Here is a 288,358-nt window from a genome sequence, read left to right as displayed (position 1 = left end):
GGTCTCTCCAGACTCCTAACTCTAGTTTAACTAGTATACTACTGTCTGTCTGTTGGTCCCTCCAGACTCCTAACTCTAGTTTAACTAGTATACTACTGTCTGTCTGTTGGTCCCTCCAGACTCCTAACTCTTGTTTAACTAGTATACTACTGTCTGTCTGTTGGTCTCTCCAGACTCCTAACTCTAGTTTAACTAGTATACTACTGTCTGTCTGTTGGTCCCTCCAGACTGCTGACTAGTTTAACTAGTAGACTACTGTCTGTCTGTTAGTCCCTCCAGACTCCTGACTAGTTTAACTAGTAGACTACTGTCTGTCTGTTGGTCCCTCCAGACTCCTAACTCTAGTTTAACTAGTATACTACTGTCTGTCTGTTGGTCCCTCCAGACTCCTAACTCTTGTTTAACCAGCATACTACTGTCTGTCTGTTGGTCTCTCCAGACTTCTAACTCTAGTTTAACCAGTATACTACTGTCTGTCTGTTGGTCTCTCCAGACTCCTGACTAGTTTAACTAGTATACTACTGTCTGTCTGTTGGTCCCTCCAGACTCCTGACTAGTTTAACTAGTATACTACTGTCTGTCTGTTGGTCTCTCCAGACTCCTAACTCTAGTTTAACCAGTATACTACTGTCTGTCTGTTGGTCCCTCCAGACTCCTAACTCTTGTTTAACCAGTATACTACTGTCTGTCTGTTGGTCTCTCCAGACTCCTAACTATAGTTTAACCAGTATACTACTGTGTGTCTGTTGGTCCCTCCAGACTCCTAACTCTAGTTTAACCAGTATACTACTGTCTGTCTGTTGGTCTCTCCAGACTCCTAACTCTAGTTTAACCAGTATACTACTGTGTGTCTGTTGGTCCCTCCAGACTCCTAACTCTTGTTTAACCAGTATACTACTGTCTGTCTGTTGGTCCCTCCAGACTCCTAACTCTAGTTTAACTAGTATACTACTGTCTGTCTGTTGGTCCCTCCAGACTCCTAACTCTAGTTTAACCAGTATACTACTGTCTGTCTGTTGGTCCCTCCAGACTCCTGACTAGTTTAACTAGTATACTACTGTCTGTCTGTTGGTCTCTCCAGACTCCTAACTCTAGTTTAACCAGTATACTACTGTCTGTCTGTTGGTCCCTCCAGACTCCTAACTCTAGTTTAACCAGTATACTACTGTCTGTCTGTTGGTCTCTCCAGACTCCTAACTCTAGTTTAACTAGTATACTACTGTCTGTCTGTTGGTCCCTCCAGACTCCTAACTCTAGTTTAACCAGTATACTACTGTCTGTCTGTTGGTCCCTCCAGACTGCTGACTAGTTTAACTAGTAGACTACTGTCTGTCTGTTAGTCCCTCCAGACTCCTAACTCTAGTTTAACTAGTATACTACTGTCTGTCTGTTGGTCCCTCCAGACTCCTAACTCTAGTTTAACCAGTATACTACTGTCTGTCTGTTGGTCCCTCCAGACTCCTGACTAGTTTAACTAGTATACTACTGTCTGTCTGTTGGTCCCTCCAGACTCCTGACTAGTTTAACCAGTATACTACTGTCTGTCTGTTGGTCCCTCCAGACTCCTAACTCTTGTTTAACCAGTATACTACTGTCTGTCTGTTGGTCCCTCCAGACTCCTAACTCTAGTTTAACCAGTATACTACTGTCTGTCTGTTGGTCTCTCCAGACTCCTAACTCTTGTTTAACCAGTATACTACTGTCTGTCTGTTGGTCCCTCCAGACTCCTAACTCTTGTTTAACCAGTATACTACTGTCTGTCTGTTGGTCTCTCCAGACTCCTGACTAGTTTAACCAGTATACTACTGTCTGTCTGTTGGTCCCTCCAGACTCCTAACTCTAGTTTAACTAGTATACTACTGTCTGTCTGTTGGTCCCTCCAGACTCCTGACTAGTTTAACCAGTATACTACTGTCTGTCTGTTGGTCCCTCCAGACTCCTAACTCTAGTTTAACCAGTATACTACTGTCTGTCTGTTGGTCCCTCCAGACTCCTAACTCTTGTTTAACCAGTATACTACTGTCTGTCTGTTGGTCCCTCCAGACTCCTAACTCTAGTTTAACTAGTATACTACTGTCTGTCTGTTGGTCCCTCCAGACTCCTAACTCTTGTTTAACTAGTATACTACTGTCTGTCTGTTGGTCTCTCCAGACTCCTAACTCTAGTTTAACCAGTATACTACTGTCTGTCTGTTGGTCCCTCCAGACTCCTGACTAGTTTAACCAGTATACTACTGTCTGTCTGTTGGTCCCTCCAGACTCCTGACTAGTTTAACTAGTAGACTACTGTCTGTCTGTTGGTCCCTCCAGACTCCTGACTAGTTTAACTAGTATACTACTGTCTGTCTGTTGGTCCCTCCAGACTCCTAACTCTTGTTTAACCAGTACACTACTGTCTGTCTGTTGGTCCCTCCAGACTCCTAACTCTAGTTTAACTAGTATACTACTGTCTGTCTGTTGGTCCCTCCAGACTCCTAACTCTTGTTTAACTAGTATACTACTGTCTGTCTGTTGGTCTCTCCAGACTCCTAACTCTAGTTTAACCAGTATACTACTGTCTGTCTGTTGGTCCCTCCAGACTCCTAACTCTTGTTTAACCAGTATACTACTGTCTGTCTGTTGGTCCCTCCAGACTCCTAACTCTAGTTTAACCAGTATACTACTGTCTGTCTGTTGGTCCCTCCAGACTCCTGACTAGTTTAACTAGTAGACTACTGTCTGTCTGTTGGTCCCTCCAGACTCCTGACTAGTTTAACTAGTAGACTACTGTCTGTCTGTTGGTCCCTCCAGACTCCTAACTCTAGTTTAACTAGTATACTACTGTCTGTCTGTTGGTCCCTCCAGACTCCTAACTCTTGTTTAACCAGCATACTACTGTCTGTCTGTTGGTCTCTCCAGACTTCTAACTCTAGTTTAACCAGTATACTACTGTCTGTCTGTTGGTCTCTCCAGACTCCTGACTAGTTTAACTAGTATACTACTGTCTGTCTGTTGGTCCCTCCAGACTCCTGACTAGTTTAACTAGTATACTACTGTCTGTCTGTTGGTCCCTCCAGACTCCTGACTAGTTTAACTAGTATACTACTGTCTGTCTGTTGGTCTCTCCAGACTCCTAACTCTTGTTTAACCAGTATACTACTGTCTGTCTGTTGGTCCCTCCAGACTCCTAACTCTTGTTTAACCAGTATACTACTGTCTGTCTGTTGGTCCCTCCAGACTCCTGACTAGTTTAACTAGTATACTACTGTCTGTCTGTTGGTCTCTCCAGACTCCTAACTCTAGTTTAACCAGTATACTACTGTCTGTCTGTTGGTCCCTCCAGACTCCTAACTCTTGTTTAACCAGTATACTACTGTCTGTCTGTTGGTCCCTCCAGACTCCTGACTAGTTTAACTAGTATACTACTGTCTGTCTGTTGGTCTGTAAGGGCTGTCGTTCTCCTCATCCTCGGACGAGGAGAGGAGAGAAGGATCAGTAGACCAAAATGCAGCATTAGGGAAATAAGCCATCTCTTTATTCGTAACGACGATGGCACGAAAACAAACACTTTTACAAAATTACAAAAACAAGAAAACGACGTAGACGAAACCTGAACATGAACTTAACTAACTAAACGAAAAACTCACGGACAGGAACAGACTACATCAAACCGAACGAACAACCAAACAGTCCCGTATGGTGCAAAACATAACACAGATACGGAAGACAATCACCCACAAACAAACAGTGAGAACACCCTACCTAAATATGACTCTTAATTAGAGGAAAACGCAAACCACCTGCCTCTAATTAAGAGCCATACCAGGCAACCCAAAACCAACATAGAAACAGAAAACATAGACTGCCCACCCAAAACACACGCCCTGACCATAAACACATACAAAAACAACAGAAAACAGGTCAGGACCGTTACAGAACCCCCCCCCTCAAGGTGCGAACGCCGGGCGCACCAGCACAAAGTCCAGGGGAGGGTCTGGGTGGGCAGTTGACCACGGTGGTGGCTCAGGCTCTGGACGCTGTCCCCACACCACCATAGTCACTCCCCGCTTCTGTCTACCCCTCCCAATGACCACCCTAAAACTAACATCCCCTAAATGAACGGCCAGCACCGGGAGAAGGGGCAGCACCGGGACAAGGGGCAGCACCGGGACAAGGGGCAGCACCGGGACAAGGGGCAGCACCGGGACAAGGGGCAGCACCGGGATAAGGGGCAGCACCGGGACAAGGGGCAGCACCGGGACAAGGGGCAGGTCCCGGCTGATATACTCAGGCAGATCCTGACTGAACGGCTCTTGACGCTCATGGCTGGCTGACGGCTCTCGACGCTCATGGCAGGCTGACGGCTCTCGACGCTCATGGCAGGCTGACGGCTCTCGACGCTCATGGCAGGCTGACGGCTCTCGACGCTCATGGCAGGCTGACGGCTCTCAACGCTCATGGCAGGCTGACGGCTCTCGACGCTCATGGCAGGCTGACGGCTCTCGACGCTCATGGCAGGCTGACGGCTCTCGACGCTCATGGCAGGCTGACGGCTCTCGACGCTCATGGCTCGCTGGCGGCTCTGGCAGATCCTGTCTGGTTGGCGGCTCTGGCAGATCCTGTCTGGTTGGCGGCTCTGGCAGATCCTGTCTGGTTGGCGGCTCTGGCAGATCCTGTCTGGTTGGCGGCTCTGGCAGATCCTGTCTGGTTGGCGGCTCTGGCAGATCCTGTCTGGTTGGCGGCTCTGGCAGATCCTGTCTGGTTGGCGGCTCTGGCAGATCCTGTCTGGCGGGCGGCTCTGGCAGATCCTGTCTGGCGGGCGGCTCTAGCGGCTCCTGTCTGGCGTGCGGCTCTAGCGGCTCCTGTCTGGCAGACGGCTCTGTAGGCTCATGGCAGACGGGCGGCTTAGCAGGCTCATGGCAGACGGGCGGCTTTGCAGGCTCATTGCAGACGGATGGCTCAGACGGCGCTGGGGAGACGGATGGCTCAGATGGCGCTGGGGAGACGGATGGCTCAGATGGCGCTGGGGAGACGGATGGCTCAGATGGCGCTGGTGAGACGGATGGCTCTGGCCGGATACGGCGCACTGTAGACCTGGTGCGTGGTGCCGGAACTGGAGGCACCGGGCTAAGGATAAGCACCTTCCTACTAGTGCGGGGAGCAGGGACAGGGCACACTGTACTCTCAAAGCCCACTCTATACCTGATGCGAGGTACCGGCACTGGTGACACCGGGCTGAGGACAAGCACATCAGGATTAGTAGGGGGAGAAGATACAGTGTGTACAGGGCTCTGGAGACGCACAGGAGGCTTAGTGCGTGGTGCCGGAACTGGAGGCACCGGGCTAGATACACGCACCACAGGGAGAGTGCGTAGAGGAGGAACAGGGCTCAGGAGACGCACTGGTAGCCTAGTGCGTAGTGTAGGCACTGTAGGTACTAGGCTGGGGCGGGGAGGTGGCGCCGGAAATACCGGACCGTGGAGGCGTACTGGCTCTCTTGAGCATTGAGCCTGCCCAACCTTACCTGGTTGAATGCTCCCAGTCGCCCGACCAGTGCGGGGAGGTGGAATAACCCGCACCGGGCTATGTAGGCGAACCGGGGAAACCATGCGTAAGGCAGGTGCCATGTATGCCGGCCCGAGGAGACGCACTGGAGACCAGACGCGTTGAGCCGGCCTCATGACACCTGGCTCAATACCCAATCTAGCCCTACCAGTGCGGGGAGGTGGAATAACCCGCACTGGGCTATGCACTCGTACAGGAGACACCGTGCGCTCTACTGCGTAACACGGCGCCTGCCCGTACTCCCGCTCTCCACGGTAAGCCTGGGAAGTGGGCGCAGGTCTCCTACCTGCCCTTGGCCCACTACCTCTTAGCCCCCCCCCAAGAAATTTTTGGGTGTTACTTACGGGCTTTTTGGGCTTCCGTGCCAGACGCGTTCCCTCATAACTCCGGTTCCTCTCTCCGGTAGCCTCTACTCTCCTCAGTGCCTCCAGCTCAGCTTTGGGACGGCGATATTCTCCCAGCTGTGCCCATGGACCTCTCCCGTCCAATATTTCGTCCCAAGTCCAGGAGTCCTTGTTGCCCTGTCGAGCTTTCCCTTGCCGCTTGGTCCTAATTTGGTGGGTGATTCTGTAAGGGCTGTCGTTCTCCTCATCCTCGGACGAGGAGAGGAGAGAAGGATCAGTAGACCAAAATGCAGCATTAGGGAAATAAGCCATCTCTTTATTCGTAACGACGATGGCACGAAAACAAACACTTTTACAAAATTACAAAAACAAGAAAACGACGTAGACGAAACCTGAACATGAACTTAACTAACTAAACGAAAAACTCACGGACAGGAACAGACTACATCAAAACGAACGAACAACCAAACAGTCCCGTATGGTGCAAAACATAACACAGATACGGAAGACAATCACCCACAAACAAACAGGGAGAACACCCTACCTAAATATGACTCTTAATTAGAGGAAAACGCAAACCACCTGCCTCTAATTAAGAGCCATACCAGGCAACCCAAAACCAACATAGAAACAGAAAACATAGACTGCCCACCCAAAACACACGCCCTGACCATAAACACATACAAAAACAACAGAAAACAGGTCAGGACCGTTACATGGTCCCTCCAGACTCCTGACTAGTTTAACTAGTATACTACTATCTGTCTGTTGGTCTCTCCAGACTCCTAACTCTAGTTTAACCAGTATACTACTGTCTGTCTGTTGGTCCCTCCAGACTCCTGACTAGTTTAACTAGTATACTACTGTCTGTCTGTTGGTCTCTCCAGACTCCTAACTCTAGTTTAACCAGTATACTACTGTCTGTCTGTTGGTCCCTCCAGACTCCTGACTAGTTTAACTAGTATACTACTGTCTGTCTGTTGGTCCCTCCAGACTCCTGACTAGTTTAACTAGTATACTACTGTCTGTCTGTTGGTCTCTCCAGACTCCTAACTCTAGTTTAACCAGTATACTACTGTCTGTCTGTTGGTCTCTCCAGACTCCTAACTCTAGTTTAACAAGATTAAAGGAGTGATAAAGAAAGTGACATTTGATTTGATAGAGGGTTGGATCAAGAAGGCAGTCATCCCCCCGTTTATCTCCCAGAATGAGAGTTGTTCATATAAACGCAAACACCAGCTGTTTCCAAAACAACCACGCCCCTCCCATCGTCTTAGTAATGGAGGGGTCACTGGGTTCTGAGCGTGTCCTCAGCTCACCTCTGCCTGCCTCACACTCCTCAGCAGGAAATGAGAGAGAGCGCCTTTGTGCCCAGCCCCTCCCAACACAGTGGTGTGTGTCCTTGCCGCCATGTGTGTGTGTGTGTGTGTGTGTGTGTGTGTGTGTGTGTGTGTGTGTGTGTGTGTGTGTGTGTGTGTGTGTGTGTGTGTGTGTGTGTGTGTGTGTGTGTGTGTGATTGAAAGCACTGCCATCTTGGCACTGGGCTGCGGCTCTGAGCCTGTTGAAGCAAACATGAGACCCAGCCTAACAGTACCCAGAGTATTCCGTCTCAAACACACACACATACCGTAACACACACACACACTGTGGTGTCTAGCGCATAGCGCAGCACAGAACGTCACAACCTGGTACAGCATGGTGCAGTGGAGGTTGCTGGCCAAAACACACTCACATGACGAGACCTGAAGACTTACATCAAGGCTTTAGCTCCGTGTGCTAACATGGCCCTGAGTCACGCGGACCAGACCACCCCGGTTGGATACCTGTTTAGTTGCTATAGAAGAGAAGGCTATGGTGTAGATTTTCCATGACTCATCCAACCACATTACATGGCACAAAAGCAGTAGCACTTCTGACAGAAACTCAGCACAGCATAGAGAATGTTAGAAAAAAAACTTACAGGAAAGCTTATAGGAAAGCTTTTTATTTATTTATTATTGAACCTTTATTTAACTAGGCAAATCAGTTGAGAACAAATTCTAATTTACAATGACGGCCTACCCCGGCCAAACCAGTGGGACTCTCAATCACGGCCGGTTGTGATACAGATTATAGGAAAGATTATAGGAAAGATTATAGGAAACCTTATAGGAAATATTATAGGAAAGATTATAGGAAACCTTATAGGAAACCTTATAGGAAAGATTATAGGAAAGATTATAGGAAACCTTTGACCATACTGGTCATTTATGAACATTTGAACATCTTGGCCATGTTCTGTTATAATCTCCACCCGGGCACAGACAGAAGAGGACTGGCCACCCCTTATAGCCTGGTTCCTCTCTAGGTTTCTTCCTAGGTTCTGGCCTTTCTAGGGAGTTTTTCCTAGCCACCGTGCTTCTACACCTGCATTGCTTGCTGTTTGGGGTTTTAGGCTAGGTTTCTGTACAACACTTTGAGATATCAGCTGATGTAAGAAGGGCTATTTAAATACATTTGATTTGATTTGATTTATAGGAAACCTTATAGGAAAGCTTATAGGAAACCTTATAGGAAAGCTTATAGGAAACCTTATAGGAAAGCTAATAGGAAACCTTATAGGAAACCTTATAGGAAAGCTAATAGGAAACCTTATAGGACACCTTATAGGAAACCTTATATGAAAGATTATAGGAAACCTTATAGGAAACCTTATAGGAAAGCTAATAGGAAACCTTATAGGAAACATTGTAGGAAAGATTATTGGAAACCTTATAGGACACCTTAAAGGAAACCTTATACAAAACCTTATAGGAAACCTGCATATGATCTAATAATGACAAAGTCAGAGTTTCATGCATAGGCTTCTGTTATTCAGCAGGCACACAATTTACAAGGCCACCAAAATGAGACAGCAGCCTTTGAGACCAACCACTCTAGTCAGGAATGCTGGACTTTAGTGTACTCCTTCGTACACTGTAGCTGGCAGCTGGCCCTGTACCACACTGAGATAGCTGCTTCAGCACAGATCCTGTATCAGCCCACCCTCCCCAATCCCTTTCCTTTCCCAATCCTAGGATGGGAAAAACTAACCTTAGATCAGTGTCTAGGGAGAATTGCATCCTCTGCTGAGTTGGCCAGGTAGGAGAGAGAAAGGGAGATAAGGGAGTGAATTTTATTTATAATAAGGTTACATGGTGAAAATTGGAGAGGAGAGTAGAGGAGAGCACAGGAGAGGAGAGGAGAGCAGGGGAGAGCAGAGCAGAGGAGAGTGGAGCAGGGGAGGGGAGAGCAGGGGAGGGGAGAGCAGGGGAGGGGAGAGCAAGAGAGAGGAGAGCAAGAGAGAGGAGAGGAGAGCAGGGGAGAGGAAAGGAGAGTAGGGGAGAGGAGAGCAGAGGAGAGTGGAGCAGGGGAGGGGAGAGCAGGGGAGGGGAGGGGAGAGCAAGAGAGAGGAGAGGAGAGCAGGGGAGAGGAGAGGAGAGGAGAGGAGAGGAGAGGAGAGGAGAGGAGAGGAGAACAGGGGAGAGGAGAGCAGCAATGAGAGAGGATAGGAGAGCAGGGGAGAGCAGTGGTATTGGGTGCATTGGTAACCTGGCCCCTATATCTCTCTGGGTGAGGCTGAGGAAACGTTGGTTGCTTAATGAATGGCCATGAGTTAGCAGGAAGTGTGACAAAGGTAACAAGCTGGGTGGGAGGGACAGGAGGAAAGGAGGGAAAGAGAGAAATAAGACGAAGGAAAGAGAGAAATAAGATGAAAGAAAGAGTGTGAGTGTACAAGAAATCCAAAATAGTTCTTTCTGGAACCCAAACAGTTCTATCTGGAATCTAAAATAGTTCTATCTGGAACCCAAAATAGTTATTTCTGGAGCCCAAAAGAGTTCTATCTGGAAGCCGAAAGAGTTCTATCTGGAACCCAAAAGAGTTCAATCTGGAACCCAAAAGAGTTCTTTCTGGAACCCAAAAGAGTTCTATTTGGAACCCAAAATAGTTATTTCTGGAACCCAAAAGAGTTCTATCTGGAGCCAAAAAATAGTTATCCTATGGAGACAGCCGAAGGAGCCTTTTTTCTTAGAGTGTAGTGTTTTGTAGTGTTGATACTCAGGCATACTGTAGAGGACACCTCACTGCCTTCATACTCACTAATGACCAAAATAGACATTCAGATGAACAGCAAATCACAGTTCCAAACTCGAGCCAGGATAACATGAAAATGTACTGATACACAAATGAACAGATATATAACTCAAACACGTAATAAGATAGTACAATAGGTTCAGTTCTTTATTGTCCATGTTTGGTAAAGAGATGGTGTGCCAGGTTTGAAGCGTCATACCCAAGAAGACTCGAGGCTGTAATCACAGCCAAAGGTGCTTCAACAAAGTACTGAGTAAAGGGTCTGAATACTTATGTAAATGTCATATTTCAGTTGTTTAAAAACCTGTTTTTGCTTTGTCATTTTGGGGTATTGTGTGTAGATTTATGAGGGGGGAAAACGATTTAATCAATTTCAGAATAAGGCTGCAACGTAACAAAATGTGGAAAAAGTCAAAGGGTTTGAATAGTTTCCGAATGCACTGTATATAGCCTACCACGTGTATGAGCTGTTCCATCTATTCTCTACAGCAGCAGTAGCAGTAACTATAGTAGCCTGTACTAACTGACCTTGACATGCACCCTGTGAACCTACAGTAGCATGACAATGCCCCATGCAGCTTCAGCCCTTCCATGGTCCACTTCCTAAGTGGGGCACACAAGGCTGGTTTACCATGCCTCTGTTCTGCGTGTCAGTGCTGCCTGAGTAAACACATTAGCAAGCCTCTTACACTGCAGATACAGGCTGGACGGACTGGACATGGACACACACACACCAAGGACACACACACCAAACACGCACACACCGAACACACATACATGCAGTAACCCTAACCCTAACCTGTGTAAAACATTATTTCATCTGCTTGAGTCTTCCTAGAAACAGGAAGAGGCCTCTGCTACGCTTTGGTGTGTCATTGGAGCTTTTATGCTGAAATCTGGTGAAGTGTTTGTACAACCTTAGTAGCTAATTGCTGTTGTTGTGTGTGTGTGTGTGTGTGTGTGTGTGTGTGTGTGTGTGTGTGTGTGTGTGTGTGTGTGTGTGTGTGTGTGTGTGTGTGTGTGTGTGTGTGTGTGTGTGTGTGTGTGTGTGTGTGTGTGTGTGTGTGTGTGTGTGTGTGTGTGTGCGTGTGTGCATGTGCCTACACTGACAAAACAGGTCAGACAAGGCTAATAACAACAAAATGCATCAGAGAGCACATTTCTTCCTCTGTGCCGCTATCTGTCCCTCTATCTCTCCCTCGCACTCCTTCACTCCCTCCTGTGTGCGTGATAAAGCTCCACCCCCTGCGGCTGACAACACACAGACACATTCCAGTGTCCCCCACCCAAAAAACACTCACACTCAATACACACACCATGAGAGAGAGAGAGAGAGAGAGAGAGAGAGAGAGAGAGAGAGAGAGAGAGAGAGAGAGAGAGAGAGAGAGAGAGAGAGAGAGAGAAACCTTTTTATGGGTAAATCACCAGGTTCCTAAGCTGCACTATGTACGAAGAGACTTCTGACCTCTGGTGAAGACATTCAGCTCTGTCTCAGAAAAGGATGTTGATGCTGACTTGTTTTACCACGGCAATTCCCAATCTGCCTACCACGTTGCACCACAGACAGTGTGTATGTGCATGCATGTGCGTGCATGTGTGTCAGTGGTGCAGTGGACCAGTCCGTCCGACACCAAGCATGTCCTGGTATGATGACATCACTGCAGCTCACGTTTAGCCAATGTGTCGGTGGGGAGACGGCTGCTCTTCTGTGTCCTGAATATGCCGCAGCATGAGAGAGAGAGGGAGGAAAATAGGGAGGGGAGAGAGGGAGAGAGTGAGAGAAGGAGATTGATTGAGAAGGGACGGAAAAAGCAGAAGAGAGAGAGAGAGAGGAGGAGGAAAGCTGAACAGTGATTAGTGGCTGTGAGTCTCTCATCATGTCATGTGTCAGTTCTTTCATTCTTCCGGTTCTACATGGGAAATAGCCTCATTCAGACAAATATTGAGAACACACACACATATACTTTTGTGCAGCTGAATTTTTGGAACGTGACGCAACTATGAAATCACCGTGGAGAGCACCTAAAGGGTTAGTTTAGCCCTAACCCTAGCTTTATATCTACATCCCAGCTCAACCCTAAACTTACCCTCAACCCTAACCCAAACCCTCAACCCTAACCCAAACCCTCAACCCTAACCCAAACCCTCAACCCTAACCCAAACCCTCAACCCTAACCCAAACCCTCAACCCTCAACCCTCAACCCTAACCCAAACCCTCAACCCTAACCCAAACCCTCAACCCTAACCCAAACCCTCAACCCTAACCCAAACCCTCAACCCTAACCCTTGCATCATGTCCACATCCCAGTTTAACCCTAACCCTGCCTTGAATCCCCCAAGGAAAGGGAAAAATATATATTTTGGGTGTTCCGTTGAGAAAGGCACTTGGCGCCAACTGTTTTATGTTACGCTGTTGATGGGAATTTATGCCATTTAGTGACAACGAAGAAATATAACAGGGAACAACCCTGTGTTCTGGTTGGAAGTTTTGAGCTTTCTGGGACCACTTCATCTATTTTTACAGTGTATTAAAATGGTACCTTGGTTTTATCTAGAGGTTCATAAAATGAGTGGGGTAATTGTATATGTGCCCTTGCACCCTGTACCCCTTGAGGGTAACAGTTTTTGTCCCATTATCTAACCCCAACCCAAACCCTAACTCTTCAACTTAACCTAAACCCAGCACTTACAGGTTACCAAGTAATGCCCTTGATCCTTGACCTAATCTTAACCCCACCCTTTACTGAGGCCCTAACCTTAACCTTCCTTTGGGAATGTTTACTCACCTCTCACATAACAACTTTTATAAAGATGTCTCCCTAGGAGCAATAGAATTAGAGAACATGTGCCCGTGCATTGCTTTCACCTAACCCTAAACCCTAACCTTGACCCTAACCGTTAACCCTACCCTTAATCCTAACCCTTAACCCTAACCTAAACCCACGCTTCATGTCCACATCCCAGCTCAACCATAACCTTAACCCTAACCCTAACCCCTAACCATAACCTTAACCCTCGCTTCATGTCCACATCCCAGTTCAACCATAACCCTAACCCTAACCTTAACCCTAACCCTAACCTTAACACTTGCTTCATGTCCACATCCCAGCTCAACCCTAACCCTTAACCCTAACCTTAACCCTCGCTTCATGTCCACATCCCAGTTCAACCCTAACCTTAACCCTCGCTTCATGTCCACATCCCAGTTCAACCATAACCATAACCTTAACCCTCGCTTCATGTCCACATCCCAGTTCAACCCTAACCTTAACCCTAACCTTAACCTCGCTTCATGTCCACATCCCAGTTCAACCATAACCCTAACCCTAACCTTAACCCTAACCTTAACTCTCGCTTCATGTCCACATCCCAGTTCAACCCTAACCCTAACCCTAACCTTAACCCTAACCTTAACCTTAACCTTAACCCTAGCTTCATGTCCACGTCCCAGTTCAACCATAACCCTAACCCTAACCTTAACCCTAGCTTCATGTCCACATCCCAGTTCAACCATAACCCTAACCCTAACCCTAACCTTAACCTGTCTAGGACTTGGGTGCCGCTAGCGGCACACCCCCCCCACCCCCACTGAAAAGGCAGAGCCGCGAAATTCAAAAAAAATATTTTTTTTAAATATTTAACTTTCACACATTAAAGTCCAATACAGCTAATGAAAGACACAGATCTTGTGAATCCAGCCAACATGTCCGATTTTTAAAATGTTTTACAGGGAAGACACAATATGTAAAGATGTAAATCTATTACCTAAAAACACATTAGCATAATCCACCATCTTTTATTTGTCCACCAACACCAGTAGCTATCACCAATTCGGCTAAACTAAGATATTTATAGCCCCTAACCAAGAAAAAAACTCATCAGATGACAGTCTGATAACATATTTATGGTATGGGATAGGTTTTGTTAGAAAAATGTGCATATTTCAGGTAGATGGCATAGTTTACAATTGCACCCACCGTCACAAATGGACTAGAATAATTACAATGAGCAACGTGTTTACCTAACTACTAATCATCAAACATTTCGTAAAAATACACAGCATACACTAATCGAAAGACACAGATCCTGTGAATACAGACAATATTTCAGATTTTCTAAGTGTCTTACAGCGAAAACACAATAAATCGTTATATTAGCATAGCACATGTGCAAACATTACCCCAGCATTGATTCTAGCCAAAGAGAGCGATAACGTAAACATCGCCAAAATATATTATTTTTTTCACTAACCTTCTCAGAATTCTTCAGATGACACCCCTGTAACATCACATTACAACATACATATACAGTTTGTTCGAAAATGTGCATATTTAGCCACCAAAATCATGGTTAGACAATGGGAAATGTAGCCCAGCTGGTGAGAAAATGTCCGTGCGCCATATTAGACAGTGATCTACTCGTATACATAAATACTCATAAACGTGACTAAAAAATATAGGGTGGACAGCGATTGATAGACAATTTAATTCTTAATACAATCGCGGAATTACATTTTTTAAATTATCCTTACTTTTCAATACAGTTTGCGCCAAGTGAAGCTAAGTCAAAGAAAATGGCGTCCTAAGCCACTAACATTTTTCGACAGAAACACGATTTATCATAATAAAAATTTCCTACTTTGAGCTGTTCTTCCATCAGTATCTTGGGCAAAGGATCCTTTCTTGGGTCTAATCGTCTTTTGGTGGAAAGCTGTCCTCTTGCCATGTGGAAATGCCAACTGCGTTCGGGATGAACTGGAAGCGTGCCCAGAGATTCACAGCGTCTCAGAAATAAATGTCCCAAAATCGTACTAAACGGATATAAATTGCTATGAAACGCTTTAAATTAACTACCTTATGATGTTTTTAACTCCTATAACGAGTCTTAACATGACCGGAGAAAGATTACTCCCAACACTAATGCTTGGAACAAGTGCGGGTCGGTGTCCTCCACGCGCATGACACAGCTGGAAAAGAGTTCCCAGCTACAGGGTTTTTTAATTTATAGTGCCTGTGATTGCGCAATCGACCCCATTCAAATCGTCATCACGTAAAGGCATCCAGGGGAAGACGTAAGCAGTGTCCGTATACTCATAGGAATAACATTGGCCTTAAAACTGACTCCAGAACAGTGGACAAAATTTCTGAAATCTGACTCCATGTCAGGGAAATTGCTGTAGAATGGGTTCTGTTCCACTTAGAGACAAAATTTCAACTCCTATAGAAACTATAGACTGTTTTCTATCCAATAATAATAATAATATGCATATTGTACGATCAAGAATTTTGTAGGAAGCCGTTTCAAAAATTACACGATTACCATAAATAGTGACAACAGCGCCCCCAGCTTTAACAGGTTAACCTTAACCCTAACCCTAGCTTCATGTCCACATCCCAGTTCAACCATAACCCTAACCCTAACCTTAACGCTAGCTTCATGTCCACATCCCAGTTCAACCATAACCCTAACCCTAACCTTAACCTTAACCCTAACCTTAACTCTTCGCTTCATGTCCACATCCCAGTTCAACCATAACCCTAACCTTAACCCTAACCCTAACCTTAACCCTTCGCTTCATGTCCACAACCCAGTTCAACCATAACCCTAACCCTAACCTTAACCCTAACCCTAACCTTAACCCTCGCTTCATGTCCACATCCCAGTTCAACCATAAACCTAACCCTAACCTTAACCTTAACCCTAACCTTAACCCTAGCTGCATGTCCACATCCTATATACCTCTGGTGTACTATTTCTCTATGTGTTGTGTCCCTCCCTGGGTGGTAACACTGAGACAGCTGGCACACTGACATGGATCCTCTCTGTCTGTCACGCCATAAACAGTGCATTCGGAAAGTATTCAGACCCCTTGAGAAGATCTGCAGAGAAGAATGAGAGAAACTCCCCAAATACAGGTGTGCCAAGCTTGTAGCACCATACCCAAGAAGACTCGAGGTGCTTCAAAATAAATCTTTTAAAAATCTGTTTTCTCTTTGTCATTATGGGCCATTGTGTGTAGATTGATGAGGAAAAAAATCATTGTATACATTTTTGAATAAGGCTGTTACGTAACAAAATGTGGAAAAAGTAAAGGGAACTGAATACTTTCCAAATGCACTGTATGTCACATCTCACAGGAAAGTGTAGGGAGCAGCAGAACACTATCACCCATGTAGTGAGACGCTGTGTGTGTGTGTGTGTGTGTGTGTGTGTGTGTGTGTGTGTGTGTGTGTGTGTGTGTGTGTGTGTGTGTGTGTGTGTGTGTGTGTGTGTGTGTGTGTGTGTGTGTGTGTGTGTGTGTGTGGTAATGAATGGCGATGAGTGGACCCCCTGTGTGTGTGTGGTAATGAATGGCGATGAATACTTTCCAAATGCACTGTATGTCACATCTCACAGGAAAGTGTAGGGAGCAGCAGGACACTATCACCCATGTAGTGAGACGCTGTGTGTGTGTGTGTGTGTGTGTGTGTGTGTGTGTGTGTGTGTGTGTGTGTGTGTGTGTGTGTGTGTGTGTGTGTGTGTGTGTGTGTGTGTGTGTGTGTGTGTGTGTGTGTGGTAATGAATGGCGATGAGTGGACCCCCTGTGTGTGTGTGGTAATGAATGGCGATGAGTGGACTCCCTGTGTGTGTGTGGTAATGAATGGCGATGAGTTGACACCCTGTGGGAGGATGCCTGAACTAGGCTCACTCGTGTCACCTGGGAGAGAGAAAGAAAATGGAGTGAGGGGAGGAGAGAATCAAGGAAGAGTTGGAAAAATAATCAAAAGAGCAAATCGAGAGAGAGAGAGGGGAAGATTAGTTTAGAGTGGGGTGTTGGGGAGGAAAGGAGGAAGTAGAGAAGCGGAGGCAGGCAGATCTCTTCGTCTGGTAATATTTTACCTCTGTATGACGCAGCGCAGCAGAGCACACATAGAAGCTGTTCTACTGACTACTTCATACCAGAGATTTCTTCAATATGACAGGCCTCAGGCTGCATGGGAATCTGTGTATGAGACTGCCCTCTAGTGGTGGTTTACCTGAATAACAACAGCATATACAGTATCCTAAGGCACTGGTTCCAAAACTGTGGACTGGGGTCGAACTCAGTCCGATTTTAAACTTACCCTTTAAAGTTGTAATAGTAGGATGCAGAAGATGCAATTTCTAAATTGAGTAGCACATCATTAGTTCCTCTTGTCATGTTAGTCATTGAATACCTTAGAGAGCTATTAATGACTTGTCAGAAATTTCCAGATCAACTAGCCCATGTCAGCAAAAAAAATGTATTTAGGTTTTTTAGTTCATAGATGTAATTTTTTTGTCATTCAAATATCACTAGAATACACATTAGACATGGCAAAATGTATAGAATTGCAAGAAAATTAACTTGAAAACTGCTAAATGTTCTTTGCACCCCAAATTTCTCTCCACCAACAAGAGGGGTGTGAACAGTTTGTATCATGAACAAACTGTGGCCATAGAAATAGATGTGGTGCGTGCAATGCTGGAAGGGGGGCCCCGAGTGAAAAAGTTTGGGAATCATTGTCATAAGACACCCACTCTATACCACTATTGAAGAGGCTTCAATAAAAATGAATTAGGCCAACACCATAAGGCTACAGCTACTGCTGTTCTTATCTATATAAACTGATTACAGTTACAACTATTTATTTGATCAAAGCAGCTGGTGATTATGTAGCAATGTGATGTAAATGAGAGGTTGTGTACAGTACTTATTATTATGAATATAGGACAGGATGGAATCAGCTCACTTCCTGTTTTCTTATGACCAAAATAAATAACAAATAATACAAAAACAAAGACGTTTTATTGTCACACCCCGGATTATGAGTGTGTAGATTGATATAGTCTACAGTGGAAGAGATAAGAAAAAGCTAGTGTCATTTGGTAGTGTGCATGCGGCTCTTTAAAACAGGTGGCCATCCATTTTTTTAATGGATTTAACCTTTATTTAACCAGGAAGGCCTCATTGAGATTTAAAATCTCTTTTTCAAGAGCGTCCTGGCCAAGATAGGCAGCACTAAGTCATTACAAAAATTACAGACAAACAACATGAAAAACTACAAGTAATCTAGTAAAAAACGTAAAACTCACAAGAGTATAATAAAATCAAAAACAGCTAATTAAAAACATTGACAGGTCAGGGAATCAGTCTCAAGATCATTCATCAGTGATTTAAAAATACCAGTCGGGACAAGTTCTTCCAGTTTAAAAGTATTTTGTAAGGCTTTCCAAGACGATGGCGCAGAGTACATAAAAGCCCTTTTACCAAATTCAGTTCGGACATTTGGAACAGTTAGCAGGATAAAGTCCAGCGAACGAAGAGAGTACCCGCCACATTTCTGAACAATAGAAAATGCCCAAAGAAAAAGGTAGTAAACCCAAAATGGCTTTATAAATAAAAGTATACCAGTGACTGAGCCTACGAGTGACTAGAGAAGGCCAGCCAACCCTGGTATACAAAGTGCAGTGGTGCGTAAGGGTTTTGCAGTTCAAAATAAATCTCAAAGTGCCATGGTAAAGGGTGTCAATTGATCTCAAACACTGAGCGTAAGCATTCATATTTAAAATATCCCCATAGTCTAGTAAAGGCATAAATGTAGCTGATACTAACCTCCTTCTGGCTTCAAAAGAAAAACAGGCCTTACTCCAAAAATAAAATCCCAATTTCAGCTTCAATTGTTTTGTAAGTTGTTGAATATGCAATTTAAAAGAATGGCCGTCATCAATTAAAATTCCAAGATATTTATATGAGGTTACAATCTCAATCTCCTTGCCCTGAGAGGTAGTAATAGGTATAAGGTTCAGAGGTCTATTTCTTGCTTTAGAAAACACCATTAGTTTAGTTAAGCTTCAATAAGCTTCAATTGACACAAGGTATGTTGAACAGTATAAAAATCCATCATATGCACTGTAATGGTTTGTTGTCATCATGGATAATAACAAAACATGCAAATGCACGAAAGCCTATGTTTAGCCCGTCATAACCTGCTAGGTGCTGCCCAGAGAAATATTGCCAGCTAACAGAGAGGTACGTTCAATCGGTTATTCAGAAGAACTTCAGGTCTTTTCCCCTCTTGGAGCAGCCAAGCATTTATTGTTAATCAATTGAGCAACACTGAAACTACTTTAAAGGATGGAAATAAAGGAGAGTTTTCCCACTCAGGACCCAGAGTTCCCCTCAGCTAGATCGGTTATGGACTGGCAGTCTGACACAAAGCAGGTAGAGACAATCTCTGAAGACCCAGAGAAGCCTTCCTTACAGGGTGAGAGCGTCTCCTCCGGGACGGACCAGGGCTCCCCAGACCTGGGTAGGGTGTCCTCTGAGCTGGCCTTCATCACCTTCCGGAGGCAGCTGCTCCACAACCGGCGGATCATGCTGCTGAAGGTGTAGCAGTTCAGAAACAAGAGCAAAGACAGGGAAGGTGAATTGTCTGGTCAAGGCAATCATAATAGTGGGGCTAAGGGGGAATAGAACACAGACAGGCAGACAGACAGACAAACAGTCAGACAGACAGACAAACAGTCAGACAGACAGACAGACAGACAGACAGACAGACAGACAGACAGACAAACAGTCAGACAGACAGGCAGACAGGCAGATAGACAGACACTTAGACAGACAGGCAGGCAGGCAGGCAGGCAGGCAGGCAGGCAGCAGTAGCTGAAAAGCAGTGTTGGTTTCTTGTGTTCTGAAGCAATCACAACATTTTTCAACCACTTCCTCATCTTCCTCTGTCTCCCTCAAACTCCCAGCCTTGTTCCCTGTCGTCTTTTTCTCAGATGAGTCTGAGCCATCAGAGCTGGAGGCCATAGTACAGGAGCTACATGATCTGATGGAGAGAAAACAGAAGCTACTACAGAAACCAGACAGAAAGCAATGCTGGGGCTGAAGTTGAACGTGGCCCACTGCCAGGTAGACACAACAAATACATTTAGAAACAAGCTGCCTTATTGTATATATGTTAAGCTTGATTGATTGTTTGTTTGTTTAAGCCTACAGTGCAGCAGAGATCTTTGTCCTGTCCGTTAAAGCTATTGAACAACTATAGATTGTTGCTCTCCATTCATGTTTGGATAGATGTCAATAGGATGTTTCATAACTTTATTTCCTCATGACTGAGCACTAATTGTTTTTTTTATATACCTTTGTATCTTTATAGACCATATAGAGGAACTCATGGGCCGCTATCACAGAGTGTATGTCCTACCTAGTAACACACCAGAGGACATGACTCAATATACACTACAGGCTACAACTCCTGCTGCGCCAGGTATGTGAGCATTGGTAGGATGTACAATTAGGTAGAGCAGATACTGTACATTATGAAATATTTCCCATAATGTGTCAAGCTCTGACATAAGCTCTACAGTACTTGTCATTTCTCCATCTATGTCCAGATGAGCACAGGAAGAACACATATCAGGGAGTATATGTCCTGCCCCCATCCGGTTCACTACAAGTCAGGGTAAGTCCTGTCAGACAAGTTAGGGTGAGTCCTGTCAGAGAAGTTAGGGTGAGTCCTGTCAGACAAGTTAGGGTGAGTCCTATCAGACAAGTTAGGGTGAGTCCTGTCAGACAAGTTAGGGTAAGTCGTATCAGACAAGTTAGGGTGAGTCCTATCAGACAAGTTAGGGTAAGTCGTATCAGACAAGTTAGGGTAAGTCGTATCAGACAAGTTAGGGTGAGTCCTGTCAGACAAGTTAGGGTAAGTCCTATCAGACAAGTTAGGGTAAGTCCTATCAGACAAGTTAGGGTAAGTCCTATCAGACAAGTTAGGGTAAGTCCTATCAGACAAGTTAGGGTAAGTCCTATCAGACAAGTTAGGGTAAGTCCTATCAGACAAGTTAGGGTAAGTCCTATCAGACAAGTTAGGGTGAGTCCTGTCAGACAAGTTAGGGTAAGTCCTATCAGACAAGTTAGGGTAAGTCCTATCAGACAAGTTAAGGTGAGTCCTGTCAGACAAGTTAGGGTGAGTCCTGTCAGACAAGTTAGGGTGAGTCCTGTCAGACAAGTTAGGGTAAGTCCTGTCAGACAAGTTAGGGTGAGTCCTATCAGACAAGTTAGGGTAAGTCCTATCAGACAAGTTAGGGTAAGTCCTGTCAGACAAGTTAGGGTGAGTCCTGTCAGACAAGTTAGGGTAAGTCCTGTCAGACAAGTTAGGGTGAGTCCTGTCAGACAAGTTAGGGTGAGTCCTGTCAGACAAGTTAGGGTGAGTCCTATCAGACAAGTTAGGGTGAGTCCTATCAGACAAGTTAGGGTGAGTTCTGTCAGACAAGTTAGGGTGAGTCCTGTCAGACAAGTTAGGGTAAGTCCTATCACAAGTTAGGGTGAGTCCTGTCAGACAAGTTAGGGTGAGTCCTGTCAGACAAGTTAGGGTAAGTCCTGTCAGACAAGTTCTTGTCATCAGATCTGGGGCCGTATCAAGCGCTACATACCAGGAGTGCTGATTTAGGATCAGCTCCCCTTTGTTCATGTAATCTTATTCATTGTGATCTAAAAGGCAAAACTGATACTAAATCAGCACTCCTGCTCTTAAACATCAATTTGACATTAGATCAGAGTCAAGGGGCAACTTTATCTAACTACCAGAAACCATATGTCCTAATACTTTATTCTGTCTTATTAAGCTAATTAAGCAATAATGCCTTGAGGGATATGGTATATGGCCAATATACCACGACTAAGGGCTGTTCTCGACACAATGCGGAGTGTCTGGATACAGCCCTTAGCTGTGGTATATTGGCCATACTGTATATCACAAACCCCCGAGGTGCCTAATTGCTATTATAAACTGGTTACCAATGTAATTAGAACAGTAAAAAATAAATGTTTTGTCATACCTATGGTATACGGTCTGATATACCATGGTTGTCAGCCAATCAGCATTCAGGGCTCGAACCACCCAGTTTATAATATGGTATTAACCCTCTCCCTCTCCGACCAGGTGTGTGGATGGGTGCTGTCTCATACCTTTCTGTTTGGACAACCTAAAGGACGTCAGACATCGATGCCCTGAGTGTCACAGCAACATCTACACCGCAGAATGGATGTGAGGACAGGATGGTACTTCTACAAATCAAATCATATTCAAATTAAATCACATTTCATTGGTCACATACACATGGTTAGCAGATGTTATTGCAAGTGTAGCAAAATGCTTATGCTTCTAGATCCGACAGTGCAGCAGTATCTAACAGGTAATATCTAACCATTCCACAACGAAACCTAATACATACAATTTAGTAAAGGAATGGGATGAGAATATATAAGTATAAAATATATGGATGAGCAGTGACAGAGCGGCTGAAATGCAATAGATAGTATAGAATAGATAGTGAAGGATACAGTATACAGTCTATACATATGAGATGAGTAATAAGAGATAAGTAAACATTCTTAAAGTGGCACTATTAAAGTGACTAGTGTTCCATTTATTAAAGTGGCCAATGATATCAAGTCTGTATGCAGGCAGCCGCCTCTCTGTGCTAGTCGTGGCTGTTTAACAATCTGATGGCCTTTAGATAGAAGCTGTTTTTCAATCTCTCTGTCCCAGCTTTGATGCACCTGTACTGACCTCGCCTTCTGGATGATAGCGGGGTGAACAGGTAGTGGCTCGGGTGGTTATTGTTCTTGATGATCTTTTTTGCCTTCCTGTGACATCGGGTGTTGTAGGTGTCCTGGAGGGCAGGTATTTTGGCCCCGGTGATGTGTTGTACAGACAGCAACACCCTCTAGAGAGCCCTGCGGTTGTGGGCGGTGCAGTGCAGTTACAGATACTGTATCAGTGGCTACAGTTTCTCTGGTGTTGGATATAGCGGGACAGTGAATGGTTGGGTAGGCGTCATGCCCTCTGGACTGTGTGACATGAGAAAGAGAAAGACCGTGTTATGGTACGGTTTGAGGGGATTGGAGATTGACTGTTGTTGGGGTGATAGCTTCTCTCTGGGAAAAAGTTGGAGGATGATCCTAAAAAGCCCTGGGAGTCTGTAGCAGTGTCCAGTCGTGACAGCATTTTGGTTCTGTCAACAGTGCTGATACCAACAGAACCTGAGAAAACCTACTATAATAGCACTCATAGTGAATGGATATACCATTTCCTTTACTTTGCATGCTTCCTTAACTTTAAAACTTAATTTTGAATATTCTTTTCGTAATACTTTTTTATTTATTTTCATAAGATTTTATTTCATATTTTATCAGCAATGCAAAACATACACATACAAATGATGACATCATACAAACATCAACTACATCACACCTGCCCAGACCCACTAGCCATCACCCATACATCACTCCTGCTCAGACCTACCAGCCCTTACCCCTACATCAACTACATCACACCTGCCCAGACCCACCAGCCCTCACCCCTACATCAACTACATCACACCTGCCCAGACCCACTAGCCATCACCCATACATCACTCCTGCTCAGACCTACCAGCCCTTACGTCTACATCAACTACATCACACCTGCCCAGACCCACCAGCCCTTACGTCTACATCAACTACATCACACCTGCCCAGACCCACCAGCCCTTACGTCTACATCAACTACATCACACCTGCCCAGACCCACCAGCCCTTACGTCTACATCAACTACATCACACCTGCCCAGACCCACCAGCCCTTACGTCTACATCAACTACATCACACCTGCCCAGACCCACCAGCCCTTACCCCTACATCAACTACATCACTCCTGCCCAGACCCACCAGCCCTCACCTCTACATCAACTACATCACACCTGCCCAGACCCACCAGCCCTCACCCCTACATCAACTACATCACACCTGAACAGACCCACCAGGCCTTACCCCTACATCAACTACATCACACCTGCCCAGACCCTTTAGCCCTCACCTCTACATCAACTACATCACACCTGCCCAGACCCACCAGGCCTCACCCCTACATCAACTACATCACACCTGCCCAGACCCACCAGCCCTTACCTCTACATCAACTACATCACACCTGCACAGACCCTTTAGCCCTCACCTCTACATCAACTACATCACACCTGCCCAGACCCACCAGGCCTCACCCCTACATCAACTACATCACACCTGCCCAGACCCACCAGCCCTCACCCCTACATCAACTACATCACACCTGCCCAGACCCACCAGGCCTCACCTCTACATCAACTACATCACACCTGCCCAGAAAAACCAGCCCTCACCCCTAAATCAACTACATCACACCTGCCCAGACCCACCAGGCCTTACCCCTACATCAACTACATCACACCTGCCCAGACCCACCAGCCTTCACCCCTACATCAACTACATCACACCTGCCCAGACCCACCAGCCCTCACCCCTACATCAACTACATCACACCTGCCCAGACCCACCAGCCCTCACCCCTACATCAACTACATCACACCTGCCCAGACCCACCAGCCCTCACCCCTACATCAACTACATCACTCCTGCCCAGACCCATTAGCCCTCACCCCTACATCAACTACATCACACCTGCCCAGACCCACCAGCCCTTACCCCTACATCAACTACATCACACCTGCCCAGACCCACCAGCCCTTACCCCTACATCAACTACATCACACCTGCCCAGACCCACCAGCCCTCACCCCTACATCAACTACATCACACCTGCCCAGACCCACCAGCCCTCACCCCTACATCAACTACATCACACCTGCCCAGACCCACCAGCCCTCACCCCTACATCAACTACATCACACCTGCCCAGACCCACCAGCCCTCACCCCTACATCAACTACATCACTCCTGCCCAGACCCATTAGCCCTCACCCCTACATCAACTACATCACACCTGCCCAGACCCACCAGCCCTTACCCCTACATCAACTACATCACACCTGCCCAGACCCACCAGCCCTTACCCCTACATCAACTACATCACACCTGCCCAGACCCACCAGCCCTCACCCCTACATCAACTACATCACACCTGCCCAGACCCACCAGCCCTTACCCCTACATCAACTACATCACACCTGCCCAGACCAACCAGCCCTCACCCCTACATCAACTACATCACACCTGCCCAGACCCACCAGCCCTCACCCCTACATCAACTACATCACACCTGCCCAGACCCACCAGCCCTCACCCCTACATCAACTACATCACACCTGCCCAGACCCACCAGCCCTTACCCCTACATCAACTACATCACACCTGCCCAGACCAACCAGCCCTCACCCCTACATCAACTACATCACACCTGCCCAGACCCACCAGCCCTCACCCCTACATCAACTACATCACACCTGCCCAGACCCACCAGCCCTCACCCCTACATCAACTACATCACACCTGCCCAGACCCACCAGCCCTCACCCCTATCTCCAGCATCCGTATCACTTTCCACTACATGGACTCAAACTGCATGATTTTGTTTCTCTCTGTAGCCCAAGCACAATTTTTAGATAGTAAAGCATTTGACCTTTCCATTGTGTGAACGACGGATGAATGGTCCATTTCCAGTTTCTAAGTATATATTTTTAAATAATGATTGATGTGAAAAGTATTGTTCGATCCATCTGGTATCTCACTGCACCCTCATATGCCATGTGTTGAAGTGTGCAGACAGACAAATTAAAAGTAAATGTACACTACCATTCAAAAGTTTGGGGTCATTTCGAAATGTCCTTGTTTTGAAAGATGTCCTTGTTTTGTCCATTAAAATAACATAAAATTATCAGAAATACAATGTAGACATTGTTAATGTTGTAAATGAGTAATGTATCTGGAAATGGCAGATTTTTTATGGACTCTCTACATAGGCGTACAGAGGCCCATCCTCAGCAACCATCACTCCTGTGTTCCAATGGCATGTTGTGTTAGCTAATCCAACCTGATCATTTTAAAAGGCTAATTGATCATTAGAAAACCCTTTTGCAATTATGTTGGCACAGCTGAAAACTGTTGTGCTTATTAAAGAAGCAATAAAACTGGACCTCTTTAGACAAGTTGAGTATCTGGAGCATCAGCATTTGTGGGTTCGATTACAGACTCAAAATGTCCAGAAACAAAGAACTTTCTTCTGAATGTTCTGAGAAATTAAGGCTATTCCGTGCGAGAAATTGCCAAGAAACTGAAAATCTCGTACAACGCTGTGTCCTACTCCCTTCACAGAACAGCTCAAACCGGCTCTAACCAGAAGAGAAAGAGGAGTGGGAGGCCCCGATGCACAACTGAGCAAGAGGACAAGTACATTAGAGTGTCTAGTTTGAGAAACAGACATCTCACAAGTCCTCAACTGGCAGCTTCATTAAATAGTACCCGCAAAACACCAGTCTCAACGTCAACAGTGAAGAGGTGACTCCGGGATGCTTAATTATCAAAAATCCCTTTTGGTGAGCATTTCTCCTTTGCCAAGATAATCCATCCACCTGACAGGTGTGGCATTTTAAGAAGCTAATTAAACAGCATGATCATTACACAGGTTCACCTTCTGCTGGGGACAATAAAAGGCCACTCTAAAATGTTCCGTTTTGTCACACAGCACAATGCCACAGATGTCTCAAGTTTTGAGGGAATTGGCATGCTGACTGCAGGAATGTCCACCAGAGCTGTTGCAGGAGAATTTCATGTTCATTCTTCTACCGTAAACCGCCTCCAACGTTGTTTTAGAGAATTTGGAAGTACGTCCAACCGGCCTCATAACCGCAGACCACGTGTAACCACGCCAGCCCAGGACCTTCAACTGAATCCCGGTTTCAACTGTACCGGGCAGATGGCAGGTGCCGTTGTGTGGGCGAGTGGTTTGCTGATGTCCACATTGTAAACAGTGCTCCGTAGTGGCAGTGGGGTTATGGTATGGTCAGGCATAAGCTACGGACAACAAACACAATTGCATTTTATTGATGGCAATTTCAATGTGCAGAGATACTGTGACGACCCTCCCACTCTGTCTACCGTTTTCTCTTTCTTTGCTCTTGTTTCCTTATTAGGATGTTGGTGGGTGGAGTATGGAGGGTCGTCAGCTACATGGGAAACACCTGGGCCCGGGTGTGTCCCAGGATAAATAGACCTCTTCCACAGTCATTGAGGAGACTCTCTCCATTCAGACACAGACAGATTTTGGTTGTGGCCTTGTTGTGGTTATTTGGTTTGTTTGTGTCGGCACCCTTCAACACCCCTACTTATCACATGTATACACGCAACCACTCACCTACACTACTGACTACTGACTACACACACCATTGTTAATTCTATTTACTTTACCTTAGTTAATTAATAAATATATTTTGTTATTCCTTATCTCCATGTGGTCTCCCTTTTGTTACGGGCTTTGAGCCGGTTCGTGACAATACCGTGACGAGATCCTAAGTCCCATTGTCGTGCCATTCATCCGCTGCCATCACCTCCTGCCTCATGTCACAAGGATCTGCACACAATTACTGAAATTAGTCTGTATTCTGAAAAAAAAATAACAAAGGGGGCAGTGAGTTTACAGTATTGGTCAGGTATATCAGGAGATCGTTTGCAAATAAGTTTAGTTTATATTCCTGTTTACCAGTACTGATACCTGCTACGTTGGGGTCCTTTCAATTTTTTTCTGCAAGCTGTTCAATTTCCAGTGCAAACAGGAGGGGAGAGAGGGGGAGGGGAGAGAGGGGACATCCCTGTCTTGTGCCTCTTTTCTAAAGCAATTGAATCAGATAATGTTCAACACAGTCAAAAGACTTTTCTGCATCAACCGCCTTTATTGTTAAATCTATATCTTGTTTTTTTGCATATTGTATTAAACTGAAACATGTTCTTATATTTGTTTGTGTCTATTTTTAATAAACCCTGTTTGATTGATATCTATCAAGTCTGGTAATACTTTTACCATTCTATTGCTTATATTGCTTTGTTATTATTTTATTGTCACAGTTTATTAAACTTATGTGTCTATAATCAATAGGGGACTCTCCAGATTTTCCTGGTATTAATATAACTGTTTGATACATGGAACTTGGAAGTGCTGAATTTAGTTACATGCGTGTTGTCATTTGTGTAAATAGGGGAGCTACTTTGTCCCAAAATGTTTCATTGAATTCTATGGAAAAGCACTCCATTCCTGGTGATTTTCTCTGTGTGAATGTTTTAACAGTATATAATATAGATTTTTGGGTGATCTCTATTTTTAATATATATATATATTCTGCTGATAATTGCTTTAAGGTTGTTGAGTCTGAGAAGGCAATAGGATCTGTCCAACTGTTGTTTAATTCTGATTTATATACATTTTCATAGAAGCTTTTAAAATTGTTATTTCTAATTATCGCATTTGTATCTTTCTCTTTTAAAATTATAACTGTTTCAGCGTGTATTTGTTTTGTTACAGCTGCGAGATATTTACCAGGTTTATTTACCATTAAGTAATATACCTTATTTGAGTTTAACCTTGTTGGCTCTCTTCAAAAGTTAAAGATTGTATTCCTGCTTAAGTTTAGAAATGTTACTGTATGTTTTACCCATAAAGATTTTTTTGTTATTAGTTATTTTTCCTCAATCAGATTTAGCTTTTTCAGAGTATGAGATTATCCTTCCCCTAATGTACGACTTAAAGGCATCACATATTATATAGGGGGTCGGTTTTTCTCTATCCTCTGTCTACATTTGTAGTGGTAAAGGTTTACATTTTTTCATTCATGTATTTAATACATTTTGGGTCGAGAAGATGCGCTCTGTTAATTCTCCAAATTCTGTCACTAAGTGTGATAGGTGTAAGTGTAATAAGTGTATAGGTGTAATAGGTGTAATTACACATGATATCGGTGAATGATCCGATATCACTATATCATACATTTTTGAATCCAGTAAATTGTTGAGTGCATTTTTGGAGATAAAAATGTAGTCCATTTTTGAATAACTTTTCTTACTTTGAGAAAAAAAAAGAATAGTCTTTTGTAATTGAGAATAGTAATCTCCAGGTGTCCTGTAAATTATTTGCAGAGATTACATTTTTCAGCCTCTTTGGATGCTCCCTAAATTTGCCTTTTATTACTACATCTGTCAATCTTATCGAATGTTTGATTTGGGTCACCTGCTAAAATAATGGTTCCTGTCTGGATTTGATCTATAGCTTGAATTATATCTAAAAACACCAGATTTGCCCCTGGTGGGATATACAATGAAATCAATGTATGTTTTTCACCATTTAAGTTACAATTCAACATTAGAAAACGGCCTTCTCGGTCCTGTCACGCCCTGACCTTAGAGAGCCTTTTTATTTCTCTATTTGGTTAGGTCAGGGTGTGATTTGGGTGGGCATTCTAGTTTTCTATTTCTTTGTTGGCCGGGTATGGTTCCCAATCATAGGCAGCTGTCTGTCGTTATCTCTGATAGGGAATCATACTTAGGCAGCCTGTTTTTTCCACCCTAGTTTGTGGGATGTTTTTTTTTGCATAGTAGCTGTGTAGCCCTGCAGAACTTTACGTTCGTTGATCTTTTGTTTTTGGTGTTCATTTTAAATACAGAAGATGTACACTTTCCACGCTGCGCTTTGGTCTCATTCCGACGACGGACGTAACAGGTCCATGTGCTAGGATAAAGAAAAATTGTGATTTCTTATTTATCAGGATGCCTACACCTCTGCTGTTACTAGAGTAGATAGCAGCATAGGCCTCTCCAACACAGCTCCCCTTTAAATGTTACATTTCTCCTTTTTTCTAAACCACATCCGCTGACAATCTCTTTAAGTGTTTGAGAACCTAGTGCTTTTTTCCCCCATCATGCAGCCTGTGCACATTCCATGTGATAAGTTGGAATTTGTTGGTCTTTACTTGTATAGAATCAGTTAACCTTGTCTGTTCCGTATGTCATTGAAGAACCAAATAAAACATTTTAGCAGACATGACATATGAGGGCAGTGGGAATTCCATAGAATGGGAGGATCATAGTATAAATATATAGTTATTGTATACATGACATATATAGCATGTGTGTGGGCATGTGGGCTGAAATGACATTTAACAACAAAAAAACAAAGCAAAGTGCGTCTTTATACTTGAGGCGCTATGCCTTTTTAGGGCTTTTAAGCTCCACCTCCTCTCCTAACTCAAATAAAAGAGGATATATACATTTGAAGAAAGACTGCCACTTACAGTTTTTCTCAGTTGCTTTGGTGCATTTTTCACATCATCCCTAACATGTGCAAAATAATAAGTGCATTTCTCAGAACAATTTGTACAAACTGCAATATACAATAGATACAACGCTTCAAGACTGCTTCGATCACGCGGATTGGAATATGTTCCGCATTGCGTCCAACAACAACATTGAAGAATATGCTGATTCGGTGAGCGAGTTCATTAGGAAGTGCATTGACGATGTCGTACCCACAGCAACGATTAAAACATTCCCAAACCAGAAACCGTGGATTGACGGCAGCATTCGCGTGAAACCGGAAACATGACCGAATACACACAGTGTAGCTATTCTCTCCGCAAGGCTATCAAACAGGCAAAGTCCCAGTACAGAGACAAAATAGAATCGCAATTCAACAGCTCAGACACAAGAGGTATGTGGCAGGGTCTACAGTCTATCACGGATTACAAAAAGAAAACCAGCCCCGTCGCGGACCAGGATGTCTTGCTCCCAGACAGGCTAAATATCTTTTTTGCCCGCTTTGAGGACAATACAGTGCCACTGACACGGCCCGCTACCAAAACCTGCGGGCTCTCCTTCACTGCAGCCGAGGTGAGTAAAACATTTAAACGTGTTAACCCTCGCAAGGCTGCAGGCCCAGACGGCATTCCCAGCCGCGTCCTCAGAGCATGCGCAGACCAGCTGGCTGGTGTGTTTACGGACATATTCAATCAATCCTTATCCCAGTCTGCTGTTCCCACATGCTTCAAGAGGGCCACCATTGTTCCTGTTCCCAAGAAAGCTAAGGTAACTGAGCTAAACGACTACCGCCCCGTAGCACTCACTTCCGTCATCATGAAGTGCTTTGAGAGACTAGTCAAGGACCATATCACCTCCACCCTACCGGACACCCTAGACCCACTCCAATTTGCTTACCGACCCAATAGGTCCACAGACGACGCAATCGCAACCACACTGCACACTGCCCTAACCCACCTGGACAAGAGGAATACCTATGTGAGAATGCTGTTCATCGACTACAGCTCAGCATTTAACACCATAGTACCCTCCAAACTCGTCATCAAGCTCGAGACCCTGGGTCTCGACCCCGCCCTGTGCAACTGGGTCCTGGACTTCCTGACGGGCCGCCCCCCAGGTGGTGAGGGTAGATAACAACATCTCCACCCCGCTGATCCTCAACACTGGGGCCCCACAAGGGTGCGTTCTGAGCCCTCTCCTGTACTCCCTGTTCACCCACGACTGCGTGGCCATGCACGCCTCCAACTCAATCATCAAGTTTGCGGACGACACTACAGTGGTAGGCTTGATTACCAACAACGACGAGACGGCCTACAGGGAGGAGGTGAGGGCCCTCGGAGTGTGGTGTCAGGAAAATAACCTCACACTCAACGTCAACAAAACAAAGGAGATGATTGTGGACTTCAGGAAACAGCAGAGGGAGCACCCCCCTATCCACATCGACGGGTCAGTAGTGGAGAAGGTGGAAAGTTTTAAGTTCCTCGGTGTACACATCACGGACAAACTGAATTGGTCCACCCACACAGACAGCGTTGTGAAGAAGGCGCAGCAGCGCCTCTTCAACCTCAGGAGGCTGAAGAAATTTGGCTTGTCACCAAAAGCACTCACAAACTTCTACAGATGCACAATCGAGAGCATCCTGTCGGGCTGTATCACCACCTGGTACGGCAACTGCTCCGCCCACAACCGTAAGGCTCTCCAGAGGGTAGTGAGGTCTGCAGAACGCATCACCCGGGGCAAACTACCTGCCCTCCAGGACACCTACACCACCCGATGTCACAGGAAGGCCATAAAGATCATCAAGGACAACAACCACCCAAGCCACTGCCTGTTCACCCCGCTATCATCCAGAAGGCGAGGTCAGTACAGGTGCATGAATGCAGGGACCGAGAGACTGAAAAACAGCTTCTATCTCAAGGCCATCAGACTGTTAAACAGCCACCACTAACATTTAGCGGCCGCTGCCAACATACTGACTCAACTCCAGCCACTTTAAAAATGGGAATTGATGGAAATTATGTAAAAACGTACCACCAGCCACTTTAAACAATGCCACCTAATATAATGTTTACATACCCTACATTACACATCTCTTATGTATATGTATATACTGTACTCTATATCATCTACTGCATCTTGCCATCTTATGCAATACATGGACCACTAGCCACTTTATACTATGCCACTTTATGTTTACATACCCTACAGTACTCATCTCATAGGTATATACCGTACTCTATACCATGTACTGCATCTTGCCTATGCCGTTCTGTACCATCACTCATTCATATATCTTTATGTACATATTCTTTATCCCTTTACTCTTGCGTGTATAAGGTAGTAGTTGTGGAATTGTTAGGTTAGATTACTTGTTGTTATTACTGCATTGTCGGAACTAGAAGTACAAGCATTTCGCTACACTCGCATTAACATCTGCTAACCATGTGTATGTGACTAATAAAATTTGATTTGATTTGATTTGATTTGATATGTTTTTAAAGCTAGTCAGTCACTAAAAACCCTTAGTACATCTCTCAAAAGTAGATATTCATGCCAATGATCATGTCAGTGTCATCAGAATGATAAGTCATTGAGTCATTGTTCACAAACAAGGTCGTCAAAATGTTGAGGCATGTTGTCAATGTAACTGTGTACTTTGACAGTATTACCTGATGTAAACTTAGGCTACAGTTTGGATGACAGTTACTGTATTGAAAATGCACAAGGCTGCACTTCTATGGCATATTTCACTTTCAACAGTACTATTTACATATTACTGTATGTGGGTTATTGATTGAAAGAGACTGGACAACCCAAGTGGCACAAAGGAAAAAAACTAAATTAGAAAGAAACACAGGAAACCACCCCTAAGGCACAACTTTGCCCGCAGCACTGTCTCTACACATCCAGATGTTCCTGTCTGTCGGCCCACATATTCTCATCCACATCACACCGGATATTTTCCCTTCCAATGCAACTTGGAAAGAATCTTTTGGAATGCCTTATCCATCCTCTGCATGCGTCTACTGTGATGTCCTCACATGCTGCATCCATTGCAGCCAGCAGGGTCATCTGTGTGTGTGGCTGACGATCGTACACCTTCCACCTGAAAATGCTGAAAATAACTCCTCAATTGGGTTAAGGAATGGTGAATAAGGTGGGAGGAATTCTATGAGCATCCACGGGTGGGTCACAAACCATTGCCTTATGATGTTTGATCGATGGAAACTCACATTATCACAAATGACCTCATACTTTGGCAAATCCTCTCTAAACAGACCCCTCTCATCATCAGGGATGAGAGCCCTGTAGAGAGTCTCTAAAAAGTTGAGTAGATGCTGGGTGTTGTATGGCCCTATAATGGGGATATGGGTTAGGACACCATGCTCCGAAATAGCAGCACACATGCTGATATTTCCTCCCGTTGGCCTGGCAAATCCACAGTAGCTCTGTGACCGATGATATTCCGACCCCGCCTTCTGCATTTGGTCAGGTTGAAGCCAGCCTCATCCACGTATACAAAGTTGTGAGAGGGTTCACTTGATTCCAACTCCATTATACGCTATATCCCAGAACATACAGTTGAATTTGTTTTGGTAAGGAAGAGTGACATAAAATGTACATATATTGCATATTCCTTCCACAGCAATGGAAATGTGTGCAGTTTATGCTTACTGTACTATGTGTCACTATAAAATGTTGCTGTAAAGTAGTTACATAGATATATGTTTTACCTGTGCATACTGGTACCGTAGCTCCTTAACTCTGTCCTCATTCCTTTGGAATGGTACACGGTACAGCTGTTTCATACTCATCTGGTTTCTATGCAGCACCCTGTCGATGGTTGAGATGCTAACCGTATGGATGTTTTCAAAGACATCGTTGTCTTCTATAATGGTCCTTTGTATTTCCCTGAGTCTCATGGCATTGTTTGCTCGGACCATGGTGCAAATAGCCTCCTCCTGTTGAGGTGTGAAAAGGCGTCCTCTGCCACCGGTATGAGGTAATCTTGCAGTCCTATGTGGGGAAAAATGCAGTGATGCATCGCACACTTTCACATAGACAAAAACTATGCGAACACACATTTTACATTTTACTGTAAAACATACAGGTGGGTGCATGTAAGGTGCAGTATGTATCTGTATAGAGTATATTTCTGTATGCTGTGAAATACAAGTGGACTACACAGTCCTACACAGTCCCACCCGAATTAATCCACCTCTTATTACCATCATTATGATACCATGGCTCTAGACACTATACATTTAGACAGAAACGCAGTATAACCAGGCGTTGCGTCACCTTGAAATTGACAAATTGACATTTTTGGGTAAACAGTGTTTACCCAAAAACATGACACAATCAATGAGTCTTTTCAATATTTCCCTTCACCTTTTCATTGTGCAGCTCCGTTGCCCTGCGCGCTTGTTCTTTGAGCTGTAGATCCACTCCGGTGTCCCCAAAAGTTTTCAAAAGCACCGTTGCTTGTAAGTGCCCAGCCGTACTTTGGTGTCTCGTTGCTGCCTTGGTTAGACAACTCAAGTTTGCAAAGCCAGTGTGGCTCCAAACACCAAATCGATCACTTGCAAATAATAGGCATTCCCAGCAGTACAGTTTGCAGTGCTTCTCGGAGCCTGTGAGCCATTGATAGCGCTCGTAGTTGGAACTTTGAAAGTGGCGAACGAACCCCTTTCCCACCTGTGACAGGCTGTGTAGCGTCGGCGTCGGCGACCTCTCCTTACAATGTCTAACTTTTCTTGAAAAGTTCGTCTTGAGAATGGCGTTATAATTATATCCTCGACCAAATCGATATCTTCTCCTCCTTCCGCCATTGTGGGTTGAAAAAACAGCTTAGTAGTACGCGAATTAATTCGTTTATCAAATTCAGTTTCCTAGTTCTGAGGTTCCGCATAGACCTGCCCATAGGACCTGCCTCTCAATATTGGTAATCCAATCAAAAGACGTGCACACACTACGCCTTCTAGCTGGCTCCTGTGTAACACTGGAGCCAGCCAGCAGGCGTACAATAGCCAACTCTAAAGCTGATTGGTTGACACTAAATTTTCATTTCTATTCACTTTAAGCTACAAGCGCCCGCACTGTTGATTCTGAAGGCCTGAGGGCAGATTTTAGACCCCTGGCAACACACGATGGCTGAATATGATTGGATAAAAGATCTAACATAAAGACCAGCCCTCCAAATCTCAACCTGGGGATGGAAGCAGTGCAACCAAGAGGAAAGATATGAAATGAAGAGTATAACTCTTACTCAGGGGAATAATTTAATACATATTTGTGGGAAAATATGTTTAAAAAAAAATTATATTCTGATGATGTTTAGGCCAGCAGAGAAGGCCTTGCTGGCCCTGACGGCCCACCACTGACTTGGAGTGAGTCACCCCATCCCAATCCCCTGGATATAGCCCCTCTCACCTCAGAGCAGTGTCCTATGCCCTCCCAGTCACCCCATTCCAATCCCCCCAGATATAGTCCCACTCCATTCTCACCAATAATCAGCATTGAATCTTAGTTGTAATGACAAACAAGGAACAACAATAATTCAACATCCTTATTCATTTTACAACAGATTTACAAGTCATGAAAATAAAAAATTGAATTACATTGTAGTATATTGAAGTCCTTCCTTCCTCTCTCTCCCAAACCAAATTGATCCCTCTCCACCACCCCCTCCATGTTCTCCTCCCATCCTTACTCCCCCTTACCCCCCCAAGCCAAGCTTATCCCCACCTCCCATCCTTGCCCTCCCTTACCCCCCCAAGCCAAGCATATCCCCACCTCCCATCCTTACTGTTACGTTCCCCAGTTTCTGTGTTCTGTTTTGTATTTGAGTGTGTGTTTCAGGAGATGGCTTCCTGAAGTACTCCCCAACCAGCTGATTGGTCAACCCCAGGCTAATTGGTGATTGGAGCTGACCCCGCCCCCTCGTCAAGAAGCAGCTGACTCTAATCACCATTGCCACCTGAAGATAAAAGCCAGTGTTCTGCCCAAGAGAGTGAAAATTGAGAGGAGAGATGAGATAAGGAGTAGAGATTTGGAGATTGAGAGAGAGAAAAATTAGATTGTGATATAGTGTGGGTTGTGTATCAGAAAGTGTGGTATGTACTGTTGTTGTTGGTAGCAGTTTTTCTATGTCCTGTGTTTGAGTGTTTGTGAAATCATTAATAATTACTCTGTTTCATTTGTTCCCAGGGGGGAAGGAGAAGGCACTTTGGGAGTGCTTAGGCAAGAGGCCCGAGGGCATACATATACCCGTAGTATATTTACTGTCTAGGCACACTAGGCAAGACCTGGGCGGACCACCCCCTGTATTTTGGTTAGGGCACCAGACGGTGCTAAGTTAGGTAAGTTAAGTGGGTAGGCAGGTTAGATAGTAAATATCAAAGTTCCCCCTCTCCTTTCTTTGCTTTGGTTCCGTCCAGCCCCTTTTCCCCATATTACCGTGTAAGAAAATAAATCCAAGTAAACGGTAAAATCTGCTTTTGTGTCATCCTTGCTCGCACCTACAGTCCATACCTCTTGCACTTCAGAGAGTTGAGTTATAGCAGTGAGTTGCGTTCCCTCTTCTCAGAGGTGTGCGTAACACTTACTCCACCTTACCTCCCCCAAGCCAGGCTTGTCACCACCTCTCCTCCTTGCCCTCCCAGGCCAAGTTTCTCCCAACCTCCATCTTTTCCTCCTCCCCTCTTTTCAGACCGACCAACACCCCTCTATGCATCACTCTCCCGCCCTCCTACACATATTCACCCTCCCTCTCCTCTTCATATCCACACACCACAGGAGGCTGCTGAGGGGAGAACGGCTCATAATAATGACCAGAACAGAGCAAATGGAATGCCATCAAGCACCTGCAAACCATGTTTGATATCATTCCACTCATCAACACAAGCCTGTTCTCCCCAATTAAGGTGCCACCAACCTTCTGTGACAGACACCCACACACCCACTCACACCCTCTCACCTACACACACCCATAGAACAATTACTGACAGTTACCGACACTGTATTTCCTCTTTTATATTGGCATTTCATTGTCCATGTAACTTATTTACCATTGGCTAATTCTATCCTTACTTCCTAGAGAAGAACAGTTACTTGGGGACAATAGAATCTAGATTGTTTTGGGGGGAGGCGGAAGGAATATTGTCTCAATTTAGGATCACCTGGTCTTGGGCATCACTGTACGTAGCCTAGTGTGCTTGTCTGCTTCCCCTCAGGGTACTGGGCTCTGTTTCAAGTGGGAAGGTTTCCTGCAGCCTGTTCAGAACTTCATCGGTGCTTGTAAACTCAGTTAATGCATATTCTTGAGAGCATATATGTTGGTACTTCCCAGAGAGCATATAAGAATGGTACTATTGAAGCCTAAGCAACGTATTGGTCATGCAAATGGCCTGTACATTCTACTTCCCCCTTTCTTTACTGTGAAAAAGGTCAACATCCCCGAATTAACCTGACAAATGTTGTTGACAGACCGACAGACTGGATTATATACAAAAATGTTCTATTCTCCTTGAAGTGTTTTGATTAATCTTGTGGAACTACATGTTATCACTTCTAAATGTAATAATTCCTCAAATGTTTTACTATTTTTACATAATACAATGGAGTATGATGCTGTTTGCTTTGACAGCTGAACAGTTCAAAAGATATTCACAGTAAAAATGTACGGTCACAATCTCAGCAGCCCAGATCCAAATCACACGTGAGCCTCCAGCCACAGATGCTAGGAAACTTTCACAATAAACCACATTTTATTGACACCTAAAAGCATACAGTACATATATACATATTTTTATATATTATTTACAAAATAAAGATCATGGCTGTGCTACACATGTATAAAATATGCATGACATCTAAATAAATATGTACACAATGTGCAAAATGTATGTATGGCATAGAGAGGATGACAGAGACTTGGCAGACGTCTTACTAGTTGCAACAATTCAGACAAAGAACAACGGTTGAGTGCGAGACAGTACAGTACAGAAAACACAGAATTAGGTAGGCCCAAATCAATATTTGCTTGCAATGATCAACATGTTGATATGGCAAGTGCTGAAGATGAATCTGCTGTACTGTGACATCTCGTTATAAAGTACTGACAAAATAAAAAAATGCACCAACTGGTCAAAGGCACTGCATCTCAGTGCTAGAGGCGTCACTACAGACCCTGGTTCGTTCCCAGGCTGTGTCACAACCGGCCGTGATCGGGAGTCCCAAAGGGCGGCGCACAATTGGCCCAGCGTCATCTGGGTTAGGGGAGGGTTAGGCCGGTGGGGTAGGCCGTCATTGTAAGAATTTGTTAACTGACTTGCCTAGTTAAATTAAGGTTCAATAAAAAGAGTAAGGCCATGGCCTTATTGCTTCATTAACATTCTATTAAGACTAACCGACTGTACAGAGGTTTGACATGGTTCAGAATCAAAATGGTTTTGAATCCAACTGTCACATTTACAGCATACCTATGTACATTGTGTCCATTGCTGCACTTGGTCATATAATTCTGATATGGATGGTAAAAACAATATACAGTAATCTTCCTCTTGCGTATATACAGAAAAAAACAATGATTTTGTAACATTTTAGAAATACGATCATTTTTGTTGGTCAACAGTAGATATTAACTGATGTTTCACTGCCTTATTAGGCAACAATTTAAGAACAAATAATTCCTTACTAGCCCTAAACCACAGTTACAAACATTTGGTTCCCAATGGTCAGAGACCGTGTGTACAGTATTTGGCATTTTACCTGACGACAGGTTATTAGTAGTGTTTGACTTGTTGGATAAGAATGATTGTTCAAACAATGACAGAAAAATAAAATCCATGGTATTCTAAAGTGCTGTACAGTACGACCGTATTCATTCTATACAATATTGATCAGAATAATATTTGGGTTGAGAAACTGAATATTAGTAACTCGTTTGGCATGATATACCACGTAGAACTACACAACCCTAGTTTCAATGTATCATACATATAATCATCAGCTTCATGGTCAAATTCATCAACAAAATGGTAGCTATGCCAGAAGCTACGGTGTAGTCCCTTGTAGTTTACCCTGTATTATATGTGTATGTGTTACCCTGTATACTGGGCACACCACTGGGGGTGTCTGTGTGCGTTTTGACCATATAACCAAACAGGACAGATGGAACAGTCAGAGAAAAGCTGTTCTGTGAGCCAAACCTTTTAAAAACTCAGCCTGTAAAATGTGTTCACTTGGCAAAGATAGTGCTGTCTGATGAACGTCCAACTTCATAAAAATGAAGAGGACTCAAATGAGTTGCAGCCAACTCAGTGACAGAGACAAATATAGCCCGATATCAGACACTTATTAAAACGTGCATTCAAGAAGAAACTGACACACATGCAGACACACAGACATAAGGGACTCTTACTTACAGACAGACATGTAGGGCTGGGCGATATATCGAATTCATGTTTTTAACATTAATTTGAGGTAAATCAAGTTTTTTTCCCATTTTTATGAGCATTTATGTCCGCTTGCTCTCATGTTATCTTTTTGATCTCGCCTCGTTCGCTCCTTCCCATTTACACCAGAGATCTGTATATAATGACGAGATCATCATGTCTCCGCCCTAACATTGGGAGTCATTGTCGCAAAAGCGGGAAGGCAGGCGACATCCTCAGGTTCAAAATAAGCACATAGAAACGCATTGGGCTGATTTTGGATAGATTTTGGCAAGAGTGAAGCCTCTCGCTTCGCCTCTTTCTCCCAAGCACCTCCCCCCACCACTCACAACAACAAAGATGAGATATCACTTCTTCATCTCTGTCAAATGGTTTCAACTCGTTATTTGCATTAGAGATTTGGTACAACATAAATCGGTCATATGGACAACGAAACACACGGAGACACTATTTTACTGTAATAAAGAAGTTGTAAACCTTTCGAACTGTTTCAACTCTTCAAATTTCGTGCAAAGACACTACTAAAACGGATGTACCAATAAACATTCATTCTGGAAAATGAATGCTCAGTTTGTCGCACGCATTACGGTACCGCTAGCAGCATTTTAGTCAAATAAAGATTGCTATACTAGCTGTTTAGTCTGTGTTTTATAAATATGCAATACACATAAAACAATTATAGAAGGATTTGGCAACTCATTCTCATTCTGCGAAATAAGGTAGGCCACTTGATTTCAACATGTGAACAAAGTGGACAGACTAGCATGCTGTTCAAACAGCTGGAGACGGACAGAAGGTTATGTTCATAACAATTACAACTGTTTTGACTTGTTAGCTGAATTCAGAACTTGTCAAACTATAAGTAGATCTAAGTTGGCTAAACCTGAAATAGAAATATTAGCTGACTACTCACGAGCACGTGGGCTTGTGTTTGAGAGACTGTTTATGAGACCCGTGTTCATTTTCTATAATGCCTGCTACATGATTAGTGAACGTGCATTATGCATGGTTATGGTTAAATTTGTAACAAAAAGGGCATTTTTATAGACAGACCTGAAAGCCAGATCAGTGATAATTGCAATAAAAGCAAGTACAACTATTTTCATAAAATAATGTAAATATTAGTGGGTCTCATGTTTGTGGATAGCATATATTCAGCTTCTGTATAATTTACCAAGCTCTGAATTGATTAGACTATTGGTGACTGTTTTAAAAGTAGTGTATTTGACCTTTAATTGTACAACAAAGCTTAGAGAAAACAAAAAAAATGTGTTTTGATATATATTGGGAATTGCATAAGTTTGAAAAAAAAAGAAATGAGTTTTAGGCAGGGGTGCAACTTTCACTGGGGACGGGGGAGACATGTCTCCACCCCACATTCTGAAATTGCATTTTTGTCCCCCCGTTTTATCATTTCAATGTGATACAAAACAAGGCAATGGCATGCTTTAGGACCATGCGGTCGCCTCCGAGCGGTCGGGTAGGCTGGAGTGTTTATTTGACTGGATTAAAAAATGAAATAATAATAGTAATTATTATGTCCCCCCCACTTCTAAAACCAAAGTTGCGCCCCTGGTTTTTGGCCATTTCGCCCAGCTCTAGACACGTACATACTTTCTCACACAGAGACAGAACCACTGACACACAGACAAAGTGCAGAGAGTTGACAGACAGAATTCAGGACAGACAGAAAAGTATAACACCTCTGTTCTCCAGAGGTCATGCAGCCACATTAAAACATGTCAAACACTGAAGAATACAGTTAGCCTGAGTGCCAGTCTTTTTGTGCCATCATGCCACCTTCTTGTCACTCATTGCTATGCCAAACATATCTGGCTTGACAATGAGTAACAGAGTTGGCAAGAGCACAAACAGAGATGGAAGCAGGCTAGCATACAGTAAGTACACACATTAACCTGTATGTAGTGTACCTGTGTGATACCATATTTGGTCCCTCCCCACTGATACGTCAGTTGTCTTTCAGAAGATAAAGCTGCCAACAATGTAAAGTCTCCATTTACATTCAGACGGATCAACTTAGACTTGAACTGAAGGCGATAGACACTGAGATAACCAACAGGTGGATCAACATTGTTGCAATAAACCATTAAATCTACAAAATCATTATCTGTGATTCACATTTCCTTGTGAGATGAAGGAGGTGTAAGGCCCGCCTCCTTAGTGCATAGCTCATAGTGGGAGGAGACTACTCCTCCTTGTCCAATAGGAATGAGTCTGTTCTCGGCGTCAGTTCAGTTCATTACTTAAATAGTCCAACTGTCTCAACCAATACAATATGTATCAAAAGGGTCAGAAAACACAAATATAGGTATGTCGCAATAAAAGACCAGCCTTGTACTCTTGTCAGGTTTACATCTGTCAGTTATGCTGTCTGTTGTGGCTTGTGTACAACAGATCTGTAATAACCAAACAGCGTCCACAGAGAAATGGCTGTAGATGAAGACCCTGTCATACGACTGATGTGAAACGCATGCTCAGTTAACACATCCATGTGTTCACCGCAAGCCACGCTAACCACCGTACAGGCTGACTGTCAGGAGTTGTATGGTGAAAGCTTTGCACAACCCAATGAAAACTCCAGGAGGGCTGAGGGAACATCTAACCTTGTTCTGGTTGAAATATCCCCATCATTTACAGGATATTTCCATAATGTCTGCATCCTTGTTCATTTGGCTCTGGCCCCACTACTCTAATAAGCAACACCCAATGAATGCCCCAATCACCGGCTGGCCAATCCTAGGACATCCTAGGCAAAAAATAAACGAGACAATTTTGTGTTAAAAATAAAGTTTTAAAATGCACCAGGACTATAACCTGACTAACCAAGTCTGGATTTCTTATGTTGAGTGCCTCTATCCCTTTTCATTTCCTCAAACACTCCTCTCCTCCTCTTCTCTCGGTCCCTCCATCCTTTTCCTCCTTTCCCCTCCATCCTTGTCCTCATCCATCTCTCCATCAGTCCCAGTGCACCTGCAGGTCGTGTGTATCCAGGAAGTCTGAAGGAATCCCCAATGGTGTAAGCCCCCCTGCGGGGCCGGGCGGCATGGTTAGGTCCAGCCACTCCATGTTGTCCAGGGCTGTGTCAGATATGCCCATATTGAGGGAGGAGGGGAGAGACGTGGAGTCGCAGAAGGACAGCTCCGAGGTGTCCATGGGGGAGTAGGGTTGATCCAGAAGCTGGGACTGCAGCTCCTCGATCAGACCCAGGGTGCGGAGGTCCGTGGTTGGGGACGGATCGTTCAGGGTTCTCTCCAGGAAGGCCTCCAACTGCTTGTCTGAGGTCATGGAGGCCAGGCTTGGGAGATGGAGTGGGTCGACGGGCGAGATGGGAGGGGGAGCTACCTGGATCTGTGGAGGGGGCCTGGACAGGGCGGTGTTGACAGGGAGGGTAGTGATGTTGGCTGTGATAGGAACAGTCTTGGTGCCGAGAGACAGAAGGTCCGGCTGCTGGATGAAAGGAGTGATCTCTGGACGAAACAGAAGATGGGGAGAAATTAATCAGTTATATTAAAACACAGGCTTCTTCTTAATGTCAAATAAGAAAGTGCAGCCTTATTACTGTTTACAGAGATGAAAAGACCAGATAGTCATGACTAAGTCAGTCCCTTCAGGGTTAGGACAAGGAGCTAAAGGTGTAAACCTTTCCTGATGCTGTGAACTCTCACCTCCACTCTGAATCAGGATGTCAAATAGGTCGTCCATCTCCTGGCTGGTTGCCGTGGAAACCTGAGAAAGAGACAATAAGGTAAGGGGGTGGAGATGCATGACCAATAGCATTACAGTCTCTGAGGTGTGACCAATAGCAATACATTCCCTCAGGACTTCGGAGAGCACCTCATATATTTATGAATGTGTGTGTGTTATTGTATGAGTGCAGTGGTGGAAAAAGTACCCAAATATCATACTAAAGTAAAAGATACCTTAACAGAAAATGACTCAAGTAAAAGTGAAATTCACCCAGTAAAATACTAAACTCATCAAAAAAAGAAATGTCCCTTTTTCAGGACCCTGTCTTTCAAAGATAATTCGTAAAAATCCAAATAACTTCACAGATCTTCATTGTAAAGGGTTTAAACACTGTTTCCAATGCTTGTTCAATGAACCATAAACAATTAATGAACATGCACCTGTGGAACGGTCATTAAGACACTAACAGCATACAGACGGTAGGCAATTAAGGTCACAGTTATGAAAACTTAGTAAAAAGAAAGATGCCCAGGGTCCCTGCTCATCTGCGTGAACGTGCCTTAGGCATGTTGCAAGGAGGCATGAGGACTACAGATGTGGCCAGGGCAATAAATTGCAATGTCCGTGTGAGATCCCTAAGACAGCGCTACAGGGAGACAGGACGGACAGTGGCAGACCACGTGTAACAACACCTGCACAGGATCGGTACATCCGAACATCACAGGTACAGGATGGCAACAACAACTGCGTTACACCAGGAACGCACAATCCCTCCATCAGTGCTCAGACTGTCCGCAATAGGCTGAGCGAGGCTGGACTGAGGGCTTGTAGGCCTGTTGTAAGGCAGGTCCTCACCAGACATCACTGCCAACAACGTCGCCTATACAGCAGCCATACTGCTCGTTCCGTGCGTCATTTCCTGCAAGACAGTAATGTCAATGTTCTGCCATGGCCAGCGAAGAGCCTGGATCTCAATCCCATTGAGCACGTCTGGGACCTGTTGGATCGGAGGGTGAGGGCTAGGGCCATTCCCCCCAGAAATGTCCGGGAACTTGCAGGAAGAGTGGGGTAACATCTCACAGCAAGAACTGGCAAATATGGTGCAGTCCATGAGGAGGAGATGCACTGCAGTACTCGATGCAGCTGGTGGCCGAATTCCTCACAAAGTAAACCAGACGGCACCATTTTCTTTCTTTTTGTTTTTAGACAGGGGAACACTACAACACTCAGACATCATTTACAAACGCATGTGTGTTTAGTGAGTCCGCCAGATCTCTTGATAAGTCTGTGAATTGGACCATTTTCCTGTCCTTCTAAGCATTCAAAACGTAACGAGTACTTTTGGTTGTCAGGGAAAATGTATGGAGTAAAAAGTACAATATTTTCTCTAGGAAAGTAGTGAAGTAAAAGTTGTCAAAAATATAAATAGTAAAGTACAGATACCCCCAAAAACTACTTGAAAGTATTTTTACTTAAGTACTTTACACCACTGTTGAGTGTGTGAGTTCACCTGTGTGAGGTTGTTGGCCGGCTTCAGGTTGCGTGTCTGTATGACTGCATCCTCGTAGCGAGGGGGCTCCCTGGTCATGGGGGGCTGGGTCACGAGGGAGGAGGGTTGGAGGATGAAGGTGGGCTGGGATGGAGATGGAGAGGGGGACTGGAGGAAGAGAAGGAAGATAAAAACATTGAACAAACACAGCCTGCCTTGTCTATAACCACCACAGCCTGCCTTGTCTATAACCACCACAGCCTGCCTTGTCTATAACCACCACAGCCTGCCTTGTCTATAACCACCACAGCCTGCCTTGTCTATAACCACCACAGCCTGCCTTGTCTATAACCACCACAGCCTGCCTTGTCTATAACCACCACAGACTGCCTTGTCTATAACCACCACAGCCTGCCTTGTCTATAACCACCACAGACTGCCTTGTCTATAACCACCACAGCCTGCCTTGTCTATAACCACCACAGCCTGCCTTGTCTATAGCCACCACAGACTGCCTTGTCTATAGCCATCACAGACTGCCTTGTCTATAACCACCACAGACTGCCTTGTCTATAACCACCACAGACTGCCTTGTCTATAACCACCACAGACTGCCTTGTCTATAACCACCAAAGCCTGCCTTGTCTATAACCACCACAGCCTGCCTTGTCTATAACCACCACAGCCTGCCTTGTCTATAACCACCACAGCCTGCCTTGTCTATAGCCACCACAGCCTGCCTTGTCTATAGCCACCACAGCCTGCCTTGTCTATAGCCACCACAGCCTGCCTTGTCTATAACCACCACAGCCTGCCTTGTCTATAGCCACCACAGCCTGCCTTGTCTATAACCACCACAGCCTGCCTTGTCTATAACCACCACAGCCTGCCTTGTCTATAGCCACCACAGACTGCCTTGTCTATAACCATCACAGACTGCCTTGTCTATAACCACCACAGCCTGCCTTGTCTATAACCACCACAGACTGCCTTGTCTATAACCACCACAGCCTGCCTTGTCTATAGCCACCACAGCCTGCCTTGTCTATAGCCACCACAGCCTGCCTTGTCTATAACAACACAACCTACCTTGTCTATAGCCACCACAGCCTGCCTTGTCTATAGCCACCACAGCCTGCCTTGTCTATAGCCACCACAGCCTGCCTTGTCTATAACAACACAACCTACCTTGTCTATGACAACACAACCTACCTTGTCTATAACAACACAACCTACCTTGTCTATAACAACACAACCTACCTTGTCTATAACAACACAACCTACCTTGTCTATAACAACACAACCTACCTTGTCTATAACAACGACTCATATAACCAATGTAAGATTTAACAGTATTTGAGGGAGAAAGTGGAACTGGAAAGGTTGACGGTTTACAATGTGTATTTTGCATCACATTTAGCCTAGAGGATGATGTTTTCCTAATAATACACCTAAATGTACCTTGTTGACAGGCCCATTGGAGAGGGTGTGGTTGGGTGAAGCCCCCCGGGGAGAGAGCCTGTTATCTGGGGAGCTTCTCAGGAAACACTGGGGATGCATGTCAGGCCCTGTCTGGTTCTCCACCATCCCAGAGCCAGGGCCGTTGCACGCTGTGAAAGTCTGTAGAAGAGAGACACACAATAAGGGGTTAACCTTAACTTCATCACCAATTCTACTAGATCTCATTTCAAGCAGGTTTCAGATCCATATTTTCCAGGAACTGGTCCTGGTGTGGTATGACTTACCTGCAGCATGTGGTTATGATTAAGTATCTGCTGTTGAGTTGAGGCCTGCCGAGTCTCCATCTTGGTGGTGTGTACCTGGGGCACTGAGGCCTGGATCAGGCCTGGGGCTTGATTTGATATCGTAGCCTGGAGGACAGGCAGGAGGATCTGGGTAGTGCCATCCTGGGCTGCAAGCAGGGTCTGGGTGCCAGGCCGGCCTACAACCTGGTGGCTGATGAAGAACTGGGGCAGGGTGGGGGTGAGGTAGGGCTGGTGCGGGGGCTGGGAGTTGCAGAGCACATCCTCCAGCTTCACCACAGTGGGAAGAGAGTGAGGGTGAGTCTGGGGAGCCATGTTTGCAGTACCCATTGCTGAGCAGTTAGGGAGGACCCTGTCTTCCAGTTTGACCTTGTTGGAGGTCTGGATCACGGGGACAGAGTCTGTGGAGGGTCCCTGTAGAGGCTGGGTCTTCTCCACCTCCAGCTGCATCTTCAGCTCCTCCACCAGCCTCTGCTCCTGCTCCAGCTTCCTCATCAGCTCCTCGATCTGACGCTCCTTCTCATGGAGCCGCGAATCCTTCTCCTCCGGGACACCCGGCCTCAGGGGGGACATCCCCACGCCTGCACGACCGGGACTAACCCTCTGGGGGTCGCAAAATAGCTCGGACACCCCTCTGTTGTCTCTAACGGTGGAGAGGTCTGTGGGGATTGGGGATACTGGGGGTGTGGAGCTCATGCTCTCTGGTGCCAACTGATGGGCAGCTAGGAGAAGTGCGGGGGATGAGCTGACCTCCATGGGGACTGAGGATGGGAGGGTGTTCGGGCCAGGGGTCAGAGCTGGGGTGCTGGGGCTCTCCTGGTAAGGCTTCAGCCTCTCAATGAGATCAGTCTTGGTCCCTGACACAGGGAGACTTCGCAACTTCAGCTCCAGTTTCAACTCGGCCACCTTCATGTCCTCCAGGTTGGGGGACAGGTGGCCAGGCTTGCGGCTGGATATGCTGTTGGGGCGGACAGGGGTGGGAGGCGGGACAGTGACGGCAGGCGGCAGGGACACCACTATAGAGGTTGGCAGACCGTTCACAGCGCTGCTCTGACCCTCAGCTACAGGCCTGAAGGAAGAGAGGAAGCAAAACAAGGGGAAGGAGGGAGAGTAAAGATGGTGGAGTGAGAGATGACGAAGGAGGGAGAAGGGAAATGTGGGAGAGAGAGAGAGAGAAAGAGTGTTGGCAATATGAAGGGAACTACCTGGTGCCTCAGTACACAGTCAGTCAATGGAACAATGCAGAGTTCCAACAATAACTGACATACACAGTTCTAATGGGCCTTGGACTCCCACTAAGACAACATCCTGCAGGTTATTAATATCATTACAGAGGATTTGTTATTGGAAACTAGCTAATTGTCCATTTGCTATTTGGGACATTGGAAACATCAACAGCTGGGTTGCTTTTTAGGTACTTTCCAGCTAACATAATGTTCTCTTGTAAACCTTAGTTTGAACAACAGGTAGACGGATCCGGTCCATTTAAATAACATTTTCACTTGGTCTCCCATTGACAAAGTAGAACTTAGGATTTGCACCTAGGAGTGTCAGAAGTGATTATGAACATACTTTGTCCCTGAAATGATAGTAATATCCTACTTTAAGGGTGCTGGGAGGATGGTGTGGTAGTTATAGTGCTGCTGCTGCTGCTGCTGGTGGAGGATCTGCAGCTGGAGGAAGAGCTGCTGCTGGTGGAGGATCTTGGCGTAGGATGAGTCCATGGGGGCTTCGCTGGCCTCCTGTTTCTGGTCCTGGGGGACGTACTGGTGGTACTTTAACTTCTTGATCCGGGGCTTGGGCTCCTTGCCCTTCTTACTGCGATTCCTCTCCCCCGGCTGCCTGGGCTGGCTCTGCTGTGGGATGAGAAGAGGAGAAACGCCAAGATAAAGAAGATGCACATGCTTCAAAGCTACAAGTTCTTTATATAAAACATAATTGCATAACAATATGACACGAGATGCTCTCCACAAAATAAAATATAAAATACATTGACATAAAAACAACTGTCATCGAAAAAGGGATTTTGTTTTTGGGTTAAAAGTTATGTTTTTACCAGTGGGAACATTCCAGTTAAGAAGTGAAGAACTGAACCCTGGTAGACTACAGGGTCAGTCTGTACGCTCTAGGCAGAAAGGTCAGTTGGTGTCTTTTAGTGCAACTGATTGGCTGTGTGTTGAGACAACACACAGCCAACACACAGCCATTTCACAGGTTATAGTAGTTTGGTTAGTTTTAGACTTGTTTTAATGAACAGGGTCAACTCTGACAATATGTGTTTAGAAGTGACTCAAACACGGTATTTTTCAATAACTGGAAGATGATTGAATTCAGATTTGAGTACAGAAAGATTCAAAAAATGTAAAACACCTTTATTTATTCAGCGATTTGGATTCAATGCTAGTTCAAAGACTGAGCTTTTGTTTCAATGTGAACTTAGATTTTTGGAAAGTCTACTTCACTAAACAGTAGACAGAATAACGTGCCTGCTTACTTTCACTAGGGTGGGCCCTGGCTTTTGAGAAGAAACAGTGGTTATTGGCTGAGGTGCGGGAGCTGGGCGACTAACTGGTGGCTCATTGGTGGAGAGAGCTTTGAGGAAGTCTGCTGTTGCCTGGCTGACAACAGGGAAGGGCTGGGACAGAAAAAGAAGAGAGGAAAACATTAACATTCCAGTCATAACAGGTAAGCCTATGTTTCATGTTAATTTTATTTACCTCAATTCTTAATTATTACAATCCTTCAGGGGTAGACAAAGAACGAGGGGTATTATCATTATCGTTCTGCCCCTGAACAAGGCAGTTAACCCACTGTTCCTAGGCTGTCATTGAAAACAAGAATTTGTTCTTAACTGACTTGCCTAGTTAAATAAAGGTAAAATAAATAAAAATATATATAATTGGGACGGAAAGCTACCAGTAATTTACCAAAGTTACCGGAATATTCAGTAATTTATAATATTCATATTTTATAGCTGTGTCCATATTGTCCAGGCATTTCTAGTGGCTAGACCATATGGTTCAAGAGAAAATTTCCTAATTAATGAAAAAGCATCTAATCAAGAATGGCATTATTTTTCTATTAATTCTGCAATGTTTCAACTAACTTTTTTCACAACTGCTAGTTTGGCGCCAAAACATTTACAACAAAGACATATTGACAAAGTCAAATAAATAAGAGTATAAAAATTATAAAGGATGTTCTATGCTGAAACCCTCATATTAAAACACATTATTACATTTACATTTTAGTAATTGAGCAGACGCTCTTATCCAGAGCAACTTACAGTAGTGAGTGCATACATTTTCATACTGGTCCCCCATGGGAATCAAACCCAGAGTGTTGCCATGCTCTACCCACTGAGCTACACGGGACACCAATGGTATTGAATAAGTTACTGGTTTATATTTATGTTTTACAGCTTTGTCAGCATTTTTTTTTTATCATGCTATTTGATTATTTTAATTACAGACACCTAAAAAGCCACTAGACGTCATCTTTTACAATGCCCCAAAAACCTTGAAAGCTACCAAAATTCTGGTAGTTTACTGGTAAACTTAGAACGTTTCCAGTAATATACCCTCCCTTTGCAACACTAGGTATGATGAAGCATATGTATTGTCCTTCAAGAGGATATTTGAGTTGATAAAGATCCTCCCTAGTCCCTACCTGTAGGATGGTATTGTTGGTGGTTATGGTGGGCAGCGGTGGTGGACAGGGGGTCTCCAGGGCGCGGGGTTCCCCAGGGGAGGGTGCGGCGGCCTGGGACTCGTGGCTGGCCGGCTGCTCTGGAGACAGGACATCCCCGCTGTCCTCCTCAAACCCGTAGGCGTCCAGTGCTTTGGGGTAGTTTACTGAGGGAGTCAACATTAATACAGTCAACATTAATTAACACAGTCAACATTAATACAGAACACTAACTAAGGGCCACGTTAAAAAGAGAGAAAGGTGAATGAAAAGGCCTAAGAAGTGTGTGATCTGGGCCCGTTTAGAGCTGATCTAGGATCAGATTGACTGTCCATCTAATCTTATTCATTGTGAGCTAGAAAGACAAAACTGATCATAAAATCAGCACTCCTACACTAAGACTTGATACATACGGCTCCATATCACCATCTCCCTCTCAACCCCTCTCTCTCTCTCTCTCCTCTCCTCTCCCTCACCAATGATGGCCTCCTTGACGCTGGGTTCTACAGGCAGAATGTTCTTTTCTACCAGTTCCATGGGACCGGGGCGCTGAGCCAGCTTCTCATTCAGGTCGTCAGCCAGCCTGGCCCTCTTCAGCTTCATCTGGGTGGCCTGCAGGGAGGGCTCTGCCCCAGTCTCCTTGAGGATGTGCATTCTGACCAGCTCAGATCTCTCTGGTCGGCTGTGGATCTTGTGCTTCAGGAAGTTCTCAGTCTGGGGAAGGGAACAGGAGGTCAGGGCATTGACAAGTAATTTCAATGCAAGAAGTTTCTGAATATATTAAAGGAATGTATTTGTAAGAATGAGCTCCTACCCGGGCTCTCTCCAGGCTGCGTATCTGCTCATGGAATGCAGCCGGGCTCTTTAGAGCTGCATGGACAGAAACACATGTCAGCTTCGTCAACAGACAGATCACTACATTATGACTTTATGAAGTGGCAGTACCCATACTCACGTGGCATTATGCCTTGGTCTACCAGCTGCTCACGGGTACGTCTCTGCTGTAGCCTCAGCTGAAGGACTGTTGGAGAAGAGAGAGAGAAGGGTAGACCCTTCAGTAAACAACCAGAGACGGCATCGGAGGGTCTGAAGTCATCATGAGTAACTGAGGTTTCGGAGCAGGATGTGGTTCTGATAGACCGCTAGACACATACCAGGGCAGTTAGGACCCCCACGGCCACCAACAACTACTACTCGTTTCCACTCTAGCCAGCAGTGTGACCACATAACACTGACCAATGGAATGTCCTCCGCTAACCCAGTCCGTCCATTCATTAAGAACGTGACTGATCTCACTGTAATCCCTTATCTGAACAATAATGTCATTCCTTAAAACTGTTTCATTCTTTGGTCCTTGGAAAATTGTACAGGAACAGAAATCAGGGGGAATTGCGATTTTATCTCAAATGGCTAAACATGCGAGAATTTATTTTTTTTAACAGCAAAATAAGCTCAAATGTACTTGACTACATTGATTACCATAGCAGCTCTGTGTTTCCTTCCTGTTACAACAAACATGTCACGCCCTGGCCTTAGTATTCTTTGTTTTCTTTATTATTTTTAGTTAGGTCAGGGTGTGACATGGGTATTTATGTGGGTTTTGTAGTGTCCAGGGTGATTGTAAGGTTTAGGGGGTTTATTTAGAGTAGTTGGGTTTATGTTTAGTATAGTTGTCTAGCTGTGTCTATGTTGTGTGTAGTTGTCTAGGAAAGTCTATGGTTGCCTGAATGGGTTCCCAATTAGAGACAGCTGGTTTCTGTTGTCTCTGATTGGGAGCCATATTTAAGGTAGCCATAGGCTTTAGTTTGTTGTGGGGAATTGTCTATGTTGAACGTTTGTAGCCTGTGTGTGTGCACTACATTTATAGCTTCACGGTCGTTTGTTGATTTGTTAGTTTGTAAGTGTTTTGTTTCGTTTTGCCTTCTTCAAAAATAAAAAGAAGATGGCTTATTTTCCACACGCTGCGTTTTGGTCCGTCTCACTCCCACACGATCGTGACAAAACAACATTACTGCAACCAAGAAACCAAATTGATTACCCAGATAATAAACAACCCTACTACCTTAATACAGAACATGCATTGAGTTGTACAATTTAGAGTGGCGAAACCTCCCAATGTGACATTGGATTAACTGAGTAAACAGACCGACACCTCATCTGACCGAGAAACAACCTCCCATTCACTCTGGGCAATTCCACAGTAACAGAATGTCATGGACCACGATTTTTCACTTTAAAAGACCAATAATTGACCAATAAAAACAAAAACAATAATTGCAAAGTTTAACAAACCATACAGTTGAAGTCCGAATTTTACATACACCATAGCCAAATACATTTAAACTCAGTTTTTCACAATTCCTGACTTTTAATCCTAGTAAAAATGTTCTGTCTTAGTCAGTTAGGATCACCACTTTATTTTAAGAATGTGAAATGTCAGAATAATCGTAGCGAGAATGATATATTTCAGCTTTTATTTCTTTCATCACATTCCCAGTGGGTCAGAAGTGTACATACACTCAATTAGTATTTGATAGCATTGCCTTTAAATTGTTTAACTTGGGTCAAACGTTTGGGGTAGCCTTCCACAAGCTTCTCACAATAAGTTGGGTGAATTTTGGCCGGTATAACTGAGTCAGGTTTGTAGGCCTCCTTGCTCGCACACGCTTTTTTAGTTCTGCCCACACATTTTCTATAGGATTGAGTTCAGGGCTTTGTGATGGCCACTCCAATACCTTGACTTTGTTGTCCTTAAGCCATCTTGCCACAACTTTGGAAGTATGCTTGGGGTTATTGTTCATTTGGAAGACCCATTTGCGACCAAGCTTTAACTTCCTGACTGATGTCTTGAGATATTGCTTCAATATATCCACATAATTTTCCCTCCTCATGATGCCATCTAGTTTGTGAAGTGCACCAGTCCCTCCTGCAGCAAAGCACCCCCACAACACGATGCTGCCACCTCCGTGCTTCACGGTGTTCTCCGGCTTGCAAGCCCCCCTTTTTCCTCCAAACATAACGATGGTCATTATGGCCAAACAGTTATATTTTTGTTTCATCAGACCAGAGGACATTTCTTCAAAAGTACGATCTTTGTCCCCATGTGCAGTTGCAAACCATAGTCTGGCTTTTTTTATGGCGGTTTTGGAGCAGTGGCTTCTTCCTTGCTGAGCAGCCTTTCAAGTTATGTCGATATAGGACTCGTTTTACTGTGGATATAGATACGTTTGTACCTGTTTCCTCCAGCATCTTCACAAGGTCCTTTGCTGTTGTTCTGGAATTGATTTGCACTTTTTGCACCAAAGTACGTTCATCTCTAGGAGACAGAACGCGTCTCCTTCCTGAGCGGTATGACGGCTGCGTGGTCCCATGGTGTTTATACTTGCGTACTATTCTTTGTACAGATGAACCTGGTACCTTCAGGCGTTTGGAAATTGCTCCCAAGGATGAACCAGACTTGTGGAGGTCTACAAATTATTTTTTGAATTCTTGGCTGTTTTCTTTTGATTTTCCCATGCTGTCAGGCAAAGAGGCACTGAGTTTGAAGGTAGGCCTTGAAATACATACACAGGTAGACCTCCAATTGACTCAAATTATGTCAATTAGCCTATCAGAAGCTTCTAAAGCTATGACATCATTTTATGGAATTTTCAAAGCTGTTTAAAGGCACAGTCAACTTAGTGTATGTAAACTTCTGACCCACTGGAATTGTGATACAGTGAATTATATGTGAAATAATCTGTCTGTAAACAATTGTTGGAAAAATTACTTGTGTCATGCACAAAGTAGATGTCCTAACCTACTTTCCAAAACTATAGTTTGTTAACAAGAAATGTGTGGAGAAAAACGTGTTTTAATGACTCCAACCTAAGTGTATGTAAACTTCTGACTTCAACTGTACAAGTCTATGCACAAGGACTACTTTTAACAATTTACACTGAAAATGTTACAAAAACACATTTACTCAAAGTACAGTGGAAGTATAATGTTTGGTAACAGAATGACCGTAAAGTCCACCTCAGTATTTTTATGTGACCACATTTTCCAAAAACTCTTAAATATCTACTCCGAATTAATTTTCGAAGATGTCTGACAACTTGTGTTTCAAAACATCTCTTTTGGTTATCGAACTACAGTAAGTGAAGTGGATTAACACCCGTTAAGAAAATTACATTAACAGAATGACATCAAGGTTGCCTGATCTGTAATACATTTATAAATGTGAATGTTATTCTCTTCATGGTGATGTATCTTGAATAGGTACACAAAAAGGTAAAAATATGCAATATCCTCCTTTGCATATCTGGGTATAATTCTACACACTGGCTTTTATTCTAATGAGCTCTGCCCCCAAACAAGACCAAATTTGGTACGGACCAAATCTGAACCAATCATAGACGTCTAGGTTTCATAAGTTTGGACATCACAGTACAGTAAAACAGAGTATTGTTCAGTACAATACAGTAAATGATACTGTACTCGTGTGCTTTACTGTACTCTACTGTATAGTAGGGATGGGAATTAAAAAATATTTTACTATTCAAATAATTACATTTTTTGTATACCTTTTCACCGGTAGTTTGGCTAACAGCAACGCCGAAAGAGAAGTTTGATTTTCTCCATTATAGAACGGATTCTGTTACAAAAATGTTTTCTGGTGAGTGTTTTGCATTACTCGGTGTCAGGTTAGTAAGAGCCGGTTAGTAAGAGTCGGTTAGTAAGAGCCGGTTAGTACGAGCATGGTTAGGTGTCAGTAAGTGCTGGGAGAGGTGACATTAACTGGAGAGAGAGAGGGAGAGGTTTACTAGTCTTGGTTTGACCACCATGTGACAGAAATAAAACAATTATGAGCTGAACACAACAGTATGCCAGTGGAAGGGAGGACAGTAGCAGGTGACCCAACTGTGGGTTTGTGACTACTATGAATTCCCATTGTCGCCAATTCAGTTGCAGTCATTCTGTTAAATGTTTTTTGGTCATTCTGTTACCGATTTGGTAACAGAATTTCATGTTATAATCACTTAATAAATCATAAACCAAATTGTTTTATTAGTAAAAACAAACCTAATTGGTAGGTCTACCTTTGCTTGTTACTTCTGTGAACTTTCATTTTTCTCCCTCCTCATGAGGGAGAGATTAGAAAATATCTTAAAGATATTGGGGCAGAATTACAAGGCCCAAGGCAATGTTTCTTAAAGTTACAGAAGGCAGACAAAAATGCTCCAAAACTAAATTTAAGTGTTGATATTAGTTCAACATTAATGTGTATTGATGTATTTCAAAATACTTTTCTGCTAGATGTTGTCTGAGACCCCTTTCCCATCTGTTTGATCAGAAATCTAAACCTTTGCTTATTCCTACTTTGTTGGTTGAAAAATGTACCAGTCAAAAATTTGGACACACCTATTCATTCACTGTTTTTTCTTTATTTTTATTATTTTCTACATTGTAGAATAATAGTGAAGACATCACAACTATGCAATAACACACATGCTATCATGTAATAACCAGAAAAGTGTTAAACAAATCAAAATATATTTTATATTTGAGTCTTCAAAAAGTAGCCACCCTTGCACATTCTTGGCATTCTCTCAACCAGCTACATGAGGTAGTCACCTGGAATGCATTTCAATTAACACGTTTGCCTTGTTAAAAGTTAATTTGTGGAATTTCTTAATGCGTTTCAGCCAATCAGTTGTGTTGTGAAAAGGTAGGGGTGGTATACAGATGATAGACCTATTTGGTAAAAGACCAAGTCCATATTATGGCAAGAACAGTTAAAATAAGCAAAGAAAAATTACAGTCCATCATTACTTTAAGACATGAAGGTCAGTCAATGCGGAACATGTCAAGAACTTTGAAAGTTTCTTCAAGTGCAGTTGCAAAAACCATCAAGCGCTATGATGAAACTGGCTCTCATGAAGACCGCCACAGGAAAGAAAGACTCAGTTACCTCTGCTGCAGAGGATGAGTTCATTTGCGTTATCAGCCTCAGAAACTGCAGCCCAAATTTTCTTTATTATTTTTTCTCTATTTATTTATTTAACTAGGCAAGTCAGTTAAGAACTAATTCTTATTTTCAATGACGGCCTAGGAACAGTGGATTAACTGCCTTGTTCAGGGGCAGAATGACAGGTTTTTACCTTGTCAGCTCAGGGATTTGATCTAGCAACCTTTCGGTTACTAGTCCAACGCTCTAACCACTAGGCTACCTGCCGCCCCTAAATAAATGCTTCAGAGTTCAAGTAACAGACACATCAACTGTTCAGGGGAGACTGCGTGAATCAGGCCTTCATGGACAAATTGCTGCAAAGAAACCACTACGAAAGGACACCAATAGGAAGAAGAGACTTGCTTGGGCCAAGAAACGAGCAATGAACATTAGATCGGTGGAAATCTGTCCTTTGGTCTGATGAGTCCAAATGTTTCATTTTTGGTTCCAATCTCTGTCTTTGTGAAACACAGAGTAAGTGAACGGATGATCTCCGCATGTGTGGTTCCCAAGGCACACTTAACCAGCATGGCAACCACAGCATTCTGCAGCGATACACCATCCCATCTGGTTTGCGCTTAGTGGGACTATAATTTTGTTTTTCAACAGAACAATGACCCAACACACCTCCAGGTTGTGTAAAGGCTATTTGACCAAGAAGGAGAGTGATGGAGTGCTGCATCAGATGACCTGGCCTCCACAATCACCTGACCTCAACCCAATTGAGCTGGTTTGGGATGAGTTGGACCGCAGAGTGAAGGAAAGGCAGGCAACAAGTGCTCAGCCTATGTGGGAACTCCTTCAAGACTGTTGGAAAAGCATTGAAGCTGGTTGAGAGAATGCCAAGAGTGTGCAAAGCTGTCATCAAGGCAAAGGTTAGCTACTTTTTGAAGAATCTCAAATATATGTTGATTTGTTTAACACTTTTTTGGTTACTACATGATTCCATATGTGTTATTTAATAGTTTCGATGTCTTCACTATTATTCTACAATGTAGAAAATAGTAAAAATAAAGAAAAACCCTTGAATGAGTAGGTGTGTCCAAACCTTTGACTGGTACTGTATATAGGGATTAATTTCTCCAAAATATAGACTCTTAGCTTTCATTTGACACCAAATTTGATAAACTTCACATGTTAGTGCTATTGGAGCTTTTTACATGGAAATGCCCCTCGCTCACTGAATCACAAGTCTCACTGAATGCGCTACTGCCAAAAAATCCAAAACCGAAGAAACAGAATAAGTGGAGAATCTCCTAAGGTATCTGGCCTATACACTCAGTTGGCCTATACAGGGGTCTAAACCACACCCTACCCAAAGCGCTATGTCTCAACAAATTGATACTCCAGAACCACAAACAAGCAAAAGTAAGAAGAGGGTGCTGAGTGAGCGAGCGAGAGAGTCACCTGATCTGAATCGGTCCCTGCAGACGGAGGGGGTCTCCACATTCAGACAAGCCATAGTTAATATCAGCCACGCAGGACAGAGCTGAGGGAGCTCTGGAAGGTCTGAATGCTACAGACTAACTGCCGTCCCATATGTCAGTCTGTTAGTTCACAGAGAGCTACAGGAGAGATGAACCACCAGACTCAAAGTCTGCCAGGATATGCATGCCTTGATATTCTCTCAATGCGCTACTCAAATACTCCTCTCTCTCTCTCTCACAATTTTTCTCTCTTGTAGGCAGATCAACCACTACCCCCTCCCTCTTTCACTCGCTTTCTCGCTCTCTGACTGTTTCTGTTGGTATGCTTCAGTTGATGGATTGTACCTGTCCTCATCAGTCAGTAGCAATCAACCCATCAGTGAGAAACAAGAGGCAGAACAGAATCGGTTCAAGTTAACACTTGCAGTGAGTGATCGCCCATCACCCCTTACAGCATCTTTTAGGAGAACAGAAAGTCATAACAATAGTAGCTAAGTGACACTAGGGTCTGTCTGGCTGATTCACATTTCAATGGGGTAACAACACTGACCTCTGGGTAACACCCTGACCAGACTGTCAGTCACAGTGTTATGTGAACACTGGTCTATGTAGGGCTGAGTTAACACACACACACACACACACACACACACACACACACACACACACACACACACACACACACACACACACACACACACACACACACACACACACACACACACACACACACACACAGCCAGTTTACATGCAAACACAGACAGTCTCAGCAATGTTTCCTAAGCTGTGGGTCAGCTCAGTGAACTCAGGCCAGGTCAGCTATGAGGGTAAGAGATTCTGACAAGGATTCCAAGGAGTCTGACACTTTCACAACTCCCTTGTGGTTAATCTTTTAACAGTATGTAGTTTCTCCAGTTGCTCAATGTCTGAAGTGCATGTGATGTGTGGGAAGAGGTGTATCAGGGCTTGCCATTAATGCTTATGCCCTTGTCCGGGACAAGTCAAAATAATAGTAATAATACGTCTGGCAAGCAGCATATAGTCTGAAGTTGTCCGGAATGGACAAGTAAAAAAAACTAAATCACAATATCAAACAATTAGTCTATCAGAATTGGATCAAAACCCTCTGGATGTGATGTGTTGCACACTGTTCTCTCAATCTCTGAAGAGCTCATCGGAATAGAAGTATTGCATTGAGAGGCATTGGCAGTCTTTCAATCACGCAGCCACATTTGTTGATAATCCTTGTTAGTTAGTGAGTCATTTGCCAATTTATAGCATCATTTTTGGTCAGCGAACAGGGTTCATATGTTTATGAAAAGGTGGAGGCATTGCGGCAGCAGGTAGGCTAGCCTATAAAATAAATAATGACATAATGACAGACTAACTAGATAGCAAATTCAAAACATATAGCCTAGTTATCTCGATAGTTAACTATTTAGGTAACAGCATGTATTAATGTCATTGTCATGTCCTATATCTGCCCTGTCCCTGTGTCCCAAAGGGAGCGATGCACTCTGGGAGAAGGGAGAGATGCGAATGTAAGCATACGACGGTTGAGCAATTACATTTTCTAAATGTAGCATTACATGATGCAAAATGAGTCATACCGGCAGCATTTCTGTTATATATATATATATATATATAAAAAAACTTAGGGATGTCCTTGTCCCACCACGCTCTAGCGACTCCTTGTGGCGGGCCAGGCGCATGCACGCTGACTTCGGACGCCAGTTGTACGGTGTTTCCTCTGACGAATTGGTGCGTCTGGTTTCCGGGTTAAGCGAGCAGTGTGTCAAGAAGCAGCGCGGCTTGGCAGGTTCGTGTTTTGGAGGACGCATGGCTCTCGACCTTCGCCTCTCCCAAGTCCGTACGGGAGTTGCAGCGATGGGACAAGACTAACTACCAATTGGAAATCACGAAATTAGGGAGAAAAAAGGGGTAAAAAAATACTTATGTGTATGTGTATATATAAATATATGTGTGTGTGTGTGCACAATGCCTCCATCAGTGCTCAAGACTGTCCACAATAGGCTGAGAGAGGCTAGACTGAGGACTTGTAGGCCTGTTGTGTACACACACAAAAGTTTGGACACACCTACTCATTCCAGGTTTTTTCTTTATTTTTTACATTGTAGAATAATCGTGAAGACATCAAAAGTGAAATAACCATCAAGCGCTATGATGAAACTGGCTCTCATGAGAACCATCACAGGAAAGGAAGACACAGAGTTACCTCTGCTGCAGGGGATAAGGTCATTAGAATCGCCAACAGTGTCACCAGCAAAGCACCCCCACCAGAAGTAACTCTGGGTCATCCTTTCCTGTGGCGGTCCTCATGAGAGCCATTCATCATAGCCTTTTACCAAATTGGGCTATCATCTGTATACCACCCCTACCTTGTCACAACAGAACTGATTGGATAAATGCATTAAGAAGGAAAGAAATTCCACAAATTCACTTTTAACAAGGCACACCTGCTAATTGAAATGCATTCCAGTTTACTACCTCATGAAGCTGGTTGAGAGAATGCAAAGAGTATGTAAAGCTGTCTTCAAGGCAAAGGGTGGCTACTTTAAAGAATCTCAAATATAAAATATATTTTGATTTGTTTAACACCTTTTTGGTTACTATGTGATTCCATTTGTGCTATATCATAGTTTGTCTTCACTATTATTCTACAATGTAGAAAATAGTAAAAATAAAGAAAAACCCTTGAATGACTAGGTGTGTCCAAACTTTTAACTGGTACTGTGTGTGTGTGTGTGTGTGTGTGTGTGTGTGTGTGTGTGTGTGTGTGTGTGTGTGTGTGTGTGTGTGTGTGTGTGTGTGTGTGTGTGTGTGTGTGTGTGTGTGTGTGTGTGTGTGTGTGTGTGTGTGTGTGTGTACAGAAAATAAACTGACCTTTTTCAGGACCCTGTCTTTCAAAGATAATTCAGAAAAATCCAAATAACTTCACACATCTTCATTGTAAAGGGTTTAAACACTGTTTCCAATGCTTGTTCAATGAACCATAAACAATTAATGAACATGCACCTGTGGAACGGTCATTAAGACACTAACAGCTTACAGACGGTAGGCATTTAAGGTCACAGTTATGAAAACTTAGGACAATAAAGAGGCCTTTCTATTGACTCTGAAAAACACTAAAAGAAAGATGCCCAGGGTCCCTGCTCATCTGCGTGAAAGTGCCTTAGGCATGCTGCAAGGAGGCATGAGGACTACAGATGTGGCCAGGGCAATAAATTGCAATATCCGTACTGTGAGACGCCTAAGACAGCGCTACAGGACGGACAGCTGATCGTCCTCGAAATGGCACGTGTAACAACGTGTAACAACACCTGCACAGGATCGGTACATCCGAACATCACACCTGCGGGACTGGTACAGGATGGCAACAACAACTGAGTTACACCAGGAACGCACAATCCCTCCATCAGTGCTCAGACTGTCCGCAATAGGCTGAGAGAGGCTGGACTGAAGGCTTGTAGTCCTGTTGTAAGGCAGGTCCTCACCAGACATCACCGGCAACAATGTCGCCTATGGGCACAAACCCACCGTCGCTGGACCAGACAGGACTGGCAAAAAGTGCTCTTCACTGACGAGTCATGGTTTTGTCTCACCAGGGGTGATGGTCTGATTCGCGTTTATCGTCGAAGGAATGAGCGTTACACCGAGGCCTGTACTCTGGAGCGGGATCAATTTGGAGGTGGAGGATCCGTCATGGTCTGGGGCGGTGTGTCACAGCATCATCGGACTGAGCTTGTTGTCATTGCAGGCTATCTCAATGCTGTACGTTACAGGGAAGACATCCTCCTCCCTCATGTGGTACCCTTCCTGCAGGCTCATCCTGACATGACCCTCCAGCATGACAATGCCACCAGCCATGCTGCTCGTTCTGTGCGGGATTTCCTGCAAGACAGGAATGTCAGTGGTCTGCCATGGCCAGCGAAGAGCCCGGATCTTCCATTGAGCACGTCTGGGACCTGTTGGATCGGAGGGTGAGGGCTAGGGCCATACCCCCCAGAAATGTCCGTAAACTTGCAGGTGCCTTGGTAGAAGAGTGGGGTAACATCTTACAGCAAGAACTGGCAAATCTGGTGCAGTCCATGAGGAGATGCACTGCAGTACTTAATGCAGCTGGTGGCCACACCAGATACTGACTGTTACTTTTGTTTTTGACCCCCCTCCCTTTGGTCAGGGACACATTATTCCATTTCTATTAGTCACATGTCTGTGGAACTTGTTCAGTTTATGTCTCAGCAGTTGAATCTTGTTATGTTCATACAAATATTTATGTCAAGTTTGCTGAAAATAAACGCAGTTGACAGTGAGAAGACGTTTCTTTTTTTGCTGAGTTTATATATATCATCTATTGCTGACATGCAAAAAAAATGTGGGACTATATCAACAATGGACTAATGAGAGATCGTTTTGGGGTGGAATTCTCATTTAAGCCATCTAAGCTGTCATTAGGACCTGGCAAACAGAATGGCGTTTCTAAAGCCCTGTTCAACCTAGTAATCATGTGTTCATTCATCAGTGCCTTAGCCAGACCCATAGAGCTGCCAGAACAACAACTGGGCTGTGTGAGTAATGGTTAGCCTGCAATGCATGCTAGACAGCCGATTCCTTATAATGACTGACTATAACCACTGAGTCTGTTTCACTGTGTGTGTGTGTGTGTGTGTGTGTGTGTGTGTGTGTGTGTGTGTGTGTGTGTGTGTGTGTGTGTGTGTGTATGTGTGTGTCTTTCCTCCCCACTCACCATTCTTACGTTCATTGAGGGGGGGCAGGTTGTTACTGGGCTGTAGGGACAGCTCCTCCAGCTCATGGGTAACCGCCTCACTCTGGGGACTGGGCACCAGCAGACCCAACATCCCACAATCCCCCTCTGCTCCGAGCAGCCCCTGGTGCTCCATCTCCACAGGGGGGCTGGGAGTCAGGAGTCTCCCTGGCAACCAGCAGGAGCAGTTATCGTCCCACGGTGATGTCACGTGATATCTGCATGGGAAGAGAGAAGAGGATCCAGGTTTATTTGAACAAGACACAAAGAACAGGGAAGCGATGAAAAAGGCTGAATCAACTTTTACTACTGCATTTTAAAATCAGTGAAGAATGTTACAACATGCCCTGGGATAACAGTGTTCTTCTCAACTCAACATGATTACCAGGTTGGCATCAATGGTATGACTCTTCAACCTACTGGGCGTGGTGGTAGGGAAGGTCTAATATAGAATCTACCATCTGGAAGAGCTCTCTACCCATGTTATTCATTTAGGAGCTAGTGATGCATGTGTGTGAGTGAAATAATTGTTTTAAACAACAGTCATAATAAGAAAGAAGCTGAATGCATCAAATCCAGAGTTCCCCTACTGCCTTATAATCTGGAAATCACGTCATGGTGGTTTGAAACAGTGGGAATGGAACTGCTTTAGGGGGAGCAAAACAAACAGTTGGGTAACCATAGCTCCCAATAACCTCATAACCAGTGTATGACGGATGGCTCCCGTTCCACCATCAGCTCCATTCAGCCATTTCAAACCACATCCATCTACAGCTAAGTGGAACAACCCTGACATGTTGGTATTGGCATGGCACTATGCAGCAACATCCTTTCTCTGCCTCGCCTCTGGACTCAGAACCAGCACCAACATACCAACCAATGTACCAACTTAAAGGACAAAGATTTTACGAGCGTATCGGTAAAGTGGGGTACATGGCTATACATGGACTCTCACACTCCATTTTTTTGGTTGTTTTGAAAACAAAAGTTATCTGTAACCAACACCATACTGCTGACCATATCTGGGGTTTTCTGTGAATCTCGAGGCTTGTTGATCCTCTACATGGATAGAAAAATGTCTCTCTTCATTCCTTTGCAGTCAGTTCCTTCAGTGCAATCATTTAAATAATTTGAATATCTTTATTGTTTACATCTGCTGGATAATAGTAAACATGATCATACATGGTCTAGAGCAAATGTTCCCTGTAAGCTGAGTGCGCGGCCGCACACCTCCTCCAGAAGTAATGCCAAGCCGCGCACCTCCTCCAGAAGTAATGCCAGGCCGCGCACCTCCTCCAGAAGTAATGCCAGGCCGCGCACCTCCTCCAGAAGTAATGCCAGGCCGCGCACCTCCCCCAGAAGTAATGCCAGGCCGCGCACCTCCTCCAGAAGTAATGCCAGGCCGCGCACCTCCTCCAGAAGTAATGCCAGGCCGTGCACCTCCTCCAGAAGTAATGCCAAGCCGCGCACCTCCTCCAGAAGTAATGCCAAGCCGCGCACCTCCTCCAGAAGTAATGCCAGGCCGCGCACCTCCTCCAGAAGTAATGCCAGGCCGCGCACCTCCTCCAGAAGTAATGCCAGGCCGTGCACCTCCTCCAGAAGTAATGCCAGGCCGCGCACCTCCCCCAGAAGTAATGCCAGGCCGCGCACCTCCTCCAGAAGTAATGCCAGGCCGCGCACCTCCTCCAGAAGTAATGCCAGGCCGTGCACCTCCCCCAGAAGTAATGCCAGGCCGTGCACCTCCTCCAGAAATAATGCCAGGCCGCGCACCTCCTCCAGAAGTAATGCCAGGCCGCGCACCTCCTCCAGAAGTAATGCCAGGCCGCGCACCTCCCCCAGAAGTAATGCCAGGCCGTGCACCTCCTCCAGAAGTAATGCGCGGCCGTGCACCTCCCCCAGAAGTAATGCCAGGCCGCGCACCTCCCCCAGAAGTAATGCCAGGCCGCGCACCTCCCCCAGAAGTAATGCCAGGCCGCGCACCTACTCCAGAAGTAATGCCAGGCCGCGCACCTCCTCCAGAAGTAATGCCAGGCCGCGCACCTCCCCCAGAAGTAATGCACAGCCGTGCACCTCCCCCAGAAGTAATGCCAGGCCGTGCACCTCCTCCAGAAGTAATGCCAGGCCGTGCACCTCCTCCCGAAGTAATGCGCGGCCGTGCACCTCCCCCAGAAGTAATGCGCGGCCGTGCACCTCCCCCAGAAGTAATGCGCGGCCGTGCACCTCCCCCAGAAGTAATGCGCGGCCGTGCACCTCCCCCAGAAGTAATGCGCGGCCGCGCACCTCCCCCAGAAGTAATGCCAGGCCGCGCACCTCCTCCAGAAGTAATGCCAGGCCGCGCACCTCCTCCAGAAGTAATGCCAGGCCGCGCACCTCCTCCAGAAGTAATGCCAGGCCGCGCACCTCCCCCAGAAGTAATGCCAGGCCGCGCACCTCCTCCAGAAGTAATGCGCGGCCGCGCACCTCCCCCAGAAGTAATGCGCGGCCGCGCACCTCCCCCAGAAGTAATGCCAGGCCGCGCACCTCCTCCAGAAGTAATGCCAGGCCGCGCACCTCCTCCAGTAGTAATGCCAGGCCGCGCACCTCCTCCAGAAGTAATGCCAGGCCGCGCACCTCCCCCAGAAGTAATGCCAGGCCGCGCACCTCCCCCAGAAGTAATGCCAGGCCGCGCACCTCCCCCAGAAGTAATGCCAGGCCGCGCACCTCCTCCAGAAGTAATGCCAGGCCGCGCACCTCCCCCAGAAGTAATGCCAGGCCGCGCACCTCCTCCAGAAGTAATGCCAGGCCGCGCACCTCCTCCAGAAGTAATGCCAGGCCGCGCACCTCCCCCAGAAGTAATGCCAGGCCGCGCACCTCCTCCAGAAGTAATGCCAGGCCGCGCACCTCCCCCAGAAGTAATGCCAGGCCGCGCACCTCCTCCAGAAGTAATGCCAGGCCGCGCACCTCCTCCAGAAGTAATGCCAGGCCGCGCACCTCCTCCAGAAGTAATGCCAGGCCGCGCACCTCCCCCAGAAGTAATGCACAGCCGTGCACCTCCTCCAGAAGTAATGCCAGGCCGCGCACCTCCCCCAGAAGTAATGCCAGGCCGCGCACCTCCTCCAGAAGTAATGCCAGGCCGCGCACCTCCTCCAGAAGTAATGCCAGGCCGCGCACCTCCTCCAGAAGTAATGCCAGGCCGCGCACCTCCTCCAGAAGTAATGCCAGGCCGCGCACCTCCCCCAGAAGTAATGCCAGGCCGCGCACCTCCCCCAGAAGTAATGCCAGGCCGCGCACCTCCTCCAGAAGTAATGCCAGGCCGCGCACCTCCCCCAGAAGTAATGCCAGGCCGCGCACCTCCTCCAGAAGTAATGCCAGGCCGCGCACCTCCTCCAGAAGTAATGCCAGGCCGCGCACCTCCCCCAGAAGTAATGCCAGGCCGCGCACCTCCTCCAGAAGTAATGCCAGGCCGCGCACCTCCCCCAGAAGTAATGCCAGGCCGCGCACCTCCTCCAGAAGTAATGCCAGGCCGCGCACCTCCTCCAGAAGTAATGCCAGGCCGCGCACCTCCTCCAGAAGTAATGCCAGGCCGCGCACCTCCTCCAGAAGTAATGCCAGGCCGCGCACCTCCCCCAGAAGTAATGCCAGGCCGCGCACCTCCCCCAGAAGTAATGCCAGGCCGCGCACCTCCTCCAGAAGTAATGCCAGGCCGCGCACCTCCCCCAGAAGTAATGCCAGGCCGCGCACCTCCTCCAGAAGTAATGCCAGGCCGCGCACCTCCTCCAGAAGTAATGCCAGGCCGCGCACCTCCCCCAGAAGTAATGCCAGGCCGCGCACCTCCTCCAGAAGTAATGCCAGGCCGCGCACCTCCCCCAGAAGTAATGCCAGGCCGCGCACCTCCTCCAGAAGTAATGCCAGGCCGCGCACCTCCTCCAGAAGTAATGCCAGGCCGCGCACCTCCTCCAGAAGTAATGCCAGGCCGCGCACCTCCCCCAGAAGTAATGCACAGCCGTGCACCTCCTCCAGAAGTAATGCCAGGCCGCGCACCTCCCCCAGAAGTAATGCACAGCCGTGCACCTCCCCCAGAAGTAATGCCAGGCCGTGCACCTCCTCCAGAAGTAATGCGCAGCCGTGCACCTTCTCCAGAAGTAATGCGCAGCCGTGCACCTCCTCCAGAAGTAATGACAGGCCGCGCACATTTACATTTAAGTCATTTAGCAGACGCTCTCTTCCAGAGCGACTTACAAATTGGTGCATTCACCTTATGACATCCAGTGGAACAGCCACTTTACAATAGTGCCTCTAAATCTTTTAAGGGGGGGGGGGGGGGTCAGAAGGATTGCTTTATCCTATCCTAGGTATTCCTTAAAGAGGTGGGGTTTCAGGTGTCTCCGGAAGGTGGTGATTGACTCCGCTGTCCTGGCGTCGTGAGGGAGTTTGTTCCACCATTGGGGTGCCAGAGCAGCGAACAGCTTTGACTGGGCTGAGCGGGATCTGTACTTCCTCAGTGGTAGGGAGGCGAGCAGGCCAGAGGTGGATGAACGCAGTGCCCTTGTTTGGGTGTAGGTCCTGATCAGAGCCTGAAGGTACTGAGGTGCCGTTCCCCTCACAGCTCCGTAGGCAAGCACCATGGTCTTGTAGTGGATGCGAGCTTCAACTGGAAGCCAGTGGAGAGAGCGGAGGAGCGGGGTGACGTGAGAGAACTTGGGAAGGTTGAACACCAGACGGGCTGCGGCGTTCTGGATGAGTTGTAGGGGTTTAATGGCACAGGCAGGGAGCCCAGCCAACAGCGAGTTGCAGTAATCCAGACGGGAGATGACAAGTGCCTGGATTAGGACCTGCGCCGCTTCCTGTGTGAGGCAGGGTCGTACTCTGCGGATGTTGCGCACCTCCCCCAGAAGTAATGCCAGGCCGTGCACCTCCTCCAGAAGTAATGCCAGGCCGTGCACCTCCTCCAGAAGTAATGCCAGGCCGTGCACCTCCTCCAGAAGTAATGCGCAGCCGTGCACCTCCTCCAGAAGTAATGCCAGGCCGTGCACCTCCCCCAGAAGTAATGCCAGGCCGTGCACCTCCTCCAGAAGTAATGCCAGGCCGTGCACCTCCTCCAGAAGTAATGCCAGGCCGTGCACCTCCTCCAGAAGTAATGCGCAGCCGTGCACCTCCTCCAGAAGTAATGCCAGGCCGTGCACCTCCTCCAGAAGTAATGCCAGGCCGTGCACCTCCTCCAGAAGTAATGCCAGGCCGTGCACCTCCTCCAGAAGTAATGCCAGGCCGTGCACCTCCTCCAGAAGTAATGCCAGGCCGCGCAGACGCAAGAGGCTGAACTTCACTGAGTTCACCCCATTAGTTTGCACTATATAGATCAACGTTTCTTCTGTGATCTAATCAACATGATATCAATCCCTTTTCAATGCAACAAACCAAAACACAACTAACTTTGCAAGATTGAGTCTGGGATTACATCATACGACACAATACAACGCAATGCAATTTAGTCACCTAATTTGCCCATGTAAAAAATCCAAGTAAAAAAATCATGAATTAATGTCAAGCCCTTCATAATGTAAAAACGTTTTTAAAAGTCTTGAGCAATGTAGGCCTGCATCAAAAGCTATTTCCATGTGAAAATGTTATGGGATTTGCTCCATTGGTTTTGTTGGTAGGCCTTCATTATGCTAAAATAGCCACAATGGCCTATTGACTACTGTCTGAAACTAAGGGTACAGCCTCAGTGTTCACTGTGAATGCTCACCGGAAGTTGCACAAAACATTTCGCTCACAAGAACAAAAATTTGCTCAGTGCCTGAAAAAAATAAGCAGGAAGATTGATCCACAGTAGTGACTTGAACGTAGCCACTGTTGCTAAGAGACCCAGCAGTCTCACCCACACAAGAGTCAGTGGAGCCACTGCGGCCCCTCATGATGAGTTCTGTTTGTTTGTGCCCCCCACCCCATCACAGTTCCCCAACCCTGTTTTAAATCATATGTGCTGACCAAAAGGTATCCCCACAAGTACGTCTAATATGCACAGTCACACACACTGCACTACACTCAAATTTTATTGGTCACATACACATGGTTAGCAGATGTTAATGCGAGTGTAGCGAAATGCTTGTGCTTCTAGTTCCGACAGTGCAGTAATATCTAACAATTCCACAACAACTACCTGATACACATGAATCTAAGTAAAGGGATGGAATAAGAATATGTACATATAAATATATGGATGAGCGATAACCGAGAAGCTTAGGCAAGATGCAATAGATGGTATAGAATACAGTATATACACATGAGATGAGTAATGCAAGATATGTAAATATTATTAAATTGGCAACAGCCTCTCTGTGTCAGTGATGGCTGTTTAACAGCCTGATGGCCTTGAGATAGAAGCTGTTTTTCTAGTCTCTCGGCCCCAGCTTTGATACACCTGTACTGACCTCGCCTTCTGGATGATAGCGGAGTGAACAGCCAGTGGCTCAGGTGGTTGTTGTTATTGATGATCTTATTGGCCTTCTTGTGATATTGGGTGCTGTAGGTGTCCTGGAAAGCAGGTAGTTCACCCCCGGTGATGCATTGTGCAGACGGCACCACCCTCTGAAGAGCCTTACGGTTGTGGGCGGTGCAGTTTCCGTACCAGGCGGTGATACAGCCCAACAGGATGCTATCAATTGTGCACCTGTAGAACTTTTTAGGGTTTTTGGCTTGTCAAATTTTTTAAATTTGAGGCACTGTTGCGCCTTCTTCATCACACTGTCTGTGTGGGTGGACCATTTCAGTTTGTCAGTGATGTGTACGGTGAGGAACTTACAACTTCTCCACTGCTGTCCTGTCGATAGGGGGGTGCTCCCACTGCGGTATCCTGAAGTCCACAATCATCTCCTTTGTTTTGTTGATGTTGAATGAGAGGTTGTTTTCCTGCCAGAACACTCCGAGTGCCCTCACCTCCTCCCTGTAGGCTGCCTCGTCATTGTTGGTAATCAAGCCTACCACTGCTGTCGTGTCGTCTGCAAACTTGATGATTGAGTTGGAAGCGTGCATGGCCACGCAGTCATGGGTGAACAGGGAGTACAGGAGGGGGCTGAGCGCACACCCTTGTGGGACCCCAGTGTTGAGGATCAGCGAAGTGGAGATGTTTCCTACCTTCACCACCTGGTGGCGGCCCGTCAGAAAGTCTTGGACCCAATTGCACCGGGCGGGGTTGAGACCCAAGGCCTCAAGCTTAATGATAAGCTTTGGATAGTACTATGGTGTTTAATGCTGAGCTGTAGTCGATGAACAGCATTCTTACATAGGTATTCCTCTTGTCCAGGTGGGATAGGGCAGTGTGCAGGTGATTGCATCATCTGTGGACCTATTGGGGCGGTATGCAAATCAAAGTGGGTCTACGGTGGCAGGTAAGGTGGAGGTGATATGATCCTTGACTAGTCTCTCAAAGCACTTCATGATGAAAGAAGTGAGTGCTACGGGGCGATAGTCATTTATTCAGTTATCTTCGCCTTCTTGGATACAGGAACAACGGTGGCCATCTTGAAGCATGTGGGGACAGCAGACTGGGAGAGATTGAATTTGTCCGTAAACACACCAGCCAGCTGGTCAACGCAGCCGCAGCTAGTGATGCCGTCTGGGCCAGTAGCCTTGCGAGGGTTAACACGTTTAAATGTCTTACTCAAGTCGGCTACGGAGAAGGAGAGGGGGGGCCCGCAGTCCTTGGTAGCGGTCCACGTCGGTGGCACTGTACTTTCCTCAAAGCGGGCAAAGAAGGTGTTTAGTTTGTCTGGAAGCAAGACGTTGGTGTCTGTGACGTGGCTGGTTTTCTTTTTGTAGTTTGTAATTGCCTGTAGACTCTGCCACATACGTATCGTGTCTGAACCGTTGAATTGCGACTCCACTTTGTCCCTATACCGACATTTTGCTTGTTTGATTGCCTTGCGGAGGAAATAACTACACCGTCTATATTCTGCCATATTCCCAGTCATCTTTCCATGGTTAAATGCAATGGTTACCGCTTTCAGTTTTGCACCATCTCTCCACGGTTTCTGGTTAGGGTAGGTTTTAATAGTCACAGTGGGTACAACATCGCCAATGCACTTCCTTATAAACTCGCTCACTGAGTCAGCGTATAAATCGATGTTATTCTCTGAGGCTGCCCAGAACATTTCCCAGTCCGCGTGATCAAAACAATCTTGAAGCATGGATTCCGATTGGTCAGACCAGAAGTTAGAGCAGCAGTGATCCAGTGTATTACCCGCACGAGTGCTACAATCAATACGCTGATAGAATGTAGGTAGCCTTGTTCTCAATTTTGCTTTATTAAAATCCCCAGCTACAATAAATGCAGTCTCTGGATATATGGTTTCCAGTTTGCATTGAGTCCAGTGAAGTTCCTTGAGGGCCGTCGTGGTATCGGCTTGAGGAGGGATATACACAGCTGTGATAATAACCGACGAGAATTCTCTGGGGAGATAATATGGTCGGCATTTGATTTTAAGGAATTCTTGTTCAGATGAACAAAAGGACTTGAGTTCCTGTATGTTGTTACAATTACACCATGAGTCGTTAATCATGAAGCATACACCCCCGCCCTTCTTCCCAGAGAGATGTTTATTTCTGTCGGCATGACGCATAAAGAATCCCGGTGGCTGTACAGACTCCGACAACATATCCCGAGAGAGCCATGTTTCCGTGAAACAGAGAATGTTACAATCCCGGATATCTCTCTGGAAGGCAACCCTTGCCCTAATTTCATCTAACTTGCTATCTAGAGGCTAGACATTAGCGAGTAATATACTTGGAAGCGGTGGGTGGTGTGCACGCCTTCGAAGTTTGACCAGGAGGCCGCTCCGTCTACCTCTTCTGCAGCGACATTGTTTTGTGTCGGCCTCTGGAATCAGATCCAATGTCCTGGGTGGTGGTGTGAACAATGGATCCTCGTCGGGAAAGTCGTATTCCTGGTCGTAATGTTGGTAAGTTGACGTCACACTGATATCCAACAGACAAGATCATTCATATAATCTGGTTCGTCAGCACTCGTCTTCCACCTCTCCTCAGCCAAACTGTAAGAGGTAGTCAAACTCACCACCGGAGCCAGTTAAAACACAGTTCAGTTCAAATTAAATGTTACTCTATACTGGGGCCCTGGTTATTCAAGGTGTTATGTCACCGGGGCAGGTGCAGGGGGACTGGAAACATATTAGGGTCACGGGGTGCAATGTTCTGACTGTAGAAGAATCAGATCAATTTAATGAAGAGCTGACATGATCCCCAACACCACATTACGTCTTCCTCCATAGAGAATTGTGCCTATTCTACAATAGAACAAATTGTGAACGTTCCAGTGTGGTGCCATACAGGGAGGAGTGAGTGCAGCCCACAGCTGGTTTTGAGTTTGAGGAAGAACATTTCAAAAAAGGCTGTTGAGTGTCAGATTCAGCTCCTAGTTCTCACTTGAACTTCTGTTTCTTTTAGTAAGAAACACGAATGAGGGCCTCCCGGGTGACGCAGTGGTTTAAGGCACTGCATCACAGTGCTAGCTGTGCCACCAGAGATTCTGGGTTCGAGCCCAGGCTCTGTCGCAGCCGGCCGGGACCGTGAGGCCCATGGGGTGGCGCACAATTGGCCCAGCGTCGTCCGGGTTAGGGAGCGTTTGGCCGGCAGGGAAATCCTTGTCTCATCGCGCACTAGCAACTCCTGTGCTGGGCGCAGTGCACGCTGACCAGGTCGCAAGGTGTACAGTGTTTCCTCCGACACATTGGTGCGGCTGGCTTCCGGATTGGATGTGCATTGTGTCAAGAAGCAGTGCGGCTTGGTTGGGTTGTGTTTCAGAGGACGCATGGCTCTCGACCTTCGCCTCTCCCGAGTCCGTGCGGGAGTTGCAACGATGAGACAAGACTGTAACTACTAAGAATTGGATACCACGAAATTGTGGAGAAAAAAAGGGGTGAAAAAAAAAAAAAAGAAACACGAATGAGTCCATGAAACACATGGGGAGGAAAACAAACCTATCCTCCAGATTCAAGTAGTTGGCCATTCATATCCGACTTAGGCTTGATATCAATGGAACCAACTCATCATGTAGGTAGATGTAATCGTTCTATTTGAATGGTAGTAGGGGAATTTTCTACCATGGGTTGTTAACTTTACTACTTGCTAGACAACGGAATACAGTTATACAGACACAGTTCAGATAAAGGTTCTTATATAGCCTAAGAGGAGTCTTGACAAGCTTTTAAATAATTATCTAGTAAAAATATTGCCAAGTCACAATGTCAATTTAGTTCCATTTATTACGGCAACGTTATGTCATAATGCTATTCCTTACCACCACTGGAAGAAGGGCTGAAGGAGGAGAGGAAGAGAGACTTCTATCTGGGTCCAGCTGGTACAGGACACTAAGCCATGGAGACAGACCTGGGGAGAGAAGACAGAGATCATTTAAAATGTAATTCAGAAACGAACTACAACTAACGCTAACGCTCAATGAGAACAAAGAAAGCCTTCTGCGCAAATCTGAATATGTTGAAGATCTTTACCACAAACCTTCGTAAGATTTGTATCAATCAGAAAATCATGAACACTGTAGGCTATATGGGGCCAAAAACAGAGGCTTAAGGAAGGCTATGCAAGGAAACACAGGGACTGTGCTGTGGCGGCAAGCGGCGGTTGCTATAGCAACAACAGGTTGTGGTCTCTGTGGCGATGGGATGTTCCGGAGGTGAGAAGAGAGAGAGAAGGAAAAACGATAGCGGGAAAAGCTCTCAGACACGAGGGGATTTTCACGGAAGGGCAACCCTGTGACAGCAGCACCAACCAGTTCAAGACACAAAAACACTGCAGGACTCAGTTTCTAAGCTACAGAGTTTCTAGTGCACTCTCCTCAAATCATAGGTTGCCAATGGCAACAAGCCTGGACAGAGTGTGTGTGCGCAAGTCATGCTAAAACACCTGACTCAACTCAAGGTATTGGTGATCATTGAATCAGGAGGTGTTTTAGTGTTGGGCTGTAACAAAACAGTAAGCATGCACAAAACCTTTTGCACTGCAGGAGCACAGTTGGTGACTGACCACAGCGACCACTGTAGATTGAGGTCAACAGGTTTGTTTACATTCAAAACAGAGGGATGTACCTGGTTCTCGCAGAGAGAAAACAAACGTCATGCATGACTAGACACTGTGGTAAATGTCAACCGTGGTCCTACCCGCCTGCAGATGGTCAGGCAGGCCTTGCGTGTATGCTGTTCTACTCTGCTACAGAAATTAACAACGAGTACCATGTGTTCATCAAAGGGAAACCCACACGAAACCTAGCTATGCCTAATGGTAGATGGCTATGGAGATTATAGGCATAGCGTGTATAGAAATGTGTTTGGTGTTTACAATTCAGCTTTAAAATACTGTTGTTTTGTGTTTTCACAAGGCTGAAGGTTGTTGGGTGCAAAGTCAAGAATGGTTTAAGTGTACTGTCATGATAATGCATGAGGGTGTGTAAAACAGATTACCGTAAAGGAACGATCAGGTCCATATCACCAACTATGGGCATACAGACGCAGGATGGAGACATATGGCCTAACAGTTAACATAACTTAGCAAATAATATATTGTAATATCGCATAATATCACAATCTCTACAGCCTTAGTTAACAAAACCATAGTTCTCCAGAATACTCAAAGAAACAATATGACAGGCCTGTATGTCAAGAGCACAGCAAACACACAGCAAACACACACACACACACTGCCCCTTCCTCATTACACAGAGGAGGTCATAGATCAGCTAAGTATCTAAAAACACATAAGTCAATACCCAGTCCTCTCCCCTCCGTTCAGTCGGGGTAAATACCCAGTCCTCTCCCCTCTGTTCAGTCAGGGTAAATACCCAGTCCTCTCCCCGCTGTTCAGTCAGGGTAAATACCCAGTCCTCTCCCCGCTGTTCAGTCAGGGTAAATACCCAGTCCTCTCCCCTCTGTTCAGTCAGGGTAAATACCCAGTCCTCTCCCCTCTGTTCAGTCAGGGTAAATACCCAGTCCTCTCCCCTCTGTTCAGTCAGGGTAAATACCCAGTCCTCTCCCCTCTGTTCAGTCAGGGTAAATACCCAGTCCTGTCCCATCTGTTCAGTCAGGGTAAATACCCAGTCCTCTCCCCTCCGTTCAGTCTCCCCTCCTACCCAGTCCTCTCCCCTCTGTTCAGTCAGGGTAAATACCCAGTCCTCTCCCCTCTGTTCAGTCAGGGTAAATACCCAGTCCTCTCTCCTCTGTTCAGTCAGGGTAAATACCCAGTCCTCTCCCCTCTGTTCAGTCAGGGTAAATACCCAGTCCTCTCCCCACTGTTCAGTCAGGGTAAATACCCAGTCCTCTCTCCTCTGTTCAGTCAGGGTAACTGCCCAGTCCTCTCCTCTCAGGAAGGGTAAATACCCAGTCCTCTCCCCTCTGTTCAGGAAGGGTAAATACCCAGTCCTCTCTCCTCTGTTCAGTCAGGGTAAATACCCAGTCCTCTCCCCTCTGTTCAGTCAGGGTAAATACCCAGTCCTCTCCCCTCCGTTCAGTCAGGGTAAATACCCAGTCCTCTCCCCTCTGTTCAGTCAGGGTAAATACCCAGTCCTCTCCCCTCTGTTCAGTCAGGGTAAATACCCAGTCCTCTCTCCTCTGTTCAGTCAGGGTAAATACCCAGTCCTCTCCCCTCTGTTCAATCAGGGTAAATACCCAGTCCTCTCCCCGCTGTTCAGTCAGGGTAAATACCCAGTCCTCTCCCCTCCGTTCAGTCTCCCCTCTTACCCAGTCCTCTCCCCTCTGTTCATTCAGGGTAAATACCCAGTCCTCTCCCCTCTGTTCAGGAAGGGTAAATACCCAGTCCTCTCTCCTCTGAACAGTCAGGGTAAATACCCAGAAATATATCCAGTCCCTTTGCATCAAGTCACAGCCCAGTCACAGTATATTGTGCTGTGGACAGTATTGACTCTCATTCCCAATCCAAGCTACTGCAGTTGGCTTCTCTGTGATGTAAATAGGCCAACAAAAATGACCGGAGACAAAGCCAATGCCAGCTGACGTTATTATGGCTTATGTCATAGAGTTCACTATAGTCAGGGTCTGCTCGGTTTGGCTCCACTCCCTCAGCCAGCTGGCCAGATTGGCTGTTTCCTGCCATACAGCTGCAGCATTTTTAAAAAATCTATTCAATCCAATCCAAAGCAGTAATCACGCTCCTACTTGAAGCAATTTTTTTAAGAGCAAACAAGCTAGGCTTTTGCCTTGACAGTGGCTGTTGTTAGTGGCACTTCTATTTTCGAGAGACAGGTAGGCCCAACAAACCTACCCTCGTCTGTGACCCATGAGGCCATGTCACAACAAACCTACCCTCGTCCGTGACCCATGAGGCCATGTCCCAACAAACCTACCCTCGTCCGTGACCCATGAGGCCATGTCCCAACAAACCTACCCTCGTACGTGACGAGGGCTGGGTGGTTCAGATTACTGATGTGGAGGTTAGAATCGGATGATTGGTGCAGAACCTGTTTTGCCAGGACTAAGAAATCAACATCTGATAACCGCTTCCCTCCATAATAAACACAGCAGTCTGTGTTGACATAAAATGACATTCCCAAATCTAACTGCCTGTAGCTCAGGCCCTGAAGCAAGGATATGCATTTTTTTGGTACCATTTGAAAGGAAACACTTTGAAGTTTGTGGAAATTAAAGGAATGTAGGAGAATATAACACATTAGATCTGGTAAAAGATAATACAAAGAAAAAACCAAACGTTTTTTTGTACCATCATCTTTGAAATGCAAGAGAAAGGCCATAATGTATTTATCCAGCACAGGTGCAATTTAGATATGGCCACTAGATGGCATCAGTGTGCAAGGTTTTAGGCTGATCCAATTAACCATTGCATTTCTGTTCAAACATTTGTATCATCAAGACTGCCCAAATGTGCCTAATTTGTTTATTAATAACTTTTTCATGTTCAAAACTTTGCACTCTCCTCAAACAATAGCATGGTATTATTTCACTGTAATAGCTACTGTAAATTGGACAGAGCAGTTAGATTAACAAGAATGTAAGTTTTCTGCCAATATCCGATGTCTATGTCCTGGGAAATGTTCTTGTTACCTACAACCTCATGCTAAATCGCATTAGCCTACATTACCTCAACCATCCCGCAGGGGACCCACCAGTCCTGAAGAAGTTTTAATGAGATAAATGGCCATTCAAAATCTAAATTGCAGGACACATTTTTGGGATGAGGAGAGGAGCTTTAAAAAGTTTGGCTAAATAGATCATCATCACAACACATTATGCAAAAACAATTCACTATTGTTTTCCTAACCATATTAGCTTCCTCAGGCTCTGACGAAGTATTATGTAAAATCTCAAATCTAGCTTATCCTATTTCTAACAAGACTGTTGTCAGGTGACACGTGTGTATGTGTGTATGTGTGTGCGTGTGTGTCATCATCCAGTGACCTGTTTGATGTGTCGCAGGCAGAACCACTTCACTCATCTCACTTTCATCTCTACCTTCTTTGATCTGTCAAGTATCTTCTTTGGCTGTCTCTGTGGTGTTAGTCATCTCAAGCATGCATCCCAAGGGTCTGGTTCTATCATCCTTATTCACTCATGTATGACTGAGACCTAAGTTGACCTCAGTGAGTGACAGTGCATTCGGAAAGTATTCAGACCCCTTCACAGCCTTATTCTAAAATATATATATATTTTAAGTTGTTTTCCTCAAATCTACACACAATATCCCATAATGACAAAGTGGAAAAACGGGTTTGTATAATTTTTTGTACATTTAAAACAGAAAAAACGTAAGTAGTCAGACCCTTCGCAATAGACTCAAAATTGAGCTCAGGTGCATCCTGTTTCCATTGATCATCCTTGAGATGTTTCAATAACCTCCGGTAAATTCAATTAATTGAACATGATTTGGAAAGGCACACACCTGTCTATATAAGGTCCCACAGAGCAGAAACCAAGCAATGAGGTCAAAGGAATTGTCCGTAGAGCTTCGAGACAGGATTGTGTCAAGGCACAGATCTGGGGAAGGGTCCCAAAACATTTCTGCAGCATTGAAGGTCCCCAAGAACAGTAGTCTCCATCTTTCTTAAATGGAAAAAGTTTGGAACCACCAAGACTCTTCCTTGAGCTGTCCACCTGAGCAATGGGAGGGTGAAGGTCCTTGGTCAGGGAGGAGACGAAGAACTCGATGGTCACTCTGACAGAGCTCCAGAGTTCCTCTGTGGAGATGTGAGAACCTTCCAGAAGGACAACGACCCTAAGCACACAACCAAGAAAACGCAGGAGAGGCTCTGGGACAAGTCTCTGAATGTCCTGGAGTGGCCCAGCCAAAGCCCAGACTTGAACCCGATCGAACATCTCTGGAGAGAACTGAAAATAGCTGTGCAGCAGCACTCCCCATCCAACCTGACAGAGCTTGAGAGGATCCGCAGAAACTCCCCAAATACAGGTGTGCCAAGCTTGTAGCGTCAAGACTCGAGGCTGTAATCGCTGCCAAAGTTGCTTCAAAAAAGTACTGAGTAGAGTTCAGTTTTTTTTAATTTCTTATAAATTTGCTAACATTTTTAAAATCCTGTTTTTGCTTTGTGATTATGGATTATTTTAGAATGAGGCTGTAATGTAACAAAATGTGTAAAAGTTCAAGGGGTCAGAATACTTTCCAAATGCGCTGTACCTCTGTCCGACGCAGGGCTACCGACCAGAAGGTTGAGGGTTCACTGACCATCACGGACGAGCTAACAGCTCTCCCTGACGGTTTCAATAGACCTACATTACGAGCAGAGCCGGCTGCAGACAATGATCAGCTAGGTGGAAATACATTTTTCAACATTGATGCTATATTTATAATAATATAAAATGTATGCAACGCATTTTCCATCAACAGGTTGCTGTGCCAATGCACCACAATCAATAAAGTGCCTGATGTTGGGCACTTCAGTATAATGATTTTCATTTTCAACTCCACAAGTTTGGATGCTGGAATTATATTTTGGACGAACGTGCGCAGGTAGGCTAAAGGATATTTTTTAAGTAGCCTAATCAGATGAAAACATTGTGACTGGTTGTGTTTATGCCACACATAAAAAGGTAATACATTTTAAAAGTTAAATATTTAGGCTATTGAAGCATTATGGGTCCTAGGTGCGTGAGGAATAGCCGCTCGGATCGCTTTAAGTTTTCCTGAATACATTATTATAGGATGACATGGGTGAATAATGATCTGCAACAGACAGTGCAGAATAAATATCAGAAATGTAAATGCATCCATTAAATAGTACCCACAAAACATCAGTCTCAACGTCAACAGTGAAGAGGCGACTCCAGGATGCTGGCCTTCTAGGCAGAGTTGCAAAAAAAAGCCATATCTTAAACTGGCCAATAAAAAGAAAAGATTAAGATGGGCACAGACACTGGACAAAACATTTTTTTTAAAGAAAGGTGTTTTCAGCTGCAATAGTCATTTACAACATTATCAATGTCTACACTGTATTTCTGATCAATGTGATGTTATTTTAAAAAATGGACAAAAAAACACACATGCTTTTCTTTCAAAAACAAGGACATTTCTAAGTGACATCGAACTTTTGAACTGTAGTGTACATTTGCCAAACAACTTCAAATGAAGGCATGGGCCCCATTTCAAAATCGCTTTTTTGTAGAATATTCCAGTCGCTATTCGATGCGTTCTACATGTGAGCACTTGCGGCAGCATAGCCATAGGCTCTAAGCACAGACTAGTAACTTAATACAACTAAAATATGAGATTCTGTTCTTTTGAAATACAATTCATTTTTTATTGTTTTCTAAAGACCTGCCTTAAAATATGAACGTATTTCTTTGTGATAGTGCATAACACTTGAATTGTGATGTTGTGGTTTTTCATTTTTAAATGTAGCCTACAGTAATGAATTTACTTTTTTTGCTATTGTAATGGTAGGCCTACCTAAAATCTTCATAAACACAACCAAATTATTCTTTTTAACAGCATCAGGTTTTAAAAATGTCCCAAAAATCGACACATTTTCCTTCCAGAAAAAAATGCAACCATATCGGTAAAATCCTGGAGTTCACAACTAAAATGGAAATGCTATTTAAAAAGCATATAATGCCATCAAAAACAATCTGACATGATCATACCACTGTAAATTGATGAATATGAACAGGAATCTAAAGTGCTTGTTTTATTTGTCACAATTTAAAATCAAGTCAATGTTCTGTCAAAGTCACCACACTATTTCATTGATGTAGCCTAAATGTAGGACTAAAATGTGGTTATTAGCGTACAGCCTAGTGAAAATGACATTTGTTTTAGATGACCTTTGACTGAAAGATGTCAGGCAGCTTGTTGGCCCTTTTCTCACCCCTTTTATCTGGCTATCAGGGGGATTTCAGAAGGTTGTGGCTGTTTTGACTTTCTGAACCTGCTTATTGTGGTGACTGTCACAGGAAACATCTCCCCTGAACAGACAAGCAAATAAACCTAGTAGCGGAGACTCAGAACCATGGGTAGCGCCGTGGTTGATCAAATCCCTGCCAATCGGACTAGGTCAAACCAGTGCACTCGCTTTCGTTATAGTAATATCATGGAACAATGTTGTAAATGTCTATTTCCTCAAGCGTGTTTGTAGACTCAATGTACCAGCCATTTTGTTAACAGTGAGTAAGTAGCTGCAGTTTGGAGCCTCTGCCAAGTCCACAAAGCTAGTTTGGAGAATTGTGAACATGAAATGGAGATTGCCTTCAGTCGAGAGGTCGCATATATAGCCTAGCCTACACATGATAGTCATCAATGCAATTTATAGAAATTATGCAATTAAGTGATGGTTTCTATTGAGGACATTAAGGTTGAGTAGGCCAAATATGGTAGGCTACTAGCATTGTGATGACTGGTCTAATGTATGAATGAAGTCAGAAAGTGGATATGTCCATTTCATGCAGCTATTCCCACGTGCATATTTAGTACTTTACTTTAGTGTGGCAAACTGGTAGACTATATTATTGGTTCACTGGACCATCATTATTAAGGAGCTTGGTCAAGAAGTCCTGGGATACCGGTCACCGGTATTAAACCCTAAATAGCATATATTAAATGTATTTATTACTGTTAGAATGCATTGTCTCAGAGCTGGATTGCTAGATGCCCAGCTTTTCTAGTGTTAATAGTCGGAGTAGAGATTTAGTATGACTCAAGGTAGGGCTGGGCGTTATGGCCTAAAAGTAATATCTACATTTTTAGGTTTGGATGATTCATGATATATATATATCAATTTCTTGTTTTTCTCTAAACAAATTTTTAAAAAGGCCAAGAAATAATTCTTAATTGAATTTGTGTTAAAATAAAAAATATACAAGGCCTCGAGGCCTATTTGTGAAAAACAAATGAAAAACACAAAACACACACACGTCTATTCTATTGTTTGGGAATGTTTGACCACTAGCTGTTTGAATATGAAATTTAAATAATCCTTTTGATTGAAAATGTATTAATTTAGTTAATTTGTTAATTAATTAAAACAGCCTATGGTTATTTGCTATTAGATTGGAAGAATGACACAACTACTAACACATTAGCCTACAGCTGGCCTGAACATAACTTTTTTGAATGCACTTTAATTATCCAACATCACACTTACCGATGGTGAGGTGAAGCCTGTGCCCAAAGCACTGCAGGCGGGTCCAGTTGTTCAAGCGCAATGCTTTTATCATGTTGCTCCTGCTGTCAGTTGTCATGCACAACTGTCGGTCTTCACTCATCTTCCACGATACCAGAGAGTCATTGAGACCCTGAGCTATTACTTCACCCGTATGATCATTGGGGAAGTAAGACGTCTGGAGGCAGACATTTAGCAATTTCCAGTCTTCATTTATGTAGTGGACTGTCAAACTTAGGTATGGCCCTGCCATTCTGCTCGACCATAGATCGGCTGTTGTGGAAAAATAAGAAAACACTAGCCAGCTTCTCTGCGACTCTTTTGCAGGTAGCAGTGTATAATCGCGGCAGGGCTTCCTCCGTGAAATACTTGCGTCTTGGCAGCTGATATTTGTGGTCAACTGTACCTAACAGCTTTTTAAAGCCTGGCTTTTCTACTGTAAAGGTTGGGACCATATCTTTCGCTATGTAATAGGTCACTGCATCCGTTATCTCCTTCCACCTCAAACTTCTCTTGTCATAAGGGATTACGTTTGAAAAGGATGCGGCTCTGGTAGTTTGTCTTTTAGCAGACGTTTTGGGAATCGGCGACTGGAATTGGCGTTGCGTAGTCTCACGCATTCCTCCCATTCCACCGCTTGTTTCAGTTGCAGGTGATGGAAGAGGTTGGTTGTGCTGCTGCTTTTCGTAGCAATTCTTTCGGCACATTTTGCACAAGACATTCGTTTGCTGAACATCAGACCACTTAAACCTGAACCACTTTCATATTACTGAAAAAACATTGCTGCCCTTTTTGGGGGTGATTTCATCCTCACGAGAGGCTGAGCTGCAAGCATTTCGCTACACTCGCATTAACATCTGCTAACCATGTGTATGTGACCAATAAAGTTTGACTTGATTTGAGCTGGTTTCCTCACTTTCCATTTTGGTGGAACTCTTACCGCCGTTACACTTCTCCGGAGTGGTTACTCCGGAGAAGTGGTTACTAATAGTGGTTACTAATTTGTGAGAGGCTGACTAGGGTTGTGATTGGTGGATAACCTCTGTGCACGTGTTGGCACGCAATTGGGGCATGATTCGACATTGGGCTGACAGAGAAGAGACAGTGAGATGCTGCATTTGTAAAACGTTACAACATAACAGAACCTCGATTCTTGCGATACAGGCATTTTCCACAGTGAAATACGACAAATCACTAACCAAAACAGCAATAGACAAGGCATATTGACATTAGGGAGAGGCATGTGTAGCCGAATATTCATAGGGTACAGTGAGTAGTTAGGCGTGCTGGAGACACGGTGGTTCAGACAACTAGCGGGCCGGGGCAAGCAGGCTAGCAGATGGGCCTCCGGGGGACATCGCAACGGAGAGAGCCAAGAGCCTGTTGAAACCCCCTTGGACAGTTAAGTCGGCAGACCAGTCGTGATGGATCGTCGGGGCGCCGTGTTGGCAGTAAAGAGTCCAGGCCAATTGGCAAAAGAGGTATTGTAGCCCAAGAATTGGTTGATGACCTCTTTGGCTAGCTGGGAGATGGGCCTAGCTCGAGGATAGCTCCAGGCTAACTGGCGCTTGCTTCGGGACAGAGACGTTAGCCAGGAGTAGCCACTCGGATAGAAGCTAGCTAGCTGCGATGATCCGGTGTGTAAAAGGTTGAGAGCTTGAGGTAGGAATCCGGAGATGTGGTAGAGAAAAAGCTGTCCGATATCTTTTGAATGGATATCGCGCTGTCCAGACTGGCAGGAATTGACCGGGCTGAGGCTGGCTGGCTGATGTCCGAGTTAACAGTGATGACCGCTAGCAGTGGCTAACTGACTATTAGCTAGTTAGCTGGCTTGCTTCTGATGGGGATTCCGGTTCTAAAGTATAAAAAAAATAGCAGATCAGTACCACATTGGGTGAGGTGGGTTGCAGGAGAGTATGTTCAGTCCGTAGATGGAAATTGAGATTAAAAATATATAAGAAGAAAGCGATATATACATGGGACGGGACAAGACAAAACAGACGTCCGACTGCTATGCCATCTTGGAAATAAGCACTACAAGCTTGGCACACCTGTATTTGGGGAGTTTCTCCCATTCTTCTCTGCAGATCCTCTCAAGCGCTGTCAGCTTGGATGTAGGGTGTCGTTGCACAGCCATTTTCAGGTCTCTCCAGAGACATTCAATTGGATTCGAGTCCGGGCTGGACCAGGTTTGCATCAAGGATCTCTATGTACTTTGCACTGTTCATCTTTCCCTCGATCCTGTCTCCCAGTCCCTGCCACTGAAAAACATCCCCACAGCATGATGCTGCCATCACCATGCCTCACCGTAGAGATGGTGCCAGGTTTCCTCCAGACGTGACACTTGGCATTCAGGCCAAAGAGTTCAATCTTGGTTTCATCAGAGCTCTATCATAAAGGCCTGATTTGTAGAGTGCTGCAGAGATGGGAGAAACTTCCAGAAGGACAACCATCTCCACAAAGGACCTCTAGAGCTCTGTCAGAGTGACCTTCGGGTTCTTGGTCACCTCCCTGACCAAGGCCCTTCTCCCCACGATTATCAAAATCAAATCAAATCTATTTATATAGCCCTTCGTACATCAGCTGATATCTCAAAGTGCTGTACAGAAACCCAGCCTAAAACCCCAAACAGCAAGCAATGCAGGTGTAGAAGCACAGTGGCTAGGAAAAACTCCCTAGAAAGGCCAAAACCTGGGAAGAAACCTAGAGAGGAACCAGGCTATGAGGGATGGCCAGTCCTCTTCTGGCTGTGCCGGCTGGAGATTATAACAGAACATGGCCAAGATGTTCAAATGTTCATAAATGACCAGCATGGTCAAATAATAATAATCACAGTAGTTGTCGAGGGTGCAGCAAGTCAGCACCTCAGGAGTAAATGTCAGTTGGCTTTTCATAGCCGATCATTAAGAGTATCTCTACCGCTTCTGTGGTCTCTAGAGAGTTGAAAACAGCAGGTCTGGGACAGGTAGCACGTCCGGTGAACAGGTCAGGGTTCCATAGCCGCAGGCAGAACAGTTGAAACTGGAGCAGCAGCATGGCCAGGTGGACTGGGGACAGCAAGGAGTCATCATGCCAGGTAGTCCTGAGGCATGATCCTAGGGCTCAGGTCCTCAGAGAGAGAAAGAAAGAGAGAATTAGAGAGGGCATACTTAAATTCAAACAGGACACCGGATAAGACAGGAGAAGTACTCCAGATATAACAAACTGACCCTAGCCCCCCGACACATAAACTACTGCAGCATAAATACTGGAGGCTGAGACAGGAGGGGTCAGGAGACACTGTGGCCCCATCCGATGATACCCCCGGACAGGGCCAAACAGGAAGGATATAACCCCACCCACCTTGCCAAAGCACAGCCCCCACACCACTAGAGGGATAACTTCAACCACCAACTTACCATCCTGAGAGAAGGCAGAGTATAGCCCACAAAGATCTCCGCCACGGCACAACCCAAGGGGGGGACGCCAACCCAGACAGGAAGATCACGTCAGTGACTAAACCCACTCAAGTGACACACCCCTCCTAGGGACGGCATGAAAGAGCACCAGTAAGCCAGTGACTCAGCCCCTGTAATTGGGTTAGAGGCAGAGAACCCCAGTGGAGAGAGGGGAACCGGCCAGGCAGAGACAGCAAGGGCGGTTCGTTGCTCCAGAGCCTTTCCGTTCACCTTCACACTCCTGGGCCAGACTACACTCAATCATATGACCCACTGAAGAGATGAGTCTTCAGTAAAGACTTAAAAGTTGAGACCGAGTCTGCGTCTTTCACATGGGTAGGCAGACCATTTCACATAAAAATGGAGCTCTATAGGAGAAAGCCCTGCCTCCAGCTGTTTGCTTAGAAATTCTAGGGACAATTAGGAGGCCTGCGTCTTGTGACCGTAGCGTACGTGTAGGTATGTACGGCAAAACCAAATCGGAGAGATAGGTAGGAGCAAGCCCATGTAATGCTTTGTAGGTTAGCAGTAAAACCTTGAAATCAGGCCTTGCCTTAACAGGAAGCCAGTGTAGGGAGGCTAGCACTGGAGTAATATGATCATTTTTTGTGGTTCTAGTCAGGATTCTAGCAGCCGTATTTAGCACTAACTGAAGTTTATTTAGTGCTTTATCCGGGTAGCCGGAAAGTAGAGCATTGCAGTAGTCTAACCTAGAAGTAACAAAAGCATGGATTAATTTTTCTGCATAATTTTTGGACAGAAAGTTTCTGATTTTTGCAATGTTACGTAGATGGAAAAAAGCTGTCCTTGAAACAGTCTTGATATGTTCGTCAAAAGAGAGATCAGGGTCCAGAGTAACACCGAGGTCCTTCACAGTTTTATTTGAAACGACTTTACAACCATCAAGATGAATTGTCAGATTCAACAGAAGATCTCTTTGTTTCTTGGGACCTAGAACAAGCATCTCTGTTTTGTCCGAGTTTAAAAGTAGAAAGTTTTCAGCCATCCACTTCCTTATGTCTGAAACACAGGCTTCTAGCGAGGGCAATTTTGGGGCTTCACCATGTTTCATTGAAATGAACAGCTGTGTGTCATCCGCATAGCAGTGAAAGTTAACATTATGTTTTCGAATGACATCCCCAAGAGGTAAAATAGTGAAAACAATAGTGAAATAGTGAAAACAATAGTGGTCCTAAAACGGAACCTTAAGCAACAACGAAATGTACAGTTGATTTGTCAGAGGACAAACTGATATCTTTCCGACAGGTAAGATCTAAACCAGGCCAGAACTTGTCCGTGTAGACCAATTTGGGTTTCCAATCTCTCCAAAAGAATGTGGTGATCGATGGTATCAAAGGCAGCACTAAGGTCTAGGAGCACGAGGACAGATGCAGAGCCTCGGTCTGACGCCATTAACGGGTCATTTACCACCTTCACAAGTGCAGTCTCAGTGCTATGATGGGGTCTAAAACCAGACTGAAGCATTTCGTATACATTGTTTGTCTTCAGGAAGGCAGTGAGTTGCTGCGCAACAGCTTTTTCAAAAAACTTTGAGAGGAATGGTAGATTTGATATAGGCCGATAGTTTTTTATATTTTCTGGGTCAAGGTTTGGCTTTTTCAAGGGGCTTTATTACTGCCACTTTTAGTGAGTTTGGTACACATCCGGTGGATAGAGAGCCATTTATTATGTTCATTACTCAGTTTGGGCGGGGTCGACCAGCTCTGAGAAGTCTTGGTGACTCCAAACTTCCATTTAAGAATGATGGCAGTCAATGTGTTCTTGGCGACCTTCAATGCTGCAGAAATCCCCAGATCTGTGTCTCGGGGCTCTACGGACAATTCCTTCGACCTCATGACTTGGTTTTTGTTCTGACATGCACTGTCAGGTGTGTGCCTTTCCAAAACAGGTGTGTGCCTTTCCAAATCATGTCCAATCAACTGAATTTACCACAGGTGGACTCTAATCAAGTTGTAGAAACATCTCAAGGATGATCAATGGAAACAGGATGCACCTGAGTTCAATTTCAAGCCACATTGCAAAGGGTCTGACTACTTATAATACATTTGCGAAAGTCTAAACCTGTTTTCGCTTTGTCATTATGGGGTATTGCGTGTAGATTGACGAGGGGGAAAAAAGTAATTTAATACAATTTAGAATAAGGCTGTAACAAAATGTGGAAAAAGTCAATATGGCATCGTGTTGTGACAACACCACAAATTTTAGTGGTCTTTTATTGTCCCCAACACAAGCTACACCTGTGTAATGATCATGCTGTGTAATCAATTTATTGATATGCCACACCTGTCAGGTGGATGGATTATCTTGTCAAAGGAGAAATGCTCATTAACAGGGATATAAACAAATGTGTGCATAAAATGAGAGAATAAGCTTTTTGTGTGTATGGAAAATGTCTGGGATCTTTTATTTCAGTTCATGAAACATGGGACCAACACTTTTACCTGTTGCGTTTACATTTTTTGTTCAGTGTAGTAAAACCCTGCAAAAGGGCGAACATAAACCGGCACTTCACTCCCCTATGCCCAATAAATAAGCACAACCTTCCCCAAAGCAAAAAAATATATATAATTTGATCCGCCACCCCACAGTACATTCTACCTGTCGCTTGATGATGAATTGACTAATTGAACCAGGTGTGCCAGTTTAGGATCAATTTAAAAATGCGAAATGTCTGTGAGGGCCTAGGAGAGGGTTGGAAACCCTGGTCTAGAGACAACACAATAAAAACCTCGAGTTCATTTCACTAGCAGGCACTACAGTTGTTAACTGCGATACATTGGTTTTCGTTTGTGAGAAACTAGTTAGCATCACACACTAGCTTAAACTGCGCTAGATCTGCACAATCGGCAGCCTAGGCTACACAGAGACAGTGTCACTGTAGTTGGCAGGTCTGCGGTTATCTGACAGGCAAGATAGCTGGCAAACCGATTAAACGGGGGTGATAAAATATGGACAAATCTGTAATCTTGTAATTTAAATCAGTTAAACATAGTCTAGTATTGGTGTATTCTGCACATAACATGACCGCATCAACAACAATTGCACACATTAACGTTAATCAGCTAGCCATGCTGCTAGTTCTGATAGCACGTTAAAAACAAGACTGCCCTGCGCAGTTCCAAGACCTTACCCAATTCCTTCGCCTTGCAGTAGGACACACTGCCATTGATGTTGAGGAGAATGTCTTCTGTCTTTTTAAGGGGGTCGAAGTTTTGATTCGCTGAATAAAATGGCTCCTGCTGATATGTTCCGATTAAGTTGGTGACGTAAAAGGAATAGTCAAGCAGAAGCTTTGCGTTGCCTCACTTGCATTCAAGGAGACACAGAGGGCGCTCTTGAGTCTTCAATTTCGACAGCAAAACATTCTACACTCCAAATAAATGTATAAAGAAATTATCAGTGCTATCCGGTGTCCTTGGGTCGTCCCTACCAATTAATATTTAAACTTCAATGGGGTAGATACGTCCCAAAGATCCCGGATAGCACGGAACATAAATAAACAATTTTATCTCTGAATCTATAAATAGCTCCGAGAATACAAAGAATTCAAAACCATTAAGCACTTTCTGACAAAAATGTTTTGCAAGAGATAAGACCAAACGATGAGGCCTCATCTAGAGCTATTGTTTAACCCTCAAATCTTTCAATAAAGCTCTAGTCTAGTTGACAAACAGTTTCAAACTTTTTTATATATATATTTTTGTTACCAACATTATCAGACAATTCATTCATCATTATAAAACCTAGTATTTGAACACTGCATTGTTAACAAAGCGCTTGTAAGTACACATTTTCCTTGACTGTTTTTACACCTGGTGTATCTTGTACACACAACAAATAAACTTTGAAAAAATGTCCTGCTCACTGACTTCCCTGTGTCAGCAGTTTTTCACTGCAGTACCGCAAGTACCAAATCCAACAGCAGCACGACAGTATGAAGCCTTTGGTACCTAAAAATAATTCAGCCCGTGTAAGCAAAACATACATTTACATATTCAAAGATTTACAAAGTCAAAGTTGGATTGCAAAAATAGTCAATTCAGAAACACGTACAATGACAGAATATAATTGAGTTCAGTCCACACACACAAGACACAGTTCATTCCATAGTCTCTATGAATGTGAAACCAGAGCATAGCTGATTACATGTCCGCCTAAGTTCCTTTTAAGTGTATGAGTGCTTACATTTCTGTGCAGGGGCAGGGAAATCCACAGTATTATACAGGAAGTCATAGAACAACTTTCCATTGCCAGCATGCTCCAGAATCAGTGCTAGCTTCTCCTGGCTCAGTTTGGCTAGGTGTGCCAGGCTATCTTCGTGTTTAACCAGAGCCTTGTAGTTCTTAGCATTGAGCCATGGCATCTGAAGCAGGAAGTCGTATGGCCTGTCATCACATCACTTACCTGCTTAGCATGTGTTGGTGGTAGTGTTAGCAGGCTCCTGACTGCTGACTCCTGACTCCTGAGCAGATCCAGGTTGGTGTCTTCTCTTCCCTTTCTCCACAGGAACCAAAATAGTGGCCTTCTCCCTGTATTCACACACACAGACACCCAGTCTGTCTGCTCTATTCACAAACCAACACATGGTATGGAAACTATAGGATGGTCATAATGTAATGCAGCAGATGTCTGACCTGATGAGGTGTTCGAAGGCTTGTTTCTCTTTAGCAAGACCAGTCAAGTTCCTCTGTTCCTCTGTGGAGCCGCCATAAATCAGGAAGTACACCCTGACAGAGGAGAAGGAAATGCTTCATGAGAGACTTCATCTGAAAACCAAATATGTAATCGACAAGATCATGTAAAATGAATATTACTATTATCTCACTCTCCAAGGACAGTTCTTCCAACTTCTTACCAGTTACTTCCAAAGTTTTCTGGCTGGAGCGGAGTGACTCGAGGAGGCTGAGGAAGGTGACACAGTCATAGTGGATGAGGTACAGCAGCAGAGTACGTAGGATCATCAGGTCCTGGACCAGAGACTTGGTTTTGACTCCCAGCTGGTGCCACACAAGGTCCAGGTAGTGACGGATGGTCTGGGGGTCAAACAGGTACAACAAGCAAGAATATGAGAGAAAGTCTGTAAGTGGTCAATAGAGTACAGTGGATACCTTGGTGTAAAGTGTGGAGATCACTGGAGACAAGCAGCTTGCAGTTGTATTTTTATATCACTAAGGCTAATCTAAAGAACACTACATTTACAATCATATTGAATAGTGTTATGTATGCAATGGCTATTGCTGAACTGCGTGAAGGTATTGATACTTAATTCCTAAGTAACTAAAAAGTCTGACCTTTTTGAAGGCATTCACAAGGCTGTTCTCCAGGGAGAGCTCCTCCTGTCACCATTGTGGGGTTGTATCACTTCAGCTCCTTCAGACAGGCGTTCATGATGTCCAGAGCTCTGGATGGCCCTCACAGCCAGGGTCAGACACACATCCACTACCTCTGGCTTGTGTCTGTCCAAAACAGAGCTCACGGATGCCTGGAACCAGAGAGAGAGAGTACAAAGAAAGAAAAAAAGAAAGAAATGACCTTATGGGCCTGTGCTCACACAAAGAGAGAAAGGAGAGTGCTTACACAGAGAGAAAGGATAGTGCTCAAACAGAGAGAGAAATGAGAGTGCTTACACAGAGAGAGAAAGGAGAGTTCTCACACAGAAAGAGAAAGGAGAGTGCTTACACGGAGAGAGAAAGGAGAGTGCTTATACAGAGAGAGAAAGGAGAGTGCTTACACAGAGACAGAAAGGATAGTGCTTACACAGAGAGAGAAAGGAGAGTGCTTACACAGAGAGAGAAAGGAGAGTGCTTACACAAAGAGAGAAAGGAGAGTGCTTACACAGAGAGAGAAAGGAGAGTGCTCACACAGAGAGAGAAAGGAGAATGCTCACACAGAGAGAGAAAGGATAGTGCTTACACAGAGAGAGAAAGGAGAGTGCTTACACAAAGAGAGAAAGGAGAGTGCTCACACAGAGAGAGAAAGGAGAATGCTCACACAGAGAGGGAAAGGAGAGTGCTCACACGGAGACAGAACGGATAGTACTTACACAGAGAGAGAAAGGAGAGTGCTCACACAGAGAGAGAAAGGAGAATGCTCACACAGAGAGAGAAAGGATAGTGCTTACACAGAGAGAGAAAGGAGAGTGCTTACACAAAGAGAGAAAGGAGAGTGCTCACACAGAGAGAGAAAGGAGAATGCTCACACAGAGAGAGAAAGGAGAGTGCTCACACGGAGACAGAAAGGATAGTACTTACACAGAGAGAGAAAGGAGAGTGCTCACCCAGAGAGAGAAAGGAGAATGCTCACACAGAGAGAGAAAGGATAGTGCTTACACAGAGAGAGAAAGGAGAGTGCTTACACAAAGAGAGAAAGGAGAGTGCTCACACAGAGAGAGAAAGGAGAGTGCTCACACAGAGAGAGAAAGGAGAGTGCTTACACAGAGAGAAAGGATAGTGCTTACACAGAGAGAGAAATGAGAGTGCTTACACAAAGAGAGAAAGGAGAGTGCTCACACAGAGAAAGAAAGGAGAATGCTCACAGAGAGAGAAAGGAGAGTGCTTACACAGAGAGAGAAAGGAGAGTGCTCACACAGAGACAGAAAGGAGAGTGCTTACACAGAGAGAGAAAGGAGAGTGCTCACAGAGACAGAAAGGATAGTATTTACACAGAGAGAGAAAGGAGAGTGCTCTCACAGAGAGAGCAATATGAGTATTTTTTTGAGAAGCTACAGCTTAGGGCATTGTTGTCAAACATCCCCGTCTTATTCGTATCCAGGAGCGATTGGTACCATGATCCGCAGTGATAAAACATAACTGGTATGTGAAAACGATGTAAACGATGTTTAGCTTAGATTTAGCCCGAGATGTACTCTTAAGGAGCCTGCCGTTACTCTTTAAGGTCCAAGGCCCTTACATGTTATTTTCAGATAGACTTGCTCTGGCAGCCAAAACCGCCAAATCTCAGGACTTATGCATGCTCACAGGACTCTACACACTCACAGGACTCTACACACTCACAGGACTCTACCCACTCACAGGACTCTATACACTCACAGGACTATAGACACTCACAAGACTCTACACACTCACAGGACTCTACACACTCACAGGACTATACACACTCACAAGACTCTACACACTCACGGGACTATACACACTCACAGGACTATACACACTCACAAGACTCTACACACTCACAGGACTCTACACACTCACAGGACTCTACACACTCACAAGACTCTACACACTCACAAGACTCTACACACTCACGCACACTGATACTCCAACACACACATTTATACTGACTACACACATGCACACACATACAATCTTCCTCTACGTAGCTGCTAATCTGTTTATCATATACCCTGATGTCTAGTCACCTTACCCCTATACATATCTACCTCCATCACTCCAATATCCCTGCACATTGTAAATTTGGTATTGGATCTGACCCTGTATATCGCTTCTTACTTTCTCATGTTCTTATTTCTTTAAAAGATTGATTGTGTGTTTTTGTTCTACCTTATATTATTTTTGGTATTACATTGTTATTGATTATTGCATTGATGGGTTTAGAGCTTGCAAGAAAGGCATTTCACTGTGCATGTGACATTAAAATCTGAAACTATACTCCATCTAAACATGACTCGATTCTCAATTGCAATACAGTTCTAGAAATATAAAGCCTTTCACTTTCATATCACATCCAAATCATTTCACAAATAGAAAATATACAGTGAAGACCGTTTTAACCGGCTTCATCACAGTTTCAGCCAACAACAGTATTTTAGAGTGACAAAATGTTTCTGGAGGCCATCTTCCAATACGCACAGGTGTTTGGAGCATGTTAGATAGCTAATTAGAACAGGTTGCCTCTCTGTCTTCCATCTGCCTTCTGAAAAACACGCACTGTAACATGGAAATATTGCCGTGTGGGTATACGAACCCTATAAAAACGTGTATTATTTTAACATTTTGTTTTTTGAAAATTATTTCTCGCCGATATGAAAGAGAAGGTCCTCATGCTTCCAAAACCGCACCGCAAGCGATGTGTGTTAATATAAAGACCGAGTGTCGGGGCTCTTAACAAAACGCCCCCATACAGAAGACGCCTTCTTCCAATGACTCTTATGTGTAATGTAATGGAACTGAGAGTCATGAGGAAGGTTGAGGCTATACACTGACCCAAAATGAAGTGTGCAGGTATCCTGTCAGTGAGGAAGTCCACCACTAGGATATGTCTGGTGACGAACAGGACCCCTCCCTGTGTGTACACTTTGTAGCGCTATGTGCTCTGGACATCACTGGTCACTGGCTGGGGAAGGTGGCTCACTCCCTCAGCTCGCAGCTCCTCTGTCAAGTACTCCTATACTTGGAGGAAATTGGAGCACACATAGGAACATGGGTTATTGGTTACTGTTACAAACTTTATACATAGAAGGACATGCACAAACTTTAGAGTTTGATTAACAAAGGTCTGCAACCAAGGGGGTCCATCATACCTGAACCCCTGAATCCATTGTGTTTGATGTGTTTGATACCATTCCAGTGATTCTGCTACAGCCATTACCATGAGCTGTCCTCACCAATTAAGGTACCACCAACCTCCAGAACATAGCCCAGGACCTACAGTAGCCCAAAACATAGCCCAACTGGGTACATACACACACACACACACACACACACACACACACACACACACACACACACACACACACACACACACACACACACACACACACACACACACACACATACACACACACACACACACACACACACACACATATACACACGTTGTGCTGCTAAAGTGTACACAGCTGGGCTATGTCCTGGGCTATGTCCTGTCAACCCACATTTTTCCATAATCAGTGAAGAAGCAGTGTGTAATCGTAGCTCAGAATAGAACAGGCTTGTGAATGGCACTGGAGGAGGGGGGTGTCTGTCTGCTTTTGACAGCACAGACACACACACACAGCTCCCACTCCTCCAACCCTGGCACTCCTCGTCAGATGGAGAAGTTGTTGACATGACTCACCTCAGTAGCTATTTAACACTGTGACCAGCATTTACATGCTTTAATGTTTACATTCGTACCGGTATTCACATTTTGATGCATTTCCAATCCAGAGCCATGCATACTATGAGACTTACAAAGAAGGATTTATCTACAGAATAATCTGCTTGTTTCACCGTCACCATAAAAAATGGGAAAATAGCTGTGAAGCACTTCCACTAAACACAACACAGAAAGATAGTTCCTTTCTCTTGCTGTTATTAAAGTGAAGTGGAGCTTGAGGGAGACCATCCCTGGGAGTACAGAGGACACAGAAGTGTTTCCACCAAAAAACATGACAATGAATTAATGATGTTGAGGAGGAGTTATCGTGCAGCATCACTTTATTGCCCATTGTGAAATGAAGATGCATCTTCTGCTGTCTTATGTTAGGCTATTCTTGATTCCCACAAGATAGACTGGACGCAGCACAGGGTCAGCCACAGAGTAGCCCACACTTTTGTCCAATAGCCTAGAGACGCAGCCTGGTTAGCCACAGAGTAGCCAATACTTCTGTCCAATAGCCTGGGGACACAGCACAGGGTCAGCCACAGAGTAGCCCACACTTCTGTCCGATAGCCTGGAGAAGCAGCCTGGTTAGCCACAGAGTAGCCAACACTTCTGTCCAATAGCCTGGGGACACAGCACAGGGTCAGCCACAGAGTAGCCAACACTTCTGTCCAATAGCCTAGGGACGCAGCCTAGTTACCCACAGAGCCGAAACTTAGGTAGGTTGTGAGGCTTTAACCGTGCTTGTGAAAAACCAGAATGAAAGACAGGCATCAATGTTTCAATAGGTTCATCTCCAAAACTATCTGCTGAGTGGCTGCATCCTAAAAGTCTGTTACATCACTGTTGTTGTCTGTTACATTTTCTATTTATTTTGACCTTTATTTAACTAGGCAAGTCAGTTAAGAACAAATTCTTATTTAAAATGACGGCCTAGGAACAGTGGGTTAACCACCTTGTTCAGGGGAAGCACTACAGATTTTTACTTTGTCAGCTTGGGGATTTGATGTAGCAACCTTTTACTACAGGCCCAATGCTCTAACCACTAAGCTACTTGCCGCACCAGGTAACATTAGTCTCATTGTCTGTTACATCACTCTTCTAGCAGGAATCCTCCTCTAGCATGACATTACTGAACTTCAGTCAACTCACTCCCTGAGTTAATTCAATTATTAATGCAAAAAAAAACACTTGTTTTATTTCAGCAGCCTGGAATCTAAACTGAATATTGCTCAATTTCACCATTATTCAGAGTGGATTCCAGGCTATACAAAAAATATGTGTTTTATTGTCACATACACCAGATAAGTGCAGGGAAATGTGTTGTTTTACAGGGTCAGTCATGGTAGTACAGCGCCCCTGGAGCAAATTAGGGCTACGTGCCTTGCTCAAGGACACATCAACAGATTTTTCACCTTGTTGGTTCAAGTATTTGAACCAGCAACCTTTTGGCTACTGGCCCAATGCTCTAATCGCTAGGCTACTTGCAGCAGGAAATATAAGCAATTTGTATAGAATGTATAGAAATCCTAAGTAAGAGAAGTCATGTCCTGTTCCAGAATGGCCTTTAGAGAGCACTACAGCACTGTCTCACTGCTACTCAACATAGTTCTCTATTATACTGCTCTGTTCCACAGTGTACTGTAGAACTCATCTAATGTTCACAGTCTGAACCTCTCTAAAAGAAGGAAAGACTAGGGTAAACTAGTCAGCTGATCGTATCTGGGTTCCCTTCCTGTTACATGAAGTGGGATAAAATGATCCATTAACATGCTATTTATGACCATATAGGTCCCTTGGTCACATGGAGGACCCACATGTTGAAATGCATGCATCGCATCCATTTTCCACTCATCTTTTTCTCCCTATAAGATGAGTAAAAAAATTACTATTTGTCAGCTCGTACCTTGCAGTTTCCTGACATCATTAAGGATTGTGTGAACAGCTTGAAATACAAGGCAGGCTGGAGGAGGAAGTAAGAGGAATCTGATGTATAAGAGCGACAGAGGACAGATGTGCAGGGCTTGAATAGTAGCAGAGCATTGTTAAATGAAGGAACCAAAATATACTGGGCTAATTATAGTACATGTTTTATGTAGAGAGAAGGAGTTAGAGAGAAGAAGAGAGCTCAAAAAGAAAATAGGACAGAAGATTTAGAATTTTCAAGCAGCCCACTTTTTCAGGGCAAAGAGATATACCATATCAAGCACAGTGCCTCTACCTTTCTGGTCCAACCATTGTTGACTACAAACCAAAAATGAGTCCCCTTTTAATTCATTCATTGAGCGTATTGTTTTCTCTGTACACTAAAATATAGATGAGGAGAAAAGCATATTGGCAGAGAGTTAGGTTGCTCAAACAAGTCAGGCAGCTTGAGAGTAGCTGCTGGGAAGCAACGATACACACTTGTTTACGTAACCAGGAGCTGATTATCAAAAAACAAGAGACCTACTTTTCAAGGGCTCCAATTTGCATATCTCCCTGTGACAAACTAAAATAAAACATCTTAAGAAAAGAAGCAACCTCATGGTCAAGACAAATGCATGAAAACCAGAGAGAGAGAAACAAAATGTATAGCTTTTATAAGAGGCATGAACAAGATTCTCTGCCTGTCACATTCAGTTTAGCAAATCAGTGTGACAGTGAATGGCAATAAAAGGAGAAGGAAATATGGTGTTTGGAGGCATAGCATAGGGGAGAGAAAGAAAAATGGATAGAAAAAAGAAAAATACACAAATAGTGAGTGTTGAAATACTGCAGTGACGGACTCGTCAGAAAGCATATTGGATTCAGTTAAGGGTTGCCAGCTAGGAGACAGAGAGACACACAGAGAGGTGGAGAGAGACAAAGACACAGAGACAGACAGACAGACAGACAGACAGACAGACAGACAGACAGACAGACAGACAGACAGACAGACAGACAGACAGACAGACAGACAGACAGACAGACAGACAGACAGACAGACAGACAGACAGAAGGAGAGACAAACAGACGGAGAGACAGACAGAAAGACAAAGAGATGCAGACAGACAGACAAAGAGATGGAGAGACAGACAGATGGAAAGAGAGATGGAGAGACAGACAGATGGTGGGAGATAGACAGACAGACAAAGAGATGGAGAGAGAGATGGAGAGAGAGATGGAGAACAGACAGATGGAGGGAGATAGACAGACAGACAAAGAGATGGAGAGAGACAGATGGAGAGTGAGATGGTGTTAAGAGAATTTTGTTCTCAATGTTCATAAACTGAACTTCAATTAAACTACTCAGTCTGCAACCCAGAATTTGTAAGATTCTAGTTGAATGAAACAGACAGAGTCCCAGCTTACAATAGTCAGAATGTTTATTTACGAGAGCTCTGAAAATCATACAATGCACATAGCCTTTTATACCTCACATTTGGTCATAAATGTCCCTCCTCTTCTCCTAATACTGTCAATATTGTTTATCATATCCTGCCATATATTACACAATCTACTGCAAGCCCAAGGTTTCTCCCCTCCCTGGGTAGGAAGACCTCCTTCCCTGTTATCAGATTCACAGTTGTCACAAGTTGTCTGCCACTGTCTCTTGTCTGGTAACAGTTCCTCTTTTTTATGCACATACATATAAGAATTCTAGTCTTATGATTCAAACACATTTTACTGCATTATACAGTGACAGGGTGGAATACTATTAGTTATGGCCTTAACATTAATTGGAACGTATTAATCATTTAGTCATTATCTTACCATTACCTTAAACAAATGAATCTCCATAACAGATGGAGAGACAGACAGATGGATGGAGAGAGAGACTGAGTGGGAAGTTTTGGAGACAGGGGAGCCACTTTCCACACTACACTTCATTACAACGAGGGAGAGTGTGTGGTGGGGAGGCAAGACGCTCAGGGAGAGTATCAGGGAAGATATATTTCCACAGTCACTCTCCTCCCGCAAGGAACCAACCAGCTCTGGGAAAATGTTGAATGTGATACTTAAGTTTCAACTTGGGTCCCAATGGGCCCCAAGTGGACCCATTTTCTAACAAAGCTATCTTTTGAGAATCAAGCCCAATCATGTAGGACAGGACGGAGAAGGTAGAGAACGATGGCCCCTCCCTTTCATCTCGTCTCTCATCTTCTCCTCTCCCAGACATCCTCATCTCACTTCTGCCCCCTCATCTTTGGTTTTAATACCCATCGAGCAAGATTCTAAAGGACACCATACAGGGATAGAAAAATCCTCTGACGGAACTCGGAATGAATATCCAGAATGATGGGATCGTTCCACTGCTCTGAGTCGGAATAAAGAACAGACTGATCACGGTTCTGACCCAACAGGGAAGCTCCTGCTAATATCTGCTGTATATTTTTGAGTAACATATAAACCCACAACACAACATGTGTCAAGCGGCTGATACACGGGGGGTCAAAGGCTAAAGAGAATTTAAAACATTAGCATTCCTGGGTAATTCCACCTAATCCAAACACTAACATTGCAGTATGGAGGTAAATCTAATTGAAGAGGGGATGAGAAAGCTAAGGGGGATATATCCAATGTGGGAGAAGATAGTGTTATTAATTAGCATTGTTGAGGGGGTTGTTTCATGAAACAGTGAGAGGGATTTAATTCTAAATATGCGTTGTATGTTATTATTGAACAATTAACCTTATCTGTGGACCGGCATTAAAGAAACATATTTGATTGGATTTCTGTTTTTGTAATCGTGCTTCTATTTTTACTAGTTCAATTAATAACATGGAGAGATGAATTGTTAGTGTCAACATGCTAAGCTCATGTAATCATGTAAAAACACACCATAGATAGAGGGGGATGAGGGAGCATTAATGAGAGATCACCGTGAAGCAGGACATAGCATACCAGCATACTTGGAAAAAGTGCTTGCTTGTTACAGGCTGTCATCCATGCTAGATCAAACAATGATAGGGTGATACACAAATATAGGCCAGATAACAAGTTACATTTTGATTTTCAAGGCAATATTCAAGGGGTTAAAGGTCAAATGGGTGAATATTAGCATAATGGAAATGATAATAGATTTAGGTCAAAAATCCTGACATTCTCAACACAAACGGAATAGATTATCAAACAAACACAGACTATGGAATGGGTGCATTAATAGTTACTTTTCATGAAGTTATTATGCTTTAAGACATTCAAATATACAAAAAATATGACAATTCTGATGTTTTCAGCTAGATTTGTGGTCTGTAGCATCACAAATGACCCTTCTCTGATGATGTAGACCCTTTGAAAAAACTTTGACCCCACTAAACCAGGAGAACTTTACCTTTTAAGAATATGACTTTCTGTACCAGAGATACAGTATTGGGTTTCAAATGTACAAGTAGCAATTCTGACCAAATTTAGTGAACAGACTATTTTATCATACATAAACACGCATAGAATATGGAATAAACATATTTATAGTTAATTTGTCATGAGTATGCTTTAAAAGGTCCAATGCAGACGTATTTTTTTATTTTATCTCAAAATCAAATTGAGAAAAGGGACAGTTAGAATTTTATTGGGAAGGGTTGTGTTTTTTTATATTATTGGGCACAAGGGAGGGTAGTGTGTTTTCTCCCTGTTTTACATTCGCTCTTCTGCAAGTTTTACTATATAATGTCTTCCATCCTAGCCACATGTCCTCATCTGCTTGCATGTTCCTCCGCAATATATAGGTGTTTTGGTACTTCCTTTATGACCTACTGTCACGACTTCTACCGAAGGTGGCTCCCCTTCCTGTTCGAGTGGTGCTCGGCGGTCGTCGTCACCGGCCTACTAGCTGCCACTGATCCTTTTTTCCCCTTTTCTGTTTATTGGTTTCACCTGTGTTTGTTTTAGGCTGATTGGTTGGGCTTTATTTACCAGCAGGCCCGCCTGCTGGTTGTGCGGGATTGTTTCGATGTACATGTGTACACGTCTGTGTGTCACGGTTTTCCCATGTTTTTTTTTTTTTGCTGGACTGTTTAAGTCCCCCGTGTTTGGGGCATTTATTTGGGTTGGCGTATGTTCACCATTGTGGTGCATTAAAATATTAGCACTACCCTGAACTCTCTGCTTCCTGCGCCTGACTTCTCATCCACTACACCCTGGGGCATTACACCTACGCTTTTCCATGCGGTAACTTTTACTATACCACAGGTCAATATAGTCTAACGGTCTATCCTGCCCTCCACTATTCATAGTGACAGTGGTAGGTGGATCATTTGCCCAGATCTGCAATAGGCTAACTACCACACAGAAAAGCATTCAAAGCTGGATACATTTTCAATATGAATCCACAAGAACAAATAGAAATAACTGATAGGCAGCAGGAGAAATGAGGTTCATCGTTGCACATGAAAAAACAGTGAAGACATGAGACATGCAGCTCAAAAAGCTGCCATATGGATCTTGTTTTAGGGACTATAGAAATATCCTACCTAGACTACCCAAACACCACAATGCAATGAATAAATGTTTTTTGTTTTTAAGGGAGTACAAAATTCTACTCTAGGCTGCAGTGAAAATGTCCTTTTAATAACGACACTGCACAAAATCCCTGTGATTTGAATGTTTCTTTCCAGTTGGATCAGTTTTGGGTCTACTCTCTACAATTTATTATGTCTAGAAAGGCACACAAAGCCAGTCACAATCTTTTAATCTGATTAGGTTACTTCAAATGTCTCCTGTAGGCATGCACACATTCATTCAAAATATAATTTCATCAACTTCAACATGGCTTGACGTTAACCAGATTGCCATCCAACCTTTATATGTGAATAAAGTACATGTAGGATAAAAACTGTCACGACGCCATGCAGTTTATTAGGCTATACCTGCACTGTATCTGCAAGCTGTTGGCAACCGGAGGGAACAAAACTCTAGACCACCTTTACTCCAGACACAGAGATGCGTACAAATCTCTCCCTCCATTTGGCAAATCTGACCATAAACCTATCCTCCTGATACCTGCTTACAAGCACAAACTAAAGCAGGAAGCACCAGTGACTCGGTCAATAAAAAAGTGATCAGATGAAGCAGATGCTAAACTACAGGACTGTTTTGCTAGCACAGACTGGAATATGTTCCGGGATTCTTCCGATGGTATTGAGGGGTACACCATATCAGTCACTGGCTTCATCAATAAGTGCATCGATGACGTCATCCCCACAGTGACTGTATGTACATACCCCAACCAGAAGCCATGGATTACAGGCAACATCCGCACTGGGCTAAAGGGTAGAGCTGCCATTTTCAAGGAGCGGGACTCTAACCCGGAAGCTTATAATAAATCCTGTTATGCTCTCCGACGAACCATGAAACAGGCAAAGTGTCAATACAGGACTAAAATTGAATTGTACAAACATCCGATGCTTGTCGGATGTGGCAGGGCTTGCACACTATTACAGACTACAAAGGGAAGCACAGCCGAGAGCTGCCCAGTGACACGAGCCTACAAGACGAGCGAAAATACTTCTATGCTCGCTTTGAGGCAAGTAACACTGAAACATGTATGAGAGCATCAGCTGTTCCGGACGACTGTGTGATCACGCTCTCCATAGCCGATGTGAGTAAGACTTTTAAACAGGTCAACATTCACAACGCCGCAGGGCCAGACGGAAACCCAGGACGTGTACTCCGAGCATGCACTGACCAACTCGCAAGTGTCTTCACTGACATTTTCAACCTCTCCCTGTCATAGTCTGTAATATCAACATGTTTCAAGCAGACCACAATACTCCCTGTGCCCAAGAACACTATGGTAATCTGCCTAAATGAGTACAGACCCGTAGCACTCACGTCTGTAGCCATGAAGGGCTTTGAAAGGCTGGTCATGGCTCACATCTACACCATTATCCCAGAAACCCACTCTAATTTGCATACCACCACAAAAGATCCACAGATGATGCAATCTCTATTGCACTCCACACTGCCCTTTCACATCTGGACAAAAGGAACACCTATGTGAGAATGCTATTCATTGACTACAGCTCAGGGTTTAACACCATAGTGCCCAGAAAGCTCATCACTAAGCTAAGGACCCTGGGACTAAACACCTCCCTCTGCAACTGGATCCTGGACTTCCTGACGGGCCGCCCCCAGGTGGTGAGGGTAGGTAACAACACATCTGCCACGCTGATCCTCAACACTGGAGCTCCCCAGGGGTGCGTGCTCAGTCCCCTCCTGTACTTCCTGTTCACCCACGACTGCATGGCCAGGCAAGACTCCAACACCATCATTACGTTTGCGATGACCCAATGGTGGTAGGCCTGATCACGACGATGAGACAGCCTATAGGGAGGTCAGAGACCTGGCCGTGTGGTGCCAAGAAAACAACCTCTCCCTTAACGTAATCAAGACTAAGGAAATGATTGTGGACTAGAGGAAAAGGAAGACTGAGCACGCTCCCATTCTCATCAACGGTGCTGTAGTGGAGCAGGTTGAGAGCTTCAAGTTCCTTGGTGTCCTCATCACCAACAAACTAACATATTCAAGCACACCAAGACTTTCATGAAGAGGGCACGACAAAACCTATTCCTCCTCAGGAGACTGAAAAGATTTGGCATGGGTCCTCAGATCCTCAAAAGGTTCTACAGCTGCACCATTGAGAGAATCCTGACGGGTTGCATCACTGCCCTGTATGGCAACTGCTCGGCCTCCAACCGTAAGGCACTACAGAGGGTAGTGCGTACGCCCAATACATCACTGGGGCCAAACTTCCTGCCATCCAGGACCTCTATACCAGGCGGTGTCAGAGGAAGGACCTAAAAATTGTAAAACACTCCAGCCACTCTAGTCATAGACTGTTCTCTCTGCTACCGCACGGCAAGCGGTACCGGAGTGCCAAGTCTAGGTCCAAGAGGCTTCTAAACAGCTTCTACCCCCAAGCCATGAGATTCCTAAACATCTAATCAAATGGCTACCCAGATTATTTGCATTGCTCCCCTCTTTTATGCTGCTGCTACACTCTGTTTATTATCTATGCATAGTCACTTTAATAACTCTACCTACATGTACATATTACCTCAATTACCTTGACTAACCGGTGCCCCCGCACATTGACTCTGTACCCGTACCCAGCTTGTATGGCTCCCTGGACGAATGCCCATTCCCCTTGGTGGTGTGCAGACTGCTTTTATATTATTAACGATTTCCCACAAACCAGAAAACAATGCAACAATATGTCTGTGAATCTATACATTCACAGTATTATGAATGAATTGTGGTTTATTTGGTAGCATTTCGTAGTGTGACTGATTTTCCTAATTGCATTAGTACTGTACAAAATTAGAGGTGCGCTATTTGATAGATTCCCCCGCTCCCCCTACCTCGGGCTTCCAGTGGGGAGACCTGAGGTCAACCTACCCCCGCCCCCTCCCCATCTCGTACTTGGGAGACCTTCCCAGGCAGTAGCCTGCCTAGCTCACAAACTAGAATCAGGGTGCCCACTCCGAAAAGGTTAATTGACCCACAGTTCCACACAGTGACATGATATCATTAACGTGATGTGCAAATGAGCGATAGAAAACCGATCGCGCAAACGTCACCATTACGATTTTTTTTGTGCGGGTGTCCGGTGATGCGATTTTAAGGAAAATACAAAAACAAAAAAACAATAGCGAGGCTATATACAGGGGGTACCGTCAGTGGCGGATTTACAGGGGGTACCCTGGGCGGCTGCCCATGTCGCCTATACCTAAATCCGCCACTGACGGTACCCCCTGTATATAGCCTCGCTATTGTTTTTTTGTTTTTGTATTTTCCTTAAAACCGCATTGTTGGTTAAGGGCTTGTAAGTAAGCATTTCACTGTTGTATTCGGCGCATGTGACAAATAAAATGTGATTTGATTTAGAGCGCACCTGCCAATACTGTACCAGATGGGCATATTCATTTGCTATATCTACACAAGATTTTTTGTGACAAAACCATCAGTAGGCCTAGAGTTGGAAACGCTTTGGAAACCCATTCAACTTGGATTATTTATTCGGTACATGGGAATTTAGCCGCAAAAGTAATTTCTATGTATTTACGCATAGACTTTTATCTCCAACAAGTCAATTTGATGGACACACAACTCTTATTGGAAAATGCTCATATTGTTTTTATGCAGATTTTTGAATATTCGCATGAAAATCTGTCGCCAATTGGATGGAAACCTAGGTATAGACACCCTAAATTCTCTGGAAAGTGCGCTAGTCCAGTGTCACTTTGATTATGCCTGCAGATCATGTTTCATCAGCAGCCCAACACATCTAAGAATAAGCTACAGACCAGTCAAAACAAGCTTGTAAGAATTGTACTTCAACTCCCCCCTTATACTCATCTGGAGGTCGAGCATTTTAAGTTGAAAAAGATTGACTCAGCCCTCAGGTACCTATCCAACTATTTTTAATTTGTTAGAGATGTCCACCAGCATAATACCAGAGCCAGAGACTCTAATATTTGCTGTTTTAAATATAAATGTCTATCTGGTAAGAACACATTTTTATACACCGGGGCTGTTGGATTGAACTACCACAGCAACTCAAAGCCTTACCAACCATAACCACTTTTAAAAAGGATGTCAAAAGCTGGCTAATGTGTGAACAGTAGAACATTTTTGTGTCTGTATCTCTGTAATGTGTCTGTATCTATGCAATTGTATGTGTATTTATGTTAAAAAAAATAAGGACCACAATGGAAATAAGTCCCTGACTTTATTGTGAAAAAAAAATCATCTTTGCCCTGTATTATTTTACTGACAAATAAAATCACTCAATTAATCAATCCAAACTGTGAAGCACCAAAAGGTTTAATGATATTCAAAGATTGCCAAGCCTTCGATACTGGGTAAGCCTACAAGTTAGGGAGAGATGTACAGACCACAATTGTAGCTGAAAACATCTGAATGTTCACATGTCTTAAAGCATATTATAAACTGGGTGGTTCAAGCCCTGAATGCTGATTGGCTGACAGCCATGGTCTATCAGACATATACCACCAGTATGACAAATAATTTATTTTTACTGCACTAATTTTTTATTTTATTTTAACTAGGCAAGTCAGTTAAAAACAAATTCTAGTTTCCAATGACAGCCTAGGAATAGTGGGTAAACTACCTTGTTCAGGGGCAGAACAACAGATTTTTACCTTGTCAGCTTGGGGATTTGTTCTAGCAACCTTTCGGTTACTGGCCCAACGCTCTAACCACTAGGCTACCTACCACCCCAATTACATTTGTAACCAGTATACAATAGCAATAAGGCACATCAGAGGTTTATGTTATATGGCCAATATACCACGGCTAAGGGCTGTATCCAGACACTCCACGTTGCGTCGTGTAAAGAACAGCCCTTAGCAGTGGTATATTGGCCATATACCACACCCCCTCATGCCATATTGCAACTTCTTGTGAATAGGGGGCGTTGTTTTCACTTTGGGAAAAAATCGTGCCCAATTTAAACGGCCTCGTACTCTATTCTAGATTGTACAATATGCATATTATTATTACTATTGGATAGAAAACACTCTCAAGTTTCTAAAACTGTTTGAATTATATCTGTGAGTAAAACAGAACTCATTTTGCCGCAAACTTCCAGATAGGAAGTGAAAAATCTGGCCTGCCTATTCAATTGCCTAATATTTATGGATATGCATGCACTGCATACGCCTTCCACTAGATGTCAACAGGCAGTGGAAGGTGGAATGGGGTGTCTAGCTTGATCTGAGGTCGAACAAGAGCTCTTGGAATGACGTGACCAGAATTTCCTTTCTCTACCTAGGCGCGGGAAGTGCCTCCATGTTGTCTTATGATAAGCGTTCGGTATACACGGCTAATATCTCCGGCTCTGTTTTTATTTGATAGATATTAGAAAAACATCATAAAGTAGGTTTTTTCAACCGAGTTTCATCAGTTTATTCAACGTTTAATGGGACTTTTCGAGTTTTCCGTTCTCTGCATCGAGAGAAATTGGGAACGTCATCAACATTGGCTAGCCTTGTGGAGCGAATTCGACAGGAGAGAAGGGCATTCTAAAACCAAACAACGATTTATTCTGGACCTAGGACTCCTTGTACAAGATTCTGATGGAAGCTCAGCAAAAGTAAGAACAATTTATGATGTTATTTCATATATCTGTGGAAAATGTTGAGTCCTATTATTCGCCCTTTTTGCGGGCGCTGTCTCGCTATAACGTAAGCTGTTTGTTATGGTAAAGTTATTTTAAAAAATCTAACACGGCGGTTGCATTAAGAACTAGTGTATCTTTCATTTGCTGTCCAACATGTATTTTTTAGTAAAGTTTATGATGAGTTCTTTGGTCAGATTAGGTGAGTGTCCAAAATAGCTCCGGACAATTTGGTGAATTGATGCTACATTTTCACAATGTATAACCACGGGTTGCAGCTCTGAATATGCACATTTTTGAACAAAACATACGTGTATTGTATAACCTGATGTTATAAGACTGTCATCTGATGAAGTTGTCCAAGGTTAGTGATTAATTTTATATATTTTGCTGGTTTTTGCGATCGCTACCTTTTGCTGCTAATAAATGCATTTGTGTGTTTGGCTATTGTGGTAAGCTAATATAACGCTATATTGTGTTTTCGCTGTAAAACACTTAAAAAAATCGGAAATATTGGCTGGATTCACAAGATGTTTGTCACGTTCCTGACCTATTTCTGTTAGTTTGTTGTATGTGTTAGTTGGTCAGGACGTGAGTTTGGGTGGGCATTCTATGTTTTCTGTTTCTATGTTGGTTTAGGGTTGCCTGGTATGGCTCTTAATTAGAGGCAGGTGTTTGGCGTTCCTCTAATTGAGAGTCATATTTAGGTAGGTTGTTTCACAGTGTTCGTTGTGGGTGGTTGTCTCCTGTGTCAGTGTTTGTCGCACCATACGGGACTGTTCGGTTTATTTGTACATCGTTCTTTTGTGTAGTCTATTTTCCCTGTTCGTGCGTTCTTCGTGTTTTATGTAAGTTCGTATAATTCAGGTCTGTCTACACATTCGTTTTGTTATTTTATGAGTTTATTTCAAGTATAGTTCGTTTTCTGTCTTGGTTGTTTTGTCGTGTCTTTATTAAATATGTCATTTCACAACGCTGCGCCTTGGTTCAATAACTACTCCTCCTTTTCGGTTGAAGAGGAGGAGGACAACCGTTACAGAACCACCCACCAATCCAGAATCAAGCAGCGGTGTAATCGGAGGAAGGGACAGCGCAAGAAGGAGGAATGGACTTGGGACAATGTTTTGGACGGTAAAGGTTGCTACACATGGGAGGAGATCCTGGCTGGAAGGGATCGCCTCCCATAGGAACAGCTGGAGGCACTGAGGAGAGCAGAGGCAACCGGAGAAGGGAACCGGAGTTATGAGGGGACGCGTCTAGCACGGAAGCCCGAAAATCCCGTGAGTACCACCCAAAAATTTCTTGGGGGGGGGGGGGGATAAGAGGTAGTGGGCCAAGGGCAGGTAGGAGACCTGCGCCCACTTCCCAGGCTAACCGTGGAGAGCGGGAGTACGGGCAGACGCCGTGTTACGCAGTAGAGCGCACGGTGTCTCCTGTACGTGTGCATAGCCCAGTGCGGGTTATTCCACCTCCCCGCACTGGTAGGGCTAGATTGGGCATTGAGCCAAATGTCATGAAGCCGGCCCTACATATCTGGCCACCAGTACGTCTCCTTGGGCCGGCTTACATGGCACCAGCCTTACGCATGGTGTCCCCGGTTCGCCTACATAGCCCGGTGCGGGTTATTCCACCTCCCCGCACTGGTCGGGCGACGGGGAGCATTCAACCAGGTAAGGTTGGGCAGGCTCGGTGCTCAAGGGAGCCAGTACGCCTGCACGGTCCGGTATTTCCGGCGCTACCTCCTCGCCCCAGCCCAGTACCACCAGTGCCTACACCACGCACCAGGCTTCCAGTGCGTTTCCAGAGCCCTGTTCCTCCTCCACGCACTCTCTCTATGGTGCGTGTCTCCAGTCCGGTGCCTCCAGTTCCGGCACCACGCACTAAGCCACCTGTGCGTCTCCGGAGCCCTGTACACACTGTTCCTTCTCCCCGTACTCGTCCTGAGGTGCGTACACTCAGCCCGGTGCCACCAGTGCCGGTACCACGCACCAGGCATATAGTACGTTTTGAGAGTCCAGTGTGCCCTGTCCCTGCTCCCCGCACTAGGCTTGAAGTGCGTGTCTCCAGTCCGGTGCCTCCAGTTCCGGCACCACGCACCAGGCCTACAGTGCGTCTCAGCCGGCCAGAGTCTGCCGTCTGCCCAACGGCGTCTGAACTGTCCGTCTGCCAAGAGCCGCATGAACTGCCCGTCTGCCATGAGCCTGCAAAGCTGCCCGTCTGCCATGAGCCTGCAAAGCTGCCCGTCTGCCATGAGCCTGCAGAGCCTTCCGCCAGACAGGAGCCGCTAGAGCCTTCCGCCAGACAGGAGCCGCTAGAGCCTTCCGCCAGACAGGAGCAGCCAAAGCCTTCCGCCAGACAGGATCAGTCTGAGCCATCCGCCTCCGCAGCGCCATCTGAGCCATCCGTCTCCGCAGCGCCATCTGAGCCATCCGTCTCCTCAGCGCCATCTGAGCCATCCGTCTCCTCAGCGCCATCTGAGCCATCCGTCTCCCCAGCGCCATCTGAGCCATCCGTCTCCCCAGCGCCGTCTGAGCCATCCGTCAGTCCCGAGCCATTAGAGCCGCCCGTCTGTCCCGAGCCGTCAGAGCCGTTAGTCAGTCAGGAGCCGCTAGAGCCATTCGTCAGTCAGGATCTGCCAGAGCCGCCAACCAGACAGGATCTGCCAGAGCCGCCAACCAGACAGGATCTGCCAGAGCCGCCAACCAGACAGGATCTGCCAGAGCCGCCAACCAGACAGGATCTGCCAGAGCCGCCAACCAGACAGGATCTACCAGAGCCGTCAGTGAGCCATGAGCATCCAGAGCCGTCAGCCAGCCATGAGCGTCCAGAGCCGTCAGCCAGCCATGAGCGTCCAGAGCCGTCAGCCAGCCATGAGCGTCCAGAGCCGTCAGCCAGCCATGAGCGTCCAGAGCCGTCAGCCAGCCATGAGCGTCCAGAGCCGTCAGCCAGCCATGAGCGTCCAGAGCCGTCAGCCAGCCATGAGCGTCCAGAGCCGTCAGCCAGCCATGAGCGTCCAGAGCCGTCAGCCAGCCATGAGCGTCCAGAGTCGTCAGCCAGTCATGAGCTGGCCCTTTAGCCCAGAGCGGCTATTTATCCAGAACTGCCCCTCAGTCCAGAGCTGTCTCGCTGCCTTTCAGTCCGGAGTTGCCCCTCTATCCTGAGCTACCTCTCTATCCTGAGCTATCCCTCTGTCCTGAGCTATCCCTCTGTCCTGAGCTATACCTCTATCCCGGTGCTGCCCCTTGTGTCGATGTTACCCAAAAGATTAAGTGGGGGTAATATGAGGGTGGTCAGTTGTAGGGGGAGATGTAAGATGGGATTGACTATGGTGGGGTGGGGACCTCGCCCTGAGCCTGAGCCACCACCGTGGTCAGATGCCCACCCAGACCCTCCCCTAGACTTTGTGCTGGTGCGCCCGGAGTTCGCACCTTATGGGGGGGGTTATGTCACGTTCCTGACCTATTTCTGTTAGTTTGTTGTATGTGTTAGTTGGTCAGGACGTGAGTTTGGGTGGGCATTCTATGTTTGCTGTTTCTATGTTGGTTTAGGGTTGCCTGGTATGGCTCTTAATTAGAGGCAGGTGTTTGGCGTTCCTCTAATTGAGAGTCATATTTAGGTAGGTTGTTTCACAGTGTTCGTTGTGGGTGGTTGTCTCCTGTGTCAGTGTTTGTCGCACCATACGGGACTGTTCGGTTTATTTGTAAATCGTTCTTTTGTGTAGTCTATTTTCCCTGTTCGTGCGTTCTTCGTGTTTTATGTAAGTTCGTATAATTCAGGTCTGTCTACACATTCGTTTTGTTATTTTGTTAGTTTATTTCAAGTATAGTTCGTTTTCTGTCTTGGTTGTTTTGTCGTGTCTTTATTAAATATGTCATTTCACAACGCTGCGCCTTGGTTCAATAACTACTCCTCCTTTTCGGTTGAAGAGGAGGAGGACAACCGTTACAATGTTTATCTTTCATTTGCTGTACACCATGTATTTTTCATAAATGTTTTATGATGAGTATTTAGGTATTTCACGTTGCTCTCTGTAATTATTATGGCTGCTTTGGTGATATTTTTGATGGTAGCTGCAATGTAAAACTATGATTTATACCTCAAATATGCACATTTTCGAACAAAACATAAATGTATTGTATAACATGTTATAAGACTGTCATCTGATGAAGTTGTTTCTTGGTTAGTGACTAATTATATCTCTATTTGGTCGGTTTTGTGATAGCTACCTATGCGGTAGAAAAATGGTGAAAATATGCGGTTGAGTCTTTTGCTATTGTGGTTAGCTAATAGAAATACATATTGTGTTTTCGCTGTAAAACATTTAAAAAATCTGAAATGATGGCTGGATTCACAAGTTGTTTATCTTTCATTTGCTGTATTGGACTTGTGATTTCATGAAAATTATATTATATGATATCCCTGTCGCTTTAGGCTAGGCTATGCTAGTCAGCTTTTTTGATGAGGAGGATCCCGGATCCGGGAGAGAGAAGCGGTAGAGGTATTAAATAACTGTACGAAAAGTAACTATTAATGCATCCATTCCATAGTCTGTGTTTATGTTTGATTATCCATTCCGTTTTTGTTGAGAATTAAGAAATTTGACCTAAATCTATTACTATTTCCATTATGCCCATATTCACCAATGACCTTTAACCCCTTGAAAATTGTCTTGAAAATCAAAATGTAACTTGTTATCCGGCCTACCTTTGTGTATCATCACATCATTGTTTGATCTGGCATGAATGACAGCCTGTAACAAGCAACAACAAAAAAGCAAGTGTAACGGATGTGAAATGGCTAGCTAGTTAGCGGGTACGCGCTAGTAGCATTTCAATCAGTTACGTCACTTGCTCTGAGATTTAAGTAGGGTTGCCCCTTGCTTTGCAAGGGCCGTGGCTTTTGTGGAGCGATGGGTAACGCTGCTTCGTGGGTGACTGTTGTCGATGTGTGCAGAGGGTCCCTGGTTCGCGCCCGTGTCGGGGCGAGGGGACGGTTTAAAGTTATACTGTTACATTGGTGCCGTGACCCGGATCACTGGTTGCTGCGGAAAAGGAGGAGGTTGAAAGGGGGGTGAGTGTAACGGATGTGAAATGGCTAGCTAGTTAGCGGGTACGCGCTAGTAGCATTTCAATCAGTTACGTCACTTGCTCTGAGACTTAAGTAGTGTTGCCCCTTGCTTTGCAAGGGCCGTGGCCTTTGTGGAGCGATGGGCAACGATGCTTCGTGGGCGACCGTCGTTGATGTGTGCAGAGGGTCCCTGGTTCGCGCCCGTGTCGGGGCGAGGGGACGGTTTAAAGTTATACTGTTACACAAGCACTTTATCCAGGTTAGCTGGTCTACTAACAGGTGAGACTACCTGTTTATTTTATTTTTATGTCCTCAACATGAGCCGCTGCCTTCCCTCCATCTCTGGGAGAATACTTATGGTCTCTTTTTTTCATTTCTCTCAATCTAATAGCATTATTTGGAATAATAATTTTGCCTTGGAGGCCTGGGGGAGACATCTTAGCGATGCGTCGTGCTAGTCTTCATTTCAGTGTTCCCCGCTGCATCTCAGCAAATGTTCCCCACAGTTTATTGCTTTCTGAAATAGCTCCATTAGTGTCGAAGGAAGCCTACAATAATGGAATGCAGACAGGCTGGCGACTAGGAAGCTGTCCATGTGTTGAGCAGGGATGATTGACAGATGGAGAAGAACAAACCTAGGCTACCTGAAAAACCAACTGGGCTACTGAAGTTATATAAGACTGGTGAAAGTCCTGAAAGTTTGTTAGGCTAGTTGAAACGGTGAAGACACCCATCCACTTTCCATAAATCAGTCACAAAGAGTAAACCAGTGAAAATACGAAAAAATAACAAAGTTTGTTGTTGAAACAAAGTAACAGGTGGTTGTTTGGCAAATAGTTGTTTGTTTAAACTTTCTGTTAAAAAGCCCAACTGACTTACAAAGAGTGGGAGTCCAGTCAGTAGTGTGAAAGATGACAACCTAGTAAATGTCATCCAGCCTTCTGTTCCCAGGCCGACTAACTGAACAAACACTGAACATTCTTCTAGTACAGAACCTTACTGAGACATTTGAGGCAAGGTGAGTGGCAGGTCTTTATTTCAACCCCACACCCTTCCCCCTTGATGCCTTCTCCTGTTTATCCACAACTAGACAGCCCTTTATCCATACAAATATGGGAACCTACCAAACAGTAACCCATGTGTTTCTATTCAGACAGGGAGCAGAAAGTGACAGTGAACAACTGTTTACAGGGTGAGCTCCAACGCCCCTCAGAAAATGGAATGTATTTTCTGCCGTCCTGCATCCCACTCCTGAGCCTGCATGGGATGAGGCAGGAGGATGATCAGTCATGTCAGAGGCAGTGTTTGTTTACCTCATTGTGGTGTGTGTTTGTGTGCTGTGTGTCATACTTTACGTGCTGCCGGGGGGCGATGACACAATGAATTACAGCTTACACAGAGGACGCCAACAACCCACCCAGACAGATGAAGCCCCTCCGAACTCTGTGTTTTCATTATTGTCAGTCAGACCTTTAACTCCCTGTATGTGTGTGCGTGTGTGTGTTCTCTCCCTGTCAGTTGTGTTCATGCCCACCGGCGGCAATCAGCCCTGGAACTGCACTGTGACAATTCAGAGGAAGTAGAGAAAAGGGAACTAATGGGGGGTACAAAACGCTACCACCTCTTCTGCCGCAACATCACTGTGTCTTCAGCCTGCAGACTGTTTAGTACAGAATTTGCCCTGAGATATCAAAAGCTTTAGTAGTTGTTTTGTTTCATGGTTCTACACTATACGCAGTATAAGAAGTAAAGTATCTTAATCATGTTGTTATCCAATTTTGAACATGGTTCTTTCTGAGTAACAGCTGTGGTTGTTTTCTTGGAAGGCCTGAGGGCAGAGCGTCAAGGGGCTAGTGGGGGTGGAGGTGAGGGCTCTGTGGTCCCCAGATGGTGCTCTCTCTGTGGTCATGGGTCCAGTGGGGTGGAGGGTTGCTCCCTGGTACCAAGCCATGATTGGATACGCTGACCTGTGAAATCACTTGGAAGACTTCTCTTCTCCAGCTATGTACTGTAGCTCCGCAGGCTAAGTGTTTTTAGTTTGGAAGCTGGTCGTTAATGGCCTATATTCTACAGGCAATCAAATACTGTAGCGAATGTAAGATCATTCTTGTGAGATTGGTGGACAGGGGATCGCAGGATCACTTATGAGACAGAACTATTCATGTCACCCCTCCCTACTCTGTTCCTTACACTGTACCCCCTTCACTTCCCTGACAGAAATAAACTCTGTCTGTTCCTCCCTGATCAACTTACCTTCCACCATGAGGACAACAGAGATACTGTATGAAACATGGCTGCCTTCTCATATTGTCATGTTGTTTCCTAAAAGCTGCTGTAAAGGTCAAGTGTTTAGGGGGTCTGGGACACAAAGACAGGACAGATCAATAAACAACAGCTTTCATCTTGTAAGGCAGGGCTTGCATCCCAAATGGCACCCTATGGGCCCTGGTCAATAGAAGTGCAATATAAAGGGAATAGTGTGCCATTTGGTATGCACATAGAGAATTCCCTGGACCATTATGGAGTAACCTCCCTGTCAACACATTAACACAGTGCAAAACCTTCACTGGGAGGGGATGGGTAGGCGCACTGAGGAGAGGAAGGTGAAAAAAAAATCCCTGTGTATTATATTTGAGTCATTTAGCAGACGCTCTTATCCAGAGTGACTAACAGGAGCAATTAGGGTTAAGTTCCTTGCTCAATGATTTTTCACCTAGGGATTCGTACCAGCAACCTTTCAGACTACTGGCCCAACACTCTTAACTGATAGGCTACCTGCCTGGCGCTAACATTAATATTTTGTCCTGTCCACATTCTGATTGGCTCCCGAGTGGCGCAGCGGTCTAAGGCATTGCATCTCAGTGCTAGAGGTGTCACTACAGACCCGGGTTTGATTCCAGGCTGTATCACAACCGGCTGTGATTGGGAGTCCCATAGGGCGGTGCACAATTGGTCCAGCGTCATCCGGATTAGGGTTTGTCTGGCATTGTAAAGAAGAATTTGTTCTTAACTGACTTGCCTAGTTAAATAATAAATACAATTCTACAATTGTAGAAGTTGCATTGTGATATGACCTTCCTGACCACCTCCGGAGACAGGCAAGATGCATTGTTCCTGTATATCTTGTAGACAGATCTGGACAGCGAAACTGTTTAAATCACCATTTTACCACTCTTTAAAATCATTGACTGGTGGCACCATTGACTCATGGTGTCAAGATGTCTCTTAAACTAAATAAATATTATGTAAACAAAATATCTGTCAAATAATTTGCATACAGGGAGGGACCATGAAATCTGGTCTCAAAGCAGACATGGCTAGTGGACAGATAAGAGACTAATTTTAATATCATGTGTGGATGCAATGGCTAATACGTGGGTGTAACAGTATAACTTTAGTACGTCCCCTCGCCCCGACCTCGGGCGCACACATCAACAACAGTCACCCACGAAGCACCCACGAAGTCGTTACCCATTGCTCCACAAAAGCCACGGCCCTTGCAGGGCAAGGGGAAACACTACTTCTAGGTTTCAGAGCAAGTGACGTAACTGATTGAAACGCTAATAGCGCGTACCCGCTAACTACCTAGCCATTTCACATCCGTTACACTCACCCCCCTTTCAACCTCCTCCTTTTCCTCAGCAACCCGGGTCAACAGCATCAATGTAACAGTATAACTTTAGACCGTCCCTCGCCCCGACGCAAACCAGGGACCCTCTGCACACATCAACAACGGTCACCCACGAAGCATCGTTACCCATCGCTCCACAAAGGCCACAGCCCTTGCATAGCAAGGGGAAACACTACTTCTAGGTTTCAGAGCAAGTGACGTAACTGATTGAAACGCTATTAGCGCGTACCCGCTAACTAGCTAGCCATTTCACATCCGTTACATGGGCACATTCAGAATGTGGACAAGACCTGGACAAAGGATGCCTATGGTATAAAAAGGGCTTTATATAACAAATAATCAATGTGGTCAAGATGATTGAAGACATTTAAAAAAGTAGTATGGAACATCACGTTCACAGACGGACGTTGCTGTAAACTGAACTGAAGAGTCTTGTTTCTCCCATTACAGTGTTTTAATTGCAGAGGTCGTCATGAGTTGTTGTTGTTGGCCCACCAATCACCACCATCAGGCCTGTTCAACAAGGACAACGACTGTGTTTTTCCTCAGGTTGTCATGATGATTACTTCCTAGAACAGCTCTCCTATTTTGAGATGCTTCATGAATAAGCGTTCAGTTCACTTGAACGTTTGCTACGTTGTGGAACGTTGGAACTAAACAAAACATTATTGTACATTCTTGAAAAGACTTTCAGGCATGTTTGCCCCTGCTCGGTGGGCGTGGCGAGGTGTGCTTTGAAGCAATGAGTGAAGTATTTAAAGGGCAGTGGCCATGCTGACAGCATTCCCCAAACCCTCTCTGTTTTTCAACTGGGCTGCGTTCAGTACATACAAACCTAATAGAATGTTCAATTGAATAAAAATGATGCTGTACTGAACGACCAGTTGAGAAAGAGGGAAAGGTTGGGTTGTGGCTTCAAAATGCACCAGTGCCCTTTAAATACATCCCTATTTGCTTCAAGTCACACCCCGGCACACCCACCGAACGGAGCAAACGCATCTCAAAGTCTGTTCAAGAACATACAAGAACGTTTTGGGAAAACATATCGCTCAGTACAAACCTTTCCGCAATGTAGCGAACGTTCAAGAGAATCTTTCCAGAACGTAAAAACTTACTGAATGCAGCCCGGTGTTCTGGTCCTAAGCATGTCCTCTCCTCTGATTGGCTCAGGTAAAACCTGCTTTGATGGATTGGTCCAGTAATTCTTGCATTCTGGGTCCATACTTGCAAACATTAGAAAAAGTTTATGTTTAAGCAATAAGGACAGAGGGGGTATGATAAAATAGCGCCGAAAGAAATGGCAGCAGTTTGACAGGCGCCCAACCAATTGTGCTATTATGTGGTTTTTTTCGCATTATTTGTAACATATTTTGTACATAATGTTTCTGCAACCGTATCTTACGGCAAAAAAAGAGCTTCTGTATATCAGGACAGCGATCCCTCACCTCGGATTAGACAAAGATTATTTCATCAACAAGGAGGACACACAAGATATTCTCCAAACACCCCACAGGGCCGACATCCCCGTTATTTGCAAGAGGAAGCGACGCAGCTACAGAGGACAAAGAGCCGGATGCCTGGTCAGGACCCGGAAAAGGCGAGTGGGACAGCTGCCGTTACCGTCAATACTACTTCGCCAACGTGCAATCACTGGACAATAAACTAGATGAGGTACGATCACGAATATCCTTCCAACGGTACATCAAAAACTGTAATATCCTATGTTTCACGGAATCGTGGCTGAATGACGACATGGATATTCAGCTAGCGGGATACACGCTGCACCGGCAAGATAGAACAGCACACCGGTAAGACAAGGGGGGGGGGTCTGTGCATATTTGTAAACAACAGCTGGTAAACGAAATCTAAGAAAGTGTCTAGATTTTGCTCGCCTGAAGTAGAGTATATTGTAATAAATTGCAGGCCACACTACTTGCCTAGAGAGTTTTCAGCTACACTTTTCGTGGCTGTTTATTTACCACCACAGACAGATTCTGGCACTAAGACCGCACTCAGTCAGCTGTATAAGGAAATAAGCAAACGAAACCATTCACCCAGAGGCGGGGCTCCTAGTGGCCAGAGACGGGGCTCCTAGTGGCCAGAGACTTTAATGTAGAGAAACTTAAATCAATTCTACCAAATTTCTATCAACATGTTAAATGTGCAACCAGAGGGGAATAAAATCTAGATCACCTGTACTCCACACACAGAGACGCGTACAAAGCTCTCCCTCGTCCTCCATTTGGTAAATCCGACCACAACTCTATCCTCCTGATTCCTGCTTACATGCAAAAATGAAAGCAGGAAGCACCAGTGACTCGGTCTATAAAAAAAGTGATCAGATGAAGCAGATGCTAAACTACAGGACTGCTTTGCTGTCACAGACTGGACCATGTTCCGGGATTCTTCCGATGGCATTGAGGAGTACACCTCATCAGTCACTGGCTTTATCAAAAAGTGCATCGAGGATGTCGTCCCCACAGTGACTGTACGTACATACCTCAACCAGAAGCCATGGATTACAGGCAATATTCGCACTGAACTAAAGGGTAGAGCTGCCGCTTTCAAGGTGCGGGATTCTAACCCAGAAGCTTACAAGAAATCCTGCTATGCCCTGCGACGAACCATGAAACGAAATAAGACTAAGATTGAATCGTACTACACCGGCTCTGTGCTCATCTTATGTGGCAGGGCTTGCAAACTATTATAGACTACAAAGGGAAGCACAGCCACGAGCTGCCCAGTGACACGAGCCTACCAGACAAGCTGAATCACTTCTATGCTCGCTTCGAGGCAAGCAACACTGAGGCATGCATGAGAGCATCAGCTGTTCCGGACGACTGTGTGATCATGCTCTCCGTAGCCGATGTGAGTAAGACCTTTCAACAGGTCAACATACACAAGGCTGCGGGGCCAGACGGATTACCAGGACGTGTGCTCCGAGCATGTGCTGACCAACTGGCACGTGTCTTCACTGACATTTTCAACATGTCCCAGATTGAGTCTGTAATAACAACATGTTTCAAGCAGACCACCATAGTCACCATGCCAAAGAACACAAAGGCAACCTGCCTAAATGACTACAGACCCATAGCACTCACATCTGAAGCCATGAAGTGCTTTGAAAGGTTGGTAATGGCTCACATCAGCACCATTATCCCAGAAACCCTAGACCCACTCCCTTTTGCATACCGCCCAAACAGATCCACAGAGGATGCAATCTCTATTGCACTCCACACTGCCCTTTCCCACCTGGACAAAAGGCACACTTACGCGAGAATGCTATTCATTACTTACAGCTCAGCATTCAACACCATAGTACCCTCAAAGCTCATCACTAAGCTAAGGATCCTGGGACTGAACACTTCCCTCTGCAACTGGATCCTGGACTTCCTGACAGGCCGCCCCCAGGTGGTGAGGGTAGGTAACAACACATCTGCCACGCTGATCCTCAACACTGAGCTCCCCAGTGGTGCGTGCTCAGTCCCCTCCTGTACTCCCTGTTCACCCACGACTGCATGGCCAGGCCCGACTCCAACACCATCATTAAGTTTGCAGACAACACAACAGTGGTAGGCCTGATCACAGAAAACGACGAGACAGCCTATAGAGAGGAGGTCAGAGACCTTGCCGGGTGGTGCCAGAATAACAAACTATCCCTCAACGTAACCAAGACTAAGGAAATGATTGTGGACTACAGGACAAGGAGGACCGAGCACGCCCCCATTCTCATTGACGGGGCTGTAGTGGAGCAGGTTGAGAGCTTCAAGTCCCTTGGTGTCCACATCAACAACAAACTAGAATGGTCCAAACACACCAAGACAGTCATGAAGAGGGCACGACAAAGCCTATTCCCTCTCAGGAAACTAAAAAGATTTGACATGGGTCCTGAGATCCTCAAGAGGTTCTACAGCTGTAACATCGAGAGCATCCTGACTGGCTGCATCACTGCCTGGTACGGCAACTGCTCGGCCTCTTACCGCAAGGCACTACAGAGGGTAGTGCGTATTGCCCAGTACATCACTGGGGTTAAGCTGCCTGCCATCCAGGACCTCTACACCAGGCGGTGTCAGAGGAAGGCTCTAAGAATTGTCAAAGACCCCAGCCACCCCAGTCATAGACTGTTCTCTCTACCACCGCACGGCAAGCGATACCCCAGTGCCAAGTCCAGGACAAAAAGGCTTCTCAACAGTTTTTTCCCCCAAGCCATAAGACTCCTGAACAGGTAATCAAATGGCTACCCGGACTACTTGCATTGTGTGCCCCCCCAACCCCTTTTTTTACGCTGCTGCTACTCTCTGTTTATCATATAGGCATAGTCACTTTAACTATACATTCATGTACATACTACCTCAATTGGGCCGACCAACCAGTGCTCCCGCACATTGGCTAACCGGGCTATCTGCATTGTGTCCCGCCAACCCCTCTTTTACGCTACTGCTACTCTCTGTTCATCATACATGCATAATCACTTTAACCATATCTACATGTACATACTACCTCAATCAGCCTGACTAACCGGTGTCTGCATGTAGCCTCGCAACTTTTATACCCTCGCTACCTTATATAGCCTGTCTTTTTACTGTTGTTTTATTTCTTTACCTACCTATTGTTCACCTAATACATTTTTTGCACTATTGGTTAAAGCCTGTAAGTAAGCATTTCACTGTAAGGTCTACATCTCTTGTATTCGGCGCACGTGACAAATAAACTTTGATTTGATTTATATGGCCAGTATACCACGGCTAAGAGCTGTTCTTACGCACGATGCAATGCGGAGTGCCTGGACACAGCCCTTAGCCATGGTATATTGGCCATATATCACAACCCCCTGAGGTGCTTTATTGCTATTATAAACTGGTTACCAATGTAATTAGAGCAGTAAAAATAAATGTTTTGTCATACCCATGATATACCTCAGCTGTCATCCAATCAGCATTCAGGGCTCGAACCACACAGTTTATAATTAAAATGTTATCCATCTCAAAATGTGTTGCATGTTAGCTGTTCCCATTACCTAACCTGGCACATTTAGTCCTATTCTAACCTGGCACATTTAGTCCTATTCTAACCTGACACATTTAGTCCTATTCTAACCTGACACATTTAGTCCTATTCTAACCTGGCACATTTAGTCCTATTCTAACCTGACACATTTAGTCCTATTCTAACCTGACACATTTAGTCCTATTCTAACCTGACCAGGTGGCAGGGATTTACATCCAGTAACAAATGCTGCATCAGCCAATTACAAATGTTGTCGTAGATGGACGCGATAGAACAGGCAGAAATACAGCCGGTATGAAGGGTTTTGCTTCATACCGGCTGTATTTTTGCCTGCTTGAACGGCAATAGCTCAGATACACATGGAATTACCCCGGGAATTGATAGAACATCACTCAGAGATGCACAAAAACGATATAACATTCTGAATTGATGAATCTTTCCTTTAACAGAAGTCATACTGCAACATCCGCTAATCAAAGTCACTAAAATACATGCACAATTACAACTGGACCAATATTCAGTGTTGCCATCTCAGAATGGTGCTCATTTAATAAAGTTTATATCAAAGCTGAATCAATGTCTTACAAGATCACTTAATGATTCATTAGTATTCTACATAGGCCTAACATACCGAATATGATAGCATAGTATAACATTACTGTTAAACCAAAAACACCATGTAATTTCTTATGTAGGCTACACTTACATGTACAACGTTTTATATGAATTATTATAATCATCCACTCCGTCACATATACGTTATTTGAATAGAGCATCGAGGACCAGCAGTGAACAGTTTTATCCTTAACAAAAAAGCTTGAAGAAAGGGGCCTCGAACCCACGGTTACAGTACCCCAAAAATTCAGTCAACTGCCTAGCAGCGATGGTACTAGAGGTACATGACAGCTGTTTGACAAAATCATAAGGCTCTTCGACTTTTTGTTTTTACAATGTATGATCAAATTAAAACGTTGTATACACCTATCTTTTTTCCGTAAACGTACGTGGATGTGTGTGAAACTGATAAGCAAAAACGTGCGATTTTGTCATATGCGAAAACATGCCTTATGAATTTTGTCTTAAAATATTTGATAGGCTGATGTGGGATTTGTTACAGGAAATAATCACTGCCACCTTGTCAGGTTAGCATAGGGCTAAATGTGCTAGATTATATGATGGGAACAGCTAACATGTAGCGTTGTATCACGTGCAACTACGTTGACAATTTTAATTGGCTAATGCGCATTTTAAGATGCAGAAAAACTTGTTCGCAAGGATGGACCCGTTGTGTTTAGGGGGTCTGGGACACAAACCGGCCTGATCAATAGACACACATTACAAGACCTCTATTGGGAGGGGATGGGTAGGTGCACTGAGGAGAGGAAGGTGCAAAAAAGTTTGTGTAGCTGTTATGGACAGATGATCAATAATTCAGCAACATCACTTACATAATCATTGCAATAGTTTAAATCAATGTTTATTCATAAAATTAAAAAAACAGAACATGACATTTAATTGTAGTGCGAGTAAAGAAACTAAACTAATGTAATCATCCTGACCATACCCCAACTTAAGTACTAAATCAATTCACAAATCTAATATAACAAATTCTCAATCAGGTCAAGAAGATATCTCATACATAGTAGGGAACATCACATTCACAGACAGGATGTTGCTGTAAACTGAAGTTGTTTCTCCCATTACAGTGTTTTCATTGCAGAGGTCATCATGTTGTTGTTGGCCCACCCATCACCACCATAAGGCCTGTCCAACGAGCGCAGCTGCTGTTGCCATGACAATTTGTTGCGTCGAGGATTGGGTGAGTGGGGTTGAAAATATTCATACAGGGCAACAGGGAGTCGTTTCAGGGCTATAGAGTCATACTAGTACCCGTTGTCAGTAAAGACATTCAGTGCTGCTGCAACTAGACTAGACAAACATTCTCCCCCAAGCAATTTCACAAGCTTGATATAAAAAAGACATGACTAACACAGGACATGCTCATTGGGTTAGTTTGCACAATGAGTGTTACAGACAGTGTCTTTGTAGACCTTAGAGATAGTCATAACTAGGATATTCTTGACAAGAGTAACTTATGACAACAGAACAGTTTTTCTCTCTCTGGAGTAAGGTAAATCCAGCACATTCTGCGACTGATGACCTTGTACAATACAATGGGTTGGTGCTTATTCACAGTAGGCTACAGGTCTTAAGATGATTGACAGACTTCCTCTCCACTGTCTGGTGTTCTGAGCCTGTATTAGGAGTCAGAGAAGCAGTACTGATGTAGGGATCAGTTTTGCCTTTTAAATCATAAGGAATAAAAAGAGGGGCCTAGATCAGCACTTCTCTCTGAGATGCTTTATGAATCGGGCCCTGGTATTCTGTTCCTGTGTGTCCCCTCTTCTCTGATTGGCTCAGGCCTGCAGTAGTTTCCTGAGGTCCTCGTCCATGCCCCGCCTACTGAGCTGCTCCAGGCTGTGGTAGCGATGGATGACCTGGTCGGCGGTCACTACCACCACCCTGACCCCGTGGGTGTCCTCTCCCAGCTGGCAGCCTATAGCGGAGCTCACCACCATGTCCAGGCCATTGTGGAGCCCCCCCGCATTACGGTGGTAGTGGCCAGAGAACACCGCCTTCACTCCTGCACAACACAGAGCAAGAGAGAGAGTGTGAGGAGGAGGCTTACAACAACACAATACGAGAGAGAGAGAAAGAGGAGTAAGAAGAGGGTTATCAAAGCTTTTTGACTCACCAGACCCATTATGTCCAGCCACAATATTGGGGTTTCGTCTCAAAAAACAGCAACCCCAGAAAGTGACGGTATCGATTAATAATCAATTAGTATTGATTAACCTTAGGTGACATGTGACCATATGGTGTCAGTGTCTGTTGGGTTTGTTGGAGAAAGCTGGTTCTGTTTTCTACACAGCTCCAGTCTGCATCCTGTCTACATGCATTTACAGAGCTAAATGTAACATAGGCAAACTGTCCCTGATCTGCTCTGCATACAACAGCAATATATTCATATTAGCTCAATATAATTGCATAATGAGATCATTGCCATATCTGTCAGATTGACTGAAAACAAATGCCTGAGGGAGGGGGGGAGGAGAGAAAAATGAGAGAGAGAGAGATGGGAATGAGAGGGAGTGCAAGCTGAGAGAAACTGAACTCATTTTTTGAATAGTTTGTAAAAATGTATAAACTTTTCAGGGGCTTTTACTTTTCAGTTTCTTTTCCATCACAATCTTTGTCATTATTGAATTGATTTATATCGCTTCCCCTGAAGCGGTGTTTCTGCGGGGCTCGGTTTCTACTGAGAAATGGAAGGCACTGAACTGATTTCACATTCACACTGGTTGGCCAAGCAAGCCCCAGTCTGAATGAGAAGTGCAAATGAGTAATTCTCTTTTTGCGGATGTGTGTGCGTATTCTACTGTGAGTTCACTCTAGGTTTTGGCAGACAGAGGAAGTAAGATGTTCCGTTTCTAACAGTAGCGGGGTAGTTAGACTTCTAACCGCTTGCTGCCATTCCTCAATACACAACACATGCCAAGGATATAATTAAAATGGGCAAAAACTGGCAACGAAGAAACTAAATTCCTGTCCACAGTACACATGAACACATTACTCATGTTCTGGAAATCCATCCAATCCTCAACACTAAAATAACATCCAGAAAACCCTGGAGTTGCTTTTCAAGAAAACCCCTTTTCGCGCCCTGATCAGCAACATTCAGATTCTACACACAATGGGTGCACCATTGAATAATGAATCTAATATAGATGGAAATTGATGATACACATTTTTTGCAAGCTAAATTCATTTGTTATCAAAAACCCAGAGGCTATTGTTCTAGCATTCCTTAGTTATGCCAATGCACCCGTTTTCCCATGGTACCCCACAGCAATGTCATTTAGGACAGTGACTCGGCTAGGCGAACTGAACGAGTGTACTCCCAAGACCTTTGCTTGAAAAACGAGAAAGTAACGTCAATAGTACTGTTGGGTCTATTTTTGAGACGCCGTAGCCAGTTTACACAAACGTCAGAATTAATCTAAGATAACTCAAGAAATATGTCATTAATGTCGACGTTTTTGCAGAGGAGATCTTAGTCGCGCAATTTGACATATAAATAAGGTCTTTGGTGCATCGCAAAGAAAAATGTACATGAAAACGAGTTGTCTCTCGTTTAACATATTTCTTTGAACAATCCCTACTGTTGACCAATCACTGACGAAGGGGCGTAGAGTTATGTTATCGACTTCGGCTTGCCTCAAGAAGAAAACAATTGTGTGCCCGAACAGCTGAAGAAACCCTCACCAAAGTCCAAAACAAACACAAACTTCCTAAAATGTCGCCATAATATATGCACGAACTCTTCCGGCCGGGAAGCATGCTGACAACTTAAAGCACAGGTGTCAAACTCATTCCACGGGGGGCCGAGTGTCTGCGGGTTTTCGCTCCTCCCTTATACTTGATTGATGAATTAACATCACTAATTAGTTAGGAACTCCCCACACCTGGTTGTCTAGGGCTTTATTGAAAGGAAAAAACAAAAACCTGCAGACACTAGGCCCTCCGTGGAATGAGTTTGACACCCCTGACTTAAAGGCTGCTCCCACTCAACAACCGATGATCGTCCAACTATGGTGTGTGTATACACTGCAATCCTAACAGAACTATACTTAGACAAGCCAATGAAACCTAAACAGGGATTAACCAAAAACAGAGGGAAACGTTTGATCTTGATCCTAATAACTAGGATGAATCATACTGTAATTATAGGGGGGAACATTATCAAAGTTAAACATTACTCATCAACATATCAACCAGAACGCAAGTATTGTACCAGTGTTTTCAATTAGCGCCGGCTGTCAGCTAATCAGCTGGTTACAGACTCATGTTCAGGTGGATACATTTTACACTTCATACGAACTGTTTTTTTGTTTTTTTTCATTTAAAAGTTTAAATTCGCTAGTCCGTCAAGCCCTCTCCCGCTAGAATAAACGACATGCATCTTCTAGCGATCTATTGATAAAACAGGCGCCTGTCAGTCACAAAGTGAGCGATGACAGGGAAACGCCAAAATCTGTCCAAAATAAGCTCTATTAGTTTCTATGACTTATTTTAGACCGAAGCTTGTCGCCTGACTTCCCGCCTTTGGGACGACTCCCATTGTAAGGGCGGATACATGAGCATCTTCTCATTATATACAGATCTCTGATTGCAGTGGAATTTCTTTTCGGAGGGAAAGAGCATAATGCTCGTAAATGTGCACGTCCATGTAATGTAAAAAAAAACAAAAAAAAAACACAATTCCTAGGTTTCCTGTCCGGGCCAGACAGTGATGCCAAAATGAGTGACTCGTCTCATCAGTCATTAGGCAGGTTTCCATTGACTCAGGTTTTTCAACAAAAGCAATGTTGCATTTTTTTTTTATTGCGACAGGTGTAATGGAAACGACAGACATAGGAGACATTTTCTAAAGATAGACAACATTTTTATCCATTGATTTTTCTTTTGTCAAATGATTTATTGCGATAAATGAAGATAGCAGAATACTTTTGAAAGTAAGCAGCCAGGCACGTTCCACATTTAATTACATTTTCCCAACTATAATCATTGTTTCTTTGCAGGACAAGGACTTTCAAAAATTCCTGAATTGCTTCGCATTGGTTGGCTGGCAAGTTTCATCATCCAAGTGGCGCAGCGGCCAAAGACACTGAATCTCAGCGCTTGAGGCGCCACTACAGACACCCTAGTTCGAATCCAGGCTGTATCACAACTGGCCATGATTGGGAGTCCCATGCGGTGGTGCACAATTGGCCCTACTTCGTCCGGGTTTGGCCGGTGTTGGCCGTCATTGTAAATAAGAATTTGTTCTTAACGGACTTGCCTTAAATAAAAAAATATATATTTTAAAAAATCCGATCTGAATGAGTGCAAAAAAATCCCTGAACAAGTTCATGGAAATACAGTGCATTCAGAAAGTATTCAGACCCCTTGACTTATTCCACATTGTTACTTTACAGCCTTATTTTAAAATTGATTAAATTGTTTCCCCCCCTCAATCTACACACAATAACCCATAATGACAAAGCAAAAACTGTTTTTTAGAAATGTTTGCAAATTTATAAAAAATATAAAACTGAAATATTATATTTATATAAGTATTCAGACCCTTTACTCAGTACTTTGTTTAAGCACCTTTGGCAGCGATTACAGCCTTGAGTCTTCTTCAGGATGACGCTGCAAGCTTGGCACACCTGTATTTGGGGAGATTCTCCTATTCTTCTCTGCAGATCCTCTCAAGCTCTGTCAGGTTGGATGGGGAGCACAACTATTTTCAGGTCTCTCCAGAGATGTTCGATCGGGTTCAAGTCTGGGCTCTGGCTGGGCCACTCAAGTACATTCACTTTCCCCGAAGCCACTCCTGCGTTGTCTTGGCTGTGTGCTTAGGGTCGTTGTCCTGTTGGAAGGTGAACCTTCACCCCAGTCTGCGGTTCTGAGTGCTCTGGAGCAGGTTTTCATCAAGGATCTCTCTGTACTTTGCGCCGTTCATCATTCCCTCTCCAGACTAGTCTCCCAGTCCCTACTGCTGAAAAACATCCCCACAGCATGATGCTGCCACCACCATGCTTCACCGTAGGGATGGTGCCAGGTTTCCTCCAGACGTAACGCTTGGCATTCAGGCCAAAGAGATCAATCTTGGTTTCTTCAGACCAGAGAATCTTGTTTCTCATGGTCTGAGAGTCTTTAGGTGCCTTTCGGCAAACTCCAAGCAGGCTGTCATGTGCCTTTTACTGAGGTGTGGCTTCCTTCTGGCCACTCCACTATAAAGGCCTGATTGATGGAGTGCTGCAGAGATGGTTGTCCTTCTGGAAGGTTTTCCCATCTCCACAGAGGAACTCTGGAGCTCTGTCAGAGTGACCATCGGGTTCTTGATCACCTCCCTGACCAAGGCTCTTCGCCCCTGGTTGCTCAGTTTGGCCGGGCAGCAAGCTCTAGGAAGAGTCTTGGTGGTTCCACATTTCTTCCATTTAAGAATGATGGAGCCCACTGTGTTCTTGGGGACCTTCAATGCTGCAGAGATGTTTTGGTACCCTTCCCCAGATCTGTGCCTTGACATAATCCTGTCTCAGAGCTCGACGGACAATTCCTTCGACCCCATGGCTTGGTTGTTGCTCTGACATGCACTGTCAACTGTGGTACCTTATATAGACAGGTGTGTGCCTTTCCAAATCATGTTTGATGTCATTATGGGGTATTGTGTGTAGATTGATGAGAGGGGGGAAAAAACTATTTAATCAATTTTAGAATAAGGCTAACATAACACAATGTGGGAAAAGTCAAGGGGTCGGAATACTTTCCGGTGTGTGTGTGTGTGTGTGTGTGTGTGTGTGTGTGTGTGTGTGTGTGTGTGTGTGTGTGTGTGTGTGTGTGTGTGAGAGAGAGCAAATGATGGAGTGAGTGTGTAGGACCCTGTGAGTGTACATGGAGACAGTGCAAAAATAAGAATAAAATACAAGGGTCAACTTAGTCCGTGTAGCCATTTAGTTAGCTGTTTAACAGTCTTTTGGCATGGGGAAATTAAGCTGTTCAGGAGCCTGTTGGTGTCAGACTTGATGAACCGCTTGTCGTGCGGAAGCAGAGAACAGCTTGGGTGGTTTGGAGTCTAATGATTTTCCGGGCCTTCCTTTCACACCGCCTGATAGAGGTCCTGGAAGGCAGGGAGCTCGGTCCCAGTCATTCAAGGAAGATGGTGAATCATCACTGCAGGAACAGTAGGTAGTAGAGAGCCTCATTCGGTCTCAAATATGATAATTAGGGCCCTCACGGAATCCAGGCATTAAAACATAATTCAACAATATAAAAAACATTTGACCTTAGCAGGGAATCAACTAAATGTATTGAATGAATTACATTTGCAGAAGTTTATCATAAGACATGAACAGAATGCATCAGTGATTCGTATTTGCTGTGTGTGTGTGTGTGTGTGTGTGCAGTGCGGGAGTCTACCACTTTGTGTAGCCATTAGCGATGATGCTAATGAAAAGTCTTCAGGTAGATGGAAAGCTTTCCCAAAAACCTTCTCAATTAAATGTTAACTACGAAGTAGCCTATACTTATCTGGCAGAATAATATCATGATTATTTTAATCAATCGAGATGGTAGAGTTTGCAAAACAAATACCCTACAAGTGTGCAAAAAAACACTTGCTAGATGCACACTTGAATTGAAGGGTAACTACATAAAAAAAAAAAAATCTTTCCCCCAGACCTCAGTGGTCTCCTGATGTGGTTTAAGCATTGTTGTGGACTTAGAACATCCATTTGTTTTTGTTTTTCTATAATAAAAAAAGTGTGACATTGAGAATGAAAAACAGAAACCCGGAAAAACAAAACCTTGTATTTATTTTAAGATGTGGGCTATTTACTTAATTTTAATATAATACATAATTTGAAGAACAAACATTATGGCAGTTCATACCTTGCAGTAAAACTGTAAGACTTTAATCTCGAGAGAAGCCAGGTTAAAATGTTAAAGGTTGAATGTTCTCTTAATAGTCCTGCTCATATAGGCCTACACCTACACCATCTAATACACTAAATTCTTTAGCTGGCTACTCTATGTACTAGTACAAAATACTGACTGTATTTCTCAACCTTTCTGCAAACCCTTAAAAGATTAAGAAAATACAAACCACAGCAACAATGACGTAAGCATCAGAGAAGGAAAAAACAGAATTATCAGGAGGAAAAATAAGAGGAAGTGAACCAACAAGACAAAAGAAAAATGACTTTTTAAACGAGTAGGTTTCCTCTGAGGACCATCACAGTAGAGCTCCACCGAGAGAGAGAACTAGGAAGGAGAAAGGCAGTGCAGTAAGCTACTAATTACAGCAGGCAACAAGCCAGCCTAGTCTAAATCAGCCACACATCCCTCTTTCTCCCGCTCCCATTTTGATGTCCTACCTTGGGGTTTATTCAGGAGAGTGAGACAGAGCAGTGCAGAATGTTCTGATTTAAATACATGCATTGTTTGACTCTTTGTTGTTAGGGAGCCGAAGGAGCTCTATCCAGTGCATGTCTATCTGCAGGGGGCACAGCAGGACAGGAACTGTGCCTAACCTGCCTAATGCTTGAAGGGTGAGGAGGGTGTCACAATCTGTGGGTTCGGCTATCAAACCTTACACAACCATCCTATCATTTTTGATAACACGAGTTGAGAACTCTACGTACCCCAGAATGAAAAGTAAAAGCTATTCATGTTATGATGAAATCATCCTAAATTAATTTGAATACATCAGTTTTAGTCATGTAAAAAGCTAATGAAACCAAATAAGAATGATTTATAAAACAAACATAAACAACATAAAACAAGCCATGTCACTTAGCACTTTTGTTCTTCACCAATTGAACTAAAAGCATCTGTCAATGTTGAGGAGTAGTCAGCCTACTCTGCTCCTCTTGATAGCGTGGTGAAGCTTCAGGATTAATTGGGGGTGATCACTTAACAGCCAGTGTTACTGGCTCATTCATATCTCCAGTTAGAGTCAGGCCTGCTGGGAATCCAAATGGAAAAATGAGATGAGAAACATCTACACACTGTCTGCACTCACAAGTGGTATCAGTCACTAGCTCTAATGACCTAATGTAGTCTGTTTCCCTTAAGAGTTCTTCCTGACCACGCCATTAAAAGGATTGGATAAATAAGTGATCCAACCTGTTCAGACCTGCTCCAGAGCGCTCGGGACCACAGACTGGGGTGAAGGTTCTCTCTCTAGACTCTGTTCACTCCCAACAGAGCTGTCATTGACACATTTGTAAGACTGCGGTGTGAATGTGTGTGCATTCGTACCCTTTGTGTGTGCGGTAGAGGGCGGGTGTCAGACTATTGGACTAGAAATAATTTATCATGAAAGCGTGTCTAGCTGTAGATAATTAGCATGACCGAGGGAAATAGAAAATTTAAGTAGCTAGCATGTGGATTTTCATCTATGGCCTGTGCCTGAGAGATCCATCACTCTCATCATATCTCTCTTATGCGTCCCAACTATGCGTCCCAACTGGCACCCTATTCCCTATACAGAGCACTACCTTTTACCATTTCATGATGAAATGGTGTGCTGTATATAGGGAATAGGGTGCCATTTGGAACGTGGCCTCTATCTCAGGATCCCGTTCCAATGTCCTCACCCTACACATACTGCTACGGTAACTACTACTGTGCTGTGTGTTACTGTGGTGTGGGGGGAAGATCAGAGGTGCACAGCTTCAGTCCTGCTGTTTTCCGGTCTTTTATCCTGACACTGATTCCTAGATGATTTCTGATTTCTACTCTTTAAATCGCTTGTTCTGTTATGTTTTCATTTCTTGTTCTTTTTTATAAATTGTGTGTTGTTGTGTTGCTAGGTATTGCTGCACTGTTGGAGCGAGAAACACAAGCCTTTTGCTGCACCTGCAATTACATCTGCAAAACTGTATATGCAAAACATAAACTTTGATTTGATATCAGTAACATCCACGAAATGCTGGTGAAAAGACTGTATAGATTTCCACCTGCCTGGGAAACCAGATATGTACGTTCTCCACTCTCAGTAACATCAATAGAGCGCCAGGGAGAAATTAAAAACCAGTTAATATATCTGAAGGGGCAATATATCAATCATGATTACTAAATCATCAGATATGAATGGAAAAACACATGATTCATCTTGGTCGTAGTAGTATTCACATTGTCAATTCACATGCTTGACAATACAAAAGAAACATGGATACAACTAAAATCTTACATCATATTATACACAGTTAAAGGGATACTGCGAGCAACGCTACCATACCTTCGTCATTGCGCTAAGGCTCGTTAGCATTGGCTTGTGAAACTAACGCTAACTTCCTACATACTGCACGCAGACATAAAAATGGTATCCATGAGTTCATCGGACTCTGTGTAAGTAGAAGGGCCTACATGCCAGAATCTGGCATTAACCCTTTAAGTGTCCCCCACTCTGAGAGCACGAGGAACAACAATGCTCGTGCAGTATTTACCTGGCTAAAAGAGAAGGAATATAATATCTATTGTTTACAGGAAACCCATTCAACAGTTTTAGATGAAGTTTTGTGGAAAAAGAACTGGGGGGCGAAATATATTTCTCCCATGGGCAAAGAAATTCAAAAGGGCTGATAGTTTTAATTAACAATAATTTTGATCCAAATGTGCAAATTGTCCAAACAGATCCTCAAGGTAGATGGATTATTTAAAATATGTTATTGGACAATAAACAGATATGGCTTATTAACCTATACGGTCCGAATAATGATGATCCAAGCTTCTTTGAAAATATATATAAGAATTTATCAACTCTACAAGCAACACTAGACTCTATTATTATGGTGGGAGATTTTAATACGGTCTCTATGGACCGGAAAGGAAATCACACTACAAACTATCACCCTCAGGCACTTAAGGAAATCATGAATGTCATGGATATATTGGAATTAGTGGATATATGGAGACTTAAATACCCTGACCTAGTGAGATATACATGGCGGAGGCTTAATCAAGCTAGTCGTCTTGACTACTTTCTTAAATCATTCTCTCTGGCACCAAAAGTTAAAAAGTGTTGATAGGGGACAGAATGCGGTCGGATCATCACATAATTGGCATATATATTACTCTTACAGAATTTCCACGTGGGCGAGGATATTGGAAATTTAATCAAAGCCTACTAGATGATAAATTGTTTAGAACTAGGACAGAAGAATTTATACCTGACTTTTTTAGACATAACATAGGTACAGCAGATCCCCGTATTGTATGGGACACTTTTAAGTGTACCTTTAGAGGCCATGCAATTCAGTACTCATCTATAAAACAAAAGCAATTTAGATCAAAAGAGTCCATATTAACAAAGGAAATTGAAGGACTAACAGTACAGTTAGATAGCAATAAAAACGGTACCATAGAGGCACAGAATAAGTTAGAGGGAAAACAAAAAGAAATGGAGGAACTTATTCAAGAAAGATCCAGTGTATTATATTATAAAAATAAAGCGAACTGGATGGAATATGGGGAAAAATGCACCAAATTCTTTTTCAATCTTCAATATAGAAATGCTACCAATTTTTTTTTATTAAAACTTGTTACAAATGATAGTCACGCATGATTCACCAAATGATATTTTGAAAGAGGAAGTAAAGTACTTTAAGAATATGTTTTCATTTCAGGCTCCTCCATCTCCACTAACTGAAACTAATTGTATGGATTTTTTTCCTAATAATAATGTAAAATTAACATCTGTACAGAAAGACTCATGTGAAGGCCAAATTACAGAGGAGGAACTGCTTGATGCAATTGGGGCCTTTAAGGATGGGAAAACTCCAGGGCGGGATGGCATACCAGTGGAAGTATACAAAACTTTTTTTGATATACTCAAAGGACCATTATTAGCTTGTTTTAACCACTCCTGTATAATTGGTAGATTATCAGACACGCAACAAGAAGGTCTGATATCATTATTACTGAAACAGGACCCAAGTGGTATATATAAAGATCCAGTCCATTTAAAAAATTGGAGACCTCTTACACTTCAGTGTTGTGATGCAAAAATCCTAGCAAAATGCTTGGCGCATAGAATAAAAAAAGTATTGTCAGATATTATTCATCCTAATCAGACAGTTTTTTTTTTACATGGACGATACATTGGAGATAATATAAGGCAAGTACTGGAAACAATAGAACACTATGAAATATCGGGGACACCAGGCCTGGTTTTCATAGCTGATTTTGAAAAGGCTTTGATAAAGTACGACTGGAGTTTACATATAAATGCCTAGAATATTTCAATTTTGGGGAATCTCTTATAAAATGGGTTAAAATTATGTATAGTAACCCTAGGTGTAAAATAGTAAATAATGGCTACATCTCAGAAAGTTTTAAACTATTTAGAGGAGTAAAACAAGGTTGTCCACTATCGGCATATCCATCTACTATTGCCATCGAAATGTTAGCTGTTAAAATTAGATCAAACATTAATATCAAGGGATTAGAAATCCGTGGCTTAAAAACTAAGGTGTCATTGTACGCTGATGATTCATGTTTTCTTTTAAAACCACAACTAGAGTCTCTCCACGGCCTCTTAGAGGATCTAGATACCTTTGCTATCCTCTCTGGATTAAAACCAAATTATGATAAATGTACCATATTACGTATTGGATCACTAAAAAATGCACATTTTACATTGCCATGTAGTTTACCAATTAAATGGTCTGACGGAAATGTGGACAGACTCGGTATACAAATCCCAAAAGAAAGAAATGATCTCACTCCAATACATTTTTATAGAAAGTTAGCAAAAATAGATAAGATCTTGCTACCATGGAAAGGAAAATTCCTGTCTATTTGTGAAAAATCACCCTGCTTAACTCTTTAGTCATATCACAGTTTACCTATTTGCTTATGGTTTTGCCTACACCTAGTGACCTGCTTTTTAAATTATATGAACAAAAAATATTCCATTTTATTTGGAACGGCAAGCCAGATAAAATTAAAAGGGCCTATTTATATAACGAATATGAATTCGGAGGGCAGAAATGATTAAATATTAAAGCATTAGACCTCTCACTAAAGGCATCAGTCATACAAAAGTTATACTTAAATCCGAATTGGTTCTCTAGTAAATTGGTATGAATGTCTCATCCTATGTTCAAGAAGGGCCTTTTTCCCTTTATTCAGATTACACCTGCTCACTTTCGGTTGTTTGAAAAGGAAATAATCTCCAAAATATCTTTCTTTTTTAAACAAGCCTTAGAAAGTTGGTTGCAATTTCAGTTTAATGCACCAGAAAGGACGGAACAAATAGTACAACAAATATTGTGGTTAAATCGAAATATAGTAATTGATTAAAAAAAAACTGTATTTATCGAAGAAATGTTTAAAAAAGGTATAATTTTTGTGAATGATATCATAAATAGGACTGGTGGAGTTATGTCACACATGCAGCTAACACAGACATATGGAAATGTCTGCTCTACCCAAAATTACAACCAATTAATTGCAGCGTTACCACAAAAATGGAAGAGGCAGGTGGAAGGGGAAAAAAGTAAGGAACATGTATGTCGGCCCTGTATTAAAGAACATAAATGGTTAAAGAAAAGTGTGATAAATAAAAACATATACCAATTTCATTTAAGGACCAAAAAACTGACAGCTGTGCCATATAAATTGCAAAATAGTTGGGAAGAGATTTTCGATGTACCCATTCCATGGCACATGGTTTATGAATTGATACGCAAAACAACACCGGATTCAAAACTTCACATTTTTGTACTGTACAAAATTCTTGCAACTAATAGAATGTTATACACTGCTCAAAAAAATAAAGGGAACGCTAAAATAACACATCCTAGATCTGAATGAATGAAATATTCTTATTAAATACTTTTTTCTTTACATAGTTGAATGTGCTGACAACAAAATCACACAAAAATGATTAATGTAAATCAAATTTATCAACCCATGGTGGTCTGGATTTGGAGTCACACTCAAAATTAAAGTGGAAAACCACACTACAGGCTGATCCAACTTTGATGTAATGTCCTTAAAACAAGTCAAAATGAGGCTCAGTAGTGCCTGTATGACCTCCCTACAACGCCTGGGCATGCTCCTGATGAGGTGGTGGATGGTCTCCTGAGGGATCTCCTCCCAGACCTGGACTAAAGCATCCGCCAACTCCTGGACAGTCTGTGGTGCAACGTGGCGTTTGTGGATGGAGCGAGACATGATGTCCCAGATGTGCTCAATTGGATTCAGGTCTGGGGAACGGGCGGGCCAGTCCATAGCATCAATGCCTTCCTCTTGCAGGAACTGCTGACACACTCCAGCCACATGAGGTCTAGCATTGTCTTGCATTAGGAGGAACCCAGGGCCAACCGCACCAGCATATGGTCTCACACGGGGTCTGAGGATCTCATCTCGGTACCTAATGGCAGTCAGGCTACCTCTGGCGAGCACATGGAGGGCTGTGCGGCCCCCCAAAGAAATGCCACCCCACACCATGACTGACCCACCGCCAAACCGGTCATGCTGGAGGATGTTGATGGCAGCAGAACGTTCTCCACGGCGTCTCCAGACTCTGTCACGTCTGTCACATGTGCTCATGTGCTCAGTGTGAACCTGCTTTCATCTGTGAAGAGCACAGGGCGCCAGTGACGAATTTGCCAATCTTGGTGTTCTCTGGCAAATGCCAAACGTCCTGCACGGTGCTGGGCTGTAAGCACAACCCCCACCTGTGGACGTCGAGCCCTCATACCACCCTCATGGAGTCTGTTTCTGACCGTTTGAGCAGACACATGCACATTTGTGGCCTGCTGGAGGTCATTTTGCAGGGCTCTGGCAGTGCTCCACCTGCTCCTCCTTGCACAAAGGCGGAGGTAGCGGTCCTGCTGCTGGGTTGTTGCCCTCCTACGGCCTCCTCCACGTCTCCTGATGTACTGGCCTGTCTCCTGGTAGCACCTCCATGCTCTGGACACTACGCTGACAGACACAGCAAACCTTCTTGCCACAGCTCGCATTGATGTGCCATCCTGGATGAGCTGCACTACCTGAGCCACTTGTGTGGGTTGTAGACTCCGTCTCATGCTACCACTAGAGTGAAAGCACCGCCAGCATTCAAAAGTGACCAAAACATCAGCCAGGAAGCATAGGAACTGAGAAGTGGTCTGTGGTCACCACCTGCAGAACCACTCCTTTATTGGGGGTGTCTTGCTAATTGCCTATAATTTCCACAACAGCATGTGAAATTTATTGTCAATCAGTGTTGCTTCCTAAGTGGACAGTTTGATTTCACAGAAGTGTGATTGACTTGGAGTTACATTGTGTTGTTTAAGTGTTCCCTTAATTTTTTTGAGCAGTGTATATATGGGGGATACAATCTTCCCAGCTCTGCAGATTCTGCTGTGAGGAGTCATTAGATCATTTATTTTGGTATTGTCCATATGTAGCTTGTTTTTGGTCACAGGTCCAGGAATGGCTGAAGAATTGCAACATTTGCCTAGAACTAACGCTGCAGATAGCAATACTGGGGGATTTGAAAAGCCATAGTCAATCAATCAATAATATAATAAGTATTTTAGCAAAAATGTTTATTTTTAATTTACAATCTGTAGAAGCTATGAGAATAGGAAGGTTCACATCTTTTGTGAAGCATCACAGCACAGTTGAAAAATATATGGCAAATAAAAATCCGAAATGGATGATGTTGGAAGATAGATGGGAAGGGTTGAGTGGAGCTGAAGGGTGGGACTAATAACAAGATAAACAATGTATAACATACGGGATCTGTAAAATGTGTATAGGTTCGGCGCTTTTGTGAAATAGCACAGTTACAAGTGGAAATCAAACTGGATGAACATCAGAAATAGAGGAAGGACTAAGAATAAACAAGAGAGAACTATTATAAAGTAGACTGTGAGGCCTCCCGGGTGGCGCAGTGGTCTAGGGCACTGCATCGCAGTGCTAACTGCGCCACCAGAGTCTCTGGGTTCGCGCCCAGGCTCTGTCGCAGCCGGCCGCGACCGGGAGGTCCGTGGGGCGACGCACAATTGGCATAGCGTCGTCCGGGGTAGGGAGGGTTTGGCCGGTAGGGATATCCTTGTCTCATCGCGCTCCAGCGACTCCTGTGGCGGGCCGGGCGCAGTGCGCGCCAGCCAAGGGGGCCAGGTACACGGTGTTTCCTCCGACACATTGGTGCGGCTGGCTTCCGGGTTGGAGGCGCGCTGTGTTAAGAAGCAGTACGGCTGGTTGGGTTGTGCTTCGGAGGACGCATGGCTTTCGACCTTCGTCTCTCCCGAGCCCGTACGGGAGTTGTAGCGATGAGACAAGGTAGTAATTACTAGCGATTGGATACCACGAAAATTGGGGAGAAAATGGGATAAAAAAATAAAACAATTTAATAAAAAAATAAAGTAGACTGTGTCTGTAAAATGTGTATAAGATGTATAAATTGAAGGTAAAAGCAGAAGTGTTTATCAGTTTACTCCAATTGGGGGATCGGTGGTAGGGTTTGCGGGGAATAATAATAAGGGTATATTCTTTAAAAAAGTATGTCTGTCTATATAGGTATGTATATGTATTCATACGTGTATGGATATATATATTTACCCCCAAAAATATGGGGGATTGGAAATGATGCAGACAATTACATTGGAAGCAACATTCTTTCCGCAATATTAAGCTGATCCACCCCTAATAAAAAAAAACAATGCTCATGCATCTATAAATGCCCTTTCAATAGAAATGACTTCAGAGTTCGAAACAATACTGTAGACAACCTTCATCTTCACCTTCATTCCCGGTCCGTAAACACACAGAAACCTCCTTTACCTAAATTAAGTGGTGGCAGGGTGGCCTAGTTGTTAGAGCGTTGGGCTAGTAACCGAAAAGTTGCAAGTTCGAATCCCCGAGCTGACAAGGTACAAATCTGTCGTTCTGCCCCTGAACAAGGCAGTTAACCCACTGTTCCTAGGCTGTCATTGAAAATAAGAATTTGTTCTTAACTGACTTGCCTAGTTAGATAAAGGTCAAATAAAAAGATTGAGGGTATATGGATGTGCAATAGGTTACACATACAGATGGCAATATAGTTGGGAAGAGATCTTTGATGTACAGGGTGTATGAGTTGATATATAAGATTCAAGACTTCGCTTTTCAGCTAAAATTATTATATAGCATTCTTGCCACCAACAAAATGTTGAATATGCGGGGCATACAATCATCAAAGCTCTGCAGATTTTGTTGTGAGGATACAGAATCAATAGACCATTTATTTTGGTATTGCCCTCAGGTAGCCTGTTTCTGGTCTCAGGTTCAGGAATGGCTGAAAATGCATAGCATTGATCTAAAATGTACCCTAGAAATAGTACTGTTAGGAGATCTGGAGAGACCGGGTCAGTCAACTACTAATACTCTTAGTAAAATTATTTATTTTCAACTCGCAATCTGTGGATTCTATTCACTTAGATAGATTGAAAATGTACGTTAAACATCACAGCATAGTTGAAAGATATGTGTTGCGTAGAAACCCAAAGTGGGTGGCCAGCAGAAATAGATGGGACGGGCTGAGGGAAGCTGAGGGTTGGGATGTGGAATTGGAGACAATTGGGAGTGGAGTTTCTGTGCGGGAGATGTTGGTCAAAGACAAAAGTATATATTTTTTTAAAGTCAAAATAAAACATAATAAAAAGTGTGTTTGAATGACGCTAGGGGGCAGTGTTTTTACAACTAATGCTGGTTAGCCTGAGGCTGATGCCGTGCAGGAGTTTGTACACATGCATATACACACACTCTCATTCAAATAAACACATACAAGAACACACACATACATGTAATAGTGCCAGACATGCACATATATATATGTATATATATATACAGTTGGCATTGCTGTTATGATTTTAGTTGTCCTTGATGCCCTTTGTTTTAAATTTTTTAAATGCATTGTTGTTTGCCGTTTTCTTGTCTTTTCCTTTTTTCTCTTCACTTCATTCTCTTGGTTGTTGGTGCATTGGGGGTTTCTTGGGGGTGGGGAATGAAATTGTATTTTTTTTTCTTCTTGGGGGGGACTGTTGGAGGGTTCTCGAATGGTTGAGGGACAGCTATTGGGGAACTGTGGGGGGGGGGAGGGGGGGTCTTGGAGGGTTCGGGTTCACGTTTTTTGGCCTGGTGGGAGATCTGTCAACGTACCCTTGAGCAGGGCTTTGACCCTGGATACTTCTGTGTGTCGCTCTGAATGGGAGTCTGTTGGATGACTGGTATGATGTAGTTGTTGAGCGGCTTCACTGCAAGTATATTGTATGTTTCGGATATTCAATAAAAAAATATTTGAAACAGTTACACATTCCCCAGAGGACATTCAACACCTTCACGTTGGTTCCCATCCCCTGGGCTCTGACACCCTGGTGCTACACTACACATCAAATGATCACCAACCTCTATCTCTGTTTCCCACGACTTTACACCTCCTCACTCCTCTCAAGCTTAAAACAAAGGGGTTAAAGTCTTATCTCCTAATCAAATACCTGGGAATGATAAGAGCTCTGCACACCTGGATTGTACAATATTTGCAATCTAAAATTATTCAACAAACAACTTGACAGAGCTTGATCATAGCTAGACAGTCATTTTCAAGTTAAGTCAAAACTGTAACTAGGCCACTCAGGAACATTCAATGTCTTCTTGATAAGCAACTCCGGTGTAGATTTGACCTTGTTTTAGGTTATTGTCCTACTGAAAGTTGAATTTGTCCCCCAGTGTCTGTTGGAGAGCAGACTGAACCAGGTTTTTCTCTAGGATTTTGCCTGTGCTTAGCTCTATTTAGTTTCTTTTGTATCTTGAAAAACTCCCCAGTCCATTCCGATGACAACCATACCCATAACATGATGCAGCTACCACTATGCTTGAAAATATGGAGAGTGGTACTCAGTAGTGTGTTGTATTGGATTTGCCCCAAACATTACACTTTGTATTAGTTGGCTAATTGCTTTGCCACATTTTTCCACAGTGTTACTTTAGTGCCTTGTTTCAAACATGACGTATGTTTTGGAATATTTGTATTCTGTAAAGGCTTCCTTTTCACTCAGTCAATTAGCTTAGTATTGTGGAGTAACTACAATGTTGTTGATCCATCCTCTGTTTTCTCATATCACTGCTTGACTGAGGCACCTTACAGATAATTATATGTGTGGGGTACAGAGATGAGATATTGTGGCAGCCCAGGGGAGTCAGAGGTGAAACTCACAAAATAAGACAGCCGGAGACCATTTTGCGGCGCTCAATAAAAGTTGATTTTTAATAAAGGTTTGGAGGAACGGGGAGAAATACAACTGAAAGGCCTCTCAGGTAAACGGGTGGGTCACTGTGTGGCGGCTCCTCGGACCGCCTGTGTTAATGAACAAGAGAGAGCAATGAGTCCGGGGTTTCAATATTTGCTCTCAACTTGCGCCGGGTGGCATGCTGCCCGGGAATGGGTCCTCTTCTCCAGTTCTTCTGAGGTCTAGGCGTACCCACTTCCTGTCTGCCGATGCGCCCGAGTGACTGCAACTCTACTTATACCCATTTGGAGTAACGAGAGACAGGTGGGACCATTTCCAGGTGTCAATTGGTTGCATCACCTGGACTGGGTAGTGTTGGTGTTAAATCACCAGCCCCAGTTGGTGCCTATAAAGCTGTCCATGTTGCTGACTCCCCTTGGAAACTATCTAGCCCTCTGGAGCTGACCGAGGTCCGGCTCCTGGCTTTGTAGCTCCCTGCTGGCCCCCGGGTTGCCACAGTAGTCATTCAAAAATCATGTTAAACACGATTATTGCACACAGAGTGAGTCCATTCAACCTATTATGTGACTTGTTAAGCACATTTCTACTCCTGAACTTATTTAGGCTTTCCATAACAAAGGGGTTGCATACTTGACTCAAGACATTTCAGCTTTTCATTTTTTATTAATTTGTAAACATAAAAAAAACAATTACAATGACATTATGGGGCATTTTGTGTAGACCCGTCACAACAAAAATCGCAATTTAATCAATTTTAAATTCTTACTAACGCAACATGTCAAGGGGTGGGAATATTTTCTAAAAGGCACTGTATTTTGAAATGTGTTTCGGTCGGTTGAGATCTTTTTTTACCAGACGCCAGCATCATGACCTGCAGTGAAAAACACATCTACAATTTTCCAATAAACAGGAACAAGGTGTCTCTAAAAACACAATATTTATTTTGGAGTCTTAGTACCAAAATACACTGCAGCCAGTCTGCCTACTGCTGTATGATGCAAATAGAACAAAACAAGTAAAACACTAAACAATAGCTGAGAGACCGTAACCAGTATCTGACCCTGATGATTAGGAATGATAGGAAGAGCAGCACTTCTCCTGCTAACAGAGAGAGAGAGGATGCTGATCATAGCTTGCCGGACAGAACAGACAAGCATCTCAGAATAGATGAGCTCCCGCTGCAGAAAATATGTACAGTAGACAATATGGTAGCCTCGTACATTACCGTAGACTATGGTAGATTCGTATATTACAGTAGAGTAGACAAAATGGTAGCCTTGTACATTACAGTAGACAAAATGGTAGCCTTGTACATTACAGTAGACAATATGGTAGCCTTGTATATTACAGTAGACAAATCAAATCAAATTTAATTTGTCACATATACATGGTTAGCAGATGTTAATGTGAGTAGCGAAATGCTTGTGCTTCTAGTTCCGACCATGCAGTAATATCTAACCTAACAATTTCACAACAACTACCTTATACACACAAGTGTAACGGAATGAATAAGAATATGTACATAAAAATATATGAATGAGCGATGGCAGAACGGCATAGGCAAGATGCAGTAGATGGTATAGAGTACAGTATAAACATATGAGATGAGTAATGTAGGGTATGTAAACATTATATAAAGTGGCATTATTTAAAGTGGCTAGTGATACATTTATTACATCATTTTTCCATTATTAAAGTGGCTAGAGATTGAGTCAGTATGTTGGCAGCAGCAACTCAATGTTAGTGGTGGCTGTTTAACAGTCTGATGGCCTTGACATAGAAGCTGTTTTTCAGTCTCTCGGTCCTCGCTTGATGCACCTGTACTGACCTCGCCTTCTAGATGATGGTTGTTGTCCTTGATGATCTTTTTGGCCTTCCTGTGACATCGGGTGGTGTAGGTGTCCTGGAGGGCAGGTAGTTTGACCCCGGTGATGCGTTGTGCAGACCTCACTACCCTCTGGAGAGCCTTACGGTTGTGGGCGGAGCAGTTGCCGTACCAGGTGGTGATACAGCACAACAAGATGCTCTCGATTGTGCATCTGTAAAAGTTTTGGTGTTTTTGGTGACAAGACAAATTTCTTCAGCCTCCTGAGGTTGAAGAGGCGCTGCTGCGCCTTCTTCACGACGCTGTCTGTGTGGGTGGACCATTTCAGTTTGTCCGTGATGTGTACGCAGAGGAACTTAAAGCTTTCCACCTTCTCCACTACTGTCCCGTCGATGTGGATAGGGGGCTGCTTCCTCTGCTGTTTCCTGAAGTCCACGATCATCTCCTTTGTTTTGTTGACATTGAGTGTGAGGTTATTTTCCTGACACCACACTCCGAGGGCCCTCACCTCCTCCCTGTAGGCCGTCTTGTCGTTGTTGGTAATCAAGCCTACCACTGTAGTGTTGTCTGCAAACTTGATGATTGAGTTAGAGGCGTGCATGGCCACGCAGTCGTGGGAGTACAGGAGAGGGCTGAGAACGCACCCTTGGGGTGCCCCAGTGTAGAGGATCAGCGGGGTGGAGATGTTACCTACCCTCACCACCTGGGGGCGGCCCGTCAGGAAGTTCAGGACTCAGTTGCACAGGGCGGGGTCGAGACCCAGGGTCTCGAGCTTAATGACGAGTTTGGAGGGTACTATGGTGTTAAATCCTGAGATGTAGTCGATGAACATCATTCTTACATAGGTATTCCTCTTGTCCAGATGGGTTAGGGCAGTGTGCAGTGTGATTGCATCGTCTGTGGACCTACTGAGGCGGTGAGCAAATTGGAGTGGGTCTAGGGTGTCAGGTAGGGTGGAGGTGATCTGGTCCTTGACTAGTCTCTCAAAGCACTTCATGATGACGGAAGTGAGTGCTACGAGGCGATAGTCATTTAGCTCCGTTACCTTCGCTTTCTTGGGAACAGGAACAATGGTGGCCCTCTTGAAGCATGTGGGAACAGCAGACTGGGATAAGGATTGATTGAATATGTCCGTAAACACACCAGCCAGCTGGTCTGCGCATGCTCTGAGGACGCGGCTGGGGATGCCGTCTGGGTCAGCAGCCTTGCGAGGGTTAACACGTTTAAATGTTTTGTTGATCATTGTTAGACAACCATTTTCAGGTCTGGTAAAAACTCACTCAGCCACTCAGGAAGATTCACTGTCTTCTTTGTAAGCAACTCCAGTGTAGATTTGGCCTTGTGTTTTAAGTTTTTGTCCTGCTGAAAGGTGAATTCATCTCTCAGTGTTTGGTGGAAACCAGACTGAACCAGGTTTGACTGTGCTTAGCTCCATTCCATTTATTTTTTATCCTGAAAAACTCCCCAGCCCTTGCCGATGACAAGCATATCAATAACATGATGCAGCCACTACTATGCTTGAAAATATGGAGAGTGGTACTCAGTAATATGTTATTGGATTTTCCCCGAACATAACACTTTGTATTCAGGAGAAAAAGTGAGTTGCTTTGCCACATTTTTTGCAGTAATACTTAAGTGCCTTGTTGTGAACAGGATGCATGTTTTGGAATATTGTTATTCTTACAGGCTTCATTATTTTCAATCTCAATTAGATTAATATGGTGGAGAAACTACAAAGTTGATCCATCCTCAGTTTTCTCCTATCACAGCCATTCAACTCTATAACTGTTTTAAAGTCACCATTGGCCTCCTGGTGAAATCCCTGAGCTGTTTCCTTCCTCTCTGGCAACTAGAAAGGACGCCAGTATCTTTGTAGTGACTGAGTTTATTGATACACCATCCAAAAGTGTAATTAATAACTTCACCATGCTCAAAGGGATATTGAATGTCTGGAGAAAAAAAAAGCAATCTACCAATATGTGCCCTTTGCAAGGCATTGCAAAATCTCCCTGGTCTTTGTGGTTGAATCTGTGTTTGAAATTTACTTCTCGACTGAGGGACCTTACAATTATCTGTATGTGTGGGGTACAGAGATGATAGTCATTCAAAAATCCTGTTAAACACTATTATTGCACAAAGTGAGTCCATGCAACTTATTTGACATAAGCACATTACTCCTAAACATATATAGGCTTGTCATAACAAAGGGGTTGAATACTTATTGACTCAAGACATTTCAGCTTTTTGTTTTTAATTTATTTGCAAAAAATATTGAAAAACATCATTCTACTTTGACATTATGGGGTATTGTATGTAGGCCAGCAACAAAATCTCAACTTAATCCATTTTAATTCAGGCTGTAAATGTGGGGAGAAAATCAGGGGCTGTTCCTCCTTGGTCCTCCTCACTGTGACTTATCCTGTATTAAACCTGTTGACACACTAATCCCATCTCTCCCTGGTGTGAGGTCTGTGTTGCACAGCTAAATCTGGGCTGTGTTCACTAAGCACAAAACAAGAGGAGACCACTTCCTAAATAAAGGTTGTGGGGTGAATCCTAACTTCCACTGAAATGTAATTTTCACTAAGTCTACCATTGACATCAATGCATGAAGTGAAAATAAGTCTAGTGGAAGTTAGATTCACCCCTGAATAAAGGTTAAATCAAGTTAAATGACCTACCTGCCCGTTTGAACCTGCCTAGGAGGCTCTGCCTTGTGGCGGTCTGCAGGTTAAAGTAGTCGTCCTCCTCGTCGGGGGTCTTTAAGTACAGAGGGATGTGTTGGAACACCAGGACGTGTTTGGGGGTGACCCCAGGCCCCTGAGAGGCCCTCTGCAGCTGGCCCTCTAACCAGGCTTCCTGGGCATCTCTTAGGTCGGGGCAGGCCGACGCATCAAAGAACAGCTGGGAGTTCAGCACCAGACACAGCACCCCTCCAACCTAAAAATCAGAGTGACAGGTTTGGGATTACAGTATAGGTTAAGGTTATTAAGATAATGTCCTTATGGCATCGCCATGGTTCATGCCTTTAAAGCAGCCACATTAGAACTGACCTGACTAGAGACAGTTGTCTCAGGATTATCACTCCTGAGCAGTACTTTAGTGTTGGTGACTCAGCTGTTCAGAGCAGGGTACTTTGCAACATCAGGGTATTGGCTTTGCTTTCAGCTTGGGCCACACAGAGTATACAATAACAGTAGTAATTCATGTTGGATAAAAAGGGGTGCCACTCTGTTCCTACCGGTCATGTTACAGGTCAATTGTTCCTATCCAGCTCCAAGGATCAGTGTTTATATAAGGAACTTAAAGGGTTTTGTACAATCCACATCTACAGTAAGTTTTCATCTCACTCTAGCCACCCACCCAGAAGCTGAAGTAGTCATCTCCCCAGGCGTTGCAGAACTGGGCTACAGTCTCCGGGGTGGGTGTGTTACCCAGGTCATGGTTACCACTGACAAACACCAGAGGGATGGAGGGGTCTGTGCCCCTCAGAGCCACCTTCAAGTCCCGCTCCTGCCCCTCCCGGTACTGGGTGCCTGTATGGGGGAGAGAGGACACAATCACTGGAACAGTGGTAACATTTAGTTTGAAATTCCCAGGTTTTTTTCCATTTAAAGTTTGGATGGACATTATTATCCCTGCCTATTCACATTATTCATTACCGTCCACACAAAGAGGATACAAAATGAAAACGGAGAAATTTAACCACTCTTAATAAAGTAAGGAGAAAGAGTACAATGAGTCCATTTATAATTTACAATGTGTATCAAACAAACCCATTAATGCATAGCAAAGTATTTCATGCCTTCCTTTCTTCAGGTTTTTATTTTTTCATTTAAGTAATTATTTTACTGCCCTACTTTTGGAGATAGAAGTTTGGACAGGGTTGGTTTCATAAGACGAGTATTTCTGACAAAACGAAGTGTGTTTGAACGAGAGAAAATAAAACAAGATAAAAACCCAGTGGGGTGGGGAGCCCAATCAGCCCATATGTCCTGTTTAAGGGACTGGACGAGCAGGCAATCCTCTGATGACTAGTGTGGGAGAATAAACCAGAGCCATCTGGACCAGTAGTTACGATACAATAACATAATTTAAAATCAGAGGAACGTTAAATCGTAAACAGCAACAAAATCAATCAGGTAAAAAAGAATAACAATCAAGAGAGGTCAACTGACTACTGCTGTGAACAAATGGACAATAAATGGAGTCTGATCTCAGGCTTTCATATGAGTTTCACTTTTTAGAATATTAGCTATTGGCAAATCAATTTTTCATAAGTCCTCTTAAATCAATCTTTAAAACAATATTACAGTTGTAAAAAAGGAGGCCTCGCCTACAGACACAGATAGGCTACTGTTGTTAGAGCCGCCGCCGCGCCGCGCAGGCTACTGTTGTTAGAGCCGCCGCCGCGCCGCGCAGGCTACTGTTGTTAGAGCCAACGCCGCGCAGGCTACTGTTGTTAGAGCCGCTGCCGCGCCACGCAGGCTACTGTTGTTAGAGCCGCTACCGCACCGTGCAGGCTACTGTTGTTAGAGCCGCCGCCGCGCCGCGCAGGCTACTGTTGTTAGAGCCAATGCCGCGCAGGCTACTGTTGTTAGAGCCGCTACCGCACCGTGCAGGCTACTGTTGTTAGAGCCGCCGCCGCGCCGCGCAGGCTACTGTTGTTAGAGCCAACGCCGCGCAGGCTACTGTTGTTAGAGCCGCTGCCGCGCCACGCAGGCTACTGTTGTTAGAGCCGCTACCGCACCGTGCAGGCTACTGTTGTTAGAGCTGCTGCCGCGCAGGCTACTGTTGTTAGAGCCAACGCCGCGCAGGCTACTGTTGTTAGAGCCGCTGCCGCGCCACGCAGGCTACTGTTGTTAGAGCCGCTACCGCACCGTGCAGGCTACTGTTGTTAGAGCTGCTGCCGCGCCGCGAAGGCTACTGTTGTTAGAGCCGCTGCCGCGCCGCGCAGGCTACTGTTGTTAGAGCCGCTGCCGCGCCGCGCAGGCTACTGTTGTTAGAGCCGCTGCCGCGCCGCGCAGGCTACTGTTGTTAGAGCCGCTGCCGCGCCGCGCAGGCTACTGTTGTTAGAGCCGCTGCCGCGCCGCGCAGGCTACTGTTGTTAGATCAACCACACTACACCATACAGCAATTAGCTGCTATGACACTTCCATGAATCACCAGCCCTGCTCCAGTACAGCCCTGCGCCAGCCCCATCTCCAGCCCTACTCCAGCCCCAGCCATGCTCCAGCCCCTGCCCTGCTACCGTTATACCTCATCAATCTGGATTTGGGACACTTAAACTGAGATGAATGAAACATGGCTATCTGTGATTTCTGTAGACACAACCCCATTAAAACACTGACTGCAGTTAAACTGTAACCACGTCTCACTGCAATGCTGACTTTCATTCACCTAGCCTGCTACAATCTCTGACCTTAAAGTGACGATTTATTACAATGTTAAGGTAATTTTAGTTAGACAGCGAAAGGCACAATTTAATGGGCTGAGCTAGACTGAGCTGGGTTCAGAGCATAGCTGAGAAAGAGGATTTTGACAGGTTTGGATAAACACATTCCCATGTGCCTTTGCTAAGGAGACTATAGTCCTGTACTTAGCTGTATACCACATCCTTGGCTCAAGCATTTAGGAGACGGAATGGTTCTCTAGCTTCAGTCTAGCTATGCATCCATATCAGACTGTATATAGGCTATGCATCCATATCAGACTGTATATAGGCTATGCATCCATATCAGACTGTATATGGGCTATGCATCCATATCAGACTGTATATAGGCTATGCATCCATATCAGACTGTATATAGGCTATGCATCCATATCACACTGTATATAGGCTATGCATCCATATCACACTGTATATAGGCTATGCATCCATATCAGACTGTATATAGGCTATGCATCCATATCAGACTGTATATGGGCTATGCATCCATATCAGACTGTATATAGGCTATGCATCCATATCAGACTGTATATAGGCTATGCATCCATATCACACTGTATATAGGCTATGCATCCATATCACACTGTATATAGGCTATGCATCCATATCAGACTGTATATAGGCTATGCATCCATATGAGACTGTATATAGGCTATGCATCCATATGAGACTGTATATAGGCTATGCATCCATATCAGACTGTATATAGGCTATGCATCCATATCAGACTGTATATAGGCTATGCATCCATATCAGACTGTATATAGGCTATGCATCCATATCAGACTGTATATAGGCTATGCATCCATATCAGACTGTATATGGGCTATGCATCCATATCACACTGTATATAGGCTATGCATCCATATCACACTGTATATAGGCTATGCATCCATATCACACTGTATATAGGCTATGCATCCATATCACACTGTATATAGGCTATGCATCCATATCAGACTGTATATAGGCTATGCATCCATATCAGACTGTATATAGGCTATGCATCCATATCAGACTGTATATAGGCTATGCATCCATATCACACTGTATATAGGCTATGCATCCATATCACACTGTATATAGGCTAACTCTTTCTGGTGGTGGTTCTGAAACACATCTCCCCTACATGGTCTCCTCTCTCCTGTCCCCAAACCCCTCAGAAGCTTTTCCTATTGGAAGTCCCCATCAGCAAAACACACTCACACACAGTACACTACACTCACACACACACACTATGCCTTCTCACAGAGCCTGATTTCTCCACTCTCTCTCCCCTCCAAATTATGTTCTGCTGCTGCTCGATTCCACCCAGAGTCCCACTTTATCTGCCTTCAACAGAAATTAGGGGGCCTTCAGATGGGTGGAGGGGGACTAGGTGTTTTTCCACTAAGACATACCCCCACCCCAGTGTGTCACCAGTGTTTTATGTTAATGTAAGCTCTAGTGTTATTGTGCTTCCATCAGGAGTGTAACACTAAAGACTTGTGGCGGGCAGAATCAACAACCTCTGCATCATTCAAGGTTTTGTGGCAAGGTGTTAAAGTGTGCAATTAGCCGTTGTTATGTGTAGATGCCAGCGCGAAAACTACCCAGGGCCTTGGCATGGCTCCAAGTTAGAGCAGGTCCGCCAGAGCCATGGCCCAGTGCGGCATGGCTCTGTCTTTTGGGTAAAACACTGTGGTAAATCCTCAATGGAAACTCAGCATAACCTCACTTTCACCTTCCCCTGTTTGTTGGCTCTCTTCGCCCACAAACAAACCCCTCAGGACGTCCCTGGAATCCTTTGTAGTGCTCATTAGGAGTGTGTTAAGTCCATCACGTTGCTCTAATCATCTGTCCTCTGAACGTTTCACGGCTCCTTGGTCTCTATGAGTCTCTGTGAAGGGGAAGTCCTTGTCAGTGGGATGGGATCACAGAGAGATCTGTCAATAACAGCAGCACGGATGGGATGGTGACAGCGTTCCGTGGGAATATGTTCCCTCTGACAGCTGCTTTTTGTGGATTGTGGTCAGGGATGGGCATTTTAATTGGGCCCAGCATGGAGCCTTGTGGTTCACAACAGGTGGTTAACAAAGGTGATGGTCGATCAAACCGTCAGTCGCCGAGTCCTTCAAGGCCCCGTGTTATCCTGATCACTACAGTGATAATGTACAGGATTGAAGGATACAAGTAGAGAACTTAAATGTATAAATGTAGCCTCTCTCCTTTCATGATGATGGAGGTATCAACAAATAGCCTGCACACTGCGATGCCTACCCATCGAATACCGGCCCACCCTTTTTACACAGCACCATCCTGCACCCCTTTTTACACAGCACAAATTTAAATCATTATTTTGGACAAATTCATTTGGAGAGAAATAAGATACGTGTTTTCACACAATAGAGAGAGGGATCCAAACAAGTTGAGATGGGAGATGTTTACTCAAGAAGAACAAAGAGACACCAGCCAAAACACAGTTGGGGCCAATTTCTTGTCTGTCCCTGACAGCCCTGTTTGTTGACAATCCTCTGGCCAGCAACAGTTTTATACTCTTTGTAAATAAACACAAACAGTTTAGGTGTAAATCAAATGTCAGTTAGGCAGCATTGCCTGGTGATACCCCCCTGGCAGTGGGCGCTGTAGAAACAACTGTGCATCTGACAGACGTGGCGTGTAATGCGTCTGGCACACACAACCTGCTCAGGCTGCTTGACGGTAACGAGGAGAGACGGCAGGCCATTTAGAATGTTCCCAAACCCTGCGGTTAGACTATCACTGGGTGTTTGGTAGGGACCGCTGATCTCGCAGTGACCTATAAATGCAACTGATCAGGGAGGGAGGGACTAGGTGGAATGAGAGGGAATCGTGCCCGGATTAAACTGAGAAGAGACACTGGGCACTAAGGATTGTGCAGGTGAGGAATGCATTTTAAATGTAGAAATGTGTCCATTATGGTGTTCATGAGCAGAACGCACAAGGCAAATTCGTAGTCATTATTACTAAGCATGGACGAAATGAGATAGGGAGTGGGCTGAGGACACCCCTGCTGTTTCAGTTTGGCACAACATGTGTTATGTAAGCAGAGGTAGGATTTGGCCCTCGTCATTAAGCTAAATGTGCATTGTGCAAAATACAATACAAATTATACCTTTTATATAGCCATAAAAAAATCATGTTCCTTATAACTAGGCTATCAGACATGTACAGTGCATTCAGAAACTATTCAGACCCTTTGACTTTTTCCACTTTGTTACGTTAAAGCATTATTCATAAATGTATTAAATTCCCTCAATCTACACACACACACACAAATACCCCATAATGACAAAGCAAAAACAGGTCGGTAGAAATTTTTGCAAATGTATTAAAATATAAACAGAAAAACCTTATTTACATAAGTATTCATACCCTTTGCTATGAGATTAGAAATTGAGCTCAGGTGCAACCTGTTTCCATTGAACATCCTTGAGATGTTTCTACAACTTGGAGTCATCCTGTGGTAAATTAAATTGATTGGACATGATTTGAAAAGGCACACACCTGTCTATATAAGGTCCCACAGTTGACAGTGCACGTCAGAGCAAAAACCAAGTCATGAGGTCGAAGGAATTGTCTGTAGAGCTCCGAGACAGGATTGTGTTGAGGCACATATCTGGGGAATGGTACCAAAAAAATGTCTGGAGCATTGAAGGTCCCCCACAGTGGCCTCCATCATTCTTAAATGGAAGAAGTTTTGAACCACAAAGACTTTTCCTTTGTCAGGGAGGTGGTGACAGCATCATGCTGAGCCCAGAGTTGAACCCGATCTAACGTCTCTGGAGAGACCTGAAAATAGCTGTGCAGCAACGCTCCGTATCCAACCTGACAGAGCTTGAGAGGATCTGCAGAGAAGGGAAGGAGAAACTCCCCAAATACAGGTGTGCCAAGCTTGCAGCGTCATACTAAAGGCTGTAATCGCTGCCTAAGGTGCTTCAACAAAGTACTTAGTAAAGGGTCGGAATACAAAGTACTCAATAAGGGTCTGAATAGGTCGCAGTTGTAAATGAGAACATGTTCTCAACTGGCCTACCTGGTTAAATAAAAGGCAAAATAAAAAAATAAAAATTGTGATATTTCCGTTTTAAAATATATATATATATATATATATATATATATATATATATATATATATATATATATACATTTGCTTTGTCATTAGGGTTGCAAAAAAAAGGGTCAGAAACTTTCCAGGAAATATCTGGAAATTTAGCTTAAATTCCTCAAAACATTACATCATTACATTTTAGTCATTTAGCAGACGCTCTTATCCAGAGCGACTTACAGTAGAGTGCCTACATTTTATTACATTTTACATACTGAGACAAGGATATCCCTACCGGCCAAACCCTCCCTAACCCGGACGACGCTATGCCAATTGTGCGTCGCCCCATGGACCTCCCGGTTGCGGCCGGCTGCAACAGAGCCTGGGCGTGAACCCAGAGACTCTGGTGGCGCAGCTAGACCACTAGACCACTGCGCCACCCGGGAGGTTAGCTTATAAGTTAGCTTATAACAGTGAACCTTTTTTGTTGCATACACATAAGGCAATCCTAGGTCTTGTGGCATATTTTGGTTAAACTATCCCCAATTCAATGGAATTGCAACCCTCTGCATGCACAGTGCATTCTTCCATCACATGTACAACTGATTCTCAAGATCTTGCACACTAATGAGATGCTATTGAGCCCACACTACTACACCGTCTGAGCCAAGGACTACATGCTTTCTGGTAAGTTTTGATTACAATACAGGGTGGGGTGAATATACATACATGACATACATAATTTTTTTGTTAACTAGTAAATAGTAGCCTACAGCAAAGTGTGTTTAAATAATTTATAACAATCTCTGCTAGTTTGTTTTTGCTACTATGTGGTTTTTAGCTAGCTTGAGCCTGCCAACTGCGGAGTGTTAATTCACCTGTTTCCACACATGTTTAATTTTAAAACCTTTATCTTACAAAGGAGTTGTTTAATCTAACTGCTTAACTATTTATCTGTACATGGAATTGTATTATTTTTCTTCTTCTAATCTTTACAGGAAAATGCAACAGGCACTATCTGATGTGTGGAGACATTTCATTGCAGCTAATGTAGAAGGAAATGCTGTGTACATTTGCAAATACTGCGCCAAATCATATGGGAAAAATGCAACAAAGATGCAGAATCATCTGGCCAAGTCTCAGGGCTCAAAACAAGCAACCTCTGACAAAAGTCCCTCTACTTCTATTTGAGGTGAAAATGATGAATCAAACACTATCGATAGCAACAGCTCATGGTCCTCCTGGAATCAGAAGGTTTTTTTTGACTCAATGGAGGAACATGTAGTCAGAGAAATGCTGATGAATGTCTTGCTCGAGCTGTGTATGCAACTAGTTCACCTAATGCTCACAGGCAATGTGTACTGGAAGAGATTTCTGAATGTTCGTCGCCCAGCATACACCCCTCCAACCAGACATGCTTTATTTTATCATTCATATATTTTTATGTACATATTCTTCATCCCTTTACACTTGTGTGGATAAGGTTGTGGTTGTTAGGTTAGATTACTCGTTGGTTATTACTGCATTGTCGGAACTAGAAGCACAAGCATTTCGCTACACTCGCATTAACATCTGCTAACCATGTGTATGTGACAAATAAAATTTGATTTGATAATACAAGTGTTATGCATGGAATTAAAGATATACTTCTCCTTAATGCAACCGCTGTGTCAGATTTCAAAAAAGCTTTACAGAAAAAGCACACCATGCAATAATCTGAGTACAGCGCTCAGGCACCAAAACAAGCCATACAGATACCCGCCATGTTGTAGAGTCAACAGAAGTCAGAAATAGCATTATAAATATTCACTTACCTTTGATGATCTTCATCAGAATGCACTCCCAGGAATCCCAGTTCCACAATAAATGTTTGTTTTGTTCGATAAAGTCCATCATTTATGTCCAAATACCTCCTTTTTGTTTGCGCGTTTAGTTCACAAATCCAAATTCACGAGGCGCAGGCACTTAGTCCAGACGAAAAGTCAAAAAGTTCCATTACAGTTCGTAGAAACATGTCAAACGATGTATAGAATCAATCTTTAGGATGTTTTTATTATAAATCTTCAATAATATTCCAACCGGACAATTCCTTTGTCTTTAGAAATGAAAAGGAACACAGCTCACTCTCACGGATGACTTAGCTCATGGCATTCTGCCAGACCTCTTAGTCAAACAGCTCTTATTCGCTCCCCCTTCACAGTAGAAGCCTGAAACAAGGTTCTAAAGACTGATGACATCTAGTGGAAGCCTTAGGAAGTGCAATCGGACCAAATTTTATACTGTATATTGGATAGGCAAAGACTTGAAAACCTACAAACCTCAGATTTCCCACTTCCTGGTTGGATTTTTTTCTCAGGTTTTGCCTGCCATATGAGTTCTGTTATACTCACAGACATCATTCAAACAGTTTTAGAAACTTCAGAGTGTTTTCTATCCAAATGTACTAATAGTATGCATATCTTAGCTTCTAGGCCTGAGTAGCAGGCAGTTTACTCTGGGCACCTTATTCCTCCAAGCTACTCAATACTGCCCCCCAGCCATTAGGAGTTAAAAGTATTTGAATGTTTGGTTTGTTAAATGTGATACTCCGTGTGTAACGTCCATTTGTATAGTTACTTGAGTCATCCCTCTCCGTGCCACTTTACACACAGACCTAGTCCCACCCCGTCACTCAAGGAGCGCATTTGTTCTTGCTTGACCACAAGACACTTTCGTTCACTCTGCATGGTCAATGCCAATACTAGTTTGTGTTTCTTACATCTGCAAACAGCTAGTTTGTATTTTCTTAACAAGTTAAGCTAAATCGGGTTAGCTTAACTTGCTAATGCTAATGCTAATCGCTAGTTAACTGGCTAACTAAATAAAAGTACTGAGTCAGAGCAAACGTAGCTAGCTAATACAGCCTGATACCAGTGCTGGTGGAGGCCTAAATCAGCATGTTGTTTGTGCAACAGTATCTTCTAAATAAATGAGGATTGGGCAAAGCATGAATATGTTGGCTACATGACTAAAGATTTTAATGTAGCCAAAGATTATAGGGTCCCCTAGCAAACACTGAAGATAACTTTGGTTCCTACCCTGTCACAATAACTCGTTCATGGCATTTTCATTCTTTGTCATGTAAAACTGTATTCAAAGTGCCCAGTATTATTTATATTCTAACTATAGAATTATAATAAACATCATATTTTTATGATTCCAAAAGTTCACCCAAGTGTTTTGATCTAAATCGTAATTGCAACATTTGGTTAAAAATAAGGCCTAGTTTTTTTGCCCATATAGTGGCAGTGTGGAAATGATCTCAAATGAGTGCAGGAAATGCAGAAATTGATGTAAATGCAGGAAATTATTTTAGTTTTAAGTTGAATTGACAGTATAAAGCAATCAGAATGGAGAAAGACCCATTGAAATAATTTAGAATACATGTGTTGCCACCCTAGGGTCACGTACTACTCATGAAGAAAATGCAGAACTTTTATCAAAAACATAAAATACAGTATGTTGAAAACATTTTTGGGAGATGCGATGGATCATTGGGGATCATTCAATATTCCCTTTCTTTTGTTCAGTGAAATCATCCCATGTGAAGAGTCAACTCATTTAATTAAAGTTAAATTCGTAACTAAATAGTTTTTTTTATTTCCATTGGAAGGATTTAATCACTTGCAATTATGTCTATTTATGATAAGGTAAAAGGTTTATGTTTCTGTCTCCATATGATATGGTAAATATATCCAATGACAAAAACATATACATTAAATGGTATTAATATTAATTTGCATATATTTCCGTTAATTCCCACGGAAAGTTCCCACCTCTGAAAATTCCCCAAAATGTGCAACCCTACTTGGGTAATGTGTGTAGATTGAGGGAAAAAAACTATTTAATTAATTTTAGAATAAGGCTGTAACGTAACAAAATCTGGAAAAAGTCAAGAGGTCTGAATACTTTCCGAATGCACTGTATACAGCACAGCTGGACAGACAGACAGGCACGCCTGCTGTCTCCTGCAGATGCACGTCAGAGCCACAGACATACCCCTGGAAGGCAAGGCCCCCCACGGCCCTTAATTGTAATAAAAGGTAGTTCTGTTGTTACTCAGCACTTTGGCGCGCAACAATATTATCTCTGCAGTGGGTCTAGCCTGCCGATTCCTCTTACCCTGTTATCAAATTAGTCAGCTGGCTGTCAAACACTCACCAAGCTATAGCCCCTCACTGAAATTGCATTCACCACCAGCATCTGCTTCCAACTAACTCCTTTCAGGCATACCTCTCCCACTTATCCTCCTCTTTAAAACCACACAGGAAAGGATGGGGTTTTGGGCCTTTTTTCTTACACTGACAAATGGGAGGTAAGTTTTCCTTAAGGCCCGACAAATCTCTGCTGTGCTAAGCCAGCCTCAGATCTATTTGAGTAGATAAAACTCATTAATTTTCCAAGATCTACCATTGTGTGAAAAATGGCTTAGAGGCATACACTTCATTCATAGATTTTTGATAAAACATTGCACAGAGACGGTAGCGGGAGTTTACAAAGTCCGCCGGTATCAAGAGACGGCTCATTCTTCTGCATCTCATAGAACATTCTGTAACAATTCCAAACCCTCTAACGTTCTCAAGAGTGCATAAATTAAATCAGAATAATCTCAGTGGGGAACGAGAATCAATGTATCATTATATAACAGTCATATTCCATTCCCTTTATAGACCCATGGAATATCAGAGACCTTCACACTGATCTATCAGAATGTCAATTACAGTGCATCTACATCGCTGCTTGACATTGAACTGTTATGGTCACACGGCTGCAATGAAATCTGCCGTAGCAAAACTATAGCACAGATAGAACAAAGAGACATATTTCACCAGATGCTTCACATTTATACAAAATATGGTAGTGAGAGGAAGCCCAGTGGCCGGCAGTGGGAGAAGATGGAACGAGATGGATTCTAATAGACATTCTGCTAATTTACTCATCGATTAAACATTTGATCACAATACAGTTCTCTGTTCCCAAAACTACAATCTGTTACGAACAGTGGACAAAGTTTTGTAGACTTTACCCGTTGCATTGTTTAGAAGGAGTGCAAAGGTGATTTGAGTTATTGCACACGCGCACTTCACGGAGTAGCGTTCCCCAAAGGAAATATGCAAATTAATGCTAGAATGCGCCAATAGGATCTCGCTAGCTCCTGCTTGGCTCTGCCTACCTAATTGCTTGTTCGGCCCACTATGGCTCATTCATTCCCATTTGAAACGACAGGCTGTGGTCTATCTTGGTTTAGTTATAAAAATCTTTGACTTGACTCTTCCATTCCCAATTGTCGTTCTGAATACAAATGGCGGCATCACGTTGAGGACAGTACACAAAAAGGATCCCGTCATTGTCAAAGCATGACTGGACTGCTCTCTTCTACACAGTATGTCTACCATATGAATACAGGTAATATCCTCATGTTTACACCTGTTAAGGCTCAGGTGTGTTTCTTTTGAACATTGGCTTACTTGGCATGGCATGAACCAGGTCCCCACACAGCACCATAAACTTAGGCCTGGGGCTCAGCTTGTTGACGGCCTCCACAGCCTGCTGGGTCAGCTGGACCTCATCGGTCCACTCGTCCCCTCCTCCGTCACAGTCCCCCTGCCTCCAGGTCTTCATCAGACCCAGCTGGGGATCTGCAGCCTGGATGAAGCAGAACGGGCCTCTCCATTCCTTCTGTTCATCTGGGAAGGTAGGTGGTGTTCAGGGGAGAGTCATGCCAGGGACATGGGATAAAATATAGAATCAATATACAGTGGAAAGTATTCAGAACCCTTCACTTTTTCCAAATATTATGTTACAGCCTTATTCTAAAATGGATTCAATCGTTTTTTCCCCTCCTCAATCTACACACAAATGTGGAAAAAGTGAAGGGGTACGAATGCACTATACTTTATTGCAACGGGTGTCTCTATTTATGAAAGTCATGCTGAAGTTAGTCCTAAAAGCAGTATTCTTACAAATTGACCCTGGGATGCAGGATTTTGTTCTCACCATCAAGCCCTTGACTAGTTGAATCTGGTGTGTTAGTATTGGTTCTTGATTAGTTGAATCTGGTGTTGGTATTGGGTCTGAAGAAAAAGCCTGCACTAATGTAATGGTTGTTGTCAGTCCTGTTTCCCTTCAGCAAAGAAAAAGGTTTAAAAATATTAACAGAACTATGGATGTTGATGCGTGGATTGCAAAGTGTTGAACATAATCCGGACATTGCGTAACTGGTGCCGTAAACCTACAATAATCACTCTCATATTCATTAAAAAAATACAAGGCAGGCAGGCTGCACCTTAAGACTACTTGATGTGCCAGTAGTAGCATGAAGGGAGGACCTAAGACAGATCTGACATCCTTTTTAACGGATTGCCCTTGTTGCATGCAAATGGCCAGGTTTCAGGCTAACTGTTTCCTCCCATAACTAGACATTTAAAAAGGTTAAGCCCCCCCTTTTTTACCGACTCATGAGACATACATGATTTGTAAGGCTTTTACACCAGCCTAGCTTTGACTCTCTCTGAGAAAAAGCCTGGTATCTTTGTTAACACAAACTTTACAGTAGTGTGTGTGTCTCAGGAGTCGCTGCTGTGTGAACTATTTATTTTAAAAAAGGAATTGAAAAAGAGTAGCCTAAGCTCCCATGAAAGCCGATAAGTACACGCAGCTTTGTGCGGCTGCGCTGAGCGAGCTTCACTTCAAACAGAAATCTGAGAGATTTCTCATCTGACAGATGGTGCATTCAAACAATACTAATCATAATTCACGATTAAAGTGGAGGGCCTTTAAAAAAGAATTTAAAAATGAAATATGGAACTTTTGTTGAATTCTCATTTGAAGAGAAAAACCTATTCATTTCACCATCCGTTTGTGGTGCTGAAAAACATAAAAGTTTGTAGAGATGAGAATTGTGAGTTGCTCTCGAGAACCCAAGGAATTCTGCCTCATCCCAAGGGTTCTCAGCTATAAACGCTGCTTACCGGGGGAGACCATGTGAACTACAATCCCGAAGCTATGTTTTAACATTTAGAAACGTCAATCATCGCTTGAAATACAGTTTAAAGAACGTAACTCTCATATCAGCGAGAAAGAATCTTTCAAATTAAAAAGTTACACTTACTGTAGCAGGTTTGCACAGATCCATATGGCTGTGTGTGCCTCGAGCAAAGAACTACACTTTCCACCCAGTTACGCTTACACACGTGTGCGAGCACGCTCGATAGCTAATTAGCGCAGGTTTTCATCTCTGTCTTCCATCTGTCTGTCTTCCGTAAGTGCTGTAACATGGAGACATGGCAGTGTGGGAACACTAACCCTAACTTTATCATGGTGTGTATCAATTTAACCTTTTCTTAATTATTATTTCTCTCTGATATGAAAGATAAGGTCCTTATGCTTCCAAAACCATACAGCAAGAGACACGTTAATGTTCAGATTGCTTCGTCCAAATTGCTTTGTCCTTCGTCCAAATCAAATCAAATTTTATACATGTAGGTAGAGTTATTAAAGTGACTATGCATAGATAACATCAGAGAGTAGCAGCAGCATAAAAGGGGGGGGGGGCAATGCAAATAATCTGGGTAGCCATTTGATTAGATGTTCAGGAGTCTTATGGCTTGGGGGTAGAAGCTGTTTAGAAGCCTCTTGGACCTAGACTTGGCGCTCCTGTACTGCTTGCTGTGTGGTAGCAGAGAGAACAGTCTATGGCAAAGGTGGCTGGAGTCTGACATTTTTTAGGGCCTTCCTCTGACACCGCCTGTCCTGGATGGCAGGAAGCTGGGCCCCGGTGATGTACTGAGCCGTACGCACTACCCTCTGTAGTGCCTTGCGGTCGGAGGCCAAGCTGTTGCCATACCAGGCAGTGATGAAACCCGTCACGATGCTCTCGATGGTGCAGCTGTAGAACCTTCTGAGGATCTTAGAACCTTCTGAGGATCTGAGGACCCATGCCAAATCTTTTCAGCCTTCTGAGGGGGAATAGGTTTTGTCGTGCCCTCATCACAACAGTCTTGGTGTGCTTGGACCATGTTAGTTTGTTGGTGATGTGGACGCCAAGGAACTTGAAGCTCTCAACCTGCTCCACTACAGCCCCGTCCATGAGAATAGGGGCGTGCTCAGTTCTTCAATTCCTGTAGTCTACAATCAAATCCTTTGTCTTGATCACGTTGAGGGAGAGGTTGTTGTCCTTGCACCAGACGGTCAGGTCTCTGACCTCCTCCCTATAGTCTGTCTCGTCATTGTCGGTGATCAGGCCTACCACTGTTGTGTCACCGGCAAACTTAATGATGGTGTTGGAGTCATTACACAATCACTTATGTGTAATGTATGGAACTGTGTGACATGATCAAGGGCTATTAGTGTCTATGAATGGGCTAGGCTGTGAGAGGAAGAGCGTCTGTGAATCTGATTAGTTGTTAAACAATCAAATTCCTCAGTCTGTAAGCTTGGCCAGAAATGGAGCCATTCAGCCCAGTCGGTTCACTGGTCAAAGGTCTACAATAGACAGTGACTGATTTCCTATCACCAGCCAATCCTAAAATAGGCCTATATAATAAATAAAAAAAAGACTGAGGTATTCATAATGTGTTTACTAAGTCTTCCATACAACATAACACGTGTAATAGGCCATTGCATTTGGGCAGAGACGCGTTTTGGGGTTATGATAAGGTAAACGGCAATAATGCAACTCACATTTACAGCTAACGTTAGGCATTTGTAAATCAATCTTCAAAATCAAGGGCTAGCTATATTTCATGAGTTGAAAGTATTATTTGACTGAATTGATGAAAAGGCTAGTTTATAGCTGAGCAGATTCGAACAGATGAGAAGTGTTGTTCTGACACTCATCTCGGAAAAGCAGAGTAAATGGCAAAAGGCTAAACAGCAATTTTTGTAAACAACATGACACGTCTCGGGAAAGTCGTTCACGTGTAGCACAGATAGCTAGCTAGTTGGGTTACTCGATGGGTTAATTTAGCATTCATATTCGTAACTATGTATCCTTTATATTAACCAGTCGGGAATACAACATTTTAAAACAGATGGATGTTAGTCAGCCTGTACAGTTAACTAACTACAGCTAGCCAACTAACTAACATTAGCTACCTTCGGTCAGTCCAGTGAAGCGCCGCTGTTTAGCTCTAAGAAAAATATCCTCGGCTTCAGCCATGGCTTCACTTGTCCCTCACAGGTTAACGTTCGTATTCTTATGGCTTGATGTTGATCCTATTTTGTCAATAATTAACTGAATCTTGAGATTAATCCGTGTAGCTAGTTACGTACGGTGAAGACCAAACGTAAAGCCGGAAGCCCCGCCTAGTTCTAAAATGTCTACAACATCCCCTTGTTGCTGACGAGGGTGACTTCCAGACAGTGGCGAGGGGATCAATAAACCCATCCACTTCGCGACACACTCGTGACTTGAATGATGCAATTCATATTAAATAATTAAACAAGCAACACATTTTGGATTAAGCCCGTAGACTCCTCGCTCATCTTAAATCGACTACATTAGCTATCTATTATCTGTGCCTGGCTGCATATAACTTTTGGATCGGTGCTATCCGGAATCCTTGGGACGTCCCTACCCCTTGAAGTTGAACATGGTTATGTAAGCGTAATGGTTAGGTAAACTCTACGACCCCTACAAGCGTATTGGGACTCGTCTGAACTCGGTACAGCCGATCTGCCGATTTCTGTCTGTAGCGTCCAAACAGTTTGGGCTTAACACTAATATGACCCCTCTGTGTAAAGGTGAGACTCGCACGAACACTTACATGTTTCTTTGCTCTAGGACGCCCACGGGCCTCACAAGACTCGTCTGAAGGTCCCCCGGTACCAGTCGAACAAATTAATGGAAGTATATATGGAGACTGTTTAGTGACAAAGAAAAAGAATGGGTTAAATACACGTAAAAATAAAAATATAACAAATATTTCCTGATCTTTCTTTTTCTTTTTTTTGGGGGGGGGGGTTATCTGTTGTCCCATGTAGTGAATCTGTTATTCAATGCGTTTGTATGGGCTCATAGCAGTAAGGCCAAACAAAATGTTGAATCAAATCCTTTTTTCTTTTTTTTTTGATACTAGCAAATTGATCCTTTGTATGACATTGTTAAAACAATTCCATGTAGCTTAGTAGAACCCTTAGGCTTAGACATGGCTTAAACTGTTTAGTGACAAAAATATGGGGTTAAATACATGTAAAAAAATGTTTCCTGATCTTTCTTATATCTTTCAGACAGTGGCGACCCGTCATTCAGGGCATGTGGGGCAGAGCTCCACCTGTTTGAGCCCCTCATTTTTAGCAAAAATGTAAATAATTATATATTTTTTGGAGCTTGTCTGTTTTGCATGTTATTTTGGCATTAATATGTGTCACATATCAGTTTTCAAAAACGATGTAATATATATATATATAATTGATTTAATAAAGCAAACATGGTCTATTTTTTGTTTTCTTGAGTAAGGCAGCTCCAAAATGTAGGTGTTTCAGTCTAGCTCAGTGCTTTCTGTGGTGCTGTGGCAAGCCAGCAGAAAATACGGAGCGTTGCGCCGTGATTGGCTCAGTGTTTTGTCACTCATGGGGACACTACGTCACTGCCTAGTCTAGAGCTCAAAAATTTAAGCCCCTTGGGTACTGCCATAGAGTTACATTAGAAGTGCCCATCCAATATGTTTCAAGGTCATTGGACACAGATAAAATGACATCATATCCCATTATATATACAGTAGCTTTGATTGGACTGATCATGTCAACGTCATACTTTCAAAATCTTAGCTAGCAGTCATCATCATGAATCAAGTCGACAATCTAGTGGCAAATCCTATATAATTCTTGTCATATGAAGAGAAATTATAAATAAAACGTGTCGGTGCTCATTGACTATTGGACATAAACATTACACAACAAGTTGGAAATCGCAAATTCAACATTGAGTGGTTTGGAAGGAATCAGTGGCTAACTGCAAGCATTGCAAAACAATCATTAGCCTGCTATTCAGTGGAATGGCTGTGTGGTCCCAAGTCTAAGATTAACGGTCTATATTCCTAGTTTAAAATGATAAACATTCAACATTGACCATGCTGTCAATCAAGCATGATTTGTGCTGCGCTCAAAACAACTGTTAAGTCAGAACTGCAAAATCTGACTTTAGTGAGTTCAAGACAACTGGGATCTCAGGAAAAAACGAGCTACAACTGGGAAAATATGTTTTGAACTTTCATCCAACTCTGAATTGTAAATTGGGAACTCTGGCCTCTTTCTAGAGCTACGACCTGAAGATCACTGACATCATCATGATTAAACTTTTTTTCCCCCCAGGTTCCCAGTTGTCTTGAAATCACTATAAATCCGGAGAATCTCACTTTGACGAAGTTTGATGACAAAATGTGCCCACGAAGGACTGCCGCGCCACCTTTCTGTGAGCATAGCACAACAAGGTGAGTCCAAAAATGTCTTGTATGCTGCTGCATAAATTATGTAGCATGTCAGGGAGATATGTATACTGTAGCTAAGAAAGTGTATGTACTAAGTGTATGTTGTGTAGTAAACTGTTAGTAGCCCATGTGTCTCACCCTAATAATTTGGTCTATTTTCACCTCTTAATTTTGCGTACTGTTCTGACTTGATGGTGCACATGTAGACTATAACCTGTTTTTGAGAAATGTAATCATCGAATATTGTAAAAGCTTTCATTGTTGCTTTCATTATTATTTCTCTCTGATATGAAATCTGCTGTATCTGCTTTATCTGCTGTATCTGCTTATAGGCCTCCTTGATTTATCCTACAGTTCTGACTTGGTGTACAGGGAGAACACTGTAAGAACGGCCCATGTTCTGAATTCTGTCATTGTACATTTCAAAAGTGCTGAACAAATCGTTATATTGACTACGCCCGTCCTAGCTCGCTTATTAATGTCTTAATCGAAATGACAGATTGCCTCTTATCCGCTTGTCGTCCCTGTATGGCATAGTTTGTCAATTGTCAGTAAAAACCACATTTGTTTAAGCAAGTCAGCTATATCAGCTATGTTTATTAGGCAGTAAATGAGGCTGAATGAATTGTTTCGCTGCCAGACAAGGCTCCGCTGAAAGCCAGGTGTAGCAGTGGTAAGGTGTTGGGACTGCTGTTGGGACATCTTTATGTAGGCCCTAACAGTTTGTGGACACCGTTTGTCACCATTATAGTGCAATTAATGTATTGTTTAGTGTTGTGTTGTGTAGTGGCTTTGCTGGCATCCATACCAAATATTTTTTTTTTCCCCCACCAAGATTTACATGCTAAAATCTCCACTGCTCTCAGATGTAGGACAGACACTTCAGAGCTAACTTCCTTTAGATGTTTTTAGTTGTTCCATGTCATTCACGTGTTATTCAATGCGTTTGTGTGAGCTAATAGCGGTAAAGCCCCCCCAAAAAATATTAAAAAATATATTTTTAATACTTTAAGGGGTCTTAAAACGTTAAATAAAATATCAAAATTATCCTTGGTAAGAGCTTCTGTGGGTTAAGGTTAGGGTAGGGATGTCCCACGACCCCAGATAGGACTGACCATCATTTTTGTTTTACAGCAGTAGCTACATCTGCGGTTGTATCTTGACTTTCTCCGCATATATCCCAATGGCAATCACCACGAGAGCATGTATGAACTTCTTCATTATAATTCTAAACTAGCTCTTGCACACGCTATTTCTGTCTCCCCCAGCTCTGTCGGTTTCTCCCATCGACTTATTTAGCCTGGTTTAGTGTTGGGGAGTTGGCTATCAGGTCCATGGACAGTGCGACTTTTTGAGAAAAATAATTTCAGCACCATGGACAGCTCGACCAGAAAGACGCTAATTTGCCCTAATATAGACCACCATGGTTCTGCACAGTATTTTTTTTTAAGATGAGGTGAACTTTAATCAGGTGAAAGACATTGCGTGGAATGTGATAGCCTATGGTACATATGAATTACATACAATATAAGGGAATTAATTCCTAAAGGAAAAAGACTACATCGGCAGAACTTTTTTCAGGCATAGAAAATAGCATTTAGTGATGAATATAAAAACGTCTCTGGGTATGATTACACTGTGCTTGGAACGACACCATTGTATGTGTGGACCATTATTCAATCCAGCGAATAGAAGTATATACCCTACTTAATTTCATTAGCGTACCCATTTTTTTTTTATTGTGTAGCCTATGCTACTCATGCTGGCAAAACAACCACCCTATAACGCTCTCTCTAATCTCATTTGGAAGTTACCATAACCGGAATGTCTGCATCCGTGATCATATTTTGTCCGTGCACAAATTAGGAGAAAAAAATAATTGCTCGGCAGCACAACTCGACCCATATTTCCTAATGTGCGTTTTGGGCTGTCACAGATTCACAGTCATGTTTAACAACAGATTAATGTAATCTCTCTCTCTTCGTTGGAATGCCTCCTCCTCCCCTCCTCTCCTCTCCTACTCTCTTTGCGCACCATGCTCTCTCCCATCTCAGGTCTGATTTGCTCACTCGTGCTCAAATAGCTTGTGCAGTTCTATCTCCACCGACTCCAATGCGTGCAACCGCGCTGATGGGTTTGAAAATTGAAGTAGCCTAGTTTTGATAACGTAATGGAAATAATTTTCTAATAACACCTGTAGAGAGATTGTGCTCTGAGGAACAATTCTGAGGAGGACAATATCCATATACATTCAACGTTTAATTTTGAAAAAATAACCGAATGATTTTCTATACCTTCATGGATGACGAGAACATTCGTGAAAACGCTCACCAACACGGATTAGTGTTACGGTAATGTTCTTTAAATTGGATATATGTTTCTGGACTTTTAATAATACCAAGACTGTGCGCTCTTCTTCTTCGAGTCTCTTCTTATATGCGCTAGAGAAGCTGAAAGGAAGGGGTGGAAGGACAGCACAATGAGGGGCAAATACTTTATACTGGGTTACTTGTTGGTCAAAGTTATGGCGCTGGTTTGCAAGGCGGACGGAGAACCAGGACAACTGGAGGGCTTTGTCATGATGACGACGTGCAACGGATCCAGGGAGGACGAGGGTGCAGGCTTCTCGGAGCCCCCGCACACGGAGGACAGGTGCCGGGGGTACTACGATGTGATGGGCCAGTGGGACCCGCCGTTCGTTTGTAAAACGGGCGATTATCTGTACTGCTGCGGCACCTGTGGCTTTCGGTTCTGCTGCTCCTACAAGACCTCGCGGTTGGATCAGAGCACCTGTAAAAACTACGACACTCCGGTGTGGATGATGACAGGTCAAACCCCGTTTAAGAAAAACGACCTTCGGCACGACCCTACCAAAGATAAAACTAATTTAATCGTGTATATCATCTGTGGAGTAGTGGCTATCATGGCACTTGTTGGGATATTCACCAAACTCGGCCTGGAAAAGGCGCACCGACCCCAGAGAGAGAATATGACTAGGTGGGTTTCTGGGGTTCTGCTACTGTTGAACGCGCCGCGATCTTCTTTGTTGTGCATGTTTTCAAAGAGCTTGCTTGGTGCTCACATGTAGGCTAGAGCGCACGCCACAATAATATTTGACTCTTGGGTTCTAGCCTCACGCTTGCCAGGTTTATATTGGCAAACTACGATAGGCTAACTCATTCTAATAGCGTTGTCGCTGAAATAAGAAAGCGAGGATATCATGTAAACTTGTTTTTTGTTAACATTATAATACAAATGAACCAATCAATGACTTTTACGCGCACAATACACGCTTCTTCAATGGATAGAAAGTAGCTGTCATCGACAGTTTATTAATTGGACTAGATTGCATAATGTCATCACCTGTGTGGGCTGCTAGCCTGATTCATTCGCAGAGATCGCGGGGGCGTGTGTCTCTTGCAGTGGATAGCCACATGCTCTCCGCTCCGCAACATGCGCATGCTATTCCTTTATTTGGAGATCTTCTCTAACAATGCATCAATAGGTCCTATTCGTCTTCTTTATGAAAATGTCTAATTTATTCACTGAATTTTATATTTTTCTAATTAATGTGGAACCCGCTCACTCAAACAGTCAAATTAACAAATTCATATGAAAATGTTGCTTTATATGGAAGCAGAGATGCAATATTTGATATTATGTGATCATCTTGAACTAGCTGCTCTGTGCACACAACTGTGCAGCGTTGGCATGAAATCAAGCATTATGCACAGTTCTTCATAGGACATATTTCTTTGTCTGTCTGGCTATTTTTTACATCTGGGTAAATGGCAATCTCTCTTGTTCTATCTTTCTCACACAGGGCTGTCCAGAGTGTGTTACAGGTCGGTTGTCCAGGTGAGCAGTTCCAGGGGGAGGACACCCTCGGCATGCACGCACAGAACTATGACACAAGGGCCAACAACCTCCGTAAGTTTCACACTTTTGGCCCCTATAGGCAGAGGTTTTTGGTGGTATGGTTGTGGACTGAAGGGTTGGCCATGGAGGCCCCAAACAGACAATAGCAAACATAATGTGGGCAGGTTGCCTGGTTGCATATTGTACACAGACTCTCAATTAAGCATTTGGTCTCTGTCAGGGTATAGGTTGTAGCCCATGTATCAAAGCCAGGTTTATTTGTTTCAAATGTGGCATTCTTTTTATAATCTTAGATGTATTCATGTGGAGGGAAACAAACTGCTTTCTGCTTTGTAAATCCAGTGATAATTCACTTTTATTTTTGTCCCATGCCTGCATGATTCAAGATGTGTAAAAAGGAGGGGAGAGATAAAGAGAGAGAAGAGGAGAGAGAACAACACAGCAGTGTGAATGGCATCTATTGCGTCCCGTGGGCTGCAACCACAGTTATGGGCTTTGTATTTTAACACAGATCAACCAACTCAGAAACACAGAAGAGTCTTAATCTGGAGTATTTAATACTCATCTCATGCTGTTGTACTACTGATTCTGATTCCAGTATGATTATATCACCCCCGTTTGTGACTGGATGTGTTTCGACCTAAAAATTGAAAAATGATCCCAACACGAAGCAAGTGGCACATCTAAGCCCCCTCCTACTTGAAAGGATGTATTTTAAGACATTCTGACTGAGACCATGAGTGTAGCTGACAGTGCTGTTCTCAGTGGAATTTGTCCTATTTTCTTGATTCTATCAAACACAATCAGACTGACACACCTTATCATCCGGTGTGGTACTGGGCTCCTAACAGCTCTCCTTCTAATCACTTTAAAGTAGGGCCCTTTGTCTCTAATGTCTTCTGGGGTGCTAGTTTCTGCTGTCATCGATTTATATCTATAAATAACTGCCACTGATGCTTCGAAAAGGCAGATGTACCAGGTCTACCTGGCAATGAAAGTTTCAGCCTCAAGGGACCTTTCCTGGTTAAAAAAAGGCTGTACACTGAGTGTACAAAACATTAGGAATTCCTACTCTTTCCATGACATAGACTGACCAGGTGAATCAATGTGAAAGCTATAATCAGTTATTGATGTAATTTGTTAAATCCACTTCAATCAGTGTAGATGAAGGGGAGGAGACAGGTTAAAGAATGATTTTTTAGCCTTGAGACAATTGAGACATGTATTGTGTGTGTGTGCCATTTAGAGGGTGAATGGGCAAGACAAAAGATTTAAGTGCCTTTGAACAGGGTATGGTAGTAGGTGCCAGGCGCACCGGTTTGTGTTAAGAACTGCAACGCTGCTGGGGTTTTCACTCTCAACAGTTTCCCGGATATATCAAGAATGGTCCACCACCCAAAGGACATCCAACCAACTTGACCCAACTGTGGGAAGTATTGGAGTCAACATGGGCCAGCATCCCTGTGGAACGCATTCGACACCCTGTAGAGTCCATGACCCGACCAATTGAGGCTGTTCTGAGGGCAAAAAGAGAGGAGGGTGGGGATGTGCTTAACTCAATACCTGGGAGGCCTGGCTGGGGAAATAGTGATTATTAGCGATGTGAAACCCTGCTCCCTGAACCCTTTAGTCTTAGGGCTTGTAGGTAACCATGTGGAATGTTATTAACCCCTGTGATCTGATTAGATCCCCAGAGAGGCTCCGTATTGGTTTAGAGGTCTCTATCAGCCATGAGACGGATTTATCATAGAAAGGTATGGATGGAGGGATGATGGGGTGGGGGGTAAAAGTGGTGCGCTTCATGTGGAGTGTGGATGTATTTATCTTGAAGATAAATTAAAGGGAGAAGCTAAATCTTGTGAGATGCTGATTGAGGTGAAACACACTACTGTTCACAGTTCGACTGTGTACGTCTCTTGTTGATCACATTCTATTTTTAGAGCAGACCATCTATTGATTATAGCTTATGGCCAGATTACCCTGTTACTGGCAACATCAATAGATCCCATCTTAGGTGTCCTTACCCAGCTTTGGAGAAAAATGCCCAGGGCAGTTTGTATGGCTGATACTCATAACAATCCCTGTTTCTGCAGGGAGCTACTTTCTCCCCCAATAATTTTCTACAAGCACCTCTTAGTATAAGTTTAAGACAAGACTAGAACAATAGTTTTGTTCCTAACATCATTTTGTTTTGACAGCATGTGGGATGTTTTAATGTGTAAAAACTCTTTACGATGTATCGCACATGTGAGACGTCTCACACAACACATCAACAAGTAGCTAATACGTCAGAGCTCCTAATAAGCAGCCCTCCTATCCCCTGAACCAAGCAGCCCTCCTATCCCCTGAACCAAGCAGCCCTCCTATCCCCTGAACCAAGCAGCCCTCCTATCCCCTGAACCAAGCAGCCCTCCTATCCCCTGAACCAAGCAGCCCTCCTATCCCCTGAACCAAGCAGCCCTCCTATCCCATGAACCAAGCAGCCTTCCTATCCCCTGAACCAAGCAGCCCTCCTATCCCCTGAACCAAGCAGCCCTCCCATCCCCTGAGCCAAGCAGCCCTCCCATCCCCTGAACCTAGCAGCCCTCCCATCCCCTGAACCAAGCAGCCCTCCTATCCCCTGAACCAAGCAGCCCTCCTATCCCCTGAACCAAGCAGCCCTCCTATCCCCTGCTGGGCTGGTGATCACAATTGAATGTAATCTCAAAACTGAATACTTTTTTTGAATTCTTAAAGAACTCAAAATCCTGTGTCTCCGAGCCTTCAGCATCAAAGACGGGGTGAGAGATGGAAATAAAGCGGGAGAGAGACAGAGAAGGGGAGAGGGAGAGAGAGAGAAAGGGAGAGAGGACGACATGTCAAGACTGCACTGATCCTCTCTGACAATGTCAACAGTTAAATATCTTTTGAGTGACAAAAGTTGACATACTGCAGGCAGAATTTAACCTCGTTTACATCTGTGAAGGGCAAAGTGTCATACAAACTATATGAAACCACTGCTGCTTCTGGTAGGATTGCAAAGAAAAAGGTTTTTGTTTTGTCACATTGTCAATCAACCTAAACTCATGAGGTGGGACATTGAGAGGAACAGAGGATAGAAATGTATTATTGAGAGCCCCAGAAAGAGAGCAGGGTAGGCTTTCCATCCATTGGCTGACTGAGACGGTGATCTGTATTCACAACTCATGTTCACAAAGATAATTACCTGCCTAGCAGTTATAATCTTCCGCTATACATCTCCAGATATGCATTAGGCACTTATTATATTTAATAGGTAATTGCTTGGAGACCACACAGCATGAAGAAAGGCTCTGTCTGCAAAACAATCTCCACTCTAGAATTACTCTAACCTCATCTACTGTTTATTAATTATGCCAAAATGGATCACCTGCAGTTGTGTGTGTGTTGCGTGTTTGCGTACGTGTGTGGTGTATGTGTGTAAGTGGGGGTGCGAGTGTGTCTAAAATGTAACGCTACTGCTGGGTTTATCATATCAGAGTTTTGCTGAGAGGTACAACTTCACCCTGACCTCTAAGTCACCCGTCACCGAAGACTCTTGTCAGTTCTTATCCGCAACTCTTCTATCCTGACCCCTTCACAGACAGGCATCCAGGAAGCGGCCACAGACAGGCATCCAGGAAGCGGCCACAGACAGGCATCCAGGAAGCGGCCACAGACAGGCATCCAGGAAGCGGCCACAGACAGGCATCCAGGAAGCGGCCACAGACAGGCATCCAGGAAGCGGCCACAGACAGGCATCCAGGAAGCGGCCACAGACAGGCATCCAGGAAGCGGCCACAGACAGGCATCCAGGAAGCGGCCACAGAGAGGCACAAAGCAAATGAAAAGAAAGAACATTGTCATTGTCCTATCAAGTTGCAGGAACAGGAGCAAGCTAAGGATAAAACAAATATTCAGGGACTCTAGGGAGGACAATAAGAGTTCACATCAAAATAATTCCTTATTATAGGCAAAAACCATAACAATCAATAAAAAATAGAATTATAACATGAAACTCCATTGTCCTCCTAAGAGTTTCAAAGTGTTTTTTTAATCCATTGGCCTCCTAAGAGTTTCATAATGTTTTTGAATCTACAGACCGACCCAGGCCCAGACGCGCTCCTCCCGGGCCTCGTTCCTGTGCCCTTGCTCAGGCTAATTACCCTAATGCGGGTCCTCTCAGCAGCACCGGAGATCCATTAGGCCTTGTTCATTAGGGCTGTGGGCCTCCCAGCCTCGTCAGATGGATCTGATTGACTAGACACAGTAATCAGCTCAGTCAGACACACGGATAGGCTGGGACTCACTGCTCCTTGGAAGAAATAGAAGTCAAGTAGAAAACCGAGAAGTGACAAAGTTGAGTAAGGGAAGTAGAATAGCCAAACGCTGTTGAAATGCTTTCAGAGATCTATCTAAGGATGTTTATCATGAAGGTCCCATGTATGTCCTGATTGTCCTCCATCTGACTGATTACTGGACTTTGCCTTAACGTATGACTCTGTTCATATGTATAATTGTCCATCTTGTTGTCATGGTGTAATAATAAAATAAGCTGTAAGGAGTCTATATCTTAGTAGGGTGTAATCAGCGGACTGCCCTCTCTCCTTGCACCACCCTGGGGAATATTAATCGGTTCATTTACAGCCAGAGACTCAAATCCTTTTTTTTTTACAGGTAATTACTTGTGTGTGTTGAGTGGGTTGAACTGAGTGCAAGTGAATAGCCTAACATGTCTTCAAGGTAGCGAGTCATCAGACATTTATACGCTATATATATTGATCACACGCACTGGAATATGTTCCGGTCAGCCTCAGAGAACAACATAAACCTATACACTGACTCAGTGAGTGCGTTTATAAAGAAGTGCATTGGAGATGTTGTACCCACTGTGACTATTAAAACCTATCCTAACCAGAAACCGTGGATGGATGGCGGCATTCGTGCAAAACTGAGAGCACGATCCACCGCATTTAACTACGGAAAGAAGTCTGAGAATACGACTGAATATAAACAGTGTAGTTATTCACTCCGCAAGGCAATCAAACAAGCGAAATGCCAGTACAGGGACAAGGTGGAGTCGCAATTCAACGACTCAGACACGAGACGTATGTGGCAGGGTCTACAGGAATTCACAGACTACAAAAAGAAAACCAGCCACGTCATGGACACCGACGTCACGCTTCTAAACAAACTAAACATTAAAGACCTTCTTTGCCCGCTTTGAGGATAATACAGTGCCACCTTCGCGGCCCGCTAACAAGGACCCCCCCCCTCTCTGTGGCTGACATGAGTAAAACATTTTAAACGTTTTAACCTTCACAAGGCTGCTGGCCCAGACGGCATCACTAGCCATGTCATCAGAGCATTCGCAGACCACCTGGCTGGTGTTTATGAACATATTTAATCTCTCCCTATCCCAGTCCCAGTCTTGGCTACCATTGTTCCTGTACCCAAGAAGGAAAAGATAACTGAACTAAATGACTATCGCCCCGTAGCACTCACTTCTGTCATCATGAAGTGCTTTGAGAGACTAGTCAGGGATCATATCACCTCCACCTTACCGGACACCCTAGACCCACTTTAGTTTGCATACTGCCCCAACGGGTCCACAGACGACGCAATCGCCATCACACTGCACACTACCCTATTCCATCTGGACAAAAGGAATACCTATGTAAGAATGCTGTTCATTGACTACAGCTCAGCATTCAACACTATAGTACCCTCCAAGCTCATCATCAAGCTGAAGGCCCTGGGCCTCAACCCCGCCCTATGCAATTGGGTCCTTGACTTTCTGACAGGCCGCCCCCAGGTGGTGAAGGTAGGAAACCACATCTCCACTTCGCTAAACCTCAACACTGGGGCCTCAAAAAGGTGCGTGCTCAGCCCCCTCCTGTACTCCCTGTTCACCCATGACTGCCTGGCCATGCACGCCTCCAACTCAATCATCAAGTTTGCAGACGACACAACAGTAGTGGGCTTGATTTCCAACAACAACGAGACAGCCTACAGGGAGGAGGTGAGGGCACTCAGGAAATCAACGTCAACAAAACAAAGGAGGATCATGGACTTTAGGAAACAGCAGAGGAAGAACCCCCCTATCCACATCGACGGGACAGTAGTGGAGAAAGTGGAACGTTGTTTTAAAGTTCCTCGGCGTACACATCACAGACAAACTGAAATGGTCCATCCACATAGATAGTGTGATGAATAACCTCAGGAGGCTGAAGAAATTTGGCTTGTCACCCAACATCCTGACAAACTTTTACAGATGCACAATCCAGAGCATCCTGTTGGGCTGTATAACAGCCTGGTACTGCACCGCCCTCAACCGCAAGGCTCTCCAGAGGGTGGTGCGGTCTGCACAACACATCACCGGGGGCAAACTACCTGCCCTCCATGACACCCACAACAGGAAGGCCAAAAAGATCATCAAGTACATCAACCACCCGAGCCACTGCCTGTTCACCACTACCTTCCAGAAGTCAAGGTCAGTACAGGTGCATCAAAGCTGGGACCAAGCTATTGAGAAACAGCTTCTATCTCAAGGCCATCAGACTGCTAAACAGCAATCACTAACTCAGAGAGGCTATTGCCTACATCGAGACCCAATCACTGGCCACTTTAATAAATGGATCACTAGTCACTTTATACAATGCCACTCTAAAAAATGTCACTTTAATAATGTTTACATATGAAATGTATATACTGTATTTTATGTTATATATTGTACATTACTCATATCACATGGATATTTATACCATCTATTGCACCTTGCTTATGCCGCTCAGCCATATGTAATTTTCTTTTTTTTACTCCAATTGGTAGTAGGTAGTCTTGTCTCATCACTGCAACTTCCGTACAGACTCGGGAGAGGCGAAAGTCGAGAGCCATGTATCCTCCGAAACACAACCCAACCAAGCCCCACTGCGTCTTGACACAATGCACATTCAACCCGGAAGCCAGCCGCACCAATGTGTTGGAGGAAACACTGTACACATGACCTGGTCAGCGTGCACTGCGCCTGGCCCACCACAGGAGTCGCTAGTGCACGATCAGATCCCTGCCGGCCAAACCCTTCCTAACCCGGACGACGCTGGGCCAATTGTGTGCTGCCCCATGGGCCTCCCGGTCGCGGCCGGCTGCGACAGAGCCTAGGCTCGAACCCAGAATCTCTGGTGGCACAGCTAGCACTGCGATGCACTGTCTTAGACCACTGCGCCACCCGGGAGGCTACATGTACATATTCTCATTCACCCCTTTTAGATTTGTGTGTATTAGGTAGTTGTTGGGGATTGTTAGATTACTTGTTAGATATTACTGCACTGTCGGAACTAGAAGCACAAGCATTTCGCTACACGTGCATTAACATCTGCTAACTGTGTGTATGTGACCAATAAAATTTGATTTGAAGTATGTGGACACCCCTTCAAATGATGAGTGGATTAGACTATTTCTGCCACACCGGTTGCTGACAGGTGTGTTAAATCGATCACACAGCCATGTGATCTCCATAGACAAACATTGGCAGTAGAATAGACTTACTGAAGAGCTCAGTGACTTTCAACATGGCATCATCATAGGATGATTTCCAACAAATCAGCTCTTCAAATGTATGCCTGCTAGAGCTGCCCCGGTCAACTGTAAGTGCTGTTATTGTAAAAAAAATGGAAACGTCTAGAAGCAACAACGGCTCAGCCACGAACACATAGCAGAGTGCTGAAGACCGCAGCACATAAGAAATCGTCTGTTTTCGGTTGCAACACTCCCTACCGAGCTCCAAACTGTCTCTGGTAGCAACGTCAGCACAATAACTGTTTATCAGGAGCTTCATGAAATGGGTTTCCATGGCCGAACAACCGCACACAAGCCTAAGTTCACCATGTGCAATGCCAAGCATCACCTGGAGTGGTGTAAAGCTCGCCACCATTGGACTCTGGAGCAGTGGAACGCGTTCTCTGTAGTGATGAATCACGCTTCACCATCTGGCAGTCCGATGGACGAAGCTGGGTTTGGTGGATGCCACGAGAACGCTACCTGCCCGACTGCATAGTGCCAACTGTAAAGTTTGGTGGGGGAGGAATAATGGTCTGGGGCAGTTTTTTTATGGTTACATTGAATGGAAATCTTAACGCTACAGCATACAATTACATTCTAGACGATTCTGTGCTTCCAACTTTGTGGCAATAGTTTGGGGATGATCATTTCCTGTTTCAGCATGACAATGCCCCCGTGCACAAAGTGAGGTCCATACAGAAATGGTTTGTTGCGATCGGTGTGGAAGAACTTGACTGGCCTGCACAGAGCCCTGACCTCAACCCCATCGAACACCTTTGGGATGAATTGGAAAGCAGACTGCGAGCCAGGCCTAATCGCCCAACATCAGTGCTCGACCTCACTAATGCCCTTGTGGCTGAATGGAAGCCAGCCTAATTGCCCAACATCAGTGCTCACCCTCACTAATGCCCTTGTGGCTGAATGGAAGGCAGTCCCAACAGCAATGTTCCAACATCTAGTGGAAAGCCTTCCCAAAAGAGTGGAGGCTGTTATAGCAGCAAAGGGGGGACCATCTTCATATTAATGCCCAGGATTTTGGAATGAGATGTTGGACGAGCACGTGTCCACATACTTTTGGTTATGTAGTGTATTACTACGCCCATCTACTCTACATCTATTTCATTATGATACGTAGAGATAAAAATATGAGCATTCCTCCTTTTGTGTCTTTTGAGTAGGTGGGAATCCATAGAATTTTAATTAAATGTTACAGTGAGTATCTTATTACACAGTTTAATTCATTTGATTTCATTAAGATGTTCACAAACATTAGGGTTATGTGTTTAATCTGCTAAAGGGAATTATGTTTTCCAGATGTCCTCTGATTTGAAATGTCTTAAGTTGTAATGTTGACAGCTACTGTACGTCACCTGATACTAATACTTAAGGAGGAGAATTGTTATTGATTGAGACTCTGTGTTATGATGCAAATGGAATACATCGATATAGCTCATACTGAAAAATTGTCTTGATGACAAAAGATATATTTTTCTCCTCTGTCAAAAAGATATTGTAATGAAGGGAGGAAAATTTGAGAGAGTCATTCTAACACTATTTAGCATCTGTATGTGGCTACGCAGTAGTATTTAGCTTCCCAAACATGTACCAGAGTTAGTATTAAGTTGCCCTAGCACGTGGCTGTGCTACACAGTAGGAAATCCCCTGTAATCTCTTGTATTGTTAGAGGTTTCATCATATTTTCACTGAGAAAATTCTATTTGAATATTCTTTCTTTAAAATTACATTACGTTGATAAAAGCCTCTGTATGTAGGTTGGCATTGTAAAGTTGTATTGTGAAGAAAGGCTATACAGAGTTTTCATGTTGGTTCACATCTCTGACCCAACAGAACCTCCTGCGAATTATGGTATAATCTCTCTGTACACGGACGGAGACGTTTGGCTGAGAGAGCGAACATGCTGTTTTGGGTGGGGTGCCCACAGCTACAGATGTCCCAAGGCAATAACCTTACACACACACACACACACACACACACTCCCTCAGGACTTGCCCTTGGGGCAGGCAGCAGATTCGCTTGGCTAACTGACTAGCGCCACCAGCGATGTCATATTACTGGCAGGGAGACCACCCACTGAGAGCACATTTTGTGATGTACCACTACCTTCCCTCTCTCAAGGCACCGCTCTATGGAGAGTTGGCCCCTTGCTGCCAGCAAGTCTCTAGGCGGGGGACATCTCCCTGTCTGCCTCCTGGGCTCTGGCCCTGCCCAGGGAACTGGGACATGTGGTGGCCGTGAGAAGTGCGTCACGGAGCTTGGCACATTCACAGGTCTACTTCTGGTCTATCTATTTAGGGTTTCTGTTTACACATACTGAATCCTGCTGCTTTCTGGGTTTTGGTTTTGTCAGACTTTTATCTATAAATAGCTTGCGATGGATTTGAGAAGCATTGATGTATTGTAGGAATTATAAAGGCTCCATGAAGGCTTCATAAAGCATTTGTAAGTTATGCTGTACTTTGTTTTGAAGTGTGACCTTTTTGATTGATGTTTTTAATTAACAAGTTGTTTCTTTCATCAGTCGTGTATGATGATAATACCTGCCAGTAAACATGTTTTACAATTAAACCTCTAGAGTCTGACATGCTGACCAGACCACTCACGCGCCATCGCGCACATCTTGATTTTGTCCACCCACACCAGGCGCGATCGAGACACACAGGCTGAAATATCAAACAAACTCTCAACCAACTATATTAATTTGGGGACAGGTCGAAAAGCATCACACATTTATGGCAATTTAGCTAGCTAGCTGCTGTTGCTAACCAATTTTGTCCTGGGATATAAACATTGGGTTGTTATTTTACCTGAAATGCACAAGGTCCTCTACTCCGACAATTAATACACAAGTTGGCAACCAACTTTAAGGTGCATTACCACTACCAACTGGACTGGAGTGTGGACCTCAGTTCATCACCCACTTGTTTATATGCTCCTAAAAACCAATGAGGAGATGGGAGAAGCGGGACATGCAGCGCATCAAGCATCACAAATAGAACCAAGTTCTATTTTAGTGCCTGGCTACGCAGACGCTTGTTGACGCTCGCGAGCAGTGTGGGTGCAATGATTGAATAACATTTTGCAATGCGAGTGGTGTGGTCAGCATGTAAGCCTGGTGTGGTTTCTGCTAAGCTAACGCATGGAATTGTTTTAAGATGTTCATACCAAGGATCATATATACAGGAAAAGGAGGACCGAGCACGCCCCCATTCTCATTGAGAAGGCTGTAGTGGAGCAAGTTGAGAGCTTCAAGTTCCTTGGCGTCCACATCACCAACAAACTAACATGGTCCAAACACACCAAGACAGTCGTGAAGAGGGCACGACAAAACCTATTCCCCCCCAGGAGACTGAAAAGATTTGACATGGGTCCTCAGATCCTCAAAAGGTTTGACAGCTGCACCATCGAGAGCATCCTGACGGGTTGCATCACTGCCTGGTATGGTGACTGCTCGGCCTCCGACCGCAAGGCAGTACAGAGGGTAGTGCGTATGGCTTAGTACATCACTGGGGCCAAGTTTCCTGCCATCCAGGACCTCTATACCAGGCGGTGTCAGAGGAAGGCCCAAACAATGGTCAAAGACTCCAGCCACCCTAGTCATAGGCTGTTATCTCTGCTACCGCACGGCAGGTGGTACCGGAGAGCCAAGTCTAGGTCCAAGAGGCTTCTAAACAGCTTCTACCTCCAAACCATAAGACTTCTGAACAGCTAATAAAATGGCTACCCAGACTATTTGCACCTCTCTACGCTGCTGCTACTCTCTGTTATCATCTATGCATAGCCACTTTAATAACCCTACCTGCATGTGCATAATTACCTCAACTACCTCGACACCAGTGCCCCCGCACATTGACACATTGACTCTGTACCGGTACCCCCTGTATATAGCCGCGCTATTGTTATTTACTGCTGCTCTTTAATGATTTGTTCTTCTTAATTTTTTTCTTAATTTTGTTGTTGTTGGTATTTACTTAACTGCATTGGTTAAGGGCCTGTAAGTAAGCATTTCACTGTAAGGTCTACTACACCTGTTGTATTCGGCGCATGTGACAAAGAAAATTTGATTTGATATTTGACTTGTAATTTTAGGACCCCTTTATTTATCCCCAATAAAACACTGAATCTGGCCTTACTGCTAATAGACCATAGAAACATGAAATAACATACATGGAAAAACAGTCAAACGAACAGACCCAAAGGACGTTTGTTTTGAAGTGTCTGTCCTATATCTGACAGATCAGGATTTTTTCTTTTTTCTGTACACATATTTAACCCCTTTTTTGGTCACTAAACTACGCCATATACACTGAGTATACCGAACATTAGGAACACCTTCCTAATATTGAGTTGTCGTCCCCCCACAAATTACATCAATAAGGGATCATAGCTTTCATAACATCATGGAATGCATAATATCAAACACTTTCATATGACCTTAGCCTTCAAAAGAAAGAGAGGGATCAAATCTGGTTGAATAGATGAGATCATAGGATAGAAATTGAACTAGATTGGTAAAACATTGACTCCACCCATCATCCTCTCTCTACCTAGCTTGATCTGTTATAATATATAGATAATATGATTTTGATCTGTTTTCATGTTTATCATTCCCTTCACTCTGCTCATACATTCTTAGCATTGTTTTGCTATCTAGAACCAAAAATGGTTATTCAGCTGTCCCCATAGAAGAACCCTATGAAGAACCCCTTTTGTTTCCAAATATAAGCCTTTTGGGTTCCATGTAGATCCCTTTCCACAGACGGTTCTACATGGAACCCAAAAGGGTTCTACCTAAAACCCCAAAATGTTCTCCTATGGGGACAGCTGCAGAACCCTTTTGGAACACTTTTTTCAAAGAATGTAGATGTGTTTGTGAACCTGGTGATTCTCATGGAAATGCTGCCAGTTTCTCTGCCCTTTTTTCACCCACTGTATTTTGTCTAATGCATATATGCAAATGCACCAGTTCAGGATCTCCACGGATGACACGGATCATGTGCACTCCGTCTGGGATCATGCAGAAAACCAAACAGTTATGAGTTTCTGTTTATTGGATCAGCCATCAAGTCAAGTTTCAGTGTGATATGATTACAGGTGATTGATAACTTTATCTAACACTGTCGCATCGTGCTGTATCTAGCACTGTGACATATTGGCACTTTTTGACTCAGCCATTGTTTCTGTCTTGCCAGTATGTTTGTCTTTGCGACGTGACAGCAAGTTTGCCCTTGGGGATCAATCAAGTCTGAATCTGTCTGTCAGTATGGCACACTGCAGAATACTCCATTCCAACCCTACTTTTAAAGTTGTGCAATTTTCCTCAAAGTGAAACAACATTTCCATTGTCTGAACATGCACAGACTAAACTCATGTAGGCAATAAGTACCACTGACTGAACCAGGGAGGACAGACTGGACAGAGAGTGACTGAACCAGGGAGGACAGACTGGACAGAGAGTGACTGAACCAGGGAGGACAGAGTGGACAGAGAGTGACTGAACCAGGGAGGACAGACTGGACAGAGAGTGATTGAACCAGGGAGGACAGACTGGACAGAGAGTGACTGAACCAGGGAGGACAGACTGGACAGAGAGTGACTGAACCAGGGAGGACAGACTGGACAGAGAGTGACTGAACCAGGGAGGACCGACTGGACAGAGAGTGACTGAACCAGGGAGGACAGACTGGACAGAGAGTGACTGAACCAGGAAGGACAGACTGGACAGAGAGTGACTGAACCAGGGAGGACAGACTGGACAGAGAGTGACTGAAACAGAGGACCATGCTCAAAGGGATATTCAATGTCTGCTTTTTTTGTTTTACCAGTCTACAAATAGGTGCCCTTCTTTGGAAAGCATTGTAAAACCTCCCTGGTCTTTGTGGTTGAATCCCATGCAACTTATTATGTGACTTGTTAAGCAGGTTTTTACTCCTGAATGTATTTAGGCTTAACATAACAAAGGGTTTGAATACTTATTGACTTATTGACATTTCAAATTTAAATTTTTTATACATTTGTAAAAGTTTTGTAAAACAGAATTCCACTTAGACATTATGGGGTATTGAGTGTGTAGGTGTGTGCAGGCTAGTGACAAAAAAATATTGAATACATTTTAAATTCAGGCAGTAACACAACAAAATGTGGAAATATTCTAGGGGTGTGTCATGCCCTCAGCATAGAGAGCTGTTTATTCTCTATGTTGGTTAGGTCGGGGTGTGATTAAGGGTGGGTTATCTAGGGGAATTGTATGTCTATGTTGGCCTGCTGTGGTTCCCAATCAGAGGCAGCTGTTTATCATTGTCTCTGATTGGGGATGATATTTAGGTAGCCATTTTCCCATTGTGCTTTGTGGGATCTTGTCTAGGTGTGGTTGCCTGTGTGCACTATTTTGAGCTTCACGTTTCGTTTGTTCGTGTTATTGTTTCTTCCCTTTGAGTTTTCTATTCCAAAATAAAGGATGGAAACATACCACACTGCATCTTGGTCCAGTCCTTATGACGATCGTGACAGAAGATCCCACCACCAAAGGACCAAGCAGCGTGGCCAAGGAGGAGCAGACATCCTGGGCCCGGGAGAGAAAGGAGGATCAACGGCGACTCCGAAGTTCACGACCACGATGGAAGCCCGAGAGGCAGCCCCCAAATTTTTTGGGGGGAGGGACACGGGTTGGTTGGCGAAGCCGAGGGGCGAGTCTGAGAGCGAAGAGGAATATTGGGTTAGACTGAGCGATGATTATTGTAGGATAGTTGAGGGGAGTGATGAGGTAGAATGGATGGTTTGGTGTCTGGAGCAAGACAGTCGCCGTGAGGAGCGTGGGACCAGTCAGGCACCATGTTTTGCGGAGATACGCAATGTGTCTCCAGTGCGCATCCACAGCCCGGTGCGTTCTGTGCCAGCTCCTCGCACTTGCCGTGCGAAAGTGAGCATCCAGCCAGGACGGGTTGTGCCGGCTCAGCGCTCCTGGTCTCCAGTACGCCTCATCGGTCCAGCATATCCTGCGCCGGCTCTACGCACTGTCGCCAGTGCGCTTTCACAGCCCAGTGCGTCCTGTGCCAGCGCCCCGCACTTTCCGGGCTAAAGTGAGCATCCAGCCAGGACGGGTTGTGCCAGCTCTACGCTCTAGACCTCCAGTGCGCCTCCACAGTTCAGTACGTCCTGTGCCTCCTCCCCACACTCGCCCTGAGGTGCGTGTCATCAGCCCGGTGCCACCTGTACCGGTCCCACGCATCAGGCCTCTAGTGCGCCTCCACAGTCCAGTACGTCCTGTGCCTGCTCCTCACGCTCGTCATGAGGTGCGTGTCACCAGCCCGGTACCACCAGTGCCGGCACCAAGCTTCCGGCGACAGTTCCCAGTCCAGAGCTTCCGGCGACAGTACCCAGTCCAGAGCTTCCGGCGACGTTTCACAGTCCAGAACCTCCAACGACGGTCCACGGTCCGGAACCTTCAACGACGGTCCATGGTCCGGCGCCCCCCGCGACGGTCCGTGTTCCGGAGCCTCCAGCGACGGTTCGCGGTCCGGAGCCTCCTGCGACGATCTGCGGTCCGGAGTCCCCGGCGACGATCTACGGTCCGGTTCCTCCGATGACGTATCCATGAGCAGAGAGGTTACTTCGCCCCGCACCGGAGCTGCACCGGAGCCGCCCGCGACGGTAGATGCCCGCCCGGACCCTCCCCTATTGAGTCAGGTTTTGCGGTCAGAGTCCGCACCTTTGGGGGGGGGGGGGTACTGTCACGCCCTGACCGTAGAGAGCTGTTTATTCTCTATGATGGTTAGGTCGGGGTGTGATTAAGGGTGGGTTATCTAGGGGAATTGTATGTCTGTTTTGGCCTGGTGTGGTTCCCAATCCGAGGGAGCTGTTTATCGTTGTCTCTGATTGTGGATCATATTTAGGTAGCCATTTCCCCATTGTGCTTTGTGGGATCTTGTCTAGGTATAGTTGCCTGTGAGCACTATTTTGAGCTTCACGTTTCGTTTGTTCGCTTTATTGTTTTTTCCCTTTGAGTTTTCTATTCTAAAATAAAGGATGGAAACATACCACACTGCATCTTGGTCCACTCCTTATGACGATTGTGACAGGGTGTGAATACTTTCTGAAGGCATTGTATCCTCCTGATGAAAAACAAGCACGCTAGTGTCTGTCTCCGCTCTCTTCTTCCAGACCTCTGCAGACAGCTCCCCCTGGGCACAGACGTCAATTCAACGTCTATTCCACGTTGGTTCAGCGTAATTTCATTGAAATGACGTGGAAACAATGTTGATTCAACCAGTAGGCTGTGTTTGTTTATTTGTGTTCTAAAAGGATTTGCTAGCAGAATGAGAAGGCCACAGGTTGTGGATGGTAATGAGTTAAGAGTCTTGCTGGTAAAACTGCGGTGGCGGCGGATCATTTTCTCCCTAGGCAGTGATTGGCATTAATTACCTAACAGGTGTTAACTGGAATCTCATAATTAACTATTTTAAAATTGTAATTTAACTCTGTGCGTGTGTGCGTACACGCATGCTTGTGTGTGTAAGCATGCATGAAAACATGCATACCGTACATACAGTTCTCTTTGCTGAAGGCGCTGAGTTAGTTTTGCAGCCTTAAAGGCATTTGGGCCGAACTGAGCGGCCGGGGTTCCATATGGGGTTTCCTAGCGACCCACTTCTCCATCCATAACAAAGTAGTCCCTCCCTTGTGCTGCTTCATATTAGGCAGGAGATCCTTTGTATTGGACCAACATATTCTTCTCCCTGTTGCCAAGACGCTGCAAGGCGAAGCACACCCAAACCTACCACTCATTTTGCTTGTGTCCTCATGAACAGTACCAGATAACTAGGTTACTAAACACAGCCTTTCTCTCTACGGTATGTGCTAGCTTGCATTTTTCTCCAAGGGAGTATAGATGTCTTCTTTGAATAGATCTACATCTCTCAGATCATCAATACGTTCCATGTTTAGTTTTATAATAGAAATCATGAGCATCCATCTAGAATGTAGATGGATAGGCTGGTCCGATGCAGGGCAGAAATCACTGGTGAGCTAACGTGCCCTTCTCATTGCTCATTCATTTGGGATGCTCCTGCTCCTCCTGAAAGATATGCCTCTGCATCTTTTATGAACTGTAGGAGAGGAAAGGTATCTACTGCTGGAGTGTCGACCTAGTCTCTCGGTGTCAACAGACTTTGCAGCAACCCATCAAACACAGAGAAATTAGAGCAAAGCCAACTGACACACTTTCCAAACACAGAGAGAAATTAGAGCAAAACCCAGACAGACAGAGACACATCAAGCTCCCCATGCCCCAGAAACAGTATGAGGTATGATGTCTTTTATTATGTCATTTTTCAATAAGTACATTTTCTCTCATTAATGGAAAATGAACCTGTAAATAGAGCAGCTTAATCATGTTCTATTTCAGCTAATTATAGTTTCACTGCTGCTTTTCACAGACACTAAGTCCCATGCTGGGAAGACCTCTCCAGAAGACTCTGGCTACCCTGGCTGATTTAGAAAAACACCAGCGTAACATTTCATGTGAAAACGTGATCAGGTGAAAATCATGGAGTTTTCTGTAAGGGTGAGGACCATGTTAGGCTGTATGTAAGATGTTCTAAAGACATTTGTTTTACCAGTCGTCAGGACGTCACGTGATGGTCTCAGATGGTTGCAAACCATTATAATGAAAGTAATGAAATGGTATGGTGGTTTAAAAGTTTGTGGTATGCTGTTCAGCCAAAATATGACCCCACCTGAGATTTGAACTCACAACCTCTGAATTTGGGGTATGCTTATCTTTCTGCTGCACCACAAAGTCTGTAGCATTCTCAGAAGTCCCCTACACATTCATGACCTATAGTACATCTCTACACTGAGCAACAGAGTGCCATCTGACTGCTATTTTAGTTCAGTTTTTCTGACTTAATTGATATAATTAACTTCTCTCATCAATTTGAGTGTTTTCTGTACAGTTGTCTAATGTTGGTGGGGTATATTATTCTGGTTTAATGATACTCCTGAATCACTGTGATAAATATATGTTTTTTTCTTGAGTGTACTTTTAACAAATTTGAGATTCACTTTGAAGTCTAAAGTGTAGGAATACAGGTGAAATCAGATATTAACACAGACATGGTGGCATAGCAGAAGTATTGGAATGCCATAAACCAAGAGGTTGTGAGTTCAAATCCCAGGTGAAGACGTGTTGAATAATAATTACTGTATAAATAAACATACAGTGCATTCGGAAAGTATTCAGACCTCCTGACTTTTTCCACATTTTGTTTTGTTACAGCCTTATTCTTGAATGGATTTAATAAATAGAAATCCTCAGCAATCTACACACACTACTCAATAACGACAATGCAAAAACAGGTTTTTAGAAATGTTTGTAAATGTATAAAAAAAACATACCTTATTTACATAAGTATTCAGACCCTTGCTATAAGACCCAAAATTGAGCTCAGGTGCATCCTCTTTCCATTGATCATCCTTGCTGTTTCTACAACTTGATTGGAGTATATCTGTGGTAAATTCAATTGATTGAACATTATTTGGAAAGGCACACACCTGCACCTATATACGGTCCCACAGTTGACAGTGCATGTCAGAGCAAAAACTAAGCCATGAGGTCGAAGGAATTGTCCGTAGAGTTCCGAGACAGGATTGTGTCGAGGCACAGATCTGTGGTAGAGTACCAAAAAATATCTGCAGCATTGAAGGCCCCCAAGAACACAGTGGCTTCCATCATTCTTAATTGGAAGAAGTTTGGAACCACCAAGACTCTTCCTAGAGCTGGCCGCCCGCCCAAACTGAGCAATCGGGGGAAAAGGGCCTTGGTTAGGGAGGTGACCAAGAACCCGATTGTCACTCTGACAGAGCTCTAGAGTTCCTCTGTGGAGATGGGAGAACTTTCCAGAAGGCCAACCATCTCTGCAGCCCTGTCTGTCTGGCCAGACAGATGCCACTACTCAGTAAAAGGCACATGACAGCCCGCTTGGAGTTTGCCAAAAGGCACCTAAAGAATTCTCATACCCTTAGAAACAAGATTCTCTGGTCTGAAGAAACCAAGATTGAACTCTTTGACTTGAATGCCAAGCGTCACGTCTGGAGGAAACCTGGACCCATCCCTACGGTGAAGAATGGTGGTGGCAGCATCATGTTGTGGGGATGTTTTTCAGCGGTAAAGACTTCGAGACTAGTCAGGATTGAGGTAAAGATGAATGGAGCAAAGTACTGAGAAATCCTTGATGAAAACCTGCTCCAGAGCACTCAGGACCTCAGACTGAGGTGAACGTTCACCTTTCGACAGGACAACGACCCTAAGCACAGCCAAGACAACGAAGGAGTGGCTTCGGGACAGCCTCTGAATGTCCTTGAGTGGCCCAGCCTGAGTCCGGACTTGAACCCGATCAAACATCTCTGGAGAGACCTGAAAATAGCTGTGCAGCAACGCTCCCCAACCAACCTGACAGAGCTTGAGAGGATCTGCAGAGAAGAATGGGAGAAACTCCCCAAATACAGGTGTGCCAAGCTTGTAGCACAATACCCAAGAAGACTCGAGGCTGTAATCGTTGCCAAAGGTGCTTCAACAAAGTACTGAGTAAATGGTCTGAATACTAATGTAAATGCGGTAGTTATTTTAATTTTTTGTATAAATTAGACCGCACAAAGTTGAATTACTGTTCAACAGATGCCCTGCCTTACTTTTTTCCACATCTAGCATATTTTTTTTTAAATCAGATGTGTTATATTTTGGGCAATATATGCAGTGCTTTGTTTATACTGCACTGTTCGCTATCCCTTGAGGCTTTCCCAAGTTGATGCTGTCGTGGAAGATTACTTAAGTAGTCATGCTATCCCATGTTTTACTGTTTAAAGAATTGTCTCTTGTTATATGCTAGTGTTTTTCTAACCTGATACAAACTTGTCTTTGTAGGACTTATTCATAAGACTGGGCGTACAGTTAAGGTCTGTTTGGGTGCGACCGCAGCATGTGACATCCCGTGGCTTTACTATCTACAGAAAGTCACATGTATGGAACCTTGCAGAAAGGAGAACAATATAGTGTTTGCTGTTGTGAATGCAGTTAGACGGTTCAGCCCTCAGGGTATCAACCTCATGCTATCTTAAAACTGCACAGACAACTCATTGCCTTTTGCAAAATGGAGAATCAACCATCCACTAAACAGTGCATAGTTGAAAGCTCAACAAACAGTGTCGTTTCTCAGCTTTTACAGAGAAGCACATCCTTTTTGTATACGTGGCAGTCAGCAGATAGTGTGTAAATCTTGTAATGAAGTGTTGTTTAAAAGAATCTTCAGTTTCTCTCTTCCTATAGAATTGCTACCACAATGCGCAAGAGATCAAACATCCTCAGATCACGCTCTCAGATCATGTTTGAGCCTCGGATTGGACAGTGAAATACACGCTCGCACCTGCAGGTGACGTGCAGATGTTTCATTTCTCTCTTATGCCGTCATGGCTGAAGCCAGCGCAAACTCCCACTATTTATGTGTCCAGGTTAAACATGGGACGTCCCTCATTATAAACAAACAATCGGTTAAATTTATGGTTAATGCATCATTTTCAGATCTATTAGAATCGATTAATAGATTAAAAAACGTCATTGAACCAATTGACTGGCCAGAGATCAGGGCATTCATCAGCAAAGACGCAGTGCAAGCAAGTATTTTGGACAACCAAATTGAAGTCAAAATGATTGATGAAATCTAAGTGTGTTAACGCCTATAGGCTATAGAGATGCATGCAGGTAATGAACTCATTGTTGTACATCAACATTTTGAATTTGATTACAATTATTTATTGGCAATCATTCTTGAATAAGATTTTTTTTTGTCTACTCTATTATCCTATACATCACATTAAATTACGAGATTGGATTGCATTTTTTCCAGTGCTACATTATTTTGACCTAATTCGAATGATTGCCCTTTATTAACAATGTCATATTTTTCCTAGAAAGGGTAGTCTATGATAGGCCTTTTATTGTTATTGTCTTCATATGTTAAAGCCTTGTTAGGCTATACAATTAAATAGATTAATGAACTGATAATACATTCATACATTACTTTTTTTCTCCAATAATTGTTTGATAGGATGTATAATAGATAGAATATTGCAATGTGAATAATGTTAATTAATGTTGATTTGTGTATTAATAATCTGATAATCAGGCTGAAATGTAATATTTATCCTATTTGTCATGTCCATATAGCCTGTACTGTCACGTTCCTGACCTGTTTCTGTTAGTTTTTGTATGTGTTAGTTGGTCAGGACGTGAGTTTGGGTGGGCAGTCTATGTTTTCTGTTTCTATGTTTGTTTAAGGGTTGCCCGGTATGGCTCTCAATTAGAGGCAGGTGTTTGGCGTTTCCTCTAATTGAGAGTCATATTAAGGTAGGTGTTTTCACACTGTTTGTTGTGGGTGGTTGTCTCCTGTGTCCGTGTATGTGGTTGCGCCACATGGGACTGTTTCGGTTTTGTTTCTATGTTAGTTCTTTTATGTAGTCAGTTTTCCCTGTTCATGCGTTCTTCGTGTTTCATGTAAGTTCGTCGTCCAGGTCTGTCTACGTCGTTTATTTGTTTTGTAAATTTCCAAGTGTTTTTTCGTGTTCGTCTTCGTCTTTAAATAAATTCATTATGTCTTATTCACACGCTGCGTTTTTGTCAAATCCCTGCTCCTCCTCTTCGGATGAAGAGGAGGAGGAAAGCCGTTACATGTACATTCGTTACCCAATTATCAAAAGCACTCTGGTATATGGACCCCCATCTAGAGAAGTTCAAAGAGAGAGGCTTAGCCTTACCAGACAGATTCCTGCAATTACCACAAGGCCTTGGATCCTACAACAGATACCAGGAAACACGACGCAAGGCACCAAAACTAAGTCAAGATCAGCTTTGGGATCATTGCAGTCAGCTTTCTATCGCAATATCCCAGCCTTGGGCACACCGGAATCACTTCACCAGTATTTTAATGATTGTATTGTCATTTTTCTATATCAATTAAGTTTGTGGCACAACGTTTGTTCAGGAAATTGTAAACGTTTATTTTCAAAAGTAAGTGTATGCTTTGTTTTAAACGTCTCAACTAAAACTGACTGTATTCCTTGTTCACATTAGATCTCAGAGAAGATGTGGTGAGTCTAAAGAGTCCATAGCAGCTGATACATCCTACATCACCAACAGTCCATTCCCCTACCTACACCAGAGTCTGTTTTATGCTACACTGTGAGAGCATCATGCGGACCGGTCAGCCCCCAGTACAGCACTCTGTTACTAGCTTTGGAGAAAGTGCCCCAATACCACCCCCCCCTTTCTACTGGACTTTCTCCGGAAGATTGATTCCAGAGAAGGAAATGGATTGACAACTTGAAACTTCCATTGACTTTCACTTTGTACAAGTATTCTTGTGGTAACTACCTAGGCACTCTGACATGCATATGCAAGGTGTCCTCACATAGCAATGGCGTTCATGAGATCGGGCAAGCTTCTGTCATCCCCACACTGAGAAAATAAATACCAACATACCACACTAGAGCAATGCAAAAAGAATTCCTGAACAAATACGCACATGCTGCCAATGTGAACAGCTACTTCCTGTGAGAAATGTATTGGTTTGTGACAGATGACAAGAGTTCAGCAAACGATGATGAACAGGGCCTACTTGATGAGAGAGTGTCCTTGTTCCTCATTGATGGTGATGACCCAGACCTGATCCTGGATTTAAGGAAGCTGAATGGCAAACCACAATCCTCATTCCAGCCCTTTTGGGATAAAGTACAGAAGTATTTTAATGAATACACAGCTCAGATCAACGATCGCAGACAGGAAGATCACGTCAGTAACTCAACCCACTCAAGTGACGCACCCCTCCTAGGGACGGCATGAAAGAGCACCAGTAAGCCAGTGACTCAGCCCCTGTAATAGGGTTAGAGGCAGAGAGACAGCAAGGGCGGTTCGTTGCTCCAGAGCCTTTCCGTTCACCTTCACACTCCTGGGCCAGACTACACTCAATCATATGACCCACTGAAGAGATAAGTCTTCAGTAAAGACTTAAAGGTTGAGACCGAGTCTGCGTCTCTCACATGGGTAGGCAGACTATTCCATAAAAATGGAGATCTATAGGAGAAAGCCCTGCCTCCAGCTGTTTGCTTAGAAATTCTAGGGACAATTAGGAGGCCTGCGTCTTGTGACCGTAGCGTACGTGTAGGTATGTACGGCTACAACATCTGTCATGTTGATCCCAGATATCCCAGCATCGCCATCTAGTTCATTCTATGATGGGAAAGTTCATGTCACTGTCAAGGACAAGATTTTCCAGCCATCCATCCCCCTTCGACACACAGTTGAAAATCTCAGCATTCTCAGAGGAGAAAACTACAGTGAAGATGTCTTTCTCAACAAGTAAATCTTGATCATTCATGGTGGTGGGCCAGACCACAGAACCACATATGCCTCTGTTCAAGCATGCCACACACTCCTGTTTGTTCAACTAGACCTTGACATGCTTATTGCCTGTAGAACAGCACCAGGTGACAGCTGGGCCAACCATGCCAAAAGAGTTAATTCCCTTCTTAACTTAGGGCTTCAGGGAACAGCCCTGGCTAGGAAGAAGATGGAAGAATCAAATGAGAAGCATGTGAAGAAGTGTAGCACAATGACAAGCCTACGTGAAACAGCTACCAAACATCCAGATATGAAAGATGGTTTTGAAAAGAGTATGCATCCTGTTGCAGCTCTTGTGAGTGGCCAGTTTGAGAGCCTGATGTGGAAAGGAACACACATAGAAATACATCAGCTCGCAACACATTAAGAAATTGCCAATATTGCACAACAATTAAACATCATTGATACAGTTGATGTTGACATGATGCATGACCTCAGCAAAAATGCATTGACAAGGAACAGTACAAGCAATTCCAGGACAGACATTTCAAGATGTTAAAATAAAGAGATCAAGAAATGCGAGGGAGAAGATCCATGCTGGTACTGCTTAATGAATCCTCCACGCTTGCCAGAAGAACAATTTAAGAAATTATGCAGTATTACTCAGCAATCACAGTGTCATTCCCAGATGTGTGTGTCCATTGTGGATGTCCAGACGTTCTTGAGGGTGAAGAGGTGGTGAGGCTCAAACAACAATTCCAACATGTCCGGCCAATGTGCCCAGTGTGTTAGCAAGAAGGAAAGCAGTTCATTACGAGAGCTCCAATAAATCTAAAAGAGAAAAGAACACCCTGGAGACCAGAATAAACAACAAATAAAGGCAAAACAGACCGTGCTGTTGAACAGTAAAAAGCAGTAGGTGATTGTGCTATTACTTCTGACCACAGAACATTGGCTGTAATTTTCATTTCCAGACGATTCTCCATGTTGAATCGTTGTTTGTTGACACCCAGTAGGTGATTTACTGCACACGGCTGACTTTCATTATGGTGTCTTGTGAAGATGTTCTTGATTTTTATCAGAGATTGTTTTTAAATCAGGAATAAAGAAACTGTCACAAGTTATACTTCCCATTGTGTTTCATTTCTCATGGTTATAACTACATTGTAACATCTGCGTTCTTTTTAAGAAAAATAGTGTAGGTTTTTGCATGGAATAATACTCTTGAAGCTCACATTAGGCCTAGAGCCTGCATAAGTTCCTACTGTAGGACAATGTGGTCAAGTACTGTTAGTCCTTATCCACTTAATATATGTTTTGTTTTTTTGCTCACTCACCTCACTTTCTGGGGGGGGAAATCCATTAAACAGTGAATGAATTTTGTCTGGCCTTAGAAAAACTATCTAAACTGTTCTTGCTTTGTCATTATGGGGTATCGTGTGTGGATTGATGAGAAGAAAAAAAACAATTTAATCCATTTCAGAATAAGGCTGTAACCTAAGAAAATATGTAAAAAGTCAAGGGGTCTGAATACTTTCTGAACGCACTGTACACAATGTGGTTGTGGGTTATATGTAAGTTGAAAACACTATGTTAACAGCACTGTCTGTATCAGAAGACTCATTTTTGGTGTCAGGTGAAGTGTTCCAAAAACATATGTTTTAAAATGATTTCACAAGTGAAATTTCACGTGAAATAATGTGATTTTCCACGTCAAATCCTGTGTTTTTTATGTCCATAAGGGGATAAAAAACATGAAATAGCCTGAACAGGAAGGGAATGACAGTGTTGTTTAAAGAAGAGGAGGTTAGTCTGATTATCTAAGTCATGGACAGATGGGTGAGCGGATGCCTTTGACTCACTTGTTTGGGAATTCTCTGTGTTTTTACCAGAGAGAACTTGATGTGAGAGAGACTATGAGTTCTAGGGTTTTGAGACCACCACAACAAAGTTCTAAATGTCACCGTTAATGAGCCCTATGTAGGTTCACTGGTGCATTTATTGATGAGTAGATTATGATTTGTTAATGGACCTCAAACTGTGTAATAAGAAACAATTTGTTCATCAATAGCTCTGAAATAAATCTTGTAGTTTTTTTCAGAATACTACGAAGTTTATATTGCATCCAGTAAGAGAATAGTTTGCAGCGTTGCCGTGTGAACAGTGGTACAGGGTCTGTAGATGAGTGATTACTGGTGTTTAGTCCCACCCCCACCAATAATCACCTGCCTCTCATCTGGTTGCTGTTGCTCAGGAAGGAACTGCAGAACTGCTGGCAACTGAACCGCTCCACTCCGTCTTCTCTTCTCAGGGCCAAGTAACACCCTCAGAGAACGGGATCTGCCTGGCTCTGTCTCTCACACCTGCCAAGGTCTACAACACAAGGGCATGCATGCTGAGGCTGGCTGGATAAGTCGTTTAACCGCCAGTCATTTCACTGGAGCCAGACTGTTACACTCTATGTCAGGGGTGGGCAACTTTGATGGGGAGGGGGCAACTTTGATTAGGAGGGGGCCATAAAAAAATCTGAATTCATTGTGAGGGGCCGCAGTGACTCACCCATCTCTGTCAACTGATTTGTGCAATCAATCTATTTTTTCAGTTAAAGTACTTAACTCTCAATTAAATGTATTATCCTGTTAAATGTAATGTCAAAATTTAGATTTCGATTTCGATTTAGACCTTACAGTGAAATGCTTACTTACAGGCTCTAACCAATAGTGCAACAAAGGTATTAGGTGAACAATAGGTAGGTAAAGAAATAAAACAACAGTAAAAAGACAGGCTATATGCAGTAGCGAGGCTATAAAAGTTGCGAGGCTACATGCAGACACCGGTTAGTCAGGCTGATTGAGGTAGTATGTACATGTAGATAGGGTTAAAGTGACTATGCATATATGATGAACAGAGAGTAGCAGTAGCGTAAAAGAGGATTTGGAGGGTGGTGGGTGGGACACAATGCAGATAGCCCGGTCAGCACATTGGCTTACCGGGCTATCTAACAAGGAGCCCTTGTTGGTCGGCCCAATTGAGGTAGTATGTACATGAATGTATAGTTAAAGTGACTATGCATAAATGATAAACAGAGAGTAGCAGCAGCGTAAAAAGAGGTGTTGGGGGGGGGTCACACAGTGCAAATAGTCCAGGTAGCCATTTGATTACCTGTTTAGGAGTCTTATGGCTTGGGGGTAAAAACTGCTGAGAAGCCTTTTTGTCCTAGACTTGGCACTCTGGTACCGCTTGCCGTGCGGTAGTAGAGAGAACAGTCTATGACTGGGGTGGCTGGGGTCTTTGACAATTTTTAGGGCCTTCCTCTGACACCACCTGGTGTCGAGGTCCTGGATGGCAGGCAGTGATGTACTGGGCCGTACGCACTACCCTCTGTAGTGCCTTGCGGTCAGAGGCCGAGCAATTGCCGTACCAGGCAGTGATGCAGTCAGTCAGGATGCTCTCGATGTTGCAGCTGTAGAACCTTTTGAGGATCTCAGAACCCATGCCAAATCTTTTTAGTTTCCTGAGGGGGAATAGGCTTTGTCGTGCCCTCTTCACGACTGTCTTGGTGTGTTTGGACCATTCTAGTTTGTTGTTGATGTGGACACCAAGGAACTTGAAACTCTCAACCTGCTCCACTACAGCCCCATCGATTAGAATGGGGGCGTGCTCAGTCCTCCTTGTCCTGTAGTCCACAATCATCTCCTTAGTCTTGGTTACGTTGAGGGATAGGTTGTTATTCTGGCACCACCTGGCCAGGTCTCTAACGTCCTCCCCTATAGGCTGTCTCATCGTTGTCGGTGATCAGGCCTACCACTGTTGTGTCGTCTGCAAACTTAATGATGGTGTTGGAGTCGTGCCTGGCCATGCAGTCGTGGGTGAACAGGTAGTACAGGAGAGGACTGAGCACGCACCCCTGGGGAGCTCCAGTGTTGAGGATCAGCGTGGCAGATGTGTTGCTACCTACCCTCACCACCTGGGGGCGGCCCGTCAGGAAGTCCAGGATTCAGTTGCAGATGGAGGTGTTCAGTCTCAGGATCCTTAGCTTAGTGATGAGCTTTGAGGGCACTATGGTGTTGAACGGTGAGCTGAAGTCAATGAATAGCATTCTCACATAAGTGTTCCTTTTGTCCAGGTGGGAAAGGGCAGTGTGGAGTGCAATAGAGATTGCATCATCAATGGATCTGTCTGGGCGGTATGCAAATTGGAGTGGGGCTAGGGTTTCTGGGATAATGGTGGTGATGTGAGCCATTACCAGCCTTTCAAAGCACTTCATGGCAACGGACGTGAGTGCTACAGGTCTGTAGTCATTTAGGCAGGTTGCGTTTGTGTTCTTGGGCACAGGGACTATGGTGGTCTGCTTGAAACATGTTGGTATTACAGACTCAATCAGGGACATGTTGAAAATGTCAGTGAAGACATCTGCCAGTTGGTCAGCACACTTTGTCATCTGTACCTGCGTCGCTTCCTCTTGCAAATAACGGGGTTGGTCAGCACATGCCCGGAGCACACGTCCTAGTAATCCGTCTGGCCCCACAGCCTTGTGTATGTTGACCTGTTTAAAGGTCTTACTCACGTCGGCTACGGAGAGCGTGATCACACAGTCATCCGGAACAGCTGATGCTCTCATGCATGCCTCAGTGTTGCTTGCCTCGAAGCGAGCATAGAAGTGATTTAGCTCGTCTGGTAGGCTCGTGTCACTGGGCAGCTCGCGGCTGTGCTTCCTTTTGTAGTCTGTAATAGTTTGCAAGCCCTGCCACATAAGACAAGCGTCAGAGCCGGTGTAGTATGATTCAATCTTAGCCCTGTATTGATGCTTTGCCTGTTTAATGGTTCGTCGCAGGGCATAGCAGGATTTCTTGTAAGCTTCCGGGTTAGAGTCCCGCAGTTTGAAAGGGGCAGCTCTACCCTTTAGCTCAGTGCGAATGTTGCCTGTAATCCATGGCTTCTGGTTGGGGTATGTACATACAGTCACTGTGGGGACGACGTCCTCGATGCACTTATTGATAAACCAGTGACTGATGAGGTATACTCCTCAATGCCATCGGAAGAATCCCGGAACATGTTCCAGTCTGTGATAGCAAAACAGTCCTGTAGTTTAGCATCTGCTTCATCTGACCACTTTTTTATAGACCGAGTCACTGGTGCTTCCTGCTTAAATTTTAGCATGTAAGCAGGAAACGGGAGGACAGAGTTGTGGTCAGATTTACCAAATGGAGGGCGAGGGAGAGCTTTGTACGCGTCTCTGTGTGTGGAGTACAGGTGATCTAGATTTTATTCCCCTCTGGTTGAACATTTAACATGTTGATAGAAATTTGGTAGAACTGATTTAAGTTTCCCTGCATTAAAGTCTCTGGCCACTAGGAGCACCGCCTCTGGGTGAGTGGTTTCCTGTTTGCTTATTTCCTTATACAGCTGACTGAGTGTGGTTTTAGTACCAGCATCTGGCAAGCAAAATCTAGACACTTCCTTAGATTTCGTTTACCAGCTGTTGTTTACAAATATGCACAGACCGCCCCCCCTTGTCTTACCGGTGTGCTGTTCTATCTTGCCGGTGCAGCGTGTATCCCGCTAGCTGAATACCATGTCGTCATTCAGCCATGATTCCGTGAAACATAGGATATTACAGTTTTTGATGTCCCGTTAGTAGGATATTCGTGATCGTACCTCATCTAGTTTATTGTCCAGTGATTGCACGTTGGCGAAGTAGTATTGACGGTAACGGCAGCTTTCCCACTCGCCTTTTCTGGGTCCTGACCAGGCATCCGGCTCTTTGTCCTCTGTAGCTGCGTCGCTTCCTCTTGCAAATAACGGGGATGTCGGCCCTGTGGGGTGTTTGGAGAATGTCCTGTGCGTCTTGCTTGTTGAAGAAAAAATCCTTGTCTAATCCGAGGTGAGGGATCGCTGTCCTGATATCCAGAAGCTCTTTTTTGCCGTAAGATACGGTTGCAGAAACATTATGTACAAAATAAGTTACAAATAATGTGAAATAAACCACATAATAGCACAGTTGGTTGGGCGCCCGTAAAACTGCTGCCTTTTCTTCCGGCGCCATTTTTTTCAGAAACAATAACTGGTAATGCTTATACTGACAGAAAGACAAAAAATCTCACCTTTCTTGTAATTTGTTTTGTACATTTCTGAGATATACTCACTTTTGAGGACACAAGCTCAAGTACACAGTACAAATATGATAAGAAAATATAAGAATTATATATGATTTGTTTCCTATTCAACAAAAGTATGGCTTGAATTTATTGAAATGCTTCTAAATATAGTAATGATTAAATGATAAATTACTTAATATAATATTCCACCTTTCTTATAACTGTAAAATAAATATGATCATAGTTAGTGACAAAATTGACACTATTTCATATAACTGAGGCCAGAGCATTTTCTGCCCAGCGTCCAAATGCCTGATGACTCGTTACAACTTCAGCTTTGATTTTGTCCCTCTGTGACCAAGAGAAAGTGGTCTTGTTTCAATTCTACTAAATTATTATGTATTTTTTTATGAGAAGATCAGTCTCTGTTGGGTGACCCGTCTTAAAGCCTGACTGGTTAGAGTCAAGAAGATCATTCCAAGAGAGATCATGAGAGAGTTGATCAGAGACAGCACACTCAAGTGTTTTGAAAGAAAAAGAAGGGATACAGCTCTACAATTTTTGACGTTAGAAGAGTCAAGTGTTGGTTTCTTGAGGAGGGGAGCAACTCTGGCCATTTTGAAGTCGGAGGGATGCAGCCAGTGGTCAGGGATGAGGGAGGTGAGGAATGGGAGAAGGTCTCCAGAGATGGTCTGGAGGAGGGGATGGGGTTGAGCGGGCAGGTTGTCGGTCGACCAGACCTCATTAGTCGCAAGTTTTCATCTGGAGAGAGAGGGGAGAAAGAGGTCAAGGCGTCGGGTAGTTCTGTGGTAGTGGGACCAGTGGACTCAGTAGGCTGAGTGAATGAGGAGCGGATGTCGTCAACTTTATGGTTGACAAAGTCATCTGCAGAGAGAGAAGAGGGAGGGGGATAGGGTGGAGGATTAAGGTGGGAGGAGGTGGAAAAGAGTTTCCTAAGGTTAGAGGCAGAAGCTTGGAATTTAGAGTGATAGAAAGTGGCGTTACAGAGGAATAAAGGGGACTGAAAGGATGGTAGGTCCTCCGGGAGTTTTGGCTCAGCTGCCCGCAGCCCTGTTCTGTAAGGTCACAATGAGTCACTCAGCCACGGAGCAGGAATTAAAGGCCGAGCCGGCCGGAAGGAAAGAGGACAGTGTAAGTCATAGGATGCGGACAGGGAGGAGAGTAGGGTCGAAGAGGCAGAATAAAGAGAAGGGTTTAGCAGAAGGGATAGATGATAGGATAGGAGAGAGTAGTGGGAGAGAGAGCGAAGATTGTGATAGCGCATGACCATCTGGGTTGGGGCTGAGTGGTTAGGGTTGTTGGAAAGGGAGACAGAAAAGGAAACAAAGTAGTGATCAGAGTCCTGAAGGGGGGTTGTAGTTAGAACAGCCTCTAGTAAAGTAATACGCTCAAGCGTATTGCCTGCATTGTGAGTTGGAGGGGATTGGGATAGGGTGAGGTCAAGTAGGGGAAAGAAATAAATCGAAGGCAGATGTCGGGAGGTTGAAGTCGCCAAGTACGAAGAGCGGTGAGCCATCGTCAGTAAATTAATCTATCAAGGTGTCAAAATCATTGAGGAACTCTCCAAGGGCAGCTGGTGGGCGATAGATGACAATGTTAAGCTTGAGTGGACAAGTGACAGTGACCGCATGGAATTCAAATGAACAGATGGACAGGTGAGAGAGGGAGCAAAGAGAACATCTCCAGTTAGGAGAAATTAGTAGCCCTGTGCCACCACCGCGACGACTAGATGCTCTTGGACTATAAGAGAAACGTAGTCAGATGAAGGAGCAGTGTTCTCTGGGGTGATCCGTGTCTCTGTCAGGGTCATAAAGTCAAGGGACTGAAGGTTAGCATAGGCTGAGATGAACTCTGCGTTCTTGACCGCAGATCGGCAGTTCCAAACGCTGCCAGAGACCCGGAATTCCACATGAGTTGTGCGTGCCGGGAACACACAATTAGAAGGGTTGCAGCCAAGGGGTGGGGAGCGTTTGTAAACCCTACAGGGAGAGGAGCGAACAAGTATAGAAAACACACACAGTTGCCAAAGCTACATTAGAGCAGACATTTGATCGTCAGAAAAGGACTAGGTAAGATACTCAAGTGACAGAGTGGTGTGGAGTCTTCCTCGAAGAACTCCACAGAACAACTCGACAGAACCATCTTTGTTTCAGCGACGGACTTAGTTTTGCCGACGAAACCGCCACTGACACGATGGTACCGCTTGATGGTATGAGACAGAGTAGAGCTGTGAGTTGTTCCTGACCATGTGACCAGAGCAATATCCGGTCTTTATCTATTACTCTGCATGTGACTTGTTAGACACATCACATCCTGTCTGTCTGTCTCTCTGACAATGTTTCATCACCACCTGCCTGTCTGTCTCTCTGAGGATGTTTTCATCACATCACATTCATTCCTGTCTGTCTCTCTGAGGATGTTTTCATCACATCACATTCATTCCTGTCTGTCTCTCTGAGGATGTTTTCATCACATCACATTCATTCCTGTCTGTCTCTCTGAGGATGTTTTCCTCACATCACATTCATTCCTGTCTGTCTCTCTGAGGATGTTTTCATCACATTCATTCCTGTCTGTCTCTCTGAGGATGTTTTCATCACATCACATTCATTCCTGTCTGTCTCTCTGAGGATATTTTCATCACATCACATTCAATCCTGTCTGTCTCTCTGAGGATGTTTTCATCACGTCACATTCATTCCTGTCTGTCTCTCAGACAATGTTTTCATCACATTCATTCCTGTCTGTCTCTCTGAGGATGTTTTCATCACATCACATTCATTCCTGTTTGTCTCTCTGAGGATGTTTTCATCACATCACATTCATTCCTGTCTGTCTCTCTGAGGATGTTTTCATCACATCACATGCATTCCTGTCTGTCTCTCCGAGGATGTTTTCATCACATCACATTCATTCCTGTCTGTCTCTCTGAGGATGTTTTCATCACATCACATTCATTCCTGTCTGTCTCTCTGAGGATGTTTTCATCACATTCATTCCTGTCTGTCTCTCTGAGGATGTTTTCATCACATCACATTCATTCCTGTCTGTCTCTCTGAGGATGTTTTCATCACATTCATTCCTGTCTGTCTCTCTGAGGATGTTTTCATCACATCACATTCATTCCTGTCTGTCTCTCTGAGGATGTTTTCATCACATTCATTCCTGTCTGTCTCTCTGAGGATGTTTTCATCACATCACATTCATTCCTGTCTGTCTCTCTGAGGATGTTTTCATCACATCACATGCATTCCTGTCTGTCTCTCCGAGGATGTTTTCATCACATCACATTCATTCCTGTTTGTCTCTCTGAGGATGTTTTCATCACATCACATTCATTCCTGTTTTTGTCTCTGAGGATGTTTTCATCACATCACATTCATTCCTGTTTGTCTCTCTGAGGATGTTTCCATCACATCACATTCATTCCTGTTTGTCTCTGAGGATGTTTTCATCACATCACATTCATTCCTGTTTGTCTCTCTGAGGATGTTTTCATCACATCACATTCATTCATGTTTGTCTCTCTGAGGATGTTTTCATCACATCACATTCATTCCTGTTTTTGTCTCTGAGGATGTTTTCATCACATCACATTCATTCCTGTTTGTCTCTCTGAGGATGTTTCCATCACATCACATTCATTCCTGTCTGTCTCTCTGAGGATGTTTTCATCACATTCATTCCTGTCTGTCTCTCTGAGGATGTTTTCATCACATCACATTCATTCCTGTCTGTCTCTCCGAGGATGTTTTCATCACATCACATTCATTTCTCTCTGTCTCTCTGAGGATGTTTTCATCACATCACATTCATTCCTGTTTGTCTCCCTGAGGATGTTTCCATCACATCACATTCATTCCTGTTTGTCTCTCTGAGGATGTTTTCATCACATCACATTCATTCCTGTCTGTCTCTCTGAGGATGTTTTCATCACATCACATTCATTCCTGTTTGTCTCTCTGAGGATGTTTTCATCACATCACATTTATTCCTCTCTGTCTCTCTGATGATGTTTTCATCACATCACATTCATTCCTGTCTGTCTCTCTGAGGATGTTTTCATCACATCACATTCATTCCTGTCTCTGGTCTCCGTGGTGCTGGTCCATCACTATGAGGAACGAGCTGCTCTTTGTCAATCCTATTGTTTAGGGAACCATCTGTGTGACTGATTAGGCTGTCAATGAGGAGACAGAAGGCTAGTCACAGGGAAGACGAGATGGGGGTTCCTGTTCAGTCTCCTACCTGCCCTGAAACCAGAGCATGACCTGAGACAGAAAATCAAAGAGCAAGCTTGTGACCACCAAGCATGACAAAAACCACTGGATTTGTACATTTCATAACAAAATGCCTGTTTTGGAATTTATAAATATCCTTTTTGAGAGATGAGGCGTCTGTTTTCCTCATTACTAGGTAAGGTCCTTTGAGACTTGAATCAAATTCATTATCCATGTATTATTCACCAGAAAAGACCATACTGGAGAAGGCTGCTGTTTGTGAATCCATCTGGAAGACTATTCTATTGTGAGTGAATAGAACAATGGATATCAATATGAGGTCTACAGTATAGGGATGGAATATTATGACAAGAGCCAAGCGCAATTCATAGCATGAGAGGCACAGACAACGTATCATAGCATGAAAATATGTTATCATGTCACTCTAAGAAAATAGATAAAACCCTGCACATGTTGGATTATTTTTTGACCCATAATGATGATGATACCATTACACTATACCGAACAGATTTTCCTACAAAACAATAATGACTTCTTGCCAGATGCATGGTGATTCTGAAGAGCATTCCTTGGAATATGAATGTTCTATATGTGAGTGGTTTGGAATTGGAATACACTTCAGTAGGTTATGTCCCGCAGCAGTATGGAGGCTCTGAATGCGGAGGCTCTGAATGCAGAGTCGTTATCCCAAATGGCAACCTATTCCCTATATAATGCACTACTTTTGACCAGAGCCCTATGGGCCCTGGTCATACGGTGTGCACTATATAGTGAATAGAGTGCCATTTGCGACGCAGACAGGCTCTGTATCTTGCCCCCCTCTGAGTCCCCTCCCTGTATTCTCCTAAATGGGAACATACTGTCTTGCTAATGAGAGATGATGAAGAGATGAACATATGGTGACAGTGTGAGAAGGTAGTGTGCAGCCAGAGATACGAAAAAGATGCATAAAAATGTATCCTGTTACAAGATACTCTGAAGACCAATGTATCAAACTAAGATACAAAATACTTTTGCAAAGTATTGTATTAATATAAAATACAGGTATATTGAGGTATTTTGTAATGAAATACAAAATACATTTGCAAGTACATGCCTTCACTACAACAACATTCTCATTAACAGTAACAAAGAAAAAACTTTTACTTGCTATTATTTTGATATGTGGTTGTTTATTTAACTTAGTTGTTTATTTAACTAAGTTGAATCCACTGACTGTAAATCGCTCTGGACTAAAGTATTTGCTAAATGACCAAAATGTAAATGTAACATTTTAACATTTGCACAGCACACCGGGTACTATTATTGGCCCTGTTTTTGAGGCAGAGCTCATTAGAATAATACCCAGCATGCTTTGCAAGTGTTAATATCAACATTTTGGTAATTTAGCAGACATTGTTATCACACCATAGTGCCATCAGACTTCTGATACCAATTCTGGGTGACAGGGGGCCACAAAAGTGTGAAACGCTATAGAAAAAGGTCTCAAGTACCTTGTTACAAAATACATTGGACTGTAGTTTAGGCCGGTGAAATACAGGCCATATACCACAAACCCCCAAGGTGCCTTATTGCTGTTATAAACTGGTTACCATTGTAATTAGATCAGTAAAAATAAATGTTTTGTCATACCCGTGGTGTACGGTCTGATATACCATGGCTGTCAGTCAATCAGCATCCAGGGCTCGAACCAGACAGTTTTTAATAAAAAAATAACTGCTATTTTTCTGGCTGGCAAATAGCTTTTGTGCCAGAGTGTGCGCAACTGGTCGAAGGAAGTCAGGTGCAGGAGAGCAGAGATGAGTGAACAGGCACACTTTATTCAGGCAGAGGAAAACAGCCGGACGCAACTGTGTCACAACACTCCGGCCCAAGGAAAAAAGCGAATGCGCACAAATGAATGTGCACAAATTACACACATAGGTACAAATAACAAAACCACGTGTTACAACAATACCCGGCACAAAACCAGCCTGAAGCGTCACACACGTAAACGAAACGAACAATACCACACACAGACAGAGGATAATATACACGTTGAGTAATGAGGGGATGTAAACCAGGTGTGCGGGAAAACAAGACAAAACAAATGGAAAATGAAAGGTGGAGCGGCGATGGCTAGAAGACCGGTGACTTCGACCGCCGAACACTGCCCGAACAAGGAGAGGGACCGACTTCGGCGGGAATCATGACATTTTGACGAACAAATCAGTCCCCCCAAATTTTGAAATCCCAATGTGGCCCTCGAGCCAAAATTATTTCCCAGCCCTGATCTATGTGGTGATTCAAATACCTTTACTAGTGAAGGTAATTTCAAGTATTTTCAGTTCTCCTTTTCATTCTGCTTCATTCACTTAAAAGAGCTGGTTCCGAACAGCTCCACTTTCAGTAGCCATGATGTTGTTAAATAGACATGGGGGGGGGGGGGGTCTCTGATTGGCCTCTGCCTGGGGCCTCCAAATCACTAATTCGGCCCTGCGATCACTCACACTGACCTCACACATCTCAGAGGAAATGAAAATACTTGGAGAGCAGGCACTGTGTATGAGCGATCAAGTTGCCTATACAGTAGCCTGTTGGTATGTGTGGGCGATGCGCACCGCACAAGACAGAAAAGAGCTCTCTCTCTCTCTCTCTATCACTCTCTCACACACACACACACACACACACACACACACACACACACACACACACACACACACACACACACACACACACACACACACACACACACACACACACACACACACACACACACTTGTCATGACAAAGTGAAAGTGTGAGAACAGGAGAAAATAAAGGCAGCTGAATCCTGGAGAGGAGGACATGTTCCATGTTCCACTAGAAAGATATATAGATAATGACTCGGCTCATGAACACCAAACCAAACAAACAGTGAATGGCCCATCCAGATAGATATGAAGCCATGCCAAGCACTAAGCATGGGATACATGTATATCACTCCCACTTACATGCATCACATGTATTCTGCTGCTACACTGTCTGTCTCTTCAGCACATACTGTACCAGTCACAAGTTTGGACACACCTACTCATTGAAGGGTTTTTCTCTATTTTTACTATTTTCTACATTGTGGAATAATAGTGAAGACATAAACTATGAAATAACACATATGGAATCATGTCGTAACCAAAAACGTGTTAAACAAATCAAAAACATTTTAGATTTTAGATTTCATCAAAGTAGCCACCCTTTGCCTTGATGACAACTTTGCACACTCTTGGCATTCTCTCAACCAGCTTCACGAGGAATGCTTTTCCAACAGTCTTGAAGGAGTTCCCACATATGCTGAGCACTTGTTGGCTGCTTTTCCTTCACTCTGCGGTCCAACTCATCCCAAACCATCCTAATTGGGTTGAGGTCGAGTGATTGTGGAGGCCAGGTCCTTCTGATGCAGCACTTCATCACTCTCTTTCTTTGTCAAATAGCCCTTACACAGCCTGGGGTTTTGTTTTGGGTCATTGTCCCGTTGAAAAACATATGATAGTCCCACTAATTGCAAACCAGATGGGATGGCGTATTGCTGCAGAATCCTGTGGTAGCCATGCTAGTTAAGTGTGCCTTGAATTCTAAATAAATCACAGACAGTGTAACCAGCAAAGCACCAGCGTCTCACAAAACATGCCGTTTGGAGTCATCAGACCAAAGGTAACACGACTCAGGACAAGACCCAGATGCGACACAGGAGGCAGACATTTAGAATCTCAGATGTTTATTACAAAACAGGGGGCAGGCAAACGGCAGGTCCAGAGCCGGCAGAGGTCGGTAATCCAAGACAGCGTCAATAAGGGACAGAACGGCAGGCAGGCTCAGGGTCAGGGCCGGCAGAGGTCGGTAATCCAAGACAGCGTCAATAAGGGACAGAACGGCAGGCAGGCTCAGGGTCAGGGCCGGCAGAGGTCGGTAATCCAAGACAGCGTCAATAAGGGACAGAACGGCAGGCAGGCTCAGGGTCAGGGCCGGCAGAGGTCGGTAATCTAAGACAGCGTCAATAAGGGACAGAACGGCAGGCAGGCTCAGGGTCAGGGCCGGCAGAGGTCGGTAATCCAAGACAGCGTCAATAAGGGACAGAACGGCAGGCAGGCTCAGGGTCAGGGATGGCAGAGGTCGGTAATCCAAGACAGCGTCAATAAGGGACAGAACGGCAGGCAGGCTCAGGGTCCGGGGCCGGCAGAGGTCGGTAATCCAAGACAGCGTCAATAAGGGACAGAATGGCAGGCAGGCTCAGGGTCAGGGCCGGCAGAGGTCGGTAATCCAAGACAGCGTCAATAAGGGACAGAATGGCAGGCAGGCTCAGGGTCCGGGGCCGGCAGAGGTCGGTAATCCAAGACAGCGTCAAACAGGGACAGAACGGCAGGCAGGCTCAGGGTCAGGGCCGGCAGAGGTCGGTAATCCAAGACAGCGTCAATAAGGGACAGAACGGCAGGCAGGCTCAGGGTCAGGGCCGGCAGAGGTCGGTAATCCAAGACAGCGTCAATAAGGGACAGAACGGCAGGCAGGCTCAGGGTCAGGGCCGGCAGAGGTCGGTAATCCAAGACAGCGTCAATAAGGGACAGAACGGCAGGCAGGCTCAGGGTCAGGTCCGGCAGAGGTCGGTAATCCAAGACAGCGTCAATAAGGGACAGAACGGCAGGCAGGCTCAGGGTCAGGTCAGGCAGAGGTCGGTATTCCAAGACAGCGTCAATAAGGGACAGAACGGCCGGCAGGCTCAGGGTCAGGTCCGGCAGAGGTCGGTAATCCAAGACAGCGTCAATAAGGGACAGAACGGCAGGCAGGCTCAGGGTCAGGTCCGGCAGAGGTCGGTAATCCAAGACAGCGTCAATAAGGGACAGAACGGCAGGCAGGCTCAGGGTCAGGGCCGGCAGAGGTCGGTAATCCAAGACAGCGTCAATAAGGGACAGAACGGCAGGCAGGCTCAGGGTCAGGGCAGGCAGATGTCGGTATTCCAAGACAGCGTCAATAAGGGACAGAACGGCAGGCAGGCTCAGGGTCAGGGCCGGCAGAGGTCGGTAATCCAAGACAGCGTCAATAAGGGACAGAACGGCAGGCAGGCTCAGGGTCAGGGCCGGCAGAGGTCGGTAATCCAAGACAGCGTCAATAAGGGACAGAACGGCAGGCAGGCTCAGGGCCAGGGCCGGCAGAATGGTCAGAATCTGGGGGGACTAGAAACCAGAAACTAGAAATACTGGAATACAGGAAAACACACTGGTAAGACTTGACAAGACGAAATGGCAACAGACCAACAGAAAACGCAGGTATAAGTACACAGGGAGTAATACGTGAAAATGGGAGACACCTGGATGGGGGTGGAGACAACCACAAGACCGGTGAAACAGATCAGGGTGTGACAAAAGGACATATTTCCACCAGTCTAATGTCCATTGCTCAAGTTTCCTGGCCCAAGCAAGTCTCTTCTTATTACTGGTGTCCTTTAGTAGTAGTTTCATTGCAGCAATTCGAACATGAAGGCCTGATTCACACAGTCTTCTCTGAACAGTTGATGTTGATAGGTGTCTGTTACTTGAACTCTGTGAAGCATTTATTTAGGCTGCAATCTGAGGCTGGTAACTCTAATGAACTTATCCTCTGCAGCTAGAGGTAACTCTGGGTCTTCCATTCCTGTGGCGGTCGTCATGAGAGCCAGTTTCATCATAGCACTTGATGGTTTTTGCGACTGCAGTGCTTGAAATTTCTGTATTGACTGACATTCATGTCTTAAAGTAATGATGGACTATCGTTTCTCTGCTTATTTGAGCTGTTCTTGAAATAATATGGATTTGGTCTTTTACCAAATAGGGCTATCTTCTGTATACCACGCCTACCTTGTCACAACACAACTGACTGGCTCAAACCCATTAAGAAGGAAAGAAATTCAGATACTGACTGGTTAGTTTTTAATGTATCTGTAACAAACAGATGTGGCGGCAGGTAGCCTAGCGGTTAGAGCTTTGCACTAGTAACCGAAAGGTTGCAAGATCGAATTCCCGAGCCGACAAGGTAAACATCTGTTGTTCTGCCACTGAACAAGGCAGTTAAACCACTGTTCCTAGGACATAATTGAAAATAAGAATTTGTTCTTTAACTTACTTGCCTAGTTAAATAAAGGTTAAAAAAAATTATGTGTAGTGCTGTTACTACCTATAGACCAGGTGTAGTGCTGTTACTACCTATATACCATGTGTAGAGCTGTTACTACCTATAGACCAGGTGCAGTGCTGTTACTACCTATATACCATGTGTAATGCTGTTACTACCTATAGACCATGTGTAATGCTGTTACTACCTATAGACCATGTGTAATGATGTTACTGCCTATAGACCATGTGTAATGTTGTTACTACCTATAGACCATGTGTAGTGCTGTTACTACCTATAGACCATGTGTAGTGCTGTTACTACCTATAGACCAGGTGCAGTGCTGTTACTACCTATATACCATGTGTAATGCTGTTACTACCTATAGACCATGTGTAATGCTGTTACTACCTATAGACCATGTGTAATGATGTTACTACCTATAGACCATGTGTACTGCTGTTACTACCTATAGACCATGTGTAATGCTGTTACTACCTATAGACCATGTGTAATGCTGTTACTACCTATAGACCATGTGCAGTGCTGTTACTACCTATAGACCATGTGTACTGCTGTTACTACCTATAGACCGTGTGTAATTCTGTTACTATCTATAGACCATGTGTAATGCTGTTACTACCTATATACCATGTGTAATGCTGTTACTACCTATATACCATGTGTAGTGCTGTTACTACCTATATACCATGTATAATGCTGTTACTACCTATAGACCAGGTGTAGTGCTGTTACTACCTATAGACCATGTGTAATGCTGTTACTACCTATATACCATGTGTAATGCTGTTACTACCTATAGACCATGTGTAGTGCTGTTACTACCTATAGACCAGGTGTAGTGCTGTTACTACCTATATGCCATGTGTAATGCTGTTACTACCTATAGACCATGTGTAATGCTGTTACTACCTATAGACCATGTGTAATGATGTTACTACCTATAGACCATGTGTACTGCTGTTACTACCTATAGACCATGTGTAGTGCTGTTACTACCTATAGACCATGTGTAGTGCTGTTACTACCTATATACCATGTGTAATGCTGTTACTACCTATAGACCAGGTGTAGTGTTGTTACTACGTATATACCATGTGTAGTGCTGTTACTACCTATAGACCAGGTGTAGTGCTGTTACTACCTATAGACCAGGTGTAGTGCTGTTACTACCTATATACCATGTGTAATGTTGTTACTACGTATATACCATGTGTAATGTTGTTACTACCTATAGACCAGGTGTAGTGCTGTTACTACCTATATACCATGTGTAATGCTGTTACTACCTATAGACCAGGTGTAGTGTTGTTACTACGTATATACCATGTGTAGTGCTGTTACTACCTATAGACCAGGTGTAGTGCTGTTACTACCTATATACCATGTGTAATGTTGTTACTACGTATATACCATGTGTAATGTTGTTACTACCTATAGACCAGGTGTAGTGCTGTTACTACCTATATACCATGTGTAATGCTGTTACTACCTATAGACCAGGTGTAGTGTTGTTACTACGTATATACCATGTGTAGTGCTGTTACTACCTATAGACCAGGTGTAGTGCTGTTACTACCTATATACCATGTGTAATGTTGTTACTACGTATAGACCATGTGTAATGCTGTTACTACCTATAGACCATGTGTAATGCTGTTACTACCTATAGACCATGTGTAGTGCTGTTACTACCTATAGACCATGTGTAATGCTATTACTACCTATATACCATGTGTAATGCTGTTACTACCTATATACCATGTGTAATGCTGTTACTACCTATAGACCATGTGTAATGCTGTTACTACCTATAGACCATGTGTAGTGCTGTTACTACCTATAGACCAGGTGTAGTACTGTTACTACCTATAGACCATGTGTAGTGCTGTTACTACCTATATACCATGTGTAGTGCTGTTACTACCTGTTGACCATGTGTAGTGCTGTTACTACCTATATACCATGTGTAGTGCTGTTACTACCTATATACCATGTGTAATGCTGTTACTACCTATAGACCATGTGTAATGCTGTTACTACCTATAGACCAGGTGTAGTGCCTTTACTACCTATAGACCATGTGTAGTGCTGTTACTACCTATAGACCCGGTGTAGTGCTGTTGCTACCTATAGACCATGTGTAATGCTGTTACTACCTATAGACCATGTGTAGTGCTGTTACTAACTATAGACCAGGTGTAGTACTGTTACTACCTATAGACCATGTGTAGTGATGTTACTACCTATAGACCATGTGTAGTAATGTTACTACCTATAGACCATGTGTAATGCTGTTACTACCTATAGACCATGTGTAATGATGTTACTATCTATAGACCATGTGTAGTGCTGTTACTACCTATATACCATGTGTAGTGCTGTTACAACCTATAGACCATGTGTAATGCTGTTAATACCTATAGACCATGTGTAACGCTGTTACTACCTATAGACCAGGTGTAGTGCTGTTTCCTACCTATAGACCAGGTGTAGTGCTGTTACTACCTATATACCATGTGTAATGATGTTACTACCTATAGACCATGTGTAATGATGTTACTACGTATAGACCATGTGTAGTGCTGTTACTACCTATAGACCAGGTGTAATGCTGTTACTACCTATAGACCATGTGTAGTGCTGTTACTACCTATAGACCATGTGTAATGCTGTTACTACCTATAGACCATGTGTAGTGCTGTTACTACCTATAGACCATGTGTAATGCTATTACTACCTATATACCATGTGTAATGCTGTTACTACCTATATACCATGTGTAATGCTGTTACTACCTATAGACCATGTGTAATGCTGTTACTACCTATAGACCATGTGTAGTGCTGTTACTACCTATAGACCAGGTGTAGTGCTGTTACTACCTATATACCATGTGTAGTGCTGTTACTACCTGTTGACCATGTGTAATGCTGTTACTACCTATAGACCATGTGTAATGCTGTTACTACCTATAGACCAGGTGTAATGCTGTTACTACCTATAGACCCGGTGTAATGCTGTTACTACCTATAGACCCGGTGTAGTGCTGTTACTACCAATAGACCATGTGTAGTGCCTTTACTACCTATAGACCATGTGTAGTGCTGTTACTACCTATAGACCATGTGTAATGCTGTTACTACCTATAGACCATGTGTAGTGCCTTTACTACCTATAGACCATGTGTAGTGCTGTTACTACCTATAGACCATGTGTAATGCTATTACTACCTATATACCATGTGTAATGCTGTTACTACCTATATACCATGTGTAATGCTGTTACTACCTATAGACCATGTGTAATGCTGTTACTACCTATAGACCATGTGTAGTGCTGTTACTACCTATAGACCAGGTGTAGTGCTGTTACTACCTATATACCATGTGTAGTGCTGTTACTACCTGTTGACCATGTGTAATGCTGTTACTACCTATAGACCATGTGTAATGCTGTTACTACCTATAGACCAGGTGTAATGCTGTTACTACCTATAGACCCGGTGTAATGCTGTTACTACCTATAGACCCGGTGTAGTGCTGTTACTACCTATAGACCATGTGTAATGCTGTTACTACCTATAGACCATGTGTAGTGCTGTTACTACCTATAGACCAGGTGTAGTGCTGTTACTACCTATATACCATGTGTAGTGCTGTTACTACCTGTTGACCATGTGTAATGCTGTTACTACCTATAGACCATGTGTAATGCTGTTACTACCTATAGACCAGGTGTAATGCTGTTACTACCTATAGACCCGGTGTAATGCTGTTACTACCTATAGACCCGGTGTAGTGCTGTTACTACCAATAGACCATGTGTAATGCTGTTACTACCTATAGACCATGTGTAGTGCCTTTACTACCTATAGACCATGTGTAGTGCTGTTACTACCTATAGACCATGTGTAATGCTGTTACTACCTATAGACCATGTGTAATGCTATTACTACCTATATACCATGTGTAGTGCTGTTACTACCTATAGACCATGTGTAGTGCTGTTGCTACCTATAGACCATGTGTAATGCTGTTACTACCTATAGACCATGTGTAATGCTGTTACTACCTATAGACCATGTGTAGTTCTGTTACTACCTATAGACGATGTGTAGTGCTGTTACTACCTATATACCATGTGTAATGATGTTACTACCTATAGACCATGTGTAATGCTGTTACTACCTATAGACCATGTGTAATGCTGTTACTACCTATAGACCAGGTGTAGTGCTGTTACTACCTATATACCATGTGTAATGATGTTACTACCTATAGACCATGTGTAATGCTGTTACTACCTATATACCATGTGTAATGCTGTTACTACCTATAGACCAGGTGTAATGCTGTTACTACCTATATACCATGTGTAATACTGTTACTACCTATAGACCAGGTGTAGTGCTGTTTCCTACCTATAGACCAGGTGTAGTGCTGTTACTACCTATATACCATGTGTAATGATGTTACTACCTATAGACCATGTGTAATGCTGTTACTACCTATAGACCATGTGTAGTGCTGTTACTATCTATAGACCACGTGTAGTGCTGTTACAACCTATAGACCATGTGTAATGCTGTTACTACCTATTGACCATGTGTAATGCTGTTAATACCTATAGACCATGTGTAACGCTGTTACTACCTATAGACCATGTGTAGTGCTGTTTCCTACCTATAGACCAGGTGTAGTGCTGTTACTACCTATATACCATGTGTAATGCTGTTACTACCTATAGACCATGTGTAATGCTGTTACTACCTATAGACCACGTGTAATGCTGTTACTACCTATAGACCACGTGTAATGCTGTTACTACCTATAGACCAGGTGTAGTGCTGTTACTACCTATAGACCATGTGTAATGCTGTTACTACCTATAGACCATGTGTAATGCTGTTACTACCTATATACCATGTGTAGTGCTGTTACTACCTATAGACCATGTGTAATGCTGTTACTACCTATATACCATGTGTAGTGCTGTTACTACCTATAGACCATGTGTAGTGCTGTTTCCTACCTATAGACCAGGTGTAGTGCTGTTACTACCTATATACCATGTGTAATGCTGTTACTACCTATAGACCATGTGTAATGCTGTTACTACCTATAGACCACGTGTAATGCTGTTACTACCTATAGACCACGTGTAATGCTGTTACTACCTATAGACCAGGTGTAGTGCTGTTACTACCTATAGACCATGTGTAATGCTGTTACTACCTATAGACCATGTGTAATGCTGTTACTACCTATATACCATGTGTAGTGCTGTTACTACCTATAGACCATGTGTAATGCTGTTACTACCTATATACCATGTGTAGTGCTGTTACTACCTATAGACCATGTGTAGTGCTGTTTCCTACCTATAGACCAGGTGTAGTGCTGTTACTACCTATATACCATGTGTAATGCTGTTACTACCTATAGACCATGTGTAATGCTGTTACTACCTATAGACCACGTGTAATGCTGTTACTACCTATAGACCACGTGTAATGCTGTTACTACCTATAGACCAGGTGTAGTGCTGTTACTACCTATAGACCATGTGTAATGCTGTTACTACCTATAGACCATGTGTAATGCTGTTACTACCTATATACCATGTGTAGTGCTGTTACTACCTATAGACCATGTGTAATGCTGTTACTACCTATATACCATGTGTAGTGCTGTTACTACCCATAGACCATGGTTAATGCTGTTACTATCTATAGACCATGTGTATTGCTGTTACTACCTATAGACCATGTGTAGTGCTGTTTCTATCTATAGACCATGTGTAGTGCTGTTACTACCTATAGACCATGTGTAGTGCTGTTACTACCCATAGACCATGTGTAATGCTGTTACTACCTGTAGACCATGTGTAGTGCTGTTACTACCTATAGACCATGTGTAATGCTGTTACTACCTATAGACCATGTGTAATGCTGTTAATACCTATAGACCATGTGTAGTGCTGTTACTACCTATAGACCATGTGTAATGCTGTTACTACCTATAGACCATGTGTAGTGCTGTTACTACCTATAGACCATGTGTAGTGCTGTTACTACCTATAGACCACGTGTAATGCTGTTACTACCTATAGACCATGTGTAGTGCTGTTACTACCTATAGACCAGGTGTAGTGCTGTTACTACCTATAGACCAGGTGTAGTGCTGTTACTACCTATAGACCATGTGTAGTGCTGTTACTACCTATAGACCATGTGTAGTGCTGTTACTACCTATATACCTTGTGTAGTGCTGTTACTACCTATATACCATGTGTAGTGCTGTTACTACCTATAGACCATGTGTAATGCTGTTACTATCTATAGACCACGTGTAATGCTGTTACTACCTATATACCATGTGTAATGCTGTTACTACCTATAGACCAGGTGTAGTGCTGTTACTACCTATATACCATGTGTAGTGCTGTTACTACCTATAGACCATGTGTAATGCTGTTACTACCTATAGACCAGGTGTAGTGCTGTTACAACCTACAGACCATGTGTAATGCTGTTACTACCTATTGACCATGTGTAATGCAGTTAATACCTATAGACCATGTGTAATGCTGTTACTACCTATAGACCATGTGTAGTGCTGTTACTACCTATAGACCATGTGTAATGCTGTTACTACCTATAGACAATGTGTAGTGCTGTTACTACCTATAGACCACGTGTAATGCTGTTACTACCTATAGACCCTGTGTAATGCTGTTACTACCTATAGACCAGGTGTAGTGCTGTTACTACCTATAGACCATGTGTAGTGCTGTTACTACCTATAGACCAGGTGTAATGCTGTTACTACCTATAGACCATGTGTAATGCTGTTACTACCTATATACCATGTGTAATGCTGTTACTACCTATAGACCATGTGTAGTGCTGTTACTACCTATATACCATGTGTAGTGCTGTTACTACCTATAGACCATGTGTAATGCTGTTACTCCCTATATACCATGTGTAATGCTGTTACTACCTATATACCATGTGTAATGCTGTTACTACCTATATACCATGTGTAATGCTGTTACTACCTATAGACCATGTGTAGTGCTGTTACTACCTATATACCATGTGTAGTGCTGTTACTACCTATAGACCATGTGTAATGCTGTTACTCCCTATATACCATGTGTAATGCTGTTACTACCTATATACCATGTGTAGTGCTGTTACTACCCATAGACCATGTGTAATGCTGTTACTACCTATAGACCATGTGTAGTGCTGTTACTACCCATAGACCATGTGTAATGCTGTTACTACCTATAGGCCATGTGTAGTGCTGTTACTACCCATAGACCATGTGTAATGCTGTTACTACCTATAGGCCATGTGTAGTGCTGTTACTACCCATAGGCCATGTGTAATGCTGTTACTACCTATTGACCATGTGTAATGCTGTTACTACCTATAGACCATGTGTAGTGCTGTTACTACCTATAGACCAGGTGTAGTGCTGTTACTACCTATATACCAGGTGTAGTGCTGTTACTACCTATAGACCATGTGTAGTGCTGTTACTACCTATAGACCATGTGTAATGCTGTTACTACCTATTGACCATGTGTAATGCTGTTACTACCTATAGACCATGTGTAGTGCTGTTACTACCTATAGACCATGTGTAATGCTGTTACTCCCTATATACCATGTGTAGTGCTGTTACTACCTATATACCATGTGTAGTGCTGTTACTACCTATATACCATGTGTAGTGCTGTTACTACCTATAGACCATGTGTAATGCTGTTACTATCTATAGACCACGTGTAGTGCTGTTACAACCTACAGACCATGTGTAATGCTGTTACTACCTATTGACCATGTGTAATGCTGTTAATACCTATAGACCATGTGTAGTGCTGTTACTACCTATAGACCACGTGTAATGCTGTTACTACCTATAGACCCTGTGTAATGCTGTTACTACCTATATACCATGTGTAGTGCTGTTACTACCCATAGACCATTTTTAATGCTGTTACTATCTATAGACCATGTGTAATGCTGTTACTACCTATAGACCATGTGTAGTGCTGTTACTACCTATAGACCATGTGTAGTGTTGTTACTACCTATAGACCAGGTGTAATGCTGTTACTACCTATAGACCATGTGTAATGCTGTTACTACCTATAGACCATGTGTAGTGCTGTTACTACCTATAGACCATGTGTAATGCTGTTACTTCCTATAGACCATGTGTAGTGCTGGTACTACCTATAGACCATGTGTAATGCTGTTACTACCTATAGACCATGTGTAATGCTGTTACTACCTATAGACCATGTGTAATGCTGTTACTACCTATATGCCATGTGTAGTGCTGTTCCTACCCATAGACCATGTGTAGTGCTGTTACTACCTATAGACCATGTGTAATGCTGTTACTCCCTATATACCATGTGTAGTGCTGTTACTACCTATAGACCATGTGTAATGTTGTTACTACCTATAGACCATGTGTAATAATGTTACTACCTATAGACCATGTGTAGTGCTGTTACTACCTATAGACCATGTGTAATGCTGTTACTACCTATAGACCATGTGTAATGCTGTTACTACCTATAGACCAGGTGTAATGCTGTTACTACCTATAGACCAGGTGTAGTGCTGTTACTACCTATAGACCAGGTGTAGTGCTGTTTCCTACCTATAGAGCATGTGTAGTGCTGTTTCCTACCTATAGAGCATGTGTAGTGCTGTTACTATCTATAGACCACGTGTAGTGCTGTTACAACCTATAGACCATGTGTAATGCTGTTACTACCTATAGACCATGTGTAATGCTGTTACTACCTATAGACCATGTGTAATGCTGTTACTACCTATATACCATGTGTAGTGCTGTTACTACCCATAGACCATGTTTAATGCGGTTACTATCTATAGACCATGTGTAATGCTGTTACTACCTATAGACCATGTGTAGTGCTGTTACTATCTATAGACCATGTGTAATGCTGTTACTCCCTATAGACCATGTGTATTGCTGTTACTACCTATAGACCATGTGTAATGCTGTTACTACCTATAGACCAGGTGTAATGCTGTTACTACCTATAGACCATGTGTAATGCTGTTACTACCTATAGACCACGTGTAGTGCTGTTACTACCTATAGACCACGTGTAATGCTGTTACTTCCTATAGACCATGTGTATTGTTTTTACTACCTATAGACCATGTGTAATGCTGTTACTACCTATAGACCATGTGTAGTGCTGTTACTACCTATAGACCATGTGTAATGCTGTTACTTCCTATAGACCATGTGTAGTGCTGGTACTACCTATAGACCATGTGTAATGCTGTTACTACCTATAGACCATGTGTAATGCTGTTACTACCTATAGACCATGTGTAATGCTGTTACTACCTATATGCCATGTGTAGTGCTGTTCCTACCCATAGACCATGTGTAGTGCTGTTACTACCTATAGACCATGTGTAATGCTGTTACTCCCTATATACCATGTGTAGTGCTGTTACTACCTATAGACCATGTGTAATGTTGTTACTACCTATAGACCATGTGTAATAATGTTACTACCTATAGACCATGTGTAGTGCTGTTACTACCTATAGACCATGTGTAATGCTGTTACTACCTATAGACCATGTGTAATGCTGTTACTACCTATAGACCAGGTGTAATGCTGTTACTACCTATAGACCAGGTGTAGTGCTGTTACTACCTATAGACCAGGTGTAGTGCTGTTTCCTACCTATAGAGCATGTGTAGTGCTGTTACTATCTATAGACCACGTGTAGTGCTGTTACAACCTATAGACCATGTGTAATGCTGTTACTACCTATAGACCATGTGTAATGCTGTTACTACCTATAGACCATGTGTAATGCTGTTACTACCTATATACCATGTGTAGTGCTGTTACTACCCATAGACCATGTTTAATGCGGTTACTATCTATAGACCATGTGTAATGCTGTTACTACCTATAGACCATGTGTAGTGCTGTTACTATCTATAGACCATGTGTAATGCTGTTACTACCTATAGACCATGTGTATTGCTGTTACTACCTATAGACCATGTGTAGTGCTATTACTATCTATAGACCATGTGTAGCGCTGTTACTACCTATAGACCATGTGTAGTGCTGTTACTACCTATAGACCATGTGTAATGCTGTTACTATCTATAGACCAGGTGTAATGCTGTTACTACCTATAGACCATGTGTAATGCTGTTACTACCTATATACCATGTGTAATGCTGTTACTACCTATAGACCATGTGTAGTGCTGTTACTAACTATATACCATGTGTAGTGCTGTTACTACCTATAGACCATGTGTAATGCTGTTACTCCCTATAGACCATGTGTAATGCTGTTACTCCCTATATACCATGTGTAATGCTGTTACTACCTATATACCATGTGTAATGCTGTTACTCCCTATAGACCATGTGTAGTGCTGTTACTACCTATATACCATGTGTAGTGCTGTTACTACCTATAGACCATGTGTAATGCTGTTACTACCTATAGACCATGTGTAATGCTGTTACTACCTATATACCATGTGTAGTGCTGTTACTACCCATAGACCATGTGTAATGCTGTTACTACCTATAGACCATGTGTAGTGCTGTTACTACCCATAGACCATGTGTAATGCTGTTACTACCTATATACCATGTGTAGTGCTGTTACTACCCATAGACCATGTGTAATGCTGTTACTACCTATAGACCATGTGTAGTGCTGTTACTACCTATATACCATGTGTAGTGCTGTTACTACCCATAGACCATGTGTAATGCTGTTACTACCTATAGACCATGTGTAGTGCTGTTACTACCCATAGACCATGTGTAATGCTGTTACTACCTATAGACCATGTGTAATGTTGTTACTACCTATAGACCATGTGTAATGCTGTTACTACCTATAGACCATTTGTAATGTTGTTACTACCTATAGACCATGTGTAATGCTGTTACTACCTATAGACCATGTGTAATGCTGTTACTACCTATATACCATGTGTAATGCTGTTAATACCTATATACCATGTGTAATGCTGTTACTACCTATAGACCATGTGTAGTGCTGTTACTACCTATAGACCAGGTGTAATGCTGTTACTACCTATAGACCATGTGTAATGCTGTTACTACCTATACACCATGTGTAATGCTGTTACTACCTATAGACCATGTGTAGTGCTGTTACTAACTATATACCATGTGTAGTGCTGTTTCTACCTATAGACCATGTGTAATGCTGTTACTCCCTATATACCATGTGTAATGCTGTTACTACCTATATACCATGTGTAATGCTGTTACTCCCTATAGACCATGTGTAGTGCTGTTACTACCTATATACCATGTGTAGTGCTGTTACTACCTATAGACCATGTGTAATGCTGTTACTACCTATAGACCATGTGTAATGCTGTTACTACCTATATACCATGTGTAGTGCTGTTACTACCCATAGACCATGTGTAATGCTGTTACTACCTATAGACCATGTGTAGTGCTGTTACTACCCATAGACCATGTGTAATGCTGTTACTACCTATAGACCATGTGTAGTGCTGTTACTACCTATATACCATGTGTAGTGCTGTTACTACCCATAGACCATGTGTAATGCTGTTACTACCTATAGACCATGTGTAGTGCTGTTACTACCCATAGACCATGTGTAATGCTGTTACTACCTATAGACCATGTGTAGTGCTGTTACTACCTATATACCATGTGTAGTGCTGTTACTACCTATATACCATGTGTAGTGCTGTTACTACCCATAGACCATGTGTAATGCTGTTACTACCTATAGACCATGTGTAATGCTGTTACTACCTATAGACCATGTGTAGTGCTGTTACTACCTATATACCATGTGTAGTGCTGTTACTACCCATAGACCATGTGTAATGCTGTTACTACCTATATACCATGTGTAGTGTTGTTACTACCTATAGACCATGTGTAATGCTGTTACTACCTATAGACCATGTGTAATGTTGTTACTACCTATAGACCATGTGTAATGCTGTTACTACATATAGACCATGTGTAGTGCTGTTACTACCTATAGACCATGTGTAATGCTGTTACTACCTATAGACCATGTGTAATGCTGTTACTACCTATAGACCAGGTGTAATGCTGTTACTACCTATATACCAGGTGTAGTGCTGTTACTACCTATAGACCAGGTGTAGTGCTGTTTCCTACCTATAGAGCATGTGTAGTGCTGTTACTATCTATAGACCACGTGTAGTGCTGTTACAACCTATAGACCACGTGTAATGCTGTTACTACCTATAGACCATGTGTAATGCTGTTACTACCTATAGACCACGTGTAATGCTGTTACTACCTATATACCATGTGTAATGCTGTTACTACCTATAGACCATGTTTAATGCTGTTACTACCTATAGACCATGTGTAGTGCTGTTACTATCTATAGACCATGTGTAGTGCTGTTACTACCTATAGACCATGTGTAGTGCTGTTACTACCTATAGACCATGTGTAATGCTGTTACTACCTATAGACCATGTGTAGTGCTGTTACTACCTATAGACCATGTGTAATGCTGTTACTACCTATATACCATGTGTAATGCTGCTACTACCTATATACCATGTGTAATGCTGTTACTACCTATATACCATGTGTAGTGCTGTTACTACCTATATACCATGTGTAGTGCTGTTACTACCCATAGACCATGTGTAATGCTGTTACTACCTATAGACCATGTGTAGTGCTGTTACTACCCATAGACCATGTGTAATGCTGTTACTACCTATAGACCATGTGTAGTGCTGTTACTACCTATATACCATGTGTAGTGCTGTTACTACCCATAGACCATGTGTAATGCTGTTACTACCTATAGACCATGTGTAGTGCTGTTACTACCCATAGACCATGTGTAATGCTGTTACTACCTATAGACCATGTGTAGTGCTGTTACTATCTATAGACCATGTGTAATGCTGTTACTACCTATAGGCCATGTGTAGTGCTGTTACTACCTATAGACCATGTGTAATGCTGTTACTACCTATAGACCATATGTAGTGCTGTTACTACCTATATACCATGTGTAGTGCTGTTACTACCTATAGACCATGTGTAGTGCTGTTACTACCTATATACCATGTGTAATGCTGTTACTCCGTATATACCATGTGTAGTGCTGTTACTACCTATATACCATGTGTAGTGCTGTTACTACCTATATACCATGTGTAGTGCTGTTACTACCTATAGACCATGTGTAATACTGTTACTATCTATAGACCACGTGTAGTGCTGTTACAACCTACAGACCATGTGTAATGCTGTTACTACCTATTGACCATGTGTAATGCTGTTACTACCTATAGACCACGTGTAATGCTGTTACTACCTATAGACCACGTGTAATGCTGTTACTACCTATAGACCAGGTGTAGTGCTGTTACTACCTATAGACCAGGTGTAGTGCTGTTACTATCTATAGACCATGTGTAATGCTGTTACTACCTATAGACCATGTGTTTTGCTGTTACTACCTATAGAGCATGTGTAGTGCTGTTACTACCTATAGACCATGTGTAGTGTTGTTACTACCTATAGACCATGTGTAATGCTGTTACTACCTATAGACCAGGTGTAATGGTGTTACTACCTATAGACCATGTGTAATGCTGTTACTACCTATAGACCATGTGTAGTGCTGTTACTACCTATAGACCATGTGTAATGCTGTTACTTCCTATAGACCATGTGTAATGCTGTTACTACCTATAGACCACGTGTAATGCTGTTACTACCTATATGCCATGTGTAATGCTGTTACTACCTATAGACCAGGTGTAATGGTGTTACTACCTATAGACCATGTGTAATGCTGTTACTACCTATAGACCATGTGTAGTGCTGTTACTACCTATAGACCATGTGTAATGCTGTTACTCCCTATATACCATGTGTAGTGCTGTTACTACCTATATACCATGTGTATGCTGTTACTACCTATAGACCAGGTGTAATGCTGTTACTACCTATAGACCAGGTGTAATGCTGTTACTACCTATAGACCATGTGTAATGCTGTTACTACCTATAGACCATGTGTAATGCTGTTACTACCTATAGACCATGTGTAATCCTGTTACTACCTATAGACCAGGTGTAATCCTGTTACTACCTATAGACCAGGTGTAATGCTGTTACTACCTATAGACCATGTGTAGTGCTGTTACTACCTATATACCATGTGTAGTGCTGTTACTACCTATATACCATGTGTAATGCTGTTACTACCTATAGACCATGTGTAATGCTGTTACTACCTATAGACCATGTGTAATGCTGTTACTACCTATAGACCATGTGTAGTGCTGTTACTACCTATAGACCATGTGTAATGCTGTTACTACCTATAGACCATGTGTAATGCTGTTACTCTCTATAGACCATGTGTAGTGCTGTTACTACCTATATACCATGTGTAGTGCTGTTACTACATATAGACTATGTGTAATGCTGTTACTCCCTATATACCATGTGTAATGCTGTTACTACCTATATACAATGTGTAGTGCTGTTACTACCTATAGACCATGTGTAGTGCTGTTCCTACCCATAGACCATGTGTAATGCTGTTCCTACCAATAGACCATGTGTAATGCTGTTACTACCTATAGACTTGGTGTAGTGTTGTTACTACCTATATACCATGTGTAGTGCTGTTACTACCCATAGACCATGTGTAATGCTGTTACTATCTATAGACCATGTGTAGTGCTGTTGCTACCTATATACCATGTGTAGTGCTGTTACTACCTATATACCATGTGTAGTGCTGTTACTACCCATAGACCAGGTGTAATGCTGTTACTACCTATAGACCTAGTGTAGTGCTGTTACTACCTATAGACCATGTGTAGTGCTGTTACTACCTATATACCATGTGTAGTGCTGTTACTACCTATAGACCATGTGTAGTGCTGTTACTACCTATAGACCATGTGTAATGCTGTTACTACCTATAGACCATGTGTAATGCTGTTACTACCCATATGCCATGTGTAGTGCTGTTCCTACCCATAGACCATGTGTAGTGCTGTTACTACCTATAGACCATGTGTAATGCTGTTACTCCCTATAGACCATGTGTAGTGCTGTTACTACCTATATACCATGTGTAATGCTGTTACTACCTATAGACCAGGTGTAATGCTGTTACTACCTATAGACCAGGTGTAATGCTGTTACTACCTATATACCATGTGTAGTGCTGTTACTACCTATATTCCATGTGTAGTGCTGTTACTATCTATAGACCACGTGTAGTGCTGTTACAACCTATAGACCATGTGTAATGCTGTTACTACCTATAGACCATGTGTAATGCTGTTACTACCTATAGACCATGTGTAATGCTGTTACTACCTATATACCATGTGTAGTGCTGTTACTACCCATAGACCATGTTTAATGCGGTTACTATCTATAGACCATGTGTAATGCTGTTACTACCTATAGACCATGTGTAGTGCTGTTACTATCTATAGACCATGTGTAATGCTGTTACTACCTATAGACCATGTGTATTGCTGTTACTACCTATAGACCATGTGTAGTGCTATTACTATCTATAGACCATGTGTAGCGCTGTTACTACCTATAGACCATGTGTAGTGCTGTTACTACCTATAGACCATGTGTAATGCTGTTACTATCTATAGACCAGGTGTAATGCTGTTACTACCTATAGACCATGTGTAATGCTGTTACTACCTATATACCATGTGTAATGCTGTTACTACCTATAGACCATGTGTAGTGCTGTTACTAACTATATACCATGTGTAGTGCTGTTACTACCTATAGACCATGTGTAATGCTGTTACTCCCTATAGACCATGTGTAATGCTGTTACTCCCTATATACCATGTGTAATGCTGTTACTACCTATATACCATGTGTAATGCTGTTACTCCCTATAGACCATGTGTAGTGCTGTTACTACCTATATACCATGTGTAGTGCTGTTACTACCTATAGACCATGTGTAATGCTGTTACTACCTATAGACCATGTGTAATGCTGTTACTACCTATATACCATGTGTAGTGCTGTTACTACCCATAGACCATGTGTAATGCTGTTACTACCTATAGACCATGTGTAGTGCTGTTACTACCCATAGACCATGTGTAATGCTGTTACTACCTATAGACCATGTGTAGTGCTGTTACTACCCATAGACCATGTGTAATGCTGTTACTACCTATAGACCATGTGTAGTGCTGTTACTACCTATATACCATGTGTAGTGCTGTTACTACCCATAGACCATGTGTAATGCTGTTACTACCTATAGACCATGTGTAGTGCTGTTACTACCCATAGACCATGTGTAATGCTGTTACTACCTATAGACCATGTGTAATGTTGTTACTACCTATAGACCATGTGTAATGCTGTTACTACCTATAGACCATTTGTAATGTTGTTACTACCTATAGACCATGTGTAATGCTGTTACTACCTATAGACCATGTGTAATGCTGTTACTACCTATATACCATGTGTAATGCTGTTAATACCTATATACCATGTGTAATGCTGTTACTACCTATAGACCATGTGTAGTGCTGTTACTACCTATAGACCAGGTGTAATGCTGTTACTACCTATAGACCATGTGTAATGCTGTTACTACCTATACACCATGTGTAATGCTGTTACTACCTATAGACCATGTGTAGTGCTGTTACTAACTATATACCATGTGTAGTGCTGTTTCTACCTATAGACCATGTGTAATGCTGTTACTCCCTATATACCATGTGTAATGCTGTTACTACCTATATACCATGTGTAATGCTGTTACTCCCTATAGACCATGTGTAGTGCTGTTACTACCTATATACCATGTGTAGTGCTGTTACTACCTATAGACCATGTGTAATGCTGTTACTACCTATAGACCATGTGTAATGCTGTTACTACCTATATACCATGTGTAGTGCTGTTACTACCCATAGACCATGTGTAATGCTGTTACTACCTATAGACCATGTGTAGTGCTGTTACTACCCATAGACCATGTGTAATGCTGTTACTACCTATAGACCATGTGTAGTGCTGTTACTACCTATATACCATGTGTAGTGCTGTTACTACCCATAGACCATGTGTAATGCTGTTACTACCTATAGACCATGTGTAGTGCTGTTACTACCCATAGACCATGTGTAATGCTGTTACTACCTATAGACCATGTGTAGTGCTGTTACTACCTATATACCATGTGTAGTGCTGTTACTACCTATATACCATGTGTAGTGCTGTTACTACCCATAGACCATGTGTAATGCTGTTACTACCTATAGACCATGTGTAATGCTGTTACTACCTATAGACCATGTGTAGTGCTGTTACTACCTATATACCATGTGTAGTGCTGTTACTACCCATAGACCATGTGTAATGCTGTTACTACCTATATACCATGTGTAGTGTTGTTACTACCTATAGACCATGTGTAATGCTGTTACTACCTATAGACCATGTGTAATGTTGTTACTACCTATAGACCATGTGTAATGCTGTTACTACATATAGACCATGTGTAGTGCTGTTACTACCTATAGACCATGTGTAATGCTGTTACTACCTATAGACCATGTGTAATGCTGTTACTACCTATAGACCAGGTGTAATGCTGTTACTACCTATAGACCAGGTGTAGTGCTGTTACTACCTATAGACCAGGTGTAGTGCTGTTTCCTACCTATAGAGCATGTGTAGTGCTGTTACTATCTATAGACCACGTGTAGTGCTGTTACAACCTATAGACCACGTGTAATGCTGTTACTACCTATAGACCATGTGTAATGCTGTTACTACCTATAGACCACGTGTAATGCTGTTACTACCTATATACCATGTGTAATGCTGTTACTACCTATAGACCATGTTTAATGCTGTTACTACCTATAGACCATGTGTAGTGCTGTTACTATCTATAGACCATGTGTAGTGCTGTTACTACCTATAGACCATGTGTAGTGCTGTTACTACCTATAGACCATGTGTAATGCTGTTACTACCTATAGACCATGTGTAGTGCTGTTACTACCTATAGACCATGTGTAATGCTGTTACTACCTATATACCATGTGTAATGCTGCTACTACCTATATACCATGTGTAATGCTGTTACTACCTATATACCATGTGTAGTGCTGTTACTACCTATATACCATGTGTAGTGCTGTTACTACCCATAGACCATGTGTAATGCTGTTACTACCTATAGACCATGTGTAGTGCTGTTACTACCCATAGACCATGTGTAATGCTGTTACTACCTATAGACCATGTGTAGTGCTGTTACTACCTATATACCATGTGTAGTGCTGTTACTACCCATAGACCATGTGTAATGCTGTTACTACCTATAGACCATGTGTAGTGCTGTTACTACCCATAGACCATGTGTAATGCTGTTACTACCTATAGACCATGTGTAGTGCTGTTACTATCTATAGACCATGTGTAATGCTGTTACTACCTATAGGCCATGTGTAGTGCTGTTACTACCTATAGACCATGTGTAATGCTGTTACTACCTATAGACCATATGTAGTGCTGTTACTACCTATATACCATGTGTAGTGCTGTTACTACCTATAGACCATGTGTAGTGCTGTTACTACCTATATACCATGTGTAATGCTGTTACTCCGTATATACCATGTGTAGTGCTGTTACTACCTATATACCATGTGTAGTGCTGTTACTACCTATATACCATGTGTAGTGCTGTTACTACCTATAGACCATGTGTAATACTGTTACTATCTATAGACCACGTGTAGTGCTGTTACAACCTACAGACCATGTGTAATGCTGTTACTACCTATTGACCATGTGTAATGCTGTTACTACCTATAGACCACGTGTAATGCTGTTACTACCTATAGACCACGTGTAATGCTGTTACTACCTATAGACCAGGTGTAGTGCTGTTACTACCTATAGACCAGGTGTAGTGCTGTTACTATCTATAGACCATGTGTAATGCTGTTACTACCTATAGACCATGTGTTTTGCTGTTACTACCTATAGAGCATGTGTAGTGCTGTTACTACCTATAGACCATGTGTAGTGTTGTTACTACCTATAGACCATGTGTAATGCTGTTACTACCTATAGACCAGGTGTAATGGTGTTACTACCTATAGACCATGTGTAATGCTGTTACTACCTATAGACCATGTGTAGTGCTGTTACTACCTATAGACCATGTGTAATGCTGTTACTTCCTATAGACCATGTGTAATGCTGTTACTACCTATAGACCACGTGTAATGCTGTTACTACCTATATGCCATGTGTAATGCTGTTACTACCTATAGACCAGGTGTAATGGTGTTACTACCTATAGACCATGTGTAATGCTGTTACTACCTATAGACCATGTGTAGTGCTGTTACTACCTATAGACCATGTGTAATGCTGTTACTCCCTATATACCATGTGTAGTGCTGTTACTACCTATATACCATGTGTATGCTGTTACTACCTATAGACCAGGTGTAATGCTGTTACTACCTATAGACCAGGTGTAATGCTGTTACTACCTATAGACCATGTGTAATGCTGTTACTACCTATAGACCATGTGTAATGCTGTTACTACCTATAGACCATGTGTAATCCTGTTACTACCTATAGACCAGGTGTAATCCTGTTACTACCTATAGACCAGGTGTAATGCTGTTACTACCTATAGACCATGTGTAGTGCTGTTACTACCTATATACCATGTGTAGTGCTGTTACTACCTATATACCATGTGTAATGCTGTTACTACCTATAGACCATGTGTAATGCTGTTACTACCTATAGACCATGTGTAATGCTGTTACTACCTATAGACCATGTGTAGTGCTGTTACTACCTATAGACCATGTGTAATGCTGTTACTACCTATAGACCATGTGTAATGCTGTTACTCTCTATAGACCATGTGTAGTGCTGTTACTACCTATATACCATGTGTAGTGCTGTTACTACATATAGACTATGTGTAATGCTGTTACTCCCTATATACCATGTGTAATGCTGTTACTACCTATATACAATGTGTAGTGCTGTTACTACCTATAGACCATGTGTAGTGCTGTTCCTACCCATAGACCATGTGTAATGCTGTTCCTACCAATAGACCATGTGTAATGCTGTTACTACCTATAGACTTGGTGTAGTGTTGTTACTACCTATATACCATGTGTAGTGCTGTTACTACCCATAGACCATGTGTAATGCTGTTACTATCTATAGACCATGTGTAGTGCTGTTGCTACCTATATACCATGTGTAGTGCTGTTACTACCTATATACCATGTGTAGTGCTGTTACTACCCATAGACCAGGTGTAATGCTGTTACTACCTATAGACCTAGTGTAGTGCTGTTACTACCTATAGACCATGTGTAGTGCTGTTACTACCTATATACCATGTGTAGTGCTGTTACTACCTATAGACCATGTGTAGTGCTGTTACTACCTATAGACCATGTGTAATGCTGTTACTACCTATAGACCATGTGTAATGCTGTTACTACCCATATGCCATGTGTAGTGCTGTTCCTACCCATAGACCATGTGTAGTGCTGTTACTACCTATAGACCATGTGTAATGCTGTTACTCCCTATAGACCATGTGTAGTGCTGTTACTACCTATATACCATGTGTAATGCTGTTACTACCTATAGACCAGGTGTAATGCTGTTACTACCTATAGACCAGGTGTAATGCTGTTACTACCTATATACCATGTGTAGTGCTGTTACTACCTATATTCCATGTGTAGTGCTGTTACTATCTATAGACCATGTGTAATGCTGTTACTACCTATAGACCATGTGTAATGCTGTTACTACCTATAGACCATGTGTAATGCTGTTACTACCTATAGACCATGTGTAATGCTGTTACTACCCATAGACCATGTGTAATGCTGTTACTACCTATAGACCATGTGTAATGTTGTTACTACCTATAGACCATGTGTAATGCTGTTACTACCTATAGACCATGTGTAATGTTGTTACTACCTATAGACCATGTGTAATGCTGTTACTACCTATAGACCATGTGTAATGTTGTTACTACCTATAGACCATGTGTAATGCTGTTACTACCTATAGACCATGTGTAATGCTGTTACTACATATAGACCATGTGTAATGCTGTTACTACCTATAGACCAGGTGTAGTGCTGTTACTACCTATAGACCATGTGTAGTGCTGTTACTACCTATAGACCATATGTAATGCTGTTACTACCTATAGACCATGTGTAGTGCTGTTACTACCTATAGACCAGGTGTAGTGCTATTACTATCTATAGACCATGTGTAATACTGTTACTACCTATAGACCATGTGTAATGCTGTTACTACCTATAGACCAGGTGTAGTGCTGTTACTACCTATATACCATGTGTAGTGCTGTTACTACCCATAGACCATGTGTAATGCTGTTACTACCTATAGACCATGTGTAGTGCTGTTACTACCTATATACCATGTGTATTGCTGTTACTACCTATAGACTATGTGTAATGCTGTTACTCCCTATATACCATGTGTAATGCTGTAACTACCTATATACCATGTGTAGTGCTGTTACTACCTATAGACCATGTGTAATGTTGTTACTCCCTATATACCATGTGTAATACTGTTACTACCTATATACCATGTGTAGTGCTGTTACTACGCATAGACCATGTGTAATGCTGTTACTACCTATAGACCATGTGTAATGCTGTTACTACCTATATACCATGTGTAGTGCTGTTACTACCCATAGACCATGTGTAATGCTGTTACTACCCATAGACATGTGTAATGCTGTTACTACCTATAGACCATGTGTAGTGCTGTTACTACCTATTGACCAGGTGTAGTGCTGTTAATACCTATATACCATGTGTAGTGCTGTTACTACCTATAGACCATGTGTAGTGCTGTTACTACCTAAAGACCATGTGTAATGCTGTTACTACCTATAGACCATGTGTAGTGCTGTTACTACCTATAGACCATGTGTAATGCTGTTACTACCTATAGACCAGGTGTTTTGCTGTTACTACCTATAGACCATGTGTAATGCTGTTACTACCTATAGACCACGTGTAGTGCTGTTACTACCTATAGACCAGGTGTTTTGCTGTTACTACCTATAGACCAGGTGTTTTGCTGTTACTACCTATAGACCACGTGTAGTGCTGTTACTACCTATAGACCATGTGTAGTGCTGTTACTATCTATAGACCATGTGTAGTGCTGTTACTATCTATAGACCACGTGTAGTGCTGTTACTACCTATAGACCAGGTGTTTTGCTGTTACTACCTATAGACCATGTGTAATGCTGTTACTACCTATAGACCACGTGTAGTGCTGTTACTACCTATAGACCATTTGTAGTGCTGTTACTATCTATAGACCATGTGTAGTGCTGTTACTATCTATAGACCATGTGTAATGCTGTTACTACCTATAGACCATGTGTAATGCTGTTACTACCTATAGACCATGTGTAATGCTGTTACTACCTATAGACCATGTGTAATGCTGTTACTACCTATAGACCATGTGTAATGCTGTTACTACCTATAGACCATGTGTAATGCTGTTACTACCTATAGACCATGTGTAATGCTGTTACTACCCATAGACCACGTGTAATGCTGTTACTACCTATAGACCATGTGTAATGCTGTTACTACCTATAGACCATGTGTAATGCTGTTACTACCTATAGACACGTGTAGTGCTGTTACTACCCATAGACCACGTGTAATGCTGTTACTACCTATAGACCATGTGTAATGCTGTTACTACCTATAGACCATGTGTAATGCTGTTACTACCTATATACCATGTGTAATGCTGTTACTACCTATAGACCATGTGTAATGCTGTTACTACCTATAGACCATGTGTAATGCTGTTACTACCTATAGACCATGTGTAATGCTGTTACTACCTATAGACCATGTGTAATGCTGTTACTACCTATAGACCATGTGTAGTGCTGTTACTACCTATAGACCATGTGTAATGCTGTTACTAGCTATAGACACGTGTAATGCTGTTACTACCTATAGACACGTGTAATGCTGTTACTACCTATAGACCAGGTGTAGTGCTGTTACTACCTATAGACACGTGTAGTGCTGTTACTACCTATAGACCATGTGTAATGTTGTTACTACCTATAGACCATGTGTAATGCTGTTACTACATATAGACACGTGTAATGCTGTTACTACCTATAGACACGTGTAATGCTGTTACTACCTATAGACCATGTGTAGTGCTGTTACTACCTATAGACCAGGTGTAGTGCTGTTACTATCTATAGACCATGTGTAATGCTGTTACTACCTATAGACACGTGTAATGCTGTTACTACCTATAGACCAGGTGTAGTGCTGTTACTATCTATAGACCATGTGTAATGCTGTTACTACATATAGACACGTGTAATGCTGTTACTACCTATAGACACGTGTAATGCTGTTACTACCTATAGACACGTGTAATGCTGTTACTACCTATAGACACGTGTAATGCTGTTACTACCTATAGACACGTGTAATGCTGTTACTACCTATAGACCAGGTGTAGTGCTGTTACTATCTATAGACCATGTGTAATGCTGTTACTATCTATAGACCATGTGTAATGCTGTTACTACATATAGACACGTGTAATGCTGTTACTACCTATAGACACGTGCAATGCTGTTACTACATATAGACACGTGTAATGCTGTTACTACCTATAGACACGTGTAATGCTGTTACTACCTATAGACCATGTGTAATGCTGTTACTACATATAGACACGTGTAATGCTGTTACTACCTATAGACACGTGTAATGCTGTTACTACCTATAGACCATGTGTAATGCTGTTACTACCTATAGACCATGTGTAATGCTGTTACTACCTATAGACACGTGTAATGCTGTTACTACCTATAGACCATGTGTAATGCTGTTACTACCTATAGACCAGGTGTAATGCTGTTACTACCTATAGACCAGGTGTAGTGCTGTTACTACCTATAGACCAGGTGTAGTGCTGTTTCCTACCTATAGAGCATGTGAAGTGCTGTTACTATCTATAGACCACGTGTAGTGCTGTTACAACCTATAGACCATGTGTAATGCTGTTACTCCCTATATACCATGTGTAGTGCTGTTACTACCTATATACCATGTGTAATGCTGTTACTACCTATAGACCAGGTGTAATGCTGTTACTACCTATAGACCAGGTGTAATGCTGTTACTACCTATATACCATGTGTAGTGCTGTTACTACCTATATTCCATGTGTAGTGCTGTTACTATCTATAGACCATGTGTAATGCTGTTACTACCTATAGACCATGTGTAATGCTGTTACTACCTATAGACCATGTGTAATGCTGTTACTACCTATAGACCATGTGTAATGCTGTTACTACCCATAGACCATGTGTAATGCTGTTACTACCTATAGACCATGTGTAATGTTGTTACTACCTATAGACCATGTGTAATGCTGTTACTACCTATAGACCATGTGTAATGTTGTTACTACCTATAGACCATGTGTAATGCTGTTACTACCTATAGACCATGTGTAATGTTGTTACTACCTATAGACCATGTGTAATGCTGTTACTACCTATAGACCATGTGTAATGCTGTTACTACCTATAGACCATGTGTAATGCTGTTACTACCTATAGACCAGGTGTAGTGCTGTTACTACCTATAGACCATGTGTAGTGCTGTTACTACCTATAGACCATATGTAATGCTGTTACTACCTATAGACCATGTGTAGTGCTGTTACTACCTATAGACCAGGTGTAGTGCTATTACTATCTATAGACCATGTGTAATACTGTTACTACCTATAGACCATGTGTAATGCTGTTACTACCTATAGACCAGGTGTAGTGCTGTTACTACCTATATACCATGTGTAGTGCTGTTACTACCCATAGACCATGTGTAATGCTGTTACTACCTATAGACCATGTGTAGTGCTGTTACTACCTATATACCATGTGTATTGCTGTTACTACCTATAGACTATGTGTAATGCTGTTACTCCCTATATACCATGTGTAATGCTGTTACTACCTATATACCATGTGTAGTGCTGTTACTACCTATAGACCATGTGTAATGTTGTTACTCCCTATAGACCATGTGTAATGTTGTTACTCCCTATAGACCATGTGTAGTGCTGTTCCTGCCCATAGACCATGTGTAATGCTGTTACTACCTTAAGACCAGGTGTAGTGCTGTTACTACCTATATACCATGTGTAGTGCTGTTACTACCCATAGACCATGTGTAATGCTGTTACTACCTATAGACCATGTGTAATGCTGTTACTACCTATATACCATGTGTAGTGCTGTTACTACCCATAGACCATGTGTAATGCTGTTACTACCCATAGACATGTGTAATGCTGTTACTACCTATAGACCATGTGTAGTGCTGTTACTACCTATTGACCAGGTGTAGTGCTGTTAATACCTATATACCATGTGTAGTGCTGTTACTACCTATAGACCATGTGTAGTGCTGTTACTACCTAAAGACCATGTGTAATGCTGTTACTACCTATAGACCATGTGTAGTGCTGTTACTACCTATAGACCATGTGTAATGCTGTTACTACCTAAAGACCATGTGTAATGCTGTTACTACCTATAGACCATGTGTAGTGCTGTTACTACCTATAGACCATGTGTAATGCTGTTACTACCTATAGACCAGGTGTTTTGCTGTTACTACCTATAGACCATGTGTAATGCTGTTACTACCTATAGACCACGTGTAGTGCTGTTACTACCTATAGACCAGGTGTTTTGCTGTTACTACCTATAGACCAGGTGTTTTGCTGTTACTACCTATAGACCACGTGTAGTGCTGTTACTACCTATAGACCATGTGTAGTGCTGTTACTATCTATAGACCATGTGTAGTGCTGTTACTATCTATAGACCACGTGTAGTGCTGTTACTACCTATAGACCAGGTGTTTTGCTGTTACTACCTATAGACCATGTGTAATGCTGTTACTACCTATAGACCACGTGTAGTGCTGTTACTACCTATAGACCATTTGTAGTGCTGTTACTATCTATAGACCATGTGTAGTGCTGTTACTATCTATAGACCATGTGTAATGCTGTTACTACCTATAGACCATGTGTAATGCTGTTACTACCTATAGACCATGTGTAATGCTGTTACTACCTATAGACCATGTGTAATGCTGTTACTACCTATAGACCATGTGTAATGCTGTTACTACCTATAGACCATGTGTAATGCTGTTACTACCTATAGACCATGTGTAATGCTGTTACTACCCATAGACCACGTGTAATGCTGTTACTACCTATAGACCATGTGTAATGCTGTTACTACCTATAGACCATGTGTAATGCTGTTACTACCTATAGACACGTGTAGTGCTGTTACTACCCATAGACCACGTGTAATGCTGTTACTACCTATAGACCATGTGTAATGCTGTTACTACCTATAGACCATGTGTAATGCTGTTACTACCTATATACCATGTGTAATGCTGTTACTACCTATAGACCATGTGTAATGCTGTTACTACCTATAGACCATGTGTAATGCTGTTACTACCTATAGACCATGTGTAATGCTGTTACTACCTATAGACCATGTGTAATGCTGTTACTACCTATAGACCATGTGTAGTGCTGTTACTACCTATAGACCATGTGTAATGCTGTTACTAGCTATAGACACGTGTAATGCTGTTACTACCTATAGACACGTGTAATGCTGTTACTACCTATAGACCAGGTGTAGTGCTGTTACTACCTATAGACACGTGTAGTGCTGTTACTACCTATAGACCATGTGTAATGTTGTTACTACCTATAGACCATGTGTAATGCTGTTACTACATATAGACACGTGTAATGCTGTTACTACCTATAGACACGTGTAATGCTGTTACTACCTATAGACCATGTGTAGTGCTGTTACTACCTATAGACCAGGTGTAGTGCTGTTACTATCTATAGACCATGTGTAATGCTGTTACTACCTATAGACACGTGTAATGCTGTTACTACCTATAGACCAGGTGTAGTGCTGTTACTATCTATAGACCATGTGTAATGCTGTTACTACATATAGACACGTGTAATGCTGTTACTACCTATAGACACGTGTAATGCTGTTACTACCTATAGACACGTGTAATGCTGTTACTACCTATAGACACGTGTAATGCTGTTACTACCTATAGACACGTGTAATGCTGTTACTACCTATAGACCAGGTGTAGTGCTGTTACTATCTATAGACCATGTGTAATGCTGTTACTATCTATAGACCATGTGTAATGCTGTTACTACATATAGACACGTGTAATGCTGTTACTACCTATAGACACGTGCAATGCTGTTACTACATATAGACACGTGTAATGCTGTTACTACCTATAGACACGTGTAATGCTGTTACTACCTATAGACCATGTGTAATGCTGTTACTACATATAGACACGTGTAATGCTGTTACTACCTATAGACACGTGTAATGCTGTTACTACCTATAGACCATGTGTAATGCTGTTACTACCTATAGACCATGTGTAATGCTGTTACTACCTATAGACACGTGTAATGCTGTTACTACCTATAGACCATGTGTAATGCTGTTACTACCTATAGACCAGGTGTAATGCTGTTACTACCTATAGACCAGGTGTAGTGCTGTTACTACCTATAGACCAGGTGTAGTGCTGTTTCCTACCTATAGAGCATGTGTAGTGCTGTTACTATCTATAGACCACGTGTAGTGCTGTTACAACCTATAGACCATGTGTAATGCTGTTACTCCCTATATACCATGTGTAGTGCTGTTACTACCTATATACCATGTGTAATGCTGTTACTACCTATAGACCAGGTGTAATGCTGTTACTACCTATAGACCAGGTGTAATGCTGTTACTACCTATATACCATGTGTAGTGCTGTTACTACCTATATTCCATGTGTAGTGCTGTTACTATCTATAGACCATGTGTAATGCTGTTACTACCTATAGACCATGTGTAATGCTGTTACTACCTATAGACCATGTGTAATGCTGTTACTACCTATAGACCATGTGTAATGCTGTTACTACCCATAGACCATGTGTAATGCTGTTACTACCTATAGACCATGTGTAATGTTGTTACTACCTATAGACCATGTGTAATGCTGTTACTACCTATAGACCATGTGTAATGTTGTTACTACCTATAGACCATGTGTAATGCTGTTACTACCTATAGACCATGTGTAATGTTGTTACTACCTATAGACCATGTGTAATGCTGTTACTACCTATAGACCATGTGTAATGCTGTTACTACCTATAGACCATGTGTAATGCTGTTACTACCTATAGACCAGGTGTAGTGCTGTTACTACCTATAGACCATGTGTAGTGCTGTTACTACCTATAGACCATATGTAATGCTGTTACTACCTATAGACCATGTGTAGTGCTGTTACTACCTATAGACCAGGTGTAGTGCTATTACTATCTATAGACCATGTGTAATACTGTTACTACCTATAGACCATGTGTAATGCTGTTACTACCTATAGACCAGGTGTAGTGCTGTTACTACCTATATACCATGTGTAGTGCTGTTACTACCCATAGACCATGTGTAATGCTGTTACTACCTATAGACCATGTGTAGTGCTGTTACTACCTATATACCATGTGTATTGCTGTTACTACCTATAGACTATGTGTAATGCTGTTACTCCCTATATACCATGTGTAATGCTGTTACTACCTATATACCATGTGTAGTGCTGTTACTACCTATAGACCAGGTGTAATGCTGTTACTACCTATAGACCATGTGTAGTGCTGTTCCTGCCCATAGACCATGTGTAATGCTGTTACTACCTTAAGACCAGGTGTAGTGCTGTTACTACCTATATACCATGTGTAGTGCTGTTACTACCCATAGACCATGTGTAATGCTGTTACTACCTATAGACCATGTGTAATGCTGTTACTACCCATAGACCATGTGTAATGCTGTTACTACCCATAGACATGTGTAATGCTGTTACTACCTATAGACCATGTGTAGTGCTGTTACTACCTATAGACCATGTGTAGTGCTGTTCCTGCCCATAGACCATGTGTAATGCTGTTACTACCTTAAGACCAGGTGTAGTGCTGTTACTACCTATATACCATGTGTAGTGCTGTTACTACCCATAGACCATGTGTAATGCTGTTACTACCTATAGACCATGTGTAATGCTGTTACTACCTATATACCATGTGTAGTGCTGTTACTACCCATAGACCATGTGTAATGCTGTTACTACCCATAGACATGTGTAATGCTGTTACTACCTATAGACCATGTGTAGTGCTGTTACTACCTATTGACCAGGTGTAGTGCTGTTATACCTATATACCATGTGTAGTGCTGTTACTACCTATAGACCATGTGTAGTGCTGTTACTACCTAAAGACCATGTGTAATGCTGTTACTACCTATAGACCATGTGTAGTGCTGTTACTACCTATAGACCATGTGTAATGCTGTTACTACCTATAGACCAGGTGTTTTGCTGTTACTACCTATAGACCATGTGTAATGCTGTTACTACCTATAGACCACGTGTAGTGCTGTTACTACCTATAGACCAGGTGTTTTGCTGTTACTACCTATAGACCAGGTGTTTTGCTGTTACTACCTATAGACCACGTGTAGTGCTGTTACTACCTATAGACCATGTGTAGTGCTGTTACTATCTATAGACCATGTGTAGTGCTGTTACTATCTATAGACCACGTGTAGTGCTGTTACTACCTATATACCAGGTGTTTTGCTGTTACTACCTATAGACCATGTGTAATGCTGTTACTACCTATAGACCACGTGTAGTGCTGTTACTACCTATAGACCATGTGTAGTGCTGTTACTATCTATAGACCATGTGTAGTGCTGTTACTATCTATAGACCATGTGTAATGCTGTTACTACCTATAGACCATGTGTAGTGCTGTTACTACCTATAGACCATGTGTAGTGCTGTTACTATCTATAGACCATGTGTAATGCTGTTACTACCTATAGACCATGTGTAGTGCTGTTACTATCTATAGACCATGTGTAATGCTGTTACTACCTATATACCAGGTGTAGTGCTGTTCCTTCTCATAGACCATTTGTATTGCTGTTACTACCTATAGACCATGTGTAGTGCTGTTACTATCTATATACCATGTGTAATGCTGTTACTACCCATAGACCATGTGTAATGCTGTTACTATCTATAGACACGTGTAGTGCTGTTACTACCTATAGACCATGTGTAATGCTGTTACTACCTATAGACCATGTGTAATGCTGTTACTACCTATAGACCATGTGTAGTGCTGTTACTACCTATATACCATGTGTAATGCTGTCACTACCTATAGACCATGTGTAATGCTGTTACTACCTATAGACCATGTGTAATGCTGTTACTACCACTAGACCATGTGTAATGCTGTTACTACCTATAGACCATGTGTAATGCTGTTACTACCTATAGACCATGTGTAATGCTGTTACTACCTATATACCATGTGTAATGCTGTTACTACCTATAGACCATGTGTAATGCTGTTACTATCTATAGACACGTGTAGTGCTGTTACTACCTATAGACCATGTGTAATGCTGTTACTACCTATAGACCATGTGTAATGCTGTTACTACCTATAGACCATGTGTAATGCTGTTACTACCTATAGACCATGTGTAATGCTGTTACTACCTATAGACCATGTGTAATGCTGTTACTACCTATAGACCATGTGTAATGCTGTTACTACCTATAGACCATGTGTAATGCTGTTACTACCTATAGACCATGTGTAATGCTGTTACTACCTATAGACCATGTGTAATGCTGTTACTACCCATAGACCACGTGTAATGCTGTTACTACCTATAGACCATGTGTAATGCTGTTACTACCTATAGACCATGTGTAATGCTGTTACTACCTATAGACACGTGTAGTGCTGTTACTACCCATAGACCACGTGTAATGCTGTTACTACCTATAGACCATGTGTAATGCTGTTACTACCTATAGACCATGTGTAATGCTGTTACTACCTATATACCATGTGTAATGCTGTTACTACCTATAGACCATGTGTAATGCTGTTACTACCTATAGACCATGTGTAATGCTGTTACTACCTATAGACCATGTGTAATGCTGTTACTACCTATAGACCATGTGTAATGCTGTTACTACCTATAGACCATGTGTAGTGCTGTTACTACCTATAGACCATGTGTAATGCTGTTACTAGCTATAGACACGTGTAATGCTGTTACTACCTATAGACACGTGTAATGCTGTTACTACCTATAGACCAGGTGTAGTGCTGTTACTACCTATAGACACGTGTAGTACTGTTACTACCTATAGACCATGTGTAATGTTGTTACTACCTATAGACCATGTGTAATGCTGTTACTACATATAGACACGTGTAATGCTGTTACTACCTATAGACACGTGTAATGCTGTTACTACCTATAGACCATGTGTAGTGCTGTTACTACCTATAGACCAGGTGTAGTGCTGTTACTATCTATAGACCATGTGTAATGCTGTTACTACCTATAGACACGTGTAATGCTGTTACTACCTATAGACCAGGTGTAGTGCTGTTACTATCTATAGACCATGTGTAATGCTGTTACTACATATAGACACGTGTAATGCTGTTACTACCTATAGACCATGTGTAGTGCTGTTACTACCTATAGACCAGGTGTAGTGCTGTTACTATCTATAGACCATGTGTAATGCTGTTACTACCTATAGACACGTGTAATGCTGTTACTACCTATAGACCAGGTGTAGTGCTGTTACTATCTATAGACCATGTGTAATGCTGTTACTATCTATAGACCATGTGTAATGCTGTTACTACATATAGACACGTGTAATGCTGTTACTACCTATAGACACGTGCAATGCTGTTACTACATATAGACACGTGTAATGCTGTTACTACCTATAGACACGTGTAATGCTGTTACTACCTATAGACCATGTGTAATGCTGTTACTACATATAGACACGTGTAATGCTGTTACTACCTATAGACACGTGTAATGCTGTTACTACCTATAGACCATGTGTAGTGCTGTTCATACCCATAGACCATGTGTAGTGCTGTTACTACCTATAGACCATGTGTAATGCTGTTACTCCCTATATACCATGTGTAGTGCTGTTACTACCTATATACCATGTGTAATGCTGTTACTACCTATAGACCAGGTGTAATGCTGTTACTACCTATAGACCAGGTGTAATGCTGTTACTACCTATATACCATGTGTAGTGCTGTTACTACCTATATTCCATGTGTAGTGCTGTTACTATCTATAGACCATGTGTAATGCTGTTACTACCTATAGACCATGTGTAATGCTGTTACTACCTATAGACCATGTGTAATGCTGTTACTACCCATATGCCATGTGTAGTGCTGTTCCTACCCATAGACCATGTGTAGTGCTGTTACTACCTATAGACCATGTGTAATGCTGTTACTCCCTATATACCATGTGTAGTGCTGTTACTACCTATATACCATGTGTAATGCTGTTACTACCTATAGACCAGGTGTAATGCTGTTACTACCTATAGACCAGGTGTAATGCTGTTACTACCTATATACCATGTGTAGTGCTGTTACTACCTATATTCCATGTGTAGTGCTGTTACTATCTATAGACCATGTGTAATGCTGTTACTACCTATAGACCATGTGTAATGCTGTTACTACCTATAGACCATGTGTAATGCTGTTACTACCTATAGACCATGTGTAATGCTGTTACTACCCATAGACCATGTGTAATGCTGTTACTACCTATAGACCATGTGTAATGTTGTTACTACCTATAGACCATGTGTAATGCTGTTACTACCTATAGACCATGTGTAATGTTGTTACTACCTATAGACCATGTGTAATGCTGTTACTACCTATAGACCATGTGTAATGTTGTTACTACCTATAGACCATGTGTAATGCTGTTACTACCTATAGACCATGTGTAATGCTGTTACTACCTATAGACCATGTGTAATGCTGTTACTACCTATAGACCAGGTGTAGTGCTGTTACTACCTATAGACCATGTGTAGTGCTGTTACTACCTATAGACCATATGTAATGCTGTTACTACCTATAGACCATGTGTAGTGCTGTTACTACCTATAGACCAGGTGTAGTGCTATTACTATCTATAGACCATGTGTAATACTGTTACTACCTATAGACCATGTGTAGTGCTGTTACTACCCATAGACCATGTGTAATGCTGTTACTACCTATAGACCATGTGTAGTGCTGTTACTACCTATATACCATGTGTATTGCTGTTACTACCTATAGACTATGTGTAATGCTGTTACTCCCTATATACCATGTGTAATGCTGTTACTATCTATAGACCATGTGTAATGCTGTTACTACATATAGACACGTGTAATGCTGTTACTACCTATAGACACGTGCAATGCTGTTACTACATATAGACACGTGTAATGCTGTTACTACCTATAGACACGTGTAATGCTGTTACTACCTATAGACCATGTGTAATGCTGTTACTACATATAGACACGTGTAATGCTGTTACTACCTATAGACACGTGTAATGCTGTTACTACCTATAGACCATGTGTAATGCTGTTACTACCTATAGACCATGTGTAATGCTGTTACTACCTATAGACACGTGTAATGCTGTTACTACCTATAGACCATGTGTAATGCTGTTACTACCTATAGACCAGGTGTAATGCTGTTACTACCTATAGACCAGGTGTAGTGCTGTTACTACCTATAGACCAGGTGTAGTGCTGTTTCCTACCTATAGAGCATGTGTAGTGCTGTTACTATCTATAGACCACGTGTAGTGCTGTTACAACCTATAGACCATGTGTAATGCTGTTACTACCTATAGACCATGTGTAATGCTGTTACTACCTATAGACCATGTGTATTGCTGTTACTACCCATATGCCATGTGTAGTGCTGTTCCTACCCATAGACCATGTGTAGTGCTGTTACTACCTATAGACCATGTGTAATGCTGTTACTCCCTATATACCATGTGTAGTGCTGTTACTACCTATATACCATGTGTAATGCTGTTACTACCTATAGACCAGGTGTAATGCTGTTACTACCTATAGACCAGGTGTAATGCTGTTACTACCTATATACCATGTGTAGTGCTGTTACTACCTATATTCCATGTGTAGTGCTGTTACTATCTATAGACCATGTGTAATGCTGTTACTACCTATAGACCATGTGTAATGCTGTTACTACCTATAGACCATGTGTAATGCTGTTACTACCTATAGACCATGTGTAATGCTGTTACTACCCATAGACCATGTGTAATGCTGTTACTACCTATAGACCATGTGTAATGTTGTTACTACCTATAGACCATGTGTAATGCTGTTACTACCTATAGACCATGTGTAATGTTGTTACTACCTATAGACCATGTGTAATGCTGTTACTACCTATAGACCATGTGTAATGTTGTTACTACCTATAGACCATGTGTAATGCTGTTACTACCTATAGACCATGTGTAATGCTGTTACTACCTATAGACCATGTGTAATGCTGTTACTACCTATAGACCAGGTGTAGTGCTGTTACTACCTATAGACCATGTGTAGTGCTGTTACTACCTATAGACCATATGTAATGCTGTTACTACCTATAGACCATGTGTAGTGCTGTTACTACCTATAGACCAGGTGTAGTGCTATTACTATCTATAGACCATGTGTAATACTGTTACTACCTATATACCATGTGTAGTGCTGTTACTACCCATAGACCATGTGTAATGCTGTTACTACCTATAGACCATGTGTAGTGCTGTTACTACCTATATACCATGTGTATTGCTGTTACTACCTATAGACTATGTGTAATGCTGTTACTCCCTATATACCATGTGTAATGCTGTTACTACCTATATACCATGTGTAGTGCTGTTACTACCTATAGACCAGGTGTAATGTTGTTACTCCCTATAGACCATGTGTAATGTTGTTACTCCCTATAGACCATGTGTAGTGCTGTTCCTGCCCATAGACCATGTGTAATGCTGTTACTACCTTAAGACCAGGTGTAGTGCTGTTACTACCTATATACCATGTGTAGTGCTGTTACTACCCATAGACCATGTGTAATGCTGTTACTACCTATAGACCATGTGTAATGCTGTTACTACCTATATACCATGTGTAGTGCTGTTACTACCCATAGACCATGTGTAATGCTGTTACTACCCATAGACATGTGTAATGCTGTTACTACCTATAGACCATGTGTAGTGCTGTTACTACCTATTGACCAGGTGTAGTGCTGTTAATACCTATATACCATGTGTAGTGCTGTTACTACCTATAGACCATGTGTAGTGCTGTTACTACCTAAAGACCATGTGTAATGCTGTTACTACCTATAGACCATGTGTAGTGCTGTTACTACCTATAGACCATGTGTAATGCTGTTACTACCTATAGACCAGGTGTTTTGCTGTTACTACCTATAGACCATGTGTAATGCTGTTACTACCTATAGACCACGTGTAGTGCTGTTACTACCTATAGACCAGGTGTTTTGCTGTTACTACCTATAGACCAGGTGTTTTGCTGTTACTACCTATAGACCACGTGTAGTGCTGTTACTACCTATAGACCATGTGTAGTGCTGTTACTATCTATAGACCATGTGTAGTGCTGTTACTATCTATAGACCACGTGTAGTGCTGTTACTACCTATATACCAGGTGTTTTGCTGTTACTACCTATAGACCATGTGTAATGCTGTTACTACCTATAGACCACGTGTAGTGCTGTTACTACCTATAGACCATGTGTAGTGCTGTTACTATCTATAGACCATGTGTAGTGCTGTTACTATCTATAGACCATGTGTAATGCTGTTACTACCTATAGACCATGTGTAGTGCTGTTACTACCTATAGACCATGTGTAGTGCTGTTACTATCTATAGACCATGTGTAATGCTGTTACTACCTATAGACCATGTGTAGTGCTGTTACTATCTATAGACCATGTGTAATGCTGTTACTACCTATATACCAGGTGTAGTGCTGTTCCTTCTCATAGACCATTTGTATTGCTGTTACTACCTATAGACCATGTGTAGTGCTGTTACTATCTATATACCATGTGTAATGCTGTTACTACCCATAGACCATGTGTAATGCTGTTACTATCTATAGACACGTGTAGTGCTGTTACTACCTATAGACCATGTGTAATGCTGTTACTACCTATAGACCATGTGTAATGCTGTTACTACCTATAGACCATGTGTAGTGCTGTTACTACCTATATACCATGTGTAATGCTGTCACTACCTATAGACCATGTGTAATGCTGTTACTACCTATAGACCATGTGTAATGCTGTTACTACCACTAGACCATGTGTAATGCTGTTACTACCTATAGACCATGTGTAATGCTGTTACTACCTATAGACCATGTGTAATGCTGTTACTACCTATATACCATGTGTAATGCTGTTACTACCTATAGACCATGTGTAATGCTGTTACTATCTATAGACACGTGTAGTGCTGTTACTACCTATAGACCATGTGTAATGCTGTTACTACCTATAGACCATGTGTAATGCTGTTACTACCTATAGACCATGTGTAATGCTGTTACTACCTATAGACCATGTGTAATGCTGTTACTACCTATAGACCATGTGTAATGCTGTTACTACCTATAGACACGTGTAGTGCTGTTACTACCCATAGACCACGTGTAATGCTGTTACTACCTATAGACCATGTGTAATGCTGTTACTACCTATAGACCATGTGTAATGCTGTTACTACCTATATACCATGTGTAATGCTGTTACTACCTATAGACCATGTGTAATGCTGTTACTACCTATAGACCATGTGTAATGCTGTTACTACCTATAGACCATGTGTAATGCTGTTACTACCTATAGACCATGTGTAATGCTGTTACTACCTATAGACCATGTGTAGTGCTGTTACTACCTATAGACCATGTGTAATGCTGTTACTACCTATAGACCACGTGTAATGCTGTTACTACCTATAGACACGTGTAATGCTGTTACTACCTATAGACCAGGTGTAGTGCTGTTACTACCTATAGACATGTGTAGTGCTGTTACTACCTATAGACCATGTGTAATGTTGTTACTACCTATAGACCATGTGTAATGCTGTTACTACATATAGACACGTGTAATGCTGTTACTACCTATAGACACGTGTAATGCTGTTACTACCTATAGACCATGTGTAGTGCTGTTACTACCTATAGACCAGGTGTAGTGCTGTTACTATCTATAGACCATGTGTAATGCTGTTACTACCTATAGACCATGTGCAATGCTGTTACTACCTATAGACACGTGTAATGCTGTTACTACCTATAGACCAGGTGTAGTGCTGTTACTATCTATAGACCATGTGTAATGCTGTTACTACATATAGACACGTGTAATGCTGTTACTACCTATAGACACGTGTAATGCTGTTACTACCTATAGACACGTGTAATGCTGTTACTACCTATAGACACGTGTAATGCTGTTACTACCTATAGACACGTGTAATGCTGTTACTACCTATAGACCAGGTGTAGTGCTGTTACTATCTATAGACCATGTGTAATGCTGTTACTATCTATAGACCATGTGTAATGCTGTTACTACATATAGACACGTGTAATGCTGTTACTACCTATAGACACGTGTAATGCTGTTACTACATATAGACACGTGTAATGCTGTTACTACCTATAGACACGTGTAATGCTGTTACTACCTATAGACCATGTGTAATGCTGTTACTACATATAGACACGTGTAATGCTGTTACTACCTATAGACACGTGTAATGCTGTTACTACCTATAGACCATGTGTAATGCTGTTACTACCTATAGACCATGTGTAATGCTGTTACTACCTATAGACACGTGTAATGCTGTTACTACCTATACACCATGTGTAATGCTGTTACTACCTATAGACACGTGTAATGCTGTTACTACCTATAGACACGTGTAATGCTGTTACTACCAATAGACCAGGTGTAATGCTGTTACTACCTATAGACCATGTGTAATGTTGTTACTACCTATAGACCATGTGTAATGCTGTTACTACCTATAGACCATGTGTAATGCTGTTACTACCTATATACCATGTGTAATGCTTTTACTACCTATAGACCATGTGCAGTGCTGTTACTACCTATAGACCATGTGTAATGCTGTTACTACCTATATACCATGTGTAATGCTTTTACTACCTATAGACCATGTGTAATGCTGTTACTACCTATATACCATGTGTAATGCTGTTAATACCTATATACCATGTGTAATAATGTTACTACCTATAGACCATGTGTATTGCTGTTACTACCTATAGACACGTGTAATGCTGTTACTACCTATAGACCATGTGTAGTGCTGTTACTAACTATATACCATGTGTAGTGCTGTTACTACCTATAGACCATGTGTAATGCTGTTACTCCCTATATACCATGTGTAATGCTGTTACTACCTATATACCATGTGTAATGCTGTTACTCCCTATAGACCATGTGTAGTGCTGTTACTACCTATATACCATGTGTAGTGCTGTTACTACCTATAGACCATGTGTAATGCTGTTACTACCTATAGACCATGTGTAATGCTGTTACTACCTATATACCATGTGTAGTGCTGTTACTACCCATAGACCATGTGTAATGCTGTTACTACCTATAGACCATGTGTAGTGCTGTTACTACCCATAGACCATGTGTAATGCTGTTACTACCTATAGACCATGTGTAGTGCTGTTACTACCTATATACCATGTGTAGTGCTGTTACTACCCATAGACCATGTGTAATGCTGTTACTACCTATAGACCATGTGTAGTGCTGTTACTACCTATAGACCATGTGTAATGCTGTTACTACCTATAGACCATGTGTAGTGCTGTTACTACCTATATACCATGTGTAGTGCTGTTACTACCCATAGACCATGTGTAATGCTGTTACTACCTATATACCATGTGTAGTGTTGTTACTACCTATAGACCATGTGTAATGCTGTTACTACCTATAGACCATGTGTAATGTTGTTACTACCTATAGACCATGTGTAATGCTGTTACTACATATAGACCATGTGTAGTGCTGTTACTACCTATAGACCATGTGTAATGCTGTTACTACCTATAGACCATGTGTAATGCTGTTACTACCTATAGACCAGGTGTAATGCTGTTACTACCTATAGACCAGGTGTAGTGCTGTTACTACCTATAGACCAGGTGTAGTGCTGTTTCCTACCTATAGAGCATGTGTAGTGCTGTTACTATCTATAGACCACGTGTAGTGCTGTTACAACCTATAGACCACGTGTAATGCTGTTACTACCTATAGACCATGTGTAATGCTGCTACTACCTATAGACCATGTGTAATGCTGTTACTACCTATATACCATGTGTAGTGCTGTTACTACCCATAGACCATGTTTAATGCTGTTACTACCTATAGACCATGTGTAGTACTGTTACTATCTATAGACCATGTGTAGTGCTGTTACTACCTATATACCATGTGTAGTGCTGTTACTACCTATAGACCATGTGTAATGCTGTTACTACCTATAGACCAGGTGTAGTGCTGTTACTACCTATAGACCATGTGTAATGCTGTTACTACCTATATACCATGTGTAATGCTGTTACTACCTATATACCATGTGTAATGCTGTTACTACCTATATACCATGTGTAGTGCTGTTACTACCCATAGACCATGTGTAATGCTGTTACTACCTATAGACCATGTGTAGTGCTGTTACTACCCATAGACCATGTGTAATGCTGTTACTACCTATAGACCATGTGTAGTGCTGTTACTACCTATATACCATGTGTAGTGCTGTTACTACCCATAGACCATGTGTAATGCTGTTACTACCTATAGACCATGTGTAGTGCTGTTACTACCCATAGACCATGTGTAATGCTGTTACTACCTATAGACCATGTGTAGTGCTGTTACTATCTATAGACCATGTGTAATGCTGTTACTACCTATAGGCCATGTGTAGTGCTGTTACTACCTATAGACCATGTGTAATGCTGTTACTACCTATAGACCATGTGTAGTGCTGTTACTACCTATATACCATGTGTAGTGCTGTTACTACCTATAGACCATGTGTAGTGCTGTTACTACCTATAGACCATGTGTAATGCTGTTACTCCGTATATACCATGTGTAGTGCTGTTACTACCTATATACCATGTGTAGTGCTGTTACTACCTATATACCATGTGTAGTGCTGTTACTACCTATAGACCATGTGTAATACTGTTACTATCTATAGACCACGTGTAGTGCTGTTACAACCTACAGACCATGTGTAATGCTGTTACTACCTATTGACCATGTGTAATGCTGTTACTACCTATAGACCACGTGTAATGCTGTTACTACCTATAGACCCTGTGTAATGCTGTTACTACCTATAGACCAGGTGTAGTGCTGTTACTACCTATAGACCAGGTGTAGTGCTGTTACTATCTATAGACCATGTGTAATGCTGTTACTACCTATAGACCATGTGTTTTGCTGTTACTACCTATAGAGCATGTGTAGTGCTGTTACTACCTATAGACCATGTGTAGTGTTGTTACTACCTATAGACCATGTGTAATGCTGTTACTACCTATAGACCAGGTGTAATGGTGTTACTACCTATAGACCATGTGTAATGCTGTTACTACCTATAGACCATGTGTAGTGCTGTTACTACCTATAGACCATGTGTAATGCTGTTACTTCCTATAGACCATGTGTAATGCTGTTACTACCTATAGACCATGTGTAATGCTGTTACTACCTATATGCCATGTGTAGTGCTGTTCCTACCCATAGACCATGTGTAGTGCTGTTACTACCTATAGACCATGTGTAATGCTGTTACTCCCTATATACCATGTGTAGTGCTGTTACTACCTATATACCATGTGTATGCTGTTACTACCTATAGACCAGGTGTAATGCTGTTACTACCTATAGACCAGGTGTAATGCTGTTACTACCTATAGACCATGTGTAATGCTGTTACTACCTATAGACCATGTGTAATGCTGTTACTACCTATAGACCATGTGTAATCCTGTTACTACCTATAGACCAGGTGTAATGCTGTTACTACCTATAGACCATGTGTAGTGCTGTTACTACCTATATACCATGTGTAGTGCTGTTACTACCTATATACCATGTGTAATGCTGTTACTACCTATAGACCATGTGTAATGCTGTTACTACCTATAGACCATGTGTAATGCTGTTACTACCTATAGACCATGTGTAGTGCTGTTACTACCTATAGACCATGTGTAATGCTGTTACTACCTATAGACCATGTGTAATGCTGTTACTCTCTATAGACCATGTGTAGTGCTGTTACTACCTATATACCATGTGTAGTGCTGTTACTACATATAGACTATGTGTAATGCTGTTACTCCCTATATACCATGTGTAATGCTGTTACTACCTATATACAATGTGTAGTGCTGTTACTACCTATAGACCATGTGTAATGCTGTTACTACCTATAGACCATGTGTAGTGCTGTTGCTACCTATATACCATGTGTAGTGCTGTTACTACCTATATACCATGTGTAGTGCTGTTACTACCTATATACCATGTGTAGTGCTGTTACTACCCATAGACCAGGTGTAATGCTGTTACTACCTATAGACCTAGTGTAGTGCTGTTACTACCTATAGACCATGTGTAGTGCTGTTACTACCTATATACCATGTGTAGTGCTGTTACTACCTATAGACCATGTGTAGTGCTGTTACTACCTATAGACCATGTGTAATGCTGTTACTACCTATAGACCATGTGTAATGCTGTTACTACCTATATGCCATGTGTAGTGCTGTTCCTACCCATAGACCATGTGTAGTGCTGTTACTACCTATAGACCATGTGTAATGCTGTTACTCCCTATATACCATGTGTAGTGCTGTTACTACCTATATACCATGTGTAATGCTGTTACTACCTATAGACCAGGTGTAATGCTGTTACTACCTATAGACCAGGTGTAATGCTGTTACTACCTATATACCATGTGTAGTGCTGTTACTACCTATATTCCATGTGTAGTGCTGTTACTATCTATAGACCATGTGTAATGCTGTTACTACCTATAGACCATGTGTAATGCTGTTACTACCTATAGACCATGTGTAATGCTGTTACTACCTATAGACCATGTGTAATGCTGTTACTACCTATAGACCATGTGTAATGCTGTTACTACCTATAGACCATGTGTAATGCTGTTACTACCTATAGACCATGTGTAATGCTGTTACTACCTATAGACCATGTGTAATGCTGTTACTACCTATAGACCATGTGTAATGCTGTTACTACCTATAGACCATGTGTAATGTTGTTACTACCTATAGACCATGTGTAATGCTGTTACTACCTATAGACCATGTGTAATGCTGTTACTACCTATAGACCATGTGTAATGCTGTTACTACCTATAGACCAGGTGTAGTGCTGTTACTACCTATAGACCATGTGTAGTGCTGTTACTACCTATAGACCATGTGTAATGCTGTTACTACCTATAGACCATGTGTAGTGCTGTTACTACCTATAGACCAGGTGTAGTGCTATTACTATCTATAGACCATGTGTAATACTGTTACTACCTATAGACCATGTGTAATGCTGTTACTACCTATAGACCATGTGTAATGTTGTTACTCCCTATAGACCATGTGTAATGCTGTTACTACCTATAGACCATGTGTAATGCTGTTACTACCTATAGACCATGTGTAATGTTGTTACTCCCTATAGACCATGTGTAGTGCTGTTCCTGCCCATAGACCATGTGTAATGCTGTTACTACCTTAAGACCAGGTGTAGTGCTGTTGATACCTATATACCATGTGTAGTGCTGTTACTACCCATAGACCATGTGTAATGCTGTTACTACCTATAGACCATGTGTAATGCTGTTACTACCTATATACCATGTGTAGTGCTGTTACTACCTATAGACCATGTGTAATGCTGTTACTACCCATAGACATGTGTAATGCTGTTACTACCTATAGACCATGTGTAGTGCTGTTACTACCTATTGACCAGGTGTAGTGCTGTTAATACCTATATACCATGTGTAGTGCTGTTACTACCTATAGACCATGTGTAGTGCTGTTACTACCTATAGACCATGTGTAATGCTGTTACTACCTATAGACCATGTGTAGTGCTGTTACTACCTATAGACCATGTGTAATGCTGTTACTACCTATAGACCAGGTGTTTTGCTGTTACTACCTATAGACCATGTGTAATGCTGTTACTACCTATAGACCACGTGTAGTGCTGTTACTACCTATAGACCAGGTGTTTTGCTGTTACTACCTATAGACCAGGTGTTTTGCTGTTACTACCTATAGACCACGTGTAGTGCTGTTACTACCTATAGACCATGTGTAGTGCTGTTACTATCTATAGACCATGTGTAGTGCTGTTACTATCTATAGACCACGTGTAGTGCTGTTACTACCTATAGACCAGGTGTTTTGCTGTTACTACCTATAGACCATGTGTAATGCTGTTACTACCTATAGACCACGTGTAGTGCTGTTACTACCTATAGACCATGTGTAGTGCTGTTACTATCTATAGACCATGTGTAGTGCTGTTACTATCTATAGACCATGTGTAATGCTGTTACTACCTATAGACCATGTGTAGTGCTGTTACTACCTATAGACCATGTGTAGTGCTGTTACTATCTATAGACCATGTGTAATGCTGTTACTACCTATAGACCATGTGTAGTGCTGTTACTATCTATAGACCATGTGTAATGCTGTTACTACCTATATACCAGGTGTAGTGCTGTTCCTTCTCATAGACCATTTGTATTGCTGTTACTACCTATAGACCATGTGTAGTGCTGTTACTATCTATATACCATGTGTAATGCTGTTACTACCCATAGACCATGTGTAATGCTGTTACTATCTATAGACACGTGTAGTGCTGTTACTACCTATAGACCATGTGTAATGCTGTTACTACCTATAGACCATGTGTAATGCTGTTACTACCTATAGACCATGTGTAGTGCTGTTACTACCTATATACCATGTGTAATGCTGTCACTACCTATAGACCATGTGTAATGCTGTTACTACCTATAGACCATGTGTAATGCTGTTACTACCACTAGACCATGTGTAATGCTGTTACTACCTATAGACCATGTGTAATGCTGTTACTACCTATAGACCATGTGTAGTGCTGTTACTACCTATAGACCATGTGTAATGCTGTTACTACCTATAGACCATGTGTAATGCTGTTACTACCTATATACCATGTGTAATGCTGTTACTACCTATAGACCATGTGTAATGCTGTTACTATCTATAGACACGTGTAGTGCTGTTACTACCTATAGACCATGTGTAATGCTGTTACTACCTATAGACCATGTGTAATGCTGTTACTACCTATAGACCATGTGTAATGCTGTTACTACCTATAGACCATGTGTAATGCTGTTACTACCTATAGACCATGTGTAATGCTGTTACTACCTATAGACCATGTGTAATGCTGTTACTACCTATAGACCATGTGTAATGCTGTTACTACCTATAGACCATGTGTAATGCTGTTACTACCCATAGACCACGTGTAATGCTGTTACTACCCATAGACCACGTGTAATGCTGTTACTACCTATAGACCATGTGTAATGCTGTTACTACCTATAGACCATGTGTAATGCTGTTACTACCTATATACCATGTGTAATGCTGTTACTACCTATAGACCATGTGTAATGCTGTTACTACCTATAGACCATGTGTAATGCTGTTACTACCTATAGACCATGTGTAATGCTGTTACTACCTATAGACCATGTGTAATGCTGTTACTACCTATAGACCATGTGTAGTGCTGTTACTACCTATAGACCATGTGTAATGCTGTTACTACCTATAGACACGTGTAATGCTGTTACTACCTATAGACACGTGTAATGCTGTTACTACCTATAGACACGTGTAATGCTGTTACTACCTATAGACCAGGTGTAGTGCTGTTACTACCTATAGACACGTGTAGTGCTGTTACTACCTATAGACCATGTGTAATGTTGTTACTACCTATAGACCATGTGTAATGCTGTTACTACATATAGACACGTGTAATGCTGTTACTACCTATAGACACGTGTAATGCTGTTACTACCTATAGACCATGTGTAGTGCTGTTACTACCTATAGACCAGGTGTAGTGCTGTTACTATCTATAGACCATGTGTAATGCTGTTACTACCTATAGACCATGTGCAATGCTGTTACTACCTATAGACACGTGTAATACTGTTACTACCTATAGACCAGGTGTAGTGCTGTTACTATCTATAGACCATGTGTAATGCTGTTACTACATATAGACACGTGTAATGCTGTTACTACCTATAGACACGTGTAATGCTGTTACTACCTATAGACACGTGTAATGCTGTTACTCCCTATAGACAGGTGTAATGCTGTTACTACCTATAGACACGTGTAATGCTGTTACTACCTATAGACCAGGTGTAGTGCTGTTACTATCTATAGACCATGTGTAATGCTGTTACTACATATAGACACGTGTAATGCTGTTACTACCTATAGACACGTGTAATGCTGTTACTACCTATAGACACGTGTAATGCTGTTACTACCTATAGACACGTGTAATGCTGTTACTACCTATAGACCATGTGTAATGCTGTTACTACCTATAGACCATGTGTAATGCTGTTACTACCTATAGACACGTGTAATGCTGTTACTACCTATACACCATGTGTAATGCTGATACTACCTATAGACACGTGTAATGCTGTTACTACCTATAGACACGTGTAATGCTGTTACTACCAATAGACCAGGTGTAATGCTGTTACTACATATAGACCAGGTGTAATGCTGTTACTACCTATAGACACGTGTAATGCTGTTACTACCAATAGACCAGGTGTAATGCTGTTACTACATATAGACCAGGTGTAATGCTGTTACTACCTATAGACCATGTGTAATGCTGTTACTACATATAGACACGTGTAATGCTGTTACTACATATAGACACGTCAAATGCTGTTACTACCTATAGACACGTGTAATGCTGTTACTACCTATAGACCAGGTGTAATGCTGTTACTACCTATAGACACGTGTAATGCTGTTACTACCTATAGACCATGTGTAATGCTGTTACTACCCATAGAACATGTGTAGTGCTGTTACTATCTATTGACCATGTGTAGTGCTGTTACTACCTATAGACCATGTGTAATGCTGTTACTACCTATAGACCATGTGTAATGCTGTTACTACCTATAGACCATGTGTAATGCTGTTACTACCTATAGACCATGTGTAGTGCTGTTACTACCTATAGACCATGTGTAATGCTGTTACTACCTATAGACCATGTGTAATGCTGTTACTACCTATAGACCATGTGTAGTGCTGTTACTACCTATAGACCATGTGTAATGCTGTTACTGCCTATAGACCATGTGTAATGCTGTTACTACCTATAGACCAGGTGTAGTGCTGTTACTACCTATAGACCATGTGTAATGCTGTTACTACCTATAGACCATGTGTAATGCTGTTACTACCTATAGACCATGTGTAATGCTGTTACTGCCTATAGACCATGTGTAGTGCTGTTACTATCTATAGACCATGTGTAATGCTGTTACTACCCATAGACACATGTAGTGCTGTTACTATCTATTGACCATGTGTAGTGCTGTTACTACCTATAGACCATGTGTAATGCTGTTACAACCTATAGACCATGTGTAATGCTGTTACTACCTATAGACCATGTGTAATGCTGTTACTACCTATAGACCATGTGTAATGCTGTTACTACCTATAGACATGTGTAATGCTGTTTCTACCTATAGAACAGGTGTAATGCTTGTACTACCTATAGACCAGGTGTAATGCTGTTACTACCTATAGACCATGTGTAATGCTGTTACTACCTATAGACCATGTGTAGTGCTGTTACTACCTATAGACCATGTGTAGTGCTGTTACTATCTATATACCATGTGTAGTGCTGTTACTACCTATATACCATGTGTAGTGCTGTTACTACCCATAGACACATGTAGTGTTGTTACTACCTATATACCATGTGTAGTGCTGTTACTACCTATAGACCATGTGTAGTGCTGCTACTACCTATAGACCAGGTGTAATGCTGTTACTACCTATATACCATGTGTAGTGCTGTTACTACCCATAGACACATGTAGTGTTGTTACTACCTATAGACCATGTGTAGTGCTGTTACTACCTATAGACCATGTGTAGTGCTGTTACTATCTATATACCATGTGTAATGCTGTTACTACCTATAGACCATGTGTAGTGCTGTTACTACCTATAGACCATGTGTAATGCTGTTACTACCCATAGACACATGTAGTGCTGTTACTACCCATAGACCAGATGTAATGCTGTTACTACCTATATACCATGTGTAGTGCTGTTACTACCTATAGACCAGGTGTAATGCTGTTACTACCTATAGACCAGGTGTAATGCTGTTACTACCTATATACCATGTGTAGTGCTGTTACTACCTATAGACCATGTGTAATGCTGTTACTACCTATAGACCATGTGTAATGCTGTTACTACCTATAGACCATGTGTAATGCTGTTACTACCTATAGACCATGTGTAGTGCTGTTACTACCTATAGACCATGTGTAATGCTGTTACTACCTATATACCATGTGTAGTGCTGTTACTACCTATAGACCAGGTGTAATGCTGTTACTACCTATAGACCATGTGTAATGCTGTTACTACCTATAGACCATGTGTAATGCTGTTACTACCTATAGACCATGTGTAGTGCTGTTACTACCTATAGACCATGTGTAATGCTGTTACTACCTATATACCATGTGTAGTGCTGTTACTACCTATAGACCATGTGTAGTGCTGTTACTACCTATAGACCGTGTGTAGTGCTGTTACTACCTATAGACCAGGTGTAATGCTGTTACTACCTATAGACCAGGTGTAGTGCTGTTACTACCTATATACCATGTGTAGTGCTGTTACTACCTATAGACCATGTGTAATGCTGTTACTACCTATAGACCATGTGTAGTGCTGTTACTACCTATATACCATGTGTAGTGCTGTTACTGCCTATAGACCATGTGTAGTGCTGTTACTACCTATAGACCAGGTGTAATGCTGTTACTACCTATAGACCATGTGTAATGCTGTTACTACCTATAGACCATGTGTAGTGCTGTTACTACCTATAGACCATGTGTAATGCTGTTACTACCTATAGACCATGTGTAGTGCTGTTACTACCTATATACCATGTGTATTGCTGTTACTACCTATAGACCATGTGTAGTGCTGTTACTACCTATAGACCATGTGTAGTGCTGTTACTATCTATATACCATGTGTAGTGCTGTTACTATCTATAGACCATGTGTAATGCTGTTACTACCTATAGACCATGTGTAATGCTGTTACTACCTATAGACCATGTGTAGTGCTGTTACTACCTATAGACCATGTGTAATGCTGTTACTACCTATAGACCATGTGTAATGCTGTTACTACCTATAGACCATGTGTAGTGCTGTTACTACCTATAGACCATGTGTAATGCTGTTACTGCCTATAGACCATGTGTAATGCTGTTACTACCTATAGACCAGGTGTAGTGCTGTTACTACCTATAGACCATGTGTAATGCTGTTACTACCTATAGACCATGTGTAATGCTGTTACTACCTATAGACCATGTGTAATGCTGTTACTGCCTATAGACCATGTGTAGTGCTGTTACTATCTATAGACCATGTGTAATGCTGTTACTACCCATAGACACATGTAGTGCTGTTACTATCTATTGACCATGTGTAGTGCTGTTACTACCTATAGACCATGTGTAATGCTGTTACAACCTATAGACCATGTGTAATGCTGTTACTACCTATAGACCATGTGTAATGCTGTTACTACCTATAGACCATGTGTAATGCTGTTACTACCTATAGACCATGTGTAATGCTGTTACTACCTATAGACATGTGTAATGCTGTTTCTACCTATAGAACAGGTGTAATGCTGTTACTACCTATAGACCATGTGTAATGCTGTTACTACCTATAGACCATGTGTAGTGCTGTTACTACCTATAGACCATGTGTAGTGCTGTTACTATCTATATACCATGTGTAGTGCTGTTACTACCTATATACCATGTGTAGTGCTGTTACTACCCATAGACACATGTAGTGCTGTTACTACCCATAGACACATGTAGTGTTGTTACTACCTATAGACCATGTGTAGTGCTGTTACTACCTATAGACCATGTGTAGTGCTGTTACTACCTATAGACCAGGTGTAATGCTGTTACTACCTATATACCATGTGTAGTGCTGTTACTACCCATAGACACATGTAGTGTTGTTACTACCTATAGACCATGTGTAGTGCTGTTACTATCTATAGACCATGTGTAGTGCTGTTACTATCTATATACCATGTGTAATGCTGTTACTACCTATAGACCATGTGTAGTGCTGTTACACCTATAGACCATGTGTAATGCTGTTACTACCCATAGACACATGTAGTGCTGTTACTACCCATAGACCAGATGTAATGCTGTTACTACCTATATACCATGTGTAGTGCTGTTACTACCTATAGACCAGGTGTAATGCTGTTACTACCTATAGACCAGGTGTAATGCTGTTACTACCTATATACCATGTGTAGTGCTGTTACTACCTATAGACCAGGTGTAATGCTGTTACTACCTATAGACCATGTGTAATGCTGTTACTACCTATAGACCATGTGTAATGCTGTTACTACCTATAGACCATGTGTAGTGCTGTTACTACCTATAGACCATGTGTAATGCTGTTACTACCTATAGACCAGGTGTAATGCTGTTACTACCTATAGACCATGTGTAATGCTGTTACTACCTATAGACCATGTGTAATGCTGTTACTACCTATAGACCATGTGTAGTGCTGTTACTACCTATAGACCATGTGTAATGCTGTTACTACCTATATACCATGTGTAGTGCTGTTACTACCTATAGACCATGTGTAGTGCTGTTACTACCTATAGACCGTGTGTAGTGCTGTTACTACCTATAGACCAGGTGTAATGCTGTTACTACCTATAGACCAGGTGTAGTGCTGTTACTAACTATATACCATGTGTAGTGCTGTTACTACCTATAGACTATGTGTAATGCTGTTACTACCTATAGACCATGTGTAGTGCTGTTACTACCTATATACCATGTGTAGTGCTGTTACTGCCTATAGACCATGTGTAGTGCTGTTACTACCTATAGACCAGGTGTAATGCTGTTACTACCTATAGACCATGTGTAATGCTGTTACTACCTATAGACCATGTGTAGTGCTGTTACTACCTATAGACCATGTGTAATGCTGTTACTACCTATAGACCATGTGTAGTGCTGTTACTACCTATATACCATGTGTATTGCTGTTACTACCTATAGACCATGTGTAGTGCTGTTACTACCTATAGACCATGTGTAGTGCTGTTACTATCTATATACCATGTGTAGTGCTGTTACTATCTATAGACCATGTGTAATGCTGTTCCTACCCATAGACCATGTGTAGTGCTGTTACTACCTATATACCATGTGTAATGCTGTTACTCCCTATATACCATGTGTAGTGCTGTTACTACCTATATACCATGTGTAGTTCTGTTACTACCTATAGACCAGGTGTAATGCTGTTACTACCTATAGACCAGGTGTAATGCTGTTACTACCTATAGACCAGGTGTAGTGCTGTTACTATCTATAGGCCAGGTGTAATGCTGTTACTACCTATATACCATGTGTAGTGCTGTTACTACCTATAGACCATGTGTAGTGCTGTTACTACCTATATACCATGTGTAATGCTGTTGCTACCTATTGACCATGTGTAGTGCTGTTACTACCTATAGACCATGTGTAATGCTGTTACTACCTATAGACCATGTGTAATGCTGTTACTACCTATAGACCATGTGTAATGCTGTTACTACCTATAGACCATGTGTAATGCTTTTACTACCTATAGACCATGTGTAATGCTGTTACTACCTATAGACCATGTGTAATGCTGTTACTACCTATAGACCAGGTGTAGTGCTGTTACTACCTATAGACTATGTGTAATGCTGTTACTACCTATAGACCATGTGTAATGCTGTTACTACCTATAGACCAGGTGTAGTGCTGTTACTAACTATATACCATGTGTAGTGCTGTTACTACCTATAGACCGTGTGTGGTGCTGTTACTACCTATAGACCAGGTGTAATGCTGTTACTACCTATAGACTATGTGTAATGCTGTTACTACCTATAGACCAGGTGTAGTGCTGTTACTAACTATATACCATGTGTAGTGCTGTTACTACCTATAGACTATGTGTAATGCTGTTACTACCTATAGACCATGTGTAGTGCTGTTACTACCTATATACCATGTGTAGTGCTGTTACTACCTATAGACCAGGTGTAGTGCTGTTACTACCTATAGACCAGGTGTAATGTTACTGCCTATAGACCATGTGTAGTGCTGTTACTACCTATAGACCAGGTGTAATGTTACTGCCTATAGACCATGTGTAGTGCTGTTACTACCTATAGACCATGTGTAATCCTGTTACTACCAATAGACCATGTGTAATGCTGTTACTGCCTATTGACCATGTGTAATGCTGTTACTACCTATAGACCATGTGTAATGCTGTTACTACCCATAGACCATGTGTAATGCTGTTACTGCCTATTGACCATGTGTAGTGCTGTTACTACCTATAGACCATGTGTGATGTTGTTACTACCTATAGACCTTGTGTAGTGCTGTTACTACCTATAGACCTTGTGTAGTGCTGTTACTACCTATAGACCTTGTGTAGTGCTGTTACTACCTATAGACCATGTGTAATGTTGTTACTACCTATAGACCTTGTGTAGTGCTGTTACTACCTATAGACCATGTGTAATGTTGTTACTACCTATAGACCTTGTGTAGTGCTGTTACTACCTATAGACCTTGTGTAGTGCTGTTACTACCTATAGACCATGTGTAATGCTGTTACTACCTACAGACACGTGTAGTGCTGTTACTACCTATAGACCAGGTGTAATGCTGTTACTACCTATAGACCTTGTGTAGTGCTGTTACTACCTATAGACCAGGTGTAGTGCTGTTACTACCTATAGACCATGTGTAATGTTGTTACTACCTATAGACCTTGTGTAGTGCTGTTACTACCTATAGACCTTGTGTAGTGCTGTTACTACCTATAGACCATGTGTAATGCTGTTACTACCTACAGACACGTGTAGTGCTGTTACTACCTATAGACCAGGTGTAATGCTGTTACTACCTATAGACCTTGTGTAGTGCTGTTACTACCTATAGACCATGTGTAATGCTGTTACTACCTACAGACACGTGTAGTGCTGTTACTACCTATAGACCATGTGTAGTGCTTTTACTACCTATAGACCATGTGTAATGCTGTTACTATCTATAGACCAGGTGTAGTGCTGTTACTATCTATAGGCCACGTGTAGTTCTGTTACTACCTACAGACACGTGTAGTGCTGTTACTACCTATAGACCATGTGTAATGTTGTTACTACCTATAGACCTTATGTAGTGCTGTTACTACCTATAGACCTTGTGTAGTGCTGTTACTACCTATAGACCATGTGAATGTGTAGTGCTGTTACTACCTATAGACCTTGTGTAGTGCTGTTACTACCTATATACCATGTGAATGTGTAGTGCTTTTATTTGGAAGGCTGTTTTGAACCCAGCCATCCACTGGGCCAATTCATCATGCAAGCTGACAGCTGTCACTCTTTCAGGGGATTGATTGATTGAGTGTGTGTGTGTGTATGTGTATGTGTATGTGTATATGTGTGTGTGTGTGTGTGTGTGTGTGTGTGTGTGTGTGTGTGTGTGTGTGTGTGTGTGTGTGTGTGTGTGTGTGTGTGTGTGTGTGTGTGTGTGTGTGTGTGTGTGTGTGTGTGTGTTAGTGTGTGTTAGTGTGTGTTAGTGTGTGTGTGTGTGTGTGTGTGTGTGTGTATTCATGTTAGTGTTTTGTGTTTTCTGCGCTGTAGATTAGACACAGACCAGAAGTCATTATTGAACCTTTCCTAATTAAATGTTGACTCCCCGTACCTGCTTCTCATCTCCGGCGTCATCTCCGGCGTCGGTCCTTACAGCCGTAAGTAAATACGACAACTTCTGAAAGTAAATAAAACAACTTCTGTAAGTAAATAAGACAACTTCTGAAAGTAAATAAGACAACTTCTGTAAGTAAATAAAACAACTTCTGAAAGTAAATAAGACAACTTCTGTAAGTAAATAAAACAACTTCTGTAAGTAAATAAAACAACTTCTGAAAGTAAATAATACCGCTTTCGTAAGTAAATAACACCACTGCCGTAAGTAAATAACACCGCTGCCGTAAGTAAATAACACCGCTGCCGTAAGTAAATAACACCGCTGACGTTAGTAAATAACACCGTTGCCGTAAGTAAATAACACCGCTGACGTTAGTAAATAACACCGCTTTCGTAAGTAAATAACACCGCTGCCTTGAGTAAATAACACCGCTTTCGTAAGTAAATAACACCGCTGCCGTAAGTAAATAACACCGCTGACGTTAGTAAATAACACCGCTGCCGTAAGTAAATAACACCGCTGACGTTAGTAAATAACACCGCTGACGTTAGTAAATAACACCGCTGACGTTAGTAAATAACACCGCTGACGTTAGTAAATAACACCGCTGCCGTAAGTAAATAACACCGCTGACGTTAGTAAATAACACCGCTGACGTTAGTAAATAACACCGCTGACGTTAGTAAATAAGACCGCTTTCGTAAGTAAATAACACCGCTGCCTTGAGTAAATAACACCGCTGACGTAAGTAAATAAGACCGCTTTCGTAAGTAAATAACACCGCTGCCTTGAGTAAATAACACCGCTGACGTGAGTAAATAACACCGCTGCCTTGAGTAAATAACACCGCTGACGTTAGTAAATAACACCGCTGCCTTGAGTAAATAACACCGCTGACGTTAGTAAATAACACCGCTGCCGTAAGTAAATAACACCGCTGACGTTAGTAAATAAGACCGCTTTCGTAAGTAAATAACACCGCTGCCTTGAGAAAATAACACCGCTGACGTTAGTAAATAAGACCGCTTTCGTAAGTAAATAACACCGCTGCCTTGAGTAAATAACACCGCTGCCTTGAGTAAATAACACCGCTGCCTTGAGTAAATAACACCGCTGCCTTGAGTAAATAACACCGCTGACGTTAGTAAATAACACCGCTGCCTTGAGTAAATAACACCGCTGCCTTGAGTAAATAACACCGCTGACGTTAGTAAATAAGACCGCTTTCGTAAGTAAATAACACCGCTGCCTTGAGTAAATAACACCGCTGACGTTAGTAAATAAGACCGCTTTCGTAAGTAAATAACACCGCTGACGTTAGTAAATAACACCGCTGACGTTAGTAAATAACACCGCTGCCTTGAGTAAATAACACCGCTGACGTTAGTAAATAACACCGCTGCCGTAAGTAAATAACACCGCTGACGTTAGTAAATAACACCGCTGACGTTAGTAAATAACACCGCTGACGTAAGTAAATAACACCGCTGACGTTAGTAAATAACCCCGCTGACGTTAGTAAATAACACCGCTGACGTAAGTAAATAACACCGCTGACGTTAGTAAATAACACCGCTGACGTTAGTAAATAACACCGCTGACGTTAGTAAATAACACCGCTGACGTTAGTAAATAACACCGCTGACGTAAGTAAATAACACCGCTGACGTTAGTAAATAACACCGCTGACGTAAGTAAATAACACCGCTGACGTTAGTAAATAACACCGCTGACGTAAGTAAATAACACCGCTGACGTTAGAAAATAACACCGCTGACGTTAGTAAATAACACCGCTGACGTTAGTAAATAACACCGCTGACGTTAGTAAATAACACCGCTGACGTAAGTAAATAACACCGCTGACGTTAGTAAATAACACCGCTGACGTAAGTAAATAACACCGCTGCCTTGAGTAAATAACACCGCTGACGTTAGTAAATAACACCGCTGCCGTAAGTAAATAACACCGCTGACGTTAGTAAATAAGACCGCTTTCGTAAGTAAATAACACCGCTGCCTTGAGAAAATAACACCGCTGACGTTAGTAAATAAGACCGCTTTCGTAAGTAAATAACACCGCTGCCTTGAGTAAATAACACCGCTGCCTTGAGTAAATAACACCGCTGCCTTGAGTAAATAACACCGCTGCCTTGAGTAAATAACACCGCTGACGTTAGTAAATAACACCGCTGCCTTGAGTAAATAACACCGCTGCCTTGAGTAAATAACACCGCTGACGTTAGTAAATAAGACCGCTTTCGTAAGTAAATAACACCGCTGCCTTGAGTAAATAACACCGCTGACGTTAGTAAATAAGACCGCTTTCGTAAGTAAATAACACCGCTGACGTTAGTAAATAACACCGCTGACGTTAGTAAATAACACCGCTGCCTTGAGTAAATAACACCGCTGACGTTAGTAAATAACACCGCTGCCGTAAGTAAATAACACCGCTGACGTTAGTAAATAACACCGCTGACATTAGTAAATAACACCGCTGACGTAAGTAAATAACACCGCTGACGTTAGTAAATAACCCCGCTGACGTTAGTAAATAACACCGCTGACGTAAGTAAATAACACCGCTGACGTTAGTAAATAACACCGCTGACGTTAGTAAATAACACCGCTGACGTTAGTAAATAACACCGCTGACGTTAGTAAATAACACCGCTGACGTAAGTAAATAACACCGCTGACGTTAGTAAATAACACCGCTGACGTAAGTAAATAACACCGCTGACGTTAGTAAATAACACCGCTGACGTAAGTAAATAACACCGCTGACGTTAGAAAATAACACCGCTGACGTTAGTAAATAACACCGCTGACGTTAGTAAATAACACCGCTGACGTTAGTAAATAACACCGCTGACGTAAGTAAATAACACCGCTGACGTTAGTAAATAACACCGCTGACGTAAGTAAATAACACCACTGACGTTAGTAAATAACACCGCTGACGTAAGTAAATAACACCGCTGACGTTAGTAAATAACACCGCTGCCGTAAGTAAATAACACCGCTGACGTTAGTAAATAACACCGCTGACGTAAGTAAATAACACCACTGCCTTGAGTAAATAACACCGCTGACGTTAGTAAATAACACCGCTGCCTTGAATAAATAACACCGCTGACGTTAGTAAATAACACCGCTGCCGTAAGTAAATAACACCGCTGACGTTAGTAAATAACACCGCTGCCGTAAGTAAATAACACCGCTGCCGTAAGTAAATAACACCGCTGACGTTAGTAAATAACACCGCTGCCGTAAGTAAATAACACCGCTGCCTTGAGTCAATAACACCGCTGACGTTAGTAAATAACACTGCTGCCTTGAATAAATAACACCGCTGACGTTAGTAAATAACACCGCTGCCGTAAGTAAATAACACCGCTGACGTTAGTAAATAACACCGCTGCCGTAAGTAAATAACACCGCTGCCTTGAGTCAATAACACCGCTGACGTTAGTAAATAACACCGCTGCCTTGAATAAATAACACCGCTGACGTTAGTAAATAACACCGCTGCCGTAAGTAAATAACACCGCTGACGTTAGTAAATAACACCGCTGCCGTAAGTAAATAACACCGCTGCCTTGAGTAAATAACACCGCTGCCTTGAGTAAATAACACCGCTGACGTTAGTAAATAACACCGCTGCCGTAAGTAAATAACACCGCTGCCTTGAGTAAATAACACCGCTGCCTTGAGTAAATAACACCGCTGACGTTAGTAAATAAGACCGCTGCCGTAAGTAAATAACACCGCTGACGTTAGTAAATAAGACCGCTTTCGTAAGTAAATAACACCGCTGCCTTGAGTAAATAACACCGCTGACGTTAGTAAATAAGACCGCTTTCGTAAGTAAATAACACCGCTGCCTTGAGTAAATAACACCGCTTCCTTGAGTAAATAACACCGCTGACGTTAGTAAATAACACCGCTGCCTTGAGTAAATAACACCGCTGACGTTAATAAATAAGACCGCTTTCGTAAGTAAATAACACCGCTGCCGTAAGTAAATAACACCGCTGCCATGAGTAAATAAGACTGCTCCCATGAATAAATAAGACCGCTGTCGTAAGTAAATAAGACCGCTGCCGTGAGTAAATAAGACCGCTGCCTTGAGTAAATAAGACCGCTCCCATGAATAAATAGACCGCTGGCGTAAGTAAATAACACCGCTGCCTTGAGTAAATAACACCGCTGACGTAAGTAAATAACACCGCTGCCATGAGTAAATAATACTGCTCCCATGAATAAATAAGACCGCTGTCGTAAGTAAATAAGACCGCTGCCGTGAGTAAATAAGACCGCTGCCTTGAGTAAATACGACCGCTCCCATGAATAAATAGGACCGCTGCCGTTAGTAAATAACACCGCTGCCGTAAGTAAATACGACTGCTGCCGTAAGTAAATAAGACCGCTGCCTTGAGTAAATTAGACCGCTGCCATGAATAAATAAGACCGCTGTCGTAAGTAAATAAGGCCGCTGCCGCGAGTAAATAAGACAGCTTCCATGAATAAATAAGACCGCTGCCATGGATAAATAAGACCGCTGTCGTAAGTAAATAAGACTGCTGCCGCGAGTAAATAAGACCGCTGCCATGAATAAATAAGACCGTTGTCATAAGTAAATAAGACCGCTGCCGTGAGTAAATAAGCCCGCAGCCACGAATAAATAAGCCCGCAGCCACGAATAAATAAGACCGCTGCCATGAATAAATAAGACCGCTGTCGTAAGTAAATAAGACTGCTGCCGTGAGTAAATAAGACCACTGCCTTGAGTAAATAAGACCGCTGCCATGAATAAATAAGACCGCTGTCGTAAGTAAATAAGACTGCTGCCATGAGTAAATACGACCGCTGCCATGAATAAATAAGACCGCTGCCATGAATAAATAAGACCGCTGTCGTAAGTAAATAAGACTGCTGCCGTGAGTAAATAAGACTGCTGCCATGAGTAAATAAGACCGCTGCCATGAATAAATAAGACTGCTGCCGTAAGTGAAGAAGACTTTATAGAAAAAGTTTGAAAACTGTATTTTGTTTTTAAATTATTTTGTAAATTGGAATGGTAGAGTTATGTCTTTCACGGATTTATCAGAATTGTATGGGATGGTCTGCTCAATCCAAGATTACTACCAATTGATTACATTATTACCCCAAAAATCGAGGAGGCAGGTGGCAGCGGGAGGAGGTAGGTAACTGTTCTGTCTGCCCAATGTAAAGGATCAAAACTGGCGGAGGAATAAAAATAGCATAAATAGGAAAGTATACCAGTTTCATTTGAGGACTAGGATGTTGACAGCTGTGCCATACAGATTGCAAAATAGTTTAGAAGAGATTTTTGATGTACTGATTCCATGGTACAGGGTGTGTGAGTTGATATATAAAACAACGCAAGATTCAAGACTTCTTGCTTTTCAGCTAAAATGATTGTAAAGAGTTCTTGCCACCAACAAAATGTTGAATGTTTGGGGCATACAATCATCGCAGGTCTGCAGATTTTGTTGCGAGGATACAGCATCAATAGACCATTTGTTTTGGTATTGCCCTCAGGTAGCCTGTTTCTGGTCTCAGGTTCAGGAATGGCTGAAAAAGCATAACATTAATCTAAAATGTACCCTAGAAATAGTACTGTTAGGAGATCTGGAGAGACCTGGTCAGTCAATTACTAATACACTAATACTCTTAGTAAAATTATTTATTTTCAATTTGCAATCTGTGGATTCTATTCAATTAGATAGATTGAAATTGTATGTTAAACATCACAGCGCAGTTGAAAGATAGATGGTGCATAGAAATCCGAAGAGGGTGGCCAGAAGCGATAGGTGGGATTGGCTGATGTTTGTACACATGTATATACACACACTCTCCTTCAAACGCACACTTGTGCACATACATGGACACACACACACACATACACATATGTAAGTAGTGCCTTTTGTCTTGGAGATCCCGAGTGACGCAGCGGTCTAAGGCACTGCATCTCAGTGCTTGATACGTCACTACAGACACCCTGGTTCGAATCCAGGTTGTATCACAACTGGCCGTGATTGGGAGTCCCATAGGGCGGTGCACAATTGGCCCAGCATCGTCATTGTAAATAAGAATTTGTTCTTAACTGACGTGCTAGTTAAATAAATGTAAAAAAAATAATAATAATAGTCTTGGTGGTTGGGAGCTTGGGCTGATGGCTGGTTCGGGTTCCTGTTTTTGACCTTGTGGGAGATCTGTCGACGTGCCCTTGAGCAGGGCGTTGACCCTGGTTGCTTCTGTGTGTCACTATGGATGGGAGTCTGTTAGATGACTGAATGTAATGTAAATGTTGAACGGCTTCACTGCAAGTAGATTGTAGGTTTCAATATTCAATAACAAATTATAATAGATAAGACCACTGCCATAAGTAAATAAGACCACTATCTTAAGTAAATAAGACTGCTGTTTTAAGTAAATAATACCACTGCAGCAAGTAAATTAGACCGCTGGTGTAAGTAAATAATACCGCTACCCCAGTAAATTAGACCGCTGTTTTAAGTAAATAATACCACTGCAGCAAGTAAATTAGACTGCTGGTGTAAGTAAATAATACCGCTACCCCAGTAAATTAGACCGCTGTTTTAAGTAAATAATACCACTGCAGCAAGTAAATTAGACTGCTGGTGTAAGTAAATAATACCACTACCCCAGTAAATAAGACCGCTGGCGTAGTAAATAAGACCATTGCCGTAAGTAAATAAGACCACTGTCGCAAGGAAATGAGACACTCACCAAAGTAAATAAGACTGCTGTTTTAAGTAAATAAGACCGCTGCCGTACGTAAATTAGACTGCTGGTGTAAGTAAATAATACCGCTACCCCAGTAAATAAGACCGCTGGCGTAGTAAATAAGACCATTGCCGTAAGTAAATAAGACCACTGTCGCAAAGAAATGAGACACTCACCAAAGTAAATAAGACTGCTGTTTTAAGTAAATAAGACCGCTGCCGTACGTAAATAAGACCGCTGCTGCACGTAAATAAGACCGCTGCAGTACGTAAATAAGGCCACTGTCGTATGTAATTAAGACCGCTGCCGTACGTAAATAAGACCGCTGCTGCACGTAAATAAGACCGCTGCTGCACGTAAATAAGACCCCTGCCGTACGTAAATAAGACCGCTGCCGTAAGTAAATTAGACCACTGTCGTACGTAATTAAGACCGCTGCCGTAAGTTATTAAGACTGCTGCCGTAAGTAAATAAGACCGCTGCCGTAAGTTATTAAGACCGCTGCCGTAAGTAAATAAGACCGCTGCCGTAAGTTATTAAGACCGCTGCCGTAAGTAAATAAGACCGCTGCCGTAAGTTATTAAGACCGCTGCCGTAAGTTATTAAGACCGCTGCCGTAAGTAAATAAGACCCCTGCCGTACGTAAATAAGACCCCTGCCGTACGCAAATAAGACCGCTGCCGTAAGTAAATTAGACCACTGTCGTACGTAATTAAGACCGCTGCCGTAAGTAAATAAGACCGCTGCCGTAAGTTATTAAGACCGCTGCCGTAAGTTATTAAGACCGCTGCCGTAAGTTATTAAGACCGCTGCCGTAAGTTATTAAGACCGCTGCCGTAAGTTATTAATACCGCTGCCGTAAGTTATTAATACCGCTGCCGTAAGTTATTAATACCGCTGCCGTGAGTAAATAAGACCCCTGCCGTACGTAAATAAGACCGCTGCCGTAAGTAAATTAGACCACTGTCGTACGTAATTAAGACCGCTGCCGTAAGTAAATAAGACCGCTGCCGTAAGTTATTAAGACCGCTGCCGTAAGTTATTAATACCGCTGCCGTAAGTTATTAATACCGCTGCCGTGAGTAAATAAGACCGCTGCCGTAAGTTATGAAGACCGCTGCCGTAAGTAAATTAGACCACTGTCGTACGTAAATAAGACCCCTGCCGTACGTAAATAAGACCCCTGCCGTACGCAAATAAGACCGCTGCCGTAAGTAAATTAGACCACTGTCGTACGTAATTAAGACCGCTGCCGTAAGTAAATAAGACTGCTGCCGTAAGTTATTAAGACCGCTGCCGTAAGTTATTAAGACCGCTGCCGTAAGTTATTAAGACCGCTGCCGTAAGTTATTAAGACCGCTGCCGTAAGTTATTAATACCGCTGCCGTAAGTTATTAATACCGCTGCCGTGAGTAAATAAGACCCCTGCCGTACGTAAATAAGACCGCTGCCGTAAGTAAATTAGACCACTGTCGTACGTAATTAAGACCGCTGCCGTAAGTAAATAAGACCGCTGCCGTAAGTTATTAAGACCGCTGCCGTAAGTTATTAATACCGCTGCCGTAAGTTATTAATACCGCTGCCGTGAGTAAATAAGACCGCTGCCGTAAGTAAATAAGACCGCTGCCGTAAGTTATTAAGACCGCTGCCGTAAGTTATTAATACCGCTGCCGTAAGTAAATAAGACCCCTGCCGTACGTAAATAAGACCGCTGCCGTAAGTAAATTAGACCACTGTCGTACGTAATTAAGATCGCTGCCGTAAGTAAATAAGACCGCTGCCGTAAGTTATTAAGACCGCTGCCGTAAGTTATTAAGACCGCTGCCGTAAGTAAATAAGACCGCTGCCGTAAGTTATTAAGACCGCTGCCGTAAGTTATTAATACCGCTGCCGTGAGTAAATAAGACCGCTGCCGTAAGTAAATAAGACCGCTGCCGTAAGTTATTAAGACCGCTGCCGTAAGTTATTAATACCGCTGCCGTAAGTAAATAAGACCGCTGCCTTAAGTTATTAAGACCGCTGCCGTAAGTAAATAAGACCGCTGCCGTAAGTTATTAAGACCGCTGCCGTAAGTAAATAAGACCGCTGTTGTAAGTAAATAAGACTGCTGCTCTCTCCTCTCTATCGGGCAGCGGAGTGTTAAGTGCTCTGTAGAAGTCTCTGTTTGATTTTCAGACTGGCGCTTGACGAGGCTCCTGGGAGTCAGATGGGAATATGAATATGAGGACTGGGTAAATTCTCCCATCAGACAGACAAAGTTCTTTCCTTTCTGCTTTCTGTCTCATTCCCTCTTTCCCTCTTACTCTGTTCTCTCTACTGTATCTCTCTCTCCCCTACATCTCTCTGTCTCTCTCTCAGTCTCTCTCTCAATCTCTTTCTCTCTATTTCAGTCTCTCTTTCACTCTCTCTCTCCCCTACCTCTCTCGGTCTCTCTCTTGGTCTCTCTATTTCGGTTTCTCTTTCGGTCTCTCTTGGTCTTTCTCTTGTCTCTCTCTCTCTCTAGGTCTCTCTCTCACTCAGCTCCTTCTCCCTCGCTTAATCGAGTAAGATGGAAATTCAATTAACGTCAATCTCCAGTACAGTTTCAGGGTGAATTCAAATGAGTGCTTTCTCTTTTGTTTTTCTTCCTGTCATTATCTTACAAGAAAAAAGTTACTACCATACCGGTCATGTACTTAGATGACAAAAACATCAATATTACCAATGGGTCATTATTTTGGCCCATGCTAGCTTGGTTATGATATAAGACGTGTATTGTAAAGTGAGAACAGCTGTCCATAGGTGTGTAATATGTCACCACAAGTGGCATAAATAATATTTTAGTGTTAGTGAAGTATAACTACAATGGACAAATGTCACTGTCTTGATGTATTCTAATGAGGCCATGTTGGTACCAAAGTCATCTAACATTACCGCATTTTGTGTCTTGTCTGTACAGAGGGAGGTCAGATGAACAACAATGTGGGTCCAGGTCCCACCATGGGCCAGCCACACCCCTACCCTGCTCTGAGCCAGAACCGACCTGGGAAGGAACTCAACAAGTACGCCTCTCTCAAGCTCGTAGGTGAGTGTCTGCTCTATCCGCTTTGTACTGCTTTGTGTCTGTAGAGGCCTGGGTTCCACTAAGTAAGTTAGCCTTGTTCCAACCAGAACAGCCCAATGACTAAGCTTGATCGAATACCATTTCTATTTGTTATCATTATGTACACATAACATTTCATGAAGGATTTCTGTATACTGCCCACTTTCGCTGGAACTGAAGACCGATGGGTGTGATGGATGTCATCTACCATAGTGCCCTTCCTTTTGTTACAGGGGACAGTTTTGATACTCATCACTGCATCCTGTATCAAAAGGTTCGCTGGACTTCGCTAAAGACCTGTAGATCTCTACATGACTCCCTTTTTGTTCACAAGACCCTACTTCATAAACTTCTCTATAGACACCAGAGTTGCCTAACCCGTTCACAGGATTGGTTGATGTTGATGTTCCTAGGGTCTCCACCAAGCTGCGTAAATATGCTTTTAGTTTTAATGCATCATAGTGCTGGAACAAAATCCCAAATCCATTTCATCTTAATGTTCTGGTGCCGCTCGGGCAGTTTAGAGTGTTGATTGGGGAATTATTTGTGGACAAATGTAACTGTTTCTCTGGTTGATTTGTGATGTTTAACTTGTGCTTCCAATGACTGTGTTTTTGTATTTGTATGTGTAAATATATGTATATTTTGTGTATGTTTGTGTTGTATTGCGCAGGGCATATCTGAAAAAGAGACCTAGGTCTTAATATGTCTTCCCTGTTAAAATAAAGGACCAATAAAAAATATATAAAACTCTCACAGTCCCAATCAAAAGTAGAATCAAATTGTTTTGACATTGACATTCTTTACATTCCTTTCACTGATGTCATATTTTATCTGAATAGAGTCTCGTCCACTCTATTTTGTTATGTTAATACCATAATATCATACGGGCAAAGCAAGTCTTCTTCTTTAGTATGCGAAAGGCAGTTCCCCCAGAAACAAAATGATGGGATCCGTCTGGCTCTCTGTACTGTATAATCATAGTCGCTACCTCTGGAATAACACAACATCACGGGAATGCAGAATACTCACACCTCTAATTGAGATGTTAAATGTAGGAGAAAGCTAATAATTCTAAAAGCAATTCCCAATCCATCACTTCACTATTCAGTCCCTGACTAATTTTCAGCTTGGAAACAGATTGCTGTGATTGTTTACACAAAAGCAGTCCATTATGCTGGGGCTTTAAGAGAGAAGAGGAAGTCTTTTTCTGTTTTGTGTAAATGTCACACAGTTTATATAACCACTAGCAAGCCATTCAATCTGAGACAATTAAGAATGGGAAATGTTGACTGATTTGGCCCATATCTCCTGTGTTTGACTAATAAATAATCTGAGACCATTAAGAATGGGAAATGTTGACTGATTTGGCCCATATCTCCTGTGTTTGACTAATAAAGTGAACCAAATCTATTCAGCTAGGTATTAATGAGGCTATCTGCGTACTGGAGGAGGTCCAATGATACCGGCAAATACTTTTGAGAAATTATATTTGGCTTATCTCCTCCTCCCCCTCCTCTTCCTCCCCTCCCCCTACTCCTCCACCAATTTCTCTTCCCACTCCTCTTCCTCCCCTCCCCTCCTCTCCATCCCCCTCCACCTCAAAGCATTTTTTCTTCTTCTCATCTTCACCTGCCTGCTCCCCAGGATATCTGATTTAATTTCTGTAATAAGGGATCTCCCACCCACTGTATTCAGAGCCTCAGGGAAATCTTCTCATTCTAGAGGCACTTATTTTAATCTGCTTTAGAGAGCAATAGAGACACAGTCCCAAGAGGCCATCTCCATTTTCTGGAGTCATGAACTGATGTTATGACCGTGAAGACGCACAACAAAAAAAACGAACAACTACGAGGACAGCTGAGATAGAGAGAGAGAGGGAGAGCCTTCATTTGAGCTGTGGTATTGCATTTATCTGAACTTTCACTGGGCATTTTTTCTTCTCTCCTCCATATTGCTCTGGCCTTATTCCACTTATCACAAGCGGCTCTTAAACGACAGTGTTGTTCGTGACTTGACTTTGATTCAATTCAGAAATCACTTACAGATCTTAAATTAGTGTTAAATACAAGCAAAACCAAGCTCATGCTGTTCTCTAGCTCACGAAATGTTGACCCTGAGGACCTGCATATTTTCGCTACAAATGGAGCCCAAATTGAGCTTGTTTCTCAATATAAGTACCTGGGTGTCTGGATTGATGACAAGTTATCCTTCGTAAGGCATATAGAAAATCTGACTAAGAAGCTAAGATCCAAGATAATTTTTTATATAGAAATAAATCATGCCTCAGTATTAACAATAGGAGAAAGATTGTTCAAACAACGCTTCTCCCTGTATTGAATTTTGGTGATATGGTTTACATGCATGCGGCAACCTCTGTTTTGAAACCCTTGGACGCACGCAGTCTACCATTCAGCAATGCGTTTTATCACAAGGGACAATTTTAGGACTGATCATTGTAATCTGTATAAAATGTGGGATGGACCTCTCTGTCTGTGAAAAGAGAGCTGCATTCTCTTTGATTTATTTACAAAGCAATCTGACAGAAACTCCCTCTATATGTAACATCATTCATTAAGATAAAAATCACAAGTTACCAAAGCCGTTCAATGGAATGGATAACACTAGAGAACCCTCCAGTCTCCACAGATTTGGGAAAATCTGGATTTGTTTTTATGTACCACATTTGTGGAACAATCTGCAAAGTTTACTGCAGTTAGATGTGTTGGTGCCAATCAGGCGGTTTACATGATCGATTGAGGACCTCTATGTAGTTGAATGTGATTGCTTTTATTAAATGTTTATTTATTTTGTATTTATTTTTTATTGTAGTGAATTGTATTGTTTTCTACACATATGCATGTTGTTTTAATATTCTGTTTTTATTGAAATGTGTACAGGGTTCTCTTGTAAAATTTCATCTCAATGTGACTCCCTGTTTAAATAAAGGTTAAATAACATTTTTATAAAATAGCATTCCCAACGGTAGCTACAGAATCCTCAAGCTGAGAGCTGATAAGCCACAATTCTGTTAATCAATATCTGTCTTCACTGTCCCTAAATGTATCTCTGTATAAGGTCACACTGTTGGATTTTAAAAATCTAACTAATAAAAGGGACACAGTACCCAAAACTTAACCCTGAAGAAGGTTTGGTTATCTCTATCGTTCACTGGTGCAAATTATATTGCAATGCAAATGCATTTGTGTCTCACAACTCCACTGCCCCCATGCCATAGAGACCGACAGTTAGGCTATCTCTGATTTGTCATTCTCAGATAGTATTGTAACGTAATTGGAGTTGACACATCATTTAGTCCCTACAGTCCCACCACCACTGCCAAGCATCCACATTTAAATTGTTTCTGTTTGTGGCCTTTTGTGCCGGAGGAGCTTACTCTGTCTGTCTGTAGTCGCTCTGTTTCTCATCAGAACGACTGCAGACAGAGAGAGTATTTTCCCTGTGAATGTATGTGTGCCGTTGAGTTGACTGCTGCTAGATTGATTTACCTGTCGCCTGGCTGAGTTTGATCCCAGAGACGGTCTACTTGCAGGCAGATGCGAGGCAAGCTCAGCGTTCACAGCACCTCATCATGCTCGCTGGTAGGACAGCAGAGTGATGAAATAGATGTATAGTTACAGAGCAAACTTCCCCAGTGACTCTATCTTCAAGGACGTGAAAAGCAACAGGCCATCCACCATAACCTGAGAGTCACACTAGGATGCTCAATAGATAAGGATAAAGAGTAATGACTGAACCGGGGAACGTGAATCACCCGGTAAAAAGGACACATTTCTCAGTGGTAAGAGAGATTTGCTGACATGAACGACAGAGAAATGAATGAGGGGAATAAAACGTGACTGCACTCAGCAAGGAAATCTGCTGGAGTGGTGTACGCTATCTGGAGGGCACAGGTCTTGGGAGACAGGGAGTGTCTGAGGCAGACCTAGACATCTCTCACCTGCCTGGAAATATCCTCATATCAATTGATGGTTGTTTCCCTGATCAGCCAGTCCAATTTAAATTATCCCCATTTATTTACCTGCGTAGAAGTAGTAGCCTGCAGTCTCTGTATGCTATCATACATTCAACATTCAAGGTTTGATCTAAGGCAGTCTGTTACATTGAGGGTTGGACCCTTACGAAAGAAACATGATTTCAAATGTGAAATCATAAGAAATCACGTGTTTTTGGAACACTTCACATGTGAAAACAAAAGTGAGTCATTATAATACACACACAGTGCTTTTAACATACATATTTGGTACACATGACTACATTGTTTATGTTTATCTATACAGTAATTATTATTCAACGTGTCTTCACCTGGGATTTAAACTCACAACTTCTTGGTTCATGGTATTCTGATCTTTCTGCTACGCCACCATGTCTATAGCCTGGGTACCAGTCTCTTTAGATAATCCACTCCCCGTACTCCATGTCTATAGCCTGGGTACCAGTCTCTTTAGATAATCCACTCCCCGTACTCCATGTCTATAGCCTGGGTACCAGTCTCTTTAGATAATCCACTCCCTGTACTCCATGTCTATAGCCTGGGTACCAGTCTCTTTAGATAATCCACTCCCTGTACTCCATGTCTATAGCCTGGGTACCAGTCTCTTTAGATAATCCCCTCCCTGTACTCCATGTCTATAGCCTGGGTACCAGTCTCTTTAGATAATCCACTCCCTGTACTCCATGTCTATAGCCTGGGTACCAGTCTCTTTAGATAATCCACTCCCTGTACTCCATGTCTATAGCCTGGGTACCAGTCTCTTTAGATAATCCACTCCCTGTACTCCATGTCTATAGCCTGGGTACCAGTCTCTTTAGATAATCCACTCCCTGTACTCCATGTCTATAGCCTGGGTACCAGTCGCTTTAGATAATCCCCTCCCTGTACTCCATGTCTATAGCCTGGGTACCAGTCTCTTTAGATAATCCACTCCCTGTACTCCATGTCTATAGCCTGGGTACCAGTCTCTTTAGATAATCCACTCCCTGTACTCCATGTCTATAGCCTGGGTACCAGTCTCTTTAGATAATCCACTCCCTCTACTCCATGTCTATAGCCTGGGTACCAGTCTCTTTAGATAATCCACTCCCTGTACTCCATGTCTATAGCCTGGGTACCAGTCGCTTTAGATAATCCCCTCCCTGTACTCCATGTCTATAGCCTGGGTACCAGTCTCTTTAGATAATCCACTCCCTGTACTCCATGTCTATAGCCTGGGTACCAGTCTCTTTAGATAATCCACTCCCTGTACTCCATGTCTATAGCCTGGGTACCAGTCTCTTTAGATAATCCACTCCCTCTACTCCATGTCTGTATAAAAGGTAATGACAAGGAGTGGCAAAGAGTGGAATGTTAGCCAATGACTGATTTCACCTGTATTCCTACACTTTGGACTTCAAAGTAAAAAATACACTCAAGAAAAAAACATATATTTATCACAGTGATTCAGGAGTATCATTAAACCAGAATAATATGGCCCACCAACATTAGACAACTGTACAGAAAACACTCAAATTGATGAGATAAGTAAATGATATCAATGTTGAGAGAATAATCAGATTAACTGACAAGTAAAATAGCAGTCAGATGGCACTCTGTTTCTAAGTGCAGAGATGAGTTATAGGTAAGGAATGTGTAGGGGAATGTTACAGACTTTGTGGTGCAGCAGAAAGGTCAGCGTCCCTCAAATCCAGAGGTTATGAGTTAAAATCCCAGATGGGGTCATATTTTAACTGAACAGCGTACCACTGTCACATGCAAAGTGTTCCATAAACATGTTTTCACATTTTAATAGATGCTCTTATCCAGAGCAACTTACAGGAGTAATTATGGTTATGTGTCTTGTCCTATACACACATCAACAGATTGTTTCACCTTGTCGGCTTGGGGGTTCGAACCATCAATCTTTCGGTTACTGGACTAACGCTCTTAAGGGCTAGGCTACCTGCCGCTGTCACATCTGATATGTTCCAAAACCACATGGGAAATGTAACGTGAAGTGTTCCAAAAACACATGGGAAATGTCACGTGAAGTGTTCCAAAAACACATTTGAACACATGTGATTTTCCATAAGAGGGATTCCAGCAACCTGAATTTCTTTCTACGCCACCGGGTTTGTCGCCAAGACAGAGATCAGACACATATTTATTGGCATGGACACATTTATGCACTGCTGAAAGTTGCCCAGATTCAAATCAGTAATTGTGTGATTATCTGACAACACCAACGAAAAAGTAGCGGAGCTCAGGGACACTTGACATTAAGTGTGCATAAATGCTCTGGGGAGTAGAACTTGAAACCTTTTGGTCTGGAGTGCATTAATGTCTCAGCAGGGCCACCAGATGCTTATTTTTTAATCAAGAACATACTGTACAGTACCAGTCAAAAATGTGGACACACATTTTTTTTTCTACATTGTAGAATAATAGTGAAGACATCAAAACTATGGAATCATGTAGTGACCAAAAAAGTGTTAAACAAATCTAAATATATTTATTTTGAGATTCTTCAAAGTAGCTACCCTTTGCCTTGATTTGCACACTCTTGGCATTCTCTCAACCAGCTTCACCTGGAATGAAGGAAAAGCAAAAACCAAGCCATGAGGTTGAAGGAATTGTCCGTAGAGCTCCGAGACAGGATTGTGCTGAGACAGAGATCTGGGGAACGGTACCAAAACATTTCTGCAGCATTGAAGCTCCCCAAGAACACAGTGGCCTCATTCTTCAATGGAAGAAGTTTGGAACCACCAAGACTCTTCCTAGAGCTGGCCGCCAGGGAAAACTGAGCAAACTGGGGAAGAAGGGCCTTGGTCAGGGAGGTGACCAAAAACCTGATTGTCACTCTGACAGAGCTCTAGAGTTCCTATGTGGAGATGGGAGAAACTTCCAAAAAGACAACCATCTCTGCAGCACTCCACAAATTAGACCTTTATGGTAGAGTGGCCAGATGGAAGCAACTCCTCAGTAATAGGCACATGACAGCCTGCTTGGAGTTTGCCAAAAGGCACATAAAGACTCTAACTATGAGAAACAAAATTCTCTGGTCTGATGAAACCAAGATTGAACTCTTTGGCTTGAATACCAATTGTCACATCTGGAAGAAACCTGGCACCAAGGGGAAGCATGGTGGTGGCAGCATCATGCTGTGGGGATGTTTTTCAGCGGCAGGGACTGGGAGACTAGTCAGGATCGAGGCAAAGATGAATGGAGCAAAGTACAGAGAGATCCTTGATGAAAGCCAGCTCTAGAGCGCCCAGGACCTCAGACTGGGGGCGAAGGTTCAACTTCCAATAGGACAATAATCCTAAGCACACAACCAAGACAACACAGGAGTGGCTTCAAGACAAGTCTCTAAATGTCCTTGAGTGGCCCTGCCAGAGCCTGGAATTGAACCCGATTGAACATCTCTGGAGAGACCTAAAAATAGCTGTGCAGCAACGCTCCCCATCCAACCTGACAGAGGTTGAGAGGATCTGCAGAGAATAATGGGAGAAACTCCCCAAATACAGGTGTGCCAAGCTGGTAGCGTCATACCCAAGAAGACTCGAGGCCGTAATCACTGCCAAAGGTGCTTCAACAAAGTACTGAGTAATTGGTCTGAATACTAATGTAAAGTATTTCTAAAAACCAGTTTTTGCTTTGTCATTATGGGTTATTGTGTGTAGATTGATGAGGAAAACAATTATTTTAATCAATTTTAGAATAATGCTGTAACCTAACAAAATCTTGAAATAAATCAAAAGGTCTGAATACTTTCCGAAGGCACACACAGGGAGAGATCCTTGATGAAAACCTGCTCCTGAGCGCTCAGGACCTCAGACTGTGGGCAAGGTTCACCTTCCAACAGGACAACGACCCTAAGCACACAACCAAGACACACGCATACAAGCTGTTTGCATGTGGCTGCTTTGAAAGTACACAGTCTTTTTACCTTTATTTAACCAGGCGAGTCAGTTAAGAACAAATTCTTATTTACAATGACAGCCTAGGAACAGTGGGTTAACTACCTTGTAAAGGAGCAGAACGACAGATTTTTACCTTGTCAGCTCAGGGATTTGATCTAGCAACCTTTCAGTTACTGGCCCAATGCTCTAACCACTAGGATACCTGCCACCCCAGCTAGCCTAGTGGTTAGGTAGCCACTAGGATACCTGCCGCCTCATTGCTTATGATCAGGGGTGTATTCATTGCGCCGATTCTGTTGAAAAAAAGAAATAAACGGAAGCAAACGGAACGAAAACAGGGATAAACGTACCTGAATTTGTTCAATAGAGACTCTCGTTTGCAACTGTTGGACTAATGATTACACCCTAGATCAGCTAGATGCAGGCAAGAGTGTGCAAGGCTGTATCAAATGTGTCACTGTCTGTCACCTTGATTACTCAAAATTCTGTCAACCTGTGCACCTACTGTACGTTGTAAACTTTCATTCGTAGGCTAGGTTGTAGCAACATCATGATGGGTACAGGGAAAATTTTTGTATCATGTAGTAGCCTAAACCTATCGATGTTACATTGGGCTGGGTGAATAGAATATTAATGACAGTCATCCAATATGGTGTAATAGAAATAAGGCCATGCTCATTAAAAATATATCCTCCTCCCTCATCTTAAATGGCACCGATCGCCACAGTTTCACACATATAACAACAGATGAAATAAATGAAGTATAGTATGATAGGGGAGAATGGGTGAGTTGATTAGACAAGGGAAGCGAACAATGAATAGTTATGTAATCACAAGGGTGCACCATTCTAGTGTATCTATTCTAATTATAATCTCAAAACGGTGTACCCTGTATCAGTCCACCGAATCCAAAAATTCTTTATCAGTCTAATTTTGGCCTAGTTGGAGTAGGCTACACAATGAGCGTGTGCATCATTTCCAACTGCTAGACCAAGAGGAATGAATGCACATGTTGTGTTAGTGTTGCTACAAGATCTGAATGAAAAATACTCAGATCAAGACATCTCTGATGAGTATTATTCGGATTCATGCTGAACGGCTTTCCATATCTGGGAAAGGATCCATTACGGGCAGCAGCTGAGCGAGTATCGACTAATGTTTTGGATCAGATGGCAAGTCTGTACTCAGTGGGAGGAAGAACCTGTTGCTGTGTTCTAAAACATGCTTGACTTGGCTGCTATCAAGCAGTGCATGAACAACACCATGAGCAGGGGAGACTTCATCATGATGCCCCATTTACATCGTGACATATTTCATTACACAGCTCGTCAATTTCATTCAGTCTTGTTCCGCTACTGGCTGGAGAGCATAGGATAGGGTTACACACACTGAGGTATAATAAGAACTGTAGACTGCATCTTAGATGTCCGCCTGTTGTTGTCAAGGTAATCTACTCACGTTGCCTAATGAAGATCTAAAGGTCAAAACGTTGAATATAAATATCACCTGGGAGCATGAGCCGCAGTGTGAGGCATTTTCCTTTATGTTTTCCAATCTACTCACGTTTCCATACGTCGATTCATGGACCGTCTATATCCGTGTTGCATACGGTTTATAGGGACCAACATCCCTGACATCCAGGACCTCTATGCCAGGCGAGGGAAGGCCCTGGAGATTGTGAAGGACTCCAGCCGCCCAGGTCATGGACTGTTCTCTCTACTACCTCATGGCAAGTGGTACCGGAGCGCTAGGTTAGTCTACACCTGTTGTTTAGGAAGCATGTACAATTCAATTTGATTTAAAAAAGATTAACATCACATGTGCACTAGCACTCAGTGCACACAGGGAGCAGCGCAAGCAGCGACTACATCATCACAAGGTCCAAAAACATGGCAGACATTGGATGACTATAAAATGCTAAAACTGTATCTTTGGCTGTGAGGGATGTAAAATAGGATTGGCCTCAGCAACAATTATTTGACTAATTCAATGGATGTTTTGTGCACAAAGGTGATGATTAAAGTGTCTTAGAAATTTTCTAATCTGACTTCTCTATGTGGCGGTGTATGGAAATTGTCTTTCTGGGCCGGGCGTCAGTTAAAACTACAGTACCAACGCAAAACTGTAGGAGCAGTCAAAGCTGTGCTTCTAGACCAGAATCCTGGCCCCTTGATTTCACAACGCAAGACAAGAAGGAGGAGAGCATAGTCTCTCGTCAGATATCACATTTATTTTGGGAGATTGCAAAATATGACATTTTCATTCAAAACAGGAAAGACATATTGTTTCAGTTGATAATAAATATGTTTTGTTTAGTTACTTTTTCCTCAACTTATTTCTATAACTTTCTAGCAAGTCAAGCTAGCTTGGACCGCAGAGCAGCTAGCTAGCTAGCTAGCTAAAAGCTAGGCTATGCTGAAGATACTGTAGCTAACGACCTCCCCCCCAAAATTATAATTTAAAAAAAGGTCATTACCAACACAATAAACTTAAACAGGAGGCAACAGTCAAATCAAATAAAAAAAATTGGTCACATCCACGTGATTAGCATATGTTATTGCGGGTATAGCGAAATGTTTGTGCTTCTAGCTCAGACAGTGTGGTAATATCTAACAAGTAATATTTAACAAATTACACAACATATACCCAGTACACACAAATCTAAGTAGGAATGAATTAAGACTATATACATATGGACGAGTGATGTCAGAGCGGAACGAACTAAGATACAGTAGAATAGTATAGACTACACTATATACATATGAGATGAGTAATACAATATATGTAAGCATTATTAAGTGACTATGATACCTTAGAATAGTATAGAAAAACAGTATATACATATGAGATGAGTAATACAATATATGTAAGCATTATTAAGTGACTAAGATACCGTAGAATAGTATAGAAAACAGTATATACATATGAGATGAGTAATGCCAGATATGTAAACATTATTAAAGTGACTAGTGTTCCATTCCTTAAAGTGGCCAGTGATTCCTAGTCTATGTTTATAGGCAACAGCCTCTAATGTGCTAGGCATGGCTGTTTAATAGGCTGATGGCCTTGAGATAGAAACTGTTTTTCAGTCTCTCAGTCATATAATATAATTGGCTTAAATGCCAATGTGTATTATTTAAACCCCTAGAGTCGATGTTAGCATAATTTAAAAATCCAGATCAAATTCTGTCTCTTTAAGCTAGAGATATCTGTTTTCTTGCATTGGCTGCGTCTCAATCCACCACATCCGCCATTGGCTGCTTGTACAGTATGTCAGAAGGTGGCAGAGCTACAGCGAAAATGGAGCCGGAAGAAATGCCAGCAGTTTTACGGTCTCCTAACCAATTGTGCTATTATGTGTTTTTTTTCGCGTTATTTGTAACTTATTTTGTACATAATGTTTCTGCAACCATATCTTATGGCAAAAAAGAGCTTCTGGATATCAGGAGAGCAATCACTCACCTGGATTAGACAAAGATTTTTTCTTCAACAAGCAGGACACAGAAGACAATCTCCAAACACCCCACAGTGCCGACATCCCCGTTATTTGCAAGAGGAAGCGACGCAGCTACAGAGGACAAAGAGCCAGATGCCTGGTCAGGACCCGGAAAAGGCGAGTGGGAAAGCTGCCATTACCGTCAATACTACTCGCCAACGTGCAATCATTGGACAATAAACTAGATCACGAATATCCTACCAACGGGACATCAAAAACTGTAATATCCTATGTTTCACGGAATCGTGGCTGAATGACGACATGGTATTCAGCTAGCGGGATACACGCTGCACCGGCAAGATAGAACAGCACACCGGTAAGACAAGGGAGGGTGGTCTGTGCATATTTGTAAACAACAGCTGGTGCACGAAATCTAAGGAAGTCTCTAGAATTTGCTCGCCTGAAGTAGAGTATATTGTGATAAATTGCAGGCTACACTACTTGCCTAGAGAGTTTTCAGCTATACTTTTCATGGTTGTTTATTTACCACCACAGACAGATGCTGGCACTAAGACCGCACTCAGTCAGCTGTAAAAGGAAATAAGCAAACAGGAAACCACTCACCCAGAGGCGGTGCTCCTAGTGGCCGGAGACTTTAATGCAGGGAAACTTAAATCAGTTCTACCAAATTTCCATCAACATGTTAAATGTGCAACCAGAGGGGAATAAAATCTAGATCACCTGTACTCCACACACAGAGACGCCTACAAAGCTCTCCCTCGCCCTCCATTTGGTAAATCCGTCCACAACTCTATCCTCCTGATTCCTGCTTACAAGCAAAAATTAAAGCAGGAAGCACCAGTGACTCGGTCTATAAAAAAGTGGTCAGATGAAGCAGATGCTTAACTACAGGACTGTTTTGCTATCACAGACTGGAACATGTTCTGGGATTCTTCCGATGGCATTGAGGAGTATACCTCATCAGTCACTGGCTTTATCAAAAAGTGCATCGAGGACATCGTCCCCACAGTGACTGTACGTACAAACCCCAACCAGAAGCCATGGATTACAGGCAACATTCGCACTGAGCTAAAGGGTAGAGCTGCAGCTTTCAAGGTGCGAGACTCTAACTCGGAAGCTTACAAGAAATCCTACTATGCCCTGCGACGAACCATTAAACAGGCAAAGTGTCAATACAGGGCTAAGATTGAATCATACTACACCGGCTCCGACACTTGTCTTATGTGGCAGGGCTTGCAAACTATTACAGACTACAAAGGGAAGCACAGCCGCGAGCTGCCCAGTGACACGAGCCTACCAGATGAGCTAAATCACTTCTATGCTCGCTTTGAGGCAAGCAACACTGAGGCATGCATGCGAACATCAGCTCGTCCTGACGACTGTGTGATCACGCTCTCCGTAGCCAACGTGAGTAAGACCTTTAAACAGGTCAACATACACAAACAAGGCTGTGGGGCCAGATGGATTACCAGGACGTGTTCTCCAGGCATGTGCTGACCACCTGGCAGGCGTCTTCACTGACATTTTCAACATGTCCCTGATTGAGTCTGTATTACCAACATGTTTCAAGCAGACCACCATAGTCCCTGTGCCCAAGAACACAAAGGCAACCTGCCTAAATGACTACAGACCCGTAGCACTAACGTCCGTTGCCATGAAGTGCTTTGAAAGGCTGGTAATGGCTCACATCAACAGCATTATACCAGAAACCCTAGACCCACTCCAATTTGCATACCGTCTAAACAGATCCACAGATGATGCAACCTCTATTGCACTCCACACTGCCCTTTCCCACCTGGACAAAAGGAACACTTATGTTAGAATGCTATTCATTGACTACAGCTCAGCGTTCAACACCATAGTACCCTCAAAGCTCATCACTAAGCTAAGGATCCTGGGACTAAACACCTCCCTCTGCAACTGGATCCTGGACTTCCTGACGGGCCGCCCCCAGGTGGTGAGGGTAGGTAGCAACACATCTGTCACACTGATCCTCAACACTGGAGCTCCCCAGGGGTGCGTGCTCAGTCCCCTCCTGTACTCCCTGTTCACCCACGACTGCATGGCCAGGCACGACTCCAACACCATCATTAAGCTTGCAGATGACACAACAGTGGTAGGCCTGATCACCGACAACGACGAGTCAGAGACCTGGCCGTGTGGTGCCAGAATAACAACCTCTCCCTCAACGTAACCAAGACATTCATACCTTAATTTAGCTGTAAAAATACACTAACTAGTGTATTTACTCTATTTTCACTGCAACTAGACAAATAGACAAAAACCTCCAGCTGACCATGACACAACATTCTAAGAACATCCTAAAAACTTTCTTGGGATGTCCCTTGAACAAACCAGGAACAAGACAAAACCTGCAGGGACCATGCCTGTTTAATTTGAATAATGTCAATTATGCCTTTTAAGATAAAATATCTCAATTGCATTTGACACCTGGGTTTTCACATGTGGGTTTTCACATGTGCTCAAATGTTGTCATCTGTTATCACGTCTTGCACATGTTATCACATTAACTTCACATAAAATCATATGTGATCACGTGAAATTCATGTGTTTTTCCTTGAGGGGAGTCTGTCTGGATGAATACACGGCCGTTAGAAAGGTTGATCGAAATATAATATACGTTTCTCCTCCCATAGGGTTAAGTGAAAACATATTTTCTTTTAGACTCAAGGCTCGATAAAGGAAACTAATGTTCATAATAAAGTTTGTCATTGATAATCTGAGATGCAGTGTGAGAGAGAGTGGGTGTGATGAATGGAACCTGAATGACATGGCTGAAGGATGTGAGTTCCTTATTATCTGAACAATGCTACATGTTTGTTATCGGTATGATATTACAGTAAGAACCAGAGTGTATTAAAGTAAGAACCAGTGTATTACAGTAAGAACCAGCTTGTATTACAGTAAGAACCAGAGTGTATTACAGTAAGAACCAGAGTGTATTACAGTAAGAACCAGAGTTGAAGGTAATTGTAAGTGCACAACCTGAAAAATAACTGAAAATGTTGTCCTTGTAAATAAAGATAATACTTTTTTCTACTTTTACAGTATATAGGATACCAAAAGTGCTTGAGGAGCGTAGTTGCCCATCTGTGTTATAAACTAGGAAACCTCTTTCCCTAACCTGTGCTTCTGCCTCTATCCCCATGCAGCGGCCAAGTCCAACGGTGACTTCTACAACAAACCGCGTCTGATGATGGAGCTGCCGTCCAAAGGAGGCCTCCCCCTCCAACACATGAACCCTATGCGACCTATGAACCCCATGACCAACAACGCTATGTCCCACAACCCAATGAATAACCCCACCTTGACCCACAATCCAATGAACAACCCCATGGCGCACAACAACCCCATGGCCCACAACAACCCCATGGCCCACAACAACCCCATGCCCCACAACAACCCCATGGCCCACAACAACCCCATGGCCCACAACAACCCCATGGCCCACATCAACCCCATGCCCCACAACAACCCCATGCCCCACAACAACCCCATGGCCCACAACAACCCCATGCCCCACATCAACCCCATGGCCCACACCAAACCCATGTCCCACATCAACCCCATGGCCCACAACAACTCCATGGCCCACAACAACCCCATGGCCCACAACAACTCCATGGCCCACAACAACTCCATGGCCCACAACAACCCCATGGCTCACAAAAACCCCATTGCCCACAACAACTCCATGGCCCACAACAACTCCATGGCCCACAACAACCCTTTGAGTCCCATCAGCACCCTGGGATCCCTGGGCCCCAAGCCAGTGGCCACCTACATCACAGAGATGCCCAGCAGTTTGCCCATCCTATCCAGCAGCTACCAGGGCTCCACCATGCTGACCGCACCCAAGCAGAACGGACAGAAGCCCCAAAGACTCAGCAACAGTGGTGACAGGCTCAGTAATAAAGGTCCAGGAGCCATGACCATGTCCAGCATGACTAGAACAGGGACTTTCCCGGGGCCTCACCACCACATCGGGATGGTTCCTGGTCCTCACCACCACACCGGGACGGTTCCTGGTCCTCACCACCAACAACACCACCAACATCAGCAGCAACAACACCACTCGCTTGCCTACAGCTCCAACACCATCGCAGTCCCCAGGGGGATGGGGGGAGGAATGGGGCCGAAGGGCTGGGACGGGACTGAGACGGTGGGTAGGAGGAAGGGTTACGGCTCCAAGAGGCCCCAGTGCACGGTGGAGCAGATCAACGAGCTGCACAGTCAGTCCCGCTCCCAGAGCCACAGTCAGCACTTCCTGCCCACTCAGCCTTACTTTGTGACCAACAGTAAGACGGAGGTGACTGTGTGAGAGAGTGGGAGAAGGGGACGATAGTCTCCAAAGCAGAGTCACCTATTAGGCAGAGCGGGAGAGGACAGAGATGTGTAAGGCCCTGGTTGTGGTGTGTCCTGGTAGTGGGGGCCAGAACAGAGCACCCTGGTGGTGTGGCAGTGTGCTTGCATTTGTCGTCCAGTATGAGTGGATCACTGCACAAGTGACTCTCAGTCAATCCTACACAGACCCTCAGTCATGGGAGGGGGGCGGGATGGTATATTCATGACAACGTCCAACAGAAGTATCAAATTCATTGTGTGTGTTATAATATATCCTGTGTAATGGTACCATAATCAACCAATGACAGTGAAACGTGAATACAGCAACAGCAAAAGGAAACATGAGATTGCCATGGATTGCGTTACCAAATCCGACAAGCAATATGAGATCTATGGACACCGCAATGGCTGGAGCTAAAACATTGAGTCGGGAAACAACAAACTGTGGGGAAGGAAAGGACATTCATTAAAGCCGCTCTCTCCTACAAAGCCATTTAATTGGTCACAGTTTTAGGGCTATGGGTTATGGGCTTTGGGCTACGAACATTATGGGCTTTCTTCTGCTCTTGTAACCTTGAAACTCACTCGGTCGTCAACATATTCTGGAGATTATTGTCCTGTATATTTGAAGAACAGTACTTGATCACTGCTGGCCCGAAGGCAAGGAGGCAGAAGCATCACTTGGAGGACAGTACTGTACACCTGAAAAACGCATCAGTCCTAATGCTGTTCACACAGAGAATCTGTGATCCAATATTTAAAAGTGTGACTACAGACCATGGCCAGTTGTAGTGATACCGCCATCTTTTAACATGTTCCTTTTTCTCTCTCTTTCATTCTATCTATCCCTCTTAGAAAAGACAAACTTCAGGTAAAGAAAATGTAAAAAGAGAGCTAAATGTGGTTCTGAATCATTTCTGTTCTACGGTGTATGGTCGAGGCCCCGATAATAACTATGAAACCCTACTGAGAGATTTTCCCCCTGAAGTGTCATCCCTCATGTGTATTATTGCTACAGAATATTGTGATTAATACAATGTGCCAAAAAAATGTATTTCTTTTTGTATTTTTGTATGACTGTGTCCTCTTGAACTTTGGCGACCACTTCACTCTGGTGTTTGTGGAAAATACTGTTGCTAGGGCATCCAAATATGAAATGGTCTAAAAGTAGAAGACAAGACGTCTTCAAGCAAATTGAACAGTAAAATCTATACAACCTGAATTTATAGTCAGTTTGCAGCCTATAGAAAGCACTCTGTACTGGTTGTAAACATCCCGGTAGTTGATTTTCTTTCTCATTTTCTCGTTTTTGCTCAGCTCGTGGTTCCACTGGGAAAGACAGGATTAAAACAGGTAAATGTTTTCAGGATGTGCATTATCACAATACTCAGTTGAATTAATCCAGCCATGCAGAAATCTGGACATTTGAACCCCATACTGTCATCCTTAAAGTTCACACTGATCTCATGGCAGCAGGCAGGCAGGCAGGCAGGCAGGGAGGCAGGGAGGCAGGCAGGGAGGGAGGCAGGCAGGCAGGGAGGCAGGCAGGCAGGGAGGGAGGGAGGCAGGCAGGCAGGCAGGCAGGCAGGCAGGGAGGCAGGCAGGCAGGCAGGCAGGGAGGCAGGCAGGCAGGCAGGCAGGCAGGCAGATGGGGAGGTAGGGAGGCAGGCAGGGAGTCAGGCAAGCATGGAAGCTGGCAGGGAGGCAGGCAGGCAGGGAGGCAGGCAGGGAGGGAGGCAGGTAAGTGGACAGAAAGGCAGGCAGGCAAGCAGATGGGCAGGCAGGGATGCAGGTAGGCAGAGAAAGCAGGCAGGGATACAAGTAGACAAAGAAACCAGGCAGGCAAAGCAGAACATACAGTGAGCTCCAAAAGTATTGGGACAGTGACACATTTGTTGTTGTTTTGGCTCTGTACTCCAGCACTTTGGATTTGAAATGATACAATGACTATGAGGTTAAAGTGAAGACTGTCAGCTTTAATTTGAGGGTATTTTCAGGTGAATCGTTTAGAAATTACAGCACTTTTTGTAAATAGTCCCCGCATTTTAGGGAACCAAGAGTATTGTGCCAAATCCACTTATATGTACACTATATACAGTGCCTTCGGAAAGGTTTTCCACATCAATCTACACCAATAGCCCATAATGACAAAAAAAAGGGGTTTAGAAATGTTAGAAATACTTTACATAAGTATTCAGACTCTTTACTCAGTACTTTGTTGAAGCACCTTTGGCAGCGATTACAGCCTTGAGTCTTCTTGGGTATGACGCTACAAGCTTGGCACACCTATATTTGGGGAGTTTCTCCCATTCTTCTCTGCAGATCCTCTCAAGCTCTGTCAGGTTGGATGGGAAAGGTTGCTGCACAGCTATTTTCAGGTCTTTCCAGAGATGTTCGATCAGGTTCAAGTCCGGGCTCTGGCTGGGCCACTCAAGGACATTCAGAGACTTGTCCCGAAGTCACTCCTGTATTGTTGACTTGGCTGTGTGCTTAGGGTCATTGTCCTGTTGGAAAGTGAACCTTCACCCCAGTCTGAAGTCCTGAGCGCTCTGGAGCATGTTTTCATCAAGGGTCTCTCAGTACTTTGCTCCATTCCTCTTTCCCTCGATCCTGACAAGTCTCCCATCCCTACCGCTGAAAAACATCCCCACAGCATGATGCTGCCACCACCATGCTTCACCTTGGTGCCAGGTTTCCTCCAGACGTGATGCTTGGCATTCAGGCCAAAGAGTTCAATCTTTGTTTCATCATACCAGAGAATCTTGTTTCTCATGGTCTGATAATTCTTTAGGTGCCGTTTGGAAAACTCCAAGCAGGCTGTCATGCACATTTTACTGAGGAGAGGCATCCGTCTGGCCACTATACCATAAAGGCCTGATTGGTGGAGTGCTGCAGAGATGGTTTTCCTTCTGGAAGGATCTCCCATCTCCACAGAGGAACTCTAGAGCTCATTGGGGTCTTGGTCATCTCCCTGACCAAGGCCCTTCTCCCGGTGACCAAGGCCCTTCTTACATTTAAGAATGATGGAGGGCACTGTATTCTTGGGGACCTTCAGTGCTGCAGACATTTTTTGGTACCCTTCCCCAGATCTGTGCCTCGACAGAATCCTGTCTCGGAGCTCTACGGATAATTATTTCGACCTCATAGCTTGGTTTTTGCTGTGACATGCACTGTCAACTGTGGGACCTTTAAAAGACAGTTGTGTAACTTTCCAAATCATGTCCAATCAATTGAATTTACAAACAGGTGGACTCCAATCAAATTGTAAGAACATCTCAAGCATGATCAATGGAAACAGGATGCACCTGAGCTCAATTTCAAGTCTCATAGCAAAGGGTCTGAAATCTTAGGTAAATAAGGTATTTCATTTTTTTTATTTTTTATAAATTTGCAAAAATGTCTAAAACCTGTTTACTATTTTTCATTATGGGATATTGTATGTAGATTGCTGAGGATTTTTGTTTTATTTAATACATTTTGAATAAGGCTGTAATGTAACAAAATGTGGAAAAAGTCAAGGGGTCTGAATACTTTCCGAAGGCACTGTATACATACAAAAGTATGTGGACACCCATTCAAATTAGTGGATTCGGCTATTTTGGCAACACCCGTTGCTGGCAGGTGTATAAAATCGAGCACACAGCCATGCAATCTCTATAG

At 43.2% G+C, this 288,358-nt stretch overlaps 3 protein-coding genes across 5 annotated transcripts; 1 reads left to right on the top strand and 2 right to left on the bottom strand.

Moving 5' to 3' along the window:
- Positions 1 to 37,871: 37,871 nt before the first annotated feature.
- LOC129861950 (myocardin-related transcription factor B-like) lies at positions 37,872 to 92,854 on the bottom strand. Its single transcript, XM_055933181.1, has 18 exons — positions 92,710 to 92,854; positions 89,818 to 90,008; positions 89,382 to 89,559; positions 88,931 to 89,253; positions 87,657 to 88,476; positions 72,720 to 72,808; positions 62,411 to 62,646; positions 51,182 to 51,247; positions 51,041 to 51,096; positions 50,703 to 50,940; positions 50,209 to 50,393; positions 49,034 to 49,174; positions 48,142 to 48,395; positions 46,522 to 47,608; positions 46,238 to 46,396; positions 44,798 to 44,944; positions 43,266 to 43,326; positions 37,872 to 43,067 (listed from the first exon to the last, which is right to left on the bottom strand). The coding sequence occupies exons 7-18, from the start codon at positions 62,562 to 62,564 to the stop codon at positions 42,556 to 42,558; spliced, it is 3,060 nt and encodes a 1,019-aa protein (XP_055789156.1). The 5' UTR covers positions 62,565 to 62,646; positions 72,720 to 72,808; positions 87,657 to 88,476; positions 88,931 to 89,253; positions 89,382 to 89,559; positions 89,818 to 90,008; positions 92,710 to 92,854; the 3' UTR covers positions 37,872 to 42,555.
- A 28,004-nt stretch (positions 92,855 to 120,858) lies between these two features.
- On the bottom strand, positions 120,859 to 160,122 carry LOC129861959 (serine/threonine-protein phosphatase CPPED1-like). 3 transcript variants are annotated; one of them, XM_055933208.1, is made up of 6 exons: positions 159,708 to 159,798; positions 156,609 to 156,735; positions 156,080 to 156,298; positions 144,421 to 144,593; positions 143,739 to 143,997; positions 120,859 to 122,041 (listed from the first exon to the last, which is right to left on the bottom strand). In XM_055933208.1, exons 3-6 carry the CDS (start codon positions 156,231 to 156,233, stop codon positions 121,815 to 121,817), a joined length of 813 nt encoding a protein of 270 aa, XP_055789183.1. In that variant the 5' UTR covers positions 156,234 to 156,298; positions 156,609 to 156,735; positions 159,708 to 159,798; the 3' UTR covers positions 120,859 to 121,814. The 3 variants fall into 3 exon arrangements, with proteins under 3 accessions (XP_055789183.1, XP_055789176.1, XP_055789168.1); XM_055933201.1 differs by lacking the exon at positions 159,708 to 159,798 and adding an exon at positions 157,723 to 159,688; XM_055933193.1 differs by lacking the exon at positions 156,609 to 156,735 and having other exon boundaries at positions 159,708 to 160,122.
- A 3,922-nt stretch (positions 160,123 to 164,044) lies between these two features.
- On the top strand, positions 164,045 to 285,752 carry LOC129861943 (protein shisa-9A-like). The gene is made up of 4 exons (XM_055933169.1): positions 164,045 to 165,037; positions 165,864 to 165,970; positions 268,813 to 268,938; positions 283,507 to 285,752. The coding sequence occupies exons 1-4, from the start codon at positions 164,520 to 164,522 to the stop codon at positions 284,673 to 284,675; spliced, it is 1,920 nt and encodes a 639-aa protein (XP_055789144.1). The 5' UTR covers positions 164,045 to 164,519; the 3' UTR covers positions 284,676 to 285,752.
- Positions 285,753 to 288,358: the final 2,606 nt, after the last annotated feature.

This window comes from Salvelinus fontinalis, chromosome 1 (genome assembly GCF_029448725.1).
Source record: "Salvelinus fontinalis isolate EN_2023a chromosome 1, ASM2944872v1, whole genome shotgun sequence".
NCBI classification, from domain to species: domain Eukaryota; kingdom Metazoa; phylum Chordata; class Actinopteri; order Salmoniformes; family Salmonidae; genus Salvelinus; species Salvelinus fontinalis.
This window is presented reverse-complemented; position numbering and strand designations above follow the sequence as displayed.

Coding starts and splice junctions, on each gene's coding strand:
- LOC129861959 (XM_055933193.1), bottom strand. CDS start 159,771: ATGGCTGAAGCCGAGGATATTTTTCTTAGAGCTAAACAGCGGCGCTTC. Junction 143,998..144,420: donor ATGACTACTTCAGCTTCTGG/GTGGGTGGCTAG, acceptor TCTGATTTTTAG/GTTGGAGGGGTGCTGTGTCT. Junction 122,042..143,738: donor AGGCAGGTTCAAACGGGCAG/GTAGGTCATTTA, acceptor TGTGTTGTGCAG/GAGTGAAGGCGGTGTTCTCT.
- LOC129861943 (XM_055933169.1), top strand. CDS start 164,520: ATGAGGGGCAAATACTTTATACTGGGTTACTTGTTGGTCAAAGTTATG. Junction 165,038..165,863: donor CAGAGAGAGAATATGACTAG/GTGGGTTTCTGG, acceptor TTTCTCACACAG/GGCTGTCCAGAGTGTGTTAC. Junction 268,939..283,506: donor CGCCTCTCTCAAGCTCGTAG/GTGAGTGTCTGC, acceptor ATCCCCATGCAG/CGGCCAAGTCCAACGGTGAC.
- LOC129861950 (XM_055933181.1), bottom strand. CDS start 62,564: ATGGAGCACCAGGGGCTGCTCGGAGCAGAGGGGGATTGTGGGATGTTG. Junction 50,394..50,702: donor CGTCAAGGAGGCCATCATTG/GTGAGGGAGAGG, acceptor TGACTCCCTCAG/TAAACTACCCCAAAGCACTG. Junction 47,609..48,141: donor ATCCTCCCAGCACCCTTAAA/GTAGGATATTAC, acceptor CTCTTCCTTCAG/GCCTGTAGCTGAGGGTCAGA.